At 39.9% G+C, this 288,358-nt stretch overlaps 5 protein-coding genes and 1 long non-coding RNA gene across 12 annotated transcripts; 3 read left to right on the forward strand and 3 right to left on the reverse strand.

The window, feature by feature from the left end:
- Window positions 1–4,461: 4,461 nt before the first annotated feature.
- Window positions 4,462–53,747, reverse strand: VAPB (VAMP associated protein B and C). Its single transcript, XM_034433093.3, has 6 exons — window positions 53,065–53,747; window positions 22,409–22,561; window positions 14,393–14,496; window positions 11,727–11,807; window positions 8,142–8,318; window positions 4,462–6,862 (listed from the first exon to the last, which is right to left on the reverse strand). Exons 1-6 carry the CDS (start codon window positions 53,120–53,122, stop codon window positions 6,704–6,706), a joined length of 732 nt encoding a protein of 243 aa, XP_034288984.1. The 5' UTR covers window positions 53,123–53,747; the 3' UTR covers window positions 4,462–6,703.
- Window positions 53,748–56,201: 2,454 nt separating this feature from the next.
- On the reverse strand, window positions 56,202–89,155 carry RAB22A (RAB22A, member RAS oncogene family). Of its 2 annotated transcripts, XM_034433091.3 has the most exons (8): window positions 88,786–89,155; window positions 84,229–84,308; window positions 79,333–79,414; window positions 76,440–76,511; window positions 76,257–76,363; window positions 75,185–75,294; window positions 72,981–73,022; window positions 56,202–56,492 (listed from the first exon to the last, which is right to left on the reverse strand). In XM_034433091.3, exons 1-8 carry the CDS (start codon window positions 88,819–88,821, stop codon window positions 56,410–56,412), a joined length of 612 nt encoding a protein of 203 aa, XP_034288982.1. In that variant the 5' UTR covers window positions 88,822–89,155; the 3' UTR covers window positions 56,202–56,409. The 2 variants fall into 2 exon arrangements, with proteins under 2 accessions (XP_034288982.1, XP_034288983.1); XM_034433092.3 differs by lacking the exon at window positions 56,202–56,492 and having other exon boundaries at window positions 71,183–73,022.
- Window positions 89,153–130,662, forward strand: LOC117674873 (serine/threonine-protein phosphatase 4 regulatory subunit 1-like). Of its 2 annotated transcripts, XM_034433089.3 has the most exons (20): window positions 89,252–89,575; window positions 89,934–89,978; window positions 100,012–100,144; window positions 101,638–101,744; window positions 102,825–102,967; window positions 103,811–103,957; window positions 105,482–105,589; window positions 106,248–106,313; window positions 108,225–108,383; window positions 109,341–109,492; window positions 110,792–111,231; window positions 114,204–114,421; window positions 115,581–115,670; window positions 116,463–116,648; window positions 117,998–118,159; window positions 119,927–120,027; window positions 122,170–122,290; window positions 123,081–123,215; window positions 126,080–126,221; window positions 127,152–130,662. In XM_034433089.3, exons 1-20 carry the CDS (start codon window positions 89,569–89,571, stop codon window positions 127,304–127,306), a joined length of 2,817 nt encoding a protein of 938 aa, XP_034288980.1. In that variant the 5' UTR covers window positions 89,252–89,568; the 3' UTR covers window positions 127,307–130,662. The 2 variants fall into 2 exon arrangements, with proteins under 2 accessions (XP_034288981.1, XP_034288980.1); XM_034433090.3 differs by lacking the exon at window positions 89,934–89,978 and having other exon boundaries at window positions 89,153–89,575.
- A 1,022-nt stretch (window positions 130,663–131,684) lies between these two features.
- On the forward strand, window positions 131,685–139,341 carry ANKRD60 (ankyrin repeat domain 60). 2 transcript variants are annotated; one of them, XM_034433005.3, is made up of 4 exons: window positions 131,685–132,103; window positions 132,989–133,116; window positions 134,609–134,774; window positions 138,413–139,341. In XM_034433005.3, the coding sequence occupies exons 1-4, from the start codon at window positions 131,830–131,832 to the stop codon at window positions 138,658–138,660; spliced, it is 816 nt and encodes a 271-aa protein (XP_034288896.1). In that variant the 5' UTR covers window positions 131,685–131,829; the 3' UTR covers window positions 138,661–139,341. The 2 variants fall into 2 exon arrangements, with proteins under 2 accessions (XP_034288896.1, XP_034288895.1); XM_034433004.3 differs by having other exon boundaries at window positions 131,700–132,103; window positions 132,986–133,116.
- A 1,470-nt stretch (window positions 139,342–140,811) lies between these two features.
- On the reverse strand, window positions 140,812–200,526 carry CIMIP1 (ciliary microtubule inner protein 1). 4 transcript variants are annotated; one of them, XM_034433086.3, is made up of 5 exons: window positions 193,931–200,526; window positions 185,442–185,523; window positions 179,531–179,629; window positions 163,607–163,772; window positions 140,812–142,380 (listed from the first exon to the last, which is right to left on the reverse strand). In XM_034433086.3, the coding sequence occupies exons 1-4, from the start codon at window positions 193,975–193,977 to the stop codon at window positions 163,617–163,619; spliced, it is 384 nt and encodes a 127-aa protein (XP_034288977.1). In that variant the 5' UTR covers window positions 193,978–200,526; the 3' UTR covers window positions 140,812–142,380; window positions 163,607–163,616. The 4 variants fall into 4 exon arrangements, with proteins under 4 accessions (XP_034288977.1, XP_034288976.1, XP_034288979.1 ...); XM_034433088.3 differs by having other exon boundaries at window positions 142,046–142,360; XM_034433085.3 differs by lacking the exon at window positions 163,607–163,772.
- A 53,626-nt stretch (window positions 200,527–254,152) lies between these two features.
- Window positions 254,153–276,360, forward strand: LOC148114503 (uncharacterized). The gene is made up of 3 exons (XR_015733632.1): window positions 254,153–254,506; window positions 257,866–258,120; window positions 274,345–276,360. It is a non-coding gene; the product is annotated as an uncharacterized LOC148114503 (long non-coding RNA).
- The last annotated feature ends 11,998 nt before the right edge of the window (window positions 276,361–288,358 follow it).

A 288,358-nucleotide genomic window follows, 5' to 3' on the forward strand; every position in this document is an offset into this window, starting at 1 on the left:
TGGAGTAAAAATGGAAAAAAATGAAGTGAAAATTTCAGAGACTGGGTTCTCTAAATATGAACTGCTGGTTCATATTTGTGACCGTTGCTGGGTCCAAAAAGGTCATGTGATCACCTTTTGCAAAGTTCGCTTAACAACCGTGTTGCTAACTTATCAACTGTAGGAATGTATTTAGCAACTGGCAGCAAAGAGAGTAAAATAGAGCAAAACTCACTTATCAAATGTCTCACTTAACAACAGAAATTTTGGGCTCAGTTGTGATCATAAGATAAGGACTATCTGTAGTGAGTCACAAGACAGCCGATACCAACAAGTTCTAGCTTGTGTGTTGAGCACCAAACAAACAATGAGTACTGAGACAAAATTTTCGTGTCAAAATGTGCTAAGTGCCAAATTCGATGAGTTTAAAAGCAGCTGAATACCAAGATAACTCTGTGCTAGATTGTGCTAAACCAAGATACACAGTGTCAATAGAATAGAATAGAATAGAATAGAATAGAATAGAATAGAATAGAATAGAATAGAATAGAATAGAATAGAATAGAATTCTTTATTGGCCAAGTGTGATTGGACACACAAGGAATTTGTCTTGGTGCATACGCTCTCAGTATGCATCAAGACAAATTCCTTGTTTGTCCAATCACACTCTAAGGCTAGGTATGTATGTTAAGCCAGCTCTCCTTGGCCTAAGCAAGGGAACCTTGTCTAACTTTCTACTATATACACTGGGCCCTCCACTTATTATTTCTACAGCCACCACTTTGCGAACAGGTGTGACAGAATAACAATAACAGAGATGGGATCTTAGAGGTCTTCTAGTCTAACCCCCTGCTCAGGCAGGAAACCCTATACCATTTCAGAATGCCTGGCTCAAAGCCACCCAGGTTTTTCAGCTCCAGTACTGAGGCAATTAATCCTTAGGCTTAGAGGTGAATTCAGAAATTTTGCAATTATGCGCCTCAAAGGAAGGAGGAAGTACAAGGTAGATCAAGTTTTACTGGTAAATTCTGCACAAGTTATCAATAGCAAGAATACCAGTCCTTACCCCCCACCTGGCTAATTTTAGTTAATCCATACTGAAAACATATGTTCTCTTCTTTAAATACCATGCACATCATTCTAGTTGTAAGAATGTGTCTACTGAAAAAGTCAACAGGCTTTTACTCTTGCCCTACCCACCGCAACTTGTCTTTTTAATTTTGAAAGTGGGAGTGTGCAATGTGCAAATAATTCTTCAAGTTTTGCAGTCCCTTGGAAATATCATGATCAAGTTCTGACGGTAAACAAATTAGGAGAATGAAGTGGCTGAAAAAACCTACCAAAATAACTTAAGCAAATGCCCTGATTGCACATTCCTATTTTAAATGAATCCAGTGGTAGAATTTTGGTATTAATCTGCCTACTCAAGTTCCTCAAAAGATTTGAATGCTTAAACAAGTGAGAATTTGCAACAACGCAACCAGTTGTGATAGAAACGTGAAGGACATTCATCTACCTTGCCAAATAACTCACAAATGAAGCCTTTCTCATGTAAGATTTGGATGGCCTTGCTTTGTCACAAACATGACATAAATAGAAAAGAGTGTCATCTGATAAACTGCTGATTGGGGAAAAAAAAACCGAGGCATTAAGATTGTGGATACAAAACTCTCGTCTATCCTAGGACAAAGTAGTGTAGTCTGCTTGGAGACAAATATGAGTGTGGCTTCCCTTTCTCAATATATTTATACACCATAGCCTGTTTGTTGTGATAGTTCAGATGGTTGCCTGTCAACATTTGCCATAAACAAGCGCATGAGTCATGAGGAGCATTATTTAGAATCATGACTGCATACACCTTTTCTGTAACCCTGCCCAAGAAATCAACATCATGAATGATTTGCTGGCTGAATCACTTGTTTGTAAAGTTGAGAACATTATTCTCATGGATCTTTGTTTCATCCAAAACCATAAATTACACGAATGCATAGTACTTAAGTGCTGGTTAAATTCTTGCATAATTTATTGTGGGGGTCCATGCTCATACTATTCTAAAAAAACCACACTCACTAATTATAATCTACACAGGCCTTCTGCATTCGGGCAGGATGGGACTGGATTATTTTAATTTTAAATATGTTAAAATTCAAGTCCAAAGTAGGGGGGGAAATCCTTTAAAATGGTCATAAAACAAATATGCCATATTCTACTTCATATTAAAGGCCACGACACCTGTTGCTACTGATCAGTAGCAACTACTACCTGTCAGACCTGGAAGTCATCTTTTGCCTTGGAGTTTCAGGCCTGCCACATTTCCTACTGTGGGAAACTGGGAGGGGGGATTGTATGGAGCAAGGGCGATATATAGCCATAACAACATTCTTTCTCAGGGAGTCAAGGACATCTTGCCCTGCACCTGGAGGGTTGGAACTGGGAGGCATCTCCAGTTGGGATGGTGCTTTGATTGGGCCATGTGATGGACATGTGGGTGCAGGGGGGAGGGACTTGGACTTTCTTTTGGGTGAGGAAAACATCTGGGTTTTCCCAGATGTGCCAATATGACATCTCTAATAAAATGGAACTTTGAGGAAACTCAAGCCTCGGAGTCTTCTTTCATTGGGGTTGTTACTTGGAACCCTGACATTACCTGTATCCACATGGTTTTCCTTTAAAGCAGATCTCCCTAACCTTCCCTAATCTGGAAATATGGGCTTCAACTCTCAAATTTCCCATAGAGGGTAAGCTGTTGCTGAGAATTCTGGGAGTGAAATCTAGATCATTGAATGGTGTTCAGTATGCTTTTAAGAATACCACACTTTTTCTTGTTAGTTTGTTGCATGACCTCATTACTAGTGTGATGGGATAAAGCCGTAGATATCTTAAGCAAGAACATGTGGGTTTGGCTTAGTGTGTTGTGTAAAGCCTGTCAATTATGGGTTTCTTCAGGAAAGTATGATTACAACACATGGTTTAGCTGTGAATCTTATTGCCATTCCATGTGATGATGGCTGCAAATGTAGACAATTTGAAAAGAAAACTAGGTACATTTTCAGAAGAAAAATATGTCATGGAATGATTTACTATCCCCTGAATCTTGTCAGAATTAGTTTGGTATAGTGGTTAAGGCAGAACCTGGGAGATCATAGGTTCTAGAGCTGCCTTAGGCACAATGCCAGCTGGGTGATCTCGGGACAGCTCTCTCAGCCCTACGAAGGAGGCAATGGCAAAGTTCTGAAAATCTTGTGAAGAAAACTTCAAGGGCTTATCCATCCAATTACCAAGTGTCAAAACTGACTCAAAGGCAAACCGCCTCCCCAAATCACAAACGGCCTGATTTTAAGTACCAGTTGCTGGGGAGCAATAATGAAAGATGACTATCACTCTCTAAGTTCTGCTTGTGAATTTACTAAAGGCAGCAGGTTGGAATTTCTATAAACACAATGCAGGACCTTCTTAAACCATTCATGATTTAATATAATGTGTGAGAAGGGCCTCCCACTGTGCATCTGCAATTTTTAAGTCACCATTGAGCAGCTCACATGCTAAACCCCCAGGAGATGAAGCTCCAAGACTGCAGATTTCAAACATCAACCTTGTAATTAAAAAGTTGCAAATGTCCCTGTGAACAAATCAATGGCTAAGGGAATATTCTTTGAGAACTTCAGCCATTAATTTGTTCTGTATAAATGAGAACGATGGAAGGAATCCCATCTTTAAAGGTTAATACTTTTTAAGTACAACTGACCTTTTAAGTTCTAACTACCTCAACAGAATATTATTTTTCACATTTACTGGACACTACAGAGAATATTTAAAGAAGAATTGGCTGCCAACTTCATTATGTTGGAAATTTAAAAAGGGTGAAAGACATTTATATAATTTGGCTTAATAACTAAATTTACAGATCAATACAGGCATCAATATATTTTCAAGATATGTAAACATTTTTGGATTATATACCAAATATTTGGAATTAACAAACAGCTGTTTGATTTCTGTTTATGGATTAAATCTTTATGTGATAGGCTGATCAATATTATTCTGAATGGTTAAGGTTTAATGGTGTGTTTAAAAATAAGCTAAATGATTTCCTATGTGACTTCCTTTTTCTCTTTTGTCTTTATGCTTTTTCTTTTTTCCTCTGCCCTTTAAAAAAATAATTAAAGAAATAAAAGAAGCTGACTAAAAGACTTCTTTGATCCTGCAGCACAAGTATTTTAACAATTTAGTGGCAGAATTCCAATTCAGAAACTGAACGCTGTTCAGCGAGTTTGCCAAATAGCTTCTTGTAATGTCTGGGAGAATTACAGAAAGCTCCCTGAATTTCATATTCCTCCATTAAAGTACACCTCAAACTGTTTCATGATAAATATTAGACAACAAAATAAAACTAAGGAAATTGGAATCAAAACCAGATAGTTAATTACAGCCTTTTTTTTTTCAAATTACAAACTGGAAGTAATCAGACAGGACCAAAATGTATTAATTTGGGGTAGATTTATTTGATTTTTTAAAGATACTACATAGTCAAACAGAATTGGTCTTTTTTTTTAACAGCATAGAACTAATTCCTACTAATTTTTCCCCCTACATAGACTTATTTTATATACAAAAACAGTTTTTTGACCACTGTCTTCCCCAATGTTTACATGATCAAAACTGAGAATTATGTGGTGCCCTAAGTGTTGGGAGGCAGAAGAATTCTTCACCACTACAGCAATAAAAAGGAAAAATTAGTCCCATTCATCAACTCTTGAACAGGTGCCTTTTTTTTTCTTTCTTTTTGTAACCATTTATAGCAGTAGTCAAATTTTCATGACAATGAAGAAAAACATGAGATGAAATACATTAAATAAGTTAAATAAGCATACACATCTGGATATAAGGGTTTTTAACTTGGCGGCATGAACAAACAGCAATGGTAGCTTGGTCCCCTTTTAGAAGAACAAGGCATTGTTCCTTATTCTGTATAATCTGACACGCAGTCAACTGCCCAGCGTTTCCAACCTCGCAGTGGTGGGATTGCATCGGCTTCTTCTAAGCCTTTCATTTCTTGGTAAATTCACCAAACAAGACTTACCAATGCTGTGTGTCCAAACATGTCTTTCTACAGACAGGACATTAGGAATCAGAAGTGGTAAGATTCCTCCCCAGGTGGCTGTCTCCAGATCCTTGGCTATTTCAGCACCGTTGCACCACTGCCTCCCTATATGCCACACTAATAAAAATTCAGCTATTGAATCAGCTGACAGGCACAAAAAGGATGAGTTATGGTTTCACTTTCTATCTGGGCTGTTGAGAAGGAAGCAGCAAAAGCTAAGTTTATGTTAGTGAAGGGCATGCATTTAAAACAAGCCTTGTTATCTCTGGAGGATCACCCATTGTTTTTGGGTTCAGGATGGAGACTTGATTTGAAACAGCTTCAAAATAGGGATAATGAAAACAAAATGCCAAATTACACAAAGGGACGGAAGGCTATGAGCGCACCTAATGTTGTGTATGGTTAAGGCCCATGAAAATTTGCTATGGCTGCAAACACTGAAGAGGCAAGGATCTCTGGAGGATGGGACAAACAGGATGCAGAGAGAGAGAGGGAGGGAGGGAGATATTAGAAGGCAGAAGTATATGGTCCCCATTAACACTCACACCTGGATCAGAAAACAGATGGTCAAAAGGGATTTATCTGATCAGATTAACTGCAAGAGAGGAAGGGAGGGGTTCTAACTGCAATAGCCCCATATAATGCTCCCTCTTACTGCAAAGCCAGTCTGAATAAGTGCCACAGCCACACCCCCAATTCAGCTTGGAGCACTTTAGTGCAACATTTTGCCTGAAGACCACGAGTATTGGGCACCCTACATTTTCAAACCCACAGTAAGCCATTTTATTTCCTTCACTACTAGTCCAAAAGAACTACAAGTGTGCAACTGTGCCTCTCTATTTCCATTTCTCCTGATTCCCACTCCTAGACATAGTTAAAACATCCCAGAAGCTTTGGGTGATGCCCAAGCCATAACAGACTGGCAAGGACCAAGTGCAGCAGTGTTGTCAATTCAGAAGTCCTGATTCCCTTTCCTGGCCCGGGAATCTGTCCTGAGTCCTCCTCCCTTCCTTTTCTTTGTTCTATTCCTCCCACAACTGCACAGGATGACATGGGAGCTGGAGAAAGACGGCCATGCTTATATAGTTCATAATGGAATCAACACCCGATTAATGAGATACACTGCTGTGATTTGGAGACCAGACACACCCATTGGGTAGAACCGTTAGGTTTATGGAGGAGGCAGGGTGGGTTAGGTATATTTTTACAGAAAATTATCCACCTTGGCAACTTAAGCCAACTTCTAAAGAACAAAACAGATCAGCTCCTCCAAAGGACGGACGCTTATTTCTCCAAAGGGGAGAACTCTAGGAATAGATTTCAAAGTCCAAGAAAGTTTTTTTTTTTAAACAATGCACTTTCATAGTGTTAAATACATGATTCCTTCCACTCTTCTCACAATCAACATAATTCCTTCTCTCTTCTGCTTACTCTGTATACAGTTTAAACGTTCTAGTAGATTATGTTATGCTAATGTTATATTTGTGCAGGGGTAAAAATTTTAAAAGGCAAGACCTGTGAGATGTCATACACTTTTTTTTTAAAACATTTGTTACGAATAAATTTAATCCAATGATATGGCAAATCCATCAATTTGATTTACAATTCTCTTGCATGCTGCCTCTACAAGGCGATTTTCCCTATAATTACGCCAACAATAAAGAACAAAACCACCAGCGCGAGTAATCTTGTGCTGAGACCCTCCTCCTTCACAGCGGTGGCAGAAGCATAGCTTGGATGGTTTGACTGGGGTGCCTTCCTCATCCTCAGTCCGTCTTCTTCCTGTTGCAAAGTTAATTTGAAGGTTTTTTAAAATAATAATAATAATAATAATAATGATGATGATGATGATGATGATGATGCTTTGAAGTTCATTCTAATTTAGGTTAAGATACCAATCAATGCCTGCACCACACATCCTATAAAAACTGTCCTACCATCAAATCTTTTGTGCTTCAGTCTTTTAACACATTTTTAAAAAACCTTACAACAGAGGTCTTCAAACTTGGCAGCTTTAAGACTTGTGGACTTCAACTCCTAGAATAGCATAGCTGGCTGGAGAATTCTGGGAGCTGAAGTCCACAAGTCTTAAAGCTGCCAAGTTTGAAGACCTCTGCCTTACAAGAAGAGTAAGAAAGAAACTCAGTTTGGGGTGTCTGTAATGCGGTCTCACTCATTTTGATCCCTGGATCTGTCCCATGAAGCACTACCCACCCTCCCCTGGCTGGCCAACTGCCTCACTCATCCCAAAGGAGACTGAATCCCTGATGCACAAACCAGACTGAGAACAAGGATTCCTTTTCCAAACAGAAAAAAATGGTGACTTATTTGGAAAAACAACAACAAGAAGGAAATCTCATGACTGGAATCATTAGGAAAGGAACTGAAATTGTCAATGTAACCACCTTATGCAGATATATGACTAGTATTAATTGGGAGTGCTGTGTATGGTTCCAGTTGCTTCATTGTAAGAATAATATTACGTAAGTAGAAAAAATGCATAGAAGGGCTGGCCAAAAGTCACCAGCAGTTTTTCATTCAGTTATTGTTTCCTGAGAAATCTCGGGTAGTATAATCTCTGCTGGGCCCTTTTGATCAGTTCATTAACCAGAAAGATGGATGGGCAAGGTGTGGCTCAGCATCATGTGAACAAAACAAATGTAGCTTCTTAATTTCTGAGTTAATATGAAGGTTGTGGTTTATAGGCTCAAGGTTGACACAGCCTTCCATCCTTCTGAGGTCGGTAAATTGAGGGCACAAATTGTTGGAGGCAATATGCTGACTCTGTAAACCACTTAGAAAGGGCTTGAAAGCACTGTGAAGCAGTATATAAGTCTTATTGCTATTGCTTACATAAAAAAAGGGGGTTATTTTGGAGTTCTGTACAATTCAGGACACTATGGATTGTTCTACGAACTGATTAAAAACAGTGAATTAATTGTGAAGAATCAATAATGCCATGTATAGTCCAGCTGTGATTACATTATGATTTGAAAAAAATCCCTCACGTTGTGTGTTCCTAAATCTCTTGACTACGTAGGCAACAGATAAATAAGTTTACCTTAAATTGTTTATTTTCCTCTCGTAACCTCTGAACTTCTAACTGCAGTCTCTTACATTCTTCCATTACTTTCTTCAATTCACTGTCATCTGAAGAAGAACTTAATGATTTTGACATTACAGAAGATTCTGTCTTTGATGCAACTGGGGATATAATTTTATTTATTTCTATATCATGCTGTTGAGAGAATAGGAAAAAAGAGTAGGAAGAGTTATTTAATGGCAATTAATAATTATTCTATCTAATGTAATTTTAGCATGTAGAGGGCACCCACAACAAAATAAACAATAGGCTGTACAAAATCAATGCTAAATAACACCATTTAGTATTACAGTTCCAACTAAAGTTCTAAAAGGTCTTAGCAAAGCCCAAGATAGAAAGCAAGAAAGGCGAATGGACCTCTTGAAACAGCCAATGCCACAATTTTGGCATTCCTAATTAGAAAGATGCTCTTTGCATCCTGGAAACTCTATCTAAATGCCAGTGGTCTGGTGTGAAGTTTCCCCCAATAAATACATGCACACAGAGTTCCGCAAGAAAAGATGTTTTCTTATGTGCCTTTGGCCTAGCCCTAGCCCATTTAGGATCCTGCCATATCATTCAGGAAAAGTACCCAGGAACATAATGAAGCTATAAATTATGTGTCCTGGTAGGGATGTTCTGGTAAACAATACCAGAAAAGACTCAAAAATCTTCCCAACCAGAGTGGATAAAAATCGATGATTTATTATTATTTTTTTTTAAATGTATTTTTTTAAAATTTAAATCGTATTTTTTATTTTTGTCAAATTTATTTTAATAAAATGCTTTTGGAGTAAAAATCTATCTAAAGAGTTTTCTATTTAAGATGCATTAATAATTAGTTTATTCAGCATGAAATGGAGCTTAGTTATGTAGCATGAGGCTGTATATTCTGCAATATTGGGACTGTCAATGAGTCAACAGCAGGTCAGAGGAGGAGCTGCTACGGGACAGAGATGACAGTTGCTCTTTAAAACTTGTGATTTAAATCGAGTTGATTTAAATCAAGCCTCTTTACTAGTGATTTAAATCATGATTTAAATTGACTTGATTTAAATCAAATCCACCCTGCTTCTAACCATACTTAGAAGTTACTATGAATTTTAAGAATCAGATTTTAAAAACAGTGAATGAATATAAATGTTGTTTCAGATGTAGCTATGGATAACTCAGGACCCATTGATCATTGTATGCATTTGTTCAGACCTAGACATCCATTAAAAGTAAATAATTGCACATGCTTTGGTTGAATACAAAAATAAAACAAAAATAATTGCACATGCTATGGTGCTGTTGTTAGTCGCGAAGTCGTGTCCAACCCATCGTGACCCCATGGACAACATTCCTCCAGGCCTTCCTGTCCTCTACCATCCTCTGGAATCCATTTAAGCTCATGCAGCCTGCTTCAGTGACTTCATGCAGCCACCTCGTTCTCTGTCATCCCCTTCTTCTTTTGCCCTCAAAATGTTCCCAGCATTAGGCTTTTCTCCAGTGACTCCTTCCTTCTCATTCAGTGGCCAAAGTATTTTGAGTTTCATCTTCAGGATCTGGCCTTCTAAAGAGCAGTCAGAGATGATCTCCTCTAGGACTGACCGGTTTGATCGCCTTGCAGTCCAAGGGACTCACAGGAGTCTTCTCCAGCACCATAGTTCAAAGGCTTCAATTCTTTGGCGCTCAACCTTCCTTATGATCCAACTTTCACAGCTATACATTGCAACTGGGAAAAACCATAACCTTGACTATATGCACTTTTTTTGACAGGGTATGGTAGCATCCGCCAAACTAAATACTGGGATTATAATCCTTATCCTAGAAGCAAAATTCTAGATACCATTCTCTAGCAATGTTTTAAAGGACTGGCAGTTCTGAAAATATTTGCCTTAAAATGTTTGGTAAATTAAAATACTTTTTGCCATTTCTCATTGCTGCCTCAAATTCATGGTTGGGCTTAAGTTATTAGCCTGTAAAAACAAGACATTCCTTTCATTTTAGAGGTATGGAGAATTGTTTTTGAATGGGCCGTCCACTCTCAAAGTGCTGGGGACCATTACTCTCTACCTGATGGACCTCTAGGAGTGCTGTTTTTTGGAATAGCAATAGCACTAGCACCTAGACTTATATACCGCTTCACAGTGCTTTATAGCCCTGAGTCAGCCTATTGCCCCCAACAATCTGGGTCTTCATTTTACTGACCTCGGAAGGATGGAAGGCAGAGTCAACCTTCAGCTGGTCAGACTCGAACTGTCGACAACTGGCAGTCAGCAGAAGTAGCTTGCAGTACTGCACTCTAACCACTATGCCACCAAATTCTAATGTTAACAGAAGCCAATATAAATCACTGCTCTGGTGTTTCCCAAGGGCAGGATAAGCACCAAAGGAAGGGCCACTCTTCAGACCAATTCAAACAGCTCTGAGCTGATGCTCTCTAGCCCCCCATCCACCTCTCCATAAAATCTCTAGTGTGACCTACAGTACTATTCCTCCTCACAGAAACTAAGTTACATTTTGACATATTGAAACTAATGATGGAAAATAAAATGTTGCTGTTACTTGCTGTAAGCCATTAAGCTTATAAAAGTTTAAATTTATGCAAGTCATTGTTTCGTGGTTCAATGTTTAAGAGAGATCAGTAAAAAGAAAGCAATCAATGTTTCTCTCTTTTTCCTTCGCCAGTCTTCTCAACTGTCATCCTTCAAATGTGCTGGAATTGTAGTTCCAAGACTTTTGAGCAATCTTGGGAACTTTCAGGCCTGCTGGATAGGAGTTTCTGGAGACATATTCCTAAATCAAATTAGGAAAAGGCTACACATATCATAGCTTCCATTTCTGCAGGATTTTGTACTTTTATATTCAGGATAAAGGAAGCCTGAACATTAATTCAACATGGTTTTCCAGATATGCACTATTCTAAAAGTTTAAGGCAGAGATTACAATATATGTGTCCCTACCTTACAGTTTTGAAAGCTGTGTGTGCATATACGCTATGATTTAATCCAAATGGAGAGATTGGAATGTGATACATTAACCTTTTTAAAAGTACTGCTGAAAATTAAGGATCTGTTCCCAATCTATATATTAAAAAAGTTTCCACATCCTTCTTTAATCCAAAAGCATTTAAAAACAGTAGGTGGCAAGCGCCAGAATAAAGGGATATGGTCTTTTTTTAATGTGATCTTCTCCAACCTTCTATATTTCAGTTGAAGTTCTAATTCCCAGTTAGTCTGCTCAAAGGTAGTTATACTCCAACGTATCTGAAGGGTTGCAGGCTGAATTTCTTACAAACTCCTGAAACTTTATTTTGAAAAGATGCCTTGCTTCTTTTTATTCTTACTATTAGAAAAATCTTTATTGCCGCTAGAATTAATGCTGTATATTTTAGGAATCAAAATCCAATGAAGGAAAACAAATAAATTGTAATTGTTTTGTTTTCCATTGTTGAGCAATTATGAACATTTGAGACCATGAAAATTGCAGCTAAATTCTAAATCAAGAACTTTTACTTGCATTATCATCTCTTTCTCGCCTTTTTTTAAAAAAAATCACATAAAAATTAAAGGAACTCACGGGTTTATCGTTTTCTGCTGGAAGCTCAAACACACATTTAAGTTTAGAATCCATGAGCTCTTCTGGTTTTGCTTCTTTCCACTACAGCACAAAGAGAGGTAACAAAGTTATTAAATAAAACAATGTTTGGATTTGTATTAAACTATTTATACTGTGGACACTATTGTTGAGACTAAAACCTACTGAGTAGCTCTTTGACTGCATTGAGTAAATAAATAAATAAATAAATCTGGAATATGGATCCCTCCCCCCATAGCTACAGATTTTTTGTTTTTGTTTAGAAGTGAGCTTCACCAATGTCCCTCAGGATTTTCCAAATGGAATGCAATATTTTATTTCAGAGACAGCTTGAATATTTGTCATGGTATATGTTTAATATCTTATTTTCCTTCAACCTCAGAAAGGATACCTATTTGCCTGACTCTCTGAGAGAGAAAAAAGGGCCAAATTATACACAGGTAGTCCTCATTTAACAACCATTCATTCATGACTGTCTGAACTTATGATGCTGCTGAATGAGTGGTACTTGTGACCCATAACTTCTACTTACTTTGGTCACAGGGTCCTGCAGGAGCCATTTGCATCTTTCTTGGCTGGGATCTTACTAATGTCAGTGGGGAAGCTGGCAGAGGATCAAAATTACAACCCTGTAACATTCTCATTTAATGACCAATGGTGACTTGCTTAACAGCAGAAAATGTAAATGGCTGGAATTTCTATTGCTAAGCAGCACAGTCATGGGATGTCACATTTTAGAACTGTTACACTTACCAACAGAAATTCCAGGCAAAATTATTATGCCTATATTCATAATCTTCATCATCTCCTTTTAACAACCCCATAATCCCTTGCGGAGTGGAGTCTGGGCAACTGAACAGAGCTGAGTGTTTACTGGCCGGATACCCTTCCTGTCACCAATGTGGAGTTATATTCAGCAGATATATTCTCAACATGCCATGAGAGAGAAATATGTCCTCTACCTAGGATCGAACGCACAGCCTCATGATTGTGAGGCGAGAGCTCCATGTCTAGCCACTGCACCATTCTACTGCCTATATTGGAATAAACAGGCATAAAGTCAGATAGCCCCTGACAGTGTATAAGAGGTCAGCCAACAAACATTCTGTCTGAGGCGGCAGATAGAAAACCATTCGGGCTCCCAACTTTTTTTAACGCTGTATAGATGGGAAGGGAGCATGTAAGCAATATCAGGGAACCCAACCATTTCATCAGCATTTAATTTGGAAGGAGACTGAAGATTGTTTGGCAGCTGAATGGCTATTGAAACTTGGCTGTCTAATTCAACTGGATCATTTACCTGCCTGTAAACATGGGAAGCACATGTTGCTTAACCCTTTGAGCAGTGGCACCTATCTATGCATGTTTCCATGTAAGCTCTTTACATGGGAAAGCCCTGAAGAAGCAGAGGGATTTTTTTTTTCTGAAGAAGAAATGCAACTAAAAAATAATAGTAATTGGCTACGGAGTTCATCAAAATTTGCAGATCTCTGAATCAAAATGGGAAGAGTCAAACAAGAGTATTCCAGAATGTTAATGCAGGTGAGTCAGTCCTATCACCAGATGGATAAAGGCAAATTACAACAATTGGTTCTCTTTAATACTGCTTTATTCCCTATATGGTGAAGCATGCTTAAAAAGCAGAAATGCTTTTCCCCCTTGTTGGAGAACGGTGATTAACAACCTGTTCCACCAATTACACTTAGTTACGAGTTAATGCTCTGATAACAATTCAGAAAGTAGAAACAGCATGCTTGGTTAATTTAGACTTAAATATCACATATACAATTAGAACATAGTTCAAATTCTCCACTCTGAAGAGTATATTACATCAGTGGCAACCATGCTATGAAATCAATTGACCTCCTCTCCCACATATTACTGATTTCCAAACCTATAAAATCTTTTCTGTAGGTATTGATTTATCATAAAAAGTTCATTGAGGAGACATAATTGCACCATTCCCGTAACAAACCACACATGTGTTTTAGTGTGGAGGTACCATCCTATTATGCAAATATAGCATGAGGCCAAAGTCAGATCTCTATCTCCCTCTAGCTCACTTGCTTAATATGCTTCAGAAAATGGCCAATCATGTTAATATATGTAAGGGTTGGAGATGTGATGGTTAATTGTAACTGGGCTCTGATTGTGTAATGCTGGAAAAAAGAAGACTTGCTTATTATTGAAGAACGGATAAGAAAGAAGTTGCATCGATTACTTTTAAATAATAATTGGTTTATATTTAGATATGAACAAGGGGAGTTAAAGTTCCCCCCCTTTTTTTTTAAATATATGTTTGTTAGATGCTATATCCTGTATTTGGTCTGGGAAGGGGGGGGGAGGGGAAAGGGTTGGGGTAGGAGGGGGGAGGAGGGAAGGGAAAATATGTGTAAGGAATCTGGAGAGGTTCTTGGAGTTTACGTAACTGTTTTTTTTTTTTCTAAAGAGGTTGTTAATTTACAAATGTGATTGTACAATCCACATATGGAAAGATGGCAAACGGTTTATGTTTTTCTTGTAAAAATGTTTTTTTTTGTCTTGTAAAACTCTTTAATAAAAAAAAAAAGAAGAAGAAAATGGCCAATCACAAACTATATTTTAAGAGAAAAGATGTTCATGAACATTGAAAAGCTTCTAATACTCACTACTGCTTCCATGTCTGAAGTATCAGGTGGCGCAAACATCGACTGGACCATGAACTTATGTTTACTTTTCTCATTAGGGTCATAATCAAAAGGCTGTAGCATCACTGAAAGAGAAATCATTGCTGCGTCAGGACACCTACACGGTTGTCATATAGTTATGGTTGCCTGCCCAGCATACTTATTGTCTTTCCTGGAAAGCTGAGAAAAATCTGGCCTTATGTACCAAAGTGATTTCCCAAATGGATCGCTAAATCAATGCTTCGTTATTCTCCCAGCTCCTGTTAGCTTTGCTAGCATTGTAAGCCAGCCAGGGAATGACTGCACTGTAACATGGTATACCTACTACTTGCCCACTAAAATAGATGATTCAGCAGAGGTGGCACCACTGAGTCATGCAAAGCAATGATGCAGCGCAGAACTGGATGTAATGCAATCTGATCTAAGGACACTGCATGCCATACCAAACTCGTAGGCATTTCCCAAAAGTACATCCAAAAAGCATCTCAAATTGCTATGGACTTGATCTATTGTTTTATACACGATACAGTGGTAGATCCTTCAATACAAATACATCTAGTAAATGAACAGCATGCAACTTCAGAAGATGTTATACCACATATGTCTAATAGTTTTCTAATTTAATATTATTGGTTACATTTTCTCAGAAGATCTCAAGATAATCATTTCTTTGCCCAATCTTTCTGCAAACCATCCTGTGAGATAGGCTGGGCTGAAGAAGGAAAAAGAAGCTGGCTGAGAGGCTGGCAAGATAGCCTGAGAGAAGTTAAGTGGTCCAAATTCATCTTATGTGTTTCTATAACTGATGGTGCACATAAGCCTGTGGCTCCCTGGTTTCCTAATCTTAACTAGTTTTAATAGTAAAGAACATGTGTGACTAAGGACTGATCTGCTAAGTCCTTGGTGTTTTCTGAACCTGGCTGTTTTTCTCCAGACATTTCATTACCAAGGTAAGTAACATCATCAAGGTACTGATAGTGAAATATCAGCAGGGAAACAACGAAGCTCAGAGAACATCAAGAATACAATACCCGGATTAGTAAGTATTGTTTTAGAGAACAATTAGTGGATAAACTTTCTTGAAAAATTCTACTCCAAAATATTTCATTCTTATTGATCAGCTTTGCTGTGGCTGAGGAATTCTGGAAGTTGAAGTCCACAAGTCTTAAAGTTGCCAAGGTTGGAGACCCCTGTTATAGATCATATAGAACAAGAGTTTCTACACATCGTAGACATGAGAAGAACTTCTTAGGTAAGGAGCTATATAAAACACAGAAGCTTTAGGTTTGCTTGTTCATTTATGCTAATCCAATTGTGCAGTATTTTGAGCAGCCAACATTCTCCAATTCAGTAACACAATTGAAACATAAAACAAGACAATTATTATCAAAGCACCTAGAAACAATCTCCAATAACAAACATACAAGGACACATTCCTGAAGCAGGAGAAAATAAACTGGAATCAAAGATGACCAATACATCAAGTGACCATGAAAAGGTTTCCCTCCTGATCAGGAATGGTTGCAACTGTGTAGATATAATTGTGCAAATGCCCCCCCCACATCTCCCCCCCAAAATCTGCTCTTCAAGCAAGAGCTATGAGCTGCACTGGCTCCCGGTGGTCTTCCGGGTGCACTTCAAGGTTTTGGTTACCACCTTTAGAGCACTCCATGGCTTAGGACCTGGTTATCTATGGGACCGCCTACTACCACCAATAGCCTCCCACCGACCGGTACGCTCTCATAGAGAGGGGCTCCTCTGGGTGCCGTCGGCCAAACAATGTCAACTGGCGGCCCCTAGGGGGAGGGCCTTCTCTGTGGGGGCACCTACTATCTGGAACGAGCTCCCCCCGAGATACGGAGGATCCCGGATCTGCGCACCTTCCGCCGCGCTCTTAAGACATTTTTATTCCACCAGGCGGGCCTGGCCTAATCTTTTCCCTCTTTTTAATTATGCAAATTTTAATCTGTTGTTAAATGATTGGGGTGTTTTAATCTGTCTGGACCAAATTGTTTAATTTGATTTTACTTTGTTTTTAACTTTTGTATCTATGTATTTTTACTGTTTGGCTGTTCACCGCCCTGAGTCCTTCGGGAGTAGGGTGGTATATAAATCAAATAAAGTAAGTAAGTAAGTCCAGGAGGACCTAAAATTATGAACCAGTTCAGCATAGGGGAGTCTGCTACTATCTACAATGCAGTTTGGCTTCTGAACCCGCAGCTGCTCTGCCTTATTGAACTGAAATTTTGTTCTTCATGCCTTAATAGTATGCACGTAGCAGCATCCAATATTTGGATGACATAAGAAAGCTTTGAAAGAAATCTAAAGGGAAGATACTGTTTATCATCTATAAATCCCTATTTGACACAGGATCATATTTTCAGGGCTACCTCTTCCCATGAGAGCACGTTCCAGAAGCTCTAATAGGGCAAAGACAGGGGTGGGCTGCTGGGGGTTCAGAGGGGTTCGGGAGAGCCTCTAGATAAGATTCTGTGCAGTTTGGAGAACCTCCAAATCCTGGCTGGCCCCGCCCCTCCCAGGAGTCTCCACGTGGCCCGTTTTGGGTGCAGTTAAGTGCAGGTTGCATGCAGAGGCTTGGGGAGGGTGAAAAACGGACCTACCAGAAGTTCAGGAAACGGGCCGATTTCTGGCCTCCAGAGCCTCGGGAAGCCATTTTCGTCCTCCCGAAGGCCGTTTTCACCCTCCCAGAGGCTTGAAGAAAGCCTCAGGAGGCCTGGAAGGGCAAAAAGCCCCCCCCTGCTGTGGTGCAGGAGGCCAACTAGGCCAGGCCGACCATGGCCACGCCCACCCAGCAACCGGGCAGAGAACCCCTTGCTCAAATTTTGGAAGCCCACCCCTGGGCACAGAGACTCTGGGGTTCTTTCCTGAAGCAATGCCATCTGATGGGACTTAAAGACGCATGTCTTTTCTGTTGTGGCACTTGCTCTTAAGATGTGCCCCTACATTTTTGGACATTTAGAAAGGTATGAAAAAAACTGGTGGTTTTTTGGGGTATTGGGTCACTGGATGGCTGGAATTTTTATTAGAAAGAGGACATCCCAATCATGTACTGTTGTTGTAATTTCTTTTCAATATTTCTCTTTCTATATGTCTGACAGCTTGGCTTTTACTCTTTTTAATATCTAACCTTAAAATATTTAAATAGCATTCCAACTGTCCATAAATTGATTTTTTAAAAATACCTGCATCATCCTGTACTGTAATCTCGGATTTTAAAATAACTACAACTGAGAAAACCATGCACTGAATTGGTAAAAGAAAAACACTTCAAAAGTCTGAAAATTTATCAACAGAACCAGTTTTTACTAGCTTATAATTTTGTTACATCAAAGGAACATGCAGTAATGCTGCTGCTATAAACAGCAAAGAGAATTCATCATAAAAGTTGTAAACAGCATCTGCTTGTTCTCCTTATTGAAAGTACAAATACTGACTCTGTTGTCACAAACAACGGACAATTTTCGCAAACATGAAAAATCAGCTGATTTTTCAGCTATGAGGCAGTTATAATGTTTAAAAACACAATGTGTCCATTCTTACTTGATTGCAGATATAAACATCGAAGTAACTTTTCTCTCGAGGTTCTGTGAAAAGTTGCTAATGGTTCCATAATTGAGCCCAAAATTTCCACTGCTAAGCAAGACAGTTGTTAAGTGAGTTTCACCCATTTTATGTCCCTTCTTGCCTTCTTGTTAAGTGAAACAGTGCAGTTAAGTTAATACATGGATGTTAAGTGAATCAGGCTTCCCCGCTGACTTTACTGGTGAGAAGGTGGAAAAAGGTGATCATATGACCCTGGGACACTGCAATTTGTCATAAATACATACTGGTTGCTGAGCACCCAAATTTCAATCATGTGACCATGGGGATGCTACAACAGTTGTAAGTGTGAAAAACTCTGATTTTTATCAGTGCTGTTGTAACTCTGAATGATCACTAAAGGAATGGTTGTAAGTCGAGGACTACCTGTAATTTAAAAAAAAGAAAACTAGATTTTTAAAAAAACTTTGTACACTGTGCAATGCTAGTATTCGTAGTGTTGGGGATTTTTACTTACCCCCACAATTGGGAGCAAAATTTCTATTTCTAACAAAGGCAGTTGTTAAAGTGAGTTCCACCTGATTTTATGACCTTTTTGCCATGGTTATTAAACAAATCACTGCACTTGTTAAAGAGAATCACGTGATCATTAAGCAAATCTAGCTTTCCCCATTTGTCTGTCGGAAGCCAGCTGGGAAGGTTGCAAATGGCGATCATGTGATCCCGGGATGCTGCAACCACTGTAAATACATGCCAGCTGCTACATTCCTGAATTTTGAACATATGACCAAGGGAATGGATGTAGTTGAGGACTACATATGGATTGTATATATAAGAAGTGAACTGTATTGTGTTATTTTTATGACTTTTATGCAGGTGTTCATACTGGGCTCCAACCCTTCATAATTTTTGTTAGCAGGGCCAAAGGATTATAGTAGTTGAAGTCCAAATATAACTGGACAGCGAAAGTACTGTCATTTTTAAAACTTTTCATGGTTCAAGGTAGATACATGCAGGAATTATCTTCCCTGATGGTATTTGCCAGTTCAATACAGTCTGGAAGAATATTAGACTACCATCTTAATTAAATATTGCATTAATTAGAGCCTCTTCAGAGGTCACAGAAAAGTATTTTAGAAGTGGTTCGCCATTGCTTCCTTCCTAGGGCTGACACAGAGTAACTGGCTCAAGGTCACCCATCTAACGCAAAGCTATTGAGTGGACACTGAAAGTTGAGCAAGAATCAACGTCTACTCTCTAAGTGAGACACCGTGAACAGAACTCTTCCAAACAGTAACATTTTTTTACATATATCAGTTGTGCTCTGTTTTTATTTCAAACGTCTTATTAAACCCTCTCTTTTTTTTTTTAAGTATTTGCAAATTGATCACACACTTCCTCTCAGGCTTGACCTTCTTTTCCTGTGATGGAAATCCTATTAAATCCATTATAGCTCAAGCCGAACTGACCTTCCGCCCAGTCTCTGCCATTCTTTGACAATGCTTCAGCCTGCAGGACCCCACCCTTCCCTGCCAGTGCATTAGGGGAAAATGAGAAGAGACAGTTCTAGAAACAACAGCATAGTAAAATACTATGAAAGGAGAAAAATGGCTGAGTTAAGCAGTTCTGTAATGAATCACATGAACAGGCAAGGAAATGCTGATGAGGCCTTACAGGACACACCAGCCATTTCTTAAAAAGTGAGGACTGTGCTACACAAGAAACCTCAGAAGACTGAAGTCAGAAACTCCCTCTTTAGCAAACTGCATTATATTAAGGAAAAATTCTCTGCTTCTTTGCACATTGAATAGCTATCCTTCACTATCATGCCCAAATATAAAGCTATGGTAGTTTCTGTCTGTGGTGACTGGGGACACTTGGGATGTGATCCCTATTACAGATAAACCTCAAGCTCTTTGTTGATAGAGGAGGTTGTATAAAATCCTTAAAACCAGGGAACAGCAATAGCAATAGCACTTATACTTATAGACCGCTTCACAGTGCTTTTCAGCCTTCTCTAAGCAGTTTACAGAGTCAGCATATTGCTTCCAACAATCTGGGTCCTCATTTTACTGACTTCGGAAGGATGGAAGCCTGAGTCAATCTTGAACTGGTGAGGATCAAACTGCCTGCAGAATTCGCTTGCAATACTGCATTCTAACCACTCTGCCACCACGACTCTTAATAGGTTATTATCATAATCATCTGCCACTTTTTCCTTAATGCTCACCATGGATTTTTAAGACTATTATTTTCTCACTAAGCTTAAACCATATGTATTTATGTTTGTGATGATGCAAACTGTGGATAGAAAACCAATGGAAGAGAATATTTATAGCTCAGGATTGAACTGCGGGATCATTGGTGCTCACTGAGCTTGGTTGTTTTCTGGCAGATGTTTCATCACCAAACTAGGTAACATTATCAGTGCAGGTTAGAAAAATTGACCAAAATTTCCACTTTAATTCTAAATCTGAAATCTTTGTCTCACATCATATTCCCTCCCATTAAGCAACTAGCAGATGTACAGCTACAAAAAGTTCATTTAAATTAAAACAATTCACTGCACAAGTACTCTGAATATCTCTTTAGAAATGGTCCCTTTGCAGAAAAAAAAAAAAGCTGTTTAGCAGTTGGCCTCTTTTAATATTTATGAAATGGATACCATGCTCTGCATTATTATGACAAGCTCTTGAGACACTGATAACGTAGTTTTCTGGGACATTTCGGTCCTAAATCTAGAGAAGACGGATTTAGGACTGAAGGGAGGTAACAAAACATTCCTGGAAATTCTCAGCAGTTATGAAATCTCATCCTCCTTGAATTTTGTCAAGGCCAAACATTGGCCACCCTTTCCTATCAGGCTGTTAAAACAAAGAAAGAAATGATCTTGTAGCCTGGCTTGTAATGAGTGTGATTCAGCAGAGACAACAGTTGGCGCTCTTAAATATTTGATATTCACTACTTTTAGTTAAATGCTTTGTCATTCCAAGTTTTAAGGTCTCATCTATGAGCTCAAGGTAGACAGGCATGCAGGATAAAAGGAAACATGCTAATGAAGACATGTTTTATAGAAAGTTGTACAAGAAATTAAGATCACACACTGATGAAATAAGCAAAATTAAACTGGCGACACTGATGAAAAAAATCTGCCCAACTGTTCTTTCAGCTGCCATCTTCAGAATCTCTCTCAATAAAAAGGAACAGATCAAAAACCATTTCCTTATAAAACTAAGTACCCTGGCCAGCTTGATTTGGCAACACATGTGTTTCCTCGGCAAGAGGGACTTATAATGACTGTTTGAAGTTACAGCAGCGCAGAAAAGAAAAGTGACTTATGAGCAATCCTTGCACTTATGACAGTTGCAGTCTCCCCATGGTCATGTGATTAAAAGTCAGGCGCTTGACAAATGGCATGCATCACATGATCAGCATTTGCAACTTTCCCAGAAGTTTAGCACTTCAAAAATCTGGATACAAATCTCTGACCTTTATAATCAGTTAAGAGTTTGAAGGCTCTACAAACTGTTCCATTTCATGTTTTGTACAACTGAATTACTAATCATTAAGTATATCCATTTTCCTTCCATAAATATTCTATTTCTCAATAAATCCCAGCAAAGGTAATCGAAAACTGTTGGAAAATGAATCACCTAATAACCAGTAAATCAATGCAAATATCTGACCAAGATATTAAAAAAACTAATTTAGTGTAATTACATCACTGTCTATATTCTATGCACAATAGATAGACTGGGAATATACCATATGCCTTTTTCTTCTGTTTCTTGAAAAATATACTCAAAGTAGTGGGTTATTAGTTCTCAGAAATATGAAATTGAAATTTTACTTTAAAAGACCGATTAGTTATTAAATGTCTGTCATCATATGACCACAGTTTTGTAACATCTGGAAACTTTCCTAATCATTTTCAGCAAATTCTATCCTTTTCAGCAAATTCTATACTTCCCCAGCCTGGTGCCTTCCAATTTGCAGGGGAAAAAAATCTCCAGAATCCTAAGATAGTGGAGTCCAAAACCAGAGATTCTGGAAACTGTACTTGCAACAATTTAAAAGTACAAAGTTGCAGAAAGTTGTCTTACATAAGATTAGAATGACAATTTTTCAACAGACTACTCTTTTCAAGTGAAACTGGCTAAGAAAGTACCAAAGCCAGAAGCTGTGTTATGTCGTTTGCTCAGTCATCTCCAATTATAATTCCATCTGAAAATAGGAGAAATAACTGTGTTGACATTGAAACAGTTCTGTAATTTTTAAAGAAACTTTGCAGAATATATATGTCAGCTTTACACAGGCCGTTTAACATCTGTTTATTCTCTTCCAGATGTACTCAGAACCAAAATGATTGTGAGTTGGGGAAAGCAGATGCATTTCTGAAACAAATAAAAAAACAAAACAACAATTGGATAAACTTACCAGAGACATTAATTGACGTTCCAGCATCTATAATACCACTATTGGGGCGTACGCAATACCTGCGTGGAGCTGTAGTCTTCACTTTGAAACAGACATTTTTTTGTGTAGAGTTGCCAAGTTTCAGATTTGTGGTGACAACATCTGTGAAGGGACCTAAGAGACAGAATAAACACAACTTTGAAGGTTTTCATAACTTCATATAAATGTATGTACAACATGCAAAAATATTCAAGCCTGATTAGAACAATCCACTTAAGCCACACTTTATCCAACCTGAGGTATTTGAAGGTGTTGGGACTCTCAATTCCCAGAAAGTTTACCCTACAACAGGGGTGTCAAACTCAAAGCCCGCAGGCCAGATCTGGCCCGTGAGGTGCTTAGATCTAGCCTGTGGGGCCATCCTGGAAACAGCAAAAGACTGGCCCGCGGTGCCTCTCCCAAAGAAAACAGAGGTCGGGAGGGCCATGTGGCCCTCATGAGGTACGCTTTTGCTGACAGAGGGTTGCAGGCCATCCCAGCCGAAAACAGAGCTCAGGAGCCCATTTTCGCTGGCACAGCGCTAGGGCCACAGGCGCCCCCGACACGAGTGACGTCAAGCTGGCCACGTCCACCCTGGCCGTACCCACCCCGGCCCCCCGAGATCAAACACAACCCTGGTGCGGCCCTCAATGAAATTGAGTTTGACATCCTTGACCTACAAGGAATTGCAAAGACAATACATCTTGAGAGCCCTAGATTAGGGAAAGGTTCGGTTTGGCTCGGTCTTATTATCCAATTACTTTTCTACTAATGGCTTAAGATAGCGTTTATGGTCTTGCTTTGTTCACCTCTTCCATTTTATCTTTCCTGGAAGCTACATTAGGATTGCTGAGTAATCCACCTACATTATTTTCTTATAGTAATATATTAAAGTTTATAATAATTTCATTAAAATTACAATTGCAAAGATAAAAATTAATATAAACTAAAGAATTAAAAAAAATAAAAAAGATGCAGAAAAGGGGAAAAATAGAAAAAATAAGAACACAGCAATGAAAAAACTTCATCACAAATATAAACAATTTTAGTAACTTATCCCCTTCTCATAAAATATAAGAAATAATATCTTCCCATATTTCATCTCTTATCTGTCAACAAATTCTTAAAGTCTCCTTCAGTCCTGATCAGCAAAAGTCTATTAAGCGTTATCAGGGATAATAATGTCTATTTTAAGTTAGATGAAGTAAACCAATTTTATATTCCTTCCTTTTACTTCTAATAATCTTGATTTTTAATCCCTTCAAATAATGTCTTAGAACTTGATTTTTTAAAATTTATTTCTTTGTCCCATTTCACAATGTTCTTCAAAGCTTGAACAAGTTTCTGTTGTAAATCCAATATAGGAAAATTATCCAGTCACTCACTCTCTTGATTTGTTATTTGCCTATCCCTTTTCATTTAAGACATCAGCTGGTTTCTCTTGTATATCCAGTGTAGCGTCTTCCTTCCTATCATTCTTGTAACTTGACATTTTTAAAGCCACATTCTGATCAGCCTCAATCTTTTCAGCTAAAACTTGTTCCTCTTTTACAACATCTTTTAAACACAGTCTACCTATTTACAAAGGCGAATGCTCTTAAAATTAACTTCCGGGGGTCATTGTTCAAAAATATCCCAACATTAAAATATTTGGCTTCATTCTGTATTGTAACTTCGAACAGGAATGCTTTTTAAGTTGAGGACTACCTGTTAGGATGTTGGCATAATGAAACAGACAATAAATAGCAATAACTTGTTAGAATATATCCAAGAAATAAAGCGGCCATGAGGGAATGGTCCTATAATGGTTAAGGCATTGGACCAACACTGGGGCAAAGTCCACACTTAGCCATGGAAATTTCCGGAGTGATCCTGGGCTAGAAACCTTGAGTTTCTTAAGGGAAGGCAGAATTATTAACAAACACATATATCTGTGAAAAATCGAGAAAAGATGCAACTGCCCAACTTCAGAAAGAAGAAAACTGGTAAAGCAGAGTTTATGCACAAGGGGCTTACTTTGGCTCTGTCCTTTAACCCACACACTACACTCTACGGAAAACTATTGTGTGGCATTAACACTAAAACAAGAACTCTTAACACTTGTCTCTGCTGTGAACATCTCAGGAGAGCCACAAGGTATACAGCACTGACACAAAACCTTTTATTTAACAAATGGTCATATATTCCTGGAAAGTTGAGTGTGCATCAGATCTAAAGACTGGCCAAACAAGACTGTCAGGTCTTGGCTTTTAGGTTGGCTTTAAATTGATGGAGTAGCACAACTGGCCAATATGGCCTGGCTTTAGTTTTCTGTTTAAAAATGAAACCTAAAGTTTTGTGAAATATGATTGTCATTAATATTGATGTATAGTTTATTTTACTGTTACGAGCTGTCCAGAGTCACTGAGAGCGGGGTGGCATACAACTTTAATAAACAATAACTGCTGGTATTTTTTCATAGTTTAGATTAAAATGAACAAAGACCGCATTCAATTTATATCACTGGTTCAATTGGGTAAATAAAACTTTATTTTTTAAAACACGTTCTTGTACAAAATCAGTTTACAATTCAAGATGGCTTTCTAATTGCTACTGCATCTTACTTGCTGGCGCTGGTACTGCAAAATCTATGAAGAGGCAAAAGGGAATACATTGAGACTCAAGACTAAGATTGTGGCATCTTTAATGCTACATTTAAGCTCCATCTCTCAAACAGGAAGCTGCAATGAAGCAAATTTGCTACAGAACCTACAAACAAGTGTTGCAGAGATTTGCTAATTTATGTACTGATGCAAAGGTATACGTACAGTATTTAACACATACAAATCTTATTTTATCACCATGGCAAATTGGTATCTAAGGTGTCAGACAAACAAATAAAAGGTTAATGGCCAAAGTGGACTTCTATTATTCCTGGAAGTAAGGCAGGGATTCACACTTATATTAGCAATATTTTACGGAAATAATTACTATTTTGCAGCTGGTGGAAACCTATGACCTTTTAACTTGATGATCTCAAGTTGCATTTTACCTATACAATTTTATTATATTAGCTCTTACTACCTCCACCAGCCAGAAAGAGGGGAAAAAATGTTCTCATTGCTAAGTTGTTTCAATTATTTGATCATCCAGGATTATTCTTTACTTGTAATTCACTTCATAGAGTATTGTAGGATATTCTACAGTATTTGTTTTAGATACGGTAACCAGAACTGCATGCAGTATCTTGAACGCAAGGACAGCACCAATTTGCATGAATGGATTATAAAACTACAGTTCTATTTTCAATTCCTTCTCCAAGGGGTTCCACCACAAGGCATCTGCACACTTGAAACATGATTCTGTCAATCTGTCTGCTAAGTAACCTTTCCTTTTCCAGCAATGAATTCAGACTCCATTACCAGATATATGAAATTAACATATTTGTACCAGCTGCACACGCTTTTTTACACTTCCTTTGAAGTGCACTTGACATTTCATTGCCCATTCCCCAACTTGAGTTATTTTTTTAACATTCTTTATTATCTCTTTTGTCTGAAGCACCATAAACAATCAGAAGTTAATACTAAACTTGGTCATTTCATTGCCCACATCTCTTTCTAAGCTCTTTACAAACAAGTTAAAAGCACTGATTTTCAATTAAAAAAAAAACCCTTGGAGAATCCTCTATTTACATCTCCTGAGTACTGCCCTTTCTTGCTAGACTAACACTATTATATTTGTCCAGTGCTCTAGCAAATGTTTTCTCGTACAGTGTTAGGCATATTAAGTTCCAGCTTTAAATAGCAGGATATGAAAAGCCTTGTTAACACCACTTATAAATAGCCCCTTAGCAAACTGTATTATATACCAGCTTGCAAATTCTTAAGTTTCTGATGCTATTATGGGCACAAATGAAAGGTCAAAGGTTAATAGCTTCTCTGGTCAATACCAGAAATAAGTTATATGTGTAAGCTATTAGTTTAGATTTTTCCTACCCTTTACTTCTTCACATTTATACATTACTTATTTAAAAGATGTTTGAACAAGAGAACACATATGTAATATAAAAAGATCAATTTTAAAATAAGTGAGATATTATTACGTGAGATACCTAGAAGGCAGAAATGAAAATCAAAATTACCCCAAGTGATTGGAAGAATGATAAAAAAAATAACTAAATAAAATGTAATAGAGACAAAGTTCTTTACTTAAAAAACAAAGAGCAAATGCATGTATAGGAAATAGCTGTCTTGTTTGGTAATAATGCTTGAGAAAAAGATTTTGGAATGATAGTTGGCTGCAAACTGAATATGAGCCAGCAGTGCAATACAGCTATAAATGCAATGTAATAGAAACGTGTTTCTGTTGTGACCCTGCCTTGAGTACTATATCCCATTTTGAACAGTTTATGAATTGAGAGAAACTGGAACAAATTCAAAGAAGGGCAAAGATGATCAGAGGATTAGAAGTTCCTTTGAATGGAATCGAAAAATGGTGTTTTCCTTGAGAAAGGAACACTGATGTAAATCTCTTGAAATAATTGAAAGGATGTCTCACTGAAGAACAGGACCTGCTTGTTATCACTCTAGAATTCAGGATACAGAACAGTGTTCCTAATTTGCAGACCACCAGAGTTCAACTTGATAGCAGGGAGAAAACCTGGCAACGTAAAAGGAATTCCACTGTGAAATGAGATGCTGGTCTAACCTTCTCTGTGTGAATTCCAATAGAAGCTGGTGAGTTATGGTCCTTTTATTTGAATACCAACATAGAGCAGGGAGTCAGTTTTGATTATCTAAACCCACCTGTGATTTCACTTAGCTTTCTCTTAATATTCTAAGTTTTTGTGCAAAGGTGGCCACTGAGAAGCATAAAAGATCCACATGTACTTAAGTGCAAGATCATGTCTTTTCCTCTTAAAAAGCTCAGGGGGATACCGATTGGATTCGTATAATTATGAATGATGTGGAGTTCCTGCATTATTCTCCCATAAATTTAAATTATGAAAGAGAAATTATATAGAACTCGTGAAATTACAAACATGCATACACAAACACAGGCAATAGCACTTAGACTTATATACCGCTTCATAGTGCTTTTACAGCCCTCTCTAAGTGGTTTACAGAGTCAGCATATTGCTCCCAACAATCTGAGTCCTCATTTTACCTACCTCAGAAGGATGGAAGGCTGAGTCAACCTTGAGCCAGTGAGATTTGAACTGCTGAACTGCAGCTAGCAGTCAGCTGAAGTAGCCTGCAGTACTGCACTCTAACCACTGTGCCACCTCATGTGTAAAACGTCTACACATCCCTGTTAAAATGCCAGGTTTTTGAGACGTAAATACCAAAATAAATCACTTCAGAATTTCTTCCACCTTTAATATTGCATATAGGCTGTACAATTCAATTGAAAAAAGAAATTTAAAACTTTCAGGGAGAAAATAATAAAAATGTAAAATAATATGGGTGCGTAAATGTACACATCCTTAAACTAATGCTTTGTTGAAGTACCTTTTGGATTTTTGAGTCTTTTGGGGTAGGAGCCTGTTAGTATGGAGCATCTTGCCTTGGGAATCTTTGCCAATTCTGAAGTGGTTTATCTTGATCAATTTTTTTTTTTTTAACATCTCAAAAATCTGGCATTTTAACAGGAGTGTGTAGACTTTTTATAGTGTGTGTGTGTGTAAGAGAAAGAGAGAGAAAGAAAGGAGGGAGAGAGAGAGAGAGAGAGAGAGGAATCAACTTCAATCAGCTGCAGCAATAACATTAAAGAATAGTCCCGGAACAAGCTTTTATGGACTGCAATCCATTTTCCTTTGTTGTGTAAGCAGCTTTTAGCTAAGAAAGAACTTAAAATCAGCATACTGGTCCACAAATGAGTCATGATTAGGTGCTATCTCAATATTAAAGAGAAAACTTTTTCTAGACTTCGATTATGGAATTATTTCCAGGTCTTATTTATTTATTTATTTATTATTTATTTTTTTATACTTATATGCCGCCCTTCTCCCAAAGGACTCGGGGCGGCTCACAGAAATCAAAACAATGAAAACAATAAAAATAGCTATTGAAATAATCAATTAAAATCTCCCTATTAAAAATCACCCATCAGATCAGCAAATTTGTTGGAAAAGCCATGTCTTCAGGTCACGGCGGAAAGAGCGGAGATCGGGGGCCATCTGGAGCCCCGTGGGTAACCTATTCCAGAGGGTCGGTGCGCCCACAGAGAACACCCTCATCCTGGGCGCCACCAGCCGACATTGTCTGGCCGATGGCACCCGGAGGAGGGCAGTCCTATGTGTGCGCATAGGGCGGTGGGAGGCCGGCAGAAGGTGGTCCTGCAAATACTCCGGGCCCATGCCATGCTAATATGCTTTCAGTCATGCCTAAAATGTGACAACTATGGAATCCTCTCTCTTATCTATATGAATTTGGAAACTTATCCAAATAGCAATCCCAGCTAGATGGGTTGTATTTAGACAACTTAGTACAAATTCAGAATTGTATCCAGATTTGGACATGGTCAAAATTTGAGAGAGACACCACCAAAACACCCACTAAGCTATGGGCAAGATTGGGAAATTTAAAAAAACAAGAACAAAAAAATGACAGTGGCAAACCACTTCTGTACTCTTATTAGTACAAAAAACCTGCATGGATATGTCTATGAAATCAAGAAGAATAGAGTGTGGCTCAAAGAAAACTCTTCACACTTATTAAGCTCACGTGCAAAATACTGGGCCCAGTGGGTTCTTATGAAAATAACGAATGTCATATAGTGGCTGGGAATCACTGGAGTTGGAATGTGACATATCCAGGGAGCATTACACGGGAGACAACATGTCTAGTTATTTGAAGATTATCAGTGGTAGCTTTGGTATGTTTACAACACAAGAATCGGACCATAATCTGCTTTGAAGAAATCTGGACTATGATACCATGCTAGATTGTACTGGCAAATGCTCCTTCTGCTTCCAGATTGGTGGACATATTACTCCAAGGTTTCTTAAAGTACCATGTTTCCCTGAAAATAAGACCGGGTCCTATATTAATTTTTGTTCCAAAAGATGCATTAGGGTATTTTCTGATTAGGTCTTATTTTCGGGAAAATACGGTACTAAATGCGTCTGTCTGGCTGATGATCTTAACTGGGGCTTATTTTTGGGGTGGGGCTTATATTACGAGCATCCTGAAAAATCATGCTAGGGCTTATTTTCCGGTTGGGTCTTATTTTCGGGGAAACACAGTAGGTTTCAATGAACATCAGCATTCCCCAATCTATTTCATCCACTATGAAATGGTCCAATAGACTGAGAGAATGGGTTTTTTTCTACGGATTTTGGATCCATTCATTTGATTAGCCAAACAAGTGTCCATCCCACATTCGTCATTGAAACAAATAGAAAGATTTGAAAAACAAATAGATGGTTAGAAAATGCCTGAAAATGGTAATGTTTTGAGATTTAAATGAAAAAGTGTATTAGGTCAGTCTTGACTCCTGGAGACTGCCTAGATCAGGGGTGTCAAAGTTGCTGCCTGCGGGCCAGTTGCGTCACATGCTGGCCCCGCCCCTGCCCGGTTTAGCAAAGGGGGAAAAAGCACCAATATGCCATGGGATGCCGCTGTGACGATGTGAGTTTGACACCCCTGGCCTAGATGAATCCCTGCAATTTTCTTGGCAACATTTTAAAAAGTAGTTTGCCATTGCTTCCTATGGCTAAGAGGGAGGGATTGGCCTAAAGTTATCCTAGTAACATGCCTGTCTCCTGGTTTCTAGCCTGGTACTTTTAACCACTACACCAATAGTTTAGAAGCTCATTGTTTCCTTCATCATAACTTTGTGAAAAGCAGCTTTTCAGCAATAATACAGTCACACTGAAACAGGCTAAATGTTATGCCACTGCCAAGGCTTTTAAAAAATAAATCTTAATCTTATTTATTTATTTATTTATTTATTTATTAGTTCAATTTATATGCCGCCCTCCTCCGAATCTCTAGAAACTAATGAAATATTCTGTCATGTATAAGCTCACTTACGCTATTAAGATTTATAATAGATGCATTAAATCTAAGGGAACATAAATGATTAAAACTTGTTTTACTACAGAATTTTATTTTTTAAAAAAAACTATGAAGAGTGTTCATTAGTACAGTATTCCATTGCCCTTAAAAAGTTTAAGAAACACTACTGTTCTCTATTAGTTACATGAATAAGAGTTTTAGATTCAAGTACATTTGGAAGTATAGCTATAATCATATGTGATACTATCCAAGAACCTATTGTTTTGGTCCACCAGTGAAATTTATGTAATTTTGGTAATATAGTGTATTCTCAATGGCTAAAGAATGAAAAAAAAAATCAAAGAATAAACTCAGTTTATATTTATATATTGTAATACCCTTTCACAGACTTAAAACAGGCTTCATAACTATTTGCTCCAGGTAGTTCAAGTAAGTAAATGAAATTCCATATTGTAGGTGAAACTATAGCAGGCAGCTTCCAAGCAAAAAGTTCAAAGCTTGGTGAGAAGCAAATATTAGGCCAGATGGGAGTCATGCATGTATTATCCATTCATTAAATCTGATTTAATTGTACATCTTTAGCCATGTTTAGGTGCTACAAATTCTTAACATTTTAATAGGTAACTTTCAGCTAAAGTAGCTTTTAAAATACACAAAAACTCTCACCGCATAGACAGTATTAATTGAGAAATTACATTTTTTATTTTTATTGACCACTCTGAATTTGGATTCCTTAACCTTCAAATTCTTCAATGTTACAGTAAAAACCTTGCAGTCAAGCACAAGATTCTTGTTGTTGCTCCCCATTTGACTTCACATTCTAGGATGTCTGGCTCGAGCTCAGTGACTACCCCATCGTGGTTATCAGGAATGTTAAGCTCGTTCTTGTACAGTTTTGTGTAATTTTGACACCTCTTCTTAATCTCTTCTGCCTCTGTTAGGTCCCTGCCATTTTGGTCCTTTATCATGCCCATCTTTGCATGAAACGTTCCCTTCATATCTCCAATTTTCTTGAAGAGATCTCTGGGTCCTCCCTATTCTATTGTTTTCTTCTATTTCTTTGCACTGTTCATTTAAGAAGGCATTCTTATCTCTTCTAGCTTTCTCTGGAATTCGGCATTCAACTGGGTGTTATCTTTTTCTCCCTTGCCTTTCGCTTCCCTTCTTTCCTCAGTTATTTGCAAAGCTTCCTCAGACATCCATTTTGCTTTCTTGCCTTTCTTTTTCTTTGGGATGATTTTAGTTGCTACCTCTTGTACAATGTTGCGAACCTCCGTCCATAGTTCTTCAGGCACTATGTCTTATCAGATCTAATTCCTTAAATCTATTTGTCACCTCTATTGTATATTCATCAGGGATATGATTTAGTTTATACCTGAGTGGCCTAGTGCTTTTCCCTACTTTCTTCAATTTAAGCCTAAATTTTGCAACAAGAAGCTCATGATCTGAGGTACAGTCAGCTCTTGGTCTTGTTTTTACTGACTGTGTAGAGCTTCTCCATCTTTGGCTGCAGAGCACAGTCAATCTGATTTCTGTGTTGACCATCTGGTGATGTCCATGTATAGAGTCATCTCTTGGGTTGTTGGAAAAGAGTGTTTGCTATGACCATCGTATTATCTTGAGAGAATTCTATCAGCCTGTGCCCTGCTTCACTTTGTATTCCAAGGCCAAACTTGCCTGTTATTCCGGTTATCTTTTGACTTCCTACTTTAGCATTCCAATCCCCCATGATAAGGACATCACTTTTTGGTGTTAATTCTATAAGGTGCTGTAGGGCTTCATAGAACCGGTCAATTTCATCCTCTTCAGCACCAGTGGTTGGGGCATAGACTTGGATTACTGTGATATATTGCTTAATGCATTGTAAGCCGCCCTGAGTCTCCGGAGAAGGGCGGCATATAAATCAAATTAAAAAAAAAAAAAAAATATTGAATGGTTTCCCTTGGATTCGAACTGAGATCATTCTGTCAGTTTGGGGATTGTATCCCACTATTGGTTTTCCTACACTTTTATTGATTATGAAAGCTACTCCATTTCTTCTGAGGGATTCTTGCCCGCAGTAGTATACTTGATGGTCATCTGAATTAAATTCACCCATTCCTGTCCATTTTAGTTTGCTGATTCCTAAGATGTCTATGTTCAATCTATCATTGAAATACCATAATATAATTTATGTGTTGAAAAGAAAAAAATTTTTTTTGCAAGGGGACAAAAGAAACATTGCTCTTTAAAAACAAACAAACAAAAAAAGCCATGGAGTAAATGATATAGCTATATTCTTGGTTAAGAAATCACAATTCTAGAACATTTGGAGGGCACCAGGTTGGAGAAGCTGATTAGAAAAGAATTGTGTGGCCAAGGCAGTACTTTAAACAAAGGATGAATCATAATGGAGGAAGGGGAAGGGAGGTGAATGTTTTCCAGTTAACAAGGATGTATGCTGCAATGATGGAGTCATAATTAAAAACTTAAGCAACAATTTTTGTATTAAAACCAGAAAGGGAAGCCAAAAGCCCTTAATGTGATTAAAAGGCACAGACGCCAAAAATTCAAAATGCTGTGCTTTGTTCTACAGTTTATTTATTCTGGATAAATTAATCCTATTCACTGAAATGTGTTTGTGCAAGGCCTCTGATTATTAGGAAACACCCTCTACCCCTCACTTCTCCCCTACTCAGGCATGGAAGTACCAAGAAATCTCAGGCTAGAAACTGGGAGAGTGTGAGTTTTAGTCTAGTCCTGCCTTAGGCACAAACCCAGCTGGGTGACCTTGGGCCAGTCACTTTCTCTCAAGCTTATGAAGGAGGCAATGACAAGCCATATCTGAAAAACTTTGCCAAGAAAACTGCAGGGACTTGTCCAGTCAGTCTCCAAGAATCATACACAATTGAACAAAAGAAAAAAAAAACCAAAACACATGAATTTGTAATACAGCTTTGAGTTTTAAAAGAAAGAAAGAAAAGATTGAAAGACTGAAATAAAGCTTCTTGGTTATATGTAATGCGAAACAAAAACCCATTAAAAAATGAAGAACATTTGCAGATAGTCCTCGGCTTACAACCAAAATTAAGCCCAACATTTCTATTGCTAAGTGGGACTCGCCACATTTTGCAACCTTTCTTGCCGCAGTTGTTAAGTGAATCACAGCAGTTGTTAAGTTAGTCACATGGTTGTTAAGTGAATCTGGATTCCCCATTGATTTTCCTTGCCAGGTTACAAAAGCTGATCACATAACCCCAGGACAAGGAAATTGTCACAAATACGAAGCAACTGCCGAGGAGCTGGATTTTGATCATGTGACCAGAGATGCTGCAATGGTTGTGTGAAAAAAGATTGTTAAGTCACTTCTTTCACTGCTGTTTTAACTTCGGTCACTAAATGAGCTGTTGTAAATTGAGGACTACCTGTACTTCCTTTTTTTGATTTGTATTTTCCTTTTCCTTCAGTTCTGGAAAGTACACATAAGTGCCCTTTCCTCCTCAGAAAAAAAACTGAACTTAGAAAAGTGGCCACAAATCAGGGTACAGTGAATCTGCATCTCCTCCTAGCCTCTTAATTCACTTCACTGTATTTGATCACTATCTGATTCCAGAAGCAACACAAGAGATTTGATAGCAAAAAAATAAATTGATTATCTTGCGTATTTAAAGTGTCTGTTTCTTTAGGTCTTGGTTCAAACAACAACTGTTGCTTGCTATTGACAAGATTGACATTTAAATGTGGATTCTCTAAGTGGACTGTTTCATCTGAGCATAAAATACAATATTATAATTCTACTGTGGAATTCTATATCAACCAAAGGAGACAAATATTCTGAATGGCCCTCCATTGCTTCCAGCCCTGTTTGGAAGAGGCAGCAATGAGAGTCAGTGTTTCCGCCAAATGAAATCTTAAGAGAGAATTTATGGGAAAGGATGGCAGGCATAAAAACATACTAGGGAGCAATGAAACAGTACTTGTCAGCAGAAGTGAACTTATAATTTTGACACATACTAGCCCAAATTTGAACAGCCAACTCTTTAAAAATCACAGGTTAGCCTTACCAAGAAAATTTAAAAGTCCAGTGTCCAGTCCTGTGGTCATAGAAAAGAAGTTGCAAGGAAAAAGATTAAAGCACCTAAAAGTAAAAGGCAGTTTAGTTCTCTGCAGTAAAATAAAAAATGTTAACATTTATTATTAAATTCCAATATGTTGCAGCTTGATAAATTTAGAGGGTTCTAGCTTGGGAAAAGCTGGGCTGTGACAGGGGTTCCCAGGGCAGAGTTCAAAATTAATTACCAAAGTTTAGACTGACTGCAACATTAATTACAGGATCTCTTTTATTTCCTGTACTATGGACAAGGTGTTGGTACAATCTACACAGCAATGCACAGCACTACTCAAGCATCATAAAAAGATTAACAAGCTGCCAAGGAGTTGTATAACCATAAATATCTTTATGGCAATCACCTGCCCTTTCGTTTGTGGACAGAGAGATGCCTCCTGCATACATCAGATGATGTTGATGGTAATGGAAAACTTCATGTCACAGAAGAAAAGCAAATGGACTAGCTATGAAATCTCCTTTTGGTTGCAGGGGAATGGGCCTGAAGAAGAAAGGATTCCTCTTCTCTTCAGTGAGAAGGCTAGCCATAACAAAAAAATGTTCCCGTCCCTATCAGGAGACCCTCTTCAGCCTAGAAACTTCCTGTTGTTTCCAATTTCGGTAGTGAACCAAGGAAAAAAAAAAAAAGAGGGGGGAGGAGCTTTGTTTTTCTTTGTACATCAAAACACAGTCTGTACATATTCTTAGTCATCCGGGTCATGGCTGTCCCAAAGGTGCTTTTTCAGGAGGCAACTGGACTTTCTTGTTTTTCTTTTGAAGACATTTTGCTTCTCATCCAGGAAGCTTCTTCAGCTCTGACAAGGTAGTGGGGAATGGAAGGATGCAAATGACCAGCTGTCTGCAAGGAATATAAATCCTTCCATTCCCCACTTTCTTGTCAGAGCTAAAGAAGCTTCTTCGATGAGAAGCGAAACGTCTTCAAAACCAAAACACAGATCGAAGAAGGCAAATTCCCAAACAGCAACTTACTATATCAATGATGAAAGCTGCTTCCTCCCAGCTTGTTATGCACTAACCAACTAAGGAGTAAGGTGTGGGAGTAACTAATGATGGAAAAGCCATCAGTAAAGGTAGAAGCCAACATGATCCTTTTTTTTACTAAGCAGCAAACTGCAATGTTCCTCTGGCAATTGTAACTCAGCAACTACCACAGTAATGAGGAAGATCCAATTGTATCCAGCAACACCCACCTTTTTCTCATAGATACAGAGGTAGAGAGTAGAAATGATGCCACAGACCAGGAACTCTTGCAGAAAAAAAGCCATTATGTGCTAAACTGTAAGGCTTGATCCTCTTTAACTGGAAGCTCTACCCTTGCTGCAATGGTGTGAAAAATTGTCATAAGTTACTATTTTCAGTGCCACTGTAACTTTGAACGGTCACTAAACAAAAGGTTGTTAGTTGAGAACTACCTGTACTAAACTATTATTTAGAATTATATCTCAATTAAGACTCCATAATTAAGTAGCTATGAATCAGATGACTACATAGGTGAGATATATTTTATGGATCCATGTCTATGAAAACTATTCTTCAAACATTGAACCAAACGAAGTATTTCATGAAATATACAAGAAATGCACGTGTGTGTAGAATTATACTATTAGAGAGCTGGAAAGGAACCATTCAAGCAAAGATGTCCAACTTCCTATTTAGTCCGGGAATCCAAATTAAAACATTCTAAACAGATGAATCCTAGCCTGTTTGAATTCATTCGCTGAAGTACAATTAGTCTGCTTGTCTAAATTATCTTTAGGAAAACCATTTAACATTTAATCTGTCTTTTTATAACTTCAGACCACTGTTTCAAGCCCTACACTTTGAAATAATGGAGAACTGATCTCTACTTTCTTATCTGCAATATTTCTCAAGATTCCTGAAGAATGGTATCATATCTCCCGAAGTCAATGTTGCCCTATGATTCAATCAAGTTTGAACAGCAAATCCTGCTCCTTCAACCAGGTCTTCACAATTACCTAGTGCAGAACATATTCTGGGAGCAAACCAAATGGAAGGTATAGAGTATAAAGATAACTCTGAAGAAGAAACATAAGAACCATTTAGTAACCATTATACTAAGGCAACGTTAACTCAGTCCTGGGAAGGAAGAGGGGGTGAGAAAGAAGCTTAAGACAACTCTGGCTTGATTCTGTTTGGTATGAAACAGGCAAAAGGAAACTTTTGTCAAATTCTCAGTATTGTGTTATTATACTACTCAACAATAAAACAACATTTCAATAGTCATTCTGGAGTCCATTTCCTGATTTGGACTACATCAAAGGGCTGACAAGATGGCATTATCCTTTGAACACATTGGCAAAGGTTGTCTGGCACCTGTTGCTGTCCTTGGCAGGGGAAATCATTGAATGAACCAAAATATAAGGGTTCTGTATTATGCAATTAAGGGCCCTAAATTGAATGTGCATACATTTTGATCGGATGTTCATTATGCTTGAGAACTTTGCAGTGTAGATAGTAGAAATGAAGAATTTGATTCCTACCACAGAATGACATAATCAGAAATAGTACTCCTTCCCCTGCCATCTTCCTAGAAGGAGTAGGGGAGAACTTCTTCATCAAGATCCAGAGGTTGGTCCTTATCATGATCCTAACTACGCTCAGCAGATTGTTACAATTAAAGAATTATGTTCGCATTCAGATCTGTTGCCCACTAATGCCAGTGGGAGTTTCCCCAGCAACACTACAATTTCTGATTATAACAGATGTACATTCTGTATCACCTTTTACCAGATTGCAAGATGGTTTTCAGTCCAGTATATGACAAACTTTAAACCCAGCACAGCTATATAATTCAACTGTGCATTCAGGAACTAAATAACAATAGATACTTTAAGATGATGGTACTGTACTGTTAGGTAAGATCCTTTAACTTGCAGATAAAACTTCCTGGTTCCTAATTATTAAACCAAGCTTAGTAACCAAAGCTTGGAGAGCTATTTGATCAAAGAAAAGAACAGGTTCTGGTCTGATGGCTACACTTTTATTCCAGTCTGAAAACCTAGCAACCAAATACAAGGTCAAATACCCAAATCCCTGTTCTGTCTCCAAAAGCCATCCAAGCTTTGTGAAAGGGAATATGAGAGGTACGGTTTGCTAGCAAGAACTTTCTCTATACTTTAAATGTCTAATTAAGAAACAAATGACACTAAGAGGAATATATGGAGGGACTGTCTTGCTTTCTTCTGTAAGAATAAAAGCCTACACTGATACAAAAAAACATTTGCTTCCATTACAAATGCCTCTTTGCGACACTATTAATTGTAAAAACTTTCCTAATTACCGAAAGCTGGTATTAATTTTTGAACCTTGATACAAGTAGAAATTGTGAAGAATGTTTATAGCCTCAAGTTCCTTCCCCGCCTTTCAGAATAAAACTAACCAGCAAGCAGGAATTTGTAGTAAAAAGATTAATGACTGAGTCTACTGTAATCGTTGTATCTTAGTGAGGATAGTACAATTATAATCATTTAGCAAATTCTTTTCATCCAGCCAAGATTCTGAAGGACACATACAAGATCTCAAGGGAGCTCATAAATTGGTTGTCCTATTCCCTTAACTGTAAATGCTTTTTATATCCCCCCCCCAAAAATGTTTAATAACTTCATTACAGACCCGCTGCTGGAATCAAGAAGTCTCTTCCATTGTAGAATTTGAGCAAACGTGGAAGTTAAATGTGTATATTAAGTAGCTGCCTCTTGAAAAATTGAAAATAGCAAAGAAAGAGAATGCAATATGGATTTTTCATGTACTAAACATTGTATAGGTGGTTCTCCTCTTACCTCTCGGGTCGTACGCAAGCGATGTTGGCGGGGGAGCAGAGGTCAGAGCAGAGGTCGGCTATGAGCCCCTCACTTGTGGGGTGCCCCAGGGGTCGGTCCTCTCACCTCTTCTGTTCATTTATATGAAGCCGCTAGGTGAGATCATCCGTGGTTTCGGGGTGAGGTATCATCAGTACGCTGATGATACCCAGCTTTTTATATCCACCCCGAACCAGCCCAGTGATCCCCTCGACATGATGTCCCGGTGCCTGGAGGCGGTACGGGTCTGGATGGGGAGGAACAGGCTTCAGCTCAACCCTGCCAAGACCAAGTGGCTGTGGGTACCAGCATCGCGGTCCGATCTAGAGGTTCCATCTTTGTCTATAGGGGATGAGGTGTTACCCCCCGGTAGACAGGGCACACAGCTTGAGTGTCCTCCTGGATTCACGGTTGAGTTTAGAAGATCATATAACAGCTGTGACCAGGGGGGCGTTTGCCCAGGTCCGCCTGGTGCGCCAGTTGCGCCCTTATTTGGACCGGGATGCCCTACGCACAGTTACTCATGTGCTAGTCACCTCCCGTATTGACTATTGCAACGCTCTCTACCTAGGGCTGCCCTTGAGGACCATCCGGAGGCTTCAACTGGTACAGAATGCAGCCGCGCGGGTCGTGATTGGTGGTTCCCAATACGCCCATGTTACACCTCTCCTGCGCGACTTGCATTGGTTGCCGGTTGCCCTCCGGGTGAGATTCAAGGTGCTGGTGATGACCTATAAAGCCCTACATGGCTTAGGTCCAGGATATTTGTCGGACCATCTGCAACCAGCAACAGCTCCCCATCACCCGGTGTGTTCTCACAGGGAGGGCCTACTCAGGGTGCCGTCGGCTAGACAGTGTCGACTGGCGACCCCTAGAGGCAGTGCATTCTCTGTGGGTGCTCCCACCCTCTGGAACCAACTTCCTCTGGGGCTCTGGTTGGCCCCTGACCTCCGCACCTTCCGCCGCGACTTAAAAACATGGTTGTTCAGCCTGGACTGGGGGGGGGTTAACATGTATTTTAACATGCTTTTATTTGGATATTTTATTGTTGTGAGCCGCCCTGAGTCCTATGGTGATAGGGCGGCATATAAATTAAATAAATAAATAGGTAATCCTTGATTTACAACAGTTCGTTTAGTGACCATTCAAAGCTGCAACAGCAATGAAAATAGTGTTTTATGACAGTTTTTCACAGTTACTGTATGATCTTTCCCGTATCCCCATGTCCATGTGATCAAAATTCAGATGCTTGGCAACTGGTTCGTATTTTCATTTATTTATTTATTTATTTTTATTTGATTTATATGCCGCCCTTCTCCGGAGACTCAGGGCGGCTTTACAATGCGCTAAGCAATAGCCCTCATCCTTTTGTATATTTATACAAAGTCATCTTATTGCCCCCACAACTGGGTCCTCAATTTACCTACCTTAGAAAGGATGGAAGGCTGAGTCAACCTTGAGCCTGGCGAGATTCGAACCTGCAGTAATTGCAGGCAGCTGGTCTTAATAACAGGGTGCTTTAGACCACTGTACTACCAAGGCTCATGTGATCATGTTTTGGGACCTTCTGACAAGCAAAGTCAATGGGGAAGCCAGATTCACTTAACAATCGGGTTACTAACTTATGAACTGCAGTGGTCCACTTAACAATTGAGGCAAGAAAGCTTGTAAAATGGGGCAAAATTCGAATCTCATTTGACAACAGAAATGTTGGGCTCAATTGTCGCCATAAGTCAAGGACAACCTGTAGTTGCCACCACCCTCAGCTAAAAAGATGTTCCTCCTTTGCTTTCATTAAAGGCAGGATGTACAGTATGAGTCAAGCATGTAGCATTCAAATTCAATTGCCTAACCTGAAACAAACAACATGGAGCCCTTGTTGGTGTTTTTCAGCCAAATTGCTGTGCTACTGGAAATGCTAGTTGGAGCTGATGAAACCTGCAGTCCAAGGTATCTGAGATAGTATCAGGTTGCCTATGGTATATTTTGGTAAAAGAATTCAGAGAGGTGCATATATGTTCCACTTTGGTTTTATACGGTCAAGACACTTCATTATGCCTACAGTTCTTTTCATGTTTGATAATCCCACCCACTCCATTTGTCAGATTGGGAAGGAGATTGGATGCTCATACAGTTCACAAGGACAAACCATAATCTGACATATTTAGATTCCAAGTATTTGTGGTTCCCAATATCACTTGTGTCATCAAATCCTAGTGGATAAAAATGGGAAAAAATTGGTGGGATTACAAACTGCAGTTCCTCCTAGAATCATACCCAGTGTCACAGATTTTAATATATAAGCAGTCAACATAAGATATAAACTTGTATCTATATATAAACTTTGCTACTTGTGGAGAGTAGGAAAGATGACTTGATGGGGAAATACATCTTAGTAACAAAGGTCGGCAGTTCAGCGGTTCGAATCCCTAGTGCCACGTAACAGGGTGAGCTCCCGTTACTTGTCCCAGCTTCTGCCAACCTAGCAGTTCAAAAGCACGTAAAAATGCAAGTAGAAAAACAGGGACCACCTTTGATGGGAAGGTAACAGCGTTCCATGAGCCTTTGGTACTTAGTCATGCTGGCCATATGACCACGGAGACATCTTTGGACAAGGCTAGCTCTTCGGCTTTGAAACGAAGATGAGTACCGGCCCCTAGAGTCAGGAACAACTAGCACATATCTGCAAGGGGAACCTTTACCTTTACCTATAGTTGAGATAGAGATTCAATTATAAAATCTATCTTGGAAAAGATCATCCAGGAGACTATAGGCATCAACCAAAGAAATTATTATGTTTGCTGTCCATTTTATTCAAACATGAGGAAGTGTAGAAGGATAAAGATTATTGATGTTGAGATATTTAGTAACAGCAGGAGAAACATGCTTTCTTGTCAAATTAAGAATTCAGATTTGTACTTGCATACGCAGTTCATCCCAGTAAATGGTACCTATCAAAGCAATAGAATACAAATATGCAAAGAATGTCATACAATCTGGCTTTTGTTTGGCTGGCTGACGTTGGCATGTAGTAAAAAGTAAAAACCACAAACAAAATTAATCCAATACAGTTAGCCATGAATACTAACTTGTATTCATTTTTACTCTTTCCACAAATATTTACTCGTTCCAGAGATATTCCTCAAAGATTTTGTACTTATCAAATTTCAAGGCTGTTTGTCACAAACTTCATCTTCCCTCTGTCAAAACCATTGGAACTGATCAGAGAATCACACAATATCATAAAGACTCCACTTATAGTCTACCTTTAGAAGCATTATTTTTTTCAGCAATGACAATTGTAACAATTAAAATGAACAACATGGATGATATAACTTCATACAAACATTCATGCATGAGCAAAGTAGAGTTGGAGAAGATAGATCAAAGTGTTCCCTATTTGTGAGAGATGTACTACCAGGTTGGGAAAGGAAGTATAGAATATTCCTGAACTAAATTCCAGAGATGAATTGTGACGTGAATTGCTCTGCAGCTTCACATACAAATTATATTAAGGCAGAAAGTAGGTTGTATTTTCATTAAAAAATACTCTTCAGTTAGACAGGCCTAATTTAGCACTCATGGGCTGGAACCAATAATCTTGGCATATACCTCTCCCAAGTTCATGGGGAATACCACCTTAGATCGGTATCACCTGCCAAACTAGCAGTATCAAAAACAAAGCAACTACAACTAAACTCCATCAGGCAGACTTTTGATTTTTCTGAGAAAACTGTTCTGCCTCACATTAAACGAAATCAATACATTGCTCTTTGTGAATACATGAGTTTAGGATTGTTCTGCTAAAAATAAAAGAACAGCAACATCTCTATCAAATTAAGCTCAACTGTGGGCAATTTAATGGACACTTCCAAACTGTTTTCTTGGCAAGAATATGTGAGTGGTTTCTTGCTGCCTTTTTTTCAAAATATTTTTTTTCAATTTCCCAGTCTAAGTAATAAACTGGAGACTTCCTGATGCCTCTCCTCCATAAACTAAAAAGTTTGATCTTGCTTAATTTTCTGAAATAAAGAAAGATCAGTTAGGTATACCTATCCAGTGTTATATCTTTGGATAATGACAATATGAATTTTGGTTCCTACAAGCCTTATTATGTAAGCAGTACAAAAAATACTAATGTGAATGTGAATCATTCTCAGAAAGAACAAATGAGTAAAAATATATGTGACAGAATGAACTAGGTTTATTCTTCATGGATCTTCCAGGTCTACCAAAAAGGCAATCTATAAATGCTAATCACAGAAATGTCCCAAAGGAGCTTTTTCAAAAGGCAACTGGGCTTTTGTTTTTTTGCTTAAAGACGTTTCGCTTCTCATCTACGAAGCTTCTTCAGTTCAACAATTCATTTCTAATCACAGAAATATTTCAAGGCAGTCCCTTTACATTATACTTGTACACTACACTATTTAGTTTATTTGCATCAAAGGCAATGGGGAAAATGTAGTGTTAGCATTTTAATGATTTCCAATTGTGAAATTTCAAGTCACAAAATCACCAAGTTGGAATGGGCCATTTAGGATATCAAATCTAACATTCCTCCCTGCTTGTTACACTTTGTTGCAATAGTATGAAGTTTAGTTCAAATATTTTCACATTGAAGGATGTTTAATCATGGTTTGATGGATTAACCAATGCTGAGAATACAGTGACAATATTACTCTGTCTCTAGAGATTGCTGAAACTTGAATGCTCTTAACTACAACATGAAAAACAAAAACATTCAAATAGTTCTATAACCTTGGCTGCCATTATTATGTAAAAACTCAAGCCATGGTTTCAGATGGTACTGGCCTTGAAATACTGGCATCGCTACAATTTCTGGCCTTAGGAGGAACTGCATTTTGGAGTGATTAAATAATCTGTACTTCATCAGCAATCACCTTACTAATTAAAAGGAAATGTATGCTGATGAGTTATTCAGTGAAGTAATTAATAAGCTACTCATGAAGTATTTATATGGATATATCATAAAAAGAGTTTTCAGTTCAGGAGCAATTCCCACCTCCCCCTTTTCAGTTTCTTAGCTGTCGGTTACTAAACAATTTAACCTCTTACTTTGGTTAGATTCACAGAGTAAACTGATCTAGGTTTCACAACTATGATTGGTCCAAGGATCAGTGGACTTTGTATGGTATTTTGATAGCTATATCTGAAATGTAGATAAGGTCAATTTATTTATATTGCATCATTTTTTTCTTTATTACATGCAGTTATTTTATATTAACCTCTTCTATTGACTGAACAAAAAGCAGCTGGTTGTTATGGCATATGAAAAGGATATGCTCCTATCTATCCCATGCTGAGGCCACTGGGAAGAAGTGTGTGTGTGTGGGGGGGAGGAGACACCATTTTACTTTCTAGTAGTAAAATGGTCTTAGGTCTTAGTGTCACTGTTCTCTTTTTTACTAACCTTTTTTAAGAATTATTTTTAGAATAAATATCATGGCACATTTTTCTTTTCAAAGGAGTAGAAAAGCAAATAGAGAGACCTGGGAAACCTCATACAGAAATGGAAAAGGGCATATTCTGGCTGGGAAAAAAGTAGAAAAGCCAGACAGAGATGGAGAAATATGCAGGATGCCAAGGGAATACAGTCAGAAGCAACAGAAACCAGATAGGGGAACCAAAGGGAAAATCAGCAATAGGATATGGTTGTGAATGGCAATATAATAATGTATGCTCAGAGTTGAAGAGAAGACTGATGGATGTGAGAGAAAGAGAAAAACAGTAATCACAGGCTGCATTCAGCATCCTGACAGGCCAATACTACTCAACAAGGAAGACGGGGAAAGGGACAGGCAGGCGAAAGCAGCAGTACTAAAGGAAAGGACACGGGTAAATAATCACAAAGGTCTATCCACAATTTCTTATGCCCAAAGCCAAAAATAGCCCAAAGGTTCTAGATTTCATTTAATCCAGACCAAACTGGCATGGCTGAATGCTGAGCCACAATGTGTTTGCTTCATGCACAAAACAAGTTTTCCTCTTTGTCTGAAGGCATTCAGACCATAGCTGCATTGGTATAACATGGTTGCATGACTGAGAAAGTATAAAAAACTAAAGAGATGAAAATTTTATACCTGCTTTCCTTAAAGTCTGTGGCATAATCCAATTGTGTCTCTTTCTGGAGCCAAATCCAAGCATGAATATATAATTTAAGAGATCTAATCACAGAGTCTAATATTTTATGCTTCTTTCATTTCCCCCCATTACTCTATGATTAACTTCGTTAGTTTTCAATCCTTTAAGGAGTGGACCATTCCATTCTTTGCAAATTGTCAAGTTGAAAGGATGATGTTATACAAAAAGCACCAAATTGATAAGTGGCATAATTAAGCCTCACAAACATTGTTCACACTTCTACTAAATGGTCTTGATAATTGTAATCTTTAAATAAACACTATGTCACTGAACTTTAGTTTCTGAGAAACTGCTTAAGTTTTCATAATAATATGACAAAAATTAACAAAGTTCCTTTTTTTATTGCAGCAGTCTAGAGGTTAAATGATTATTATTTATGAGATGATAATTTTCTAGAGTCGGGAGGACTCTGCATTCCCATGTGGATTTCCTCAGCCTGCAGACAGTGGCAACCCATTTTTAATACTATTTTTTCCAAAAGGAAAAGAATGGCAAAGACTTTTGAGTTATGTATCCATTCTTATCAGTTCAAAGCTGATGGTAGCATTTTTGGAAATCATCCTCAAGTTAGGAATGGATTTTAACTGTATTATGATTCACAATATTGATAAAAATATTAACTGTTCAGGACTTTGAATTATGTTCATGAAGTCAAGAAAGTTGCCAATCTCTATGAAATTGACAGACCTAACTGGATAGAAGGAGATAAACTCAAGTCTCCCATGAGCAGCAGGCCCTTTTAAACTTAATTTGTTGCTTCACTGACAAGTGATATCTCGAAATTAGAACTGTTAAGCTTCAAGCTGTATGGTCACCTTGACTTTTGGAATGGGGATAGGGAACAGAGACTGCTGACAAGATTAAAAGCAGATTTAAACTGCAGAAAATTCCCTCTCCTCTTTTTAAAAAGAAATTAAGTTATATTGAGAACTGTAATTTCCTTGGCAACTATGCATAAGTGATTTGCTATTCACTTTTTGCAACTTATTTTTTGCCATTCTAGTCTCTGCAGTTCTCTGATTTCCTGGTGGTCTCATAACCAGATCAGATTCTGCTTAGCTTCTCAAGATCAGTCTAGGCTGGTTAGGTGCTGCCATCTAGTTCACCAACTACTCTTTTGCTTTTAAGGAACTCAGATCAGTTAAAAAGAGGAAGAGAAAATGCAAAACAAGCTGATCTTATTCCTGGTTCATTATGCTTCCCTTAGAAAGTTGCCAGTGTCTCTATTTTCTAAAAATATCTATGGGGCTCTGAAATATTATTGCAAATTAACATAGCTAAATTTAAATGGGAATTAATTAAAATAATTCAAAATACACGAAGGAGAAATGTCCAAGGGCAATCTCCAAGGTGCTGCCTACCTTTCTTTAAAAAAGATTCCCCAAATAAAATCCTGTCTTTGGAGTCATGGGGCCTCCATTACTGGAGATTTTCAAGCAGTAGACAGATGCTTTTCTGGCACTGTATGAATATTCCTGCCCTAGGCAGGAGACTGAAGTAGATGATGTCCAAAAGATCTTTTAATTCCATGAGTCTGTGAAAAAGTCTATAGAAATCATCAGAATTAGGGATGGTTGGAGAATTATAGCCAAAGGTAATATGATTTTTCAATTTTAGAATGTCAAGAAAAATAGTATAGGGAGAGAAAAAATGCATAGGAACAAAAATCAAACAGTTCATAACTATCTGTAAAATTCATCAATATAACAGATTAACAGAGTTGGAAGGGATCTTGGAAGTCTTCTAGTCCAACCCCGTTCAAGCAATAAATCCTATACCATTTCAGACAAACGGTTCTCCAATCTCTTCTTAAAAACCTCCAGTGCTGGAGCATCTACAACTACTGGAGGCAAGTTGTTTAATTGATCAATTGTTCTAACTGTCACGGAATTTCTCTTTAGTCCTAGGTTGCTTTTCTTCTGGATTAGTTTCCATCCATTGCTTCTTGTCTGGCCTTCAGGTGCTTTGAACAGGTTGACCCCCCCTTTGTGGCAGCCCTTTAGTTATTGGAACACTGTCACCCACTGTCACCTCCAGTCCCCTAATCATCTGTTGCTCTTCTCTGCACTCGCAACATCTTTTTTATATTGTGGTAACCAAAACTGGATACAATATTCCAAGTGTGGTCTTACCAAGGCAGGTGTCAGCAACCCTGGCTCCAGAGCCGTATGCGGCTCTTTGGGCCCTCTGCTGTGGCTCCCTGTCCCATTACTGGCTGGCCCCACCCCTCGCCCTCCCCTCCCAGTCACTCCTCACCTGGCCTTGGAAATTTGAGATACAGAGGGGAGGGGGGAGAGAGAGAAAAGGGTTTTGTGGTTCCCGGTGTTTTTTAACAACCGGTTCTTGCCCCTAATGACCAGCTGGGTAGGCGTGGCTGGGGGAGGGTCATGTGCCTGGGTGGGAGTGAGTGATGTGGAGTTGGCCATGCCCACCCAGGTTTTTTTTTTTATTGATTTATATGCCGCCCTTCTCCTGAGACTCAGGGCGGCTTACAATGCGTTAAGCAGGTTTTGTGGCTCCCTGTATTTTTTTCTGTGGGGAAACGGGTCCAAATGGCTCTTTGAGTGTTTAAGGTTGCAGACCCCTGTATTAAGGCATTATAAAGTGGTATTAAAACTTCATGTGATCTTGATTCTATCTGTTAATGCAGCCTAGGACTGCATTAGCTTTTTTGGCAACTGCAACACACTGCTGGCTCATATTTAAGTGATTGTCCACTAGGACTCCAAGATCCATTTCGCAATTACTATTATTGAGCCTGGTACCACCTATTCCATACCCTTGCATTTGTTTTTTCTTGCCTAAACTTTTTTCACCATTGAATTTCATTTTGTTAGGTAGGGCCCAGTGTTCAAGTCTGTCAAGATCCTTTTGTATCTTGAGCCTATCTTCTGGAGTATTGGCTATTCCTGCCAAGCTTGGTGTCATCTGCAAATTTGACGAGTTCCCCCTCTATCCCCTCATCTAAATCACTGATGAAGATACTGAAGAGTGGGCCTACGACAGAGACTGGGGTACCCCACTGCATACTTCCCTCCATATAGATGCAGTTCCATTAAGGACTACACATTGAGTTTGGTTGGTCAGCTAGTTACAAATCCATCTGGTGGTGGTGATGTTTACCCCACATATTTCTGTCTTGTCAAGTAGTAGGTTGTGGTCTACTTGATCTAATGCCTTACTGAAGTCCAAGTAAATTATATCCACAGTGTTTTGGTGGTCCACTAATTTTCTCTTTGTCAATGAATGGAATAAGATTTGTCTGGCATGATCTCTTTCTGAAAAACCCATGTTGGCTTCTAGTTATGACTTTGTTTTCCTCAAGGTGTTCGCAAATTCATTGCTTGATATGATTTTTTCTGAGATCAGAACAAATGCCAATTCCTTCAGAACCTTGGGTATAATCCATCTGGTCCTGATGATTTGAACTTGTTTAGAGTGGATAGGTGTTGGCTCTTACCATTCTCTTATTTTGACTTGGTACTCCTAGTCTGAATTTTACAGTATTTTTTTAATAGCTAGGATTGTTTTTTCCTTTTGTGTCAAAACAGATGCAAAAAACAAGTTAAGCAATTCTGCTTTCTTCTTGCTTCTCATCCACCTTCTTGCCTTTTTCACCCATTAATGGACTAATTGTTTCCCTGACACTTTTTCTTGGTTTTTTTAAACATGCTGAAAGCAGCTTTGTTATTTGTGACTTTTGTCACAAATTCTGAGCCTTAGCTTTCTTGAATTCATCTTTGCAGGTTCGGGTATTTGCTGATATTCTGCCTTAGATATGTGCCACCCTTTCCATTTTTTATCCTTTTTGTCTTTCAGTTTATCAGTGTTCTTTGTGCAGCCATGCTGATTTCTTTTGAGATCTATTTTCTTCTTTATTGGAATTGTGCTAGACTGGGTTTTTATAATCTCACTTTTCAAAGTTCCCAAGCTCCTTGGGTTGTTTTCCTCCTTAGGATTCTATCCAAGGAATCCTTCTCAAGCTCTTTCCAAGTTTCCAATCAGTTTTCTTGAAATGCAAAATTCTAGTTTGACTTGGTTCCTTTGCTTAAGCTTACATAATGTTGAATTTCAATACTGCATGTCCCTCCACAAGGTTTCTGTTACTTCAACCCCTTCTATCATTTAATCTGTTAGTGAGAATTAAGTCCAGTATGGTTGACCCTCTAGTTCCCTTTTCTATTGTTTGGGAGACAAAGTTGCCTGCTAGATTTGTGAGGAATATGTTTGATTTTCCACTAGGTACAGAGTTTGTTTCCCAGTTGATGTCAGGTTACTTAACGTCCCCCATTAATATTGTGGTGTGCTTCCTACATGTCTTAATTAACTGATCAGCAAAAAGTTCACATATTTCCTCTGATTGGGTTCAAACCTATTCATTGCATTCAATATGTTTTTCATAATTGTTCTGTATTTCTGTAGAGATCTAGTTATTTATTATATATAGCACAATACCACCTCTTTTATTAAGTCTGTTTCTTTTAAACAATTTAAATCTGCAAGAACATCTTCAAAAGTATGTGTTTCTATATTGCAAGTTGAAAAGGAAGAAAAGGATATTATAAAGGGGGAGTGATATGCAAAATTGTGTCTGCATGTTGTTGTTCTGAGGACAGAGACTTTATTTTTAACTGCAACTCACCTCACAGTGCTTTAATTTGAAAATGAAAAAGAACACATGCAATATATGAATGGAAAGAGTCCCAGGTCACCAAGGAAAACTATACATAAATAGCCTAGAACTGTGTTAGGAAAGACAAAGTTCAGAATGAGGTGAAGCTAGGAAATATTAAAAACAACAAAAATGGTTTATTTAGATATGTTCAAAATAAAAATGAAGAGGTAGCATAGTGGCCAATTATGACAAAATGCTAATATCAACTGAGGAAAAACAGAACTTTTACTATTAGTATTTTGATGATTTGAATAAAGAAATTGATAATTTATAAAATTTGCAGGTAACAGCACTGAGCAGAATAATTTCCTAAACCAAAATAAAATTCAGAATTGCCAACTGCATTCTAATCTAGTTTATGGTATAAACTCAACCTAGCTACATCTGGTTCTACTTCAATGTGTTACAGTTATGAGAAGCCATAAAATTGGGTAAATTATGGTTCAGTTGCCCGTAGGTAAGGATGTCATACAATTCCCCCCACCCACCCTTCCAAGATTTCCAAAACTTTAAATTCTACCTTTAGTACTTTGTATGAAATATGTGCCATTGACTGACTGAACTGCCATTTGTTGTGTCCTTATGTGAGGACATCTCTAGAAGAGAGAGATGAGAAGGAGGACCACTACATGATCAAAATAAGTCCAACTATCATGGTCATTCTGCCCCTGGATCAAATATCAGAAGCCAGAAAAGCAATGAACTGTTTGTTTGCAAGATGATACTTTAGGAATAAAAGTCTACTCAGCAGTAATTCTGAGTCTCTGTATAAGCCTGTCTGGTTAGGATTACCAAACACCAGCTGAGTTAAGGTTGTTAACATAATACATCTGGATGGCCTTCAGCCAGATCAGGCTTAACCAGATGAATCAGGGCAGAGTAATTGCAGCCTCCAGTTTTTAAGCTTTCTGCTGGAGGATAACTCATGATTCTAAAGTTATGTGGTCACTTGCCCCTACATCCTTATAGAGCTCCTTACTGTACAAATGCTTCACAATCTGGAGCCTGACCTTTGATCTCCTGTCTTTGTGTTGCAACTCATTTGAAAATAGGCTTTATCATATTATAACTATGGTCCTGAGATTTCCTGACACAGAGCATAGAATCACTTTAAATTATATACAATGGGTGGGAAGCAGACAATAGCCTAACTTAGACCTTAAATTAGCAATATTAGCTACAGTAATATAAGAAATTTTATATATACAAGTTAATAATGCTCAAATGATTGATAGTGCATTACACAGGGCTGAAACTCATCAGATGTTGCTCAATCATATCAAGTCCTAATAGCAATGCAATAGCAAATACAAATGGCTGTTATCTCATGGATGTTGTCATACAAGTTAAGCTTTTAGGGTGTGCCTGGGGAGAGTTGATTGCATCTTGATTTCTTCAGATGAAAGACTCCTCTATTTGGTGTACAAGGTATTTTAAAATCTCAATATTGATTTTGAATCTCACCTATTTATTCTGAGCACAGGGATATGTGTATTTATCCCTCTGATAAAACACAATGTGGATGAAGAAATACCATCCACCACATTGTATCAACTTTTTAACTACCATTATGCTTAACAGCAGTATTCCTCAAATATGCTAACTCATGTAAAAATGAAATGGGTGGTTATATAAATCAAATGATTAAACAAATGTATAACAAACTAAACAATTTAATATAGTTAAATGCAAACCTCCCTCTCTAGCAGAGCTAAGCTAGTATTGTAAGCAAACATATGAAGGAGATAGCCAAAACAAAGTACTATTTATAAGTACATGTTTAAAGAATAAGCATAAGTATTTGACATTTATTTGTTCTAAAAAGTATGTAGTTTAAAACAGAGCTAAAGTTTGTTATTAAAATACCTGCAACAATATGCCAAGTAAAAATATTTTAGGTGCACTCATTATAAGTGAAGACTGTTTAAATTTTACCAGCAGCTCTTTCTACTGTAGGATCAGAGGTTAATGTTTCATTTCTGAAGGGCATAACTAATAACAAATCTCAATATAAAATTAAGAGATCGTCTCTGAAATACTCTTCCAATTCTAAGGGGGTTTGCTTTCTTGCATGCAAGCTAACAAAGGACAAGAACACAAGCAGCATGTCTAAGGAAAGAAATTACATTATAAAGAGTGTTTGAATTCAAGGAAAAATAAAAGGAGGCATTATAGAACTATTTAAAATTGTGCAGAAGATGGTAAATATAAACACAGGGGAAAAGATCCAGAAGGACCAAATTACACAGGGAGCAGCTTATAACAGAAACACTATGTTACACAAGCCCTAATTGAATATGGAATTCAAAGCCACAGGATGCAGCAAGGCCTCCAATCCGGACAGCTTTGTAGGAACATTATCAAGTCCATGGAGGATAAGGCTAACAATGGCTAATAGTTATCTTCAATATTTGAGACAGTAAGATTCAAACTGTACTAATAATTGTTTGGGGTTACAAGAAGCTTGGTAATGAGTATATGCTGCTTGTAAGCTAACCAAACACATGCTTGGTGCTGTTGGAATGGAAAGCTGGATTAGGTCACACCTTTATTTCATCCAGCACAAATGAAACAAAAGTTGCAAGTATGTTATACATTAGAGAATTACAGAAATCTGAAATGTAAATAAATCCAGCTCTGCATGCCCAGGTCTACCATATGACCTTTATAGATAAATCTTAATATTTTAGACAGCTGCATGACTAAAATCCGGCAAAACACAACAAAATTGTCTCTTTATCTTTTAGCCAAACCTCCTTTCTCACTCCCAAATCCACAATTACTGGCACACCTCCCACCCACCCCATTTAACTTGTGGTGGAACTTGTGAGTAAAATGCACATGACTGCACCAAGTATCCATAAAGTAACACAACAAACAGTGTATAAATTCAGTTTAGGGAGACATCAGACTAGCGATTTCCATCCCTTTTTTTTTTTTTTTGGGAGAAACCAAAAACACAGCTATTCTAACCACATTGATCTGAAGGGGTTCTTCCTAAAACTTAATGCTCTCTTTCCTTAAGGAAACCTCATCAGAATCAAAGCTAATGGATTCCGCAGGAGCAACAGAACCACCGCGACCAAAAAAGACCAGCGTTATTTATTTTTTATATATATATAAAAAATTCTTTAATACGTTCAGAAGGAAACTAAGGACCAGCCTGGGAATAAATAAATCTCCCTGGCGGTAGCTTGCCAAACACATGATTATGTGCACAATTGTTGCACAATCCGCTTTGGCTGTTGTTCTTTTTTTTCCCCCTTAAAAATAATAAAAAAAAGGGCGACATCGGCAGCGTCTCTCCCTCGTTCCGCAAAGAGGGACCAACCTTTCTTTCAGGTCACGTTAAGCGAGATCTGGACGCTCCCCTTAAGAAAGAAGGGGGAGAGGTTGGGTCCCAAGCCTTGCGCAGACTGCCACCAAGTCGCCCCCTCCGCCCACCATCTATCTCTCCAGGCACCCGAGGGGGGCAGGTTGGATCCGGGAAGATTTTTCCCCCCCACTCCCATCCGTCCCAAGCAGCACCCAGGCCCCGAAGAGGCGAAGACGCTGATCAGTCCCCGGGTCGTCGTCCCCTCCCGTCAGCGCTCCCGGCCAAAAGAGGCGGCTTGCCGGGGAGGACACAAGACACCGCTCGGCCGCTCTCTCCAAGCGAAGGGCGTTTTGCCTCAGCGAGCCCGTCGCGGCGGCGGCAGCGGCCCCCGGAAAATGGCTGCCGCTGGAGCCGAGCCTTTCCAGGCAGAGCAGTTGCGGCAGAGCGCGTCTCCGGACTCTCCAGCGGCTCCGACCCGGCGGCTGGAAGCATTAGGGGTGTTGGTGGGGGGGGGGGGAGGAAGAGACGCTTCTGAGGCGGAGGGCCGCCTCCCCTTTACCTTTGAATTTGAGCTCGTGCTGCGGCTCCAGGATCAAGACCTGCTCAGTTTTCGCCATGTTGGCTCCCGCTCCTCCTCCTCCCTCCTCCTCCTCCTCGGCGGCGGTTGAAGCACCAAGCGGGGCCGGAGGGAAAGCGGAGCAAACGCCAGTAACGGCCCCTCAAAAAATAAAAAAGAAGAAGAGGAGGGACGGAGGGAGGGAAGCAAAGGAAAGGAGCCGAGACGGAGGCGCAGCCGGCGGTTCCTTTCCCGACGAGGCAAAGCGGGGGGGGGGGGGCGAAAGAAAAGAGGCGCGGCGAAAAAAAGGGGGGAGATTGAAGCAAGGACCCGCTGGCGGCTTGGGGGGTGGGGGGGAAACGGCCGAGAGAGAAATGAGCCGGCGCGCGCCCAGCACGCAAACTGACGCTTCCCACCCCTCGCCAAGAGGCGGCGAAGGACGCTGCAGCACGGGCGGGCCTGGCCTGGCGGTGGGGGGAGGAGGAGGAGGAGGAGGAGGGCGAAAGGGGACTGCAAGCTGACGTTTCCCGCCGGCCCGGGCGGGGCCTTAAGGCCGCCCTTCTCTTTCGTCAGGGGAAAGGGAGGTTTTGCGCGTAACGTGGGAAGCGGTGTTAAAGGCATAAAAGGGGAGGCGCGCAGGCGCTGCGCCGGTTTGAAGGCGCGCCGGGCTATCGTGGCGCGCAAGTGGTGGTGGGTGGGGAGTGGGAAAAAAAGGTGGGGGGGGGAGGGGAGGTCGGCTGAAGTGAATTAGGAGGGTGCTTGTATAAAACGCCGCAGTCCCGGTGAGGGAGAGTTAGAAACGAGTCAAAGGGTACGGCAGTGGGGCTTTCTCTCCCGAAAGGTGATGAAAAGTCGGGTTTTTGCATAAGGTGACCCTGGATGTGCAAAGGTGGACTCTATAATCTCCTGGGGAATAAAGGAAAACCCTCAAAGGAAAATGGGGGAGGGAGGATTACAGGTAGTAGTAACAGTAACAGAGTTGGGCCTTAGAGGTCATCTAGTCCAACCCCCTGCTCTCACGCAGAGCGCAGGGCCGGATTTAGATGAAAAGAGGCCCTAGGCTATTCCACTTATGAGGCCCTTTCACCTACAGTGAAAGTGTAATTTTAATTTTGCTAACGATTTGAATGTAGGCCCCTCTTGATCTTGAGGCCCTAGGCTGAAGCCTAGTTAGCCTATAGGAAAATCCGGCCCTGCGCAGAGGAGACCTATACTAGGGATTCGAACCGCCAAACTGCCGACCTTTCTGATTGACAAAGCTCAGTGTCTTAGCCACCGAGCCACCTAGTCAGGTGTAATCCTCGATTTATGGCCAAAATTGAGCCCAAAATTCCTATTGTTAAGTGAGTTTTGCCCTGTTTTTGTGACCTTTCTTGCCACAGTTGTTAAGTGAATCACTGCAGTCGATAAGTTAGTAACCTGATTGTTAAGTGAAGCCTGCTTCCTCATTGACTTCGGTGGTCAGAAAGTCACCAAAGGGGATCACATGACCCTGGGACATTGCAACCATCATAAGTATCAGCCAGTTGCCAAGCGTCTGAATTTTGATCACATGATCACAGGGATGCTGCCAAGGTCATAACTCTGAAAAATGGTCATAAGCAGTGGTGGGATTCAAATAATTTAACAACAGGTTCTGTGGGCATGGCTAGGTGGTCATGTGACTGGGTGGGTGTGGCCAACTCAACCACTCACCATGCCTGCCCCACCTCCCAGCCTCAACAAGATACAATATTTACTACTACTGAACATCACTTAACAGAGGCAAGGAAAATCACAAAACGGAGCAAAACTCACTTAAATCTTGCTTAGCAATGAAAATTTGGGCTCAATTGTGGCCATAAATTGAGGATTATCCCTAATGAGAATGTAGGATAAGTCTTCTCCTCCTTCTCAGCCTTTAATGTACACACACAGCAAACATGCACAGACCTCACGCCGCCGGAGGGACTCGCCCACGCGCCTCTCTCGATTCTTGGGCAGGTTTTGGATTTCATTGTCCCAGCAGGCCATAAAAACCTCAGACAAATAGCTCCATGATCCCACACACTTGTAAACCTCTTCCCTTGCCGATGCCCTCCTCAGCCAGCTGTGGAGAGGCCGTGTCTTCTGGGAGCAGCAAAGGCAGCGCTCTGGCAGGCTGGAGAACCGCTGGGAGGGAGCAGGGCAGCTGACAGCATTCAGAAAATTGTATGCCTCCCGAGGTGGCCCTTCGGCCAAGCGCCTTACCTTCGTGGGCAGCTACAGTGAGCGGCCGAGGCGGGGAGATCAGCTTGGCTGTGGGGACTGCGTGATCTGGGCAAGCGAGCGAGCAAAGGAGCCAGAGAGTAGGTGGGCCGCAGGCATGACTCTAGCTACTGGCCAAGGCAGGCGAGGTGAGATAAGGAGTGACTGAGGGGCGGGATGGAGAGGGGTGAGGCCAGCAAGTGGTGGCATTTGCCAGTTCGCCGAACTGCGCATAATCTTTATGCACATCCGAACCTGTGCGAACCGGCAGCAGCCCACCTCTGGCTGCCGGCAAAGGCAGGCAACAGGCTGGGTCACGTGGCCACGTGGTCGAGGCAAGGGAGCTAAAGAGCAGCTGTGGCTATGCTGCAGTGTGACTCTAAGGCACCAGCCAAGGCGTGCGAGTCCAATAAGTAGTGGTGGGGTGGGGTTGGGGCAGCCAGCAATTTAACAATCGGTTCGGCCAAAGTGGTGCAAACCAGTTGTATTCCACCACTGGTCGTAAGTCATGTTTTTCAGTGCCGTTGTAACTTTGAACAGTCATTTAATGAACTGTTGTAAGTCAAGGACTACCTATATTCTTGTGGAAAGGAGAAAGGCCAGCCTCACTGAAGAAGGCGATGGATTGAGCCATTGCTGCAGAGAACATTTTCTGAGCCCATGAAGTAGTTGGGTTATAATTCCAGTTCTTCTCAAACCTCGAAATGTGTTGACGGCGTCCCAGAGAAGTCTCTGAATTTACTGTTGGGACAATGACTTAAGAGTATATGCACCTTGTTCCTTGTAAGATATTGTTTGCACCAGAAAGAAAGGATAAAGGGGATTTTCCAACCTTATTCCACTGGACCATTGATTCTAATTGACCATTGGCATTTATCTTTGAGGTGTATGAAAAAAATGCATTTCTATTCGCCTGATTTTTTCTGTTTTATTCTTGTTCACTATCCAGAACTTGGATGATTCTTTATTTTCTGTTAAGTGTCCAAAACTTTGATGATTATGGCAATCTACAAATATTTGCAATAGTGATTTTTGATATTTATGGCCAGGTTGGTGATGGAGTTTTCCAGGCTGATGGTCCTTTAGAACTTCAACTTCCTTGGATGTGGAGTAAGAGGTGGCTCAGGACTTCATGGTCACCATGACACCCATGGGTCTGACCCAAGTCATCAACGTCCTGTAGGAAGTTAGCACCCACTCCTCTCCTAGGAAAATGAGATATTTTAGGAAATATTAAAAGGGCAGAATATTCCCCCTAAAAGGGAGGCAGAAACACAGCCCCCCCCACACCTTTGTCAATGGGCCATTAAGGCCTGGGCCAGGGCCGGATTTAGATGAAAAGAGGCCCTAGGCTATTCCACTTATGAGGCCCTTTCACCTCCCATTTTTAAGTTTTTATGTTTGTTTATTAGTCATATGCGTAGAATTTCTCCTTATTTTCGGTTCAGTGTTTTAGTGTTCACTGTTTTTAGAATAGTGTAATTTTAATTTTGCTAACAATTTGAATGTAGGCCCCTCTTGATCTTGAGGCCCTAGGCTGAAGCCTAGTTAGCCTATAGGAAAATCCGACCCTGGCCTGGGCCAATCTATTCTACATAACAAAAAATCTACCTCCTTCAGACAGAACCATAGTAGGAATTGCCCAAAGCCCTTTCATTACATCATCACCCAGCAAAAGTCAACCAAGCCCGGGACTCAAAAGACAACCTACAAAGTTATCCCTGCATGGCCACATGGGAGTCTGACAACTAATCAGAACACAAGCTCAAATTCAAAGCCCAACAGAGGGCATTAAACCAGACACACTCAGCATCTCTGGCCTGTTCTGCCCAGGATCTCAAGCCATGTGATCCTGTTCATCAATAAACCTTCTTTCCAAGCAACTTCCATGTTTCTAGTGTCTTTTTCCCCACTTGGAACTGAACCCTTTCGAGGTAGGTAAAATGAGGACCCGGATTGTGGGGGCAATATGCTGACTTTGTATAAAAAAGAACACCACTTAGGGTGGCCCAAAAGCCCTACTAAGCAGGTATATACAAAAGTATGAAGGCTATTGCTTAATGCATTGTAAGCCGCCCTGAGTCTCCGGAGAAGGGCGGCATATAAATCGAACCAATAAATAAATAAACCCAGATGGACATTCCTTCCAACAGTCTCAACATACTCAATAGTCGTATGCTAAATCTGGTTTTCTTGTTGGAGCAGTGTCAGTGTGACCAAAGGTGAGGGAGACAGCTATCGCTCCTCTGTTATGGAGCTAGAAGTCTCTGTTGGCCCTGAAATTCTCTGTTTCTACTCCCATGCTGTAGGGAGGTTGGCAGTGGTAGGATTCAATATTTTTTACTACCGGTTCTGTGGGCGTGGCTTGGTGGGCGTGGCATGGCTTGTTGGGCATGGCAAGGGAAAGGATACTGTAAAATCTCCATTCCTCCCCACTCCAGGGGAAGGATAGATACTGTAAAATGTCAATTCCCTCCCCACTTCAGGGGAAGGTTACTGCAAAATCCCCATTTCCTCCCAATCAGCTGGGACTCGGGAGGCAGAGAATAGATGGGGCGGGGCCAGTCAGAGATGGTGTTTACTGGTTCTCTGAACCACTCAAAATTTCTGCTACCGGTTCTCCAGAACTGGTCAGAACCTGCTGAATACCACCTCTGGAGGTTGGACTTCCTTGATTGGGAACTGATAAACCAGCAAGGTTACAGAGGGAACTTGGGGTTTCCTGAAGGTCTACTGTATTGTCCAGCTGAGGACTTGGTTGCTGGAATGTGAGAGAGGGATTTTGGATTAGTCTCTCTTTTCCTGTGGATCCTAAATTCCCCTTAGCCTACTGAGGAGAAAGAGGGAGGGAGAGAGATGTTGAAAAGAAACTAAGAGTGCCACAGGAAGACGATGAGGAATAAGCAGGACTGAGCATCAGCTAGAGATGCTATTGGAGCCTACGTTGTGATGGATAGGGAGGCAAAGTGCCAATATCTGTATTGCATCCATAATCACGCAGAAGCACTGTTCAAGGTAATGCAGGCTCTCTAGGGAAGGATTGAGATTTACTTGCAGGGCCACTGTGAAGAATATGCACGGAATCTATTGGATAAAATCACTCCAATTCGCATGCAGAACCATCCCCTCACACACAAAGCTGAAAACGTTGGGGAACTCTTGTGTTAGAGGAATGGATTGTGGATGTGAGCAGGAGAGAATCCTTGCACAACTTGGTGTTGTATTGTAGGAAGTTAGCACCCCCCCCTTTCCTAGAAAAATGAAATATTTTAGGAAATATTAAAAAGGGTACTCGGTACCGTCAGTCAAATTATGTTGACTGGCGACTCCCAGGGGGAGGGCCTTCTCTGTGGGGGCTCCAACCCTTTGGAATGAACTGCCCCCGGAGATACGGAATATCCCTGATCTCTGTGCTTTCCGCCGTGCCCTCAAGACCCTGATGTTCCAACAGGCGGGGCTAAACATACGAACATGTGAATGATTTTTTAAATGTTATCTAATTCTGGGTTTTATTTAATTAACCAAACTAAGTAATAATTTTAATTAGCAATTTTATGATGTTTGTGTGTCTATATTTTTCTTGACTGTACACCGCCTTGAGTCCTACAGGAGAAAGGCGGTATAGAAATATAATAAATAAATAAATAAATAAATAAAAGGCAGAATATTATGTTTCCCTGTATGAGAAATGGAGAAGCATGTTTTAAAGACAAAGCAGCTCCCACTTTCCTGCCCTCACCCTTTTGTTAATGGGCCAGAGGCAGAAACTCAATCTTTCAATCCTTGAAACTCATCTGCAACACAATAGGACCCATCTTGCAACAGAAACTCACCACATGGCACCTGGGAAGATTACATCAGCCAGCAAGGCTAGCTAAGACCCCCACCCCCTGGGAGTCTGACAACCAATCCGGATACTCTTTCTGGGCCCCAGGAAGTTCAAAGCCAGAGAGAGCATAAAACTAGGGACTCACTGTATCTCGTCCCTTTTTTTGTTCAGGAACTCAAACCATGTGATCCTGTCCACCATTAAACCATCTTTCCAAGCACTCTCCATGTTTCCAGTATTTTTTTCCTCGCTTGGAGCTGAACCCAGAAGGATATTTCTTCCTACAGTATATTACTTGTGCCCTTTATTGGACTGAGAGATTCTGCTTTCAGTTAGTCATGCCTTAGCATCCTTTCAGTTGGGCTATTGCAATGTTTTCTACAGAAGGCTGCCCTCGAAGAACATCTGGAATCTGCAGTTGGTATAGTATGTAACAGTGAGAGCTGTTATCTCAATCTGTGCACACTACCCCTCTGCTCCACAAGCTGCACTGGTTGTGGTGAGATGGGTGGCAAATACTTTAAAAAATAAATAAATGTACTTCTCAGTTTTTGTTATTTTTTTAAAAAAATGTTGTTTAGCCACACAGAATCATTTGATTGAGATGGGCTGCCATATAAATTGAATAAATATATAAAATTAGCTGCTTGTGGTCTTTATTCCTCAGGTGTATCACTGCATCTGTCCAAATGGTTTGTTTCAATTTTATTTTGGACACAAAGCCCCCTTCAAAATGTTTTTTTGAACAACATTACCACATAAAAATGCAACACTACAATATGATTTTTATTTTTATAAAAACCTGTTTTTCAGTACTGCAGTCAAAATTCATACTTGGCTTTTGTCTTGCAATGAAGTGAAAAAGCTTTAGCGGGGTAGATCTGCAGTTGTTCCCACCATCCTTTATTATTAGCCAGGTTGCCTGGGGCTGAATTGACTTGCAGTTTGGGGAAAAACATGGGAGCCTTTTGATACGCAGAAATAATATTGAGCTTGACACATTGTTGAATGTACAGATGACATAAAATTGGATGGGATAGTTAATACTCTAGATGACACAATGCAATATGATCTTGGTTGGTTAGAAGGAAAATAATAAAATGCAACTCAGCGTTCTTCAGTTTGGCTTGTCGATGATATATTTGAAAATGATTTTGGAATTGTATTTTATGGATAGGATGTAAATGAGTAAGCAGTGCGATAATGGCTGCAAAAAAAGAAGACTGAAAATTGCTTCCAAATCATGGGCGATACTACTTTCACTCCTACATTGCATTGGTCAGATGCTACCTTAAGAGATGGGGAGGATGTTTAACCTTGAACAAAAAATGACCATAGGAAGTGTAATTGCAAATTTTTAGCTCTGCAAAGAAAGGCCACACAAAGGAAAATCAGATCCTATTCATGAACATCTCATAGTTCCAGTCGGGATTGGTACCTGGAGAAGGGCAGATTCTATTTTCTAATCTAAAAGTAATTTGAAAACTCTACAAATTATCTCAGAGTTGGTTCCTCTGTGTTGCATGTGTTCAAGCATCAATTTTTTTATTTTTATTTATTAGATTTTTAAAAATCTCACTTGTATTACTTTTATAAATAACTCTGGGAAGCAAATATGCATAATACTATTTTCCCCATAACAACAACCCTGTGAGGTGGGAATAAGTGATCAGCCCAGTTATCCAGCCCGCTTTCATGCCTAAGGTAAGACTAGAATCTCCTGGTTTCTAAATCAGCACCTTAACCACTACACCAAACTAGCTCTCAGTTGGACAGCCATATGTATGAATTTAGCTTTGTTTGCTGGTAAGTGACTGAAATGGAGGCTTGGCTTTTTAATTTTGGATTCTTGCATTAAGCATGGGGATTGAATTTGATGGTCTAAATCGGTGGTCCCCAGCCTTTCTGGCTCCACAGACTTGTGGGGGATGGTTTCACGCAGGCAACCTAATCCCGCTCATGTGCAAATGAAACTTTGCACGCTTGCCTGCCTGTTACATGGCCCAGTTACCAAAAGGCCATGGACTGCTACCGGTTCATGGCCCAGAGGTTGGGGACTCATGATCTAAATGGCCTCTTCGAATTCTATAACTCTGTGAAAATTTGTGTTTTGATATATACATTTTCATTCACTCCCTCATATCTATTCATTCTCTTAGAATTGTTAAAACAGATGTTATAAGGGGCCTTCATTTTATATACTCTCTGTAGTATTGTTCTACAGAAAGTCTATGTGAGGATCACAAAAATGCAGCTGGAAATGACTCAAGCTATTGCATAGTGTAGGCTGCAAATATTTAAGTATTCTGCTTCTTAAAAACCCTTTTAGAAAGATGTTTTGCTGCAGAAGAAATGCTTCCCTGTTCTTCTGGTTGAGGTTGCTCCAGAAGGTAAGATGAAATGACCAGGTCATAATTAATTGCAGACAAAACAAAATTAGCCCGAGACTTTCAGCGTGGGTGACTTTTTCCCTGTAGATTCAGCCTGGAGAATTATCTGTCACCACAATTAACAATTAAAAGATGTTGACAGTTGCCATTCCTTTGAGAGGGTGGGAAAAATGTGGATTGGTTTTATAATACCTTTACAAGTGGTTTTTGCAAATTCAGTGCTGTTGCCTGATAAGATCTTTGAAACCGAGGACTTAAAGCATACAATAATCAATAAAATAGAAAATTCAGTTTAAAGCCAGGCAGTATGCTTGTATTTTATTCAGAAAAAAAAATAAGTTCTGCCTTTCAGCTTAACGGCAACTTTATTGCACCCATTTATTTTCCTTCCTTTGTAGAGGAATTGTTGCAAAACTAGATTCTTGGATTTGTCTTTGGGATAAACAGTTGAACTGAAGTATGCTGGCTGTGGGAATTCTGGGAGTTGAAGTTCAACACATCTTTGTTGAGGTTGAGAAACTGCTCTATAGTAATAGCAGATTTATGTATACCTCAGTTTGGAAGTGAAAACAGATACTCCCTCCCCTTGGTAGCAGTTATAGAAGGCAGCAGATTGCAACAGAGAGCTTCTAAAACTCTTTGGAGTAATATTGAGCTATAATTCATTTCATTTCCAACCAGTCTTGGAGAAGATAGGAATCTATCCAGGGATACAATAGACGAACAGAATTTGGCCATCAAGAATAGAAAAGGCTAGAAACATAGGAATGTGTAGCAGCTTAATATATAATATTGAGAATGGCAATGTTGCAATATCAAAATTAGGACGGTAGTTATCTTTTGCTTAAATACATGCTTGTTTAATGTATCTTTCCTCAATCTGATGGGGGGGAAAGGCATGCTGGACTATACTATCCATTATCTCCAACGTGTGCCCTCTGGGAATAATAGTAGTTGGACTTGAAGATTCCTAGAGTGCATCAGTTTCTTGTTTTAAAAAAAAGGGAGGGGGAACTCTGAAGATTGCAGAGTTTTTATCATGGCTGGCCACTTAGTACAGCATAGTACATACATAGAGCTAGAAGGAGGCAGCAGCTACATAATTTGATGGTCAATAAATTGCCCATTCCTATATATTTCAACATGATGTGTAGTGCTATAAATTGTACAATATGTTATTAATTGCCTAAATCTGTTGTTAGTAAAAAAATAAATGTTGAGTGCATTGTCAGAACTCGCGATAACGTAGTATTTCTATCACATATAAAAATAAAGGACTGTTATTGTAAATGTAAAATAATCCCACACACGTGACTATTTTATCCAGTTTACTTTGGGATGCCTAGATTCATAGATTCAGCTCAGTGTAGTGGTTAAAGCATCAGGCTAGAAACCAGATACCATGAGTTCTAGTCCTGCCTTCAGCATGAAGGTAGCTAAGTGATCTTGGGCCAATTGTTTTCTCTCAGCCCTAAATTGGAGACAATGGGAAACCACTGTCAGAAAAGCTTACCAAGAAAATGGTAGGGACTTATCCAGGCAGTCGTCAGGACTCCTCCTGACCTGAAGGCATTAAACAACACATATACACACATGCAAGCCTCAAGAATGAGGATGGGAATAATTTCAGAATTCATTAAGAACTACAGATCACATTGAAAGCATGTGTTACAAACATTTTTATTAAATAATTTACAACTTTTATCTTGCACAATACATCCAGCTTGTGAGTTAGGGTACTGTTATACTATAAGAGTACATTTTTTAAGCTGACACAAGGCTTTTTAATATGTTAAAATCAATGTTCCCTCACAAAACTATAACTATGAGAAGGAATGACCAAAACAAAACCCCCACCCTTCCAATGCCAAGATATTAGAAATTAGGAATTCTCTACCTTACTTCATCATCCTTTCACATAGTCTTAGGACCAGCCTAAGAACACATGCACACGTATACACACACACACTCACACACACTCAACTCTTCAGCCTTCCCTATGCTTGGCAAATCACGGTCAATGTTTTACCAGTTCAATATCAAGCTTCTTTTCATGCAAATACAAGCAGCTCCCTGACACCCCTCCACTCAGTGCAATCCACTGCAATGTTACCCCTTACAAGCCTCACTGAAATTAATCCAGAGTTAAGCAGGCCAAGATTCTGTTTCTCACAGCCCCTTTACTGATGTTTACATTTAGAGGAAAGTTTGTACCCTTGGACTAACAACATGTTAATTTCAGCAAGACAGTTCAGTAATTTGTGACATTTCAATTTTAGGGTGAAGAAAAAAAAGACTTCTATAGCAATATTTTTTTCCCTTTTAATGATACAGAAAAAAACACCATGCACTTAATTTCTGCACAGCAAAAGATTAAGCCAAGAATTGGAGTAATTATACTCAAATCCGTGCTACAAGAACATTTCTAAAACAGACCTGGGTCACAGGGGAAGGCCCTTGGTACCCCTAAGGGAGTGCTTCGGTACTCTATCTTCTCTATAAGAAATAACGGGAAGAAGTCATCCCTTGATTTGTAATAAGGCAGCATTATTAGGGCAGATGATATCCAGTTACTGTATACATCTCTACCCCGGACCAAATGGCAGAAGCAATGGAAGCCCTTGCTTATTATACTGGTTGAATAGGGAGAAGCAAATTCAGGTTCAACTGAAGCCAAACAGAAGGGCTATGCATTCAGAAGGCCACTGATTCTGTGATTATTACATCTTTTACTCTTCTCCTGAAAAAAGGAGACTGCAATCACTGCAATATCTGAAGAGGCACAATCTGTTCTAACTTGATCTAAACAATTCCTTAACTATAAACTATATTTCACAATCCATTTTACTGATGAACTGATATGTCATTTAGAAATATTATATATCTTGGAGTAGGGTGACTAATCATTTTGTAGCAGAAAATAGGGAGTGTCAAATATCAATTTCAAATGACATTGCCTCTTTCTTTGCACTTCCAGGGGTTTAGCAAAACTTCCCTCTTTTTTTAGTTTTACAATTGTCAACATACCTTTCTCCTTAATCACTTATTACCTAAGCAGACATAACCAGTTTCCCTCCAAAAGATTTATCCCCAAGATTTTATCTTTTGAACCAACCTTTCCAGTTTGTCAATCTGCTTCTTTAATTGCACTACTCAGACCTGAGAATGCAATTTGAATAAAATCTAACAAAATATCAAGTCCTTCTCAAGTTGTGGAGCCTGTCTTCATCTGTGTACTTTTATAAGGCAAAAATCTTCTTTTTACCCCATTTCATCCATAAATGACGTTTTCCAAACTCTCACTCTAAAACAGACTTCTGTACAGTTCTATCCACCATTTTGTACTTATTTGACACATCTACCTTTGCAGAATTTCATTTTCATATTGTCTATCCATGTCCCCATGGGGAGATCATTTTGAAGATTTCTACTAAGTGGATACATACTAACTACCCCTTATTCTATTATATTAAGAGCCTTATATCCCCATAAGGTGATGTTCAAAAGGCAACTGAATTTTGGTTTTTTTCCCCTTGAAAACATTTCGCTTCTCATTCAAAAAGCTTCTTCAGTTCTCAATGAGAACCAAAACATTTCCAAGGGGAAAAAAACAAAATCCAGTTGCCTTTTGAACAGCATCTTTGAGACAACCATGACCTGGATGATTGAAAATCTCCAGAGACATATCCCCACAATCATATTTTCCCCCTATCGTTGCTGCCTCTGTTTTCCCCACAAACTGCACAATAAATATAGTCCTCATGAAGAATGATGATGATACTAAGTATTGGACTTAGAGACCTGTTTATAAATTGAAAAAAAGAGCAGTGCTCTTTATGATATATTTAATATTTTTTTCCTTTACTATAAGCACAAATGCTAATGCCATAGGTGTTTCTGAATTACAGTGCTGCTCAGTCTCTGTAAGTCTAAAATGAATTCTGTATGATCTAAATAAATGGAGTGTACACTTGCAACCATAATTGTTTTTAACTACAGTGATTCCACATACACAATAATTTAGCAGGCTAAAAGTACGTGTGATCTGAATAGAATTGGTGTGGCAAAAAGATTCACTGACTACTTTTGTCTTCCATATAGATTACTTCTAGAACCAAGACAAAAAAATTCCCAGGATCCACAAGATGCAATTGTGAATCTTGATTAAATCAGATCTGTATAAATGACTTAAAGGCCAAACCAGATGTGTCATTAAATGTGTTAATGAATTTATACACGGGGCTTTTTCTAGTGTAAATAGCTGCAATCATGCCTGACAATAATATTGGCTTAGTGAATACGAGTAATCCCTATTAAATTTAATGAACCATTTCTTTTCAATGCAAACAGTATTCTTTTCTCTTGAAAAAGAAAGGATGGAGTCCTTACCCTACAGTACTGCTTATTATAATCTTGCAAAAGAAGTCCAACACCGCACTGAGAACCTTCTTCTGAGTTGCAACCACAGAGTATATAGAAAAGTAACATTTTGAGTTCAGCTACTGCTACTATAATTAAACTATTATGTCTAAATACTTTATTTATAAAACATTTCTGCCAGATAAAAAGCTTCTGAAGGTTAGCCTTTTCACCAGTTCCATTAAATGTAAGATAATACATTTAATGCTGCACCAAGGTAACAACTTGCCACATAGCTATCTGCAGGGGATAGAGTGGACTTGGGACAATGGGGATGTAAGAAAATATATGACATCATGCAAACAATGCAACTTGTATTGTGTCAGGCAGCATGGCACAATTATATAATTGTTTCTTTGATGTCATCATGGTCTGTTACCGACACCTATGGCTCCCCACAGTGAAGGCAAGCAAAGGCTAAACTGAAACTACAAGAAAAATCTGAAAACGGAACCAGAGCAACTCCATGAGCAGAAGAAAGTAAGTTTCTTTAATGTAGTTCTGCTATTTACAAAAATTCTGCCAGACTAACTGCATTCTTTAGGGAAAAGGGGAATAAAAGGTCCAGGAGTCTGGCCTCTGTTGCTTCCCCTAACAGAGAAAATTTAAGCTAGCCACCCTCTTTATTCCACCCTCCACTCTAGCTAGAGATCTCAGCACAATAGTTTAGCAATAGAAAAACAAAAAGTAACAAAAATCACCCACCTTCTGTATTAACAGAATTTATCTACTGATATAAGAACATTTTATCTGATTGGTGTGGCTCTCCAGAATGACATGCAATTTTGGCTACAAAGCGTTACTGTTATTTTGCATGAATGAGGGGCTCAGTTATAGAACCTATATTTTGTATTCAAAATGCATCAGGTTTAACATCCAAGACCCTAATAAAAGCTAGGCAATAGGCAGTGTAAACTGTTATTTAGGCTTCCTAGGATTTTAAAGACAAATTTTTTAAAGGAAAGGTTTGTTTCTTCTGACAAGTCTATAATAGCGTTCTTGCTATACAGGAAGGAAGAGCTGGGAGTATCATTATGTTTTGTTCTGATTTTTTTTAATATGCTGAAGTGATTTAATTCTGGATGCAAGCTTCTCAGGGTACAAGAAATTGAATGCAATTATATATGGCTCATGTAAGAGACAGAATGAAAATATCCTGTTGGTTAAGTTCAAAGGAGGAGAAAAATCAATTGAAGGCAATTATTTAATGCTTGCCTGTGTGTCTGTCATGGAAGAATGAGTTATTAGAAAATCCCCAAACCTTAATCATAAAATCTTGACATTCCTCAAAAAATATCTGCTCAAGGAAAAAACATTTTTACCCAAAATGACTACTGAAAGCTGGGTACTTTTGAAATATAATTTCACTGGGAAATGTCCTAAATGTGTGTAGTCCTTCTTGCAGCTATTTATAAAGTGAAACCATAGATGAGGAGTGGTGGGTTAGGCAGTTCAAATGGCTGCATGCCTGCTGTAAATTAGAATTCCCCCAAGATCATCCAGAGGAAGATTTGCTGATCCAAGCTACTAAAAATAAAACCTATCCTGTTCAGCAAACACAGTACAGAAAAAGGACATTCCAAAAACATCCATTGAAATGCAGGGCAATCAATATGATACACTAGATTCCAGTTGAAGCGAGGCACACCCCATTGTGACCTAAACTAAATAATTCTGCTATTCATAGCAAGAGTTCTCTTTCCTCCAATCACTGCAGGAAATACTCTTACAGTAGCAAAGGCATAGCAGGCCAGCTTTGTTAATTCCAGAAATTAGTGTAACGATGAAGAAAGACCAACAGAGTAAAGAGATGAGAAAATGCTAAGACACATTTCACCTTCTTTGCTTTAAAAGCCTAAGCAGGAGCTACAGTAGATGTTGATCACAAAGTAAGACGAAACAGAATGCTTTTCCGTATTTGGCTCACCTATCTTCAGTGACTGACCAAACAGTTTTTTCCCTTAATTTAACTTCTATCATTTCCTGCAGTATATTTCCTGTTGCTTTCAGGTTGGAACAGTAAAGGGAATCACTACAGCAAGGTCAGCTGAGGCCTAAAGACTGTCAGCAGGTCCTACATATTTAAGAAGCAAGCGAAAAATAATTTGCCAGAAATGTTTCCTTCTGAGTGACTAGTAATATTATTTGCATCGTCAGTGGTGGGCTGCTGCCATTTCGGACGAACTGGTAGTTGCAGCCTACGGGTGGGCCTGCCTCCCCGACCAGGTGCTATGCCATCCTATTTAGCTACATTTTTTAAGACGTGTGCATGCATGCAAGCCACATGCCTGAGCAAAGCGCATGTGCTCACATTTTTGGTGCTGGGCAAACCAGTTGTTAATTTATGTCCCGCCCACCTCTGGTAATCCTCTATATTGCAGTGCTACTAGACTTGAAAGAACTCTTTGAACTCATACTTCTGAATATAGAATAATAACATGTAGGTTCAATTAAATTCCATTGGGCAACCTGAAAGGTATGTGTATGTTTATTAATCTGAAAGCTAAATCTTGACAAATGGACCTTGGAATATTTCTGACAGACTCAAGCTCCCATTGGAACTTTGAGGAGTGTGTTTTGAGATAATTTTGGATATGCTTTCAAAAGTAACTCTGCCCTTCCCCTAATTAATGTCTCCAGTCAGAGAAACGTATTTACCTCTTTTAGTCCTGACTGTAGCAACAGAGATCTGACACTACCAAAAGGTTATTTTCAGTAGTTATCTGCATTATCTTTTCAATCACTATTTAAAGCAAGATAAATACATTTTTTCTTTATCTATTGCATTTTGCATATTAAAGCCATGTTTTTAAAATGTATGCATGGTGACTAATATATCTTAGATATGCCACCAAAAGTAAGTTCCCTACATAAATGACCTAAATTTTACTGCAGTGTCCAAACCATAATTTATAGGAAAGGTGGAATGATACCTGATATTGGGAGAAGTCTTTAGGGTTGCTATTTAAAGTATATGCATATCAAAGCCATAATCCTATGTGCATTTACAGGGAGAAAGTCCCAATGAATTGTTTCTTTGAGAAGGTGTCAAGCAGGCTGTTTATTGCAGGTTATTCGCCTGTATGAGATTTCACATGGATTTATGTGCTCACTATCTCCCAAGTAATTGAAATCTTATCTTCAGCTTTGTTTTAATTTATATTGGAATAAGCATGATGCTGAATGACAAGAGCAGTATCTTCTTACCAGATGCCTTTCTATTAATTCTTACAAGATTTGTGCTGTTACATGAAACTAATACATTGCAACATATAGAAAACAAAAGAGGACATACTCTCGACTTTTTTGTAGGTGCTATAACATAAAGGTTATATACATTAGATCTCTCCTCCCGCCTTCCAGAAAAGCCCTATGAATGGGATCTAGGATCAATGCAAGATTGGTGGGTAGATATTTTTTTCTTTACAAATAACTCACATAATACAAGGGATGCTGAAGCTCAAAATTCATATTAATTTGCATAGCAATAAGCAGATAGCACTGAGGTACTGTAAATAACCCCCATTCTCCAGTAATGAGTAGGGATTTAGATTTAAATTATCTCAATACAAATATCTGATTAAGTACTGTACATCCAGGGAACTTTTAAGGCAGGCTAACCCGCTGGCAGTGAACTCAATGACTTGGGAATTTTCTGCAATACAGCCAAGGCCATAGCTTATGCTTGAAATGTCACTCTGCAGAGCCACATGTTAACACAAGGTAACACTAAAGGTAGCCCTCAACCTACAACTATTTGTTTAGCCACTGTTCAAAGTTACAATGGCAGTGGAAAAAGGTGACTTGTGACCAGTCTTCAATTTACAGCCATTGCAGCATCCCCCATGGTCACATGATCAAAATGCAGGCACTTGTCAACTGGCATGTATTTAGAACAGTTACAGTGTCCTGGGGTCATTTGATCACCATTTGCCACCTTCTTAGCCAGCTTCCAACAAGCAAAGTTAATGGGGGGAACTGAATTCGATAATGACCATCTGATTTACTTACCAACCATGGCAACCACCTTACTTAGCAACAGAAATTCCAGCCCCAATTGTGGTCATTAGTCGAGGACTACCTATAGCAGTAGCTTCAAAAGATGCAGCTGGTGATCTGTTAAAATATTCTGTTTACAGAGAAGGTGAAATAAAAAGAAACCCTCTAATTATAGGTAATTGTAAGAAAGTAATATCACAATGGCATAAGTGAATGATGAAAGCCTTAAATAGCGGAAAGGTGCTACTATCATGCAGAGATAAAGTTGGCTGCTCCAGACGTGAGTAATATTCTCCAAAATAAGCTTTGTGCTTGACCTCTCTTTATCTGTGGCATTAACTATTTTAAAGACTTATTTAGACTAACCAGTAAAGTATCATCAAGAAACGGAATAGTTTCTTGTGATTATAAGAAGTGATTATAAAACAACCATGTGAAGAAGTTTTGATAACAGTTTGGATAAACATATAACCACTGGCTTTCCAATATTATATCTATACAAGGCTGCCCTGGAGGACAATGATTTATCTGATAAGAGGAGAATATTTGTAGCTCAGGGTTGAAATGGGGGTGGGGGTGGTTCTTGGTGCTCTCTGAGCTTGGTTGTTTTCTTGCAGATATTGCTTACCCGAACTAGGTAACATCATCAGTGCAGTCTGTTTCTATTAAAATGTAGGTACAGAAGCAGCCTAATTATCTCCAATTCATTAAAAGGGGGGGGGGGGTTTAACTAACATGAGGTTAAATCTAAAAAGTTGTTTTAAGCACTAAAGGTCCTAAATGTGTTTACCAGAGATTTTTGCTTTCCTCAACCCCATGGTAGTTCCTTGCCAAATTTCAAAGGTCTCTGAAGCAGCACAGAGTTTTCATGGGAGTTTCTCAGGTGTGGTACAATGCTAGAAGGAACTGACTGCTAGATTCTTGCTGAAGCCTAATAAAAGACTTGGGGAAAAAATCCTTATTTGACTTCAGTTTAAAGTACTGAGCAAACTGCCTTGAAAACACCCCAGTAAGTACATCCATGACATTCTTTCTTTCACACATTCAGTTCCACATATGTTGCCGGACAAACATTATATCCTTGATAAAACAGTGAAGAGTCAAAGCTATTGGATTGACTTGTAATGCCAACCTCTCCAAGCTTCAATTCTCAATAATTATTGCCAGTATATGGCTCTTTGGACTAGGTGACATACATGTCCTCAAGCTGATTCTTGAAAGTAAAATTCAGAACTAATGACATAGACAAGTCAAGATATGGAATGAACAATACATTTCACTATTAATATACAGATTCATAGTTTGGTTAGCGAGAATGCCAAATACTCCATAATTGGCTTTTTCTTTTCAGAGAAACTTCTGATAAAGCATACAACATACTACAAAATTAGAATTTTGAATTCTTAGACAAATTCACATGGGCTTAAATATCCTGACTCAATGCTTCCAATTGCATTGGTTAACTATAATAATTCTCCCAAGAGTAATGCTGAATTATATGGTATAGAATAAAAAAGTATAAACTGTCTATTTCCAACGTAACCCTTGAAATTCCCTTTTAAGTGGTGAATTAAGAGCAAGCCACCAGACATGTTCCACCAAATAGGAAATATCAAAGCCTGATAGCTTCTTTTACGCACTATGAATTTATCTGCCTATGTTTTAAAAAGAAAAAAACATGGGGTATGTTTGCTCTATTAGCAACAAAATAAATGGTAAGAAATCATATGATGGGGCAAGATTAATTTATAGTTTAAAATAAATGGAAAGCACAACTAAAGAAATAACCTGTTTAAAAGAGGATGAGTTCAACTCGACACTGTCCCAGACAGTTAGCTCTGAATGCCATTTCTAGATTATTCGGTGATTTGTTCCCAAAGGAAGCCTCAAAGTACTCTAGCAGCAACCTCTACTGGATAGTGAGGGAAATCTTTCCCAGTGCTATTCTAGAGGACGCCAACTGATTTAAGGCTCATTGCTCAGGCTGGAATTCCCGGCAATTGTTTGTAGGACCTTCTTTCACAATCCACCTCATGGATGAGAGAGAGAAATAAACAAGAATCCTACCTTTAGCAATGGCACTTTCATAATTTATATTACTTCAGACACTGGTTTCATAAATAAGTATAAAATGGTTTATGCTAAGCAATTAGAAACATTTCCCACCTAACATGCTTGCTCTAAGGCTACTGACAGCAACTGATACCTGTCAGTTGTGGTCAAATTATTTTCATCTATTTCATCTAAGCTTCTTACTAGTATCTTAACTGGAAGTTATTAAGAAGAGTCTACATCTATTGAATTATAAAATAATTAAATATAACAAGCTAAGATTGTCTAAGGCTACACTTTCCTTTTTTGTTTTTTGTTTTGCTTAAAAGCAAAGTTCTTATTTATATTTCTATAATAATATCAGAAAATAAAAAGTGCAAGTTAAGATTGGGTACTGAATGGGCTGATTTGGTCACTCTTATCAGTATCATTATTCTGGTAGCCACATCAATCATCTGTTCTTTCTAGTCTTTCAAGAAGCAACAATGCAAACATTAAGGCTTATAATAACAGCAAGGAGGAGTGTAGAATGGCACTAACATCAAGCCAAACCTTTCTTTTCCATATTCTCTAACCCACTCCCTCCAAAATCCATAAAAAGTGCTAGTTTCACTTCCCCAATTACAAAAGCATGGCAATGTTTTTCTACAAAACTATGAAATATCAAGGCTTATAATCTGTACATTGGATTCTCCTCTTCAAAGATTAAAGCAGAATGAAAGGCAATTCCCTTTGACTGTAAGAGATTAGTCTGTACACTGCACATGTGGGAACAGTCTTGACAGCAAAATCTCCACAGAATGTATGTAAGAATGCCAGAAATGGTCCATGTTGGGGTCTTTGAATTTCAGGCAGATCAGAATCCAGTATCAGTAATAGATACTCAAAATAAACCCTTAATGTTTAAGGCCAAATACTTTATAAAAGCTAGCTTGTTGGGTCTCAATATCAACAACAGCTGCGTTTTGTCACAGAAGGCTGTCTTCTAAGTTTGAAACCCTTACCAATAGATGGAGGGTTGGCATCGGTGGATGGAATTCTACGACCTGCAGAGGTAGGGAAAAAACCAGCATTAAAGAGCATTAAAAGAACAATTGAGGAAGACTGTAAGTAAAATGGGAGGCTATACTAACAGGATAAATAAATAAGAGACTCCTTCCTAAAGTCTAGCTCCATTACAAGACATTCATAATTTTGGTAATACATAAAAAAAGAGAGAAGAATTTTCTCAAGACACCCATTAAAACACAGGTCATACAGATAAAAATTTAACCATCAATGCTGCAGCTATTGTTCAGCAGCCTTGAAGTCAGGCTAACCTTTCTTCAAATAATAGGATTAAAGGTCAAGGAAAAAAAATGATAAAATACGTTTTTTTTAAAAAAAGACTAGAAGCCTTAATATGGATTTTTTGATGAAAGAAATATTGATGATTTATGGATATGGGGGAAGGGTTAAAGAAGAAGGGAAAAGAGTAAGATGGCAATTACTCAATAAAAAGAAGGGCGGAATTCAAAATTCTGTTTTCTCTTTTTTTACTTCTCTTTGTTCTTATTTCATTTCTTTGTTCTTATTTTTCTTTTCATGTATTATAAATTATAATAAAAATATTACCCCCTCCCCCCAAGTACTAGGATTATGTTTCTTGAATTAAACCAAAAGTACTGGTAAACTACACCAAATAATTTATTCAAACTGCTTGGAATTCATCTAAGCTGAATGCTTAATGATTAACTTGGAAGCTCACTTATAAATTTAGCATTTCAAGTTTATTTACCGTATTTTTCAGACTATAAGATGCCCCAGTTTATAAGACGCACTTACCTTTTGGGGAGGAAACAAGAAAAAAAAATCTGCCTCTGCCTCCCAGCAATTTGCATCCTTGCAGCAAACAGCCTGGTCAGCTTCAGAACAGCCTGATTTAGCACAAGTAGCTGATTGGTGATTGGATTGGCCTCCCGGAATCCCAATGATCAGTTGTTCCAGGCTGCGGGGATCGCCGCTGCCTCTGTGCGCCCCGTTTTCGGCCTGTTCCAGGCGGTGGGGATTGCCGCCTATTGCCACTGAATGGGATGCATGGAAAATGGGATGTGCGGAGGCCGAAAACAGAACGTGTGAAGGCCGAAAATGGGGCACATGGAGGAAGTGATAGGTGGCGGCGATCCCCGCAGCCTGGAACAGCTGATCGTTGGGATTCCGGGAGGCCGATCCACCCGCCAATCAGCTGCTCATGCTAAATCAGGCTGTGCTGAAACTGACCAGGCTGTTTGCTGCAAGGAGGCAAATTGCTGGAGGCAGAGGCCGAAGGGTGGGGGCTGGTGGGTGGGCGGGGGCTTCGACAACATTCGCTTTACAAGACACAGAGACATTTCCACCCAATTTGGGGGGGCGGGGGGAAGAGTGTGTCTTATAGTCCGAAAAATAGTAATTAAGTAAAAGTACCACACAAAATTGCCAGTGTCATATCAGATTAATTACATAACATTAATTATCAGATATTGATAATTTCTTTTTCTCTCTCTCCATGGAACTAAAGGTTCTCTTACATAATAAACTGGTAATTTTCTGGTGCAAATAAATAAATTACACACACACACACACGTTAGTACAAATTATCATAAAATACACTATTAAACATGATACTGGATAGTTTAAATGAAGCTTAAACATGTTCATAGCAACAGTTGCATATATAAAATAGTAAATAAAAAAATTAAACCTCTATGTTTAAATTCATTTCCCAGGAGAGAAGTGTATTATTTTTCTTACACCACCACAGAAACTTGGGAACAAGAACATGTGTTTTAAATGTGGCTACTTGATACATTTGAGAAGTGCTTTTCTCACATCAACACAATGAAGTACTGATTTCAAAAAATTTGCACAGCTCTAATGCTTATTGTATATTCCATAACATCACCTTCTAGTGATATGAAACAAACCCACTACCTATTGGTTAGCAAAGTTAAGACATTTAACAGGATGAAAAATGTTAATGCTGGTACTTTTCCCATTCTTCTGCCAAGATATGATTTGAAAGATCAAATTAACCTCTGCATCCTAATGATGAAATGATAATGATGCTAATTATGAAGAGAGTGTACAACTAGTAGAAGCAGAGCATGAAGCTAATATAAGATTCCTTTTTGTTAGTAACTAGGAACTCAAGAAGAAAAATATTAGTGATTTACTGACGTTGAATACTTACTTATTTCTATAAACAGTTCATTTATGTTTATTGCATTTTTTGCACTAGTCTCTACAAATATTGCATGGATGGAATCTGCATAGTCTTTAGCATCTTTTTCGATAACTTCTCTGCAGGGTGGGAAGAGAATACATACTATAAATAAACAATAATTTACCTTCATTTTAGCAAAGAAAATTAATTGCAAATCAATGTAGATTATCAGTTATTTCTACAATTAAGCCAAACTCTGTAACACACTTTATCTGAGAGATGTGGAAATAGAATCAGTTTTTGTTTAACACAATTTGTAGTAGTAGTACATCTCTCTAGACTGCCAAAACATTAGTGGTTCAATATAACAGGTAGCTGCCCAGAGTCATTGATTGAGAGTGAGATAGGCAGCTATAGAAATTGATTGATTGATTGAATAAAATATAGCAAGAAAAAGGATGTGGATAATTCTGCACATCATAAAACAAACCTTTGGTTCCATAACGATTTACTGATAGTTAAAGCCAATAATTTTTTGTGATGTATGTCCAGGAAAGCATGGATGGCATTTAGATGTTTAAATGAAGATGTCAACTTGCAAAGCTTTCAAGTTGCCATGAGCAGGAGGGAGGGAGAACTGATAGAGCTGATTAATTTCAGCATTCCTACATCATCTCAGCATTTGCTTTCCCAGCATCTGCCTTCCACTCAACCAATTATTTAGGAATTATGTTCTGTTCTCTCCTTGTCCAAACAGGATTTAATCAAATGCAATCATAGTTTAATCATAGTTATATACAGTTCATGCTGCATCCCTTCTACCCTTTGTTATTTAACAAATAGCCCAATTTTCTTTCAGTGGTTTGATTAACATAGTGGCTGGTAGTAAAAATGAAAGTAAATTACAGTAGTGAATATTAAAAACTTAATAAAATTTGTTTTGAGACAGACTGTTTCTTGCCTCTTCTTCAATGTATTAAAATTAATTAAGGATTAAAGTATCTATATATTTTTGGGAAAGAAAGTATAACAAGAGATTGTACTGGTAGGTTTGTAATAAAATGTTACCAACAGCTAGATAAGACCCTCTTTAATTTACCTTACATCATTAAGATCACACTTATTTCCAGCAATTGCTACAACAATATTGGGTGGTCCATGCTGGCGAAGTTCTTTTACCCAGTTTTTTAATGTTGAAAATGTTTCCTAAAATGGAAGCAACAAGATCAGTAAATCTAATAAAACAGCCAATTTGTAGATTTTGCAAATGCATTTAATTTACCTCTTTTGTAATATCATAGACTATAATAGCTGCTGCAGACCCTCGATAATACATTGGTGCCAGAGCACGAAACTGTAAAGAGAAAGAGCACATAAAAATGGCTTCTGTGCCATAGTAATCATATCAAATATTAAATGAAAGTGGGATTGAAATATGAGTAAGAGAAATAAAATAAAATTCATTATAAGGCATCTTTGTCCTCTATCAGTTTTTTTTTCCTCACATTTCCTCCAAATAAACAAGTAATACAATTAAATGAGAATCTAAATATAACAACTTGGAAAAGCAATTTAAGCAAAGAGAAAGTGATTGGCTCTGATCGCTTAGCAAGTTTCACAGTTCAGTGGATTATATGTACCTAGAGCACTCTGAACTCTTAACCCTTTAAACAATATAAAACATGTTCATGCTCTGTGAAGTTTTAAGTAGCATTCATAAATTGCGGAAGTGCAAGGAGACAGTATAGATTATATCTTCATTTCAATTATTTTGTTTTTTTTTTTAAAAATAAAGTAATAAAGATACTGACATAATTTATTTTCCATTTCTAGCACAATATTACATATAGTATAATATCCGGCACATTGATGGGCATTTTGCTAGAATATGAGGATACATAATGAATCCATTTATGATGTATCCATATAATTGCTAGATTTATAATAAAGCAACTAGAAATACAAAAAATGGTATATGATATAGAAGAGCCGTGGTGGTGCAGTGGTTAGAATGCAGAACTGCAGGCTAACTCACTGCTCACTCCAGGAGTTTGAACAGCTCAAGGTTGACTCAGCCTTCTGTTTCTTCCAAGGCTGGTAAAACAAGGACCCAGATTGTTAGGGGCAATATGCTGATTCTGTAAATCACTGACAGAGGGCTGTAAAGCAGTATGAAGTGGTATATAAGTGCTAAGTGCTATATGACATGGGAAAAAAACTTGCTCTCATTTTATATGCAATTTAAAGCAATTTAAAACTTCAGGCAAAACATATAGAATGCATTATTTAGACGTAGTGAAATAAGAAAATCAATGCAAATCATTTTTCAAAGTGATTAGGTCAAGGCTAAGTGGGAAATTGAAGCCGAATGTTCTTCATTCTTAGTCATACTGACCCTTTCTATAGTTGCTACAAAAGGGGAGGATCACAATTCTGAGTCACAAAGCTAACAATAAATACATCATGTTATTTTTGTTGCAAGAGCTGCAAGTTTTACTCAAATAAAAAGAACATCCTCTTTTTTTTCAAACATTGCAAAATCAGCTACATATAGACATATTTTTTAAAAAATAGACTCTAAAGTTTCATAAAATTTATGAAAGAATTCAAGAGAAAACACAAAAATAAAATTGAGGACGTTTCAAGCAATAACATTACATATTACAGCTGTGCAAAACACTGAAAGAAGCACTTCTTAAAGTGTGTTGATGCAAATAGAAAGTGTGTGTGTGTGTATATGGAAGTATCCCTCCTCAAAATGCTGACATAACACTGTCCTCCAGAAGGCTGGAGGGGTGAGTGTGGGGTTGCCCATAATGTTTTTGCCAGCAGTTCTAGTGGACTACTGTCTAAAGGTAAAGGTTCCCCTCGCACATATGTGCTAGTCGTTCCTGACTCTAGGGGGTGGTGCTCATCTCCGTTTCAAAGCCGAAGACCCAGCACTGTCCGAAGATGTCTCTGTGGTCTTGTAGCCGGCATGACTAAATGCCAAAGGCGCCCAGAACGCTGTTACCTTCCCACCAAACGCGGTCTCTATTTTTCTACTTGCATTTTTTACATGCTTTCGAACTGCTAGGTTGGCAGAAGCTGGGACAAGTAACGGGAGCTCACCCCATTACGCGGCACTAGAGATTCGAACCGCTGAACTGCCAACCTTTTGATTGACAAGCGCAGCATCTTAGCCATTGAGCCACCGCATCCCTTGGACTACTATCTACACATACACAAAAAGATCAGGGAAAAGGCTCCGAAGCAGCTCTGTATTCAAGAGAAGCCAACATATTTTGTGAAGTGCCTCTTCAAATGCTTTGCATGCAGTCTTCCAAGAAAGTCACAGGTTTAAAGCCATACATTTGGAGGTGGGGGGGGGGGAAGAGCCTAAGTGGACAAATATTAATGCAGCACAGAAAAAGGCTTCCTCAAGAAGAAATCATTTAAGGAAGGGTTTTTTCCTAGCAAATATAATTACATCAACAAGGGGGTGAAGCTAAAATTTTGATCCTGTTTTTTACTGGCAAATGTTAATTCGCATTGGAAATCACATTTCCAAGAATGGGGAAGTGAAAATTGTAATAATTTTAAAATAGCAATCTTAAGAGGAAAAGTAATCATCCTTCTTTTATGAGTCTAAGTTCCCATGTTATACCATTCCCATGTTATACCATTCCTAGGCTGTCTTATCATCAAAGCCTCATTAAAGTTTCTGAAATACAAGAGATAAACTGACCCAGAATACATAGAGCCTAGCATGGATCCATGCACTATAGAGTAATTACTAGTATACATTTAAATAAGGATATCTTTTTCCTATGCATTTTCTACTATGCATCAAATTGTTTTCCAATTCATTGTCTCATTTTATCTTAATTCATGGACATATTAGAATAAGATTATTTTCTCAAATTTGAAAAAAAAGTACTGAAAGGTCAGTGAAGCAGGGACATAATATATCTACAAAGACATTTATCTATCCTTTATCTCAGCGTATCATCTCACAAAACAATGACAATGATATTGAAATTCCCTGTTACAAAATCTACATCTATACTATATCTAAATGATTCCTGCTAATTAAGATGAGCATTATAAAAATCCCTTACAATAACAGCCAACTATAAGTAGGTCACAGAGAAAGATATCATCAACCCCCATGTAAAAATGCTTTATCTACTTACTCGTTCTTGTCCTGCTGTATCCCATATTAGGAATTTATGTAATTCATTCTGATACTGTACTGTCTTGGTCATGAAAGATGCTCTGAAAAGAATGTTATCCATGAATGTACCGTAAAATAAAGAAAACCCTGAACTGAAAATCAACATATTTCTCATAAAACATATTAAGGTTTAGATTAATTTTATAACTTTAAAGATGAAATGGAAGGAAAAATGTGTATATTTCATGTTTCTTTATCTAGAAGTAAAGAGAACACATGAGACAGGATAAATGCTTTAGACCAGCGTTCCCCAACCTTTCTGGCTTGGTGGACCGGCGGCGGGGATGGGTGGGGGGCAGATGGTTTTGTGCATGTGCTGCTTTCACAAATAAAGCTTTGTCTTTGCGTACAAATGTGCCCTCACCCACCACTTTCATGGCCTGGTTCTGATCATGTTGTGCCCCAGCACCAGACTGAGAACCAGGAGTTGGGGACCCTTATTTTAGCCAACTAAAATTGATTGAAGTAGCCATTCCATTTTCTTTTCGTAAGAGATCTTAAAGAGGGAGGAAAGTGCACAAAGTTCAAGTTGCTTCATTAGTGTTTATATTACAAAATAGGTTGCTGGACTGGCTGCTTTATTTTATTACTAGGAAAAGCTACATGGGACAGAATTTTGCTAAAATTGGGCACAAGGAACTAAGGCTTATTCATTTTGTTAAAAGCCTCTATTTACGCCATTTCAATTCCTACTGGACCTATTAAGCCAAAGACACAATACATCTACATGCTTTGTTTAGTAAAACAGAGAGATTTCATTTTATTATCTAACACAAACATTACCCAATGAAAACTTTAGCAAAGTTATCCTTATGCAACCAACACAAAACAAAAACTGGAATCAGAGGGCAAAATAAATTGATATAACATACTTTTAATGTTGCAATTTATACCACAAGAATGGAAGGACTGCCATTCTCTACCAATTATATAATGGTTTGAATTGCTTCTCATTGCATACTTGAGCAAGCATTCAATTACTCAGTGTCTAGAATGGAGGAGGGTTGTTGAGTAATTTTGTCTGAATATACTACTATATAGGTTAAAAGGTTCACTTTCTTTTCTTTTATACAAATTGATTTAACTAAACAATCACATAGTATGATATAAATACATGGTTAAGACTATTTAAATAGGCCATGAGTGATAAATATTAACACAAATTCTTGTATTTTTATTTTCTTTAGCAAATAGCAACATTAAAAACCCTAAATATGGATATCGTTTTGTGTATCATTAATCAGAACAATATGGTTATTATTGGTATCGTTTGTGAAATGAAAGTTTGTTTCTTGGCATTGTTAAAACGTGAGCAATTATCCTAAGGATGTGGAATAGCTTCAAACTTCATTAAGTGGTTTTAATTGCAGAATTACTAAGCCACACTTCAAATGTTGAACAAAATTCCTGATTTATGAAGTGCTATGAGTTTGGAAGGAAAAAATCTGTAACCACAGTTTTCAAAGTCTCTGATGTCTTCAGCTGAAGGAAAACAAATGTGCAGGATTGCCTATTGTTTAGAAGGCATTTGGAAAAAAATTGATACCAATCAGTTATATGGATTTTTGAAAGGTCAAAAATAAATGGTTTAATTTATCAGAATTCAGGATACAGGATACACAGGATACAGCATATACTAATATAGGATAAAGGTGGGATAAAAATAAAATAAATTCAGATTCTCCACATGTATGTGTACTGTGACTGAATGTGGAAATAAGATGGGATGGGATGGATACTGTAGAAATAGGCACTTGTGGTTGACCATACAGGAAGCCTTTAAGTCTTCATGTAAGCTAAAAAGTGGAAACCCATCTTACATTAATGGCATTAGAGTACAGGATGTTATCAAGAAAAACAGAAGTATTCCAACTATTAAATTATGTTAAAATTAGCACTTTAAAAAAAATGAAATTAAATAGTAAAACTGGCTTTATATAGAATGCAAATTTAAGATTTAACTTTTTCTGAAATCTTTATGGCAATGTTTGTAAAGTAATAGAAACAGCCACTAATTTGCATTCTCAATCCATTTTCCAAAATAATTTTCTGTACCGCTCCCAAAAATGGTTTAACAAATATTCAATTCAGTTCATTGAAATTATTTATATATGGCTACTCAACTAGCAGATTTAATAACAAGGATGTACATAGAATTAAAAATACAAAGTAACTAATAAACTTAAAAATCAACAAGAAGCACAACACAATATATTGTAACACAACCAAGGTCGTACCATAATCATATTAACATTTAAAATGGACTCATTCAAAGTTCTATCTCAATGCTTTGGGGGTAACTCAGATTTTCAGAGTCTTATGGAAACCCAATAGAGTTAGAGCCACCTTATTCAAGGAGGGGGAATTATTTTGTTCCAAAGGGCAGACATAAAGACAGAGAAGTCCTGCATTCTAGGTTCTACTGCATGACGCTGTTTCATCAAAGGGACATCATGTTCATCCTATTAGGCCTTATGGGACAGGTAGAAACAGCAGGAGATAGATGTTCTTGCAAATGTTTCCTTATTTAATGTATTCGCTCATTACCTATGTAAATTAAGCAACCTCTAATTTGCTATTTGAACCTTATATTTTAAAATTTAGGAATAAGTTTAGGATAATTGTAGATCAAATGATCAATCATAAGCCATTCGAGAAATATTTGTAAATTTTATTTCCTTTTTTTTTTCCTTCAGTAAATGAGATGTGGCCCTTGAATTCCTTTGAAGGTAGCATGTTTGGGGGAACATTTATTGAAACAGAATAACGTATCTATGGTATAAGTCAAAAAAGCAGAATGTGCAGACCTACCTAGACTCTACTGGTCTATAATAAAGAAAACATTTGAATCTGCAGTAGCAGTCTGACAGTACAACTTCAATACTAAGTATCTCCAAAATAGGAGGTGGCAAGATCCATAACCAAATAGACCAAATATACTAGGTTATAGTAATCTAAAATGTGTTATGGCATAATCATTTCTCAAAAACAATGAAATATCAGTAATGAAGTTATTCTTTCTAGGAATATTTGTAAATATTATTTTCATTATTCTTACAGAAGGTAAAATTAACAAGTAACCCATTTTGTTTTTTCAAGGGAATTGTTCAAGATCTCACTTATTCTTCAGTTAGAACTTGATCCTTAGCAACCAATGATTTATCACAAATCCTGAAGAACTCTATATGGAAATATTATTTCATAGCATTTCATCCAACAATCACAGTTAATTAGTAGTAAAAGTCATCTCCATTGAAGTTGCACTACCACTGTTCAACTCTTTTATCATTATTTTTTAGACAGATAATTGACTAGTTGTGCAGGATAACTGACTCCAATATAACACCTGGCCAGTTTCATTCAGTGCTGATGGGATGAGAGGTCACATTATCAGCCTCTGATCTGTGGGGTGCAATAGGACTTGACACTCTGCCCTTTGATTAACATCGACATGAAACCCCTGGATAAGGTCAATGTGGTGATGATATCCAATTACACATCTCAATCTTGACTTGACCAGATTACGCTGTCCTGATCCAGTGCCTGCTTGTAGAGGCCTGGATAGAACAGTCCTGAGTTTAATTCTACAAATCAAGCAATTTTTCTTCTTTGACATACCCTCCCTCTCTTGTTCTGGAGATTTCTATCTAGTCATTGATTATATTGAAGTTCTCCATAAGAGACTATTGTGGAATCTGAGGGTCCTCTTGGACTCACAGCTCCTGGACAAGAGCAGATGGCAGTCGTGGCTGAGAGAGCCTTCACATGTTTACTTAGTGTGCCACTTGCACATGTTCCTGGACTGAGAAGTCTTTCAAATAGTCACTGAAGTGTTAGTTACCTTCGATTGGACTATTGTAATGCACCCTATATGCAGGGATGGGCTGCTGGGGGTTCAGGAGAACCTCTAGCTAAGATTCTGTGCAGTTCAGAGAACCCTCAAATCCCATCCTGGCTGGCCCCGCCCACCCGGCCCCACCCCTGCCAGGAGTCTCCATGCGGCCTGTTTTGGATGCAGGTAAGTGCAGGGCATGCATGGAGGCTCTGGGAGGGTGAGAAACAGGCCTACCGGAGCCTGGGGAGGCCATTTCGCCCTCCTGGAGGCTCGAGGGAAGCCTCCGGAGCCCCGGGAGGCAAAAATGTGCCCCCCCCACCGTGGCGCAGGAGGCCTACGAGGCCACACCCACCCTGCAACTGGGCAGAGAACCCCTTGCTAAAATTTTTGAAACCCGCCCCTGCCTATATGTGGCTGCCCTTGAAGACCACTTGAAAAATATAGGTGGTCCTGAATGCAGTGGTATGTGCAATGATGTCTCTCTGCTGCTTTGAGAGTTGCACTGGCTGGCAGTTGGCTTCTAGGTGTTATGGAAGATTCTAGTTATCACCTATAAAGCCCTTCCTGCCATACAGCCTGGCTATTTGGGGGACCATCTGTCTACATGGGTCTGACGATGCGGTGGGATTAGCAAGTTTAGTTTACATTTGCTCTTATTACTGTAACTAAAATCCTTAATAAAATTATGAAAAAACCCACATACTTTATATAACTCTTAGCTTCCTAGCTCATGAAACTTCTATTTTTTAATATTATTAAACTTCTAGCTGCCCATCTTGTTGAGATGATTCTAGGCATCTTATACTCGTAAAATTAAAATAGGATAGAAAACCTTAAAACAATAAATAAAAACCAAATATTTAAAATTCATATAAAATTCAATCAATCAAGATGGGAAGAAGGGAACAAGGTGTGCATGGGGAAAAGGTGGGCGTCAGTCTAATCCATTAACCACCTCCAAGATGCCACTCCCCTTTGGGGCCCCAGCCCAGCAGACAGAGGCAGGTTTTAGAGACTTACCCAATTGTTGGATTGATGTTTGGATCGAAGCTGTCCTCTACAAAGCGCCATACAATGCTTGATTTGCCCACGCCTGTGTCCTTAAAGAGAAACGAAACAGGTAATTTTAAGTTTCAATCTTCCTATCTGTATTTCTAGGAGCAGCTCTAGTTTCAGCATTTTCCATCCAACTATTATGAATTTGGATGAATCAATTTCTTTTTCCAAAAAGTATCTTAATCTAAACATTATCCATTGAAAATAAAAACGCCTTAAATCATTTGAAACAATTAAAGAGATAAAGGATTCTTAAAATCTCAACTAGTAATTTCTTAATATCTGAACCAAAGACATTACGGGTAGTCCTAAAACTTACAACAGTTTGTTTAGTGACTGTTCAAAGTTTCAAGAGCACTGAAAAAAGTGATTTATGGCCATTTTTCACACTTAACTGTTGCAGCATCCCCATGGTCACCTGATCAAAATTCAGATGCTTGGCAATTGACTCTTATTTATGGCGGTTGCAGTGCCCAAGGATCAAGGTATTTTTTGGAAAAAGAAATAACCTTTTGCAACCTTCTGACAAGCAAAATCAATGGGGAAACCAGATTCATTTAACAACCATGCTATTAACTCAATAACTGCAGTGATTCATTTAACAATGGTGGCAAGAAAGGTCGTAAAATGGGACAACATTCACTTAACAAATGTCTCACTTAGCAACAGAAGGTTTTAGCTCAATTGCGGTCGTAAATTGAGGGCTACCTGTACCTTATTTGAATCTACTAAAATCAACAGTCTAAGGCTGTGATGGGGAGCCTATGGCACTCATGGCAGAGGTGGCACGCAGAGCCCTCTCTGCTGGCACGCATGCCGTCACCCCAGGTCAGATCTCTGTGGTGTTTCTTTTGTGAGCTCCTGTTTCCCTGCAAACGACGAAAAAGAAGCTCATGAAAGAAAAAGATCTTACCTCTTGCCGTCCTGCCGGTGTTGGGATGCCCTGCTGCCCACCGGCCAGCTGGTCTTTGGGCAGGGGTGGGTTCTACTTATCTTTACTACTGATTTGCAATGGGAGCGCGCACGTGCTTCTGCGCAGATCACCAAATATGATGTCAGGGTGGGTGGGTGGAGTCTCCCACCATTTTTATTACCGGTTCTCAAGAACTGGAAGCAACCCACCACTGTCTTCGGGTCTGCTGCGCATGCCCACGCATGCACGTTTGTGCATGCATGCGCGCATGTCCATGCATGTGCGCGTTCACGTATATTTCAGTTTGGGCATGCACGCACACGCAGTTTGGACACTCAGTATCTAAAAGGTTTGCCATCACTGCCTTAAGGTAACATAGGGTAATGATTTTATTAGAGCAGAGTAGAGCAAAGTTACCATACTATAGAACTTTCTGAGTAAATATGCATAATCGTATTATTTCTGTCCAAAATGAACAAAATATGGGCTCTAGATGCACTCATAATTAACTTTACTCAGTGAACCCATCTTTCTGGACCACATAAACACAAGGGCTATTGAACTGATACTTCAACATTCCAATAGCAGCAAGTAGTTAAATGGCTTTCATATTGTCTATTGCTAGTGTTTTATTTTATTTTTATTTTATTTATTTATTTATATTTAAATTTCTATACCGCCCTTCTCCTGAAGGACTCAGGGTTGTGTACAGCCAAGATAAAACCCACAAATATGAAAGTTAAAAGCAAATTAAAAGTATTAAATAATTTGGCCGAAACTAAAATAACATAAAACAACCCATTAAAATAACATTTAGACCAGTCTTGCCTGCTGAAACAAACGCGTTTTGATAACACAGTAATTCTATGCTTTCTGAAATAAACATTTGCCATGTAAACATAGCAACATATTTTACCAGAGACTACTTTCAACAGCTATACAATGATCCATCCTAAAAATATGTATACTAAACAACTGGGATAGGAAAGAAGGTGTTTTAGGTATTTCAAGAGTGTTAGTAAAGGGTGTTGTTATTCATTCAACCTCTCCCTATTTAATTAAAGGCTATGTATGCATTTGTAAACCTGATGAGGAAAAACATTAAGCAGGTATGGTTTAAGTATTTGAGAAAGTATAGTGATGTTTCTGTAATCATTTTTTTTTTGTGTACAAACATAGACAAGTTAAACTGAATATTCAATGCTCATGTTGGATCTATGACTTCATTTATTTATTTAGAGAATTTGTATGGGCACCCACTCTCAGTGACTCTAGGCGGCTTACAAAAAAACCTCATCAATATACAAAGAGTAAAAACAATAACACCCCCTCCCCCATCATTAACAGTAATGCCATGACTTTGGAGGAAACGGCTTGAGCCTGTGGTCAAAATTCATGCCAAAGTTAAATAAAGTTTTTTAAAAAAATAAGGTTTAAGGTACAGTAGTTAAGGTGATAGACTAGAAACCAGGAAACTGTGAGCTGCAGTCTTCCCTTAGACATGAAAACCGGCTGGGTGACCCTTTTAATCCAATCCATATCACATGATTGTTGTCATGGGGTAAACAGGAGGAGCCTTGGTTATGTATAGAAAAGGCAAGACAAAATAATGATATCAACATGAATACATTACAACATTCTAGGTTCTTAAGGAGAACTTGATGAGTATGAAGGCCAACACTAACTAAAGAACTGGCAGCTGTGACTTCACATTTTTGTAAACAGATCATAATAATAGCTTTAGCTGAAGATTCTGGGATTCAGTAATGCTGGTACAGCTAGTCCTCAACTTACAACCACAATTGAGTCCAAAATTTATGTTGCTAAACAAGGCAGCTAAGTGAATTGCACCTCATTTTACAACTTTTTGCCACAGTTGTTAAGTAAAAGACTGCAGCTGTTAAGTGAATCATACTTTCATTAAGCGAATCTGGCTTCCCCCATTGACTTTGCTTGTCAGAAGCCAGTTAGGAAGGTTACAAATGGTGATGCATGACCCACGTGCAACTGTCATAAATACATGCCAATTGCCAGAATTCTGATCACTTGACCATGAGGATGCTGCAATGGTTGGGTGAAAACCAATCATTTTTTTTCAGTGCTGTGGTCATTAAACTAATAGTTGTTAAGTCAAGAACTACCTGTATTTCTAAAGAAAAAGGAAAGGTATCTTTGTTTGCATGTTCTTAAAAACATGCACATTCTTCTCCATTTAAGTGCAAAATATATAAAATATTCTGCCTTGTTCTAGGTAGTCCTCGACTTATGACCATAATTGAGCCCAAAATTTATGTTACTAATTGAAATATTTGTTAAGTGTGTTTTGTCCCATTTTAAGACCTTTCTTGCCAGAGTTAAATGAGCCACTGCAGCTGTTAATTTAGTAACATGGTTGTTAACTGAATCTGGTTTCCTCATTGACTTTGCTTGTCAGGTGGTTGCAAAAGGAGATCACATGACCCTGGGACACAGTAATGGTCATAAATATGAACCAGTTGCCAAGAATCAGAATTTTGATCATGTGACTACAGAGATGCTGCAATGTTTTGTGAAAAGCGGTCCCACGTCCCTTTTTTCAGCACTGCTGTAACTTTGAACAGTCACTAAATGAACTGTTGTAAATCAAGGACTACCTGTATCAATCATAGGGCACAGTGAATATTGCCTAACTCCTTTATACGCAGAACAATTCTGCTTAAACAGAGAATATTGGTTTTCAGAAAAATTGTATATTTTTCTCCTATAAACCTCTCTCATAATTGGGCTTTAATTCAAATTACGCTATTCAGATCTTAATATTTTATAGTGAAATCCTGTGACTATCTCCTCAGAAATAAGATTCATCCTATGCAATGGTCCTGTAGTCTTGACCATTACCCTGTTTCCTTTAAGATAAAGGATTTTGTTACATACCCTTTAAAATGAGTATGCAACAAACTCCTCTCAAAAATCTATCAACCAGGAGTTTGGACATATGTTTTAAACACTAAACTTTTTTTTCCCCCAGAAATATTGCAAATAATTATTGTGGAATTGGTTGGAGAACAAATTACGAAATTATCTTTCCTTTCCAAGAAAGAACAAAACCTCTAAAAGTTGCAGCCCTGAGCACATTATTTGGAAAGAAATCTTACAGAGGGAGCTCAGGCTAGACTCTCAATAAATGCATTATGAGGAGCTGCTTGAAGTAAAAAAATAAATTAAAATAAAATAAAAAAGGAGCGTCACAGCCCAAGTCCGTATTGCTTTCAGAAGTCAAAGGGTTGTCACAGACGATAATCCTAAAAAGACCGACTTGGCAATACGCCTTTTTTTTGAAACCTGCCGAGAATTGGGGTGAAGTCGTTGAATGTTTAAATGTTAAAAGGTTCGGGGGAGGAGGGAATGCAGACGACCCCAATTCTAAGGTGCGATTCCCTCAGCCCACAAAACTAAGGTAACGATGACCAGAGCCGAGCTCCGTGGAGAGAGCAAAAAAAAAAAACACCCCCCGTCCTTCTTCCGAGGAAGGCGGCGCCGCCGAAATCCAAAACGAACTTTTTAAACCAGCCTGAAACAAAGGAGAAAAAGAGAAGCCGCGCTTGTCCTCCCCGCCCCTTCCAACTCACCCCAAGGAGGCAAACTTTGAGCTCCCGCAGAGCCATCGCTCGAGAACCGAGGGGGACGCCGCCAACGCCGCTTTTAGGAACCGCCGCCGCCGCCGTCCGGCCACACCATCACCCCCCACCTTCGCGGGACTCACATGGAAAAGCCGCCCCGCAGAGTCTCCGGAGAAGGCGGCCGAAAAGGGGGAAAAAAAAAAAAAAAAAGGAGGCGGAGGAGGAGGAGGCCTCCCAAGGCGGGGCCCAAAGAAAGAGCCTTGCGCCCTGCCTCGGCTCCGGGCTACAGGTGAACGCGCCTCTTCCTTCTCCTCAGAGCCCACAGGCCGCGCGCCATCTTGGACAGCCCCGCGTCGCCGCGTCACGTGACGGCCGCCCCGCCTCCTTTCCCAGTGACCTAATCCGGGGAGGGAGAGAGGGAGGGAGGGAAAGAAGGAAACGCCCATCTTGGCGCACGCACGCACGCACGCAGGCGCGCGCGCGGGGGCCGCCCTCCGGCTCTCCAGGCGCGCCTCGGTTTTTTCGCGCAGTCCTCGCCTCAACGCCATTAGATTACTCCCCTCCCCCCCACACCCCCTCCCACCTCTCCGCCTCAGGACTGGGGAGCCGGGCGAGGAGGAGCGGCGGGGAAGAAAGGTTCTCCTTCACGGAGAGACCGCCATTGACGTTTTGACTTCGGGGGCGAGACCAAGGCGTTGCCCCAAAGGCGACCGGGATAAAGCCGGCAGCTCCTCCTTCTTTCGGCAGTCCTCTCCGGACCCCAGTCTCCTCCCCACCCATGCGCCTTTCAAAATGGCTGGTAAGCGCTGGGGGTGAGGGAGGAAGGGGGGGGCGACCTGCTTACCTGGGTGTCTCTCCTCCCCCCCCCCCCCTCACCCCACTGCTCTCTTTTCGCCAGCTTTTAAAAATGTGGTGGTCTGCTGCTTGGCGGGTGGTGGTGTTTGAAGATGGCGGTGCCTGGTTGCCTGTTTCATGTGCTGCTCTTGAGGCTTTCATTGATTTGTGTGTTTTATCGCTGACTTCCCCCACCCTCTCACCCCACCATTCCCTCCCGGGTCTTGTGGGGCAACAACAGCTACACAACACCCTCCCTCCCTCCCCCCCACCCACCCCCCGCGTGTCTTCTCTCTCTTTCTTACTCTTGTTTTCATTTGTAGGGATCCCTTTGTATTTTGTGGATTTGCAGGATGACTTAGATGATTGTGAGTAACTTGTTTTCAATTTTTCTTAAAAACACACACAAACACACAAAAGGAAAGGGAAATGGCAGTGAGATCGTGGTGGTGGTTGTGGCTTTCTCAAAGGAGCGCTGACTTTGCTTGTGAAAATTTCCTCCCAGAGAAGAGGTCGAAGAGGATTACAGTATATAAAGATTAGGATGTCAGTCCTTCATCCTCTGTTTTTCTCTCTCTCTCTCTCTCTCTCCCCAGCTTAGGAGAGTTGCTATTTGTAGAAAAAGCTATAGGTTAAAAAGTTGTAGCTTTGAATGATGCTGGAAGCTTTTGGATTTGTGTAGCTTGACTACTCCAGTTTGAAACCCATAGCTGTCAGTGTCATTGGCTGAATGGAGCAACCTAGCTTTTTGAAGCTGGCCCTCAGTGAGCGAATATATGGAGTTGCAGTTCTTATGAATCTTAGCCTCCTGGAAATTGTTGGGGATTGTAAGCACACATATCTGAAAGGCTATCTTTTGCAGTTTTGTGAGATCTGAATAAAGATACTGATATATTTAAGTAATGTATGATACTGGTATATTTTGCAGTTTTCTTGAAATAGATAAACAACATAAAGCAGTGTAAATCCTTATAGTTTTACAGTGGAGAGGTGACAGAAAGGTTTTGGGTCAACCGCAAAATACTAAAAGGAAAAAAAAAGTATCCTTATATTTGGGATACTGATACGCTTGAATCTACCTCTTCCTGTCTACATGCTTGTTTCTGTTTTGCTTTCTGTGACCGATTGGTAAAAACAGTGATTGCAGCATCAATTAAATTTAAAGAATAACTTGCAGCAAGTAATTGTGAATTGAAGGTGCTGGCATTAAAATGCAGCCCTGGTAGATTTGTACTGAGTTTGCTTTTGAAAGCTTTGTTGATTTTTGTGAACATATAGCATTGTAAAATAAAATAAGAAAATTTTAAGGTAAGATAACCTTTATTGTTTTTTTCTGTGACCACACTGCTATACATTAAAAAATGAAATTCTGATGCGTGCTCTCGAAATATATATATATGTGTGTGTGTGTGTACAAGCACACACATACATACCTGTGTTTCTCCGAAAATAAGACCAGGTCTTAATTTCTTTTGACCCCGAAAAAAACAGCTAGGGCTTCTTTTTGGGAGGGTCTTATTCCCCCCCTCCCATGTACCGGTATGAGGCAAGGGGGGCAAGCGGCCCCTTGCATCAGCTTCCTGAAGGGTCGCAGCAAACCATCCCACCATCCATGAAACAGCTGCTTCGCGGGTGCTGTTCAGGCTGCTGCCTCCAGCAAGCGTGGCCACTTTTGCAGCCGCAAAAGCAGCAACAGGCCAAGCGACGCATCACATGCGTCTCTTGGCCTCCTCGTTGCTTGCCGTGCAGACAACACGAGGTGGGGGAGAAAGGGGGGAGGAACATAACCCACACGCCCTTACCTAACGGTTGCACCTGCCATCCACCCAAAACAGCCTCGCAGTGGCCACTCCAACAACCCTGCCTACCAGGCCGCTTCTTTTGTGGCTGCAAAGAGTGGGAGGCCGAGTGACCCGCCCCATGCATGTAGTGCTGCCTGAACTAACATTCGTACAAGCCATCCACAATTTTTTAACAGTGTTTATTTTGTCCCAACTGATGTTGCCCGGCGCAGCCAGGAAGAGCTGCCTTTTCTTTGCAAAAAAGGTCCCTGGTTGCAGGAGGTTTTGGATTCCATGCTCTTGGCTGGGATATTTGCAACCTCTTCTTTCCAACTATCCCACTGAAACAAAAGTGACATATGCCCGTTTTTTCACCCAGATGCTCATAACAACATTGCCAGGGTGTCACATGGTCAACATTCAGTAGAGAGAGAGCACATCGCTGCCAGCCCTCCAAGGTTGGATCAGATCTGTCTGTCTGTCTGTCTGTCTGTCTGTCTGTCTGTCTGTCTCTCTCTCTCTCACACACACACACACACACACACACACATGAACAGAGGTCCGTCACACACACACACACACACACACACCCTCCAAGGCAGCCACATCCCTTCACTAATCTGCTTTCCAGCTCTGTTCTCTGCTGTGCGTGCAGGGCAAGAAATCTGTGGGATTATGGTAAAAGAATACCATAGTTCACACCTTTCAACTTCTCAGGAAAAAAAAAAATCTCGCTAAGTTGGAAGGTTTCAACTATTTTTTTTACTGTAGTTGTGTGTGTGTGTGAGGGGGTGGGGGAGAGGGTGTCCTGTGATCCCAAATAAAGAACGATCGGTAGGAAAATGGGGGGAGGGGATTTTCCTGTGCAATCCTGCGCAAGGAAGGAGGAGGTTTGCTCCTAACCTATGGCAGAGCATTGCACTTGGAGGCCTCCATGGGTAATACTGGTATTGAATTGCACGTCTTGCTCCAGTGAGAGGGGTGCAGGCAGGGGGCTCGGCAGCCATGAAAGATGGGGTTTCAGGGTGCAATGGAGGAGGGGGTGATCTCCCACTCCCTCCTGCTGCAGGGCCACTATAGAGCTCGTGCTGGTGAAGGGGCCCTGGCAGTTGGAGAAGTGCTCCGGAGATCTGGGCTGAGTTGCCTGGCCCTCGCTGGCTTAGCTGATCCGCGGGCCGCAATTAAGGGGCCGAGCTCCATGAGGTGACCGGAGAAGGGAAGGGCTGCCTCCTGTGCTGGCCATGCTCACCCCTTCACTAGGGCTTATTTTTGGGGTAGGTCATATTTTCAGGGAAACACAGTACATCGGTGTGTGTACGTACACACACATACCCATAACCATACATGCAGATGCATGAACATATACATATGCTATACACACACACACACACACACACATATTAATCACAGATCATTTTGAATATATAGCAGAGAAAGTCTTGAGAGTTAAATTTTACATTCTAAATTAAAAGCTTAATTGTCAAGTTTTTATATTGTAAGCATGACTTAGACTTTATTTTCAGATAATATTTGTCTAATACACTTCATCTTAACAATAAGTATTCTTTTCTATATGAGAAAATGTGTACATCCTTTAAGACAGAGTTCTCAAAGGATGTGTTTCATCTCTAGGTCATGAGACAGGAAATGGGGGGGGGTCACTAGTGAGTGCTGACTTTGATTCTTTACAATAAGAGCAGACTTATTGTATTAGCTTGATGCTAAGGAATGGGACAGTTCCAGGTTCTGTACTGTGTTTGCGTTTCAAAGGCAGAGTCATACCTGAAGGTGTGAGATTTCCATGGAAAGCTCTGACCCTCAGATGTGATTCTCGTTTTCAAGATGACAATGAGAGGAAGGGAAACAAGGTGCAATTATCTCATTGTGGGTATGCTTGAAGACAAGGCACCCAAAGCAAACCCTAGCTCCCAATATTTTGTAAACAAGCAGTGTAAGAGAACCTAATTTAAAGCAATAGAGCATTGTGCACATATACAATAGACACAGTTGCATGCATATATGCATGTAAATTCATATTTAAACAGTGTGGGAAAGGTATCACCAGGTATTTAATTTTTATTCTTTTATAGTTTGATCTCATAATTTCTCTCTCAACCTTCTATTAATAGCAGTGGCACTTAGATTTACATACCGCTTCACAGTGCTTTACAGCCCTCTCTAAGTGGTTTTACAGAGACAGCATATTGCCCCTTACAATCTCGATCCTCATTTTACCGACCTCAGAAGAATGGAAGGCTGAGTCAACCTTGAGCCTGGTGAGATTTGAGCTGACAGTCACAGAATGTCTTTCGTTTCCTGCTGCAACAGCCCCCTCCTCTTTGAGCTCCTGTGAATCTCTCCCTCCACGGGCAGGAGAAAGCAGACCCCTCCCTGCCTTTGGAAGAGACCCCCCCCCCAGAATCCTCCCACTGAAAGGGAAGCCTGCCTTCTTCTTCTTCAGAAGGAAAGAAAAATTTTAAAAAACAGACCACAAATAATTTCCTGGGTGATGAATGGAGGCCTCTGCCATGGAAAGAGACCCACCTGGGGGTGGTGGTGGTGGTGGTTTAAAAGCAGAATGACATACAGGTACTCCTTACAACGGTTCCGTTTAGCGACCACAGCTCTTCCTGTTTCATTTGTAACAGCATGTTTGCAACAAAACAAACTGCTCATTTTTGCTGATTTAATGAGAATGTTGTGACTTGAAGAATATAAATTCTTGGATCCTGTTTATTTTGATAGTAACAAATAGGCTGCAATTACTGGATTCAGGTTAAAATGCTAACCTAAGCTTAAAATCCATGGGTTTTGTTCTGTATTTATGACCCTGCACATGGCTAAATAGCTGTATTTAGTTGTGACCCCAAGGCTGTCATAGATCATAATTGTCAGTTGGAGTTGAACTGCTCAACTTGCAGATTCATCTTTCTCTTTAAACTTTAAGAAAGCTGTATTCATTGTTTCATAGAGAAAGAAAGAGTCTATAGATAGGAATATACATTTAAACTTCCAGTTTAGTAGACATTAGGTTAGCAGGCTATACTGGTAGTCCTTGCTCACCGGTTGTAATTGGGACTGGGAATTCCATCACTAGATGACACAGTCATAAGGTGTGATGTCACATGACTACATGTATTTAAGATGACAGTACCAGTTGGTATTGTTAGGTGAATCCTAAGTGGTTGTAGTCTTTCGTGGTCATAAATTACCATTTGCAACCTCCTGTTGGTGTCCCTATTGACTTTACCTGTCAGTGGAGAGACAAGTGTAGCTTTTGCTGGGACTCCCTCTCCCACCTCCCTGAGGCACCTTGTCTTCCTTACCTCACCATTCAGGGACTGAAATCCTTTGACAAGCACTCTTTCACCCAACATCCAGACCCGAATGGGAGTTATCTTCGCAAATATCACCATTTGCAAATCTTACTGCTGGCTTCCCCATTGAATTTGTGGGGAATCTGGCAGGGCATATTGAAATAGTGATTGCATAGTCACAGTGTGCTTGGCAACAGATCATAAATGCGAACAGGCTGCCAAGCACCCAGATTATAAACACATGACTATGAACATGTGTGCATTATGATAGTCAGAAGTAAAGCATCCTTTCTGAGTCTGTCATTAATTCAAAGCATCATTAAGTGAACGGTTATAAATCAAGGATTACCTATATAGTACCTTGCCCTCCCAGTGCTGGAGGGGATGTAGTTTTCTCTTGGTAGCACCTTGTTTATTGCTTATTTGACTACTGGAGAGGATATGTTCTGATGTTTCTCCCCCTTAACTTTTTGTTGTCTCTTGAATGGTGTGTAATGTGGTTTATTTCTGTGTATCTATTGGTGACTGATTTGTCTGAATGCCAAACTTCTGGGAAATATTTAGCTTTTTTGGATTTGGCATAGTCTAGAAGGCTCACAGTTTTCTGGCTGAAAATATGATTGAGTGTGTCCATGTATTGTGAAATTAAGGAGTTTTCATTATGTCTTCTGACTGCTAGCTGGTGTTCATGCATGTGCTGTGGTAGTTTTCTGCCTATTTCCCTATATAGTGGCTGTTGCAGTTTTTTATTTTTGGATTACTGGGCTTTTTGGTTTACTTATGCTTTAGCATATGATGAGAACATGACTTGATGTGTATGCTATGGTGATGCCATGTTTCTGTAATAGTCTGTTGGTTATTTTTGATGTATGGTAATGTTATCCTTTTCATTGTGTTGGTTGTACTGTAGTGGGTTGAGTGGTCAGGCACTTTTTGATAAAACTGCATGGCTATTCATGTTGTTGGAAGATGTTATATAAGCTGTTTCCTTTTTCTGGTGTTCCTGCAGTGTGTTTGTGCTCTTTTGAATAATATTCTTACACAACTGTTCTCATGGGAGGTTGGATTGTTACTTTAGTGATGGACCAATTGCTTAGTGTGGGTTGTTCTTTGTAGATAAATTGTGTTTCTAATTTGCTGTTGTTTCCTTTAGTGATGAGGACATCCAGTGATGTTGTTTTCTTCCCATGTGAATGTTATTCCTTTAACGATGTTGTTGAGTGCTTCATGAGTCTTTTCTAGTTCCTTTTTTTATTATGACAAGGGTGTCCTTTCCATACAAAGGTTGTATGTGTGGAAGTGCTATAGTTTTGAGATGCTGCATTATAGTCCCTGCTGTGAGTCTTGAGAGAGGGGATCCCATGGGAGTTTGTCTGATTTGTTGGTATATCTGTCCATAGAACTGGAAGCAGGTGATAAGGCAGAGTTGATGAAGTCCATAATTCTGGATACAGGTAGTCCCTGACTTACAACCACAAGTGAGCCCAAATTTCTGTTGCTAAGTGAGACATTTGTTAAGTGAGTTTGCTCCATTTGAAGTCCTTTTTTGCTACAGTTGTTAAATTAATCACTGCAATTGTTAAATTAGTAACCCAGTTGTTAAGTAAATCTGGCTTCCCCATTGACTTCGCTTGTTAGAAGGTTGCAAAAAGTAATCACACAACTCCAGGATACTGTAACTGTCATAAATATGACTTAGTTGCAAGCATTTGAATTTTGATCACATAATCATGGAGATGCTGTAACAGTCATATGTATGAAAAACAATCATAAGTCACTTTTTTCAGTGCTCTTGTAACTTCCAACAGTCACAAAAGGAACTGTTGTAAGTTGAGGACTACCTGTATTTTGTTTCTGTTCCTTTGAATTTTACAGGTTATATACCACTGACTTATATTTTTGTACCTAATGGAAAAAGGTGATTTTAAATTAATCGGTGACCAGAGCTTTTTAAATTCTGTACCAAATAGTATAGTTCCAATCTCTTATCAACTGATAAAATTATTTTTATGGAAATGTGAGATTATCACAGCTATTGGAGGGTCTGGATGATGATGGTAATTATTAGATTTATATGCTACTCAGACTCCAGTTACTGTCTTTCCTTTAACTGTCTCTCTGCACTTACATTTTTGAAGTTGGATGGTTCTCAATAAACTGAGTTAAGTACATAGTTTCCATGGTTAATCAGGAACTCCTGAAATGCCTTTGACCTCAAGTCCAGGGCAAGTAATTTAAAGTCCCTCAGTGCCATAGGTCTAGGCAACTCCCCCCCCCCCAACTTGACAGTATGAAAGAACTCCAGTAGGGCAAGCCACTCTATTGCAGGGTAGTACATGCGATAACATCTATTCCCAGGAGCCTAACTATACAAGCACGGTCTCATATCCAGTTAATCTGCCTGGCAGTATCTGTAAGCATCACCAAGGACTCTCGAATGATAATGGCCACTCCATCTCCCTTGCCTGAGGTCACGGCTGGTGCCATACTTGTAATCAATTGGTCACTTTTTAAAGAAGGGATTACCCCATCTGCACCCAACCAAGTTTTTGTAATATACACCAGCTTGGCTCTCTCCTCTACTATTCAATCATGGACGAGGGAAGCCTTATTACGGAATGAGCTGGAATTCAATAGCAGCAGCCAGGGATTCTGGCCACTGAAGATCAGATGATCAGCCCTTGGGAATAAGTATAGGAGGCTGGAATGTGAAATAAGTATAGCATGCTGAATCCATTTTCCCCAAGAGTGGTCCACTCCTTATGTCCCACCATAGCCCTTTGTATCCATTATCTGTCACAATAACTTGCTCCTTTTTCCACACACTTATCAGCTCCCTCTTGACCTCTCTCATTCCACTCTCCAGTCAAAACATTTCATGTTATTACCTGGTAACCCAAGAAACAAAGTGGATTATCAAATCAGATCTTTTGGATGCTTCTGCCCAGCATTCAGTCCCAAATAGCAGGCCTTCCCTCTCACCACTCATAAATGTATCAGATGCCTTCCCCACCCAGCATGTTCTCACTGTGGTCACTAGAGCTCTGAACTATACCCACAATCCCAAGGAAAATCATTCTCAACACGGTAGCCTTCATGACAGCCATAGAAAAACAAACCAGGATTCCTGCTGATGCACTGGCTGTTCCAGTTGAATGCAGCCCTGTCACCTAGGTGCCTGTACAATATTGTTCAAAATAGGCAGGTATCCCTCGTGACTGTCACTGCTCAGATAGAGAAGCAGATCTGGCCAGACGTGATGTAATGGTATCTATCTTGCATCATCCCAACCTGTACTGTGCCTCTTGCACACCTTCTTGGATCCGCACGGTGCCTCTCTCACACACTCCTGCATACTCTCCAGCCTCTTATGAACTCTGAAAAGATAAATTTACAATTGGCCTGTAGTGGTGGATTGTTGATATGTGTGGATGGTCAATAATCTAAATTGGTTTCTCTTTGCCCAGTTAAGGAGAAGGAAGTAGACTTTCAAGTAACCTACTCAAATTTGGAGTTGTTTCATTCAGTTAAATTTTCAAAGCTTTTTTTGATACATGTAAATCTTATATTGTATTACTAATGTTCATGTAATGTAACATTTATGTAACGTTATGCACAGTTTAGTTTGTCAGGTTTTTAAAAAATTACCAACTTATTTTTTTGTTCAGGAGTTTTAAGATTTTGAATTAAGTGACAAGGTGTTTAATAATCACTATATTATTATAACCTTCTGATTTGGAAGAACCATCTGACCAGCTGTGTGTTTGGAAGAGACATGCAATATTCCAAAGTTCTGTAGAATGTTCAATTCCCACAATGGCAGGTTTTGCATAAATCAACTGACTACAAAGTTAACAATTGTGGTGTGCCAACAGAAAATGGCCATATTGTGTTTGCACATTTCAAAAAACTGCTTGACTGACAGTGCTTATTCTCAATCTGCAAAGAACCTCTCTCTTTCACCTAGAAGCAGTATTGATAAACCTTAAGTACTTTGGAAAGGGAAACAGAAAATGAAGTATTGGGGATTATACAGGTAATACTTGCTTAAGGACCATTCAAAAAATTACAACAGCACTGAATGAATGGTACTTACAAGTTAGCACACTTATGGTCACACGATCAAAATTTGGGCACCTGGTAGCCAGCCTGCATTTATGACTACAGCATGTCCTTCAACAATCCCACCTGCGTATGCCCCCCCCCCCCCCGCCTTTTTGGCCATCCTGCTCTTTACTGGCATTGCCTATCCTTGCTGCCCCTCACTGACCTTTGTGCCACTGACAAAGAAGGAAGAAGATGGTAAAAGTCAGCGGAGGGAGGGTGGCATGGGTACCCACAGAGACACTTTAGATGGGGGAGATGAAGTGACAAGAATGAGACAAGGATGGAAGGGCAGAAGAAGTGTACGTTCCTTGCTTAATGGCACAGTCCTCACTTAATGACTACAATCACAATTACCAGAACTGCTATTGCTAAGTGATGCGGTTATATGATGTTTCACCTACCAACCATTTTGCTTGGGGATGGAAATTCCAATGCCAATTGAGGTTGTTAAGTGAGGACTATCCGTGAGAGGTTGTGTAATTCATATAGTTTTCTCCGCCCTCTTTTTAAAGCAAAAGTGGAGTCTAATGTATCTGTTCAACAATGTTACAAATAATGTGTGCATATTCTTAGGTACTAATTTGTCTTGGAAGACTTTCTTTAATGTTACTTTTTAATGCAACTTTACTAATAACAAATCTTACCACTTTGTGTCTTCCACCAAAGGACTATGCTTCAATCAATCACAATCTGAAATTTCTTAGATTGTTCTGGTTGTACTGTGCCACTTTCAATATTATACTGTATTAAGTTTCCTTGCATATAGTTGTATCTGAATTATCTGGTTTATCATTTTTGTGATCACTTACGACAAAGTATATATGTTTTGGTCCCAATGATTGTTTTAGTTCAGCTTTAGGGTGACAGTTGGGTAGTCAATTAATTTTGAGACAGCCATTGTAAACAATCTTTATTTTTCAAAGCCTATGTTTTTGAAACAAAGGAAATACACTTAAACAAGTTACTCAAAGCCACCCTTTTGCAACTAACTGCTGCTCTTGCATATCACCTGACAAATTTAATTTCTTTTTAACCCTTTCTATTGAGGCATGGAAATGAGCACACACTTACAGAAGCAAAATTTGCTGTCTGATAAAGGAAATGCAGCCACAGGTGCATTTGCAAATTAGATTGGTGTTGGATTCCCCCCCCACTTTCCTTTCATGCTGACATGTCATTTTTCTTTCTTTTTAAAGTTGGGTTTGAAGACTATGGACCAGATTGTGAGAGCATGAGGATAACTGCTTTCCTGGACATTCCAGGGCAGGATAACTTAACTCCACTTGGACGTTTAGAAAAATATGCTTTTAGCGATAATATATTTAACAGGTAATATAAAAATAATTATTAGTATTTTGTTGCATTTTTTTTTTAAATCATGAAACTGGGATAGGCAATTAATGCTGTTTGGATATTTTGAATAACTTTTGGTTTAGATCCTTTTGGCTATGCTTTCTGGAGCTGATGAAAGTTGGCCCAAATACTTGAGGGATACAGGGCGTTTTGCTCTTTCATGGACCAACTAAGTTTTAGATCAAATCATGTATGCATTGTTTCAAATAAAGTATTAGAGAAAGTTTTGATATTGCAAAATCTATGGGTTTAGAGATTTTTTGTCTCTGTGGCGAGATAAAAAAATCTAAAGAGAATTGTATACAGGTATTCCTTGTTTAATGACCAAAATTGGCACTTGCAATTCTGTTGCTAAGTGGAAAATTACGTGACCACAACAGGCTTACGATCTCACTTTCTCTTCAGTTGTTAAAGAAAAAATGACTGAAACTGCAATTGTTAAGCAAAACATCATGATAGAGACATGGTTTTACTTCTGCCTTCTCTATTAACGCAACTTTTACCAAGCCAATTGCAAAGTGCACAAATGGCATCTGTCCCTGTGGGACACTAATAGTCACAAATGCAAGATTTGTCACTGGGTTTTTTTAAACATTTTTGTAACTTCAAATGCTTGCTGAATAAGGAAGTTGGTAAATGTGGACTACCTGTATAACGAATGAACAGCATGGTATATTCTCTCTTCTCTGATAATAAACAGCAGTACCTGAACAAAATGGGAAAAATTGCTTTGACTTTACAACAATATTACTATAACAATTAATAACTACGATAATAACAGAGTTGCAAAATTCTGCTTGTAACATAGCCATTTAATTGCTTTAATTATTAATCTTATTTGTCTAGGACTTACAGGTGCGTATTCAGTAATTTATATAGACATATCATTGTGTGCTGAAATGAAGGAATTTTACCTTCTTTTGCATGTTGAAAGCAGAGAGAAAAATACTCAAAAAGCTGAAATTCATCAGTTACTTAACTCTTAGATGCTATCTTGGCCTATCTCTCAGTTTAGAATTCCTTTAGGATTTTTTAAAAGGAGACTTTGATTCCCAGTCGGTATTACTTTGTATGTTATCCTCTGCCAGCAATTTTCTGAGTAATTTGGAAAAGTGGATGAGTCCTTCAGGAGAGTCACCCTGTGTTGAACATAAATAAAACATCTGCAGTTGAATTAGACTATACCCGTGATGGCAAACCTATAGCATGCAGTTCAGTTCCTCTGCGCATGCGCTTGCACCTCCCGCTGGCCAGCTGGTCATCAGGTCTCTGCCGTGCATGCACGGTGGGGGGGGCGGGGCTTGTGCATTGCATTTTGATGGATTGGGCGCATGTGTGCGCTTTGGTCACTCGGTCCAGAAAAGGTTAGCCACCACTGGACTATATTGTTGTTAGTTTGTTCGCAAAACTGTAATTATGAATTAATATTTCAAACAATAACTACATGTGTATATTTGTTGCTCATGCAGGCAAATAATTGCCAGGGGTCTACTTGATGTCTTTCGAGATTTCAATCATAATGAAGATGATTTCTTGACAGTTATGTCAATAGTGGTCCGGCTATCTGAAGATACAGGTGACTCTTCCGGTCTTTATACTCTCATTAATTAAAAATGTGTTCTTTCTATTAGTGTATTTGAGTATAAACTTGTGCATATGAAATCTAGTTTATGACTATAAACACTGACAGGGTTCTACAGATTTTGAGAATCAAATGAAAAAAATTACAAATTAATTATTTTACCTGATTTGTGGTGACAGTAATTATCAGCATCTCAAAAAGATCTTATAAATTCCCAATAATAATTTGCATATCTGATTTCCAGTTTGTAGGCTGCAAAGGTATTATGCCAAAATAAAATTTTAAACTCTTGAGATTTTCAGATTTTTAACGTTTTTGCTTGAAATTTCAAGAGATTTTGTTGTTCTTGTAAAGATTATGAGAAAGTGATAAATTACTAAAATTGTTTATACTTGTGAAGGAGGAAGTGATTTCTTATATATATTTATTACATGATTTTGTTTCTATTTTTATCAGTTTATAATGCAATATAAGTTGCACTTAAACTGTTTTCAGTTTATTGCCCTCCAGATAAGATACTATATTTCTGGAGAAAACGTAAGGAAAAAAACCAACCAAATGGACAGGAATAGCTCCTCTGTTTAGTTTAAAAAGTAGTTTTGTAAAGGAGGGAATACTTTAGAGAAATAATCATGCACGATGTGAAAAATATTGATAGAGACAATCCCGCCCCCCTTTCTTCAGAGTATTAGCATTGGAATCAATTACTGAAACTGATGAAAATTTTGAACAATAGAAAACTTTTTACTTTTTTCTACTTTTTACACTATTACTAGTTAAACTGTAAAAATTGCAGCTAGCAGATATTGTGATGTCCATCAATTTATTAAATAGTATTAAAAGATGACTAGAAAAATTCATGGAACACTATTTTTAATAGTTCGATGGCTACATGCTGCCTTTTTTTTATTGGAGGCATTATATTATGCTCAATGTGAGAGCTAGGGAGAAACAGTGAATGAAGGCTACGACTTATTGGCTTCCTAGATCCATCTTCTCAGCTGCTAGTGGGTTAAAGAATGTTGGCTTAATCTTAAAAGTATATTTAAAATTTTTTAAAATTTTAATTTCTAGAACCTACTGTACGGACAGAATTAATGGAACAGATACCACCCATTGCCATTTTTCTACAGGAGAGTAGGCCAAACTTTCCTGCAGCATTTTCTGAATACCTTATGCCTATAGTGGTGAGATACCTCACAGATCCAAATAATCAGGTATTGTTTTCTGAATGGAATGTATTGTTCACTTAGTAGCACTATTTTTTTCTTGTAATATTCAGTTAGGTACTTTGATTTTGCTTGATATGCAATGTGATTTGTGCTTATATGTTCACTTATCCTCCTGTGACATAGCTTTGAAAAGACATTAAGAGTCTTTTCTTTCTAGTCTAGATTAACCATACCTTATAATACCTAAATTTATATGAACTGTGTTTAATCCTAATTATATTTTATTGGAAGGAACCAACAGTTTATAACTTAAGATTAAAAACATAAAGCCAATTCATACTTAAATAACATGAAGCACTAACTTAGTCATTTATTTCCAAAAGGCCATCCAGAACAGTTCCATTTTTAACAGTTGATGGAAGGCCAGTCTAATTTTGGGACACATCCCCAATGGGATCCAATGGGGTGTGAGGGGACTGCAATAGAAAATCATTGCTTGTGATCTCTGTACCCTTTCACCTCTGCTATGTGGGGGACCGTTAAAAAACATTGGCAGAAGGTCTACATTTAAAGAATTGGGTGGACGAGTTCTAGAGGTGGTAAAGCTATAAGTACTACAATTGTGTTCTGAGAATTACCATCTTAATAAAACCAAATTAGTATGTGCTGCCCTTGTCTCAGAAATCTAGGATATGGATAAAACGTGTGCCCATAAAACCATATTTTTTCTCTCTTAAAAGCAATGCCATGATGTATAATCTTGTGATAATGAGATTATAACAATGGAACCTAACTGTTCTTCAAGAAATGAAATCAATTTCATGTATGTTGGTCACAAAATATTATTCCCTAATATATTTTTATTATTTCTCTTTTGCACATTGTTAGGTTAGAAAAGCAAGCCAGGATTCACTGCTAATATTACTGGATCAACAACTTATTGCTCAACATGATATTGAAAATAAGGTGTGTCCAATTCTGTTGGAGCTTTCTGCTCCGGAAAGTGATGATGAATACAAGGTGGAGGCAGTCAATGTAGGTATCTCATTTATTGTGATTGTTTTTTTCTGAATTGATAGTAAAGGCATTTTAATGTCCTTTATATAATTATGTAAAACAATGTTATTAAATTTCACCTTTGTTATTGGCATATTCAGCAGTTTTCCAAATATTGTCCTTTTTTTTATGTCATTTGTACAGGAAAGTGTTCAATTTATTTTGGTGTCTTACCCTCTCAGCAGAGAATCTCATTCAAAATTTCATTGAACCAAATGAATACCTTTTGTACATCTTTAAAAATTGGATTTTGGAATGGTATCTGTTCCTAAAGCTTGAGATGAAAAGCTAATTTTTCTGTATCAGACTTGGTCATTTTACAGCCAGCAGATTAGAGTCCCCCAACCTTTATGGGTTGGTTGTCCAAGGGGGAAGGAACAGGCGCCTTTATGTGTGCAAGCACCCATGTAAACAGGACTGTAAGTGCCTGCGCAACACTCACGCCCGCACGTCACTCGCTACGACACTTCCCCGGCTCGGGTGCCAACAGGCCACGGCTTGGTAGTGAGCCGCGGCCTACAGGTTGGGACCCCTGTTGTAGATGGTCTCATTCTGGCCCGTGGCATCAGTGGGGATGGAGCATTGGCAAGGGTGGTGTTGGCAGGGGAGCAGCATCGGGCAGGGCAGCAGCGGAGAGTGGGATAGCATTGGTAGGGGGTGGAGCAGCCCTTCACAACAGTCCCAGTTCCTCATTTGGTGCCTTGGGAAAATGAATTGCTCACCCCTGTTCTATATCATAGGAAATTTTAGAAAGGCAAACGTGTACGTAAACTTCAGGGAAAGGAGGCTTTTGTGGGTAAGCAAGCAGAAGGAATGTTTACAACTGCTATTATTGTTTCCTGTATTTTCAAAAGCAGTCTCCAGTCAACTTCTACTCATGGTGACTTCAAGGATACACAACAGTACAGAAAGGATTTCCCCCCCACCCGCCTCCCCCCCCAGTCAAACATTGTATGATTTATACTTTATTTTCTCCCGTTTATACTTTATTTTTCAGCAAACATTGTTCCCCAAACTGCTTAGAATCAAAAGCCATATAAAAGTATAACATGATTAGGGATGTGTTGATTTGTGCTAATGGCAATCTCTTCTAGCTTTCTGGCTTCCGTCAGTGACGCAAACCAGACTTTCTCCTTCCTTCCAAAGAGGAAAACCACAAATATACAGAGTCATGGTTATTGTAAAAACATCAGTACACAAGAGCAGCTTTATTTTTGCTGGATGCCATCTGTTGTTGGTGGAATTCTTTGATTGTTTACTCTATTTATAGCACTTCTAGTATGAGATCAACTAGATGTAGTCACTGTTGCTTTAAAGGAATTGTATTTATGTGTTGTATCTGATTCCATGATGGCATCCCTTAATACCTATGTACCTGGTGAATTTTATTCTTGAACTGTAAAACTTCCCAAGCGAGTTACAACTTTTAATGCACTTTTCATAGAAATGGTAAAAATCTAAAGAAAATGATAAAGGGGAAAAAAAGGATTTTTTTTTCTCTAGATAATCTGCAAAATGGCATCTATGGTGAACAAATCTACCCTTGAGCGCTTGCTGCTTCCTCGATTCTGTGAGCTTTGCAGTGATGGAAAACTCTTTCAAGTTCGGAAGGTTAACATTTGTTGATTTTATACTAATTTAGTCATCTGCATTGGAACATACCTTATAAAATTTTGGAATTAAATTAACTTAACCTGTAAGTACTATTGAACACCCCCCCTATTTTAAATTTCTTTTATATAAGTGCCAAAACAAGTATATCTTGTTTTACATTTGAACTGCCACTCTCATTAAAGTGGCTATTATGAAGTATAATTGACAACTGGCACCATCTAAAATCATAGCCAATACAAATCAATTGATGCACATTTGAAGGCCATTGAAGGGCTTATTGTTATAAATATTCTAGTGGGGCTAACTGAGATTATATGCATACATGATGCATACAAGAAACTGTCTGATAAAAGTACAGAACTGATTATATCCAACTAATGACTCCTACATGTTTACTTTATGATATAAATCCCACCATTCTGTGTTCCCATTTTGACCTGTGAAGCAAGTAACATGAAACATAACATTTTAATCATGACACACATTTTCCCACTCCCACTCCCCCATCCCAGCCCTGTGCATGTTTTTGGTGTAGCATTCATCTTTTGTTTATGAAGATTCATAATTAAGTTAGTGTGTATGTATAACAAAACACAAAATAGATTAACATTATGGTAGCAACAAAGCAGCATTGTGCTTGTTTCTTTTGCTTTAGGTCTGTGCAGCCAGCTTTGGTGATATATGCAGCGCAGTTGGGCAAGAAGCCACAGAAAATAATTTGGTATGTTAAAAACTGAGTGTCAAGTTACACACCTTGGAATTTCATGCTGTTAGCAGCCTATGTCATATAAAGGATACCAAATGAATGTCTTCTGTGTGTATATACAAAGCAGACAACTTGTTGAGGGTAAAACTACCCTCTGCAAAGTAGTGCAACGGACCAGACAGCGAATAGATACGTTGCTTAGCAAAACACACAGATACTCACAGACTCTGAACATTTAAAGAAAAATAAACAGTCTTTACTTGTAGTAAAAAACAAACAAACTTGGCTTCTCTAAACAAAGATAACACTTCTTCAAATAATCACGGTTCAACACAAAAACATAGTTTGCTTACAATTCCAGTTCTCTTCAGTAACACAGATACAGTTCCTTTCAGCAGTTCAACCTTCTAATAGCAGGAGCAGAAGTGAATGAATTTCTTGCCTTCTTTTATGTCTGCTCAGCACAGTCAATTAGTTATCTTGTAGCAGTTAAAGTTACAGAACATAGTTTTCTATATATTATCTACCCAACCGTAGGATAAGCATCCAACAACAACTCCTCTGAAATGCTTGGATTAATGGGAAAACTTTACTGGAGACTCCTCCTTCCAGTAATTGCCAGATCTTAATACATGACACTACTGTAGAATGTAAAGTTACTACAACTTGTTCGATCTAGCTGAACAAATATTTATTTTCTCCACTATTAAGTAATATTCATTGCTTCCCACAATATGTCTTCATTTTAAAATGTTGTTCTTGAGTTTCAGCCATGGCTGAACCTTTTTGGGTTGGCAAACAAAATTATTGCCAGAAAAAAAGAAGTTTCATTTTGTTGACCCCAAATCTCATTCCTAAATTCAGAAAAGAAAACGTCTCCTTTAATTCAGCTTTTCTTAAATTGCTGCAGCTTGCAAGACACTGATAGGCTGTATGTTGGCCATTCTGGTCCACTAAGGAAACTATTTTTTTCCTTCCAACTTGGTGCTTATAAATTGCACACAGACACCCTTCCTGTTTTTTTCTCTCTTCAGGCTAAAACTGCAGTATGCTTGTTCTTTAGTTAGATAATGATAACTTCATTTTACAAGGTTTATCCTTCAATGTTAACATTCCTTTCCTCAGCTTTGCTAAAAGGACATGAATATTTTTAAAGTTCTCCTGTCAGCTTCTCATCAGAGATTCAAATTAGATTGACATTTTCAAAGAACTGAGCTTTCCGTTATACCATTATACACTTTATTGTTGTTAGTTGTGGAATCATGTCCGACCCGTTGCAACCCCATTGTCAATGTTCCTCCAGGCCTTCCTGTCCTCTACCATCTTCTGGAGTCCATTTAAGCTCACGTCTACGGCTTCAGTGACTCCATCCAGCCACCTCTGTCGTCCCCTTCTTCTTTTGCACTCAATCTTTCCCAGCATTAGGCTCTTCTCCAGTGAGTCCTTCCTTCTCATTAGGTGGCCAGAATATTTGAGTTTCATCTTCAGGATCTGGCCTTCTAAAGAGCAGTCAGGGTTGATCTCCTCTAGGACTGACCAATTGGATCACCTTGCAGTCCAAGGGACTCGCAGCACCATAGTTCAAAAGCCTCAATTCTTTGGCGCTCAGCCTTTCTTATGCTCCGACTTTCACAGCCATACATTGCAACTGGGAAAATCATAGCCTTGACTATACACACTATTATATACTTAGAAGTATGAATTGCACTAATATAGTGTCAGCTAAGTATAAGACTAAGTTGATCTTGCATGTGTTCATTCATTTGTGATTAAACCATTCAAAAAATAATTTACTCTTTGCTACAAACTACTAAATGAATGTTTTGCCTGCTAATCTGATCAGTGTTTGTAAGTAAACATTTTCCAAGTAAACAAGGTAATGTATACAAACAAATAAATTGTTCTGCTGTGTCTTTATTTTGGCAGATTCCAAAGTTTTTTGAGCTCTGCTCTGATAACATTTGGGGTATGCGGAAAGCTTGTGCTGAATGCTTTATGGCTGTTTCCTGTACTGTTTCTCCTGAGGTTCGGAGGACCAAACTGTCTCCCCTCTTCATCGGTCTCATTAGTGATCCTTGCAGATGGGTAAATAGAGTTGAATTGTTTACCTTAAATTGCAGTGATTCCATAAAAGCAATAAAAAAATATTTTGAAAAATGCCATGTATGATCATGCTTTGATTTAACAGCAACGTTGTTAGCTCCTATCAGCATCTCCTATATCTCTAAAATAAACTTGAGTAGTTTCCATGTATTAAAACTCAAAGGAACTACTGTTTGGGTAAATAGATACTTTCTGTTCAATTTTGTATACATGCTTGCCTCTTTAAATTTTGAACAGTTGAGCTTAAATCAGTTGTTCATTGCAAGCAATATTGCAGATTTGTGGAAATATTCTGATCTCTTTCATTATAATAATTTATCACTCAATTTTTCCTCTAATCTTTAAAAAATTTGCAAAAATACAGTAGAACTCAGTGCTGTCGAAGTGTCATGCAGATACAGATACTATGATGATTCATGTTAGACAAAATTCCAATCAAAGCTGCCTATTAATAAAGGCTAGGTTTTTTTGCAATTGTCCATTTTTTTTTGGTCATGGCCTGTAGCCTTAAAAATAAAATATGCACATTTGAAGCAATTATATTGTTCTTACTAATATTGATTGAATATGTACCATCAAATTGATTTCAGCTCTTAGCAACCACAAAATGGATTTTCTTCTGGAGGATCTGTCCCCAAACTGGTCCATAAGGTTTTCCAGCAATACATCCACGGCTATAGTTGAGCCTTTGTTGCTGCTGGTTCTATTTTTTTTTCTATATACTAATACAGCAAAATTATAATATTTCTTCTTCTGCAGAAACTGAGCATCTGTTCCCTAGAGTTTATGAATTTTGTAACAAGACCAAATAAGTGACATTAAAGATGCCAATCTGAATTGATGATTTCACTTTTGAATTACATGTAATTCATGAACATTTAACTTTAATAGCAAACAGTATCAATGCCATTATATTCTCTTATGTTTCCAATATTCTAGGTTCGTCAAGCTGCTTTCCAATCACTTGGTCCTTTCATTTCTACTTTTGCAAACCCTTCCAGTGCTGGTCTTTACATTCGAGAGGATGGGACGCTCAGCATCCGGCCTTGTAGTCCATGTCCAGACCACAGTGCAAATGTAAAGCTATCAAGGTATAGTGATTTGGCATTAAGGATAACTTGGGTAGCTTGAAACTAGAACTCTCTTTTTGATCCAATTGAGAAATCATTAATGGGGTTATTGTATTTCTCAGACGAAGGATTCTATTTTTGATAGCTCAAAATTCAATATTCATTTCAAAAAGTATTTTATGTAATAAAATATTATTTCCACCAGCTTTATAATTATAAGAGTCTTCAAAGTGTGCAATGATTACTATAACTAGTGAGGTAACTATACATTTCAAAATCCATATTATTATGGATCATATTATCCATATAACATTATAACATTATAAAATGAAGTATTGACGCTTGTAATGGTGGATAGGCTTTTACCTTGCCTTAGCAAGTTTATTCAATATAAGCAAGTATCTTACGTGCTGGTTTTTCAGAAGTTGTTTACCATTGAATTGAAAGGAGTATTTAATCATAACTTTGAAAACCAGATTTTAAAATACGAGACAACTGCAGAAGTTCTTCTTTAAAACAAAAACCCAGTAAGTGTAATATTAGAAAGGTAAATGACTGAATGTCCCCTAAAAGAAATTGGAAATTTACTTTATTCTGTCTCATATTTGCTTGGATATAATTTTTTTTTTTAATTTCTCCAATTGTTTCCTCTCTTTATGACGTACAAAGAAAACATGGTGGAAATAAATTGCATATATCCAGATTGGAGATAAAGTAGTGATCATAAGTTTAAGACACATTTTTACAGCAAGACAGTTTCAAACAAATTATCTTGTGGCAAAATTTGAAAAAAAAAATTCAAACTTTAATCCAGAATTTCAGAGGCCATTTGACTTCTGTTTTATTACTTTCCTTCTCTTCTGAATGGGGTGAAAAAGCCCCAGTAGCGTGATAAAGCTTTTATTTGATCTTGGGATCTCCTTGATCAGACAATTTAGAATTCAGTGTCAATTTCTTGACCTCACAGCAAATATGATTTGGAAGGCCAAGTAATTAACAAATAACTGAAATTACTTAAACAAGTTAAATTTAAACTTGTTTAATCTTATGAAGCAACAGTGTTTTCAGAAGCAGGATTAATTTTGAGAGAAAAGCCATGACTATCATAATTGATGAGCTTAAATGGTCTCCAGGGGATGGTAGAGGACAGGAAGGCCTGGAGGAAAGTTGTCCATGGAGTCGCGATGGGTCGGACACAACTTTGCAACTAACAACAACAATCATAATTTAAACTGTATTTAAACCACTACATTTAAGTGAGCTCAGTTTATGGTGGCTTTATTTTTTTCACTGTTGTTTTAACAGTATTTCTCTTCTCAGATCAGAGAACTCAGTGGAAAATAAATTGGAATCTCTGGCAGTGGAATCTTCCTTTACCCCTGTGGTTTGTTCTGAAATGTCACACCTGGATGCACAGAATCAATGTTCAGCCATACACATCAATTTTGGACTAGATCAGACTATATTACCTCAGGGAGATGAGACTTTTTTAACTAACGATATTAAAAACTGTCAAACCAGCGAATATCAGGAAATTAGCTCAAGAATCCAGTCCGGACAGGATGTGTTTAATACTTTCTTATACTGGCGACCTCCTCTTCCTGATATAAGCCAAGATATAGAGCTTCTTCAGGGCAAGACAGAGATACATGAGAGCAACTCTGTATCACAGGCACTTTATAATAACTGCGTTGCCAGCAGTGAAATTAAAAAAGTTCTGCAAAGTTTGCAGCAGCACATGGATGACCCCGATGTTCAAGGCAAGTTTTACTAGCGGCCATCCTGGTGGTGGTGTCTTCTTGAAATTTCTGCTCTTAGTTGCCATGTTCTTTCCCAGTGCTTCTTTACAAAGAAAAAGCATTTTCAGAGCGCTCTATAGTTCCCCTGACACTCATAAAAATTTTCATCCTGAGCCATCGAAGACAGAACTGTCAGGAACGTGTCAGATAGGCAGGGCTAAATTTTGGGCATCTGATGGAGAACACCTTTCCCAGCTCCGGTTTAGCTCTGACTTCTAGTTGAGAATAGCTTCCCCCCCGCTCCTTTCTTCACCTGGTCTGAGAGAGAAGATTCTGCATCCTGTATTTTTTTCCTTCCAAAAGAGACAGTAAAAGTGGGGGAAAACAGTAAAATGAACCCATTTGTGAATCAGAACTTAAGCTTATTAAGATTATAATATTTCCCCTTAACACACTTCTGTCTGGCTTCCACTTCCACCATTATTCGCCTTTTTTTTAAAAAAAAAATTGATTTATATGCCACCCTTCTCCGGAGACTCAGGGCGGCTTACAGTGTCTTAAGCAAGGCTATAGCCTTGGCGGATAGCTTGTTTCCCCAAAGGTCTTATTTGCAGAATCTCAGAGTATTTTGACCATGAGAGAAACCATAGATTAACGTAATTTAAAACAGGGGTCTCCAACCTTGGCAACCCAGGGAGTTGAAGTCCACAAATCTTAAAGTTGCCAAGGTTGGAGACCCCTGTTTTAAATTACGTTAATAACATCAAAAGGGCTTTTTATGCTTGTTATAGTAAAGTGTCATAAAACTCAGGTCCCTCTAGTGGACTTATACTTGTATGCACATTTCTTATATTTTCATGCCCTGGTACATCCTAACTGGGAGATATGCAGAGATTGGGAGCATCTCATAGATGATACTTGCATGCACAAACTGGGGCTCTTCCAATAGAGATGTGTACAGCTTGTCCTTTTATCATTTATTAGCGTCCATCACACATTCTTTTCTATGTCACCTCAGCCTTTCATTGGCATATCAATTTGCTGGGTCAAATATGACATTACATGGCAGCAAACTGTTAATTTTGTTGTGAATTGCTGTTCGTTGGTTCTTGTCTGAGCTTGGTAAATTAATTCCTTGTGACTTCTTATTCCTAGTAATTGGTGTCCAGATTTCGTGTGGTGGGTTCCTTGCTTTTTCACCATCTTCTGAATGTCAAACATTTTTTTCTTGGTCTTATAATTCAATTCATGTGTTTTTCCCAATATTTTATTTTTGCAGGGGACATAAAAAAAAAAGAATAAGCAAAACCCATTTAGCAGGAGCCTCCAAACTTTATTCGCTTCCATGGGAGAATAGGGCTTATATTCCAACTATATATGGATTCAACTGTTGCTGAACTGGCAGATGTTCTCATATTTAGGACAGTGGTCCAGAAAGAGGATAGTGAGAATCTGACAGAGGGCAGAATGGTTGAAAAGAGTCCTGTTCCTTGGTTGAAAAGAGTCCTGATCGTCTCTACAGCCATGAAAAAGTAGACTTGTGACTATACTCCAATATTAGGCAACTAAAGGATAATTTGGCTAAATTTCCTAACTAGTGGAGTTGGTTGCTTGTACCATCTAAACAGTGGTGTAAATTGTGGCAGCGCTTGACCAGACTAGATTTTACAACCATTTTTACAATGGTTGTAAAGCAAATCACTGCAGTTGTTAAACAAATCACATGGCTGTTAGACAATCCATTCATTTGAATGGGTATTTTTGCTGAAAACTGGCAAAAAGTGTCACACATAATGGTCAGAAGACTGGGATGTTTTATCCGGTCATAAATGTGAACCAGTTGCCAAATGCTTAAATACAGTCATGTGATTGTGGCATGGGGGATGGCAATTGTAACTTCAAGGCCTGGTCATAAGTACCAATTTACAAATCTGTTAAAACTTGAAACAGTTGTTAAACCATTAGTCATAAGTCAAGGACTACGTATAGTCCCATTCTTCCCAGACATAACCAGCCACTCTGTCATACCAATTCATTACCAATTTCCCAGTCTTCAGGCACACTGACCTATTTAACACATTTATATGGCTGTCCATCTGTCAAATGTACTCAAAATAAACAAAGATGAAAGCAAAAACAAAGCCATAGTCCACTAAAGCAGGGGTCCCAAACTGCTGGGCTGCAACCCACTACCGGGCCATGGCTGGCTCGAAATCAGGCCTTGTGGGCAAGTGCATGTGTGTGAAGCTCTACTCGCGCAAACAGAGGTTACTCACGTGAATGGAGCTTCGCGGGTGAACACAAGTTCCCTTTGCTCGTGTAAGTGGAGCTTTGTGAGCGCAAGTGGGCGTGCACATGCCGCTCACACAAATGGAGCTGTGTGTCTGCGCCTGTGACGCCCTTCCCCCCCCCTTTGCCAGACCAGGCCAAGCCAGGCCGCCAAGCTAGAAAGGTTGGGGGCCGCTGAACAAAAGAAAAAACTAGTTAAGGCCCTGGGAAAAAAGTCCAGTAAAAGGGTAATGTGCATATCACACAGCCATTAATGCCCTAACTCTAGAACTTGAAATAATAGCCAGGTCTTCATAAATATTTATCCAAATAAATATTTTTAAGTGCCAATCTTAAGTATTTTTATTCAGCAGGCAATCTCACTGTATTTAATATTTTTTATGACTACTAAGAGTGCTCAGAATGTCATTCTTACTCTGTGACTCTCTTTGTAGACCTCTGATTTCGAGATACTTTCAGCTTATGTGTAGCTTCCATGAAATGTTTATATGTGACTTCCAAGGTCATCCTGTCTTTATAAACATTTCTGGATCTGAACATTCCCTATGGCCATAAATAAACCCACCTTCATTGATTTAAGAACCAGTGTATACAATATTTTCATTATCCATAGCTGTTTTATTTAAAGTCTTACATGTTTTTAATATTTTGGAAAATGAAGTACGGTATTTGAAAACTTAATGGGACTTATTCCATTCAATCAGCTCAGGTTCAAGTACTGTCTGCTGCACTCAGAGCTGCCCATCTTGATTCTGTCAGTGGCTGTGACAGCAAGCAGAATGTGGAAGTTAATGATACCTATCAAGAAGACATCCCAAATTTGGTCTGTACTTCCAGAACAGCAGATGTGAATATCTTATCTTCATTGCCAAGTCTGGCTGATGTGATTAAGTTACCTGATCCAACTATAATAAAAAATGCGGTAAATATGTGTTGTGGGAAAGGAAGGTGGTGGTCAACTGTCCATCAATCATTTTCCATAATTTTGGTTTCTTTGAATTTTAGCCAGGGAATTGGATTGAAAATTACATTAGAAAGCAAATGCAACTTGAAAGGTTCACTCAGTTAGACATAGGTTAAAGATAACCTAAAAGCTATTTACAGGTGGTCCTCAGTTTACAGCTCATAAAGCACTATTGGCCATCGCAAAATGTTGCTCCACTATGCCCATGATCACATGATTATGATCTAGATGCCTGGCAACGTTTTTGCACTTATTATCAAGCGCCCTGCGATCATGTGATAGTCATTTCTAATCTCTACTGGCTTCCCCAGAAAGTCAGTGGGGAAACTGGCAGGAAAAGTTGCAAGCTGTTGCCACCTGTTGAGTAGCTGAAATTCCCTCCTGGCAGGCAGCTCTTTGAGAGCAAAAGGGAACTCTCAAAGAGAGTTATGCACCAAAGGGAACTCCTCTGATGGGTTATAGAAACAGAGATAAAATCCCTAAGATCTAAGCTCTGAAGCCCTTCAGAGGAGTTACCTTTGGTGCATAAAGGGAAGCTGACATCGGTAGGCATCTATTTCACTTCACTTAACAGTACAGGAGATAGCTTAATGAGCACAACTCGGAGTGCCAGGATTATGGTCGTTAAGTGATGCGTTCATGTGGGCTTCTTACTTTACTACTGTTTTCGCTCTATGACTAAGATCAAATTGTGGTTTCAAGTTGAAGACTACCTTTAATTACTGAATCTTGGAAGTTCTCCCAATAAATACTTAGATTGGCAAAGACTTACAAAAAGAAAGCTTGATAACCTGCAGATAGGGCACTCAAAGATCTTCAGTGAATTATTAGAAAAATGTTAAAAATGGTATCCCAATGCTGACACCGGAAGAAAAATAAATGTTAAGCTTGAAATTTACTGCTTTTTGAGCCAAGCCAAATGGAACAAATGTTTATTGGTTTTCTCTACACTTGGCCCAATGTTCTGTTTAAGTGGAATGTAGAAGCAATATAATACAAAGATACTTTTGGCCTTTTTAAAATCACAGTAATTTAATTCTTAGAAATAGATTTTTTGTTACATTTCAGTTGTATTGCATTTTAATGATGTATATTTTATTATTATGCACTTTTACAGAAGTCAGAAGAACAACACAATGATGTCAACAAAGCTTTAGAGGCACAAGAGAATGATCCACATCTTGAAGAAGATAAATCAAAATTGCAGGTTTCCAATTTTTCTGATATTCCTGGTCATAATTGAGATCTTTAAAAAACCTGTTCTTAAACTAACTCTTGTACTTCAGTGCTGACTGATGCATATTTTTATTACTATGTAAAGAGATTTAAGCTTGATAAAACATTATTTTCAAACCTGGCCCTAGGCATTATTTTGAATCTGCATCCAATTCATACTTCTTGTCTCCTTTTATTACAAAAAACATTATGCTTAATCTAGATTAACCCAGCTTGAATATTTCACTTATCCTATTTGGAATTTTCTTCAACCTTGGATTTTATTATAAAAAATAAACATAGTTTGGCTTGAACAGTTTATTCATTACTTGTGAAATACATTGATTTCTTGTAGCAAGTTCAGAAATGTAAAAACTATATTGTGTAACTAATGTTAAAATTGAAACCAAACACTGAAATATCAAAGGTTGATTCACTGCCATCAGTGTTGTAAAGATGTATAATTTTATAATACTATATACACAAAATGTGTCTATTTCTGGTTTGTAACTTATTTCCAGTTCCTTTTATCTAGTTCATTGGCCTTGCAGACTGGTGTGACATTTAGCATATGTGACAGTGTAGAAGAAGCTGATTATTCCCTATTGAAGAACTGATTGTGTTTGGCCCATTGTATATTTCTACACTGGCATTATGTGGTTGCCATCTGGAGGAAGAGATAGAATGCTATACTAAAAGAACAGGTGTCTTTTAGCAGTGGTATAGCCTTACTCTTGTTTAATTTATTGTTATCAATAATTTAGTATTTTTTTTTAATCTTCAGGACATTATACCTCAGCCTTTGTTGGAGCAGTATTTATCTATGACAGACCCTGCTCGAGCACAGACAGTTGATACTGAAATTGCGAAACACTGTGCATACAGTCTTCCTGGTGTAGCCTTAACACTTGGCAGGCAAAATTGGCATTGTTTGAAGGACACCTATGAAACTTTAGCATCCGACGTACAGGTAAAATACAAAGCAGTCGGTATTGCTTTGCTATGCATATAAGCTATGCATATAAATGTGTGAGAAGCATGCAGCATTTATTATTAATCTCTGCTGGTTTGTTTAAGGTAATCCCTTTCAAAGTAAGTTCCCTTAAGTCTTAAGGAGGTAGATACTTCAGAAAATTGATACCTTGTTTGTATGTTTTTTGTTGGGTTTATATTAGCATTGATGGCAGCATGGCTGCTTCTGAATGCCATCTGCAGTGGGTTGGCTTCTGTGAGAACAGACTGCTGGAATAGATGGATCCAGTAGGGCTCTGCTTATGTTCTAAATGCACTGAGTCATATACATTTATTTTGTGTATAAATGGCTTATTTTTATCACTAGTCTGTACCAGAGCTACAGTAAATCAGGTTAATGGGGTAAATAAGACACCACCTAGCCCACTTGGAATGTTAGTTTATATAGTAAAAAAATTATATTTTTCCAGATTTCCTGGAAATAGTTAATTGTGGAGTCCTTAGTGCTGCCTGAACTTGGTAATTTTCTTGTTTCATTCCCCAGTTAGGTAACATCAGTACCTAGCATTGACGACATTACACAGACGGGTAATGAAATGTCAACAAAAAACAACCAAGCTAGGTAAACTCCAAGGACTCCAGAGTTCAACCTTGAGCTACACATATTCTTTTCTAAATAGTTAAGTTTTGGACCAAAATCTCTATGAAGAGAATATCATAAGAAAAAGACACATCTGCCTACCCAAAAAAGACCAAATAACATAACATTCAGGGATGGGGGATGGCGGTTACATATTATGGCAGAAATAGTCTATTTGCTTTTCAGTAAATTGGTGTTTTCTGATTCATCACCCCATCATAAATAGTCATTGTGTGAAAGTGTCCAGGTTACATTTTTGAAATTCTACATGATCTCCCCCCCACCCCCCCCAACCCCCGCCAAATGGCACATATCCCATCAGAAATACTAACACTGAACAGTTACAGCTAACAAACATAACTGCTTCCTCCTCGGGCAGGCAAAGTAATGTTGGTAGATTTTTGCTATTTTTTTTATTTTAGTATGAACTAAAATAATAATTTTGTGACCATTTCATTTAGTTATCAGGATTTCAATATTTTTTTAGGTGGAAAAGTTTATCCTTTTACTAGTCTGAAATTGTTCACTATTCAGCGCCATTGAATTATCTTTGGTTCTAGTCCTGAGAGAAAAGATTTATTGGCAATTTGGTAGCATTGTAAATTTGCATACCTTAGGTTTTGCTTGTTTAAATATTCTTTTAACCTTACTGTGCTTACTCAACTGTGTTCTGTACTGTTCTGCCCATTTATGTGAACTATTTTCAGTGGAAAGTCCGTCGCACGCTTGCTTTTTCCATTCACGAGTTGGCTGTAATTCTGGGAGATCAGCTAACAGCAGCTGATTTAGTGCCTATTTTCAATGGTTTCTTAAAAGATCTGGATGAAGTACGCATTGGAATCCTCAAACATCTTTATGATTTCTTAAAGGTAGGGATAGTTCACATTTGCTCCACCTACCTCTCTCCTGAGAAAAGACCCAGATTTAGAGACAGCCTCACAACGGTCATTCATGCTCTGGCAATTTCCTGGTTGGGTTATTGCAGTTGCTGAGCATGGGTCTGCTTTGAAAATGGTCTGGAAACCTCAGTTTACAATAGGAATGCTCACTGGGATTGGCTGATACAAACATATATACAGTTTACAGCAGCAGTTGGGATCAGAAAAGCCATTGCTAAGGGACACAGTCCTAAAACATGATGTTATGTCACTGCATCACTTAGCGGTGGCAATTCCAGTAGCCCCACCGCCCTTGATACTTTAACTTGGGGTGTCAAACTCTATTTCATTGAGGGCCGCATCAGGGTTGTGTTTGACCTTGGGGGGATAGGGTGGGTGTGGCCAGCTTGACATCATTTGTGTCGGGTGCCAGTGGCCCGAGCGCCCTGCCAGCAAAAATGGGCTCCCAAGCTCCGTTTTTGGCTGGGGCAGCCTCCTGCAACCCTCTGCCAGCGAAAATGGAGCTCAGTTTTTGCTGGCAGAAGGTTGCTGGAGGCCATCCCAGCCAAAAACGGAGATTGGGAGCCAGTTTTCTCTGGCAGAGGCACCATGGGCCGATCTTTCACTCTTTCCAGGGCACCCCCACGGGTCGAATTTAAGCACCTTGCGGCCGGATGTGGCCCCTGGGCCTTGAGTTTGACACCCCTGCTTTAACTGAACACAACAGAGTTGGAAAGGACCTTGGCGGTCATTAAATAGGAATAGCATGGATCCTTAAACAAGGATCCTTGAACTTTCAATTCCCTGTTGGCTTTCCTATTGACTGCTTGTGCAAAGCCAACGGGGTGTGCAAAAATCATGATTATATGACTGCAGGGGCTCATTAAATATACTTGTCAGGGTTCCAAGTAACATACCCATAACACAAAACTCTGAGTCAGGTACTCAAAGAATAATTTTATTGGATATATCATATTGGCACAGGCCGGTGAAAACCGACTCTGACTATTCCCGCAGTTTTCACCTAATTAAAATTAAAAGTTTTTCACTTTCTCAAAACAATCAATCACATGGTCCAATCAGGACGCTGTCCAGTTGCTAGATGACTCCAGGCCCCTCCTTCTGAACAACTGCAGGAATGCCCTTGGTTCCCAAGAGAAAGTATTTTATTTGATTACAACACCCCAACTATCTCTCTTCCCCCCTCCCTATCCCTCTTCTCCAGTGTGTCAGTGTCTCAAAATGGCCTCAGTCAGGCCAGCTTCAGGATTGACAATACTATTCATTCAGGACCATCATAACTTTGAATAGTTGCTGAATGAATCGTTGTAACTCGAAGGCTACCTGTAGTATTAGTTCTTTGCTGATTCATTTCCAGACCCATTTTAAAAAGTTGGTTTTGATCTTTAAAGCTCAAAATGGCTTAAGACCAAGTTACCTGAAGGAGCACTTTCTCCCACATTTATATTCCTGGATTTTATGCATGTTTAATGATCCTTGTCCTATACAGTCAGGTTTTTCGGTAGCCATCTTACCCAAAAAAATCCCTGTCATTTTTTTCAGTGCCGTTGTAACTTTGAACGGTCACTAAATGAACTGTATTAAGTTGAAGACTACCTGTACTGCGAATGAAGTATTTCTATGAAATAAGCATTTCATGTTTCACAGATGTTACATTAACATCAAACATTGTGTGTGCCTTCAGGCAAAAGAAAAATCAATTGCCAGACATATTGTTTTTTATTGTTTTGTTTTTAGTTGCTTCATGCTGAAAAAAGACGTGAATACCTTTATCAGCTTCAAGAATTTGTGGTAACTGACAATAGCAGGAATTGGAGATTTCGTTATGAACTTGCAGAGTAAGTTAAGATTCCTTTGATTTTTCTATAAGCTTATTGTTTAATGGATGTGTTATTTACCTTGAAGCATAGAAGGCATAATTAAAACAGTGTCTTGGGGGAAGCAAATTATTTGGGCCTTTTTCAGTTCTCAGGCCTGAGCTTGGTACTGAAATGGCATTGGTCACTCTTTGTCAGGACCTGGATGGAGATCTCCTGGGCTTACTAAATCCCTCAGCAGCCTTTGATATCATCGGCCAGAGAATCTTGGACAACCTGTGAGGAATTGGAGGGATTGGAGGTATTAATTTCAGAAATTTTGCTCCTTCCTGTATGGATTATTCCAATTGGTATGGTGAATGGGGGAGAAAAGAGAAGAAAAATTGCTGCTGTAAGGTTTGATTTTTCTCCCCCACCCCCCCAAATGCTGAGCACATTGTAAGCCGCCCTGAGTCTTCAGAGAAGGGCGGCATATAAATCAAATAAAAAAAAAACATTTAATGTCTACATGAAGCTGCTGGGTGAGGTCATCCAACAGTTTGGGGAATAGAATCATCAATATGCTGATGATACTCAATTATATATCACTACCCCAGGCTCAGCTGAAGATGCCGTGAGATCTTGTCCCAGTGCCTAGAGATTCTTAGGGTCTGGATGGGAGAAAACAGGCTTCAACTGAACCCAAGCAAGACGAAGTTGCTATTTGTTCACTGTGGCCCTCGGTTAGTTCCAGTGGTTCTCTCAAGGGAGTAGCCCTGCCCCTTTGGGAGCAAAGGTGTGACTGGGGTTCTTCTTGGACTGATAGCTATTGCTGGAGGTAGGTGCAGGCTACGCCCAGGAGGCTGTTTGCCCAGCTTTGGCCCACTTGCCAGTTCACCCCTGCTTGGAGTAGGAGGACATGTGCTGTCCTCAGTACTTGCCTGGACTACTGCAATGCACTTGGCATTGGACTGCCCTTGGAGGCTGCTGCTCAGAAACTGCAATTGCTCTAGAATGCAATGCCCTGCATGTTAGCATGTGCTCAGCACTATGATTATATTACATTAATGTTCAGGCCTTCAACAGTTATCCAGATGTAATTAAAAGTGCTGATTTAACCTACAGGACCATCCCACCAACTAGATTTAATCCCCTTGGGGTGCATTTTTCAGAAAATATTGCTGGTAATGTCACATTTCCTGTCCGGTATGGGATGATGTGGGGTTCCTCAATGTGTTCTGTTCTCATGGTGACCCAAGGCTTCTGGAATAGCCTCCATTGATAAGTCAACACTGAATTATTGTTAACTGCCAAAAGTTGTATAATATGGCAGACTATTAAATTACAACTACAGCAACAAATTTTATTTTCTCATATATATATATATTTTTTGCAAACTTACTTGTTGTAATATAAGCAAAATTCAAAGAAACAAAAAATACTCCATTGAATTCTGTTGTGTGAAGCTAAATAAATTCAAATTTTGTAAGTGAAATAAGTTTCTTCCTTATGTTCCAGTACCTTTGATGCTACTGTTGCATAATTTGGTTAATTTTGTGTTAACTGCAAATGAATGTTACTAGTCTGATGGTGTAACATATTGTAACATCTCTGACATCTAGTGGCAAAACCTTGTAACATTTTCTTTTATGTCAAGTGTTGCCCTCTTGCATTAGTTTCTCAGATTACTGTAGTCAATCACTTAGTAAATGTATTTATTAGTAGGTGCCCATATGGCGCAAGCATGGCCTTATATTTCTTGCAGTAGCAGTGAATATATGTAGCTTAATGTTGGCATCTTCCATTGTTGTTCAAGGTTGGTTTTTGAGTTACAGGTATTTCACCAGTGAAAAATACAAAATTAAATATATATATAACCAGCAGTAAGGAGAATATAATTCAAGAATCTAAAGGATATTAAAATTGTTCACCCATCCATCCACCCACTCACCCATCCACCCATTAAATATATATATGCTGCACATCTCAGTGAAAAGGCAACTCTGGGCAGCTAAAGATCGTAATTGATCTGTAAATGATTCTTTAAGCAGAAAGTTCGGAAGAAGCCACTGCAAAATGCTGAGTTCCTGTTGATATTCCTTAATAGTGTTATTTTCCAGACTTATCTGTATTTTCAGCTAAAAGCTAGAACGTATATAATTAATTTTTTTCTTTTTCTTTCAGGCAGCTCATTTTGATACTTGAACTTTATAATCCCAATGATGTGTACGACCACTTAAGACATATTGCACTAACGCTCTGTTCAGATAAAGTTTCTGAAGTCAGGTGGATCTCCTTCAAATTGGTAAAGCACCAGTCTTTATCTCCTTTTGTTCTACATGATATAGTCATTTGACGTAACAAGTCTACTTTTAAATGCTCTTCTTCTTCTTCTTGTGCCATATCTGTCATTGGACGTTGGCGATCATGTTAGTAATCCTATTTTTATTAACAGCTGCACAAAAAAGTGCTGCTGAGTTTTGTCCAAACCAATCCCTTAGATTTTGAAGACATGTTTTTCTTCTTCCTGGACCTCGTTTGCCTTCAGTCTTTCCCAGGAGGATTAAATGAAGTATTTTTCCAGACGTTGCATCACATGTCCAAAATATTCTAACGTTAGCTTTTTAATGGTTTTGATGATTTCCCTTTGCTTTCCCAGGCGGCTTATCACCTCCTCATTTCTGATTTTGTCAACTGAGCTTATACATAACAGCCGCTTGTAAATCCACATTTTAAATGCTTCTAGTCTCTTCAAGTGGCTTTCAGTCAGAGACCAACTCTCCACTCCGTAGAGCAGGATAGAAAAGATGTAGCATCTGAAAGCCTGATTTTCAATCTTAGACTTATGTCGTGACTGCAGAAGAACTTTTTCATTTTGAAGAATGCTGTTCAAGCTTTCTCTACCCTTGTCTTTACTTTACTTTTAAATGCTAGAAACCTATTTCAGCATTTTTTTTCTCAAGGTTCATAATAATCATATTTATTTATAGAGATTCACAGGAAACAAATGTGTAATGAGTGATACTTGCTGTGGGAATGGTATTTTATAACTACTGCTGTCCCTGCTCCTGCTTGATTATTTGATATTTTTGCAGGCTGTAGCAATACTGCAGAAGTTCTATGCATACAATGCAACCTCTCTGGGATTAAATTTCATTAATGAGTTGATTATGAGATTCCGCCATTGTTCCAAGTGGGTTGGTCGACAAGCATTTGCCTTCATCTGCCAGGTGAGTCTGCGTCTTGTGGCGTCTGTGATGTGAGCAAAGAGCAGAGCTCTCTGATGCAATTTCGATATTAAGGCTAATCATACCCTAAGTCCCCTGCGTGAGAAATTTGACTTGAAATTTGAGGAGAGAACCTGTAACTTTAAAACATGAAAGGTACCCTAAGGAAACTTGTTCTGGTTATCTAGGCTCAGGTGTGTAACCAAGAAACAGTAGCAAACTACTTCTAAAAAAACCTTGCCAAGAAAAATGCAGGGAGTTGTCCAGGCAGTTTCTGAGAATTGGACATCATTGAAAGGAAAGGGGAAAAAAATCACTTTCATATACTTCTGAGGTTATTTTCAGAATATGAATATAAACAGACACACATGATAATGCAGGTGATTTTTTTTTCTTTTTATAATTCTCTTCTCACTAGCTTATTTGGGGAAGATTATTTTATACCTTTAGGTAGTCCTCAATTTACGATGGGAATCTATGTCGCTAAACATTGTGATCCGAAAGCATGATGACACATACCTGCATTGCTTACCAATGGCAATCACTCTTTGGCTGTTTAATTTTTTTTTTTTTAAATTAAGTTCTTACATTTCTAGATAAAACTTTTGCTAAGGATTGAAGGAAATTCATGTGGTACCAAGCAAATTTATTTTCTGGTTTTGTAAAGCTAATTTGTCAACTAGTAGCTTAATAACTCTTCATTTCATAGCTTCTGTGGGCGTTGTGGATACTACAGAAGTCAGAACAGCTTCCCACAGCTGCTATTGTATAAATTGTGATACATTGAAATTAGGTCTGTATTTCATTAAACAAAACGCCATGTAACTTTTTAAATAAAACCAAATAGCCTTTGCGTACAGTTTCTCAGCCTAAGCTCTTTTGCATTAATATCATGTGAACTAGATTTGATATAAGGTTGTGTTAATATCAAAACTGTTTGCAGAAAAGATAAAACTTCCTTCTGAGTATCAAACGGATCAGAAGCTAACCTGTCTCTTGTGTGATGTGTGCTATCTTTTATACCTTGCATGATGCTGAAGAAAGTTAAGGAAGTCTTTAGTTCCTTGTTCTACATCTAATTATTTTTTACGTAATTGTACTATTAAGCATTATAGCTGTAATCAATTTCTTCCATTTTGCCTGTGCAATATTAATATTACTGAACATTCAGTACCACCACTGTGTTGTACCATCTGTCAATGGGATGGACTGTGTTCTGCTTTTTAGGCTATTTTTAGAAGTTTTGAGGATGCAAGATGATTTGACTTGCAATGTGCACGTATTAGAGCGCATAGATCAACAAAAGTTCTCTGCAAAGATCAGCAAGAAATTAGCTATTTTGGATGTAACTGCTGAGTAGAGTATCCGGCTGTTTTGCATCTTTAGCACATCTAAAAAGATCTGTTAGCATGTCTCAACAAACAGCCATTTTTCCAATCCCATGTAAAATTCATGTGGTTATGCTAAATCTGAATAGACACAGACAGACACATGGGGATACATAGCATATTACAATTGTTATATCTATGAAGGTTAGCTTGGTCAGTAATGTATTTTATTTTCATTAAAGGCAGTGTCTCATAAGGATAATTATCTTTTAGCTGTTGTTATAGTAATACATTTATTTGCAACTATAGATTTTAGCAAAATTCATATATAATTGCAATAATCCATATCAGTTCACTTGATCCCCTCTAAATACAGGTAGTCCTCAACTTACGACCAACAATTGAGCCCTAAATTTATGTTGCTAAGTGAGAAATCTGTTAAGTGAGTTTTGCCCCATTTTACGACTTTTCTTGCCATATTTGTTGAGTGAATCACTGCAGTTGTTAAATTAGTAACACGGTTGTTAAGTGAATCTGGATTCCCCATTGACTTTGCTTGTCAGAAGGTCATAAAAGGTGATCACATGACCCCGGGACACTGCAACGGTCATAAATATAAGTCAGTTATCAAGCATCTGAATGTAAATCATGTGACCATGGGGATGGTTCAACGGTCATAAGTGTGAAAAATAGCGATAGCATTTAGATTAGACTTATATACCACTTCGTAGTGCTTTACAGCAGGGGTAAAATGTAAAATTTGTTACTATCGGTTCTGTGGGCGTGCCTTGGTGGTGGGTGGGTAATGTGACTGGGTGGACGTGGCCAACTTTTTTTTTTTTTAAAGCTTTTCAAAGCATTTTTTCTAATGCTTTGAAAAGCCTCTGCCGATCAGGCAACTCAGCTGGCAACTCTGATCGTCAGAGACTTTTCAAAGCATTTTTTTTACCACCTCTTCAGCCAAGAGGTTGCAGAAAAAAATGCTTTGAAAAGCCTCTGACGATCCCAGCTGAGCCGCGCGATCATCAGAGGCTTTTTTTTTTACTTTTAAAAGCATTTTTTCGTCGGAAGAGGTTGTAGAAAAAATGCTTTTAAAAGTTTTTAAAAAAAAGCCTCTGATGATCGTGCGGCTCAGCTGGGCATGGTGGGGGTGGGGGCGTAGGGATTTTTGCTACCAGTTCTCCGAACCACCTGCTGCCATCGCTAGTGGATCGGGCGATCCGGTCCAAACTGGGAGCATTTCACCCCTGCTTTACAGCCCTCTCTAAGTGGTTTACAGAGTCAGCCTATTGCCCCCAACAATCTGGGTCCTCATTTTACCGACCTCGGAAGGATGGATGGCTGAGTCAACCTTGAGCCTGGTGAGATTCACATTGCAGACAACCGGCAGTCAGCAGAAGTAGCTGCAGTACTGCATTCTAATCACTGCGCCACCACAGCTCTGGTCATAAGTCACTTTTTTCAGTGCCTGTTGTAACTAAGCAAACTGTTGTAAGTCAAGGACTACCTGTAGAGCTTTTTCCTATTTTCTGATTAAAGGCAGTAGTTGAAGAAGAATGCATGCCCGTGGACCAGTTTGTTGAACACCTGTTGCCCAGCCTTCTAAGCCTGGCTTCTGATCCTGTGCCAAATGTACGGGTTTTGCTTGCCAAAGCATTGAGGCAGACATTATTGGAGAAAGGTATGCTTAGTCCTTTTGTAGGCAAACAGATTTCAAATGTAATTGAGTTCTGTCAACAAGTAATAGTGCTAATATGCACTAAGTGGTCCTCTTTAAAATTATATAATCAGAATAGAGCTGGAAGGGACCTTGGAGGTCTTCTAGTCCAACCCTCTGCTCAGGCAGGAGACCTTATACCATTCCAGACAGGTGGTTGTCCAGTCTTTTCTTAAAAAACCTCCAGTGATGAAGCACCTACAATTTCTGAATATAGATAATGCAAAACTTAAGAACAAAAGAATTACTAATTACTAATCAAGGAGAGAAGCAACTTAGAACTAAGGAGAAATTTCCTGACAGATAGGACAATTAGTCAGTGAAACAACTTGCCTCCAGAAGTTGTAAATGCTCCAACACTGGAAGTTTTTAAGAAAAGATTGGATAACCATTTGTCTGAAATGGTATAGGATTTCCTGTCTAGGGGGGTTGGACTAGAAGGTCTCTTCCAACTCTTTTTTCTCTATTCTATTCTATTCTATTCTATTCTATTCTATTCTATTCTATTCTATTCTATTCTATTCTATTCTATTCTATTCTATTCTATTCTATTCTATTCTATTCTATTCTATTCCATTCCATTCCATTCCATTCCATTCCATTCCATTCCATTCTATTCCATTCTATTCCATTCTATTCTATTCTATTCTATTCCATTCCATTCCACTCCATTCCACTCCACTCCACTCCACTCCACTCCACTCACTTTGGTAGGCTTTAATAACCTAAACATCTCTGTGCTTTTCCTTGCTATAAAGACTTTGAGTAGTATTTTCATTTTCTATTCCTTTTGTTTGTTCACTTTGCATTTTATTGTTGGTTTTTCACTGAACGTTTAAAAAAAGGTAAACGAATGCTTTGATGCTGAATAATATTCTCATATTAATTTCTTAGCATATTTTAGAAGTGTCGGGAACCCTCATCTGGATGCTGTGGAAGAGACTGTTTTGGTTCTCCAAGCGGATAGGGATCAAGACGTTTCATTTTTTGCCACCATCAAACCAAAACTCAGTAACATGCATATCACGTTACTTGAAAAGCAAAATTAACATTTTTTTGTGCATGTAGTCTATGAAATTACTATTCAGCTAACAAGTTCCTGCTATGACTACTAACCGACGTGGTAGAAGAGGACTCTTATCAAGGAAATAATGCAATTCGCAAGAAAAGGCCATGTTCTTAATCCTGTTTATTAAAGTGAGAAACATGTTTGTCCTTTTATGTACATGCCACCTTGATATGGAATATTTGGTTTTTTAAATTTTTTAATATAATTATGTTCTTTCATGAATACGAGGAGTAATGCTTGTCTATCAAACATCCAGCTATATGTTCATATGGTTATGTGAGCTTGTGCATATTTGCAGCTCAAACATCATTCCACAAACTAAGAATGCCTTTCACGCTGACTCAAGTTACAGTGACAAACCAGGACAATACTTGGTTTGACTAAAATTAAGAGCATTGTTGGTGAACCTAAAACACGTGGGCCTCTTGCTTATTTTGTTCTTAATTGAACCACGGGCATCCCCATTATATTGTATTACATTATTTAAAGCATGAAAATGTGCTCTTTGGTAAAGAGTTCAGAAAACAAATCTGTAACTTGAAAAAAGATAAAGTAAAAGTGCAGATTAATGTTCTCTTTAAGGTGATGGCAGACAGTTTCATGATCGTTAGCAGAGTGTGGGAAATTAAATGAACTATTCTTTGTCCTTCCTATTCACCTGTTATCTTTGGCCGGTGCTGGTCTGTCTTGTGATGAAAACTGCTGTTTTCAAACAGCTACATCTGAAGAAATCCTTACATATTTTCTAGGGTATATTTCATTGGAGACGGTTTGATGCTTGGGTCTATAAACCACAGGAATAGGACTGACATGTTTTGGGGAGTTTCTCAACATTTGCTCAGTAGAAGGAAATTAACATTTTCTCTTAGAAAGAAGCTAGGGATATGAGTTAGCATAAGTTTGAAGTTCCAAGAATTGAGTGTGTATACTGGGAATATTCTTTTTTTTCCAAGATTGACAGAAAATTCAGTATGAAATATTTTATCTAGCAATCTGTATAGCCCTTGGATTTTGCAGAACTCCCCTAAATGTGTATTCCATCATCAGCTATGTCTGAAGATTGAGAGACCTTCTGAAACAGCTTTCCACTTAGTATGGGAGGATCTCCACTTAGAGGGCAAATGGCCCTGATCTCTCTATGTGCATATGAAGTCATATTAGACCAACCTTGATCCCTGAGCTGCTTCCTGAAGCTATAGAGTAAAATAATAGTTTTTCTTAATTGCTTTGGACAAGATAAAAATGGGAAAAAAAAATATAAATCAGAAAAGGAAAGGGAAAGAGGTAGATCAATGTTTCTCTTGATTTTACATTGTTAAAATACAGTAATACAAGAGATTTGGAAAAACAATGAAACTTTGGTCTATGAAGTGTTTCCCAACCTTGGCAACTTTCAGATATGTGGACTAGCTGGCTGGGGAATTCTGGGAGTTGAAGTCCACATATTTAAAGTTACCAAGGTTGAAAAACCACGGTCTAGTGAGAGCTGCTGGACATAGCCTTCCCACCTTAAAGATTATACTGTGAGTCCCCTAGCTCTAGATAGATACGAACATTTAACTTATACAAAGAATTTACTATATATACTAGTGTAAGAACTAACCCCCCATCCCCCATCCCCAAAACAACCCCCTCTTACAGCATGATTTGTTTGGCAGAACGAAAATGTATGTGACATAGGCACCTCCTAGGAATCATTCACGGAAATAAATGATCATTGCTTGAGTTAATGGTTTTTTAGTTACGGAACAATATTCTTAAAATGTTTTTAAATTGTGTATTGAAATAGACAAGGTTTTTAATCCCAAAAATCTATAAGAAAGATTTTAATTTTGGGATAAACATAGTGGAATCACTTTAGAAAATCTGTAAAATATGCTTTGTTGCAAGCCTGATTATTTAGCTAATATCTTAAATGTCCTTGTTACAAATAAGTAGCTGTCCTGTGTATTGTCTGTTTGTGTCTTTTTTTTAAAAAAAAAATACAATGATTTAATTTATTAGAATTGTTTAACACATTTTGGACACAATGCTATGAAAGATTGTGTTCCAGGTTGCGAAACAGTTTTTAGATTTTATAATAATCTTATTTACTTTGCAAGTTTCTAAAATGTTTTTTGAACATCTAAAAATATGTCTTTGGTATTTCAGTATAAAAATGTGTAAACTAAATTCTGCAAGCTGATTCTATATTTAAGTGTTTGAGTAAGTTTTAAACAAAATGCCTCTTCAATGCAAATGATTTTTTAATGTCTGCAGTTACTCTGCAGTGACAGTTCTTTTGTAGTTTCACTATCTTTTTCTAACCCTAGTATCCTACAAATATTTTAATACCGGTAGTTAAGATTTTTCTAAAAAATTGTTCAATTTTTGCTTCTGTAAAAAGTTCATTTTTTTCATCACCATGTTTTTGAATGCATGTAGAAATGTCTGAAAAGAACTGTATATATAATCTGCTGTTTAGACATTAAAACAGTTGTTTGATGGCCATCTTAATTTTAGATTAGAATTATTTCCCGCACTATCCAACTAAATATCAAAAATCTGCGTGGAGAACGTTGATGTAGTTTTCATGAAAATACTTTAATTGGCATTATTTATGCATGAGTAAATGGCTGAAAATTTTCACTGAAATGACAAATCAAACTTTTCGTTAATAATTACCACCTTTTCCTAGATCTGAGGATTTTTAAAAATTAAACAATTTTCTTTTTGTTAAAAAATTTTGTAGAATGTTTTCAAACTCTATAGTTGCATGCAGTAGAGGAAGGAAAAATTCTGGACACTCCCAACTTGCTTTGGTTCCCCATATATTTTTGCATTCAGTTTATTATTTAGCTTTGGGTTAAATAATTGCACCAACACCATTCATTTCACAATGGCTGTTAGACCCACTTATATATCAGCCCTGGGATCTGTGCAGTACGGTAGTCTTATGAACTGTTTACCTGTAATAAAAACTGCATGACAGAGTGATGGTACCTTACAGGTTACTCTGTAGGTGAAAAAACACCAATGGACACTTGAGGAGGATAGTCACATGCTCTTTTTCAAATAACGTAAACGTAATTAAACCTCACAGTTAAAGCTGATACATAGTCACCTCTTCTTACAGAAGCTGCATAGATTTCATTTTGAAATCAAACCTGGTGTTGCCTGTTGCAACATAGTTACAACTCTTTAGTTGCAATTCTGCTGTAGTAGTTAAACCTGTCAAGAATGGTGGTTAGAATCCAAATAGTCGGATAGAGTCTGAATGTGCCACTGATTTTGTAAGAATCTATGTAACTTTCTATTCTTATTTATATCAATAAATTCCACCACTGTTTTATCAAACTCTTATTTATTGAATGTACTCTTATTACTGCATATTCTTTTCGAACATCATTTGGCATGCAAGCAGCACAGCATTAATCAGCATCGCATATCATTTATTTATGATGATAAACATAAATATCCCACATTTATTACTTTTTAATAAATGGCTCAACATGGCAAACATGTCCAATACAGGTAGTCCTCAACTTACGACCACAATTGAGCCCAAAATTTCTGTTGCTAAATGAGAAATTTGTTAAGCGAGTTTTACCCTATTTTATGACTTTTCTCACCACGTTTGTTAAGTGAATCACTGCGGTACTTAACTTAGTAACCCGGTTGTTAAGTGAATCTGGCTTCCCCGTTGACTTTGCTTGCCAGAAGGTTCAGTAAAGGGGATGATATGACTCGGGGACACTGCAACCGTCATAAATGTGAGAGAGTTCTCAAGCATCCAGAGGTAACTCACGCGGCCATGGGGATGCTGCAAGTGTAAAAAATGGTCATGTCACTTTTTTCAGTGCTGGCGTAACTTCGAACAGTCCCTAAATGAACTGTTGTAAATCGAGGACTGCCTGTACTCTTGCCTCCTATTTTCTCCCTAACAACAACCCTGTGAGGTGAGTTGGGCTGACAGAAGAGGGACTGACCCAGAGTCAGCTGGCTTTCACAGCTAAAATGGGACTATAACTCATTTCTAACTAGATCCCTTAACCACTAGAGTCCCAGTGTTTCTCAACCTTGGAAGCTTGAAGATGGGTGGACTTCAACTCCCAGAATCCCCCAGCCAGCGCTGCTGGCTGGGGGATTCTGAGAGTTGAAGTCCACCCATCTTCAAGCTACCAAGGTTGAGAAACACAGCACTAGACCAAACTGGCTAATTACTATAGGGTTCTGCATGAAGGAGGAAAGCTGACTTGATCTTGATTCTTTGGAGACTCTTATAATATTGGGATTATTTTGAATCGTATATTTGTTTTACCTGTGCTTGCTGTAAGAAGTTTGACCCCTCAGTTGGCATTTTCCAAATGTGTGTCCTAGCTGCATCATGACATCACATTGGCTACGTCCTAGTGACTTGCCTGGCAGGCATTGTTCTTCGGTCATGACATCATTGGTTCAGGTGGAAAGTGTCAATGGGGATTCTCAGGTGGAAAGACACCAGCGCGCCACCTTCTTCCTAGGATGCAAAGCAAAAGAAAACCGACACCTGGCACAAATCCCCAAACCAGAGCTGGAACAAGTTCACGTACATTATGGCAACGACAGTTGCGTTTAGGAGAGCTTTTATCCCCGCAGTCACGGCTTTTCAATATCAAGTTACAAATAGTTGAATCTGAAGAATATTTTTCGTTACCCGAATGTCATCGGGATTTAAGTATCGGAAAACTGAAGAATCGACTTGAGCTTTTTGTTGGGATCCCAGTGAATTTCCAGCGAATTCAATATCTGGATGAAGGTGAGCCCTCCTGTCTATGTGGCAGCTTATGTCCCACTTAACCACAATGTCATAGTCCTCCGTGTAATGTAAAATTACTGGCTGAGCCAGGAATTTTTTTTCCTGAATATTGGACCGTTTCAAGGGTTATTAGTCAAAAGGGTCTCCAGAGTAAATAATAAAAATATATGGTTATAATATGTAGCTATATTACATCATAGAAGACTTAAGTTTGGATATACTTAAATAAAAAACCTGTACAGTACATAGGTACTCCCAAATTCTGTGCTAATGAAATCTGTGTTCATTGTTAAGTCCATCAAGTCATTTAATTTAGACAGAAATGTGTATCTTCTAGTTCAGGGATCTTCAACCTTGTCGACTTTTAAGACTTGTGGACTTCAACTCCCTAGGAGTTGAAGTTCACAAATCTTAAAGTCGCCAAGGTTGGAGACCCCTGTTCTAGTTGATTAGTCAATCACTCAGGGCAGCTCATTACCTAGTTGAATAATGAAATGTTTGCAAGCAAGCAACCAAGCTCAGAGAGCACCAAGGACTCTCTAGCTCATAGAAATTGTTTTTTTTAAAAACACAATATTATTGGCGTGTAGTGTTTTAAACCTACCCGGAAGATACTACTACTAATTTCAGTTTGCTTCAGTGATGGTATTCAGCCAATTCTATCAGGTTCGGGCGAACTGGTAGCGGCGGCTATGGGAGGCTCCGCCCACCCACCGCTACCAGTTCAGGAGAACTGGTGGCGACTGCAGTGGGCTCCGCCCCCCTGCCTGGATGTTATCATGTCCCGTTTTTGATGCTCTGCACATACGCAGAAGATGCACACTCACATTTGCTAACCGGTAGTGAAGGTAAGTGAATACCACCCCTGGTTTGCTTCTATAGCAGATCTTGAGGATGAGTCTACATTGAGGAAACATGAAATCGTCCCTGGAGGAACTCTCACTATGCGAATTTGGCCAGAAGATTCTTGGGGACAATTGGTGGCTGCAGCTGCAAGTGGAAAGGTCAAGAAGGTTAGTCTGAAAGTTTTACAAGTACCTCGTGCTGTTCTGTAGAAACCACGATGAGTGCTTTTTGAAGGGCTGCCTTTGAGGCAAGGAATATTTCAGTGGTAAAAGACAAGAAACAGCGAAATTTGAGCATAATGCCAAAAAAAAACCCTGCTAGAATAATGGTTCTCAAGCTGTGGTCTGTGAACCCCTAGGGAGGCCACGATGTTGTCACGGGGTCTGTGGAGGATTGAAGAAATGTTATGATTTAAATCTTGAATTAAGTCTTGGGGGGTCCGTGGCCACAAAAGCTATTTAAAGGGGGTCCACGGTAAAGAAAAGGTTGAGAACCACTGCGCTAGAGAATTCCTGGAAGATGACAAATTGATCATCAATAGACACACAGACACAAACAACACCTACTTACCATTCAAAAGAGACAATCAACAAGTCAAAATGGGAACAAAGACCAAAGGACCTCACCACCAGCAATCAACACCCAGATGGAAATAGATTAACACCAAGATTAACATCAGACCCACAATCAAGAAGTACAACAATATCCCAATAATTTGCTTTCAGAAATCTTGGTTAATTGTGGTTCTGAACACTCACACTTACATAACAGACTCAATTGAAACATATCAAAATTCAAAACTGAGGTGTTAAAAGGAATTTTACCTGAATAGTTCCTCACAGAGATCTAGATCAGGGGTCTCCAACCTTGGCAACTTTAAGGCTTGTGGACTTCAACTCCCAGAATTCCTCAGCCAGCTGGCTGAGGAATTCTGGGAGTTGAAGTCCACAAGCCTTAAAGTTGCCAAGGTTGGAGACCCCTGATCTAGACATCCCTGGCTACTTCAAGATTTTGAGGCACACTACAAATCGAAACAAAAGGCACCAAAACAAAGTAAAGTTATCTGAATAATAATTCAGAAAATAAATCGGGATTAGATATGGTGAGTCCTCGACTTGCAATTCATTCAGTGACCATTCGAAGTTATATCAGCAATGAAAATGTGACTTATGACCATTTTTCACACTTTTGCATCCCCATGGTCACATCGAAATTCAGATGCTTGGCAACTGACTCAGGGATGGGTTCTACTTTCCTTTACTACTAGTTCACAACAGGATCACGCACACGTGATAGCTTCGCTCGCTCGTGGCCTGCTTCTGTGCATGCGCAGATCAGCAATGACAACATCTGGGGCGGTGGGCGGGGCTTCTTGCGAACCGGTCTGAACTGGGGGCAACCCACCACTGAACTGACTCATATTTATGGTGGTAGCAGTGTCCAAGGGTCATGTGATCACCTTTCATAACCTGACAAGCAAAGACAATGGGGAAGCCAGATTCACTTAACAACCGTGTTACTAACGGCTGCACTTCACTTAAGAACTGTGACAAGAAAGTGTCAAGTGTTGAGGAAATCAGGGGATTCAGGCAGTTCGATTATGTTTCCTTTTCCTGCTTCTCCATACCGAGCCTTTAACATTTGCTTCTTTATTGCCAGTTGCAAACCGTAGGAGTCACACAGACCTCCTCGTTCAGCACTGCAAATTCGAGGCTAATGACGGAAGAAAAGAGGAATGACTGGTTAGCGCACCGAGCATTCGTGGCTTTATTTATTACAGCTCACAGAGGCCACACGAGGGCAGTGGAATATTTGCTCCAAAATGGTAGCGTACTAAGTTCTGAAACTGATTTTTTTTCCCCACACAGGTAGTCCTCGAATTACAATCATTTGTTTAGTGGCCGAAGATACAACGGCACTGAACAAAAGAGACTTATGATGGCCATTTTTCACACTTACCACCATTGCCGTATCCCCGTGGTCACGTAATCAAAATTCAGAAGCTTGGCAACTGGCTGATCTTTATTTATTTATTTATTTTTAAATTTGTATACCGCCCTTCTCCCTGAGGACTCAGGGTGGTGAACAGCCAAGTAAAAACATAAACTACAAACATTAAAATACAATTAAAAAGATATATATAAATTTGGCCCCATGATTAAAAATAATAACAGACAATTAAAAACATTTTAAAAAGTGTTAGGCCAGTCCGGCTTGCTGGAAAAAGAAAAAGAAGGTTTTTAGGGCACGGCGGAAAGCACCGAGGTCTTGGACAGTTGCCGGGTCCCCGGGCCGTGTGGATCACCTTTGGCGATCTTCTGACGAGCAAAGTCAAAGGGGAAGCCATATTCGTTTTACAACCAGGTGAAACTAACTTAACAATTGCAGTGATTCACTTAACAACAGTGGCAAGAAAGGTTGTAAAATGGAGCAAAATGGTCTCATTTGGCAATGGAAATGCTGGGCTCAATTGTGGCCATAAGTCAAGGACCAGTGGTGAAATTCAATTTTTTTTACTACCAGTTCTGTGGGCGTGGCTTGGGTGTGGTGTGGTTTGGTGGGCGTGGCAGGGGAAGGATACTGCAAAATCTCCATTTCTACCTCACTCTTGGGGGAAGGATATTGCAAAATCTCCATTCCCACCCCACTCTGGGGCCAACCAGAGGTGGTATTTGCCAGTTCTCCGAACTGCTCAAAATTTCCGCTACCGGTTCTCCGGAACCTGCCAGAACCTGCTGGATTTTACCTCTGTCAAGAACCACTTATAATATTGAGGACTACCTATCATTTAGTAATAATTCTGCTAAGTTAAAATTAAAATAGCTTAAGCCTAGAGAGGTCACTTCTATTCAATACTGGGCTGAGGGGAAAATGTCTCTTTTTATTTTTTATTTTTTTTACTGATTTCTGTTTTCAAGCTTGGGGCTTCCAAGACCGGCATCTTCAAAAATTTCTGTGTCCCCCCCAAAAAAAGCTTTGGAACTTTCCTTTCTCAAATCAACCCTTCCTCCATGCTGGCCATATTGGCAAATCTGCCTCCAGCTGATCCAGCTTCTTTTCCATGAGCCCAGAACTGCCCAACTTCCAACATCAGATGATGCGCAGAGCGATAAGGAACAGGCTGATGTAGCTAAACCCATTTTGTGCGAACGATGACATGGGCAACTTAAATCTCTGCTTAAGAGGAAAGAACAACTCAGGCTAGAACATAGAATAACAGAGTTGGAAGGGACCTTGGAGGTCTTCTAGTCCAGCCTCCTTGTCGAGCAGGAGACCCTATAACAGGGGTGTCAAATTCAATTTCATTGAGGGTCATGTCAGGGCTGTGGTTGGCCTCGGGGGGCCAGGCGGGCGTGGCTGACTGGGTGGGTATGGCCAACTTGAAGCCACTCACTGGATGTGGCTGACTGGATGGGCATGGTCAACTGGGTGGGCGTGGCCATCTTGATGCCACTCCCCAAACTGCTGGCACGTTTCCTCTTCGCTCTGGGTAGACCGGGCCGAGGCTGGCCCGATGTTTCCTCTTCACATTGAGTAAACTGGGCTGAAGCTGCATTGGGTAGACCGGGCTGAAGCGATGCAGGCTGGCTCCATACATTTTCCAGGATGGCCCTGCACACCGGATCCGACCATATCACGGGTCAAATCTGGCCCGCGGGCCTTGTGTTTAACACCCCTGCCCTATACCATTTCAGACAAATCTGTTAAAAGCCTCCAGCTTTTAGAAATGAGCATGAGAAATGTGGATAACAGAGGATAAAAGAGATTCTATCTCTGACTGTATTTTATGCAAAGCAAATGTAAAACCAGGAGTGAAATTCAGCAGGTTCTGACAGGTTCTGGAGAACCAGTAGCGGAAATTTTGAGTAGTTTGGATCTCTTCCCTTTTTAAATATGTAAATTTTAATCTGTTTTTAAATTATTGGGGTATTTTAATTTGTCTGGGCCAATTAATTTAATTTGATTTTATCGGGTTTTTAAATTTTGTGTATTTATGTATTTTATTGTTGGCTGTTCACCGCCCTGAGTACTTCGGGAGTAGGGCGGTATACAAATCAAACAAACAAACAAACAAACAAACAAACTGGCAAATACCACCTTTGGCTGCCCCGAAAGTGGGGTGGGAATGAAGATTTTGCAATATCCTTCCCCCAGGAGTGGGGAGGGAATGGGGATTTTGTAGTATGTGTAGTCCGCCAGCAGCCTGCGGAGCTGGCAGCGGAGTCGGACAGTGAAGAGGCTGGGAAGGACAATGGGCCAGTCCTAGAGGCTGGGGAAGGCCTGGATGAGGGCTCTGCATCGGAGGCAGAGATGGGGTCAGGGCCATCTGGGAGCGATGTGCGGACTCCGGAGCCTCCAGAGGCGGACAGCAGAGAGGCAGGGGAACAGGAGGAGCCTGTTTCTGGTGCATGCATGTGAAGAGCTGCCAGAAGCCAAGAGCAGCTGAAGAAAAAAGGACAACTCGGGAGTAAGGCCAGATGATTGGCCACTCCCATAAGGCTTAAAAGAGCAGCAACGAGCCATTGGGCTCTTTGTAGAAAAGCAACGTTTATTCCCGTGCTTCTTGTCAGCGTCTCTTGAACTTTGTGGGATTTTTGCCAAGAAAAGCCTTTGGCAGGTTGCCAAAGACATCAAAGGTTGGTGATAAGGCCGAGGGACTGGTTATTAAGAATTTTGTTTTGGACTAAGCAGAGAATGAATTAATTCTCAGCTGTTTTAATAAAATAAGTTTGTTGAGGACTGAATTGTGTTTGGTAACCACTACTCGGGCCTTGGTCACAACACAGTATCTTTCCCCTGGAGTGGGGTGGGAATGGAGATTTTGCAGTATCCTTCCCCTGCCACACCCACCAAGCCATACCATACCCACCAAGACATGCCCACAGAACTGGTAGTAAAAAAAATTTGAATTCCACCATTGTTAAACCCAGTCTTATTGAATCCCAGATATACCATATGTTTTGGAGTATAAGAAGCACCTTTTCCCCATAAAAGGGGGTGAAAATTTAGGTGCATCTTATACACCAAATGTAGCCCTGCTCACCCATTGCCCCCTACCCTTTGGTCTCTGCCTCACAGCAATTACCTCCTTGCAAGCAAACAGCAAGAAAAAACAGCTCCTTTCAGCTTCAGCACAGCCTAATTAGCACAGGTTGATTGGATCGGCCTCCCAACTCTCAGCTGATTTCCTCTCAGCTGTTTTGCGCAGGGCTGCTTGCTGCAAAGAGGTAAATTTCTGGAGCAGGTTTTTTTTCCCCTTGTGCTAATCAAGCTATGCTGAAAACGAAAATGAAAGTAAAAGAGGCTGTTTGCTGTTTGCTGCAACGAGGCAAAATTGCTCAGAGGCACAGGCAGAGGGAGATTTCTTTTTCTTCTTTTCCTCACCAAAAAAGGTAGGAGCGTCTTATACTCCGGTGCGTCTTATACTCAGAAAAATACGGTATGTCTTTTATTCCTTTTCAGGTGCTGATGTGAAACTTAAAACCCCTCTGGGTAGAACAGCCCTCCACGTTGCTGTCACTTCGGGCCAGGTTGAATGTATCAGTATCCTCCTTGACTCTGGAGCCAGGGTCAGCGATGAGGACAATGAAGGGCACAATGCTGTACAACTGGCCCGGCTGTGGAAACAGAGAGAGAGCGAAAGGAGGCTTTTTCGGCACAGGTGGATGATCCGAACAGTTAGAAGCAGCCAACACCAAAACATCAAATAGAAGCTGGAAATCAACGCAGATTTTTTAAAAAATTGCACAACTGATGTAGGGATTAAGAACACTTTCCACATGAATTTTCCTTCAGAAATGTATGCTGTATTGAAATACAAGACTTCATTTCTCCACAGAGGTTGTACCCAACTGTAAATGAGATAGTTATAGCAATGATAGAAAGTCTTAAAATTCCTCCATGGTTACTAGTGTAAGGCATGTGCTCCTCAGGATTGAGCTACAGTGTTTGGGGGAAATCTTGCTACTTCCATCCTGTTATCCCAACAACCATCAGACACTTATGGAATAGATGAGGCTGGTAGAAGAGCCCAAAGTCATCCAGAGAGCTTTCATGACTGAGGTGAGCTAGAACTAAGGTTACCACGGTTCTAGATCAACCCCTTAACCTCCATACCATACTACGTCTCTTATCTCCCCTGATGTAGTTCCACTATTATATCTAGAAGGTACCTGACTGTATTAAACTGTGTATAATGTGTTGGGTCAATCTTATTCAAGTTTGTGTTCAGATCACCAAGTTAGAACACCTATAGGAGTTCCTATAGAGGTCTAGTAGTTCCTGTTTACATTACAAGATCGCTGGATTGAAGAAATCTCAATTAAATGGTTTGACACCTTAATGCTCCACACTAAATGCTTAGTTCAATTAAAAATTATCTTGAGAAAGTAGATCTTCATCTGTTTTTTTTGCCATCACAGTTCTTTTTTCTCTTGGCTCTTACGAATAATATGTGTTGCAACTGCAGATCAATTTGGGAAAAGGAGATTTTTCAAATGTCAGGATTTGCAAGTGGGAATACATGATGCCCTCCCAATGTTTCAATTTCACACTTATACGTCTGTAGCTCTGTTTCCTGTATCAGGAACGTAACATTTTTTAAAATCAAGGCACCAGACCTAGGATTTGTGTTCATTATGAAGAGTACGAATTTTCATCCTGTGAGGAAAACCACAGCTAGTTTTACTCACAATAAGTGTAATATCAATCCATCTATAAGTAAACCTATGTAACTGAGCTGGGATGTATTTTTCTCAGTGAATGCATATGCTGTAAATTTTTCTTGCTTTCGTTGGAAATGAAATAAGCTAACTGTCTGCACATTTGCCACCTGAGCAAATATTTAATAGTTTACTTTCGGGTAGAAATTCACACTTTCTTGTTTGAAATAGTTTGTTATGCATTTCAATCAGTGTTGGGTTCCTCCAGGTTCGGCCTGGTTCCGCCGAGCCGGTAGCGGTGACGATATGATGTCACCGAACTGGTTCTGCCCCCCCCTGAGAGTTTGTCAGGTTCCAGGTAAAGACTGGAAAAATAAACCTCAGCATGCAAAACCAAGTAACCAAGTTTGTTTATCCTGATATTGGTACTGACTGGCCACCTTAAAGTGTTAGAGACAGGAATCTTTGTTGGAGCTGACACTCCATGCTCCCCATCACCTTTAAAGCAGCATACAGCTCCACCCCAGTGCAATCACTCAATTATCCAATTAACCCGTATCCTCCCTCTCCCTCCCCAATCCATCACAAGCTGCTTCAGTTGTTCGGCATTGCTCCGTCTTTCCTTAAAGTGATAGATGGTGATAAACTACTTCAGTGCATGACCCTGACGTCATCTAGCATGCGGCTGGGAAGTCGAAGTGAGAGGCATGCCTCGGGGCTGACGACCCAGGACATCAGGCACACAGCAAGGGTCGTCGGCGAAAGTGTGCAGCAACGGAATGGCGATCCCCACACAAATGACGGCCCCAAGTACCGTTGCAGAGCTGGGGCTGACACAGTTGTTAAGTGAGTTGTGCCCCATTTTATGACCTTTTTTTTGCCATAGTTGTTAAGCAAATCACGGCAGTTGTTCAGTGAATCATGCGGCTCTTAAGCGAATCTGGTTTCCCCATTGACTTTGCTTGTAGGAAGCCAGCTGGAAAGGTTACAAATGGTGATCACATGACCCCGGGACAGTGCAACTGTTATAAGTACATGCCAGTTGCCAACCACCTGAATTTTGATCACATGACCAATAGGGATGCTGCAATGGTTGTAAGTATGAAAACTGGTCATAAATCACTTTGGTTCAGTGTTGTTGTAATTTCGAATGATCACTTCGAAGGTCTCCCTGTAGTACAGAGGAATGGAGAGGTAATATTTTCAAATTTTTTGGTACAAAACTGTACCTGAATAAGCAGGTGTATTTATTATTAACTATATCTCCATTCTTCTATGGAGCAAAAGGCAGATAAAGGATCTTTAAATATTTCCCCCCCAGCTCTGCTAGGCCAGCTATGTTTCAACAAAGTTATTACATTCCAAACCATCCATATTGTGTCTTGAATTATTACTGAATTGTTCACCCTGGTTCTTTATGGCCTCAGCTAACCACTAAATCAGAGGTCCTTCCACCCCTAATTTTAAACTATATCACTACCGAAGACAAATCTCCTTTTTTTTGAGTATCTCTTCCTGCTTGAGCAATCAGACTGTCATTCTATCAGTGTCCACCAGAGGGCGCGCAAAGACTGGACATCAATCCATAAACATGGGCTTTTGAGAGAGCAGGAAAACCTTCAAAATTGGACAGAAGCAGGTTTGGCTGAAGAAATGACAATGGCACTGAAACAAATGAATCCCGGTTGTGTTCTGGGTTTTAGCTACCACTGGATGGTTGTAATTACGGGGCAAGGCAGGAAATAAGGAAGAGCTCTTCGGCTACCACGATCTTGTCTCCTGCTTTGTAAAATACTCAGGTATATCTCTACATTCATATGTACTATTTTGTAAGCCCCAACTGCAAAAACGTCCATATGCCTTCTGTGATTTGTACAGCCTGTTTTCTTCCTTTAAAAAAAACAAAAAACAACAAAAAAACCACACATCCACCCACCCAAAAATACTGCTTTCTAATTGTGGTAGTTTGCAACATGTTCCTGACAGATGTCGGAGTTATTATCGAAACATTTATTGCTTATTGAATATTTTGCAGATTGAGGAAAAGGAAGTCACTTTTTTTAAAAAAAAAATTGTCTAGACTGTTGGTGTTGGGGAGGGGTGAAACTAAAACAAGGTGAAGAATTTGGGTCTCCTTTCAGACAGGGGAACGTTCACTTGTCCCGTTTGAGGAGAACAAAGTAGCCCATTGAGAAGGAGAAGAGAAGTTTGTCTCAAAGACTCTAACAACAGTTTTTCCTCATTCCTGACAACTTTAAGATGCTTGGACTTCAACTCCCAGAATTCCCCAGTGGGAGAATTCTGGGAATTGAAGTCCACGCATCTTAAAAGTTGCCAAGGTTGAGAAATACAGCTCTACAATTGTCAGTTTGGCTCCGTAGAAGAGTTTAGTTTCTTATCTATGGAGGGTTTTTTCATTTACTAAGGAAAACAGTTTTATCTAGGAATGAGCAGAAGCCCTGAATTTTATCTTTCCGAAAAGTGGGAATACTTTGGACAATGCCTTGCAGGTGGCTGATATCTCAGCATCTTAGATGCTATGGTTGAATGGCTGTAACGTACTCCTGCTTTGTTTCATGAAGACATCTTTAAGTCAAAACCGGTTCCTTGAAAATCAGACACTTTTTCTTTGCTGGGTTTTTTCTCATCCTCTGAAGAACTCAAGAGTGCCTGCTGCTGCTGCTTTCTGACTGCCGCTAGGTCCAACGAAGTTATTTTCAAATGTGGATTTTGAAGGGTGCCATCATCACTGCAGTAAAGTACACAACACTGAAAGATAGCAAAATATTTATTTTAAACGATCAGGGGCCTGCCCTTAGACAAGTGCGTATTTAAGAAGTAAGGAAAAAAGGAAAAGCAAGGAATTAATATGAATAAGGGAAGTTAGGAACATGCACACAACATATATTTACCGCTTTTCTGCCTGCATACGACCATTTTAAATGTGCAAACGGATCTTAAAACTATACAGCGACACTTGTAGCTGTCATTTATTGTCACAACACAAATTATGTGCAAATGCTCAAGTGTTTTTTTTTTTTTTTTTGGATGAAGTAGCTTAATGTGTAATTTTGGTATTCTCTTTTTAAAGCTGTTATTTGGTGTTATTTTTGTTATTACCTAAATTCCTGAGAAGAGACTGTCAAGGTTTGGGCATTTATTCTGTTGCAGCTCCTTGTTCTTCTAAGAGGCCACTGATCTTCAAGATATTATTTCTGGACTTTTTTGTTTATTTGGACAAGTGGGGGAGGCAGCCATAAGGTTAGAAACAGGGGTAAAATCCAGCAGGTTCTGACAGGTTCTGGAGAATCCAAATTTTTTTATTACCGGTTCTGTAGTAAATTTTGAGTAGTATAGAGACCTGGCAAATATCAACTCTGGCTGGCCCCAGAGTGGGATGGGAATGGAGATTTTGTAATATCCTTCCCCCAGGAATGGGGAAGTAATGGGGATTTTGCAATATCCTTCCCCCAGGAATGGGGATTTTGCAATAACCTTCCCCCAGGAATGGGGAGGGAATGGGGATTTTGCAATATCCTTACCCCAGGAGTGAGGTGGGAATGGAGATTTTGCAATATCCTCCCCTCAGGAGTGGGTTGGGAATGGAGATTTTGCAGTATCCTTCCCCTGTCACGCCCACCAAGCCACACCACGCCCACAGAACCGGTAATAAAAAAATTTGGATTTCACCCCTGGTTGGAAGTACATCTACTGTTTGAACTTTATGTGCTTTGCCAGTACGGCAGCAACTCTTCTCCCTTAACAGCCTGGGGCACACTTATTTCTCCCCACCCCAAGTTTTTAATTTTTTAATTTTTTTACAAACATATCGATGCGTAAGCAGTGTGGCACCTGGGTGTCATACATTCTAATGCAAATAAAACTAGTAGAATTAATCATAGTTATTGCATTCAATCAACTTATATATTTCTAATAATAATACACATTTATATTAAGTTGCAGTCTGCGATTATTCAATTATTCCATGTTTTCTCTTGTTATTGCTTTTATTTTATTATATAAAAGTGTATACAGTAATATTCCCCCGTTCTCTTATTTCTATCTCTTATTCTAACTTTGAATCATGTCACCTTTTATTAAAAGGTGTTTTCTTTCTGTCCTACCTAACTTCTAGTCATGCCACCTACCTAAAGAGGCACACTTATTAAGAGGGAAGAAAACCTAACACAGTCTCCCTTCCTCTCTCTCCTAGCACACACACACCTTGGCCACCATTAGCATCCCGACCAGGCACTGTTTAATCCAGGGATCCCCAACCCCCAGTCCTTGGACCGGTATTGGGCTGCTGTATCCCAGAAACCGGGCCGCACAGACAAGAAAGTCCCATCCATAGGATGCAGGCAGCACATGAAATCATGCCCCCTCCAGGCGGTGGAAAAACCTCTCTCCATGGAACCCGTCCCTGGTGCCAAAAAAAAAAAGGTTGTAGGCCACTGGTTTAATCAGCTGCCTTCAAGATTATTTTGGGGGTGGTGGTCTCCTCCTGAGAGTGACACATTGTATAGTGTCTCTTTGTAGGTGGACACTTCATGACGGGTTGTTATGAAGCAGAGGAAGATGTTCTGACCCGGCTCCCAAATACGACAAACCCTCTGTAGTTAAATCAATGATTCCTTTATTAGGAGCGCCAGCACCCTCTCTCTCTCACACAGCAGGCTAACAAGTTTGTCTGGCAGGGAGATGAATAGTTGTCTGTCACATCTATTCATCTCCACCCCCTGCCTTTTATCCCCAGAGCTAGGGTGGGGCTTCGCTAGCAGCGGTGGTTCTTCCTTCCCGAGGATCGGCCCACGGATTTCCCCTGCTCTCCTCTCCTCTGCCTTCTATGCATCCGCGCATCAGGCACTGGACCCAACTGTTTCTCCTCTTCCTCATCAACCACCTCCAGACCTGGGGGTTGTTGACTCTCCATCTGAGGGTTGATGGATGGCCCAGGCTCTACCTCTGTCTGTCTCTATTGCAGCTCCAGTGATGGGTTGCCCCTGGTTCAGACCGGTTCGCAGGAACCAGTAGTTAAACCGGCGGGAGGCTCCGCCCACCGCCCTGGATGTCGTCATAGGTGATCTGTGCATGTGCGATCCCGTTGCGAACTGGTAGTAAAGGTAAGTAGAACCCACCCCTGAACAGCTCCATTCCCTCTTCCCCCTCGGAGCTCTCAGGTTGCCTTGATGCTGGCCCTGACTCCCACGCCGCCTCCTCATCTGATTCGGCTTGCTGGAGGGGCCGGTGGCTGACAGTCCATAACAGAAGGTCTGGAAGGCAACTGATGAGTTAATGGCCTTAATGCCACATTATCATCCCTGGATCGGTCTCACTGGCTGACAGGTGTTTTATTCCCTTCTTCTCAGTTTTACTGCTGAAATTATCAGAGCGAATTTTATGGCAAGAGCCTTCAAACTCCCTTTAGATACTAGTTTGCGGAATCTATCACTTGTTTTAGCAGATAGTGTGAAACCAAACTGGATCATACGCTCTTGATTTGTTCAGCGTGGTGAGAACACAAGAATTGTGTATCTAAACCTAGTTTCGGTGCGATGTGTGAGCCAGATCTTTGGATTCTTTGGAGGACTGGACGAGTCAAATCCATGCCCCACCTCCAGCCACTCCTCATCTATTACTTGTGTCCTGTAAATATGCAGCAGCCAAAGAAGCTAATACAATCCTTGGTTGTATAAACAGAGACATAGAATCAAAATCACATGAAGTATTAATATCCCTTTATAAGCCTTGGTGAGGCCAAACCTGGAATACTGCATCCAGTTTTGGTCACCACATTGCACAAAAGATGTTCAGCCTTTGGTAAAAAGTGCAAAGAAGAGGAACTAAGATCATTAAAGGCCTGGAGACAAAAACATATGAAGAATGGTTGCAGGATTTGGGTTTGGCTAGTCTAGAGAAACAAGGGACTAAGGGGGACATGATAGCAATATTTATGTATGTATGTATGTATGCATGTATGTATGTATTGGTTCGATTTATATGCCGTCCTTCTCCGGAGACTCAGGGTGGCTTACAATGCGTTAAGCAATAGTCTTCATACTTTTGTATATACCTGCTTAGTAGGGCTTTCGGCCCCCCCTAAGCGGTGTTCTTTTTTTATACAAAGTCAGTTTATTTAGAACTTGATATAAAATCAAGTCAATACAGCATGGAGAAGTCAGCAACTGTTCTTTGGGCTATCAGTCACATTACACTTCGAGGTTATCCTATCATTCCCTTCTGAAGATAGTTTTGGCAGCAAATAAGGAAAAAAAGAGGAGCCATCTTGCCCCAATGGGATTGGCCCAGAGGTGGAATTCAGCCGGTTTGGACTGGTTCGAGCGAACTAGTAGCTCCGACGATCAGCTGGCCCTGCCCACCAGTCCCCGCCTTATCTTGTCCTTTATTTCCTGCTTTCTAGCTCATCTCAATCGCACGGCACAGCTGATTTCTCCCCCTCACTGTTCTACTTACCATTGCTGACTTGGAAGGTAAGCAGCTGAGCTTCTAAATGCTCCATTTTCAGCGCGAAGTGCGCACTCACCGAACCCGCTGTTAAACCGGCAGCATTCCACCACTGGATTGGTCCATCATTCTCCAACAAAAGAGGCTGTCTGCCAAAGAATTTTGGCTGATGGAATCTAGGAGAAGAGCCTTTTTCTGTGGTCCCTGCCCTTTGAAATATTTTCCTGTTGGAGGTGAGGTCAGCCCCCACATTTCTGGCCTTCTGGAAGGGCCTTAACTCCTGGGTCTGCTGGCTGATCTGGGGCTCCTGTAGGGGCACTCGCTGCTGGGGGTGGTTGAAGGAGTAGGGAGAAGATCGACACCCCTGGGTTGCTTGTCCTCTTGGTTTTTTAATCTTTATTCAATCTTTCTTAATGTTTAACTGTTTTGTATAATCTCTTTATTATCCTATAAGCTGCCCAGAGCCACTGTTTGCTCTTGAAAGGGGTGACATATAAATTTAATAAATGAAAATAAAATAAAAAGTGGAAGAAATGGCAAGAAAGAAAAGAAAGAGAAAGAAAGGAAAGAAAGAAAGAAGGAGGGAGGGAGGGAGGGAGGGAGGGAGGAAGGAAGGAAGGAAGGAAGGAAGGAAGGAAGGAAGGAAGGAAGGAAGGAAGGAAGGAAGGGAGGGAATTCTTAGTACATTCCATAGGTGCCTCCAAGCTCTTAGAATTTTGCTGAAAAAAACAAGACTTTTATGAAAATAGCTTTCAGTACGGTAAATTAGGAAGTACAGAAGAAGCAATAGTGAAATGGTGACAAACGAAAGGTGATACCTCAAAGATCAGCAATGTTTTTTTCCTCTCAAGCATTATTGTGTACTCTTATATAACTGAACTCTTGTGAGCTGATAGGTCTTCTTTTTGCACAATAGAAAAATTTCATAATGTCTAGGTTCCGGGGACCCACTCACAGCATTTAACAAAGGTATACTTCTGGCTGATTGTTGCAATGCCCCTTGATGACTTCTGTAGGAGCATCCCAAGGTGAGTAATGGTTAGTTATGATTTTGGGGGCTTCTGTTCGTCACTTCTGATTAGCTTTTCATGTCTACTTCCGGATGGATGGAGGGAGAGAAAGAGAAAGGAATGTTACGTCTGAATTCCAGGTTGCGTCGAGTTAATTTGTGAGTAATAAACAGGATAAATAAATCAGATGTGTGTGGATTCAGGTGCTGAGACCCGAAGAGCATTTAAAAGCAGGCATAGTGACCTTGAGCAAGATGCAATTTCAAAATTGACTGAAATGTGCTGAGGATACAAAACAGAATCGCAAGGTTGGGTTGGAAAGGAGGAGGCTACGGAAAAGAGCGAACATCCTGAAATAATTTGACTATATTGGAATTAGGGTCTGGTGAGTGATTTATGTGGGCTATAACAGTGAAACCAAATAAGGTAACAAGGCTAGGGAGAGAAGCAGAGCTACAGAAGTCATTTGAGAAGTACGTAGGACGTACATCATACTGCCACCGAGAAATGTACTTAACTGTATGAAACAGAGTAAGGCGAATCAACCTTGACCCGATGCAAATTGTCAGTTCAATTTCAAAGCGTTGATTTCATTCACGTCCTCAATTCAATGGAGGTCAGTTCCATTCAAATCCAATTGTTGCATTTATTTGGAACAAATAATGCCTATGAAGATTCTCTCTCAAGTCATTCAGGTCATGGTTGTTCCAAAAGATTCTTTCTCCCCGCCTCCCCTTAAAAGGCAGCTCTGACCAGAATTGAAGAGGCTTCTTGGATGAAAAGCAAAAAAGTCTTCAAGGAAAAACAAAAAAATCCAGTTGCCTTTTGCAAAAGCCCCTTTTGGAATATTCGGATCAAATAGTTTAAAGGTAAAGGTAAAGGTTCCCCTCGCACATATGTGCTAGTCGTTCCTGACTCTAGGGGGCGGTGCTCATCTCCGTTTCAAAGCTGAAGAGCCAGCGCTGTCCGAAGACTTCTCCGTGGTCATGTGGCCGGCATGACTCAATGCCAAAGGCGCACAGAACGCTGTTACCTTCCCACCAAAGGTGGTCCCTATTTTTTCTACTTGTATTTTTACGTGCTTTCGAACTGCTAGGTTGGCAGAAGCTGGGACAAGTAACGGGAGCTCACCCCATTACGCGGCACTAGGGACTTGAATCGCTGAATTGCCGACCTTTCGATTGACAAGCTCAGCGTCTTAGCCACTGAGCCACCACGTTCAAATATTCAAATAGTTTCAAATTCAAATAATAGTTTGAATGGGATTAATTCAGTTCAAGATGACACAGACTTGAAAACCCTGCTTCTGGGTGCCTGGATTAGGGGTGCTATTCAGCAGGTTCTGACAGGTTCTGGAGAATCGGTAGTGGAAATTCTGAGGAGTTCAGAGAACCGGCAAATACCTCCTTTGGCTGGCCCCAGAGTGGGGAGGGAATAAGGATTTTGCAGTATCCTTCCCCTGCCACGCCCACCAAGCCCTGCCCACAGAACTGGTAGTAAAAAAAATTGAATTCCACCACTGGCCTGCATTCATTCAGGGATTCCAATTCGAATCGGGGATTCAGTTCAGAAATAGATGATTTGGTTTGGAGAGTTAATCTAATGGGCTCTAAAGCTGAATGCTAGACTCACATATTAGTGCATGCTAGGGAACGATACTAAGCTTTGGTCAAAAACATCAAGATAGGGGTGCAGATAAAAAATACATTGGGGTTGCTAAATCTGAGCTGTGGTGGAAAAATTCCTGCTCCAAGCAATGAAGAAAGTAGCTCCATATTTGACTAAGGACAAATCTGCTTTTTTTTTTTTTTTGCTGCAAACTTGGAAGCATATAGTTAGTCCTTGACTTATGACTAGAATTGGGCCCACAATTTTGTTGCTAAGTGAGATAGTTGTTTCTTGCCACAGTTGTTATGTGAATCATTAGTTGTTAAGCGAATCTGGTATAGTTTATATTGATTGCTTATCCAATATCCTATGACTATCACTAAGTGTTGTATCTTATGACTATGATGAATGTATTTTTATGACTATGATCAGTGGTGGGATTCTGCCGGTTCTAGGGGGTTTGGCCAAACCCTTTGTTAAATTGCTGGCTCGCCCCGCCCCTCCGCACTACTATTTATTGCCAATAAATAGTGGTGGGCGAGGGGTGGGCGAGCCAGCAATTTAACAACGGGTTCGGTGTTTTTTTGTAATTTTATTGACCCGCGGAGCTTCATCATAGGCTAATTAGCCCTTGCTTAGATCGGGTCCGAGTCTCAGCTGATTTGCTCTCAGCTGTTTTGCTCACGGCTCTGCTCCTTGCTTGCAAAGAGAGCTTGATTTTTTTTCCCTAGCTATGCTGAAAAACGAAACAGAAAGTAAAGCAGGCTGTTGGCTTTGCTGTTGTTGCAACATTGGAGAATTAGGCAGGCAGATTTCTTTTCTTTTTCCTCACCAAAAAAGGTAGGTGCAAACAATAGGAAATTTAGGGCAAAAGAGGAGAGTTCAAGATTTTAAAACACAAAAGAAAAAAAGCTCTATTTAACTAGGGAATTGTAATAATTGAGATACTATTAATTGTATATTGTGTTGAAAGCAGAAATGGTTAAGTTGTGGTTTGGAGGAATATATGGGGGAAATTATTTGGTTTATTATTATTGGTAAATATAATTAATTGATTTGTAAGAAATTGGATTGCATGGAAATAATTGGAATATTCATGTTCATATTGATTAATATACAAAAAAGGTAGTTATATAACTAATTGAGTTATATTAAAATGTTGAATTTATATTAAACAACTGTAATATTACATAATTAACCAATGTGAGGATGGATATAAAAATAGATGACAATGGGAAGGGGTATAATATAGAATAGAAGGAAAAAATTGAATTTAATTAAGATTAGAGATGAAGATGAAGGATAATATTGGTTTTTTACAAAAATAGAGGAGGAATAAATATGGCAAAAAGGAAATATAGAAATTGTAAATTTAATTGAAATGACTAAACACTGTTTAAATTTGTGAACCGGCCAAATACTCTGTTCAAAGAAAATACATTGTTTGTATGTGTGTTTCTAATTATTGTTATTTATTCATATTTGTTCTCTTTTATTCTTTAAAGTTTAACAATTCATTCTTTTATCTTAATATCTTTATATTTGTTTGGGGTTGGCTTTCTTCCCTTTCATCTTTTTTATTGTACGGCAATCTTTCTCCTCAAACCTACCACCTCTCTCTTTTCTTTCCTTCTTACTTTCTCTTCCTCCCCTTCTTCTTCTCCTCCCTACTTCCTCTTCCTTTCTCCTTCTCCTCCTCTCTTCCTCCCTCTCTTACCCTCACTCCTACTCTAATTTCCCTTCCCTTCCTCATCCCTCTCTATTGCTGTATCCTTTTATGCATATGGACTACTCAGAGGGCTGAAAAAATTATTTCTGACTGGTCCTCAAACTTTTGACCAGTCCTCGAATTTACGACTGTCCTCACATTTTACGTTTTTGCCCTATCTTGTCACCATGGTGAAGAGAAGCAGTTGCGAAATGAGTGATACGGTTGTTAAGAATGCTACAGTGGGCATAAATGATGACCAGTCATAAGTACGAAGACCGGTCAAAAGTGCGAGGACCTGTCAGAAATCACTTTTTTCAGCCCTCTGTAGTCCCTATGCAGATAGCCACGCCCACTGGTCACATGACCAGCTAGCCACGCCCACCCAGTCACATGACCACCAAGCCACACCCCCCAACTAAGCCACACCCATAGAACCGGTTGTTAAAAAAATTGAATCCCACCACTGACTATGATCATGATTTATCCAGGGGTGGGCTTCAAAAATTTTAGCCAGGGATTCTCTGCCCGGTTGCTGGGTGGGCGTGGCCTGGGTAGGCATGGCCTAGTCAGCCTCTTGCACCACGGTGGGGGGAGGGGCTTTTTGCCCTCCCAGGACTCTGAAGGTTTTCCTCGGGCCTTTAGGAGGGTGAAAATGGCTTCTCCAGGTTCCAGAGGGCTCATTTCCGGCCTTCCCAAACTTCTGGTAGGCCTGGTTTTTGCCCTCCCCGAGCCTCCATGCGCACCCTGCACTTACCTGCATCCAAAATGGGATTCCTGGGAGGGGTGGGGTGGGGTGGGCGGGGCCAGTCAGGAGTGTGATTTGAGGATTCTCTGAACTGGTCCCCTTAGAGCAGGGTGTCAAACTCAAGGCCCTCAGGCTGCATACGGCCCGCAGGGTGCAGATCTGGCACGTGGGCCCACGCTGGAAACCACCCTGACGGACCACCCTGCAGTGGCTCTGTCAGTGAAAACAGAGCTTGGTAGGGCCATGTGCGGGCCTCCCGGGCTCTGTTTTTGGCCGCGATAGCCTCCTGCAGCCCTCTGTCAGTGAAAACGGCCCTCCCGGGTTCCTTTTTCACTAGCAGAGGGCTGCAGGAGGCTGTTGTGGCCAAAAACAGAGCCTTGATGAATGATATCAAGCTGGCCATACTCCCTGGCCTCGCCCCCCCACGTAGCCCCCCCAAGTCAAACACAACCATGATCCGGCCCTCAATGAAAACGAGTTTGACACCCCTGCCTTATGGATTCCAATATCCAAGTGAACCCCAAAGAAGGACTCCGAACATTGTCCCAAAGGTGCTTTTCCAAAAAGCAACTGGACTTCCTTGAGGTTTTTTTTTTCCTTGAAAACATTTCTCTTCTCATCCAAAAAGCTTCTTCAGTTCTTGGAGGAGAAGCGAAATGTTTTCAAGGGAAAAAAAACCCCCAAAACAAATAAGTCCAGTTGCCTTTTGGAGATGCCCCTTTGGGACAACCATGGCTTGGATGATTGAGAATCTCCATAGAGACTCTGGACATTGTTTTAGATTGCTGTGCCGCAACAAACATTCACAAGTTTAGTTGGTTTTGCTTGCCTCCTGGTCTTATTTATCTTATCTGTAAAATGAGCTTCGGCTGGAAAGAAACGTGCCGAAAATAATAATTTGCTATTGTAGAGCTAAGACACTTCTTTGCCTTCTGCTTTCCCAAGTGCAGCAGGTACCAGAGCAAATTTACTGCTTTTTATTACCCTGGGAGAAGCAGATAAATAATGAAACATTTGGGAAAACAAGCCCGGATTAATTCTAGCAATGCCTGCTCCCCACCCTCCCAAGAGTCAAAAAATAGCTCCCAGGTTTTTCTTTCACTTTCATTTTCATAGAGACAACCCCCAGTTGTACAATACTGGGATGGGGAGATAGATGAGGCCAGTTCTGGCTCTGACAGGTAATGTTTCCAAGCAGTTGGGAGGGGAAATTAGCTACTAGAGATTTAATTAAAGATAACAAGTTGCTCTTCTTCTCCTACAAATCTGAGCAGTGCAAGTCTCCTTGGGTATAGGCAAAGACCAGTCAAGGGCTGAGCAGGAGGAACGGAGTTGTTTTGTGCGAGGTGGACAAGGTAGCCCTCAACAGTTCATTTAGTGACCGTTTCAAGTTGTAACAGCATTGAAAAAGAGTTACTTATGGACATTTTTCATACGACCATTGCAGCTTCCCCATGGTCACGTCTGTTGTGGTCTGTCAGCTGCTAGAGGAGTCAGACGAGGAGGAGGTGGAGGGGAGAGCCTGGGCCAACCTTTGGAAGGCTCTGATGAGGAAGCAGAAACAGAGACACAGGCAGAGCCAGGGCCTTCTATCCTCCCCCAGGTGGAGAGGCAGCTGTCTTTGGGGCCTGAGCTGAGTGAGGGGGAGGAACAGATGGGGCCCATCCCAGGTACGCGTATGCGCAGAGAGGAGAGGAGAGGAAAAACGGAAGGCAATAAACTGGCTATCAGGGAGAGGCAGACGCAGACGATAGCCAGCCCCTCCCTGGCTGGGAAATAAATAGGAGGGGTTTGTGGGTGGCCAGTTGTCACTGACAACCATTCGTTTCTAGTATACAGCAAACAATTTGGATTTCTTGGTCTAACCCAGGTTTGTTGGAACTAATTACGTTTGATTTTTTGTTTATCCCTGTGAATAAAAGACTGTTACTGCCCTGTCATAAAAAGGGGTTTGTTCTACTCTCGAGTAAGCGTCTCATCACTACTTGCGAAGGCCGGGTCAGAACAAGGTCATCAAAATTCAGACGCTTGGCAACTGATTCATATTTAGGACAGATGCAGTATCCCGGGGTCATGTGATCCCAGGATACTATTCTCCAAAGCACCTGAAGGCAGGACAAGAAGCAATGGGTGGAAACTAATCAAGGAGAGAAGCAACTTAGAACTAAGGAGAAATTTCCTGACAGTTAGAAAAATTTATCAGTGGAACAACTGGCCTCCAGAAATTTTGAATGCTCCAACACTGGAAGTAGTGTTGCCAGGTGTCCACTATTTGAGCGGACAATCCGCTTTTTTCACATTATGTTCACTATTTTTTTTCACAAAATAGTGGACTTTTTTTATTCAAAAGCTTTATGATGAAATTAAAATGTAATTTAATATTTTACATATTATTATAATATATTTGATGTTTTGGATTTTAAGTAAAGTTTTGAAGTGATTATTTTAGTACGTGTTAAAATGTTTGTAAGAAAATATATAATTTAATTGTAATTTTTTAAAATTTTTTTTACTACTTAACACCCCCCCCCCGCTTGTCCGCTATTTTTTGGAAGCAGACCTGGCAACCCTAACTGGAAGTTTTAAAGACAATGTTGGATACGCATTTGTCTGAAGTGGTGTAGGGTTTCCTGCCTAGGCAGGGAGTTGGACTAGAAGACCTCCAAGGTCTCTTCCAACTTCTATTCTATCATTTTTTGCACCCTTGTGGCAAGCAAAGTCAATGGAAGCCAGATTTCCTTTACAATCGTGTTCCTAACTGAACAACTGCAGTGATTCACAGAATAACAGAACAGATTAACAGAGTTGGAAGGGATCTTGGAGGTCTTCTAGTCCAACCCCCTGCTTAGAAAGGAAATCCTACACCACTTCAGACAGATGGTTATCTAATCTCTTCTTAAAAATGTCCAGTGGTAGAGCGTTCACAACTTCTGGAGGCAAGTTGTTCCATCTGAAGAGAATTGTTCTATCTGTCAGGAAATTTCTCCTTCGTTCTAGGTTGCTTCTCTCCTTGGTTAGTTTCCATCCATTGCTTCTTGTCTTGCCTTCAGGTGCTTTGGAGAATAGGTCAACACCCCCTCTTCTTTGTGGCAACCTCTTAGATATTGGAACACTGCTATCATGTCACCCCTAGTCCTTCTTTTCACTAGACTAGACATACCCAATCCCTGCAACTGTTCTTCATAAGTTTTAGCTTCCAGCTCCCTAATCATCTTTGTTGCTCTTTTCTGCACTCTTTCCAAAGTCTCAAAATCTTTTTTATAATGTTGTGACCAAAACTGGATGTGGTATTCCAACTGTGGTCTTACTAAGGCTTTGTAAAACTGTACTAATAGTCCTTCTTTTCATTAAAGTAGGCATACCCAATTCTACCAACTGTTCTTTATATTACTTAACAACGGTGGCACGAATGCTCGTAAAATGGGGCAAAGTTCACTTAACAATGTCCTGCCTAGCCACAGAAATTCTGGGATCAATTGTGGTTGTAAATTGAGGACTACCTGTAGTTTGGTTCTCATCACGGAATGACTCTTAGCTGCAACGGATCAGTACCTCATTGGTGTCCTCTAAATTCAATCCTTTACTTAGCCTTTCTGTGAGAGCAGGTCCTAGTTGTCCTGAAATTAGCCTAGTTCTGTTACCACCGTTGTCACTGAACACTTAACCAAATACCCCTTCCTAATTTTATCCTTTATTTCCATGCACAGTTAATGTCCTCAGTCATTAAACTGAGAAATGTTAACCTTGTCACAGTTAGTGACTAGAAGCAGAAAAGTCCATTTAATTCCCAGGGGAATGAATTCTAATTTTCTGCCTGTCAGATGCTGACATTTTACATATTTCCCTCCATCTCCCCACCTCCCACTTTGCTTAGTGCTAAATTTAAATGTGTGTCATAAGAAAGGACCCTTTTTATTTCCTCTGAAGCCCCCAAGGATTTGGCGGAGAGCCAGGAGAGACTTGGCGCTGACCAGTGGCCGCCGCTGGAAAGGGTTTTTTTTTATTTGCCGAAGAGGCCGCGAAGAGAAAAAGGTGAGGATGCAAAGGGCCAGTAGAAGGTCACAGCAGAGATAGCATTAGCGTTTCATGTCAAAAGAGATTTGCCCACCCCTTTCTCAACCCCCCCCCATGCCCTCTTGAAAACAGAAGGAAAAGGGGGAGGGGAAGGAAGTGAACTGGAGGTTAAAATAAATAAATAAATTCGGAGAAGCAAATTATGTTAATCAAAAAGACTGGCCTTCCAATATTTGTCATTTCGGATGTGGCAATTTCTACTTGATTCGCCTTTGGAATATATAAATGGGATTTCTGCGCCTGTAGAAATCTGTATAGAAAGCACGTCTCGTCAGCAAACGACAAGCGGACGGTCTCTGAGCTGACAAAGGCGAGAGAGATGCAGAAGGAGCTGGCAAAGCTCTTGGTGCTTTGACTGGGATGGATCCGGTGCTGGGCCTCCTGGTTGCACAGAGGGGATGAAATCCTCCAGAAGAGAGGTGAGAGATGTTTAAAGGACCAAAGGGGAATGGCATAAACTCAACCAAACTCAAAGGTTTGGAAAAAAAAAAAAAGCAACACCTAGAAAGCTATGGAGAATAGAATAAATTGTGTTAGTTTAGGCTAGCTTTAGCTACCTTTCCTTTCCTTTTTCTCCTCTGGTACTTTTAATTTCTTTGACTTACTCGCTCTTACTCCTTTTCTGCACTTGGCATAATGTCACTTGCTCCCAAAAGATAGAGTAGGATGAGCGTGTAGGTAGATAGGTCTGTAAGAAGGAATGAAACCATTGCACGTTGGTTTATTTCTTCATAGATGATAAGAAACGGGTGAAATGGTCCCGGTTCGGATTGATTCGGCCAAAGTAGTAGCGATGGTGGCCGGTGGTTCGGAGAACCGGTAGCGATGGCGGTGTGAGGCTCCGCCCATCCACCCGGTCGTCGTTACTTCCTGGTTTTAACCAGGAAGTAACCTGTTTTTTACCCTCTGCGCATGTCACACGCGCACACTTCCAAACCGGTTGGGAAGGTAAGTAGATTTCACCCCTGATAAGAAGATGATAAGATCAGATCAGATCAGATCAGATAAGATAGGATAACTTTGTTGTCATTTTTTTTTACTGTGAGCACACTGGTCCACATTACAAATGAAATTCTGTTGCCTGCACTCGAGAAAGTGTGTATCTATCCAAACACATACATGACACACATATACACATGCTATCTACATAAATATAAACCTGCAACACACACACACACACACACACACACACACACACTAATCACTGTCCATTTTGAATGTACATAGCAGAAAGAGGAAACTTGAGCGTTTACTAGGTTGATGCTATCGGTATATGGAACAAAACTGCAGCTGAATCTGGATGTTCTGCTTCGGATACCCTGAAGCCTCTTCCCAGAAGGTAACCAGGAAAACAGGTCATGAGGAGAATGAATAGTGTCCCAGACAATTCTGCGGACTCTGCTCAAGGATCGCTTAGGTGCCATGTCCTGGATAGACAGAAGTATAGATGTCAACCCTGAAGCTGACCTGACTGAAGCCATTTTGAGGCTTCAGTGTTACCACACTGGAGCTGAGGGATAGGGAGGGGGGAATAGAGATAGCTGGGGTTTTGTAGCCAAAATAAACTACTTTCCCCTGGGAACCAAGGACATTCTAACACCTGGTCAGAGTGAGGAGGAGCGACGTTACCAGGTGACCGGATGGCATCTTGATTGGACCCTGTGACTGATTGTTTGGGGAAGGGGAAAAACTTTTAATTAGGTGAAAACCACGGGAACCTTCAGAGTTGGTTTTCACCAGAACTATGTCAATATGATATATCCAATAAAACTATATTTTGAGGAATCTACCTGCCTTGGAATTTTGTTTGCTATGGGTGTATTACTTGGAACCCTGACAATAGAATACAATAGAATGAATGAGTTGGAAGGGACCTTGGAGGTCTTCTAGTCCAGCCCCCTGCTCAAGTTCAAGCAGGAGAACCTATACTATTTCAGATAAGCCCCGGGCTGGCTGGGAAGTGGGAAGGCACCGTCGAGGGATAGCAGGGGGGGCTGCACTGGCTCTCCTAACTGCTGGCACCCCAAGCTGAGCCCCGGGAACCCCAGCGCCCCTTTCCTCCGAGGTGGGGAAGGAGCTCTGGCTTTCCCGTGCAGGGAGGCGGCATTTCCCACCCAACTTTCCCTGTCCGGGGCTGTGGAACTGGGTGGTCGGTGGAGATGTCCCGCCATCCCAACGGGGACAAGGGGGGTTGGCAGGGAGGTGTGAGGACCCCCAAAAGGCAAGGCGGAGCTGGCACATGCGCACCAGACAATTGGTCTTGTGCGCGAATGTGCACCAGAAACCGGAAGACCAGGTAGCTGGCGTGCACGCACGCACTGGAAACCAAATCATCTGTTTTCCTGGTTTCCAGTGTACATGCGTGCTCCCGTTTTGGCACTCGGTGCCAATCCCAACACTGCAGTATAAGGACCCCCTTTCATTCTGGAATGCAAGATATGGAATAAAAATGGTTTAATATAAAGTGGTAGATTCCAGTTGAACTTCAGGAAAAAAAAATTGTGGCAGTAATGACAGTTCCATGGTGGAACTGCTTACCATTGAAGTAGTGAGCTCCTCTTCATGAGCTTAAGCAGAAGTTAAGCTATTGTCAACAATGCTTTAATGTTAGTCAGCTCTGAGTAAGAGTTAGAGACAGTGGTCCAAATGCCCCTTTCAATCCTGATCAATCAGAATAGAGCTGGAAGGGACCTTGGAGGTCTTTTAGTCCAACCCTCTGCTCAAGCAGGAGACCAGTGGTGGGATTCAGCCAGTTTGCACCACTTCGGGAGAACCGGTTGTTAACTTTCTGAGCAATTTGGCAAATTGGTTGTTAACTTTCTGAGCAGTATGGCAAATTGGTGGTTGGAAGAAATCATTAGGGCAGAGAACCGGTTGTTAAATTACTTGAATCCCACCACTGCAGGAGACCCTATACCAAGAGTGTCAAACTCATGGCCCATGCATCACGCACTGGCCACGCTCATGCCTGGTAGCGAAGGGAAGTGTCATGGTATGTCACATGACACTGCCATGACAACATGAGTTTGACACCCCTGCCCTACACCATTCCAGACAAGTGGCTGTCCAGTCTCTTCTTAAAACCCTCCAGTGATGGAACAGCCACAACTTCTGGTGGCAAGCTGTTCCACTGGTTAATTGTTCTCACTGTTAGGAAGTTTCTCCTTAATTCCAGGTTGCTTCTCTCCTTGATTAGTTTCCATCCATTGTTTCTTGTCTTGTGGAAAATAAGTTGACCCCCTCTTCCTTGTGGCAGGCTCTTTGATAGGCTTTTCTATGCTCTTCATGAGAGCCCCTCATTATGACCCTGTGAATTCTGATTCCAATCCAGAATACTGTTCATAATAAAGAATGGGATAAATGATTGCCAGGAATTATTTTAGTTGAATCCGGGAGTTTATAACACAATAATGAATGAATGACTCAATGAATCGATCATTGAATCTATCAATCTATTCAGTAGGTTAAATTGCAAGCTTGCCTACTGGCATTGTTTTGTTTTTTTAAAAAAAAATCAATTTTTTTAAAAAATTTCCCCTTACCTATTTATTCTTATATCTGTACTATGAGTACTAGTCCTGCTTTATTTTACATCTCACGGTGAAGCATTAAGAGAATCTTGTTCTGATTAAGAAACTTAACTAATAACAAGAAAGAAAAATATGCACCCATAAAATTAACGCGGAAACCTTCGTTCCAAATCCTAAAGATGATCTTTAAAGGACAAGAACCAAAGTCACATGGGAATTGGTCTTGATGCTTATGCCTAAGATAATACATCAGATTTACTTACACTGTTGTGACCTTGGCAATTGTGTGGCCTTTTAAAGCACTGGTGACATTTATGTACCCAGTTGGATTCCAATAAGGAGGTTAATTTCCATAGATTAAATGCCAGGTTTCATAGCTGGAGTGATTAAATACTTGGATGTTGCCTGTTTGCAATTCACTAGCCAGACCTTTTTATCACTAATTTGTAACTGTGTTTGAAGGTGACTGTTATTGTTGTTATCCCCCCTTTTTTTAATAATAATAAAAAAGAACATCCATCTGGGAGGACCATGTTAGAGAGATCTGGTTAATGAAGAAATATATTTGAAAATTATTGACTGATGAAAATGGCCAAATGGAGAGATCAAACAATGGACACACACACACACACACACACACACACACACACACACACAGAGCAAATTTTTAAAACTGCAGAAAATCCTCCGCAGCTTACATTATTTGCAGCCCAGTCTTAAGTACCCTGGACCACCAGTTTAAAAGAATGTCTGAGTGGCTACAAGCTTCTTTTAAGTTTGCAGTTGTAATAGGCTCACTGTCAACCTGCAAAACAACTTCACTTGAAGCCATACTTACTTCTGCTTCATTTCTTGGCTGCCATTCGAGGGGAGGGGGGAGAGAGCGGGGGGGGGGCTCAGGAATGTGGTGCCTCAGCTGGCTAGCCATAACATCTAACAGCTGGTGTGACAACCAAGGTTATGTCAATGGACACCTGTCAACATTGAGTGGGAACCTACATCTGGACTGATTGGCCCTTGTGAACTGAAAGGGGTAGTGGGGTGGGGAGGTCTCACTCTTTTAACTATCCCTAAGCGCAGGAATAATTTAGAGCTAGCTTCATCTTTCTAACTGCTGATATTGTCAGGATTCCAAGTAACACCCCTAACGAAAGAAGACTCCGAGGCTTGAGTTTCCTCAAAGTTCCATTTTATTAGAGATGTCATATTGGCACATCTGGGAAAACCCGAATCTGAAAGTTTCCAGGTTTTCCCCACCCAAAAGAAAGTTCAAGTCCTTGCCCAGCACCCACATGTCCATCACATGATCCAATCAGGCAGCATCCAGAAGTGGAGATGCCTCCCAGTCACCTCATCACAGGTGCAGGGCAAAGTGGTCTTGACTCTCTGAGAAAAGAATATTATTTTGACTATATATCACCCATACTCTATACAATTTTCTCTCCCATTCTTCTACAGTAGAAAATGTGGCAGGCCTGAAGGCCCAAATGTAAAAGATGGCTTCCAGATCTGACAGATATGATGTACTCAATAAAAGATTTCTTGTATCTGAAGAAAATGTCAGAGTTCTGACTTTCCGGAGTTCATTACTCGGAACGATGACACTCACCTTATAGTTTTAAGTATAATTATCAGCTATGAAAGTTTTGGTTGCTGGGTATACCAGGCAGGAAACCAAGCTAGAGGAACATTTTTTTCTTTATTGTAAGATTAACAGAATGTTACAGGTTTGAAAGTACAGACTTCCCATCACCAATTTAACTGCTTGATCCATTAGCGTGAATCCTTCCTAAGTTTCTTCCTTTGCCTGTTGAGTCACAGGGGGCTCCTGCCTCTCTTGTCTAATTGTTTCCTAGGCAGAGAAAGAAACTTTGGAAGGCGTTTCCTAAATCTCTTTCCTTCTCTTCCCCCTTTTCTCCCAAGTTCATTCCCACATTTCATTACAGGTGCTCATATCTTCTAGACTAGCGGTGTCCAACCTTGGTAATTTTAAGATCTATGGACTTCAAACCCCAGAATTCCCCAGACAGCCATGCTGGTTGGAGAATTCTGGGAGCTGAAGTCCACAAGCCTTAAAGATCCAAGGTTGGACACTCCTCGTCTAGACTTAGTGAGATCAATGTTATAGATAAGTCCTTTGTGGAACTCAAAAGGTGAAAGTCCTGTGGACTTCAACTCCCAGAATTCCCCAGCCAGCCATGCTGGTTGGAGAATTCTGGGAGCTGAAGTCCACAAGTCTTAAAGTTCCAATGTTGGACACTGCTGGTCTAGATTTAGGAAAATAGATATCAGCGATAAATCCTTTGTGGAACTCAAACAGTGAAAGTCCTTGTTTGCTTGAAATTCCATGTCTAAACTTTTGCAAAGAGCAATGTTTTAATGAACTTAGAGGCGAAATCCAATTAGTTTTGTACTGAATGTTTGCATGCATGTCCTTACTATATGGAAAAAATGGTGTGCAATATATTGATAAATTATTACATCTGGGGAAAATCAATATTATGCAAAGCTCATATTATCATTGAAAGACACAGTTAATTATAGATGTTGAGGCTCTGATTAACAGTTTGTAGTGCATGCTACTTAGCAGCAAATCTCCCTGCATTGTTGTCCAAAGCCTGATGTTAAAAAAAAACCATACATGGACATAGACATGCAATATTTTTAGTCTTAACATCATGTTTCATTGCTATATGTCATTTAAGTAAAGGGCGTGCATAAGAGCACCAGCGTGCCTACGGTCGCTGTCCTAATGTTTCCTCTATTTGTATCTATTTTATGTATTCAATTCATGCTTTTACTTATATACAATATATTACCCAATATGTTCTTGACAAATAAATAAAATAAAAATAAAATAAAATACGATTCATTTCCAGATCTGAACCTGAAAAACATTATTGTTCTTGGAAAAGGCATTCAAAAGCTTACACAGAAAAGCACTTTATTTGTAATTCTGTAAAATCTTATTTTTTGCTTCTCATTTAAAAAGTAATTTTCCTCAACTGTAATTCCGAAAGCTTTTTTTCAAGCCACATTTAACCTCAGGAATGCGGGGGGTAGGGCTGGTCAAAGTTTTACCACACAAATCTCTGTTGCAACCCATGGTAAATGAGCTTTTTTATGCTGTCCGAGGAATTCTCTCCACAAAAGAACTCTTCTGGTAATGATCAACTCCTGGTGACTTCGCGGACACATTCTTGTAGCAATATGGAAGTGGTGCCATTGACGTCTTCTGGGTTCTTTTTCAATTTCTTAGCCTAGCCCATGAATTTTCTTGTCTTCTTTGAATAATCTAATCTACTCAGCTTTTGAGATTGGCAAGCCCAGCCAACACTACCGTCTATCTCAATATTGTTCATTTACCTAAGTTTTAAAGACTTAATTTTATTGATTTACTCCATGTCTCACTTTGATAACTGCCTGAGTCCCACCTGAGTTATGCGTGTCACTGATTGAGATCACCAATTTTAGAGAACGGGCATTTAACCCTCTGTTTGCTGAAGTTTGGTATATTGCATTTTAAATTCTTTACCTGTTGTTTGTTCTATGTTTTCGGGAATCTTTTATCAAGTTGCTCTTGGTTGGCCCACCTCTTTCTCACTTCTATGATGTCCATTTTCTTTTTTCCACAGTTCACGTGCACATTAGATGACAACCAATTTTAGCAGATCTCAAGGAATTGAGCAAAGCTGAATCTAATTAGGACTCAAAAGATTACCAGCAAAATCTAATGAAGCCCTGTTAGACACTAGATGGGTTCATACAACATGCTTTGCCAACTCACTTATTGCATTCACATTACCTCCCAAGCTCACTAAGTATTAACCTGGGTTAGAATTTTTGTGGCTCTCCATGTTGTGCAAACCAATATGATTGCGATTCAAGTTATTTAAGTAGGTTAATACAAAGTCAGATTAAACAAGTTGTATGAACACAGCCACGAACAAGAACAGAAACTACACATTTTGGTCTACGAAATATAAATTATCCAAGATACAATTAATAAATTTGTTTTAATTTTCTGTATCTTTTTGATTCCATTGAGTAGATGCCTGGAGTTTGGTAGCCCAGATCTGATAGCATTATCCCTTTCCCCACCATCTTCTCTCTTAAAAGGTTTGTGAAGCTCTTTTATTGAAATAATCATAATTGGCTGAGCTCACACAATCTAGACTTAAACCACCATTTGTAGATAACACCGTATGACACAAACCAGCAAACCATGTTACAATTTTAACGTAGAAGTAGAAAACTTTCTGATGGCTGCTCTTAGCATTTTTGGAAATGCCAAGACTTCAGAGTGAGTAGGATTGCTGTAAAGTACTGTAGACGGAACCACATTACATTGATGAAAAGTCTAAGAGTTTTCCTTGTTTTGGAATAGGTGTTTGTTTTTTTAAACTACATTAATTTTATTTGGCTCTTGTAGTACTGGTTTGGTGCGTGTCCCACCTCAAAATGGCAGGAGGCATGTCAATTATATCTAAAGTGAATTTGGGGTGGGTGGGTGGGGCAGTTTTGAAGGTCATATGGATCTCAATGAACATCCCAAGCATTGTTTCCTTTGCTCCATTCTGCTAAAAATCTTCTGGGGGTCTCCAAATTGTTATGAAGAAAGAGGACCGCTCCGGTAACAAAACAGTAAAGTAACATAACACATTACACAGAACTGGTGTTTAATACTGCTGTTACTAGGCTACGCTTCCTGTACCGTAATTAATTTTAACCCCAAGCTTTGCAAGGGTGACGCACAAACAGGTTACTAATAGCAAGATGACTCCTTGACAGAAATGGCAACTGAAAGATGCTTAGGAAAGGAAGCAAAAGAAACCAAAGTCGGCCTACGTACTGGGTTGAAGTCAGTCGGTTGGTTCATTTGGCCATTTCAAGTCCTTGTAAAAGGCACCTTTGCAGCTTCTGATCTGATAATAACGCTCAAGTTCTAAGCCTGGAACGGAAGACCTCCAGCCGATAAAACCTTGGGTTGTTTGTGGAACCGGCGGGGATGGAACAATCTGGAAGTGAGGAGCACTTGTTTTATTTATAGATTTAGGCTCTTGCAACCTGTTTTTTTCTATAATCAATCAAACTCGAGACAACTAACTATCCAAACAAATTAAAAGGAGCAAATATAATAATTGTAATAGCAATAGCACTTAGACTTATATACTGCGTTACAGTGCTTTACAGCCCTCGCTAAGCGGTTTATAGAGTCAGCCTATTGCCCCCAACAATTTGGGTCCTCATTTTACCCATCTCAGAAGCATGGAAGGCTGAGTCAACCTTGAGCCTGGTGAGATTTGAACTGCCAAATTGCAGGCAGCTGGCAGTCAGCAGAAGTAGCCTGCAGCACTGCACTCTAACCACTGCGCCACCGTGGCTCATAATGAAAAGTTACCATTGAATCTGGTGTGCCCATATTATCGCAATACCACTTAAACTTATATACCACTTCACCATGTTTTACAGCCCTCTCTAAGCAGTGTACAGAGAAGAAATGTTCTTGCTACAGGTAGTCCTCGATTTACAACAGTTTATTTAGTGACTGTTCAAAGTTACAACGGCCCTGAAAAAAAAGTGACTTATAACCATTTTTCACGTTTACATCCCCATAGACACATGATCAAAATTTCTCAGTCAACATTTTTTTATTGAATTATAAACTATTATAAAATACAAAATGCAAAAGTAAATAGAAAAGCAGCAGGAGGGAAAAGGGGGAAGAGAAATGAAGAAAGATAAGAAAAGAAAAAAGAAAAAGAAGTATTGACTTCTGACTCTCTCTGTTACAGTAAAATAAGGCATTAACATCAAATCACCTGTCAGCCTTGGAAGCCATATTAGGCCAGAAGCTTCAATGCTGCCACCCCCTCATGTGTGGGAAAGTAGGAGGGGGGATTTAGGAGAGGGGAGTTAGTAGACATAATAGCTTTCTTCCTATCGGTCAAGGTCAGGGTGAGCCAGCAACTGGAGGAGGAGTGGTCAGGGGCTGGCTTGAGGTGGAACGGATGATAATTGGAGCATGTGATCGATTGAGGAGAAAGGGGGTGGTTTGGGGGAGCTTTGAATTATTGAAGGAAAGCCCGGGTTTTTCAGATTCGGGATTTCCCAGATGTCCCAGGTTACCTATTTCTAGCAAAGAGAACTTTGGAAAATGCCTGCTTCAGTGTCTTTACTGGGAGTTGCACGTTTTCTGGAACACTGACATCACCACATTTTGCTTTTTCATTAAGAATATGAACAAGCCATTTCTATAAAGATCTATCTGTCTAATCGGTAAAACCCAAAGTCAGATTTTCATTCTTTTCCACATCAAGCACGAAGTTCAGAAGTGATCAAAATGTCAAAGTTTCAATGTTGCCTCTGTTGCAATCACAAGACTGAGCAGTTTTGGGCGATCAGCAATTGGCCCACTTTTATGGCTGTTTGTGGCGCTCTGTGGTATCAGGCGCAAATAATCAGGAGTATTTGTTGAGTTCAAATCACAGAAGAGTTTATTATTGCTACCTGTACACAAGGATCTAGTTAAATAATGGTTAAAGCTAAATTGGCGCTAAATAAGGGTCAATGGAAACAAAGGGGACTGGACTTGGATCTCGTGTGGTAACGCAATGACTCTAAACTAATGAAACATTTAACTCTGCCCTCCAGCTCAGCCTGCTCTTCTCCTATATATGGCCACGTGACCATGATTTATGATGGTTTTGTTAGAAACCAGTGTTTATTTCAAGTTTCCAACAAAAACTGGAGAAAAATGGGTTTGCTTAACATCTGCAGTGTTCGCTTAGTACAGGGGTGTCAAACTCAATTTCATTGAGGGCTGCATCAGGGTTATGTTTGACCCTTGGGGGGCCAGACTGGGCATGGCCAGGGTGGGTGTGGTCAGCTCGACATCACTTGTGTCGGGGGTGCCTGTGGTGGCCTGAGCACCCTGCCAGAGAAAACAGGCTCCCAAGCTCCATTTTTGGCTGAAATGGCCTCCTGCAATTCTCTGCCAGGGAAAACAGATCGTGCGGTCCTCCCGAGCTCTGTTTTCTCTGGCAGAGGCACCGCAGGCCAGTCCTTCACTATTTCCAGGGTGGCCCCATGGGCCAGATCTAAGCAGCCCGCGGGCCTGATCCGACCCCCAGGCCTTGAATTTGATATCCCTGGCTTAGTTACTGCCATCTTTGCTTAACAACTGCCACAAAAAAAGGTTGTAAAAATGGGTCTGGTCACATGGTGACTCACTTGATGACCATCACAACTAATGACTGTAATTGCCAGGCTCAATTACGGCCATAAGTCGAAGACTCTCTGTATTTACTTTTCATTAAGTTTTACACGATATTTTTGCTAGAAGCACCCATGTTATTGTTGAATGTATTTTATTAAGAACAAGTTAATTATAAAAGCCCCACTTTTGATTATGACTGCTTTATTTTTACATTTGTTCAAGGCCTCTACTGAGTTCTCTTGACAGGACTGGTTGTGCCACTTGCTGGTTGAAAAGTTTCAAGTAATAAAATATTAAAAGATTCAGCTCTGTAACTTTAGGAACCGAGGACTGCATCTCACCCTGGGAATCAAAGATGAGAACGTTGGAATGAGAACTTTAAAAATGTTGTGGGCTGTATTTTTAACCCATATTGATTATGGTCAGTTTATCAAGCATTGCTCTTTGGCGTATTTATTTATTCATATATTTTTTTGTTTTGCTTGCATGTTAGAAATAATTGATTTTTCAATAAAGGTCTAAGTGATTTTTATAAATCTTGGTTGTCAGCATGCAAGACCACATTTAATTAAGTAGGTCAGCAGCATTTTGTCAGACCCACAAAAATATATAGCTAAAAATCCCTCCGTAGGTGCTCTTGGGTCTCTGCTTGAATCTATTTCCTTTCCTCCAAAAGAAATTGAATGGTGACAGAATATATATTAGGGCTGCCTGCGCCTAAAAGGTATTAGGAAGAAGCTCTTCAAATCTCTCTGCCATTCTTTTCTTGACTTCTGCATGAACCCACGGATAACGTGATCCTTAAAACAACAGCAATTTTTCATTAGAGGTACAGGGTGGGTGGGTGGGGAATGCAGATTTGTTTTTTCAATGACATATTCTGCGAAAATATAAAACAGTGCCAGAAATTCTCCCTTGATAGGCAAATGGAATCTGAAAAGATGATGATGGAAACACAGAATCCAGGGCCAGTACAGGTAAACCTTGGCTTACGAACACGATTAGGACCAGAATTTCTGTTGCGTTCGTGCAGGGTAGCATTCATCTCTAGTTTTACTGATTTATATTCAAAAACAAAGATATTGGAAGGGTTTATTGTGCACAGAACTACCATAGCTGGAGTGCAAAACTACAGATGGCCAATAGGCCATAGAAAAAAATTAGAATTTTCTGGATCTCTTTGTCACCCTGCTATAGCTCCCAGATCCCATACAGGACTTAGAAAGAGTTTCCTAAGAAGGGGAAACATTTTTCAGGTTAGTAATAGGAAAAATTAAATTCTGACATTCTCTGAAGGCTTACATAATTATCTGTAAAAAGAGTCAAAAACATTTGTGGCAATTATGGGATCACATTCTAAAAAGAAAGAAGAGGAGGAGGAGGAGGAGGGGTGTTTGGTTTATTGCCATTTTCTCCAGAAACAGTAAAGTTGCAATCTCAATTCCTCTCTTTGGGTTGGGGAAAGACTCTATTGAATAGAAATAGGATAGGGATTGAATAGAGAATAGGGACAGAATCAAGATCATGTGAACTATTAGTACCGCTTTACAAAGTCTTAGTAAGACCCCACTTGGAATACTGCATCCAGTTTTGGTCATCACATCATAAAAAAGATAGAAATAGAATAAGAGAGTTGGAAGGGACCTTGGAGGTCTTCTAGCCCAACCCCCTGCAAGAAACCCTACACTACTTCAGGCAAATGGTTATCCAACATCTTCTTTAAAACATCCAGTGTTGGAGCATTCACAACCTCTAGAGGCAAGTTGTCCCACTGATTAATTGTTCTAACTGTTAGGAAAGTTCTCCTTAGTTCTAATTTGCTTCTCTCCTTAATTAGTTTCCACCCATTGCTTCATGTCCTACCCTCAGGTGCCTTGGAGAATAGCGTGACTCCCTCTTCTTTGTGGCAGCCCCTGAGATAGTGGAAGATTGCTATCATGTCTCCCCTAGTCCTTCTTTTCATTAAACTAAACATATCCAGTTCCTGCAACCATTCTTCATATGTTTTAGCCTCCAGCTCCCTAATCATTTTAGTTGCTCTTCTCTGCTGTTAGGACTTTGGAAAGAGTGCAGAAAAGAACAACAAAGATGATTAGGGAGCTGGAGGCTAAAACCTATGAAGAATGGTTGTAGGAACTGGGTATGTCTAGTCTAGTGAAAAGAACTAGGGGTTGATATGATAGCAGTCTTCCAATATCTAAGAGGTTGCCACAAAGAAGAAGGGGTCAACCTATTTCTCAAAGCACCAGAAGGCAAGACAAGAAACAATGAATGGAAACTAATCAAGGAAAGAAGCAACCTGGAACTAAGGAGAAGCTTCCAAATACTGAGAACAATTAACTAGTAGAATGGCTTGCTTTCAGAAGTTGTGGATGCTCCATCACTAGAGGCTTTTAAGAAGAGACACAGACCAAAAGTGGACAGCCACTTTTCTGGAATGATACAGGGTCATCTGCTTTAGCAGGGGGTTGGACTAGAAGACCTCCAAGGTCCCTTCCAAGTCTGTTATTCTGTTATTCCGAATCTTCAAGATTTCCTTTTGGATAGATATCAATAAGACAGCAGTCATATGGCACTAGGATGCTATCACAGAACATCAGAAGTAGAGAGAAAATGCTCCGGCAGGTAAAGAGGAAATTTAATATGAAATTCCCTTTGATGCCTTTGATGCCTCCTTCTCAGGTTCTAGGACTGGCTACTCAGATCGAGAAATATCAACATTGGGGAGGATCCATCAGGATCTTGTGGGGGGGAGGGTTGTGAATTTGAAAGAGAGCTAAGCATACCGACCTTTTACCATGCCCCCAGTGTGGAGAGGAATGTAGGTCATGCATTGCAGCAAGCTGAATTAATTCCTGAGCAGTGGGAGAGAATTAAAAATAATAATGGCAGGGAAGGCAATGCACATTATTCCACCCTCAATTTTATCCTGCCAATCAAATAACAAGGGAGTGCTGTCTTTATCAGAATGCTCTGAAAAGGCAACCGGACTACTCTGTAAAACTAAGGCTGAATATCCGGTGTCAACCTTGTTCATGTTTAAATGCTTAAGTACATAAGGGCTCCTAAATATCCTTAAACTCAACATGTTCTCCTCTGACTTTCTCCTTATTTGTGTTCCTCTCAGTCCAGTTGTGCCTTATTTCAAGTTCCCCCAGTGTGGGGAAGTCTAACACATCTGGAAACCATTGTTGTTTTATCATATGAAGAAAGAATGGATTTGGGAGCAGGCAGACTGTATCCAGATGATTCCAATTTAGGAGCTAACTATGCTAGAGAGAGCCACCACAATGAAAGACAATGGTTTCACATTCTATATAATCCATTTGGCGTAATCTTAAATTGACTCTCCTTCTTTCTTTTCGTCATGAGAAGCAAAAGGACATCCTTGAGCCACCTGGGAACTATGGACTTACCGTATTTTTCAGAGTATAAGATGCTCCGGAGTATAAGACACATATTAGTTTTTGGGGAGGAAAAAAAAAAAAATTCTGCCTCTGCCTACCAGCATCCATTGGTATTCATCTGGCTAGCGTCCTTGCAACAAACAGCAAACAGTCTGGTAAGCTTCAGCACGTTATTGCAGCCTGATTCAGCATGAGCAGCTTATTGGCAGTTGGATCGGCTACCAGAATACCGCCAATCAGCTGTTCCAGGCTGAGGGGATTGCCAGAGCCCACCACTGCCTCCACGTGTCGTGTTTTTAGCCTCTGTGCATTGCGTTTTTGGCCTTCGCCACCTGGAACCAGCCAAAAATGCGATGCATGGAGGCCAAAAATGGGGCGTGTGGAGGCCAAAAAACACATTGCAAGGAGGCTGAAAATGGCTGAAGGGTCGGGGCCATCGGACGGGCAGGGCTTCGACAACATTTGGTGTATAAGATGCGCCACAATTTTCACCCACTTTTAGGGGGGGGGAGAAAGTGCATCTTATACTTCAAAAAGTATGGTAGATCACTAGCTGGTGCCCATCAACTTGTTTACCAGTTATATTCAAGTGATGACTCACAACTGACCTATACAGTGAACATTTAAACTCAACAGCAGAAATGGAAGTCAGTAGATGCAAGAAAAATATAATGTTCTCTTCAAGTCCCAACAGATGTGACATGAAAGACAATGGGAACATTATTCCCACAAGCAAGCTTCCTTCTCATAACATGCTTAACTCAGTCAGCCACTAATCCAGTCAAATCGAGAACATATCCATGAATAGTCAGAAGTTGTAAAAGCAGAGCTGCTTAACTCATTCATTGCAGCAGTCTTCACATAAAAAGAAACTATAGCTCAACCTACCAAAAACAAAACAAAACAAAACTGTAAAAGACAGACTAGAAATAAAAATTAAAATAAAGAAGAAAATGGTAAAAGAGCACCTGTCTGATCTTGATGAATATAAATCACCGGGACCTGGCAGATTACATCCCAGAGTTCTGAAGGAGCTGGCAGATGTTATCTCAGAACCATTGTACCATGTCTTTAAAAAATCCTGGAGCACCAGGGAACTACCAGAGGATTGGAAAAGAGCCTTGGTAGTACCAGTGGTCTAAGGCACCCTGTTATTAAGCTGGTTATTAAGACCAGCTGCCTGCAATTACTGCAGGTTCGAATCTCGCCAAGGCTCAAGGTTGACTCAGCCTTCCATCCTTTCTAAGGTAGGTAAATTGAGGACCCAGTTGTGGGGGCAATAAGCTGACTTTGTATAAATATACAAAAGGATGAAGGCTATTGCTGAACACATTGTAAGCCACCCTGAGTCTCCGGAGAAGGGCGGCATATAAATCAAATAAAAAAAAAAAGAAAAAAAAAGAAAGAAAAAAAAAGAAAAAAAAAAGGGGGGGAACAGACCCAGAAACTACAGACTAATCAGCCTAACATCAATACCTGGGAAGATCCTGGAAAAAATAATAATAATAAAAAACCAGATCTGTGAATATCTAGAAACAAATAAAATTATAACTAGTAAGATAGCATGGGTCCGTTAAAAACAGATCATACCAAACCAAAGTTATTTCATTCTTTGACAAAGTGACTAAATTAGTAGACCAGCGAAACATGGACATAGTATACTAAAAATTTAGCAAGGCATTCAACAAAGTAGACCACAACCTACTTCTTGATAAATTAGAAAAACGTGGGATAGACAGCATCACCACCAGGTGGATTTGTGGAGGGAAGTAAGCAGTGGGGTACCGCAAGATTCTCCCTTAGGCCCAGTACTCTTCAATATCTTCATAAAATGACTTAGATAGGGAACAGAAGGGGAACTCATCAAATGTTCAGACGACACTAAGCTGGCAGAAATAGCCAATACCCCAGAAGATAAGCTCAGGAGCCAAAAACATCTTGACAGACTTGAACAATGGGTCCTATCCAAAAACATGAAATAAAGCCTTAATACGACCACACCTGAAATCCTGTATCCAGTTTTGGTCACCACATTACAAAAAAGATATTGAGGCTTTGGAAAAAGTGCCAAAAGAACAACTAAGATGATTAAGGGCCTGGAGACAAAAACATATGAAGAACAGTTGTAGGAATTGGGTATGGCCAGTTTAGAGAAAAGGAAGACTAGGGGTGAATTAAGGAGAAACTTTCTAACAGTGAGGACAATTAACCAGTGGAGCAGCTTGCCTTCAGAAGTTTTAGGTGCTTCATCACTGAAGGTTTTTAAGAAAAGACTGGACAGCCATTTGCATGAAATGGTGTAGGGCAGTGATGGCTAACCTTTTTGCCGTTGCATGCCAAAAGCAGGGGGAGTGCGGAGGTTCAAGTGCGTGTGTGGCCACACCCATAATTCAATGCGCCTTGCCCCCCCACGCATGCACACGGAACCCCTTTGTGCTCCCCCCACTTTTGGCACGCGATGGTACGGTGGGCCCAGTAGGCCCGTTTTTTGCCCTCCCCAGGCTCCAGAGGCTTTCTAGGAGTCTGGGGAGGGCAAAAATGGCTCCCCCCCGGAGGCCCTCTGGAGGCTGGAAATGTCCCGTTTCCTAACTTCTGGTGGGCCCGAAAATCAGCTGGCCAGCACACACATGCCTGCTGAAGCTCAGCAAGGGCAATGCTTGTGTGCCCACAGATATGGCTCTGCATGCCACCTGTGGCATGCGTGCCATAGGTTCGCCTTCACAGGTTATAGGGTCTCCTGCTTGAGCAGGGTATTGGACTAAACGACGTCCAAGGTCTTTTCCAGCACTATTCTGATTGAAAGTTATCATGGTGATATGAAACTGCTTCAACTTCCTAGCAGATTGACAAATTTCAGTTAGGAGACTGCAGACATTTTAGCCCAAGGCTGTCCAACCTTGGCAACTTTAAGACTTGTGGACTTCAACACCCAGAGGTCCCAAGACAGTTCTCTTTTGAATCAAGCCAGATTCAAAAATGCAAGAGAATTCCTTGGCACTCTGACAAATCAGCCATTAGCAGGCAAGCTGAGATAAGCTTCATCTGCAGCCCGTTGGAAAAAAAAAGGAATCTGCCAAAGGTCAGAGAAAGGGGCTCTAACAGCTCTAAGCAGCCCCTTCCTCAAGGCATGACTATTAATTAACCACCAGCTCAATAGGAAGCAGCATCAGACAAACAGCACCAATCAAGGAAGAAACAATACCCCATTCACACAGGAATAAATGAAGAAACAATACCTCATTCAGAGAGCAATCAATGAAGGAACAATCTCCCAATCAACAATGGTAGGACAAGCGCCACATATAAACAGCCGGACAATTACCCCTATCCTGGACATGATAGTTTTTACCGCCTTGCTTTCTGCGAAAAGCTTCTAACATGCCATATCCCAGCATTTCTCAAACTGTGAGTTGAGATCTCCCAGGAGTTCATGTCCACTTAGAGCAGGTGTCAAACTCAAGGCCCGTGTGCCGAATCCGGCCTGTGGGATGCTTAGATCTGGCCCGTGGGGCTGCCCTGGAAACAGCAAAGGACCGGCCTGCGATGCCTCTGCCAGCAAAAATGGAGCTCACGAGAGCCACGCACAGTCCTCCCGAGCTCCGTTTTCACTGGCAGAGGGTTGCAGGAGGCCGCTGTAGCCAAAAACAGAGCTCAGGAGCTCGTTTTCGTTGGCAGAGCGCTCGGGCCACCATAGGCGCCCCCAACACGAGTGACGTCGAGCTGGCCACACCCACCCTGATGCGGCCCTCCATGAAATCAAGTTTGACACCCCTGACTTAGAGGATCTTTGCGCATTGTTTTAATTCTAGATGTGTAAAGCTTTGCTCCCCATTTCGCCTTTCAATGGTTCCACAGAGGACAATCGCAAAGTTTGAGAACTCCCCTTGTGTCCAGGTAGTTCTGTATGACCACAATGGGGACCAGAATTCCTGTTGCTGAGCAAAGGAGTTGTTAAGTGAGTCGCACTCACTTTTATGGTCCTTTTGCCACAGCTGTTAAGTGAATCATGTGATTGTTAAGAGAATCCAGCTTCCCCTATTGACTTTATTTGTCAGACGAAGGTTGCACATGGCAGCCACATGACCCTGGGATGCTGCAAACTTCGAAATACATGCCAGTTGCCGAGTGTCCAAATCCTGATCAGGTGACCACGGAGATGTTGTAATGGTCATAAGTATGAGGACTGGGTACATTTTTCAGTGCTGTTGTAATTTTGCATGGTTAATAAATGAATGGCTGTAAGTTGAGGACCACCTGTGTACATGTTAACATTTCATTATTAAGACAAGGAATTATAATATTTTGGATGTATTGTGCAAAAGTTGTCTGTAGAAGTTTATAATGCTGGAAAAGTAGTGAAAGAGAAGAAGAAGATGACCAGCAGTGAAGAGGACAAACTTGATTATGATGACAATGGATCCATCACTGGTAGAGCTGAAGGCCCAGGCTAGAGACAGATCACCCTGGAGAAGGTTTATCTATCTTTCCATTTATTATATTCATTGTGACTTCTAAGGCTGATTGTTGCACCTGTCATTAGCTTGTTCTTCTTTTTATCTTTTGTTGTTGTCATTCAGTCACTAAATCATGTCTAATTCTTTGGGGATAGGCGCCCCTATCCTCCCCTGTCTCCTGAGGTCTGCGCAAATTCATGTCCACTGCGGCGATTACACTATCTAACCATCTCATTCTCCCGTCCCCTTCTCCTTCTGCCTTGAATCTTTCCCAACATCAGGGTCTTTTCCAATGAATCCTCTCTTCTCATTAGGTGGCCAAAGCATTTGAGCTTCAGATTCAGTATCTGTCCTTCCAAAGAACAATCACGGTTGATTTCCTTTAGGATTGGCAGATCTCCTTGCAGTCCAAGGGACTCTCTAGAGCAGGGGTCTCCAACCTTGGCAACAGAATTCTGGGAATTGAAGTCCACAAGTCTTAAAGCTGCCAAGGTTGGAGACCCCTGCTCTAGAGTCTTCGCCAATCCCACAGTTTGAAAGCATCAACTCTTCGGCACTCAGCCTTCCTTATGGTCCAATTCTCACAGATATACATTACAACTGGGAAAACAATAGCTTTGACTATACAGACCTTTGTTGGCAAGGTGATGTCTCTGCTTTTTTAATATGCTGTCTAGGTTTTCCGTAGCTTTCCTCCCAAGGAGCAAGCATCTTTTAATTTCATGGCTGCAGCTGCCTTCTGCAATGATCTTGGAGACCCAAAGCATAACATCTGTTACTGCTTCCATTTCTTCCCCTTCTATTTGCCAGGATGCGGTGGGACAGGATGCCATGATCTTAATTTTTTTTTTACGTTCAGTTTCAAGACAATTTTTGCACTCTCCTCTTTCACCCTCTTCTTTAGTTCTCTTTAGTTCCTCTTCACTTTCTGCCATTAGAGTGGTACCCTGTTTTCCCCAAAATAAGACATCCCCTGATAATAAGCCCAATTGGGCTTTTGAGCACATGGCAATAAGGCCAAGAGCTTATTTCAGGGTTCAAAAAAATATAAGACAGGGTCTTATTTTCGGGGAAACATGGTATCATCTGCGTATCTGAGGGTTGTTGATATTCTATCCAGCTTTTTGTAAATAAACCAGTATTTCCCATTCAAACAAATGTTTAAGTAGCTCATAATCTACTTTCCACAAGTAGTAAAATCTTCCTTCAACACGTCAGGACAATCAGTCACAGTGATATGGAAGCAAGGACCCCATATGAGAATGGGGTTCTTTGTTGATAGATAGGAAACATTAAAGCTCTTCTACAAAACAAAAGTTTATTTCTTTAGGGGGCAGGAGGAAATTAATGAGCTCTAAGAACAGAAACAAGGAAGATTATTAATTAAGATGACTTCAGCATGAAGGATAATTAATGCAGCCTAAGGGCCTTCCCCAACTGCCGTGTGAAAGAGCTATCCACCCATCCTTGAATTGACAGAGAACGATATGGCCATGAAATTGTCTATCCTGATTGCTGATCCTTATCCTGCTTCTGGTGTGTCTATTCTGACCCACTGCTAATGGAGCTGTCCTGATTTCGCGTGCAGTGCATGATAAGGAAAACAATTGTTTCCTCCAGCTTTGCTGCCCCTCTTTCTTCTGCCCCTCACCAGCTTGCAGGAAAGCATCTGCCAACTGTACTGTTCCAGCAGCGATGGGGTTCACCTGCCTGCAATATTCTGACCATCGGTTTAGGTGTCCTCTGTTAAGGATATTATTGTGTTACCAACCAGCAGAGTGTAGAGCACAGAGAAAGGTTGCTGAGAGCAATGAATAAGAGATGTGCAAACTGGTTTATCAAAAGCTTACTTTATAGGGAAAAAACAATCTCATAGTCTTTAAATCAATCCAAGTCTTTGCCAGTTAAATCAGTCCAGGGATACAAAAACTCTTCTTACCACACAAACAGTAGTTGGTTAGAATAACAAACTCACTCTGGTTCACAAACCACGATGGTAGCAGATCCATCCAACGATGATAGCACAATGGTAGCTTATCATCAACTGAATATGTTACAGTACCTTTCTTAAATACGTTCACAACCAGTGATTATCTAATTACAGCATGACTCAGCATTACAATGAATCAGCAGTAAAACTTTAAAGTCACACAATACATATTCATATTAAAGTCACAGAACACATATATTGCCTGGACAACTTGTTAGGCTCAAACCATATCCTAATATGGTGGGGGCAACCCACCACTGATACCTAGTTCCTGCAACTGTTCTTCATATGTTTTAGCCTCTATTCCCCTACATCCTCCCTGTCCATCAAATTGTTTCTTTAACAGTACAGAATAGAGCAGGGATTATTTCATTACCCAAGTACGTACCCATGTTTCCCCGAAAATAAGACCCTGTTTTATATTTTTTTGCCACCAAAAAAGGCACCAGGTCTTATTTTTGGTGTGTGTGTGTCATCCACTGACTTGCCTCACTTGCGCATGTCGCCCCCCGGTCTCCTTTTCGCTGTCAGAGGCCTTCAGGAACTTCTTCTGCAGCCGGCAAGGCTGGCAAGGCTTTCCTGAAGGCCTCTGGAGCCAATAACAGAGCTCCAGATTGATCCGGAGCTCTGTTATCAGCTGGCAAGACAAGTGTCGGGTGTGTGAGGCCTGGCTGCAACTGTCCAAAGGTAAGTAGTAGGGCAGCTCCACCCCCCCTCATCCCCACCCTATCTTAATTTTTACCTGTGCACCCTGGAGTGGGTGGGATCTTGATTAGGCCTTATTTTGGGGGGTAGGACTTATATTGGGTGGTGTAAAAATCAAGCTAGGACTTATTTTCAGGGTAGGTCATATTTTTGGGGAAACACGGTAATATTATCAGTGCTCTCCTTTATTGGTATTTTTTGCTAGTCTAACTGAGTGGTGTATGTGCTTGCTTTAATTGGGATATAAAGATTGGCTGATTGACCACTGAATGAAAAGCAGCCTATAGTTATTTTCCAATGGTTTAACCATTTCAACTGTTTCATTGTTACACAATTCTATTTCAGCCTTGCGCTAACCTGACAAAGACCATGGAATTAAAGTATTTATACAACCATTGTCCAAGGGAGTCTAGCACTATTTATGCAATTTTGACATGCCACTGGCAAACTGTTGCTGGATCCAACTCTTTAGGACTATTACCATAGCGGCAACAAAGGTTGACCAAGGACCAAAGGGGAGGCTGCTGCATAACCACAATTGGTCACCTTGCCAATAAGTACTACATTACTGATAATCAGACAATGCTCCAAAATAAAATAAGCACAAAAGATTTTACATACTTTGTGGTGGCTATTGGATGCTCTAAGTTTGATGGGAGAAACATGACATTTCCTGGGATTCAGCTAGCACTAGACTTATATACTGCTTCACAATGCTTTACAGCCCTCTCCAAGCAGTTTACAGAGTCAGCATATTGCCCCCAACAATCTGGGTCCTCATTTTACTGACCTGGGAAAGGATGGAAAGCTGAGTCAACCTTGAACCAGTCAGGATCAATATGCTGGCAGTCAGCAGAGTTAGCCTGCAATAGTGCATTCTAACTACTGAGCCACCACAGCTCCTAAAGATGACTTTAGCCTTTCTCATTCTTGGGGCAGAGTTTGAGATGGTGCGTAGCGATTACAGACCACAGAAAAATGATGTTATCAGGCAACGTTTGGGCCATGTTGAGGTGCCAGTGAGCAGAGGCTCTTCCTCAACGGCATGGCAAACTCTGGGGAGTTTGTGCTTCATCAGTCGAACACACCTGGAGCACATCAGCTGGGGAAATGTGCCGATCCCTCAATTTTAGCAAACATGAAAGGGGTTAATGGATAATCTAGAGGAGGGTGTGGGAGGAAAAGGAGGCACGGAATAAAGATTGAAGAGCCTTCTTCATCTCAGCCCCCGCTTGCTGTGCTTGTTGGGTTGAATTACTTCCATAATGCCTGTGGAATGTCCTCTCTCCTGTAACACTTTTAACATCTGGGGACTTACCCTGCTCAGCAATCCACCGCGAAAGACAGCAATGTTTTGGTTTGTTCTGTTGCCAAGGCCCTTTTGGCTTTGTTCCCGAGCCAAAGCTAAGAAAATGTCGGCGATATTCAAGGTGGAGCATTTCCCTTTGAAAGGACGGCCTCGTCTTTCTTGTCCTCCTCGTGGCCACGCGCGCCACCCACAGAGGGGAACAATGGAGGCAATTATGTCTGCGTGCCTCCACGCTGCTCTACATCCGAGGAAGCACAAAGGGGCTGAAGCATGTTTTGCCTAGACCATCCAGGGGAAGGGATAGATGCAGCTTTTCATGCTCATAAGAGAAAATAAATTACGATGGCAAGCCGCAGCTGTTTAAACGGATCGTATTGTCCTCCATCTAATCTCCAAATCCATGTGGTTTTTTTTGTTTTCTTTTGTTTAGCTTTTTTTTTTTTGATGAGCAAGCTATTTCTTGCAAACGATGCACAGAAAAGCTGAGGTCCAGATCCCTTTATTTACAGACTGCCAAGCGCACATGTGATACCAAAGAAGCAAACTGCAGATGCAACGAAGGGCAAAGAATGGCAGGCAGGTTTCCTATCCTTTTGGGAAACATGAATGTGCCCGCAGGCCTTCTTTTCTGGGTCTCTGGAATTCCCTCGTTGTAAACACAGTGGTGCAATAAAACACAATGAATCTCTACAGATAGAAAGCTTTTTTTCTTTTCTTTTCTTTTTTTTGCTTGAGCCTGGGGAACTATTCCTCAGAAAACCTGATGGGATTGCTTTAGTTTATAAAATATATGATCACTTTTCATAAAAAGCTGTAATAAAAAAATTGTAATAAATCTAGATCGGTCTTTCCCAAAATGGTGCTCTCCAGGGATGCTATTCACTTACCTTTGCAAATGTGAGCATATGCAGAGGGTCAAAAACGGGACATGATGATGTCCGGGTGGGTGGGCGGAGCCTCCCATAGCAGCCGCTACCGGTTTTGCCCGAACCGGATAAAACCAGCAGAATACCACCACTGGTGTTCTCCCAGCGTGCAGCTCCCATAATTTTGAGATAAATAACTTCAAAAAACATTCCCACTCTGTCTTAAAAAAAACATGCTAACACTAGAAATTCTGGAAGTCAGAATCCAACACATTTGGAAGGCGTTGGAATTGCTGGTCTATGAAATGCAATGTTAAAGTGAGGAATGCATGAAAGCTTGGGGGGGGGGAATATCTTGTTCCTTTTCTATTACTTTGTCTATTTTGTGCTCTCACCAGTTCTTGCTTGCAGGGAAGTGGTGTATTTCTTGCAGATTTTCCCAATGAGCTACTGTTACACTGATGAACTGAAGATTTTGGGGACTCCTGGTTTAAACAGATCTGAAAAAAGCAGCTGAAACAGACAAGGACTCTCACCCTCTGATCTTTTTTCTAACATGATGAGGTCAGTAAGCCATGATACATAAAACATTATATCTTAGAGCACAATAACTTCTTTGCATCATCTAAAGCTGTGCAATGAAATCTCCAATAATCAGAACACCAAATGCAGTTTTTCCTATCTTGAGTGTTTTAAAACTTGTTCTTAGGATCTCAACCTTTACTTTCAAATTTAAGATGGCCTCTGAAAAAGTACTGTTATTATTATTATTATTATTTTTTTTACAAATGTGCTGTCATTTGAAACTACTTCACAAATATCTAACCTTAATATAGTTTTCCACTGGTGTCACAGGTCGGATCTGTAAGTGTTGTGGAAGCGGGATCTTCGGCTTAGCAAGTTGTTTCTTTTCATCTTTTACCAACTAAAAATAGAAAAATGTAATAAAATAAATTGGCACTCCAGGCTGAGTCATGCTTTGTGGTAACGTAATAGTTCATATCCATCTAGATATTTATATCTATCCGAGCAGTACCTGAAGACCTAGCACTTGGCACTCTGATATATACAAGGATATTTATTATGTACCTTTGGATGTTGTTAAAATTCATCTTTCATACGAAAAAAACAAGTTCTCATTTTAAAGCTAGCAATAAAATCTGGAGGACAGATTTAAATAATGTAATACAGCTTAAAGTAATGTAACTTACACTATACTATACATCTTTATAGGTAGTTCTTGACTTACAAATGGTCAGATACAGTAGTGACCATTCGAATTTCTGACAGGTACCTTATGACCCAGATTTGAAATTCCAACAGTTACTTCCTCCCCTGGTCACATGACCACATTTCGTATTCTTGTCAACCAGGCCATATTTACAGCTATTTGCAGCATCCCATGGTCACATGACTGACATGTTTTGCAATGGTTTTGCATTTGCTTCTGCATTTGCTTCTGGTTTTCGGCAAAACTCCATCCATAGTGAAACATTAATGCACATAATCAAATCAAATCAAATCAAACATTTACTGTCAATGCAAAACATGTGTACAATGTTTCCTTGGTGCAGCCCCCTCCCGAAACACAGAATACATCTCAATAACTCAGAGTAAACTCAAATAAAAGAAAAGAAAATCCCTGAACCCAAATAAGTAATAACTAACACACATTCCCATATACATATATGTATATAACATCATACTATATTACATTATTATATTACTGGCCCTGCCAAGTCTATCGTATTAAACCTAATTATGATGTTATGTTGCATTCAGAAGTCCGATGGCCCACGGATAAAAGCTATTTTTCAGCCTATTTGTTCGGCTGGCTATGCTTCTAGATCTCCTGCCCGGCGGTAGAAGAGTAAAGAAGTGCTGACCAGGGCGTGAATCATCCATGAGGATTTTCCTCACTCTGCTGAGGCAGCGTGTCCTGGCGATTTCGTCCAGTGAGGACAGGGGGCAGCCCATGATTTTTTGTGCCGTGCTCATCACCTTCTGTAATGCCTTTCTGTCAGGGGCTGCCAGGCCAGGATACCATACCGTCACACAATATGTGAGGACGCTTTCTATTGTAGACCGGTAAAAGGAAGTAATCAGTCGTTGTTCCACCTGATTCTTCCACAAGACCCTAAGGAAGTGGAGTCTCTGTTGAGCCTTCCTGACCACCTGGAGCATGTTATTTTTCCAGGTGACATTTTGGCTAAGGTGGACTCCTAGGAATTTGAAAGAGGAGACACTCTACACATGTCTCCCCCCCTTGATGTGAAGTGGAGCAGGTTCCTCTCTCTGCTTCCGGAAGTCTAGCACCATCTTCTTTGACTTGCTGGTGTTTACGTGCAAGTTGTTTACTGAGCACCATGTGGATAACTTCTGGACATCTTCCCTGTATGCTAATTCATCTCCTCCATTGACTATGGAGATTCTCAGTCATCCAGGTCATGGTTGTCCCAAAGGTGCTTTTTCAAGACACAACTGGACTTTCTTTGTTCCTCCTTGAAGATGTTTCACTTCTCATCCAAGAAGCTTTTTCTTCAGCCGAAGATGAGAAGCGAAACGTCTTCAAAAAAAATAAAGTCCAGTTGCCTCTTGAAAAAGCACCTTTGGGATAATGACCTCTGTGTTCACTTAATGATTACAGCAAAAAGGTCATAGAATCAGGTTGGTCATCTAAGGGACCTGCTTTATAACCATCATGAGTTACAACCATGACGGGCAGGCTGCATTATGGTCATAACTTGAGGATTACTCATATTTCAGTTGGATTTTCTCTCAGGGAAATGAGAATAAGATTACAGCTAGCAGACTGAGAAATATGATTGGTTTCATGGAGAATGTTATGGCAATCTAGCCAGCGATGTTCGCAGGGGGCCCAACAGCATCAAAATGGCAGAAGTAATCAGTATACTCAAGACCCACTTTTTAAAAAAATTGTGCAATGCATGTTCTTTTAAGTATATCTTTGATTGCCTGCTTGACTCTGACATTTGACACCTATGAATGTCCCTGAACTCAGCAATAATGGTTGGTAAATTAAGATTTGTGATATTGTGTGTAGTATCAATCCATGAATTTTGGATTATTCCATAAAATATGGCTAAGCTAGTACAAAATGCCTCACTGGTACGTATCTAACATACTTAGATATTGTTGTTGTTATTATATTACACTTTAAAATTCTTTAATTTCACAACATATAGACAGATTTAACCATAGTTTCAATTGGGAAAATGTGACAACCTTAGATCAGGCCAAGTCGAAAAATGCCAGGGAATTTCTAGAAGCCTGGCACTCTGACAAATCAGCCATTAATAGAGACATAGACATTAACAAGGTCTATAGACTATGCAAAAGAGACAATCTACCAGCCTAAAATAGAAAAAGGTGGTCCTCTCCACCAATAATCAGCACCCAGATAAGCATAGATTAACTCTAAGGTTAACTTCAGACCAACAATCAAATAAGCCAGGAGTGGGTTCGACTTACCTATACTACCGGTTCGCAACGGGGTCGCATGTGCACCCTTGCTTTGCTCTCGGGCGCACCTTGCTTCTGCGCATGTGCAGTTCGCTGATGATGACATCCGGGGTGGTGGGTGGAGCCTCCCACCGGTTTTACTACCGGTTCTTGCGAACTGGTCTGAACCGGGGGCAACCCACCACTGAAATAAGCAATACCCCAATCAAGAAACTGCTAAGGAGCCATCAATAAACAGCCCAATCAAAGAATCTCTAAGATCACCCATACCCACACAGACAGGGAAGACACCAAAATATAAACTGACAGCAAACAGCACTCCTTACTAGCACTGATTATGTTACATAGTTAGGGTAATGAAATAGCTGCAAGAAAACAAGGAAGCCCAGAGAGCACTAAGGACCCCTCATTTCAATCCTGAGCTACAAATATTCTCCTTTATTGATACTTTACACCTTCAAAATAAGTCTTGTAATGTTCTTAAGCAGAGGTGAAATGCTCCTGGTTCGGACCGGCTCGGGCGAGTAGGTAGCGATGGCGGCGGGCAGTTCGGAGAACCGGTAGCAAAAATCCCTGCCCCCGCCCCCCATGCCCAGCTGAGCGGCGCGATCATCAGAGCCTTTCTTTTTTCTTTTAAATGGCTCTGACCAGCCAAACTCTGAGGATCCCAGCTGAGTTGCCTGCTAATCAGGAAACTCAGCTTGGATCGCCAGAGCCATGTAAAAGAAAAAAACTTTTTTTCTTTTAAATGGCTCTGACGATCCCTCCCACTCCCCCTCTCAGCTTGCTTACCTTAGCTGCTGGTTGCAACCCCTTGCTGTAGTCCCTGCAATCGATTGCATCAGCAAGCAACTGAATCTCCCTGCCTGCAATCAAGCAGGCAGGGAGTTGTGGACTTCAACTCCCAGAATTCCTCAGCCAGGAAAGCAAAGCTGGCTGAGGAATTCTGGGAGTTGAAGTCTACAAGTCTTAAAGTTGCCAAGGTTGGAGACCCCTGTTCTATTGGGTAAGTTTTTTCTCCTTTGGGAGCTTTAAAAAATAGTTAATTGGGGTTTTTTTTAGTTGTTCTTTTTTTAGACCTAGCCATTTAAAGTTTAGGAAGTTTTAAATTTAGCTGCTTTTATATAAAAATAAAAATAAATAAAACTAAAATAATATTTGTGCAGCTTTCTGAGATTTAGTGTATTTCTGTAGTGTTTCACTCTAACTACACAAACACACAAAATCTCACAAAGCTGTATGTGGAATTTTGTGTGTGTAAAGTGTGAAAGTTAGTTTTTTGGGCTTTTTGTGGCTGTATGAGGTTCCTGCTTGTTGCAGGGGCCATTTTGGGTCTAGCACAGCTGCTTTTACATTGTGGGTGAGCCAGTTGTGTTGTGTTGTGTTTTATGTGTGTAAAGTGTGAAAGTTGTTTTTTTGGGCTTTTTGTGGCTGTGTGAGGTTCCTGCTTGTTGCAGGGGCCATTTTGGGTCTAGCACAGCTGCTTTTACATTGTGGGTGAGCCAGTTGTGTTGTGTTGTGTTGTGTTGTGTTGTGTTGTGTTGTGTGTGTGTAAAGTGTGAAAGTTGTTTTTTGTGGCTTTTTGTGGCTGTGTGAGGTTCCTGCTTGTTGCAGGGGCCATTTTGGGTCTAGCACAGCTGCTTTTATATTGTGGGTGAGCCAGTTGTGTTGTGTTGTGTTTTGTAGGTTAAAAAAGGGCAAAGAAGTGACATTGACTTGGCCATGCCCACCTTACCAACAAGCCATGCCCTCATAGTCACCTTACCACCAAGCCACGCCCACTAATTAAGCCACGCCCACAGAATGTTTTATATAGAGTTTTGAAACAGTACTTAGACAAAGCAAAAAACTTAGGCCTGGGGAATTCTGGAAGCTGAAATCCACCATATCTGGAAGGCATCAGATTAGGAAGGACAATATATACTGCGAACAGTACTTTCCATAACTTCCAAGTAATACATGCCACTGAAGGAGGACAGCATGTTAGTCAAAGTTAGCCAGATTTCAGAAGGTTTCTGCATTTTCCGGCTGTCAAGGTTCAAACTCCAAGAAAGACATGTTCCCATTCTTCTAAGCAAATTTCTTTACTGTTTCTTACCTGTACACCGAAATCTTGGCAAAGTAAAACAAACTATTTGCACTATGAAACATATACTCTGGAAACTATTAGGGAGGAGCCATCTTCATCCTTTTTCTCTCACACAAACTATGTACATTTGCTCTTGCTCCTCTGGAATAATTCCTCCTTCCTGGTGTGGGAAGCCCCCCCCCAAAAAAAGAATGAAATATTTTGAGCAATATTTTAAAAAGGCAGAATATTATATTTCCCTAAAGGAGAAATGGAGAAACATGCTTTTAGAGACAGAAAGCAGCCCCCACTTTCCTAAATAGCCCCAGCAGATACTGAGGCTAGCTTTTAGAAATGCAGATTTGGTAATTCATTCAAGACAGGATATTTTGAAACAAAGGCAGAATGGTGGGATTAGAAGCAGCCATCACTCAAGATCCAACATAGGACAAAGCCATTAAGCCACAATCACCTTCAGAACAGTCCAAACTTCAACCAAACTTAGCTCAGACAAACACCTAGGATTTGTACTTTGCCTATAGAGCCAGCTATGACCCCTACATAACTCCTACTTGGCCCCATGGGAGTCTGACAACAGCCAATAGAATACATGTTCTTGCACAGGAACAGGAAGCTCAAGTGCAAAGCTCAAAGAAGGTATAAAAACGCCTCACTCTCAACCCCATTTTGTCAGCTGCACCAGAACCCTGTGCTTGGTGGTTCTGTTCATCATTGAACTCTCTTTCCAATCAGCCTCCATGTTTCCAGTGTGTTCCCACACTGGGAATCTGGATAACATTCCATCACACTTACAGATGTTATTAAAATTTATTATTAGTTTATTAACAGCATTTATCAATCTGAAATGCTGCTATCAGGCTCCTTTTGATGTTACACAAATGTAGCTAGGATTGGCATACAAAGCAACCTGTTTTATCACTGAAGTCATGCAGTTAAATCCAACTCCCTTTTATTTTCTTGCAGAACAAATTATTTCAATTGCTAACTCATTGCCCCAACTACCTTGAGGCAGTTTGCCAAGGCTGTGAGAGAGTATTCCTTTAAAAAAAAATACAATGACATCCTATCCCATTCTTCTAGCGTAAGCATCCCACTTGCTGTTCAACACAGGTCATGAAATATATCAATTCTTCATATATGAATATTACCCAGAAATAAATGTTACCTCTTCAAGCGGGGTCAACAGAAATCCCCAGCGCTTGGGCCATTTTCGGGCAGCTTCCCGCTCTGTTTCAATGTGATTCTTCCTATTTCAAGCAAAAAAAAGTGTTTGTAAAACTTGGCAAAGTCATCTACAAAACCCTTTAGATTGCTTCCCTGGTCAAGCAGAGCCTCAAAAAATATTGGTTCCTAAGTTTGAGGCTATACCTGCATGCTGTACTGTAGATATTCCCCCCCCCCCCGCCCCAAGTCCTTGAGAAGAATTTAGTAGATTAAGTCCACTTGTTACTTTCTGCCATCAAAATACATCATTCTGATCGGTGAAGAAACAACCATATATAAAAAGAAGTCTTGCAAGTTTTATTAAAATACCTTTTCTTTGCCCATGTGTGCCTCATTGCAGCAATTCAGTTTATTAAATTTAAAGCAATTGCATGAAACATTTTGAAGTAAGCCCTTAGCAGATTGTAACCATTTCCTCTGAAATGGGTTAACTTCCTGACCTAGCACCGAGTTTGGAGTTACAATTTTTGCCTTTAATTTATATCTGACTTCGCTTTGCTTGAGTAACGGTGCAAAAGCAGCTTCGGCTGCAGTTTGAAGAGTATTTTAGGAAATATGACATCAGAAGTAGATGTTATTTTGCTTCTGTTTCTCCTGATTCACTTAGAGCAGTGCTTTTTCAAACTTGGCAACTTTAAGAGGTATGGACTTCAACTCCCAGAATTCTCCCAGTATTTCTTTCTCTCTTTCACATATGAGAGAGCATGAAGGAGGCTGACAAAAATAAAATTATTATTATTATTACTTAATCGTTACTACTCATCATCTATCAACAGTATCAACAGTAGAGTCCTTCAAGTTTCTTAGGTTCTATCATATCTCAAGACTTAAAATGGACACCTAACATCAAAAACACTATCAAAAAAACTCAACAAAGAATGTTATTTCTGTGCAAACTCAGAAAGCTCAAACTGCCCAAGGAGCTGCTGATTCAGTTCTACAGAGGAATTATTGAGTCTGTCATCTGCACCTCCATAACTGTCTGGTTTGGTTCTGCAACCAAACAAGACAGACACAGACTTCAACGGATAATTAGAACTGCAGAAAAAACAATTGCTACCAACCTGCCTTCCATTGAGGATCTGTAATACTGCATGAGTCAAAAAGAGGACTGTGAAAATATCTATAGACCCCTCACATCCTGGACATAAATTGTTTCAACTTCTACCCTCAAAAAGATGATATATGGCACTGCACACCAGAACAACTAGACACAAGGACAGTTTTTCCCTGAATGCCATCACTCTGCTAAACAAATAATTCCCACAACACTGTCAAATAATTTACTAACACTGTATTACTATTATTCTTCTCTTCCTTACTAGTATCTATCTCTTCCCACTTATTACTATAACCATGTTGCTTGTATCTTTCAATTATATTGTTTTTATTTGTTTCCTAGTACGATTTGATAGCTTGTTAGTAACCTTGACTATCACTAAGTCTTGTATCTTTTTATTCTTGATGAATGTATTTTATTCTCCTTATGTACACTGAGAGCATATACACCTAAGACAAATTCCTTGTGTGTCCAATCACACTTGGCCAATAAAGAATTCAATTCAATTCAATTCAATTCAATTCAATTCAATTCTATTAATTTGTTGAAGAAATTATTTCATTTTTTTCTTTCCCATCTGCTTCTGATAAAGGATAGGTTCCCAGATGTAAGAAAAACATTTTTTTAATGCTTAGAGTTATACTCAAGATAGTATTGCCAACTTGGCAGCCAGATAATGGATTAAGTGGATGGATTTGTGGAATGTATGAGAAAAACAGGATGGAAGGTGTTTGCTCATCTTCTGATAGGGACATGCTCCTGAAGTAACAAATGGCGGTAGAGAAGGAATATGGCTTTTCAAACATTAAGCAAAGCCAGAAAAATACCGTGGGAGATGACCAGGCTGAGCCTGAGGGAAAGGTCAAACATATCATCAGCCTGAGCCATCGCAGTGCATCTACAAAGGAAAGGCCCCACACAGGTCTCATTCAAGAAGTCTTCTTTATAAGTAGATCTATGAGATGCTTGCTCATACTCAGATATGCTGTGCTTCGTTGAGCATTTGCCTTACATTTTAATCCAAACTACAACTGGGCACACATGTACTAATTTAAATAAGTCTGTAGAAGATGACCAGGCTGAGTCTGAGGGAGGAGTCAAATGCGTCAACAGTCTCGAGTCCTTGCGCACCCACAAAATATCCAAGTCCATCTCACCTTGAATTCCATTGAGTCTTATCTGAGGACCCAGATTGTTAGGGGCAATATGCTGACTCTGTAAACCACTTAGAGAAGGCTGTAAAGCACTGTAAAGCGGTATATAAGTCTAAGTGCTATTGCTAGTGCAATTATCTACCACCAATTTGCTTTGACCGTTAGTAGTTCAGATTCTTACAGAGAGCTTTAAGCAAGGCAGTTGTTAAATGAGTCGCACCCAATTTTACCATCTTTTTTTTGCTATGGTTGTTAAGTGAATCCCTGCAGTTGTCAGGTGAAACATGCAGTTGCTTGTCTGGGAAGGTCTCAAATAGCTAATCACCTGGGATCCTGGGATGTTGCAATGAATGCATGTTGGTTTTTGATCACGTGACCACATGGTTTTTGAACACGTGACTGTGGGATGCTGCGATGGTCCTAAGTATGAGCAAGTAACTTTTTTCGGTATTATTGTGATGTTGAATGGTTGCTATACGATCATCTTTACGTTGAGGAATATCTGTAATGTCATGACACAAACACTGCAATTTATGTACTTATGTCAAATGTCAATACATAATGGCAGAATTTGCATCATGACATTGCCATGTGTATGTTCAGTGGGGGGTTGCCCCTGGTTCGCACCGGTTCTATAGAACCAGTAGTAAAACCAGCGGGAGGTTCCACCCACTGACTCTGACATCATGAAAATGCTTCTGTGCATGCATGCGGCCCCGTTGCAAACCTATAGTAAAGGTAAGTAAAACCCATCCCTGTGTATGTTGTCATGTTGACTTAACCTTGGTTTGCATTTAGTGGCCATGCAGAGGAGGAATGTGTTAACAAAAACACAAACCAGTTGTTTTAATAGCACAGCTGGGCACATGGCATGTTGGTGATGAGATGTTTATTCTAGGTATCCATCACATAGTTCCTTTTTGGGGTAAGCAACACAGGTAATCCTCGATTTTTGACCACAATTGAGCCCAATATTTCTGTTGCTAAGCGAGACATTTGTTCAGTGAGTTTTGCCCCATTTTATGACCCTTTCTTGCTACAGTTGTCAAGGTAATCACTGCAGTTGTTAAGTTAGTAACATGGTTGTCAAGTGAATCTGGCTTGTCCCATTGACTTTGTTGTCAGAAGGTCGCAAAAGAGGATCACATAAGTGGTGGGTTTCAAATTTTTTTTACTACCGGTTCTGTGGGTCTGGCTTGGTGGGCGTGGCTTGGTGGGCGTGGCAGGGGAAGGATACTTGTTCTGCCCCAGCTACGGACCCCAAAGAATGCAGCACACACAAAGTCTGTTCATACCTTAGTTTACTGAATTAACCAGTCTTTTACAACAACGGCTGTTAATTAATTGCATTAACAGCCGCCAAGAATTCAAAGAATAATAACTGAAAGCTTACTGTGGTTGGCAGAATGCCCAGAAGCAATTTGCAGGAAGCTGATAAGATAAGCAAGACAGGACACGAAGGTATGTGAATTAAGTTGTTCCCTGCAAATTGCTTCAGTCGGCGTTCCTCCTTAAATAGGCTAAGGGAGTGGCCAATTAGCCCCAAGCCTTACTCTCGAGGAGATCTCCTCCTGAGGAGCTACTCCTGCCTTTTGGCAGCTCTGCATGCCGGTGTATCGAGAAGAAGCTCCTCCTCTTCGTCCTCTTCACTTAAAGGAGCTTCTGGAGGTTCTGAAGGCCCTGGCTGAATCCCTGCCTCTGGCACCACATCTTCTCCAGACTACTCATTGTCCGACTCGAGTGCCAGCTGCACAGGCTGCTGGCGCAGCACCACACCAGCCTCCTCGCTGTCTGAATCAGCTACTAGCTGCACAGGCCGCGTATGGGCCACAACAATACTGTAAAATCTCCATTCCCACCCCAAACCAGGGGAAGGATACTGCAAAATCCACATTTCCTCCCGATCAACTGGGACTTGGGAGGCAGAGAATAGATGGGGGTGGGGCTAGTCAGAATTTTTACTACCGGTTCTCCGAACTACTCAAAATTTCTGCTTCCGGTTCTCCAGAACTGGTCAGAACCTGCTGAAACCCACTCTGGATCACATGACCCCGGGACACTGCAACTGTCACACATATGAATCAGTTGCCAAGCGTCCGAATTTTGATCAGGTAACCATGGAGTTGCTGCAATGGTCATAAGTGTGAAAAACGATCATAAGTCACTTTTTTCAGTGCTATTGTAGCTTCGAACGGTCACTAAACGAACTGTTGTAAGTCGAGGACTATCTGTATTAAGCAAAGCACAGAAAGGTGAGAAGCAGTGGAAAAAAGAAATTAATGTCAGGAGATAAGGAAAGGAAAGGAAAGGAAAGGAAAGGAAAGGAAAGGAAAGGAAAGGAAAGGAAAGGAAAGGAAAGGAAAGGAAAGGAAAGGAAAGGAAAGGAAAGGAAACTAGCTAAATTTATGGGCTATGGATGAAATGAAAGAAATGTCATGAGCACAAGCAAAAGAAAAAAAGAATTACTGGGTCATATATTTGTGCTGAATTAGGGAGATGTGAAGGTGAAATACTGAAATACTTCCAGAATTCCTTTACCTTAATTTCATCCCAAATCATTGAAACCTGTTTCATTACTTTCACTCTTTTGGAGGCAAACTTGCAAAACTATGGAACTCTGGAAACTTGCAAAACTATGTTATATTTCCATCAGAATCACTTTGCATTTTCTTTGCCTCTTTTAAACTTTGCCTCTTGTCTTTGTTCTATGCAAATCTGTCTTCTGAACCCGTTTCAAGATTTAAAAATGGGAATACGGTGCTACATTGGCTTCCTTCCTTCCTCCATGGCTGTTCCCAGTTGGTATTGTTGGGAATGAGAGATTATAGCCTAAGGCTCCTTACATTATGGAAGATCTCCAGGGCTCAAGTCTCTTTCTGCTCTTAACACCTGCTGGCTCTCTTTAAGCTTCCAGGTGCATTTTAAGGGTTTTGGTTATCCTTCTTAAAGCCTTTCATAGCACAAGGCTGGGTTACCTGTGGGACTGGCTGTCTCTACTTGTCCTATAAAATCCAGCACAGCAGTCATGCTTCAGGTCACTTCCATGAAACAATGCCACTTAGTGAGACCCAGGAGTCTATCTTCTTTGTCACCATGCCTCCTTTATGGGATATCTCCCAAGATTCAGACAGTCCCAACTCTTCTATCTCTTTGGAAATCCCAAGGAACATTCCCCCCCCAAGTATTGGACTTCAATGTAAGATGAGCTTCTATAGAGCATAAAATCCTTGAATGAGATATATGTGGATGGGTCTCAGGTGCTATTATTATTTTGCTTATTTTGTTGGGCTTTCTGTTTATAGCTTTATTTTTAATTCCTGGCTTTATATTTTTATTGTAAATTGCCCAGGGTTGTTTTGGCAAATTGCATAAATTATATAAATCTAACAAATTCTCACTCTTCTTCTCTATATACTTGTAGTATATAGATATTGTACGTATCCTGCACAATAGTTGTAGTCACCCTAATGTTTTTACAACATTCTCTTATACACATTTTTCTCTCTCTTTCTGTCTCTTCTACTGTATCATTTCCGCTATTCTTTTTTTTTATAGTCCCTATTAGGCTCTTTCCATACAGTTCTTTGGTAGCTTCCATATCAACATTCTTTATATGCACTTTGCATTTGTTCACTTGGAAGAGTCATCTATTCCAGTCAATCCATGTATTTATATTCTAATAGTTTTTCAGACATGATCCATATTTTTTCTTCCCACAACCTTTCTACTTTTCCCCTCATTTTTTCCACTTCTTTTTCTTCTATGTCCATTTCCTCCCAACATATACTCTACCAGAGTAGAGTCAGTCTTACATTCAGCAACCTTTCAGCATTCTTCTTTATTAATTCTCTCAGCCAGTCATCACAAAAGTTCAAATGAATCATGCTTTCAGATTTAGACTTCTTCCTTTGCCAAGTGTACACATGAACAGAATTTACTTAAACCATGTAATTGAAAGAGACCTTTTCCTAAGTATGGAGTTCTGTGTGAAACCTTAGTACTACTTTTTAAAAGTAGATACTCACCAATGACTTAAAAAAAAAACTTTCTCACCTTGTTTCCACCCATTAACCAAAATAACCTTTTTCTCTTCCATTAATATGGAATGTGGCATATTTTTCCATAAATTGCTCCTTGTTATTTTTCATTACCATTATACAGTCTATAATCTTCTACTTTTACCCATACTCCCAACAGTATAGATGATGCTAATTCATACTTCCTGACATCATTCAGTTGATTCACTCTTAATTAACCTTATAGCTTCAGTACATTTTGTATTATTGCATGGTTGAATCACACAAGATCATTCGCATTTTTCCTTCCCCTTTCTCTCTCTTAGAAATGTAATGTTTTTATGAAACTATTTCCTTTGTCTAATTTCCTTTAATTCAAACTCTTCACCACATACTCATTCTACACTTCAAGTTACAATCTTCCATATACCATGGTTGTACCCAGAGAGCGCCATGGATACTGATCTCAATTGCTCATCATGATTTGGAGCAATTAAAACTTTTACATAATGCCTTTTATCTGTTGGCTAGGTTACCTGTCTCAAACATACCCATGCCTTATGTAGCATATAGTAGGATACAAGAATATTCTTGTATTGATAGTGATTATCAATGATAGTGATATCAGTTCTCCCCAAGCAATATACCAAAATGTATATCAATATATCAAAAAATATATCTTTAATTATCAATAAAAGCAATAAGCAGACAAAACAAAAAGCCTTAGTAAATTGAATTATTTAAAAGTACCAATTTACAATGATCATAAAATACTCTATAGCAGTGTTTCTTAATCTTGGCAAGTTTAAAGATGTGTGGATTTCAACTCCCACAATTCTCCAGCCAGCATGACTCCCCTATAGGGAGTCTCTATAGGGAGTCAAATAAACTGAGGATACCAAATTTAAAAAGGTGACTCTAGTTAGAGGCAACAGAGAGAAATATCATATTCTGTCAGGTACAAGCTACATTATTCATCCAATTTTTATGCCACCCTTTGAATAGAAGTACCTTCTTGAGCAAATATATCTATATAATAGAAATAGAAAACAACAGGTGGATGATTTAAAAAGTGGGGAAAAAATGAACTCCTAATATTCCAGACTTTTCAATTTATTTCTCTTCAATACAATTCTTAAAAAGAAAGTTTGATTTGAGTGTCCTTCTGGCTAAGGTTTTAGACTGTTGCCTTTTGAGATTTATAAAAAAGAAAGAAACTATGACAAGAGCTCTTAAAACATTGAGGCTGGAATCTTGAATGTAGAGTCAGTTTTTGAATTTGGCTGTCCCTGTGAAATGCTGTCAGTTTTAAAGACAGCTTTTTGCCTCTTGTGATAACTATACTTTTGTGTCATAAAACCAACTGCTAGAGCAATACTACAAAACTGTGTCATATTCAAGCACTTTCTTGTTTTCCTTGAAAAGTCATCCAGATTTTTGTGAGAAAGGACATGAGTGTATGTATTGATGTCTGTATATATAAAAATTCTGTGGCTTTGGGAAATTCTGTGATTGCTAGATGTTCAGATTTGGTATGGAGCATAAATAAATTTGGATTTCCCTAATCTGCAGCCAGCACCTCTGAAAGGTACCTTTTTGGAGACGATATTTGTGGCATCAATCTTTTGGGAAGTCTAAGATGACACCGGAATACCGATTCCTCAGTCTGTATTAAAACCTTACTGTCTTTCACCATCCTCTTTTTCACAGACATGTGGTATCTTCTCACATCTCAGTCCAATACAAATTAGCCACAAGGGAGTTAGAATAAACATGGGAGAGAGATACACTGGAATTATTTGGGTTCCTGAGTAAATATCTAGAGCTTGGAGACTTCCACTATGGTGGGAGTTGGCTTTCAAGATGTTCCTCAAGATGTCCTCAGAATCCCTAATCAACACACCTGGAGGTCATTCGCTCCATCAGAATACATTGCCCCACCCTTGGCACCCTGAAAGGACTTCAACAACTCCCCAAATTTTGGCAATTGCTAGGATGCCTTGGGAATTCTGGGAGTTGAAGTCCACATATGAAGGCTGATACTGGGGAAAGACAGTTAATATCCCCAGTTTTGGAGCAATTCGGAAAGGTGGGGTGGGGCCCCCGGGAAGCCACCCCATAGCAGAACACGGGGGGAAATTTAAAAAAAAAAAGAAAAGGAGGCGATGGGGTGGAGGAGATGGTCCAGCGGCGACTTTACCAGATCTGAGCTTCAGCCACGAAGTTGAGCTTGTTTTTCTGGGACATGGCCGAGGCTTTCTCGAACTAGCCAACGTCTGTCTCCGGCCAGGAGGAAGACAAACGTCCCACTCAGTTGGGGTCGGGTCCAGGCACAAGCCGGCGAGGCACAAGGCAGAGACGAGACGGGCTGGCGGGCTTGCCGCGGCGGCTTCCGTTGCCAGGCGACGGCTGGGCAACGCGGAGGGACGGAAGGTGGAGGCCGGGCGCTTCTGCCAAGGATGGCTGGATGGATGAAGTTGCTCCAGAGGAGGGCAGGGTCCTGGCTTCACGCTTGAGATAAGAGGGAGAACGAACAGTGGTCTGTGTGTGTGTGTGTTTGTGTGTGTGTGAGAGAGAGAGAGAGAGAGAGAGAGAGAGGGAAGGAGGGAGGGAGAGAGAATGAGAGAAAAAATGAAAAAGAGAGAGGGGGAGGGAAGGAGGGAGGGAGAGAGAATGAGAGAAAAAATGAAAGAGAGAGAGGGGGAGGGAAGGAGTGTGAGGGAGAGAGAGGGAGGAAGGGAGAGAGAGAAAGAATGAAAGAGAGGGAGAATGAGAGAGAGGGAGAGAGAGTGCGAGGGAGAGAGAGAATGAGGGAAAGAAAGAATGAAAGAGGGAGAGAGAGGGAGGAAGGGAGAGAGAGAATGAGAGAAAGAATGAAAGAGAGGGAGAATGAGGGGGAGAGAGAGAGAGAGGGAGGGAGAGAGAGAATGAGGGAAAGAAAGAATGAAAGAGGGAGAGAGGGAGGGAGGGAGAGAGAATGAGAGAAAGAGAAAAAATGAAAGAGAGAAAGGGGGAGGGAAAGAGAGAGAGAATGAGAGAAAGAATGAAAGGGAGAATGAGAGAGAGGAGGAGAGTGAGGGAGGGAGAGAGAATGAAAGAGAGAGAGAGAGAATGAAAAAGAGAGGGAGGGAGGGAAGGAGTGTGAAGGAGAGGGAGGGAGGGAGGGAGGGAGAAAGAGAGAGACAATGAGAGAAAGAAAGAATGAAAGAGGGAGAGAGAGGGGGGGACAGAGGGAGAGAGAGAGAGACTGACCCTCAGCCTTTGTCCTGTGTTTTCCTAAAGACAGTTTTTATTAGATCACAGGAGAACAGCTAAGATCCTGCTTGTGAACAACTTTTTCAGAACATCATCTTGTATTGTTTTAAAGCAGTTGGCCTTGCAGATTTAACACTTTTATTGCTTATTTAGCTGTGCAGAATTATCACATTTTCTGCCACGTAGAAATGTTACGGCAAATTCAAAATAATAATTTAAATGCTACATTCTAGCACTTAACTTTATAGCTCACAAACACATTTTTGTCATGGGGATTAAGATTCTATTGCTTACAAAACTTTTTTTATTCCATCCTTCACTTCTTACCTTTCTATGCTCAGATGAATTATACATTTTATTAAATTCCTGTTTACTTCAAATAAACAGATGTTATAAAGAAGCTTAACTTCAAGATTAACGTAGGATTAATAATAAATGAGAACTGTTACAGTTTATACCAGGGATGGGGGGGACTATGGCCTTTGTATGATCTGTGAACTTCAACTCCCAGAATTCCTGAGCCAGGAATTCTGGGAGTTGAAGTTCACAGATTGTAAAAGGACCATAGTTTCCCAACCCTGGTTTAAACGAAGCCTGCTTACATTTCGTGCTGCATTTACTTATATACTGAGTAAAAGTTGCCCCACAGTATAAATCAGTGCATCACTGTGTTCTCAATAGAAAACTGTTTTAAGAAGAAGGTGGATGGTGGACTATTTAAATGAAAAAGACAGTTGGCTTCATTTTTTGTTGTTGAAATGTTTTATACAGCCACTGCAAGATGGAAAAAAAAATGTTCTGGAAAGTTGATAGAAAGCCAAAAATATTAATACATTAGAACATAGTGAACTTTTTACAAGCTGTAAATATTTTCTCAGACTTTCAAATATAGCTAGGAAGTATGTTCAGCCATTCTTTTCTCAACCATCTAAAATCAGTGAATAATACACATTCACCCCTTCCTAATAATTTGCTTTGTTGTTTGCTACATATGAAAAATATCTTTCATTGAGGGGATTAATTGTGTAGCATTAGGGTCAGTAGTACTGTGAGAAACAGTTATGTGTGCCTCTGTCCATGAAGCATCATTAAGTCAGGATTTGGACTTCATATTTCCAGTAATTTAGCTCAACTTTCCCCCTTCTGGTGGCAATAAAAAGACTGAATTATATTGATTTTAATTGTACTGATTTTACAATCATATATATGATACTACAGGTAGTCCTTGACTTATGACCACAATCGAGCCCAACATTTCTGTTGCTAAGCGAGACATTTGTTAAGTGAACTTTGCTCCATTTTACGACCTTTTTTGCTATGGTGTTAAGTGAATCATTGCAGTTAAGTTAGTAACACGGTTGTTAAGTGAATCTGGCTTTCTCATTGACTTTGTTTGTCAGAAGGTTACAAAAAGTGATCACATGACTCAAGGACACAACAATTGGCATAAATATGAAGCAGTTGCCAAGCATCTGAATTTTGATCACATGACCATGGGGATGTTACAATGGTCGTAAGTATAAAGAAGGTCATAAGTTACATTTTTCAGTGCTGTTGTAACTTTGAACAATCACTAAATGAACTGTAAGTCAAGGACTAACTGTATACATAGTAGTTACAGATAGTCTGTTGTGGCCCGCTAGTGGTAGCTGATTCCGACAGTGAGGAAGCTGGTGAGGTGATTCGCCAGCAGCCTGTGCAGCTGGCACCTGAGTCAGACAATGAGGAGACTAGAGAAGATTTGGTGCCAGAGGCGGGGATTCAGCCAGGGCCTTCAGAACCTCCAGAAGCTCCCATAAGTGAAGAGGACGAAGAGGAGGAGCCTCTTCTCAATGTACGGGCGTGCAGGGCTGCCAAAAGGCAGAAGTGGCTCCTCAGGAGGAGCTCTCCTCGAGAGTAAGGCTTGGGGCTAATTGGCCACTCCCTTAGCCTATTTAAGGAGGAACGCCGACTGAAGCAATTTGCAGGGATCAACTTAGTTCACATACCTTCGTGTCTTGTCTTGCTTATCTTATCAGCTTCCTGCAAATTGCTTCTGGGCATTCTGCCAACCACAGTAAGCTTTCAGTTATTATTCTTTGAATTCTTGGCGGCTGTTAATGCAATTAATTAACAGCCGTTGTTGTAAAAGACTGGTTAATTCAGTAAACTAAGGTATGAACAGACTTTGTGTGTGCTGTGTTCTTTGTGGTCTGTAACTGGGGCAGAACATAGTCCTCGACTTAACAACAGTTCATTTAGTGACTGTTCAAAGTTACAACAGCACTGAAAAAAGTGACTTATGACTATTTTTCACACTTATGACCATTGCAGCATCCCCATGGTTACGTGGTTGAAATTTGGATATTTATGATAATTCCAGTGTCCCAGCATCATTGATCACCTGTTGTGACCTTCTGACAAGCAAAGTCAATGTTAAGTGAATCAGATTCACTTAACAACTGTATTACTAACTTAACAACTGCAATGATTCACTTACCAACTGTGGTAAGCAAGATCGTACAATGGGGTAAAGTTCACTTAACAACTGTCTCACTTATCAACAGAAATGTTGGGCTCAATTATAGTTGTGAGTCAAGGACTATCTGTATATATGTAAGCTGCGATGAGGGCTTAGATCAATAAAAAGAAATCAGGACAAATATAAACATAATGTAAACATAAAATCCAATAAATATGTATGTAATAAATGGAACAAAGAGGGCAAAAAATGGAAAAGTTATTTTGTTTCGAACTCAGAAATGAATCCTGTTCTAGAAATTTGGCAGAAGAGATCTTGGAAAATTCTGGGTTTTGAAAATCCAATTCAATCCAATCCAGAAACATGAGTAGAGCCACACTGGGTAATGACCTCTTTGTCAGACCTGGAAGCCATCTTTTACAGTTGGGCCTTCAGGCCTGCTACATTTTCTACTGTGGGAAATTGAGAGGGGGGTTTGTATAGAGTATGGGTGATATATAGTCAAAATAACATTCTTTTCTCAGAGAGTCAAGGCCATGGTGCCCTGCAGCTGCCATGAGGAGACTGGGAGGTATCTTCAGTTATGGATGGTGCCTGATTGGATCATGTGATGGACATGTGGGTGCAGGACAGGGACTTGAACTTTCTTTGGGGTGGGGAAAACCTGGAAGCTTTCAGATTCGGGTTTTGCCAGATGTGCCAATATGACATCTTCAGTAAAATGGAACTTTGAGGAAACTCAAGCCTCGGAGTCTTCTTTCATTGGGGGTGTTACCATGTTTCCCCGAAAATAAGACTCTGTCTTATATTTTTTTGAACCCTGAAATAAGCGCTTGGCCTTATTGCCATGCTCTCAAAAGCCCGATTGGGCTTATTATCAGGGGATGTCTTATTTTGGGGGAAACAGGGTACTTGGAACCCTTTTGCTCAGGTACTGTACCTTTCAGAGTATTCAAATCTGCTCTTCAAGTATGTTGAAATTGCTACAGTTGTGAAAATATTTGATATTTAATAATCTTGACTACCACCGTCAACCATCACATCTGACTCTGGAGAATCTGCCAGATCTTAAAAGATACTTCAACATTTATGGACATTCATCTATATGAAATTTTCAGGGTTTGATAGTGAGACTGTGAAACTGTGAACGTTCCCTGCCGTTACCAATGTTCAGCTAGGAAATGCTGCATTCACAAATGTTTTAGAAAAGAGAATTTAATAAAAGAACAGCTTATCATGTAAGAGTGATGGTAGATTTTCCAGTCCTAAAGCATTTCATCACCATTACCTTGTAAAAGAAGCCATAGATGCAACAGAGACAGAATTAAGATTCCCGCCCCCCCCCCCAAATATTTGAAAGAGGCTCATTAGTCCCATGATCCTCTGGTTGGGTGCATTTGAGAAAGTTTCTATTAATCAGCAAATGTTTCGATATTTCAACAAAATAACATCAGTGGTATATAATTTTGGAAAATGTACCTATAATAATTTTCTGGGCTCCATGGATTGGTCTCCTTTTTAATGCCAGTCTGAAGTAGTTTTTTGTGAGTCATTCAGCTTGCATTTCACATCAGGAGAGAACTTTTATTCCTTGTGTTCTTTTTGATGAAAAGCAGGAAGTCAAAGATATTTTAATGACTTTCATGTTTAACTTTCCAAATATATTATTGCGATATAGCAGTTTCTTCGCAGAATTGCTTAAAATGATTCAAAATAGCTAGCTAGCTAGCAAGATAGTTAGTTAGTTAGATAGATGATAGATAGAAAGAGATGGATAGATAGAAAGAGATAGATAGATAGATAGATAGATAGATAGATAGATAGAGAAAGAAAGATAGATGATAATGTACACAGAAATAATTTTATGCATGGCACATTAATAAGCAATGGTCCTTAGAAGCTTGCTGTCAGTATACCATATTCACAATAATCTTAACACAGATGTTATTCTATTGAAATTCTTTTAGATCAGGGGTGTCGTCACATCATCGTCACATGGCCTATCGTGACTTTTCCCCCCTTTGCTAAACCGGGCGTGGGCGTGGCCAGCATGTGACGCATCTGGCCTGTGGGCCGTGAGTTTGACAGCCCTGTTTTAGAACAAAAGAGCATCATTTTTTTTTCTCTTAGAAAATGTCAGAAAACATTACAATTGAAATTTTAGTTTGACTCCAGAATGCTATCTCAATATTTTCTATAAGAATGACATTGTCTATTTAGGTGCCAAACTGAGCTTTCATATTCTTGACGATGAATTATATTTTATTAATTCTCTAATGACATGTGCATTCAATTTGGCTGAATCACAGATCCAGAAGTTGCACAGAATAATTTGTACCAGATTATGAATCCCTAGTGAAAGAATGGATGGATTTGAAAATTCTTCATTCTCTGGTTCTTGGCTTCTGTGTAGTGTGTACAGACCATGTTTATTTATTTCTTCCTCAAGTTTTGCATTAATATAGAGCAGGGGATGGAAAATTAGGTTTCAGGATGCAACAACCTTAATCATGTTTAGGCCATTATTGGTCATACTATATATTGAGTTGGAGAAGTCATGGGGTTCAAACATGCTCCTTTTTACCATTTTTCCACATAAAACTTAATAATGCTAGTCTCTCATTAAATGGTTGAGTGTTGACGTTTTCTAGATCCTGATACTAGCTGATTGAATATAAAACTTGGTTATTTTAAGAAAATTCTGTGATGTTTAATTTAGAAATTCTGGTGTCTTTCACAGCATCATGTTTCGTGGGATTCGATAATAGAAGAGAATAAGATTACTATATTCAAATTTCTGGGCAAAATTAACTTCATCCATTTTACAGAATATAGAATAACAAAGTTGGAAGGGACCTTGGAGGTCTTCTAGTTCAACCCCACTACTCAGGCAGGAAGCCCTATACCATTTCATACCATCTTAAGATGAGATGTCATTATTTCTTTTAACCGCTCCTCCCTTGTGCATAATCGTTCCAATATCATTTCGAAATTGAACCTAGATCTTCCAACGTTAAGATCATCTGCTGGAGCAAATTTCATCATGTTTTGTTCCCAAAGGAAAAAAAGGGAAAAAAAAGCAAAAACCCAAAACAATTACAAGACTTTTTATAAGACAAATGTAGCTCAAAAGCTCTGTGGTGATTTCCAGGAAATTTGGAACCCATTGCTCCCTGCAAATTTCTGCTAAAAAATAAACAAGTTAGGATTTGGATTACTTGTTTATTTTCCTCATTCTTCCAAATGCTGCTCCCAAGCTGCATATACAGCTAATCCTCAACTTCTAACAGTTCATTTAGTAACAGTTCAAAGTTACAATGGCACTGAAAAATGTAACTTATGACCGTTTTGCATAGTTATAACCTTTACAGCATCCCCATGATCATGTGATCAAAATTCAGATGCTTGACAACTGATTCATATTTGTGACTGTTGCTGTATCTCAAGGTCCTGTGATCACCTTTTGCGACCTTCTGACAAGCAAAGTCAATGGGGCGTCATCTTCCCTGAATCTTTCTGCTGCCCAGGTAGACCAGGTAAGTAGCCGGGGCTCAGGACCCCGGATAGCAGCTCTGGTTGCAGTGTAAAATTTAGAAGAGTTGGTTTAATGTCAGGGTTCCAAGTAACATACCCATAGCAAACAAAACTCTGAGGCAGGCAATTTCCTCAAAGAATAGGTTTATTGGATATGTTGTATTGGCACAGACTGGTAAAAATTGACTCTGAATATTCCCACGGTTTTCACCTAATTAAAAGTAAAAGTTTGTCACTTTCTCAAAACAATCAGTCACATGGTCCAGTCAGGATATTGTCCAGTTGCTAGGTGACTCCAATCCCCTCCTTCTGAGCACCTGCAGGAATGACCTTGGTTCCCAAGAGAAAGTATTTTGCTTTGACTACAACACCCCAACTATCTCTATTCCCCCTCCCTATCCCCCTTCTCCAGTATGTCAACACTGAAGTCTCAAAATGGCCTTCAGGGCTGACAGTGGGGGTAGCCAGATTCACTTAACAACCAGGTTACTAACTTATCCACTGCAGTGATTCACTTAACAACCGTGGCAAGAAAAGTCATAAAATGGGGCAAAACTCACTTAACAAATATCTCACTTCACAACAGTAATCTGGGGCTCAATTGTAGTCATAAATTGAGGACTACCTGTGCTGTAGACCTGGATTGGACTAGGTTATTACTAGATAACTGTCCTGAATTAGAGTGAGTAATCTCACTTCCTATTTCCATTGTTTCTATGAAATGGAGTTTTTTTAAAAAAGGCTAAGTGATGGATGTCTAGTCATGATACAAGGAGCCTCCTTTTCATCATATTGAAATGCATATAAAAATGCTCAGACTTGAATCACAACATTGCTCCTCCATGTTGCTTTTTTTGGGGGGACTCCATCCGTGTGGGTGTGACGGCCTATTTCCAAGCATTTAAAACCGCTTTATTAATTGAGGTAATAATTTTGAGAGCTCTTTCGCATGAAGGGTGGGAAATTAATGCTTTCCATGAAAATTAAAGCAGAAAGGCATTCTGAAATGGTGAAGGTGATGTCACCACTCCTACGTAGATACCAATAATTTCCACGAATAATTCTTTGACAGTGAAACAAAAAGCGAATGCCATTAATTCATAATCTGGTGACAGCAGATTCAATATTCTTTTAAAGATAATGAACAGGCAGGGTAAAAACCCTTAATTGGTGATGAACTATGATTTTATTGTACAGGATTAAACTGTTACCTGGCAAATCAGACCATTAGTTCACCTCAGTAAGCAGGCATACCCCACCTACAGAAGCACTGCTAAATCAGAGATTTATCTTAGTTCAGCAACCTGGGGGATATAATTCTATTTCTTATGCTGGTGGAAGGATCCAGGGTTATCTCCCTCTGTTATATATTGTGAGCGATCATTGCCAAGGCCCACAACTCAAGTCCTTGAGCTCTCCTCCCTCCCTTATATAATGCCTAAAAATAATAACACATCTGACTATCCCAGGCCCTTGGGAAAGACTCGAAAGGTTTTTTTTTTTTGCTTTAATTTATATGCCGCCCTTCTCCGGAGACTCAGGGCGGCTTACAATGTGTTAAGTAATAGCCTTCATACTTTTGTATATTTATACAAAGTCAGCTTATTGCCCCCACAATCTGGGTCCTCATTTTACCTACCTTTGAAAGGATGGAAGGCTGAGTCGACCTTGAGCCTGGTAAGATTCGAACTTGCAGTAATTGCAAGCAGCAGATGTTAATAACAGTGCTTTAGTCCACTGTACTACAGGCTCTGTAGTTGGACAAATCCAGTCTGAACATCTGGCTGACTTGGCAACAAACCACCAATAACAATACAGGTAAGTCCTCGACTTACAACAGTTCACTTAGTGACCATTCGAAGTTACAATGGCACTGAAAAAAGTGACTTGTGACCATTTTTCACACTTATGACCATTTCAGCATCTCCATGGTCAGGTGATTTACATTCGGATGCTTGACAACTGATTCACATTTACGACGGTTGCAGTGTCCTGGGGTCACGTGATCCCTTTTTAAGACCTCCTGACAAGCAAAGTCAGTGGGGAAGCCAGATTCACTTAATAACCGTGTTAGTAATTTCACAACTGCAGTGATTCACTTAACAAATGTGGCAAGGAAAGTCGTAAAACGGGGCAAAACTCAACAAATTTCTCACTCAGCAACATAAATTTTGGGCTCAATTGCGGCCGTAAGTTGAGGACTACCTGTATTTCTTAGGTTTTGTTTCCTAAGCCCCAGCAATGCTAGCTTGCACTACATTCCAAATGCTTCCCCCCCCACCCCCACCCCCCCGTAGCCCAGACAGGCTGGAACATATCCCAATACATCAATGTAGAGGGAGGATGCTTGATATATTCTCTGAGTTTGGTTGTTTTCTTGGAGATGTGCCCTGATGATGTCACTTAGTTTGGTAGTAAGATGTCAGCAACAAAACAACCACGCTCAGAGAGCGCCAAAGCTCCTACAGTTCAACGATGGCTTACAAATAAAAAGCTATAAAAAAAAATACAATTAAAAACAAGGTTAAAAACATATTTGAAAAACCAGAACTAAAAACAAGCTAAGAGACAGAGGGAGCACCCTCAAACCACTAGCCACCCTCAGCTTTGAATACCATTCTCCGATCCCCATGCCAGTTGGCAGAGCGCCAGGTCTATAAACTAGAGGTGGGTTTCAGCAGGTTCTGACCAGTTCTGGAGAACCGGTAGTGGAAATTTTGAGTAGTTTGGAGAACCGGTAAATAACACCTCTGACTGGCCCCGCCCCCTATTCTCTGCCTCCCGAGTCCCAGCTGATTGGGAGGAAATGGACATTACTTCCCCTGCCACGCACACCAAGCTACAGTTTTTTAACCGGTAGTTAAAAAATTTGAATGCCATCACTGCTATATACTCTTCTGGAATGGCATAAGAATGGAGACCAACCTCACTTCTGAGGGCACGATGTTCCGTAGAATGGGGGCAATAGCTGAGAAGGCTCTCTTCCTAGACCCTACCAGTAAAAATTCTTTTAACTGGCAGGGTCTGTGACATATCCCCCCCCTTTTCTCTAGCATGTGTGTTTGTACATGTCTCTGTGTGAGTGTATGTATATATATATATATGTGCATGTATACATAAACAGTATATACACACACACACACACATTGTGATATGTGATATAGTGAATATATACCAAATATATACCTAAGAGCAGTGGTGAAATCTAAAATTTGTTACTACCAGTTCTGCGGACGTGGCTTGGTTGGGGGGGGGGGTAATGTGACTGGGTGGGCGTGGCCATTTTTTTTTTACTTTTAAAAGCATTTTTTCTACAACCTCTTCGGCGAAGAGATTGTAAAAAAATGCTTTCAAAAGGCTCTGACGATCCCAGCTGAGTTGCCTGATCAGCAACGGCTTTTCAAAAAAGTACTATGAAGCTGTATACAAGTCTAAGTGCCATTGCTATACATATTCATTATATATCGCATATCACAATGCTATAGAAGAACAAGGTACCAGACATCCCGATTTGGCTGAAATACTTGCATTGTTTCTCAGCATCTGGTCCTAATTCTGTTTATTTCTCTATGTGTTAAAACCCCTATGTACGTTTTTTAATTTTAGAAACAGATACTCACAAAATGGCTCAACTGAAGCAGTTCAGATACAAACAGTGACTCTCAATAGAATATATTTCTTTACCATTAAGGTATATCTCTGGGCGCTGTTCAAATCTGTATAATCCAGCCACTGAATTTTTCAAAGCGCTGATAAATTTTTTATTATTTGAACTTGCAAATGTAATATTTTGACTTGCCATTAAATATTTAAGGAAATTTGTTCTAGATACGCAAATATAAAATGTTAATTTGCATTTTAAAAGGGGGAAAGTGTATAATAATTTGCAAAGGCTGCATATGTGATGCTTTTTTAAGACTCTGCTATTGAATATGAGAATAGACAGGCAATTTAAGAAGCTTCCAAGTTATTATGGAGCTTGTGAAGTGTTACTTCTTATATTATCCAACCTTGTTTGTCCAATATATTTAAAACATGCCATCTGAAAGATTTGTAATTCCTGAAACAGCATGAGGAATGAAAGATGAAGTTTCCCCCTGAAATATAGCAAATATGCCTAGATGGTTAATCAAGACAAGGACTACAATATGAGAAGAATGCTTTTCTTGTATTCTGAGTGACTTAGTCTTCCTCAGCTGATGCCCATTATATTTGCAGGATTGTCTGATGCCCTAATCAGCACAGGCATTGTAGTGGTTCAATTTAATTTTCTCAGGTTTGGTGCTTTCCAGACATGTTTAGATTATGAGTGTCATCTTTCTCCACCAATTTACACATTGGGTGGGAATATTGGAAGTTAAAGTTCTAAACATCGGGAGGACACCAGAGTCGGGAAAGCTGGCCTAATGATAGTGGTAGCCCTCTTTCTTCTAATTTCTTCTCCACAAGTTATAAAAATGATTTGTTTAAAGTCTCAGATTATATTATTCCTGCTACACTTCCATGTTTGAGGTTACATCTGAACCTTGGTCTCATCAAATCTAGTCCATCACCTTGACCTTTACACATACTCTCAGTATCTTTCAGCTTGTATTATATGAGTGTTCCATAGTAGTCTTGGTCAGTGGTGGGATTCAAATAATTTAACAACCGGTTCTCTGCCCTAATAACCAGCTGGGTAGGTGTGGCTTGGTGGTCATGTAGGCGTAGCCAACTCAACATCACTCACGTCAATGAGCACTTCACCTTAACTGTTACAATGTAATAAGGGTTAACCAGAGAAGCGGTTTCTGTAAGCAGGGCAATAAATATTAGGCTAGAAACAACACCAGAATATTTCCTTCCTGCCTTCCTTACAGGATTAGCCCTGTAAAGTGGAAAAAAACAAAATAAGATTTCTTCCAACAACCGGTTCTCCGAACTGCTTAGAAGGTTAACAACCGGTTTTCCCAAATAGGTGCGAACTGGCTGAATCCCACCACTGGTCTTGGTTCCGAAAATCAAAATGGCTGATAAGATTATTCTATGAAACTCAATTCTACTTAAGTAGTAACTCAATGCTTCTTAAATATCACTTAAATATAAGCCAACAGTGTGCAGCAACAGCCAAAAAAGCTAATACAATCCTGGGTTTTATAAACAGAGGCATAGAATCAAAATCACGTGAAGTATTAATACCGCTTTATAAAGCCTTAGTAAGGCCACACCTGGAATACTGCATCTAGTTTTGATCACCACATTACAAAAAAGATGTTGAGACTTTGGAACAAGTGCAAAGAAGAGCAAAAAAGATTATTAAAGGCCTGGAGACAAAAACGTATGAAGAACGGTTGCAGGATTTGAATTTGGCTAGTCTAGAGAAAAGATGAATTCATTTCGATTGGTTGGAAAGGAGGAATCCTTGATGGCTAATCTGTCATATTTGAGTTCATTTACAAATATATATGCTGAAACCAAGTGACATTCAAAAATAAGCTCCCTTTTTATGACTCTGTAATCCATTAATTTAGGGTAGAGTCGGGGCAACTGGATGGAGCTGAATATTTACTGGCCAGATACCCTTCCTGATGCCATGTGGAGTTCACAGCAGATTTTTTCTCTTTGAACCCTAGGAGAGAAACATCTGCCACTACCTAGGATTGAACTCTCAACCTTCTAAGTGGTAAGCAAGAGTCTTTACCACTAGGCTACTACACCACTCAAGTGACATCCAAAAACGAAACTTAAGAATCTACTTCCCTAGGTGCTGTTAGTTTGTCCCAGTGTTTGTCAACCTCAGCAACTTTAGGTTGAGTGGACTTCAACTCTCAGAAACACTGGTTTATAGAACTGAAAATTTTGCTCTGCTTGATTTTCTGTTGTTCTGTCTGCTCCTTTCTCTCATACTGCAATTCTAAATATATTCTAAGGTGCAGGGTGCTTACAACAGGGAGAATTGCAGAAAATCAAGATGGCAGATAACCTACATAATTTATTCTTGGTTACACCTCCTCTCCTTTCATCAGCATTGCTGCTTCAATTTTTAACCAGGCTGTCTGGTAAAAAAGGACAATTTCAGGAGAGAAAGAGCTGGGGTTTTCCGTAGTCTTTTTTTTAAAGTGAAAGGCTTGGTCTTCTTTTTTTCTGGTACAACGTCAAGGAAAGTGTAGCAGGAATAATATAACCTGAGAGGATCACAAGGGCCAAACAGCAAGGTATTTTAAAAAGAATCTTTAAACCCTTTTTACCATAAGGAAGGCTGAGCGCCAAAGAGCCTTGGTGGCGCAGTGGACTAAACTACTGCTGTTAAAGTAGTACTTAGCTGCCAGTTGCCTGCAATTACTGCGAGTTCAATTCTCACCAGGCTCAAGGTTGACTCAGCCTTCCATCCTTTCGAGGTAGGTAAAATGAGGAGCCGGTTTGTGGGGGCAATAAGCTGACTTTGTATAAAATAGAACACCGCTCCGGGTGGGGGGGGGCTAAAAGCCCTACTAAGCAGGTATATACAAAAGTATGAAGGCTATTGCTTAATGCATTGTAAGCCGCCCTGAGTCTCCGGAGAAGGGCGGCATATATAAATTGAACTAATAAATAAATAAATAAATAAATAAATTGAGGCCTTTGAACTCTGGTGCTGGAGAAGATTCCTGCGAGTCCCTTGGACTGCAAGGTGATCAAACCGGTCAGTCCTAGAGGAGATCAACACTGACTGCTCTTTAGAAGGCCAGATCCTGAAGATGAAACTCAAATACTTTGGCCACCTAATGAGAAGGAAGGACTCACTGGAGAAGAGCCTAATGCTGGGAAAGATTGAGGGCAAAAGAAGAAGGGGACGACAGAGAATGAGATGGCTGGATGGAGTCACTGAAGCAGTAGGTGTGAGCTTACATGGACTCTGGGGGATGGTAGAGGACAGGAAGGCCTGGAGGAACGTTGTCCATGGGGTCACGATGGGTTGGACACGACTTTGCAACTAACAACAACAACAATCCTTTTTAAAGAGATTTGGAAGAAAAAGAAATAAGTTTCAGGAAATAAAATATTGCAGAATGCCTCATATGGTAGGAAGACAGACTGAGAGGAACATCCTGTGCAACAAAGCAAAGGTACACACAGCTAGGATTCAACAGGTGTTCAGCATTTGTTTGCTTGCTTAATTGTATTTATAAATTGCTTTCTAGACTTTGGGGAAATGTGTTAAAAAAGCTAAACAGCGTTGGATCTCACCACATTACAAAAAAGATATTGAGACTTTGGAAAAAGTGCAGAGAAGAGCAACTAAGATGATCAAAGATTAAAACATATGAAGAACGGTTGCAGGATTTAGGTATGGCCAGTCAACAGAAAAGAAGGACTAGGGGTGACATGATAGCAATATTCCAGTATTTGAGGTGCTGCCACAAAGAAGAGAGGATCACCTTATTTTCCAAAGTATCAGAGGGCAGGAGAAGGAACAAAGAATGGAAATGAATCAAGGAGAGAAGCAACCTGGAATTAAGTAGAAACTTCCTAAGAGCGAGAACAATTAACCAGTGGAACAGCTTGCCTTCAGAAGTTGTAGGCGCTTCATCATTGGAGGTTTTTAAGAAGAGACTGGACAGCCACTTTTCTGAAATAGTATAGGGTTTCCTACTTGAACACGGGGTTGGACTAGAAGACCTCCAAGGTCCCTTCCAGCTCTATTCTGAATTCTTGAATACTAGGATGGCAGACTGCCCAGAGATTCAATATGTCTTGACTGAGGGCAGATTAAGAAGCTGAAATGAGATCCTGAAAGAAAGCAATGGGCACCTACTTCCCTAGTGGTGGGATTCAAATTTTTTTACCACTGGTTCTGTGGGTGTGGCTTGGTGGGCATGGCATGGCTTGGTGGGCGTGGCTTGGTGGTGTGGCAGGGGAAGGATACTGTAAAATCTCCATTCCCTCCCCACTCCAGGGGAAGATTACTGCAAAATCTCCATTTCCTCCCGATCAGCTGGGACTCGGGAGGCAGAGAATAGATGGGGGCAGGGCCAGTCAGAGGTGGTATTTACCGGTTCTCCGAACTACTCAAAATTTCCGCTACCGGTTCTCCAGAACTGGTCAGAACCTGCTGAATACCACCTCTGCACTTCCCCATTGTTTTCATGTAGGTGGATATGCCCATGTTCAATTTGATTTGAGGTAGCCTTTGTGTCAGGGAACCGTGATGGCTCAGCAGTTAAAGATGCTGAGCTTGTCAGCTGGAGAGCTAACAGCCCGGGTTTGAGACCTGAGTTCCATGCAATGGGGCAAGCTCCCATTACTTGCCCCAACTCCTTCCCAATTAGCAGTTCAAAAGCATGCAAATGCAAGTAGATTAATAGGTACCACTTTGGTGGGAAGGGAACAGCATTCTGTATGCCTTTGGCATATAGCCCATGCTAGCTACATGACCCTAGAAATTGTCTTTGGACAACACTGGCTCCCTCGGCCAAAAAACAGAGATGAGCACTGTGCCCTAGAGTTGGACACGACTGCCAGGGAATCTTTTATCTAGAATCTTACAAGTCTGAACCCACTTCCCACCTTCTTTATCTTTACATTTCAGAGAACTGGGGGGGGGGGGATTTTCCCTTCTTTGTTGCTTTTTCTACCTCCATTCCTTCTGTGGGCTGAGATATCTCTTACCTGGCTCTTGCCCAGATTGCAGCTTGTCCTCCTGTCTCCGAACGTTACTCTCATAGCCAACTAAACTTTGTTTCTTCTTCACTGACAAACAAACCAACTTCCTTCTACTTTTGCATGAAAATCTGGAATAGTGGCCAGGGTGGTAGGGATGGTCACAGGGATCAAGCAGTAATTTTTAAGAATTTATTGGGAACTGTCAGCGAGACTATATTAAACAATACAGATAACAATATCTGTCATAAAAAAGCCAAGGGGAAAGGTCCCTTTGAGAGAAAAATCTGAAAGCACTTTCATATGATGATGTACACTTCTGTCTCTACCACTTAGGAGCCAGGAGGGATTTTGTATAGTTACATATTCTGCTCTAATTGTGCCCATTCCTAGATCCCTAGTTGCTCATGCATTACTCACCTCCCACTTGGATTATTGTAATAAAGTGTTCTTCAAACTTGGCAATCTGAAATGCAGGGAGTTTAACTCCCAGAATTCCCCAGGCAGCATGCTGGCTGGGGAATTCTGGAACTTGAAGTCCATACATCTTCAAGTTGCCTAGTTTAAAAAAACAGAGCCATAAAGCATTCAAAATGCCCTGGGAAAGTTTTAGAAGCTACAGTTTTGCTGGCACAAAATAAGACAGCCTGGGCAATTATGGTGTATCCTGTTATTAGCAATAGCACTTAGACGTTTAAAGCCTTACAGTGCTTTACAGCCCTCTCTAAGTGGTTTTACAGAGTCAGCATATTGCCCCCAACAATTTGGGTCCTCATTTTACCCACCTTGGAAGGACGGAAGGTTGAGTCAACCTTGAGCCTGGTGGCATTTGAACTGCCAAATTGCAGGCAGCCAGCAGGCAGCAGAAGTAGCTTGCAGTACTGCACTCTAACCACTGCGCCACCGAGGCTCATCAGAGATCTCGTTGCATTGTTACCAGTTGGCTTCTGAGTGCAATTCAATATATTGTTTGTCACCTATACAGCCACACGTAGCTTGGAAATTTGAAGGTCTGTTTTTGATCACAATCATTTGCCCATCTGATCAAGCAAGGTCAGTTTGCTCCAGGTTCTGTCTATACAAGAGTGTCATTTGGCAAGATCACAGAAGTGGGCATTTTCAATCCCTGGCCTCACATTTTGAAACCCCTCATCATAGAGATCTGGTTTGGCCTTTCTCTCCTAGGTTTCAAGAGAGCAGTTTAATACTCAGTTGTTTCCATCTGGCAGAGAAGGAAGCCATATTGTGAGTGAAGGTTGGAATCGGATGGCCCAATGACTTTGTTTACTTTCTGGTTATTATTTTGATGGTATCAATTTTGTTTATATTACAGGCGGATTTATTTATGGTTTTTGAGCATGTCGCTTTTTTGTTTTATGCTGATCTTGATTGTTAGTTGCCCAGAGCCTTGGGGGATTGGCGGCATACAAATAAAGCGAGCAAGCAAACAAATAAATAATGTTTACTGTAGATAAGTCAATATACCATAAATTAAGTTTTCCCCATTGTTTTGATCAAGGAGACCTATCTTTTCAAAGTGTCTTCATTTTCGGTTATTTCATACAGTATATTGCTCCCAATATAGATTTCATCGTTATGAGCTGCTTACAAAATTCAGTTGCAGTGACTAAGGAGCTCTGTGGGAAAAAAATTTAAAATGTTAAAGATGAAATGTATTAGCATGCCATTAAGCAATCAAAAGCAAGTGATTGATCTTTATTGTCTTACAGAAATATCTTTGCAAATAAACAAGAAGATTGTTTTTTTTAGCAACTCATTTGAGCTGCTCAATTTATTTTGTGAGAGGCTCTATTGTCTCCCACCCTTCTTCATTTCCTTCTGTTATGCAGAAGCCAGGATGTTAACATATATAATTTAGGAGAATATCTGGACTCTGATCCTGGAACAAGGAAATAAATAGACATCCTGTCATTAGCACCAATTAAACCTAGATCAGAGTTTTAATGATTGTAGGATTATGTGCCCCTCTTTGAGAGACATCAGCCCAGTGTGCATTTCATTCAAAAGGATCAAATCTGATTAAAATCCTCCCAAAGTATTATGTACAGTATGTATGCTTTGACTGAGCATCGTACAGTTTCATATGCTAATGAAATGGGTTCAGGTCAAAAAGTGAGTTATATTCAATGAAGACCCAACATTTTAAGACGAGATAAGCTAAAAGAAATGGTATTTTAGGTCCAAAACCAATTGCAGGGCTAGCATTTCAGAGGGAGAAGAAAGTGGACGGGCAGGAACTTTAAGACCCGCGGTGGCGCAGTGGTTAGAATGTGGTACTGCAGGCTACTTCTGCTGACTGCCAGCTGCTTGCAATTTGGCAGTTTGAATCTTACCAGGCGGTTGATTCAGCCTTCCATTCTTCCGAGGTCAGTAAAATGAGGACCCAGATTGTTGGGGGCAATAGTCTGACACTGTAAACCACTTAGAGAGAGCTGTAAAGCACTGTGAAATGGTATATACTGTGTTTCCCTGAAAATAAGCCCTTCCCCCAAAATAAGCCCTCCCCGAAAATATTTAAATGCATGCGCAGCCAGTCCCCACCATTTCCTCCGGGGAGACAGAGCTGGAAATCAGGTAAGACGGCAAGAGGATCCCTGTCTTGCTCCACACACCCCAAAACAATAAGACCTCCCCAAAAGTAAGGCCAAATACTTATTTTGGGGTTCAATAAAATATAAGACAGGGTATTATTTTTGGGAAAATATGATAAGTCTAAATGCTATTACTATTGCTATTAATGTGTATAATGTCAAATTGGTCAGATTGAAAAACCAGAAATTATGAATGTGGCCTGGAAGAAATCATTTCTTGACCTGGAAGAAATGTTGAATAAACTTACATTCAGTGTAATATGATCTTTAGGTTAGCATACTATGACTGCACTTCTTTATTATTTTTTTCTGCCATGCAATTGTGGCCATTTCTTGGAGATTGCCTGGACAAGTCTCTGCAGTTTTCTTGGCAAGTTTCCCTCCCCCAGAAATGGTTTGCCAGTGCCTCCTTCCTAGGGCTGAGTGAAAATGACTGGTCCAAGGTCACACAGCTGGTTGGGTGCTCAAGTTAGGACTGAAACTCCCAGTTTCCCAGTTTCTTGTCTGATGCCTTAACCACTACCTCAAACTGGTTCTGCACTTCTTATCCAGGTATAAATCAAATGACATCCACCGGTACTTAGTTGATCTGCATAGAATCGCTTTGGGAAATTTCTGAGCAATTCTACTTGGGGAATAAAATATTCAGGGGATGGCATAATATTGCCTAGTCCAGGTGGATGGCAAACATCTATAACGTTGCAACCCAATGAGCATATGCAAGGACTTTCAGGAAATGGGAAAACAACACTAATTGGCAAGATGGTAAGGTGACTCTATCCTTCTCAAACTTGCTTTCTGACATTTTTGGTAAGATGCCAACTGAATCCTGGCAAGACTGAGTGGCTTTAGGTTTTGATACCCCTGGTTCTGGGACTATACCTTCTTTGGTACTAGTTCGGGTTCCACTGCCTCAGCCCCAACTAGGTCCGTGCACAATCTAGGGTCCTTCTAGATTCACAAGTCCTGCTTGATGAACAGGTGGTAGTCGTGGCTAAGATGGCCTTTGCACAACTTTGTGTTGTGCACCTAGTTGCACAGGTTCCTAGATCAAGGGGCCCTACACATGGTCACTCATGCCTTGGTCACCACCTGGTGATAGATAGATAGATAGATAGATAGATAGATAGATAGATAGATAGATAGGGGTAGATGAACAAAGAAAGGAAGAGAAAGAAAGAAAGAAAGAAAGAAAGAAAGAAGAGAAAGAGAAAGAGAAAGAAAGATTCTATAAATAAGGACAAAAATTAGAAACTTTCATAGAGCAGAAGGAAAATCCTGATAAATAAAGGTGGCAGAATGTTGCATGGATCTTCCACTTTGGCAAGTAGTTTTTAAAATATTTTAAAATAAAGGATTCTTTTATTATTTTTAAAACTGAATTAGAAAGACTGGAGTTGATTCTATCTTTTTTTCTGAGTGTCTAAAACTTTCTAAACTAGAGAGCAATCACATTCTGCTAGAGAATGGTTTACGTACGAACTATGGTGTTTCTTCTGCAAACAGTATGTGTCAAAGGCAAACATTTGACTCATTAATAATAACTGGGACTGTGGCTGAAGAAGAAAGTAAGAACTATATAAGAGAAACTCTGAGAGTTCATTGCTTTTCTACTGTGAAACATGGGCCTGAGATGAAATTATCCGATGTTATATACAGGTTCTTGGTTTTGATGGGAGAAGTTCAATTTTGGAAAAATTCCCTGAGAGATACCTTTACCAAGTTTACCTTTACCTTTAAACCACATGGATAGAAAATATAAAATGATTGACAATATAGTAGTGGGATGCAGCAGTCAGGTAGAATGGCACTCAATATGCTATTGAGGAAACTGTGGATTTTTCAGTGTACTAATAAGGTTTATTATATGGCTAGATTAAAGCCTTTGAGACATCTAATTGCTGATGTTGCCATGTCGGAAAGGAAAATCCAAAGCTACAAAATCAGGAATGTAGAACATAAGATACACGAATATAGGAAGCTGTGCACAGTGGAAGATACAATGAATTGACTACATGATTTCATCAAGGCACTGGTGAATTGAGATGGACTGGAATTGGACCTTTTCAGTATCAACACCAACATCAGTTTCAGACATCAACAATAATACATTGTTTACGCTCAGGACTTAAAAAACAAAGACAGGATGTCATTGCTTTCTTACTTAGGTAGGACATGGCAAGAACAGTGTAATCAGTGATCAAATAATATCAATTAATTTTGTGAACAACTCTTTATGCTCCAACTATCTAAGTAGAAGAAGAGGAGGTTAATGAGTTTAAGGATTGTTCAATGACAGAACATGAAGCAAGATGTACTGCTTGTAGTTAGTGATCAGAATGCCAATGTTGGAAATAGTAAGAAGAAAATGTAGTTGGCATAGGAAACCAAAATGAAACAGGATAATGACTTACATACTGCCAATCCAATGATTTCTTCATTGCTAACACAGTTTTCAGGCAATCAGAATGATACCCATATGCTTGGACATCATCAAATGGGTATATAGAAATAAAATTGACTGTGTTATGGCTAAAAGGAGGTGGAGGAGCTGAGTTATAGCATCCCAGACATGGGCAGGTGCTGAGTGTGGAACAGATGTTCATGTGAAAATTCCAAGTTAAGCTAAAGTGGATGAAGAAAGTCAATTAATTCCTGCAATATGAACTTAGCTGTATACCCAATGTTTTCAATGAGAACATCATGCATTGCTTTGAAGTCTCCAACCTCATAGATACAGAACCAGAGGAACGTAAAGAAGTTACTCTGAAAGAATGTAGAAAATGTCTGGCAAAGAAGAAGAAACAGAAGAATAGCAAACTGGATGTCAGGACAAAAGAGGGACATTCCCAAGAAGAGAAGAGAAGTCAAAGAAGACTAAAAAAAAATCTCAGGAAGGAATTTAACAAAGAATTTCAGAAAGCTATTGGAAGAGACCAGGAGCAACATTGCAACATTTGTAAAGACATTGAAAGGAAAAAACCAAAGTGCATTTCCAAAAGATCTCTGAATTCAAAAGGAAGTTCCAGTCTTGAACCGATATGCTAAAGGATGCCAATGGACAGAGATTAACTGATTCAAAGAAAATCAAATAAAGATAGAAGGAATATACTGACAATTCTGTACAGTGCAGTGGTGGGTTTCAAATTTTTTTACTATCGGTTCTGTGGGTGTGGCTTGGTGGGCGTGGCATGGCTTGGTGGGCGTGGCTTGGTGGGTGTGGCTTGGTGGGTGTGGCAATGGAAGGATACTGTAAAATCTCCATTCCCACCCTACTCCAGGGGAAGGATACTGCAAAATCTCTATTCCCTCCCCACTCCAGGGGAAGGTTACTGCAAAATCCCCATTCCCTCCCGATCAGCTGGGACTCAGGAGGCAGAGAATAGATGGGGCGGGGCCAGTCAGAGGTGTATTTACCAGTTCTCCGAACTACTCAAAATTTCTGCTACCGGTTCTCCAGAACTGGTAAGAACCTGCTGAAACCCACCTCTGGTATCGTGGAAAAATCAGCATCCAAATATTTATATTCCCTACTTACAATAATCTAATAATCTAATACTAGTTAGATCAGCTTTCTAGTAATTTCCTCATTGTAGGTCTATCGGAATTGATGGAATGTCCACAGAAATATGATAAGCAACTGAAGAAAAGGATTCTAACCAACTTGTGGTAGAAAATATAGAGAATGAGACAGTGGTCAACAGATTGGAGCTGGTCATGCTACATGCCAAGATCAAAGGACGGAGACTAAACAGAGCATGCAATTTCATTCTCAGTTTCACATGCTAGCAGAATCATGTTTTGGATCATCCAACACAAATTAGAGACCCACATCGAGATGGAAATGCCAGATATTCAAGATTTATCAAGCTGGCTTTAGGAAAGGTCAAGGAACACATGTCATTATGTGGAAGCATCTTGAATAATTAAAAAAAACCCCACCTCAAATATCAAAAAGAAGGCAGAATGTAATTACAGAAAGCCCTTGGACTGTGTTGACCATGTCAAGCTATGGAATTTGCTTAGGAAAATGGGAATCTCAGGACATCTCATTGTCTTTGTATTAAATTTAAAAACCAATCAGGAAGTCACAGTATGGACAGAATGTGATGAAGCAGACTGGCTGCAGATTGCCAGAGGAGTGAGAGAAAGATGTTTACTCTCCCTTTACTTATTTATCATAGATGCAGAATATTATTGGGGGAAACTGGATTGGAGGAAGATGAGCATTGTTTTAAAATTGGAGGAAGAAACATAAATACTCTGCATTATGCTGATGACTACTCTGATGACTAAATATGCAAATTGTTGTTGTTGTTAGTTGCGAAGTCATGACCGACCCATCACAACCCCATGGATAATCTTCCTCCAGGCCTTCCTGTCCTCTACCATCCTCTGGAGTCCATTTAAGCTCATGCCTATTGCTTCAGTGACTCCATCCAGCCATCTCATTCTCTGTCGTCCCCTTCTTCTTTTGCCCTCAATCTTTCCCAGCATTAGGCTCTTCTCCAGTGAGTCCTTCCTTCTCATTAGATGGCCAAAGTATTTGAGTTTCATCTTCAGGATCTGGCCTTCTAAAGAGCAGTCAGGGTTGATCTCCTCTAGGACTGACTGTTTTGATCGCCTTGCAGTCCAAGGGACTCGCAGGAGTCTTCTCCAGCACCATAGTTCAAAGGCCTCAATTCTTTGGAGCTCAGCCTTTTTTATGGTCCAACTTTCACAGCCATACATTGCAACTGGGAAAACCATAGCCTTGACTATACGCACTTTTGTTGGCAGGGTGATGCCTTTGCTACAATAGCACTTAGACTTATATACCGCTTCACAGTGCTTTACAGCCCTCTCTAAGTGGTTTTACAGAGTCAACATATTGCCCCCAACAATTTGGGTCCTCATTTTACCAACCTCGGAAGGATGGAAGGCTGAGTCAACCTTGAGACTGGTGAGACTTGAACTGCTGGCAGCTGGCAGTCAGCAGAAATAGCAGAAATGATCTGTATGCTTTAGTAATAAAAGACAAGGAGCTCAGTGAAAAAAACAGGGCTAAGATTAAATATAAATAACGACCATTGGTACAGCAATCAGTTTTAGAATTGATGAAGGAGATATTGAAGTGGTGGATAGATTCTGTTTTTTAGATTAAATTATTAACAGTAAAGGAACAAACAGTCAACAAATACATCAGAGACTAGTTGCCTCTTGAAAAAGCACCTTTGGGACAGGAGTCTCTTGCATTGCTTCAGAGTGGCCAAGGCACATGATTGCTCACTGATAGTAAGTGGATCCTCCTTCCAATTTGTTTTAGTTTTTTTTATGATAATAAGGCTTTCTAATCTAAGGATCGGCATTTAGGGCAGCTTTTTGCAAGCAAAGAAGCTTTTTTGTATTTTTGTATAGGTAATCCTTGATTTACAACAGTTCATTTAGTCACCATTCAAAGTTACAAAGCCACTGAAAAAATGTGACTTATGATCATTCTTCACACTTACGATTATTGCAGCATCCCCAGAGTCATGAGAGGCTGGGTGAGGCGAAGTGTCCCTTGATGTGAGTGACATCAAGTTGGCCATGCCCACCTAGTCACATGATCACCCAATCACACCTACCCAGCTGGTTATTAGGACAGAGAACCGGTTGTTAAATTATTTGAATCCCACCACTGAGTTTAGGACTGTGTAGGCTGTTAATTCAGGTCTGGGAAAGCTCGATATTGCCAAAACTATCCCCTCACTGCTTCTTCAGGTCCACATTCCATCGGATTTGACAGAGGTGTCATGAAGACCTTAGGTAAAATAATCAGGTGGTGTGACGTATTTACCACTGTTCGTTTTTTAAATTGTACTGTTTAAATGATTAAAGGGGACTAGCTGTTTTAAATATTTATTTATTGTTACATTTATTTGCCACGTGTCTTGCTACAGGTGACTCTTTTAGAGTTGTTGACAGAAGAGTCTTATGACCAAATAAGCAAGATTTTTTGAAATCTGTTTTGTCTGAAAAGTAAAATTCATGCAACATTCCAAGCCATAATAGAAAAAAAAAAAGCAACATCGGTTCTTTTTGGCCATATTGTTTGTTTATATATAAGTAAATAATTAGCAGAACTGAGAAATCGGAACAGATAAGTTTAGCTGGCAAGGAACTTAGAAGTCTATGAATACAGAGACGACGAAGAAGTCGGTAAAGAGAGTCTAATTTGTTCAGACAGCAATTATTAAAGTTTTCACAGTTGCATTTCTCTAACCTTTTCCTCATTCTTTCACTTCTCTCTACTTCCTCTTAAAAGTCATTATATGGTAGGAGAGCAAAGCAGCCTGGGGAGGTGATATTTTACCATCATCTGTGCTATTAATGCAGCTAAAAAATCTTTAGACTGGGGGAAAAAAAATCAGACAGATGCATCTCCCAGGTTTACATGTGCCAACTCCATCTGCTAAATCATTAAAACATGGGCTTGGCAGATTTGGGAGAAAAACACATTTGTTTTCACTCTAAAGAGGAAGAATAAGTGCCCCCTCCCACTTATAACTGTCTCCCCTCCCCTCTATTCTAAACAATTTCAAAATGGAAAATTTGCCAGAAAGAGGGAAGCGCTAAAGGAAGGGAGTAGTTGAAGATAAAGAGGAAAAATTGGACATATGATGCAAGTCAAACATTTACTTGACAATCCCAAGAATCCAAACTCTCTTCAGCAAGAACTGCACTTTACTACACTCAGATGATAAACAGAGCAATAATGCAACCTGACATGACCAGGAGAAATAGCAGAGATCATAAACACAGCTAAGTATACAGCTCATGTGTTTTGTTGTGCATCAAGCCTGTGAAGAGGCTATATAAATATATTTTATCTCTGACGACTAACAATTATTTGCCTGTTGGCTTTTTATGTTCTGAGATAGATGAGAACGAAGTGCCAGTGTCTTCTCCAAATTTGCGGGCATAAAAATTGGTGGAAATTTCTTTCTGACATTCCTTTTTTCCATCCAGATAATTTTATTAAAGATAACAGATGAACAGAATAACAGAATTGGAAAGGCCCATTGAGATCTTCTAGTCCAACTCCCAGCTCAAACAGGAGACCCTATACCTGTATTGGAAAACCTATGGCACGTGTGCCACAGGTGGCACTCAGTGCCCTTTCTGTGGGCATGTGAGCCATCACCCCAGTTCAGCTCTACCGCACAGGTGCGGGGACGGGGGGCATAAACGCATGCGTGAGGCGTGTGTGGGGAGGTGGGGCATATGCACAGGGCTGCACATGAATTGCATTTTGGGGGTTTGGATGTGCACGCGTGCATTTGCGCACATGTGTGCGTGCGCTTTAGACAACACTCAGTCTGGAAAATATTAGCCATCACTGCCCTATACCATTTCAGAAAAGTGGCTGTCTAATGATGAAGCACCTACAACTTACTACAGGTAAGAGCCTGTAGTACAGTGGACTAAAGCACTGTTATTAACATCTGCTGCCTGCAATTACTGCAAGTTCAAATCTCACCAGGCTCAAGGTTGACTCAGCCTTCCATCCTTTCAAAGGTAGGTGAAATGAGGACCCAGATTGTGGGGGCAATAAGCTGACTTTGTATAAATATACAAAAATTATGAAGGCTATTGCTTAACGCATTGTAAGCCGCCCTGAGTCTCCGGAGAAGGGTGGCATATAAATTAAAGCAAAAAACAAAACAAACAAAAACAAAAACTTCTGAAGGCAAATTGATCCACTGGTTGATTGTTCTCACTTTTAAGCTTTTAAGTGGACAATCATTTAAATATGGGCCAGCAGTGTGCTACAGCTGCCAAAAAAGCCAACACAGTTCTAGCCTGCATAAACAGAGGGATAAAACCAAGATCACGTGAAGTCTTAATACCTCTTTATAATGCCTTGGTAAAACTACACTTGGAATACTGCATCCAGTTTTGGTCGCCATGATGTAAAAAAGATGTTGAAACTCTAGAAAGAGTGCAGAGAAGAGCAACAAAGATTGTTAGGAGACTGGAGGCTAAAAGAACGGTTGCTGGAATTGGGTATGTCTAGTTTGCTGAAAAGAAGGACTAGGGGTGACATGATAGCAGTGTTTCGATATCTCAGGGGCTGCCACAAAGAAGAGGGAGTCAAGCTATTCTCCAAAGCACCTGAGGGTAGGACAAGAAGCAATGGGTGGAAGCTAATCAAGGAGAGAAGCAACCTAGAACTAAGGAGAAATCTCCTGACAGTTAGAACAATTAATCAATGGAACAACTTGCCTCCAGAAATTGTACATGCTCCAACACTAGAAGTTTTTAAGAAGAGATTGTATAACCATTTGTCTGAAGTGGTGTAGGGTTTCCTGCCTAAGCAGGGGGTTGGACTAGAAGACTTCCATGGTCCCTTCCAACTCTATTATTCTAATTCTAATTAAGCAATTTCTCCTTAGTTCTCGGTTTCTTCTCTCCTTGATTCATTTCCATCTATTTTTTCTTGTCCTGCCTTCTGGTGCTTTGAAAAATAAGTTGACCCCCTCATCTTTTGGCAGCCCCTCAAATATTGGAATATTGCTATCATATCTCCTAGTCCTTCTTTTCACTAGACATACCCAATTCCTGCAACCGTTCTTCATACGTTTTAGCCTCCAGCCCCTTAATCATCTTTGTTGCTCTTTTCTGCACTCTTTCCAGAGTCTCAATATCTTTTTTTATAATATGGTGACCAAAATTGGATGCAGTATTCTGTGGTCTTACTAATAATAATAAAAAAAACTTAATACAAACAAAAAGAAATATAGAAAAATAGAATGAAGGAATTAAAGGTGCAAAAGGAAAAATAGAAAAGACACAAAGAATAGAAAAAGAAAGAAAGAAAGAATAAGATAGTAAAGGAAAAGAAAAGAAATATAGAAGAAGTAACTCTGAAGTATCATCACATATAACTATAATCATAATGTTTATTTGTCAAGCATATATAAGAGATAAGATAACAGGTAAAAGTATAAACATAATTTGAATACATGAAAAGAGTAAGTAAAAAGGAATATTAGGACAGGGACAGGGACGGTAGGCACGCTGATGCACTTATGCACGCTCCTTACACACCTCTTAGGAATGGGGTGAGGTCAACAGTAGACAGTTTAAGGTTAAAGTTTTGGGGGTTTGGGGAAGAAACTACAGAGTCAAGTAGTGCATTCCAGGCATTGACCACTCTGTTACTGAAGTCATATTTTCTGCAATCGAGTTTGGAATGGTTTACCTTGAGTTTGTATCTATTATTTGCTTGTGTATTGTTGTGGTTGAAGCTGAAATAGTCATTGACAGGAAGGACATTGTGGCAGATAATTTTATATACTATGCTTAGGTCAGACTGAAGTCAGTGTAGTTCTAAGTTGTCTAAGCCCAAAATTTGGAGTCTGGTGGCATAAGGTATTTTATTGCGGTTAGAGGAATGGAGGACTCTTCTCATAAAATATCTCTGGATTCTCTCGATTGTATTAATGTCTGATATGCAGTGCAGGTTCCAGACAGATGAGCTGTATTTAAGAATTGGTCTAGCAAATGTTTTGTATGCTCTAGTTAGTAGTACAACATTACCAGAGAAGAAGTTACTCAAGATTAGGTTTACAACTCTTAATGCCTTTTTGGCAATGTTGTTACAGTGGGCTTGGGCCACTTTAATTTAAACCTCTTCTTAAATTACAAAAAATGATCTCTTTTGCATATCCCATTTCATATCTACAGTGTTTCCCTGAAAATAAGACCCTGTCTTATATTTTTTTGAATCCCGAAATAAGCGCTTGGCCTTATTTTTGGGGAGGTCTTATTATTTTGGGGTACATGGAGCAAGACGGGGCTCCTCTTGCCGTCTTACCTGATTTCCAGCTCTGTCTCCCCAATCTTAACCAGAGGAAATGGTGGGGACCGGCTGTGCATGCGTTTAAATATTTTTGGGGAGGGCTTATTTTTGGGGAAGGCTTATTTTTTGGGCGGGGCTTATTTTGGCGCATGCGCTCAAAAGCCCGATTGAGCTTATTATCAGGGGATGTCTTATTTTCGGAGAAACAGAGTATAAGCAAATCAATAAAACATCATTTCAATACTGATGTCAGCAAAAGTCAATCAAGAGTTACCAGAAATAATCAAATCAATCAATTTTATGTCCCTTACTTCTACTTATAATAATTTTAATATTTGGTCTATTCAAATAATGAACGTGATTTCTTCTCATTTTTTTTCTGTTCCTTCTCACAAGATTCTTCAAAACTTTAAAGAGCCTCTCTTGTAAATCCAATGTAATTCCCCCCCCCAGATTATTCTGTTGGTTTATTAAAGGTATGTCTCTTTTAATTATTAAAACATCAGCCAGATTCTTTCGTACATCCAGAGTAGCATATTTTTCCACATCATTCTTGTAACCTGTTATTTTTAAATTCCCTTTCAACTCTGCCTCTCTCTTGAAGGGGAGGCATGGCAAACAGTCTCTGCAAAAGAAGAATCGATGACCACAGCAAAGCTGAAGAAGTGGTGAGTAGACCAGTTCTACAAAACCTCTCCGGACAAGGAGAATATGGGAGATTGCTCACATGTGCTTCGGACAACTGTTCCTTATTACACCAGAGGATATCAATTTTCTGCAGGTTTGGGAGATGAAGGGCTTAGCCATTTTGCTTGAAACTGCAGCAGAACCTCACCTTCTAATCACTTTTGGAAACTGCCTATTAACCATATGAAAGCTATTAGAGATTTTGGGAAAAAAGTTTGGAAAGTCACCAAGTAGTTTAGAGCTTTAACTACCGGTAAAAAAAAAAAAAAGCTTACTTAATTATATACAAATCTATATATATATATAAAAGCGAAAACCACTTGCTCCGTAATCACAAAATCTCTAGAACCATAAAGCCTACAAACTTGAAATTTGCCACGTATGTTCCTCTTGCCTTCTAGGTCCTCACTAAGAAAGGATTTTTCGAAATGACCATCAGAACATTAGTATTTTCTATATTATTATTAACATGCTCTGATGCTAAGGAGTTCTACTCCACCTCCCCACCTGAAAAGAAATCTGTTCCAAATGCAAAACACTAGCAGAGCAGAGGAGTTTCACTTTCAGTTTTACCTTCACAGCATGAAGCAGCTTTAATGCAGAACACTTGAGCTAAGCCACGGCCAGGGTCCTTCTTGTTCAATATGTGACAGTCAACAGGATTGCTCAGGATTGTCTTGGGTTTTAATTGAATTCTTGTACCTTTAACTATTATTGTAAGACAATTTTCAGACATTATGGGTATTACTTTGGTGGGATATGAATACACATTATTTTGATATACTGATTTTTTTAAGCGATTTTGGATAAATATTCTCCTTCTCTAACTAATTTTATACATGCTGTATGGATTTTGAAAAGTCTTCTGCTTCTAAGATTAACTGGCATTTCTACCGAAAATGTTAAATATTTGGGATTTTATATCTCCCAAAATATTTCTAAATATGTAGAGATAAATACATTGAAACTTTTAGAAAAGATTTATCTTGATGCAAATAGATGGATTAAAATTCCATTAAGTCTCTGGGGCAAAATTAATGCTATTAAAATGAATATTGTCCCTTGTTTGATTTATGCCCTCTGTGGCATCCCAATGTTATTTCTAAATAAATATTTTCTTCAGTTGGATAGGTTATTTAGGAAATTTATTTGGGATAATAGCCCACCAAGGATTTCATTAGCTAAACTGAGCTTACCATTTGATGTGGATAGCGTTAATTTATCAGACTTGTAGAAATATCACTGGGCTTATATTTTATCAGCCATAAGTACATGGAATGAAAATTTAGTAGAATATCATCCCTTATGGACTTTGTTGGTAAGGTATTATTTATTCTTATTGCACTCATGGCAAGTTCCTGGATCAACACACAATAGAAAAGAAGTGTTATTGCCAAGAAAGTGGGTTGTATGGAATCTTTGAGTCTTTGTCTCACATGGAAATCAGAAAACCCAGGCAGTTCAAAAGTATATAAGGGTTTATTGGAAGCTTAAGCTCTCTACAAACATATGAACTAATTGTCAAAGCAAATTGGCAGTAAAGAGTCAATGGAATTCAAGTTGAGCTGAACTTAGAGCTCTTGTGGGTGCAAAGGGACTTAAGACTGATGATGCATTTGACTCCTCCCTCAGACTCAGCCTGGTCATCTTCTACAGCCTTATTTAAATCAATACATTTGCCCAGTTGTAATTTGGATAAAAATATAAGGCAAATACCCAAAAAAGCACAGCATATCCGAGTATGAGCAAGCATCTCATTGATCTACTTATAAAGGAGACTTCTTGGATGAGACCAGGGATGAAATTCAGCAGGTTCTGACAGGTTCTGGAGAACTGGTAGCAGAAATTTTGAGTAGTTTGTAGAATTGGCAATTACCACCTCTGGCTGGCCCCAGAGTGGGGTGGGAATGGAGATTTTGCAATATCCTTCCCCCTGGAGTGGGGTGGGAATGGAGATTTTGCAGTATCCTTCCCCTGCCACACCCACCAAGCCAACCCACCAAGCCACACCCACTGAATCAGTAGTAAAAAAATTTGAATTTCACCATTGGATGAGACCTTTGTGGGGCCTTTCCTTTGTAAATGCTCAGCTTTCCAAAATATAGCTGCTGATTAGCAGGCACTTGACAGACAATATGATTTAATGCGTGCTGCCTTTATAACATGGTCCGCAAATATGTACATGTTTCAACCATCATTCTTTCATTCCTATATAGAAAGGGATCTCCAACTTGGCAACTTTAAGACTGGTGGACTTCAACTCCCAGAATTCCCCCACCAGCCATGTTGGCTGAGGAATTCTGGGAATTAAGTCCACAAGTTCCCAAAGTTGGAGACCCCTGCTATGTAGCACAAGCAGGGTTCTTTCTTTCTAAGGAAATGGATCATTCCATAACCATAAATCTTTGGTAAATGTAGAAATCAGAAGTCACATCCCTCTTGATCTCACCTTGGCCACTTGCTTGTTCTTTGATGGACTTCACAGTATACAAATATATGTGATCTTAATCCCACTGGTCAGTTTAATTTCCTTCTAGTTGGTGGGTCTCAGAGGGTATAAATGTTTTTTTCTATTTATATAACTATTTCTCCAAAAAGTATGCCACAAGTGAAAGAAATAGCCTAGAAACCATGAAACACATAATATTCAACAGGAAAGCTACATGATGCAAAAGAAAGTCAAGAAAAGCAATTTTTTAAAATGTGATGGAAAAGAGCATTGGAAAAATAGGCTAGAGCAGAGGTGTCAAACTCGATTTCATTGAGTGTTACATCAAGGTTGTGTTTGACCTCAAGGGGCCAGGGTGGGCGTGGGAAGGGTGGGCATGGGTAGCTTGATGTCACTTGTGTTGGAGGCACTTGTGGTGCCCTGAGCACTCTGCCAGCGAAAACAGGCTCCCAAGCTCTTTTTTCAGCTGCGATGACTTCCTGCAACCCTATGCCAGTGAAAATGGAGCTCGGGAGGGCCACCTGCAGCCCTCGCAAGTTCTGTTTTTGGCTGCGATGGCCTCCTGCAACCTTCTGCCAGCAGAAACGGAGCTCAGGATTGCCGCACATGGCCCCCGTGAGCTCTGTTTTTGGGTGTGACAGCCTCCTGCAACCCTCTGCCAATGAAAACGGAGCTCAAAAGAAAACAGAGCTCTGTTTTCACTGGCAAAGGCACCGCGGGCCAGTCCTTCACTGTTTCCAGGATGTCCCTGTCAGGGGTGGGTTCCACTTACCTTTACTACTGGTTCACAGCGGGAACGCGATCACCCATGCGCATCGCATGCACAGATCACCCATGATGATGTCATAGTGGGAGAGTGGAGCCTCCCGCCGGTTTTACTACCAGTTCTATAGAACCAGACCGAACTGGGAGCAACCCACCACTGGTCCCCATGGATCAGATCTAAGCATCCCGCGGGCCAGATCCGTCCCCCAGGCTTTGAGTTTGACACCCCTGGGCTAGAGCATACACTGGATTGCAAATTTGTGTTTTTCAGTTGTGAAAACCAGAAGCAACTTTCTACAACATCTAGACGAAGCAACCCTCGGAAGACAAACTGCAAAAAAGAAATTAATTCTTTAGATGCTGTATAGTGTGTTCCTTCAGTTTTTTCCTACATGTACAAGAAATGGTTCTGTCACTTAAGTAACTCCGTATTTTGTAGCATAGTGTTGAAACTGAAGGTCAGATTTGGTATTAGCTAACTGTAGTGACACAAATTTTGTTTTTGGTATATTTTCCATGTTATTCCTACCACTTGGCAGGAGTCTTTATTACACTCTGGTTTCTACTCTCTGGGTTTGCTAGGTTGCAAAAAAAACAAAACAAAAAAAAAACATTGCTTTTCTGCCAAGTTATGTATTGCAGCTGCAAAGATGCCAACTCTTCTTCTTGGAGAACTTGTGCATTACTGCCTATAGAGCCAGTCGTGCAGCATCAGTTTTTGCTCTGTGTTTTTTCATTGTACAAGGCAAAGGTGGAAATCACTCACCCACCTCTCTTTAACATTTGGATTTGGCAAGTTAGCTTGGTTACTATGGTCTCCCATTAATAATACTTTTGCTGGTCCTGACATTTTAATACATAATCTGCTTCTATAACAATGAATGGTTCCTTCCAGCCACCTACTTTTTAAAATCATGATTTGCAAGGATCTCCCTAAATAATTCTGAATACAATGGTTAAATTTTCATTACCAGTGGTGAAATCCAAATTCTTTTACTACCAGTACTGTGGGCGTGGCTTGGTGGGCATGGTGTGGCTTGGTGGGCATGGCTTGGTGGGCATGGCAGGAGAAGGATACTCCATTCTCACCCCACTCCAGGAGAAGGATATTGCAAAATCTCCATTCCCAACCAGCCAGAGGTGGTATTTGCCAGTTCTCCGAACTACTCAAAATTTCTGCTACCGGTACTCCGAACTGCTCAAAATTTCTGCTATCGGTTCTCCCGAACCTGTCAGAACCTGCTGGATTTCATCCCTGTTCATTACTATGGAGTTTCTGTGACAAATTCATGGAAAATGAACTTCAGGCTAAAGAATCATGCAAATACAACTGGGTAGTTGCACTTCATCTCACTTAAATGTCATAAGTAGCATCTCCTTATTGGGATACAGACAACAGTATGTTAGTTTGCAAAGTAGACTCTGGATTAGAAATTCTTCTTGCATAAAATAGTGTTTGAGGTAACACGGCACAGCTGCCAAAAAAGCCAACATAGTTCTAGATTGCTTTAACAGAGGGATAGAATCAAGATCACGTGAAGTGTTAGTACCACTTTATGATGCCTTGGTAAAGCCACACTTGGAATACTGCATCCAGTTTTGGTTGCCATGATGTAAAACAGATGTTGAGATTTTAGGAAGAGTGCAGAGAAGAACAGCAAAAGTTCTTGGTCACAGTCAGATCTTTAGACTGGATTTGGTATTTATAGTATCAATTATTATTAATATTTGGGACTGAAGGTTGGGAACTACTGTGCTTCAAGAGAAGACTCCTAGAATGAATTTGACTCAGGGCCATTTCAAATACTGTATTAACCCTACTAGAATTTCAATTTGCCCAAAAACAATCTTTCCCTTGGAAACCGCCAAGATTTCCCATGCAGCCCCAGATGGTTGCACGAACAGGACTTAGGAGACTGCATGACCCAGCTTGTGAGATTATGATTTTTTAAAAATAGACTGTTGGTTACAGTTTCTCATCAGAAGAGAACAATTTGTACCATTTGTGCCAAAGTACGGAAAGAAGAAGAAAAGGTTATTCAGTTAACAGTATGCACAAACAGACTGTGGGCCAATGGGAAATCACAGAACCAGCTTTTGTTATTTTACAAACCTCTAACATGCCATTATTCGGCAACCAAATCAAACTTCTGCCTGTGTAGCATTTGACAAAATCTAGCTAATAAATGGAGAGTAAAGAATGCCAAGCATATGGGTCTACTTCCCTTGATGCCTTCCCCCCCTCTCAATAATTATTGATTTCTAATGCGTAGAAGGTAGGCCAGCTGCTTTTTGAAAAAAAGTCATCACAGTTTTTCTTAACCTTTGCAACTTTAAGATGTGTGGACTCCCAGAATTCCTTGCTGGCTGGGGAGTTGAAGTCCATGCATGTTAAAGTTGCAAAGATGGAGAAATACTGCCCTGACACAAAGTCCCATTCAGGGGTGAAATTCAGCAGGTTCCAACAGGTTCTGGAGAACCCGTAGCGGAAATTTTGAGTAGTTCGGAGAACCAGAAAATACCACCTCTGGCTGGGCCCAGAGTGGGGTGGGAATGGAGATTTTGCAATATCCTTCCCCCAGGAGTGGGGAGGGAATGGGGATTTTGCAGTTTCCTTTGGAGTGGGGTGAGAATGGAGATTTTGCAGTATCCTTCCCCTGCCATGCCCACCAAGCCATGCCCACAGAACCGGTAGGGAAAAAATTTGAATTTCACCCCGGTCCCATTCCTTATTTCTTGGATATTTGGTAGATTTATATATAGCCTTTCATGTTATAGTTTCATGTTATAGTATACTTATAACTTTGATGGATGTATATTGTAACAATGATATTTCTTTCTTTATAAACTCCTGAAGAAGATATCGTCTCTCAAATTGCATTGAGTCCGAGATATGGGAATTTAGTATACACATATCATATCATTCTCTCTTCCATCCCAACAGAATTAAATAACACAAGCTGAGAGAGGCAGCAGTGACTGTACCTACAATTTTGCAGAAACGTCTGGAAAAAAAAGACAAAACAGTCCTTCACCTCCCTCACTAGTAACATTGATTTATAATATATAAACAAAACAGCATCGGGAAGAACATATTTATAATTGGTGCCTCCCGTTGCATGCCTTAGAACTTTGCCAATCATAGCATGGGCCCATTCATAAATCTTTCAGATCTGTTCCAATCTGTTGCTCAAGCAAATAAGGAGTTCTTAGATACCACTGGAATAATCAATCCAGATTGCAGCTAGGAGGTAGTTAGCTAAGATGGTTAATTTATTCTTTTTACCATTATCCTGGCCCTTGATTGAGTGCAAACAGATCATGCAACCTAGCAACTTCAGGAAGATCAATCCTCTATTAATGAAACAGAGCATATTCAGATGAGGCCCATGGGAATAGGAGTTGGGTGGGGTTGAACCAAGGGAGTGTAAATGGCGTTTGAACTGCTGTTTAGCGCATGTTTGGAGTTTGCGGTAGGAGCATCCTTGGAAAAACAGAGTTGTTCTAAGAAACCTTTGACCGCTGGTAGGCCATTAAATACATCAGAAGAAGTTTATGGAGTAAATGACTGTAAATGATTATGGATACCACTACATAATACTGAAAATATTGACATTCTGGTGAAACAGTATTCCATAGAATCGTAGAGCTGGAAAAAGCCATTCAGATCTAACCCCCTGCTGTAGGAATCCAAATTATAACATTCCTGACGGATGACTATCCAACCTCCAGTTGAACACAACCCACCAAGGGAAGTCCATTATCTCCCTAAGTAATTGTTTAGAAGACTTTTTTTGATCTACAGTCAGAATCTACTTTCCTGCAACTGAATTCCAATGATTCTGGAAGGACAGATGACTGGTTTTGACTTTCTCTTCTATGGATTATTTTTCAAATTCTCGAAGACTGCTATCCTCTACCTCTTCTGCTATCTCTTCTTAAGACCAAACAGACCCAGTTCTTTTAACTTCTCTTCCAAAGACTTTGTTTCCAGTTACTTGACCTACTTGGCTCACTTTCTCTAAAACAATGTCTCTTTGTGTGAATCTTTTAAAGCATGTCACCTACGACTGGACACAATATAGCTTATTTTCAACATTCTGACCAACAAGATCGAATACAGGAATAACTCCATGCCTATGGAGATTCTCAGTCTGTTGTGGCCCGCCAGTGGCCTGCGCGGATCGTGGCTGATCCCGACAACGAGGAGGTTGGTGTGGTGTTGTGCCAGCAGCCTGCGCAGCCGGCACTCGTGTCGGACAGCGAGGAGGCTGAAGAGGATGTGGTGCCAGAGGCAGAGACTCAGCCAGGGTCTTCAGAAGCTCCAGAGGCTCCTTCAAGTGGAGAGAGTGAAGTGGAGGAGCCTCTTCTCAATGCTCAAGCATGCAGGGCTGCCAAAAGGCAGGAGTGGCTACTCAGAAGGAGGAGGTCTCCTCGAGAGTAAGGCTTGAGGATAATTGGCCACTCCCTTAGCCTATTTAAGTCACACGCCTTTAGTAAATTTCTTGCTGGAAACAACTTGTAATTATCATCAGAGCATTTTTGGAAAATCATATCTTGTTTTCTGAGCTGGTTGCCAACCTTTGCCGGACTTCGGTTTATTCTTGCTACTTAATAAATTTGATAAGGACCGTTGTTGTGTGTCAATATCCTCGGGAATCCGGAGCTGGGGCAGAAAACAATCATCCAGGTCATGGTTGTCTCAAAGGTGCTTTTTCAAAAGGCAACTGGACTTCCTTTTTCCTTGAAGACGTTTCGTCTCTCATCCAAGAAGCTTCTTCAGTTCAATGGGACTTGGTTTTTCCTTGAAGACATTTTGTCTCTCATCCAAGAAGTTTCTTCAGTTCAACGGGACTTGGTTTTTCCTTGAAGATGTTTTGCTTCTCGTCCAAGTCAGAACTGAAGAACCTTCCTGGATGAAAAGCGAAATGTCTTCAAAGAAAAACAAAGTCTAGTTGCCTTCCCAAAAGCACCTTTGGGAAGAATAGCTCCACTTCAATAAATCTGCTCTACATGGTCATAACAGTGGCTTGCCAAAAATAAAATAAAATAATAAACTAAGGCAAAGTAAATTAAATCCAAAAGGGCAGGAGAGATTTACTTCTTCTTTTTTCCCTGTTATCTGGGGGAAGCAAAGGGCTAAAGCTTGAAATTAGTTTTCTTTTCAGATTGGCAACATGATATAGCCTTGAAAAGGAAAGTATTTGAGAAAGGTAAATGCCAGGCGAGGCTCCTCTGCCATAACCACTCAGGTATCAAAGATGTTCTCTGCTCTACAACATATGATCAAATGCCAAAGAGGACTGCGGAACGCTGGAATGATTTGATCATTTAAAATATTTTAGGATACTTTTTTAATGACGGTCGTAAGACTAGGAAAGTGTCACTAGAGACAAGCTGGCAGCAAATTCCCAATTGTTAATGCATTCTCCAGACCAGAGAGTTCCTAAAGAGAAGTCTTTTTATGGCCTCTGGCATCTAGTCCCCCTTTTTTATAGCTTAGTTTACCTTTTATTATAGGAGAGCAGCAGCAATAGAAATTGAGTCCACAGATGTTAAATGATCAAGCCTAGAGTTTTCTTTTCACCATCAGCTGCCAGGAAATAAAATAATTTTCAGACCTACAAATGTAACTCCACTCCATCGTGACCTTAAAGCTACACTTAGTACATTAAAAAGAAACCATGGTCAGATTTACCAGCGTTTTTTTAAAAGGTTGCTTGTGTCCTTCAGAAGAAATGCAATGGAAAGCGATGAATTCTGAACATAAGAACAGCAAGGCAGAGTTGACTTTTATTCAAGATGAAAAAAAGCAACAATTGAACTTTCTGGTGTAGTTTCTGACACCATGTTTAAGTCTTTTCACTGAGCCACAGAGCCTTTTTTTTTTTTTTTTTAAAAAGGATAAATTTAACCTTGGTTTCTGATGAATATGTGTCCATGCAGTTTTCTTTCCAAAAGTATGATCGCATTTCGCATTCTTGAGTCCTTGACTTACAATCATTTGTTTGGTGCCCATTTGAAGTTACAAGAGCACTGAAAAAAGTGACTTATGACCAGGGGTGGGCTTCAAAATTTTTAGCAAGGGGTTCTCTGCCTGGTTGCTGGTGGGCGTGGCCATGGTGGGTGTGGCCTAGCTGGCCTCCTACACCATGGCGGGGTGGGGGTGCATTTTTGTCCTCCCTGGGCTACGGAGGCTTTTCTAGAGCCTCCGGGAGGGTGAAAACGGCCTTCCCAAGCTCTGGAAGCCCTCTGGAGATGTGCCCCATTTCCGGCCTTCCCAAACGTCCGGTAGGCCTGTTTTTTGCCCTCCTTGCCTGCATCCAAAACGGGCTGCGTGGAGACTCCTGGGAGGGGTGGGGTGAGGTGGGCGGGGCCAGCCAGGAGTGAGATTTTGGGGTTCTCTAAACTGCACAGAATCTTAGCTAGAGGTTCTCCCAAACCCCTGCGAACCCCCCAGCAGCCCACCCCTGCTTATGACCATTTTTAACATGTATGCCCATTGCAGCATTCCCATAGTCAAGTGATCAAAATTTGGACACTTGGCAACTGACATGTATTTATGGCAGTTGCAGTGTCTCGGGGTCATGTGATTACCTTTTATGGCCTTCTGACAAGCACAGTGAATGAGGAAGTCAGATTCACTTAACCACTGTGTTACTAACTTAACAACTGCAATTATTCACTTAACAACTGTGGCAAGAAAGGTTGTAAAATGGGAGAAAATTCACTTAACATCTGTCTTGCTTAGCAATGGAAATTTTGGGCTCAGTTGAGGTTGTAAGTCAAGGACTATTTATACTTGCTCTTAGATAATGCGTTGATTCCCACTCAGCCTATAGCTCTGGATTTCCTGATGATTTCCTATCCAAGTACTAACCGGATCCAGCTGTGTTTAATTTTTTTCTTCAAGATCAATCAAAGTTAGTCAGAGACTCCTGGTGAATGGATAGACTTGTCCATGCAGTTTGCATGGCAGTAATGTGGAAATGGTTTATTATAGTGTTTCCCAAGATAATTTTTTTTTCTTTTTACTTTGCAACCAAGAATATAGTCCTCATATTTTGGAAGTCCAATCATTTTTAAGATCAGCCAAGGTTGGCCACATGTTACTATCTAGATGAGGGTATTCTTAAACCTACCCATCCCTGGGACAAACCAGAATTCTGGGGCAGATCAAACATTTTGGAGAGCAGAAGATCCCAGGGTTACTTTCTGGAGATCTGAAGTGAAAGAACCAGGAGATTGGTTGGTATCAGTGGTGGATTGCCCCCGGGTCAGACCGGTTCGCAAGAACTGGTAGTAAAACCGGTGGGAGGCCCCGCCCACTGCCCCGGATGTTGTCATCAGCGATCTGCGCATGCGCAGAAGATCCCATTGCGAACCGGTAGTAAAGGTAAGTAGAACTCACCCCTGGTTGGAATGGATACTTGTATCTTTTGGTTCTTCCTCTTTTTTTTTTTTGGTTAAATAATGAGAATAAATAAATGGATGGAAGGTATGGTCTGATCTATTGTGGTTTTTAATGTCTGCTTCATTGTTTTAAATTTGTATTGTTTTTTCCTTGGTGGAACTAGTTTGCCTCTAACCTTTTGACACAGATTCATTTTGGCTTCCTTACTATTGCATGATTGGAATTGTCCTAGGGACTTGTCTAGTTGCCAGTTGTGCAGAGTGGTCAATATTTGTTGTGGTATAACAGCTCTCTACCAGTAGATGAGGCTAACAGGTAAAGCGGTAAGATTACTTAGCAAAGATTGTGGGATCCATTCTACAGCAGGAGATACTTAATTGACTTCTCATTTGTTTAATGTATGTGTCTTCCTTACATGGTTAACCTGAACATTTTTGCATAGACAAAGGGATTTTCTGCTATGTATTATAAAAATGCTGATAGATCACTTCCCATCTAGAATGTACTGACATGTTATAATGGTATGTGCAAATGACCTTGGGAGACAGGAGGAAGAATTGTAGCCTAGACAATGGTCTGATCAGCAAAATGTGAATCTGAAGGAAAAAGCATGGGGAAAATCTCAGAAGGAACCCTCCATAGTTTTCAAGGGAGTAAAGGTGAAGGAAGGAAGACTGCTATAGGGTTTCCTGTCTAAGCAGGGGGTTGGGCTAGAAGACCTCCAAGGTCCCTTCCAACTCTGTTATTCTATTCTATTTTGCTTTCAGACTTCTAAGATTTTGTTAATATAATATTACAATGAGAACAGATCTAGTATGCCTTGTCTGGGCTACCTTACAAGGCTGACATATGCACACTAATTTATATCTTGATTTGAGAAGATACAAGGAAGATACTGGAGAAAAATGGAGAAGAGCCTTTATTTTAAAAGTTGTGGTGGCACAGTGGTTAAATGCAGTACTGCAGGCTACTTCTGCTGACTGCTGGCTGCCTGCAATTTGGCAGTTCGAATCTCACCAGGCTCAAGGTTGACTCAGCCTTCCATCCTTCCGAGGTGGATAAAATGAGGACCCAGATTGTTGGAGGAAATTATGCTGACTCTGCAAACTGCTTAGAGAGGGCTGTAAAGCACTGTGCAGCAGTATATAAGTCTAAGTACTATTGTTATTGCTATTTTGTCCTTGCAGCTGGACCAAGTAATGGAGTATGGAGTACTTTGGTGGCTTTATATTTGTAAGATGCCCATTGCTTCAGCCTCTCTAGGTCAGTTTTCTATTGATAGTGAACATTATGTGAATTACATAAAAAAATGAACAATTTAACACAGAGAAAAGGAAGGAAGGGAGGGAGGGAGGGAGGGAGGGAGGGAGGGAGGAAGGAAGGAAGGAAGGAAGGAAGGAAGGAAGGAAGGAAGGAAGGGCAGTATCTCTAAATTGTTTGGACCAGAGAGAAGTGTAAAATATTGGTGTCTTTAGGCACTTGCAACTCAATAAACTTTTTCTTATTTCCATTGTCTATTTCATACAAAGATCTACCAACTACTGTTGAACAACAGGCTAAGCTAAACTATTTTTGATTAGGGTTTTTTCTCCCCCTGGATTGTTACATAGAGTGAACCCAGGCCTGTTGGGTTAATTTATGGTCCAATGCATGACGCAGTTCCAGAAAATGGAATAATTCAGTTTCTCAGTTTAGCGTGTTTTATGTATCATGCTTTCATCTGCCAAACCTCCAGTCTGAAGGCATGGTAAGTTCCTTTCTCTTCCTTTCCTCAAAAATGTTTCATACCTGAGAGAAAAGAGGAAAGGGAGGGAGGGAGGGGGAGAGAGGGGGGAGGAAGAGAGAGGGAGGGAGGGAGAGAGATGAAAGAGAGAGAAGAGAGAGAGAGAAAAGACAGAGATGAGAGAGAGAGATGGAGGGGGAGGGGGAAGAAGGGAGAAAGGGAGAGAGAGAAGAAAGAGAGAGACAGAGAGAGAGATAGAAAAGAGAGAGATGAGACAGAGAGACAGAGATATGAGAGAGAGAGGGAGGGAGAGAGAGAGGGAGAGAGAGAAAGAGAGAGAGAGAGGGAGGGAGAGAGAGAGAGTGCGTGCTGCTTCAATCCATTATTTCTTTACAGATTCGGCAGAGAGATGTTTTGTTATTCAGATGCACGGTATTGTTATGCTATATGATGCAATGCAATGAAGTGATCAGTCTTAAAAGATGAAAATGTGTCTCTCTGGAACAATCACTCTCAGAAGGGCTCATCTATCAGTTTGCATGCTGGCTTTCCAAGCCAAATCAGAGCTGCAGAATAACTCAACATCTGTGTAGCTTGCTCTTACTTTTCACAAATCAAATATAAACATCAGCAGTGGGAGGCCGGTTTCTGGGCTGAAATATATAAAAGGCTTGTGATGATGCCATTAATATTCTGTGTTTCTCAGCACATTCCTGAATTGTCTTGCTTGGCACTTGGCAGTCCTACATCCTGGTGGGGAGCTCTTGTAAACATTTCTTTTGGTTTCTCATTGGTGCATCTCTCTCTCCCTAGGTTGCCCCATTTCATTGCTGACAGAGGAATAAAAAGCTTCTGTTAGAACGAGGGAGCCTTCTGGATTTTGGTTGCTGGCAGACCGGATGACATGTACATATTCACATGTGTGCATAGTCATAGAGAGCACAGGGAAGAGTAACAAAGATGATTAGGGGACTGGAGGCTAAAACATATGAAGAACGGTTGCAGGAACTGGGTATGTCTAGTTTAATGAAAGGAAGGACTAGGGGAGACATGATAGCAGTGTTCCAATATCTCAGGGGCTGCCACAAAGAAGAAGGGGTCAAGCTATTCTCCAAAGCACCTGAGGGCAGGACAAGAAGCAATAGGTGGAAACTAATCAAGGAGAGAAGCAATTTAGAATTAAGGAGAAATTTCCTGACAGTTAAAACAATTAATCAGTGGAACAACTTGCCTTCCAAAGTTGTGAATGTTCCAACAATGGACGATTTTAAGAGGAGATTGGATAACCATTTGTCTGAAGTGGTGCACGGTTTCCTGCCTTAGCAAGGGGTTGGACTAGAAGACCTCCAAGGTCCCTTCCAACTCTGTTATTCTATTCTATTCATATAAACTGCACTTAATGGTACTAAGAGTACTTTGTTAGAATTAGAATTCGGGCACCTGAAAATAGCCTATGATTGACCATTGCTTTACACGGTTTTAAAAATGCATTAGATAAATGCATGGACATTAAAATGCATCTTGGGTGTTCATTAAGGAGGAAATCCTATGATTCTTGGAAGATTGTCCCAGAATTGTCCAATAGGAAAATACAGTCTCTTTCACTGTGAGTGTGGAAAAAGATCTCTCTTTATATTTGGAGTAATATTTCCCACTGCTCAGTTGTTTCAGAATGAAAAGAGCTATTGTGTGAATGGTTTCCCTGAGTGCCTAAGTCACTCTTCCATTTACTGAAAACTTGGCAAATGCAGCAGAAATGCTAGTGACAAATCAGTTGTTCAGAGAAAGTCGCTAGTGTATTATTTGTCAATTCAAAACACTATCCATGAAAAATTCTTAGAGTATGACTTCTTGACAACAGCTTTGTAGAATCATAGGCTCATACACAACTGATGGGGGTCATTGAGGTTGAGTCCAATATCCTGCTCAGGCCAGGAATCCAAATCAAAGCGTCCATGAAAGATGAATATCCAACGTTTGTCTGAAGACATCATGGGAGCTGTAGGGTTCATTGCTGTACTGCTGTCTTTTTTAGGAATCACAAGGTGAGAAGTCATCTCGTGAGATCTGTTGTACAATGCAGGATCTATTGTGTAGTGGGCTTCAGTAAGAAGCAGACCAGCATAGCTACAACAACATTTATTGACTAAAAAACTGGAACTGAAGAACAGCAGGCAAATGCTTGTAATTTATACTCTAGGCCCACACGGTCTTAACCAATCATAGTACTTTAAAAAGCCTGCCCAAATATGAATGTTCTAAGTTTCCCTCAGAGGTGGGTTTCAGCAGGTTCTGACCAGTTCTGGAGAACCAGTAGTGGAAATTTTGAGTAATTCGGAGAACCGGTAAATACCACCTCTGACTGGCCCCGTCCCCATCTATTCTCTGCCTCCTGAGTCCCAGCTGATTGGGAGGAAATGGGGATTTTGCAGTCACCTTCCCCTGCCACGCCCACCAAGCCACGCCCACCAAGCCATGCCATGCCCACCAAGCCTCACCCACAGAACCAGTAGTAAAAGTTTTTGAAACCCACCACTGGTTTCCCTCCAAAACAGTTGGAGTTAACAATTAGGGTTATCTAAAGGTTAGTTTCACTTTAGCAGGGCTTTATATATTCAATACATAACAGGATCTTCTATGGCAAATCTGATAGATGACCATCAGAGGTGGGTTTCAGCAGGTTCTGACCAGTTCTGGAGAACCGGTAGCAGAAATTTTGAGAAGTTTGGAGAACTGGTAGTAAAATTTCTGACTGGCCCCGCCCCCATCTATTCTCTGCCTCCCAAGTCCCAGCTGATCGGGAAGAAATGGGGATTTTGCAGTAACCTTCCCCTGGAGTGGGGAGGGAATGGAGGTTTTACAGTATCCTTCCCCTGGCATGCCCACCAAGCCACTCCCACAGAACCGGTAGTAAAATTTTTTGAAACCCACCACCGATGACCATCTATATATTCCAAAACATAGCCAGTGGTGGGATTCAAATAATTTAAGAACTGGTTCTCTGCCCTAATGACCGGCGGAGTGGGCGTGGCCAGGGTGGGCTTGACAGGGGGTGTGACAGGTAGCACTCGGACTCCTGAAACCCCCTGGGAGCAAAAACGGGCTGCGGGGGGGGGAGGGGGCTGCTCGGCCACCCCCACACCTGGTTTTGGGCCTAGGAGGCCTCCCTGCACTTACCTGGGAGCCAAAATGGGGCACGTGGGGACTCCTGGAAGAGGTGGAATGGGAAGGGGTGGGGCCAGCCAGCAATTTAACTATTGGTTCACTTGAACTGGCCCAGGTGCAAGGGTAGAGGATAGAACAAGAAGCAATGGGTGGAAACTCATCAAGGGGAGAAGCAACTTAGAACTAAGGAGAAATTTCCTGACAGTTAGAACAATTAATAAGTGGAACAACTTGCCTCCAGAAGTTGTAAATGCTCCAACACTGGAAGTTTTTAAGAAGATATTGGATAACCATTTGTCTGAAGTGGTGTAGGGTTTCCTGCCTGGGCAGGGGTTGGACTAGAAGACCTCCAAGGTCCCTTCCAACTCTGTTATTCTATTTCTATTCTATTCTAAACTGGCCGAATCCCATCACTGTTGCTAACTCTGCACAGCATTTTTTTCATTACTTCCTTAACACCTTCATAGTTATATTGGAATATGGGGTAAGTAAGTAAAGAAGGAAGGAAGGAAGGAAGGAAGGAAGGAAGGAAGGAAGGAAGGAAGGAAGGAAGGAAGGAAGGAGAATGTGAACAAGTGCCATACAAATATTCCCATGTGGATTTGATTTTCTGCTCTTAAAGTTTTCCTGATTGTTCTCTTGCTGATGGCAGCACAGAGTGATGTATCCCACTCCAGGCTGCACATTTAATGCTGACAAACTGGAAAGGATCCAGTTATACTCAGCACAAGAATTTTACAATGGAGCTCTTAAACAATTGCAAGTGATTTGCACGTGAAGAATGGCTTTCTGGCAGAAGAAGATTGATTAGCCCACAGGGAAAGCTGCCATCTGTAATGTAATGAACTTGGCTGCTAATATGATTACCCATGCCATTATTCTGGTGATGGTCCAGAAGTAGAGACCATGAATCTCCAAAACATCAGTGAAAATGTTGAAGGTAGTGTAACAGACTTGTATAATGAATAAACTATTGGTATCTAAATTGGCGAAGTTAGATTTACAGACCAAGATTCAGTTATGTAGAGAGAGGGGGACTAAATTATGGCAACTTAATCTACTGTTAATCCAGGTTAACAAAAACACAGCCAACTTAAAACACACAATTGCTGAGTTCATACAAATCAACCCTTCTACCACCAATAATCACAACTGGGTGGGTTGGCCCTGGTTCGTACCAGGGGCAAGAAATGGTAATAAAACCGGCGGGAGGATCTGCCCACTGACCCGGACATCATCATAGGTGATCTGCGCATGCGTGCGGGCACAATGCGAACCGGTAGTAAAGGTAAGTAGAACCCACCCCTGAACTATATCCATGACTTAATGTGATGTAGGAGGCTTCTCACAACACGATGCATCTCACAGCACGCTAAAACAATGGCCGTATTCTCACAACACATCAAGCTACAAATTGCTCAACTAGTTTAATCTTGAGTGTTTAATCTAATGGATCAGGATACCCCCAAGACTATGTACTTACTACAGTATATTTGAAATAGTTGGAGAAAAAAAAATATGGGTCTCTGTTTCTATAAATGATAAATTCAATGAGTCTTTCCCCCCCCCACTTTTTATTTGTTTTATTTATATAATATTCAATTTTCATCAAATAGTGTGTGTTCTGGGTACAGTTATGCTTCGATAGTCATATTACACATCTTTGTTATGATAATTCATCTCCATCATATTAATAATATAATAACATAATAATATAATCACATTAATACTTAACCACTTACCATCATTTTCTTTAACAACTATTCACTTTACCATTTCCTCTTTTTACATCTCTTCCTTTCTAACTTCTGTTTCTGTTATCTAGGCATTGATAGAATATGTCCCATAGCAAAAAATATTCAGTTTCTTCTTTATCCTTAATAGTAAGTGTTAATCGGTCCATTTCTGCACATTCTAATATTTTCACAATTACATTCCCCACAGACGGGATCTCATCATTTTTCCATTGTTGCGCAAATGCAATTCTAGTTGCAGTTAGTATATGCAGGATCAAATATGTAGTCGTTTTATCATATTGTTCTGGTAGGATGCCGAACAAAAATATCTCTGGTTTCAAATCTATATGTTGTTTTGTCATTTTTTCCAGCCACATGTGTATTTTCGTCCAGTATTTTCTTGCTTTGGGGCATGTCCACCACATATGGTAATATGAACCAGATGATTGATTACACTTCCAACATTTGGCAGATCTATCTTTATACATTTTTGCTAATCTTGCCGGTGCAAAATGCCATCTATAAAACAGTTTATACAAGTTTTCCTTACATGCAGTCAACATCGTCAATTTAATATTTCTATCTCACAATTTCAATGAGTCTTTTCTTGACTTACAGATTCCCACAATGGAAGAATGGATGGTGAAGCTAATAGAATGACTGATATGGCAAAATTATCTACCTTGATTAAAGAGGAGATTTTTGTCTAACTTTCTTTATAAATGGAAATCACTTTTGGACTCTGTCTTAGAAACCAAACAAAAAAAAAATCCTACATTAATATTTGGATTTGACGAGTAGAACTGTTTATGGTTATAGAAATACTTGATATTATTGAATTTTATATCATAAGGTTAATGAATTTTATATTTGTAACTGCATCAAAGAAAGCTGGAAGCTTATCTCTTTTCTTTATTCCTTTGCACTTTCCTTTCCTCTCTTTATTTTCCTTTTGAATAATTTCATTTGTTTTTTTATATGTTATCTTTTGTAGAAAATTAGTAAAGTATATTTTTTGAAAAAGACCATGCATTTATATTTGGACCTAGAGATCTAAATATATTCCAGACTGGAATATTGCATCCAGTTTTGGTCACCACAATATAAAAAAGATGTAGAGATTTTAGAAAGAGTGCAGCAAAGAGCAGTAAAGATGATTATGGGACTGAAAGCTAAAACATATGAGGAACGGTTTCAGGAATTGGGCATGTCTAGTTTAATGAAAAGAAGGACTAGGGGTGACATGACAGCAGTGTTCCAATATTTGATGGGCTGCCACAAAGAAGAGGGAGTCAACCTATTCTCCAAAGCACCTGAAGGCAGGACTAGAAGAAAGGCCCATTCCACCTCTGCTATTCTGCTATTCTGTTATCCTGATTAATCCCCAAATTACCATCTAAAGAATCTAGGGGGGGGGGAAATCTCTATTTAACTCCACAAAGAACTTCCACATACAAATAAGCTGAGCTAAAGCTGTGTTTTTCCATTGTCTCTCAAGATGTGTTGGATTTGCAAGCATATCGCCCAGCCAGAACCCAACAATCTGGCTCAATCCAGTATATGCAGTTTTATATATTGTATAGATGAGTGGGAATAGCACGTGGGACTCTTCCCTTTGAGAGAACTGCAGCGTTCTATTTTTTTGTGAATAAAAACCTGATGACCTATTGTTCTGATACCATTTGCAAAGAAAAAATATCTCTGTTTTCAGTGCTGTTCGAACTTTGAGCGGTGGCTAAATGAATTGTTATAAATCAAGGATTACCTTTATTCTTCAAAGTGGAAGTCTGATGAGATGGTGAGGCATGTATGTGCGCTCCATCTGATAATTTAAAAATCTATTTTATAAATATTGGGTAGGCGCTTTTTAATTGAATTTTAATTGAAGCACAATACGTGTCAGCATCAGCTGTGGTTTGAGGGCGCCAAGCTAAGTTTACTGCAGAAGTGTGCTATGCTGATAACAAAGAATATAAACTCAAGGTGGAATTCCAAGCGTTTTATCTCACAAAACTTATTTTAGCTCTCTAATACAAGCAGTTAAGTAGTGAAGCTGAGAGTATTTATTGCAGGAAGATGGAAGAAGGTTTGAGAACATAACAAATAGGAGGGTTACTAATATTAAAAGGTAAAGGTAAAGGTTCCCCTCACACATATGTGCTAGTCGTTCCCAACTCTAGGGGGCGGTGCTCATCTCCGTTCCAAAGCCGAAGAACCATCGCTATCCAAAGATGTCTCCGTGGTCATGTGGCTGGCATGACTAAATGCCGGCTGTTACCTTCCCAACAAAAGTGGTACCTATTTTTCTACTTGCATTTTTTTACGTGCTTTCGAACTGCTAGGTTGGCAGAAGCTGGGACAAGTAATGGGAGCTCACCCCATTACAGTACTAGGGATTCGAAACGCTGAACTGCCGACCTTTCAATCAACAAGCTCAGCGTCTTAGCCACTGAGCCACTGTGTCCCTTGCTAATATTATTATTGTTTAAATATTTAAAATGGTCCTCACATGCAATGACTAGGTCAACTAGGATTAGAACCAAAGACTGGAATATTAGAAGATCACAAAGATGGCTCAGTGGTTAAAGTCACTGAGCTTGCCAGCTGGAAAGCTAACAGCCCAAGTTCAAGATCTGGGGGTTGTGCAATAGGGTAAACTCCCTTTCCTTGTCTCAGCTCCTGCCCACCTAGCAGTTTGAAAGCTTGCGAATCAGTGGTGGGTTGCTACCGGTTCTGTCCAGTTTTATAGAACCGGTAGTAAAATCGGCGGGAGGCTCCACCCACCCACCCGGATGTCATAAATGATGATCTGCACATTTGCATGCACAGAAGCGTGCACGCGAGTGAAGCAAGAGTGCACGCGTGGCCCCATTGCGAACCGGTAGTAAAGATAAGTAGAACCCACCCCTGATGTGAATGCAAGTAGATTAATAGGTACCACTTCAGTGGGAAGGTAACAGCTTTCCATGCACTTTTGGCATATAGCCATGCTGGCCACATGACCACATAAAATGACTTTGGACAATGCTGGGTCCCTCGGCCAAGAAACAAGAGATGAGCATGGTGCCCTAGAGTTGGAGATGACTTACAGGGAAACCTTTACCTTTACAGAAAGGGAAGAAGCCAAGCCAAGACCACAGATTTTTTCCCCTCCCCAATAAGGCCTTCATCTAACTCTTCTTTAAACAATGGTTCAAGTATCCCCAAATGAAGCCCCTATATAGTGAAGGCATCTCATAATTGGTCATTAAGGCTTCATTAAACCTCTCTTTACAACAGAGTTGATGGAAACTAGATTATACCTAGCCAGAGAATTTGTTCTCACGAACCAATAAACTCATGTATGAACAACAAATGATACCCTTGTACAGAGTAATTGCTAGGAGGCTGAGGATATAAGTGACCCTCCAACTCCAGGCTCAACAACTAGAAACTCTAATGAATCGTGAAGATTAGGTTTGCTAAAGTTAACAGACATATTTAGCAAACAGCAACAGGATCTCGACAGATTAGCCTACAATTGGGTGCAGGACCTCTCCAATCCTTTTAGCCAAGTACTCTAACAGAATACATAGGCACGAATCGGTTAATTTAACCATTTTCTTCTCCCTTCAGATTAAAAATGGCTCTTTTTAAACAGCTTTATTTATTTATTTATTTATTTATTTATTTATTTATTTATTTATTTGCAATTTGTGTGTGTGTGAGTTTGATCTATCAGTTTTAGCATTCTGCGTGTGCTTTGTTCAGAGAAGTTGGATAAAGCAATAGCACGAATGCTCCAAGGGTCTCCACCTGGCTCGAAACCGCTGAACTCTCGCTTTTAAAAACAGATTTTGCAGAAGGAAGAAGAGAGCAGAAAAAAAGAGACCAAGCTAGGGGAAAAGGATGCTAGCTGAGATAGCAGAACAGTTTGCTTTAATTAGCAGTTATTAGCCGGCTGCATCTTTCTCTTGGAAGTCGTTTATTTTTCGCTTGCCAAATGCAGGGGAATATTCTTGAGAGAGTTATAATGCGCTCAACTTCAGACAAAATGGTCAATAGAGGTAGCCCATGGACTTTTTTTTTTTTTTTTGGTAGAACAGAAACTTTGATCTTTGCTACATCAGTCGAAATATGGACCTCCTGCTTCTAATCATAGTTTGGGGTCAAATACTTCTCAGAAATTGCCAAACAGCGTGTTGAAAATGTTAACTATTTCTTTAGCAATTAGTATTCATAAGCATACTGCTTCCAACACTGTAAACTAATACCAACACACACATACACACACACACACACACACACACACACACACACACTATGTGTGTAGGTATGTATATGTACTGTATATCAGTGGTGGGTTTCAAATTTTTTTACTACCGGTTCTGTGGGTGTGGCTTGGTGGGCGTGGCATGGCTTGGTGGGCGTGGCAAGGGAAGGTTACTGCAAAATCCCCATTTCCTCCCAATCAGCTGGGACTTGGGAGGCAGAGAATAGATGGGGGCGGGGCCAGTCAGAATTTTTACTACCGGTTCTCCGAACTACTCAAAATTTCCGCTACCGGTTCTCCAGAACTGGTCAGAACCTGCTGAAACCTACCTCTGCTGTATATCATACATAAAAGTATATACTGAAAGTTTTAACTCTATCTGCTTGTCTTTTATTTGGTATGCGATCAATTTGTATTGAGCACACATACACACACAATAGCAATGCAGACACACACATACAGTATATATACATACACATACAATATATATATGTATATATACTATATATAGAATACATAAAAACCTATACTGAAAGTTTTAACTCTATCTGCTTGTCTTTTACTTAGCATGCAATCAATTTGTACATACACACATACACCACAATCTATGTAATCCCCCCTCCCCTATTTTTTCCGCCCAAAATCCAATGTGTTTCATTTTGCTGGTAGGGAATGTCCTTTAACATCTACCTCAGTTTGAATAAATTTGCAGGGCCTTTTCCTGGTCATTTTCTGAGAAAGTGATGCTAAAAGCTATGGTGCTGCTAATCTTCTAAATGGGGCTACATTATTCATTTATGGAATGACATTGTGATGTTGGCTGTTTCATTTTCCACCCCCTTTTCTAATAATTCCTAACATGGCATTTGCCCTTTTCATTACCACTATACCCTGGGCTGACATTTTCAATGAATTATCACCATGACCCCAAAATGTCTTTACAGAAAGTCACAGGCTGTTGAGATTCCATCAGTGCTTGGTGTACGTGAACTAAAGTTGCCATAGTTTGCTTAATATGCGCATCACTTATTGACTATAATGTGACCTTTGCTTTTTATGCACTTACTCTTGAGAGCATTCTTTCTGGAGCTTTACAGCGATTGCTTAATTTTTATCCTCCGAAGAATTTGATGTCATTCTTTGTACACTAGTTTTCCCTGAGTGCAGATCATTTATGGACAAGTTAATTACAACTAGTCCAAATATAGATCTTTGCAGTAAGTTAAATGTAACTTGCCCCCTTGCTTCCTGCTGTTTAAACAGTTGTGTATCCATAAGAGAGCTTTTTGGCTGATTCTGCGATATACTTGCTTACTTAGGTGGACAAAGTTTGAAAGTCTACTTTCTACACATTTACTAAATGTGTTGTAGAACTCCAAATTCTAATACATTAAAAATGTATTAGAAGTTAGAAGACTGATCAAAGCCCCCTTGGGGATTTTTAGTAAGAAAGCAATGTGAATTGGATACACAATGACTTCTTTATACTACACACTTATCTTGATTGCTGAATTAACTTACACTCTGCCAGGGGATTACCACTTTGACTTGGTATGCAGCTCAGTAGTTTTAATGACTTTTAGAGCTATGCTGGGAAGAGTGTGAACTCCAGGAAAATATTCTTGCTGGTAAAGCTGAAAGTAGCAGAACCGGCCAAAGTGATCCCCAGTGATGGTGAGGAGATGAGAGCAAGATAACAGATAATAGAGTCGGAAGGGACCTTGGAGGTCTTCTAGTCCAACCAACTGCTCAAGCAGGAAACCCTATACCATTTCAGACAAATGGTTGTCTAATCTCTTCTTAAAAACCTCCAGTGTTAGAGCACCCACAACTTCTGGAGGCAAGCTGTTCATTGATTAATTGTTCTAACTATCAGGTAATTTCTCCTTATTTCTATATTGGTTTTCTCCTTGATTAGTTTCCATCCATTGCTTCTTGTTCTGTTGTCAGGTGCTTTGGAGAATAGGTTGACCCCCTCTTCTTTGTAGCAGCCCCTTCAATATTGGAACATTACTCTCATGTTACTCCCTAGTCCTTCTTTTCATTGAACTAGACATACTCAATTCCTGGAACCGTTTTTCATATGTGTTAGCCTCCAGTCCCCTGATCATCTTTGTTGGTCTTCTCTGCACTCTTTCTAAAGTCTCAACATCTTTTTTATATTGTGGTGACCAACATTGGATGCAATATTCCAAGTGTGGTCTTATCAAAGCATTATAAAGTGATATAAAGATAGGGTTCTGGGGGCATGAGGTGGGCGTACCTCTAGGAGAAGGAACCTCAAAACTGAACCTTGAAGAAGTCAATGGCAAACCATTTCTATATTGTCACTAATAAAACTGCATGGATATGGATGAAATATTTAGAGAAGTTTAGATGCTGAACACAAAGGTTTCATGAGTTGATGGAAATTCATCCAATGGACATTATAGCAGCTAAACCAAACAGATACCCCCCCTCCCATTCATGATTGGCATATAGGAGACAAGGAGGTCTCTGAAGTTACAGAAAGATTTGGATTGGGCAAGGCTGAGATTTATTTGCAAAGAAAAAAATCTTTGTCCATTGCTAATATCTACAACGTAACCTGAGGCTGTTCCAATATTTGAATGTCAAAAGATGGACAATACTGAAATCAAATTTATTCCATTAGAGGAAACAGAAGTTGAAAAAGATTCAGGTATGAAGATATTCCCTAGTGCAGATTCTGGAGCAGACTGTGAATGAGATTTTGGGGTCCAATAGACAGGTTAAATGTAGAAAATTAAAGAGGGCCTGTGCTAGTAAGATTTGATCTGGAGGTCATACAGTTGGGATATAAAATCTTGGTAAGAAACAGTGTATTTAACTTATGCAAAAGAGACCTCGAGGAACTACAGGAAGAGATAAGAAACATGAAACCAAAGAAGAAAATAAATATTGCCAGCATTTGAAAGGGAAAAAAAAATGACATTTTGAATGAGTTGCCATATAGTCAGGAAAGATATGAAGAAATGAAGAAGAGTAAAAATCATGGGCACCAGGGAGAACAAGATAACAGATGGACATCTCTCTCGGTCAACAATATCAGCAAACTAGCCAACTAAAGCCCTTCAAAACATCTTAAGCAAACCAAAAGACCCAGCAACCCCGAAACAAAAAAAACACATTATTTTTTTTATTATTATTTTATTTTATTTTATTTTATTTTATTTTATTTTATTTTATTTTATTTTATTTTATTTTATTTTATTTTATTTTATTTTATTTCATCAAGCATGTATTTTGTGATAGATACAAGTGTAAACATAATTATAAATACATGAAAAGGATACGAATAAAAGAAAACATTAGGACAGGGCCTGTAGGCACGCTGGTGCACTTAAGCAAGCCCCTTACAGACCTCTTAGGAATGGGGTGAGGTCTACAGTAGACAGTCTAAGGTTAAAGTTTTGGGGATTTGAGGAAGAAACTACAGAGTCAGGTAGTGCATTCCAGGCGTTGACAGCTCTGTTACTGAAGTCGTATTTTCTTCAGTCTAGTTTGGATCGGTTTACCATAAATTTGTATCTATTGTGTGCTCTTGTATTGTTTTGGTTGAAGCTGAAGTATTCATTGGCTGGTAGGACACTGTAGCAGATAATTTATGTTCTATGCTTAGGTCAAACCGAAGACGGCTAAGTTCTAAGTTGTCTAAGCCCAAAATTTCAAGTCTGGTGGCATAAGGTATTTTGTTGCGAGCAGAGGAGTGGAGGACTCTTCTTGTGAACTATCTCATGACTTGTTTGATTGTATTAATGTCTGATATGCAGTGCGGGTTCCAGACAGATGAGCTGTATTCAAGAATTGGTCTGGCAAAAGTTTTGTATGCCCTTGTTTGCAGTTCAATATTACCGGAGAAGAAGCTACACAAGATTAGGTTAATAACTCTTAATGCTTTTTTTACATACATACAATGTAAGAACTGCAACAACCCACTATGTAAGACAAACAGGCAGAAAACTAGCAGAATGCATCCATGAACACCAACTGGCAGTCAGAAGACAGGATGAAAGTTCTTTATTTTCACAACATATTGACAGATTTAACCATAGTTACAATTGGGAAAATGTGACAATCCTAGACCAGGCCAAGTCTAAAAATGCCAGAGAATGTCTAGAAGCCTGGCACACTGACAAATCAGCCATCAACAGACACATAGACATTAATAACATAATAACTATGCAAAAGAGATAACCAACCAGCCCAAAAGGGAATATAAAGACTCCAGCATCTCTCCACCAGCAATCAGCACCCAGATCAGCACAGATTAACTCCAAGGCTAACTTCACACCAACAATCAAGTAAACAATACCCCAGTCAAGAAGCTGCCAAAGAGTCAACAGTAAACAGCCCAACCGAAGAATCTCTAAGACCAACACTGACAGGTAAGCCACCTAGTGGTGGGTTGCCCCCGGTTCGGACCAGTTCGCAAGAACCGGTAGTAAAACCGGTGGGAGGCTCTACGCACTGACCCGGACATCATCATAGGTGATCTGCGCATGTGCAGAAGCTTCTGCGCATGCGCAGAAGAGTGTGCACGCAGGCGCGATACGAACCAATAGTAAAGGTAAGTAGAACCCACCCCTGAAGCCACCAGAATATAAACTGACAACAAACAGCACTCCTTACTGATGATGTTACCTAGTATGGGTAATGAAAGGTCTTCAAGAAAACAAGCCAGCTCAGAGAGCACCAAGGGCCCCTAATATCAGCAAGTACAAGAAAACAATAAGAAATAGAAAATGAGAAAGATCGGAAAAAACACAGCCAAAGTGGACTGCTTTAGAGTAATCCTGTTCACCGAGTTCTAATAATGTCAAATAAAGCTTAAAGAAAGATGGAAAAACCAACCAATAACTTTTTATTAATTGAGATTAAAGAATGACGGCAACATTTACCGAGAGATATTGAAGGATGAGAAAGTGAAGTATGAAAGGCAATAAACCAATTGTCAAATAGAAAAGCACCAGGCACAGATGAAGTATCCATGGAACTGCTCAAAGCTGCAAGACGAGACAGTCTAAGTACTAAGAGCTCTGAGTCAACAGAAGAGAACAGGACTGTATGTCCTAGAGACGGGAAAAGGTTAGTGTATATATACTTCTGCTGAAAAAGGGAGATGCAAGAGATTATGGAAAAGTTCATAGCGTTGTACTCTGTGGTCTCTCACACAAAGTTTTCCGAATCTGCTTCAAAGAACAATAGAGCCATACATGGAAATGTTGAGCGAATGGGCAGGTTTCAAAAAAGAAGAGCACGAGATCAGATAATAAACATAAGATAATTAATAGCAACAGCAAGAATATATAAGGTATTGCCTTTATTTTATTAACCATAAGAAGGCCATTGATAGTTAGATCACGGGAGTCAAACTCGCTGCATCACATTGCCATCACATGACGTATCGTGATGGTTTTTCAGTTCGTGGAGCTGGGGTAGGCGTGGCCTGCACGTGACGCATCCGGCCCGCGGGCCGCCAGTTTGACATCCCTGGAGATCATGCTAGAATGTGGAAGATATTAAGATGAATCAGTTTGCCAGGACACCTGATTATTCTTCCACAAATCTTTAGAGTCATCAAGAGGTGACTGTCAGAATTGAATTTGATGTGGTCCAACATGGAAAAGGGATATAAGCATACATATTTTCTATATAATTGCTTGTCTTGCACAGCAGTAATGACAGCATCGCAGGGTTGGAAAGCATGTTATCGGGTATCAAAAGTGATGAAAACATTAACAATTTCAGATATACAGATGAGACCATTTTGCTAGCTGAAAGTAAAGGAGACTTTGAAGAACTTGGTAGAACAGTAGAGATGAAATCTGAAAACCCAGATGAATGCTTAAAGTGATTAAAGTTAACTTGTATCCTTAGTGGCAGTGATAGGTGATCAAAGTAGGAAACGAGGAGACAGTTCTTTTTCTGAGCTCAAGAACAGATGAAAAGATGTAGAAATAAAGAGATTTATCCTATAGATGAAGGCAATGACTAAATTCAATCAGATCATCAGAAGTAGCTTGGGAGTGGGTCCATGGTCCACAAGGCATAGTTGCATTGTTATGCCTGTGATTGGTGGACATGGAGGAATAATCAGAGAGAGAAGATGTCAGAATATTCATGACTGGGAAGACATGGTAACAAGGTCAGCCAGTGAATAGGCATAGCAACTAAGTCAGCCAATGGGAGCTGAAACAGTTTGGAGTCTGGGCGTGGCTTAGCTCTGTGGTCAGCTCTAAAACGAAACTAGTCTGGACTTGTCTGTCTGCAACTCTGAACTGAAAACTATTCTCTCCTCTGCTGTTGGTATTATTGCCTGTCTGTGGGCTTGACTGTATGGTACTTAACTAACCAAAATAAACTAACCAATCTCTCTCCCCTCCCCCTCCCCCTCCCCCTCCCCCTTTCTCCCCCTCCCTCCCTTCCTCCCTCTCTCTCTGTCTCTGTCTGTCTGTCTGTTTGTCTGTCTGTCTGTCTTGCATGCCATTCGAATGTTAGGTTTTTAACATTCTTAGCATGTTGTCTGAATGTTAGGTCTTTAATAATCAATGATTATTGATAATTCACATATTGTGCAAATGCAACTGATGGACATAGTTTTTTAATCATTTCACTTACATTTCACTTTTCTGCCAGGAAACTTAGAGCAATCGGTATGGTTCCTACTGTATTTCTTTTATTTCCTTCTTCATAATATCTCAACCTCACTTTCATTCAAGCTCCAAAATAGGATGCGGTAAACTAAACCAGGAAAATCAAATCAAATGATTTTCAAATCAAATTCAAAAACCAATTAAAATTTAAATATCAATACAGCTTTATTCTCGCCAACTACCTTAAACTGTTATGTTGCAACTGACTCAAAGACAATTTACCCAGGAGTTCAAACTTAGGACTCAGTCTTGTGCTAGCACTCTAATAATAAATCATTTCCAAATCAACAACTGATGATAAACATTGTTTCCTAGTCTGTAAGTTATTGCCATGCATAAAGTAGGTCACATTTTGCTGTGAACCATTGTGCAGATGGCAATGCCTCCTAAACATCACAGCAGAGCTTGGCATCCTGGTTCATTCTGCCTAACAACAAAGGCTACCCTACACACACAAAATGCCATATAAATAACTGGATTGACGGGTCTAATTGAGCTGCTCTGTTTCTGTGAGATGAAATGCCACATTGAGGTTGAAGTAACTTGCCTTTGCAAGGACCTCATCAAGGCAGGTTGGGGGGTGGGGGGGCTGACCCAGACAGATCTACTTGGCTGTGCTCCAGGAACTGTGCTTTAAGTAATTAGGTAGTACGTGGCAATGAGTCAGCTCCGGCCGTAGACATTGCATGGAGTAAATTCATGGGGCATACAAATAAGGGTATGCAGATCTCACATGCTGTCTGTCCTTTATTTTCTTTTGATCCTCCGCTATCATTGATGAATGGATTTGGACAACAAGGTGGCTCCCAATAATCTCTTTTGATAGATGTCCAAGATTCGGTCTTAAGCCCAGGATTCTTTAACATCTTCATAAAGGGATATGTGACGGTCATAGCACTAGCACTAGCACTTAGACTTATATACGACTTTACAGTGCTTTACAGCCATCTCTAAGTGGTTTTCAGAGTCAGCATATTGCCCCCAACAATTTGGGTCCTCATTTTACCCACCTCAGAAGGATAGAAAACTGAGTCAACCTTGAGCCTGGCCAAGTTGCAGGCAGCCGGCAGTCAGCAGAAGTAGCCTGCAGTACTGCACTCTAGCCACTGCACCACCGTGGCTCATAGGTGCAAGGACCTGTTGTAAGTCACTGTTGTAAGTCACTTTTTCAGCCCCATTGTAACTTTGAACACTTGTTACATGAATGGTCATAAATCAAGGACTACCTGCACACTTCTGATTTTGCCCTGCAACTCTTTTATTTATCATCATTTGGAATTCATGGACTTTCACAGAGGATTCAGTAATGCCAGACTTGGCATCGGCTTTCGACAATCCGAACTACCCAAGTGCTAAAATCTTCAGAATAGGCTCTTCTGGAGGCATCATCAAAAATACATTACACATTTTCAGAAGGGAAGATTTTTTTTCTATAATGAAGCTTAGGCATGGCTTTAGGAGGAAAATTATGGGTACTTTCTCCTTTAAAATATAAAGGACCACTCAGAAATCAGAAACGGGCAATAGGGTTGACGTTAGACATTTGCAAGTTGAGTGCCATTTTTGTCTTGTGAACAATACTTTTATTAAATACTTTTATTACCATTTTATGGTAGTTTTTTTTTTTTAAAAAAATAGGGCTGGTATGCATGCCATCTTATGATATGGGGGGATGAAAGTATTGGAAGAAAAATCCAGTCGGGAGAAACCCAAAGGTGCTTTTTTTTCCCAGGAGGCAACTGGATTTTCTTGTTTTTTCTTTTGAAGACGTTTCACTTCTCTTCCGCTCTGGCAGGATAGTGGGGAATGGAAGGATTTATATTCCTTGCAGACAGCTGGACATTTGCATCCTTTTAGAGGGTCGTGGAAGCACTTGGGAGGTTTATCTGTGTCCTCAGGGTCACCTGAGTAGGTGCTCTGCTCTGCTTCCTGTAGATTGCAATTTTTCCCCCTCTGGAAATCCATTCCTATTCCCACACCATTCAAAGGGTGTTCATCCCAAATTGTACAGCTAAAAGTCTGTAGAGATTCTCAGTCATCCGGATCCTGGTTGTCCCAAAGGTGCTTTTTCAGGAGGCAATTGGATTTTCTTGTTTTTTTCTTTTGAAGACGTTTTGCTTCTCATCCAAGAAGCTTCTTCAGCTCTGACAGGATAGTGGGGAATGGAAGGATTTATATTCCTTGCAGACAGCTGGACGTTTGCATCCTTTTAGATTTTTCCCCCTCTACAGACTTTAAGTCGGGAGAAAGGTGCTGGAAATAAAATGGAGGCTGACTGGCTGCAAAGAAAGAAGGTTTATTTGGATTCCAGAAACTTCATTGACAGAAGCATGTTTCTGGGGTGGCTTAGGAATGGATAGATTTTTACAGGGTTCTGAGAGGCTGCAGGGGGTTGTGCAATGTAGTGAGCCTTGTGCCTTTTGCTATTCTAATGTTGGTGGGTTAATTCTATTATGTCCTAGAGGTCATGTCCTGTTCTTAGAATTTGGGTGGGGTAAATTTTTAATCCCATCAGATGGAGGGGAAGGTGTTTTGTTTGTGAATAGATTGGCTTGGATTTCTTAATGGGCACAAAACATCCATTTCTAAAGACTTCGGGCATCTGCTGGAGGCTGTTCGGGCTGCTTTCTGCCTTTGTTAAGATTTTTTCTCTCCATTTCTCCTTTGGGGAAATATAATATTCTGCCTTTCTTAATATTCCCCAAAATATTTCATTCTCGGGGTGGGGTGGGGGGCTTCCTATGAAAGGGAACAAACCCTACAAAAGGCTGCTTGGTACAAACAGAGAATTAAATCCTGTGCTAAATTCAAGTTAAAGAAGAGACAATGAAGAGCAGCTTTCAAGACTACAAAATTCACTCTGTTGTCCCTCTAGGCTTTCCTCAACAAGCCTTGCCCCCCCATTCCCCATTTTAGCTGGGAGTGAATCTGGCTGCCAATTCAAATCTGTCAAACAAGATTTGAAATATCAGCAAGAGTTGAACCATGCAGGGAGGTACTGCTTTAAAAAAAAAAATCAAAGCAGGGGAGAACAGAGAGAAACCATATTTCCTTACGCTGCAAGAATCCAAGAAGAATTTATTCTCCCCTGCCACCATCTCTTTCTTGGCCTCCACCCTCATTAGATTAACTGACAAGACTGCGAGCGCTTCAATGTTTGGAAAAGCAGAGAAAGCTGGAAACTGGTCGGGGTCCTCAAAGCATGTGACCAAAACAGGGCTTTTCTCCCATCTTTACCCTCTGGAACCAAGCCAAACCTAGCTAAACAAAACTACCGCTAGAACTTTGAGAGGTTTTCAGAGCAGCAAATGCAAGCCGGGAAGGCAGATGGTCTGTTACATGCCGAGAATCTGTCTATTTTCGTTACCTCTTCAAAACAATGCTTGAAGCTGTCAGGAACAGCAAGACTTGCACACTCCTAGAGGGGGAAGAAACTACCAAGTCTGAGGCATTTTCCAGAAAGGCTTTGCGTGGCTCCTTGCAACCACATGCTAAGCTGCTCACCGAAATGCTTGCAGGCAACCACAGGGTCACTGATGCGAAGAAACCCCCTCTATTCATGGACCATTTCTTGGTTTGATGTACAGGTACTTCTCAGCCAGGGGTGGGTTTTAAATTTTTTTACTACCGGTTCTGTGGGTGTGGCTTATTTTGTGGGCATGGCTTGGTGGTCATGTGACAATTCTTTAGGATTTAGCAGAAGTACTGGTCTACCAGGCTTTTAACTGCTTGCAGAGCTGTACCGGTCTACTCATTTGTTTTTTTGAGGCACCAGTCTACTCATTTGTTTTTGGAGGCACCGGTCTACCCATTTGTTTTTGGAGGCACTGGTCTAGTCATTTGTTTTTGGAGGCACTGGTCTACCATCACATTGCCTTTTAACACTGATCAGCTGTAGAGCGGCCCTTTGAAGCCCGGCGGCAAGAGTTTAAACAGTTTTTTTCCTTCTAGCCGATCAGCCTGGACTTGGGAGGCAGCAATAGATTGGGGGTGGGGCCAAATAAAAGGTAAGAATAATGTGGGGGTGGGGTGGGGTGCCCCCCCCAGCTCCCTAACAAAGAGAACCGGTTCGGTGACGTCATATCGTCACCGCTACCGGCTCGGCCAAACCGGGCCGAACCGGGAGGAACCCACCACTGTTCTCAGCTTATGATCACAACGGGGATGAGAATTTCCATGGCTAAACAAGGCGGTGAGTTGCACCAATTTTGCAACCCTTTTTTTTTTTTTGGAGCCTGGTTGTCAAGTGAATCACTGCAGTTGTGTTCAGTGAATCACGCGATTGCTAAGTAACTCCAAGTTCCCTCATCGATTTTGCTTGTCAGAGGTCAGCTAGGAAGGTCACAAATGGTGATCACATGACCCGCATGACAATGTAACTGTCATAAAATACATGCCGTATTAAATATGTGCCAAGTGCCTGAATTTTGATCACGTGACAGTTGGGATGCGGTGAAGTCAAGAGGGTGATCATGATGATTTGATCCAAGGTCTGGTTCGTGACACATAATAGAAATAGAATAGAAATAGAATAACAGAGTTGGAAGGGACCTTGGAGGTCTTCTAGTCCAACCCCCTGCTTAGGCAGGAAACCTTACACCACTTCAGACAAATGATTATCCAATCTCTTCTTAAAAACTTCCAGTGTTGGAGCATTCACAACTTCTGGAGGCAAGTTGTTCCACTGATTAATTGTTCTCACTGTCAGGAAATTCCTCCTTAGTTCTAAATTGCTTCTCTCCTTGATTAGTTTCCATCCATTGCTTCTTCTCCTGCCCTCAGGTGCTTTGGACAATAGCTTGACTCCCTCTTCTTTGTGGCAGCCCCTGAGAACACTGCTATCATGTCTCCCCTAGTCCTTCTTTTCATTAAACTAGACATAACCAGTTCCTGCAACCGTTCTTCATATGTTTTAGCCTCCAGTCCCCTAATCATCTTTGTTGCTCTTCTCTGCACTCTTTCTAGAGTCTCAACATCTTTTTTATATCGTGGTGACCAAAACTGGATGCAGTATTCCAAGTGTGGCCTTACCAAGGCATTATAAAGTGGTATTAACACTTCACATGATCTTAATTCTATCACTCTGTTTATGCAGCCTAGAAGATAAAAATGAGTGGAGCTTGGATTGCATCATAGTGCCACCATCATTTCACCCAGTAGCAGAAGCAGAATTTAAAAAAAAACAATTTCTGAACCCTGTTACAAAGGAACGATGCAAAGTTAGTGTTCTTTCAAAGGCATTGATTACAGTTTGAACAAGATGGCCATTTCCTTGTCTGTCAGAACTTTAAACCCACCAGAGCTCACTGTCTTGCAATTTCCTCACAGGAATTATCTATCTGAAGCATTTGTGGATGATCTTAAGTCTTCTTCTTTTGTCTGGTTCTTCAGTCCATCACAGTTACCAGTTCTGCTTTTTATGGAACCATCTTTAGTCCACCGTTTTTCCCCCAGAAGCAAATGATGAAAGGGAAAGTCACCTGAATAAAGCTTCTTGATGGATTTGCAAAACTGTTGCTAAAGCCTTGAAGAAACTTCAGAGATGGAAGAAAAAAAAAGGAAGGGCCATCAAAACCTATCTCAGCATTTGAATGGATCAAGAAATTAAGATGTTTTCAGTGGTGAAATGTAAAATTTGTTACTACCGGTTCTGTGGGTGTGGCTTGGTGGTGGTGGTGGTAATGTGACTGGGTGGGCATGGCCATTTTTTTTTTACTTTTAAAACCACTTTTTCTACAACCTCTTTGAGGTTGTAAAAAAAATGCTTTTAAAAGCCTCTGATGATCTCAGCTGAGTTGCCTGATGGTCAGACACTTTTTTTTTCTTTTAAAACCATTTTTTCTACAACCTCTTTGGCTGAAAAAATGCTTTTAGAAGTTAAAAAAAAGCCTCTGACGATCACATGGCTCACCTGGGATCATCAGAAGCTTCTAAAAGCATTTTTTAAACAACCTTTTCGGCCGAAGAGGTTGTAAAAAAAATGGTTTTAAAAGTAAAAAAAAAAAGTTGGCCACGCCCACCCAGTCACATTACCCCCCCACACCAAGCCACACCCACAGAACTGGTAGTAACAAATTTTACATTTCACCACTGGTTAAAGGTACAGTGTTTCTTGCAATGTAGTGCACAACCTCCATAAACTCTTCTAGCAATTGACTCACACTGCTAACACATGTTGATCTTGTCAATGGCCACAGCTTTCTCAGATTTAAGGCCTTGGAACCATGAAGATCTTATATATGGGTTGGACTTTTTTCTCTCTCTAAATCTAATATCTTACATTTCTTTTTGTTAAAGGACAACTTGTTCTTCTCAACCGGTTTTCCAACCTGTCTAGATTAGACTGCCATCTGTCCTCCTGGGTCTTGGCCAGACCTCATAGTTTTGTGTTATTTACAAATTTGATGAACATGCCATAAATTCCATCGTCCAGGTAATTCGTAGAAATGTTGAATAATATTTCAAAATAAAAAGGATTTATTAGGAGGAGGTGCTATTGAAAAAAATCCCCTTCTCTATTCCCAATATAATTAAGCAGTGATAAAGCATTGTTTAAACAAATCAATCCAGAGGTCTCACTCAAGGCACAAATGATCATACTCAAATTATCCTATTCTGTGCACATTATGTGAAGATCTAAGTCTCTGAAGAAGACTGTAATGCTGTGAAAGATTGAAAGAAAGCAAAAGAGATGACCAGGAGTAAAGTGGATGGACACAGTTACACTGGGGATGAATGCACCATTGGGAGACCTAAAGAATTGTGTTAGGAACAAATTGTTATTATGTGTTGCTAATAGTTGACAATGTATTGATAGACCATAATCAATCAATCAATTAGTGTCAGCATATTCATATCTTGCAGATATTTAAGCCTTATGAATGACTCTTCTAAGAAGGTAAAGTCTCTTCCCATGTTTTGTTCAATTCCTAGTGACATGACCATCTTGACATTTCTTGATAGTTTCCTACTTTGGCCACCTAATGAGAAGGAAGGACTCACTGGAGAAGAGTCTAATGCTGGGAAAGACTGAGGGCAAAAGAAGAAAGAGATGACAGAGAATGAGGTGGCTGGATGGAGTCACCGAAGCAGTAGGCGTGAGTTTAAATGGACTCCAGAGGATGGTAGAGGACAGGAAGGCCTGGAGGAAAGTTGTCCATGGGGTCGCGATGGGTCAGACATGACTTCGCAACAAACAACAACAACAACATTAGTAAGGTATGACCCTCCTTAGTTACTTTGAGACATTGCCAAGTTTGTCTAAGAGCTACCCCATTGTGGCTACATTCCAAGAGTTAAATGCATTTAGGATCTGAGATGATACCAAATCATTTCTCTCCTGCAAGGCATACAAAAACATACAGATTTTGTGGTTAATAAGAAATTCATTTCCCTGTGTTGATATTTCCCTGTGTTGATAAAGCAAGCAGATCCAGACAGTGATGGCAGATGCCTCAAGGGATAATGTTTCTTTACTTCCTAAATAAGATTGGTGCACCTGAATATTTTTTTTCTTGAGGGAAAAATCCTCCTGTCTAAACTGACTGATTTCCTTGCACCCTTCATCTCTCCAAATATCTGTATTTTCCATAGCTAATTTGTTTCTTTCCATAAATCTAGCATATTTTGAAGATCTTCTGTTCTAAAAGAGCAAAGAGAGAATGTGGGTGGTCAGAAAGGGTGAAAACCATAAGAAAATTATATAGTCCAGACCAATCTTGGATAATTTTGTTGGTAATGGGCAGTCTAGTGGATTACCAGATGAAAGAGCTGAACAAGTAATGGCTTGGCCATTTTTAGTTCCCAAATAAGCAGAGAAGATTGACATCAGAAAATGACTCTACTCAGATTCTTCTTTGAAATACCCTGGGCAATATTTTTTAGAAGAGGTCTGGCTTCAGATAAATGATGTTTGCCCTCAGCCATTAACTTAGCTGTTGAGACGTTACACAATGTTCTTGAATGATGTTCAGCCAATTTCGAAATCCTACTGCCTTGACAGAACAAACAGACAATACGGTCAATTTATTATAAAGAAATACTGGTAACAAAACCTCTCTATTCCTAACACAATTAAGCAGCACTAAGACTGTCAGATGTAAATGCCTTATTCCCTAATGTGTAAATAATGTATATATGGGATATCAGGGGTTAACTTATTCTTTGACTCTTAATGTATTCATAATTCACCACTCCCACTCTTGGCTCCACCCTTTGTATATATAAGGAGCCACCTTCACCATTTTCTTTGCTTCTATCTGTGAATATTCAGTGAATATAGAATGCCTATTATAATTAAAGAGAAATATATTTAAACCTCTAACTCTCATTATTATTATTGAGTCTGATCCTAAAAATATTGCAACAAGCTGGTAGCAGAGGATGGTTAATTGACTCAATAAATACCTAAAAATGTCTAAGAAAGATAGGCCCAACACCAGGGCCTACAGCAAAGAAATAGAAACTGAACAAGAAATAATCAACAAATCCACAAACGCGATTTCGAGAGAATCCGAAGAATACACCACTGAAGAAGAAGAATTAATAAATGAAAATGATGGCCAGGAGGAAATCGAAATAGAAAATAACGAACTCAGGTCAGAGATATTGAAGTTATTAAAAAGCCAGAAGAATGATGAAAGCCTCATCGCGAACCTCCAAGAAATGCTGAAGAACAGCGGAGCAGCGAGAGAGAAAAACATCGCTAAAGAGAAACCCAAAGACCAAAAAACTGTGAGTGATATGACTACAGAGAAAGTTGTTATGAAAAAGAAAAAATGTGATCCCGCGCGAAATTTTGAATGGCAGCCATCTTGGTTTCAACAAGCCTCCAAAGTGAGCGAAGCAGAGCCAATCAAAATGCTCAGTTCAAAATTTCTGGCGCGAAAAACGTTATCAGACAACGAAAGTGAAAAGGAGGATTCAAACTCTTCGGAAGAGCCAGAATCAGAAAATGAAGACGACTTAACGAAATCCCAAGTAAAGTCAGCAATGAAGACGCTTTTTGCTGCATTTGGGCCAAAATTAAAAATTTCCAAAGCGCCAACGAAGAAGCAAGCGAACAAGCCGATACTTCAAGACCTGCACGCTCCCATCCTGACTTCGAGAGCGACGACGCCCGAGCCCAGAGAGCCATGTCGATTCCGCCCTACACCGCAGACCGAAGCAAGTGCCAACGCACCCAAAAGAAAGAGAAGAACAGTCGCCGCCATCAGAACTCCTAAGACCGAGCCAGAGACCGACTCGTCTGAAGAGGAGCGGAGCGGGCGGGCTACAGTGGAGAGAACCTTCCACGACGACGTCAAAGAAGAAATGAACAACGCGCATGTGCGAAACTACGTAGACGGTCCGGAAAGACTTGAACTGGCCAGAGAACCGCGCAGACTCGTTGCGAACATCCCCATGCCGTTTTGCAATTTCCTACACTTGCGAGACCACGGACTACCTCAGGTTGTAAGTAATGGACAAAATAATGTGGGTAACTTACCCAGTGACTTCCCAAAACTTAGGGTTGATGGCATTAATTTACAAGAATGGTATCAACAGCTCCAGGTTGTCTTTATGAAAGAAAATTTACTATTTTTTATCACTAGTCCCCCAAGAAGACCTTGGACTTTAAAAATAGATTGTTTACACCATAAGGCATTTTTCTTAATAATATCTAGCGTGTCTCCTGCAATGTATCATAGCATCAAACCAAATCTAACTGTTTCAGAAATAATTCAATGCATGTTTAATTTGTTTCACAGCGATAGTGTAGCTACCACCACAAGAATGTCTAAGGACTTCTTTTCTTCCAGAGTAAAACCAGGGGTTTCCATAAGTGAGCATTTAATATCTTTAAACAAAATAAGAGCTGAGCTGCATTTGAGGGGGGAAGTGATTTCAGATCAAACAATGAAAAGTGTTATTATCAACTCACTTGATTCATCATGGGATAGTTTTATGTCACACTTAGACACCATCAATCTAGGATATTTATCAATAGAAAGTCTGTCTAACAAATTGATAGCAGAAGACAATTCAAGAAAAAATCGTTATAGCAATCACACAGAACACAAATCTTTTAGGAAGGTAGCTTTCCAAGAAAAATATAATGAAACTTTTAAATGCCACAATTGTGGGTCCAGGGAACACAATAGAAGAGATTGTCCCAAAATTTCAAAGGAAAGACATAGGTCAGAATATAGGAATAAATACAATTATAGACAGTCTTCCACAGATAGACATAAATATAGAAGCCCACCAAATTACAGAGAAAGTAGAGGGGGCAGAGAAAATTCAAAAGAGAGAAAATCTGGTTCACTGAATGGACTAAATAAACAAGACAGCACTAAAACGCAACAAAATGAGAACAATAATTGGCTTATTGATTCTGGGGCAACTAATCACACCACTAATAACAAAAATATATTGTCTTCATTTACAGAAGATAAGTTTGTAATAAAGGTAGCTAATCAAGAAAAAGTTCAAGTATTAGGCAGAGGGAATGTGACCTTGCCTGGTCTAGGAAAAATAGAGGGGGTATTGTTAATACCAGAAATACCTCATAACATACTAAGTGCCATAAAACTAAGCAGAGATTCTGACATCAATATAGTTTTCTCAAAGGGAAAAGCAACTTTAGAGAAGAATAAAACAAATGTAGGCACTGTGATGATTAAAGGAGGCCTACCCTATCTGATAACAAAAGAAAGATGGTTACATAACATTGATTCAAATATGGAAGATTGTATTGAGGCAGATGATGAAAATATTAGTAACAGTGACAATGATGAATGTAAAATATCTCATGATCACACAGATACACACAATGAGAAGAAACCAAAAATAGGTAAACCAATTCATGACGAGTGTGCTCATATCTTACATAGGAAGTTAGGACATGCAAGTTTTCCTGTAGTACAAAAAATGACTGAACACGCAGAAGGTGTCAAAATAAAAAATTGTGAAAATTATTTGGAATGCTCAGTATGTAAATCTACTAAATTAAAAACTAGTCCCAGGCCAAAAAAATCCACCAGATCAACTAACAAAATTTTTGACTTAGTACACATGGACTTAGTTGGCCCATTAACTCCATCAATCACTTATAGAAAACGTTACTTCCTAACAATAGTAGACGATTACAGTCGCTATGGTTTTGTTTACACATTAAAACACAAGGATGAAACCTTTCAAAAATTTAAGGAATTTTACAAACGCATAGAAACACAACATAATATCAGAATAAAACAAATTATGACAGATAGGGGATGTGAATTCATGTCTAAAGAATTCTCCCAATGGTTAAAGGATAGAGGAATGCTACATTACACGTCTAGTCCATTTTCTGCGTTCCAGAACGGGATTGCAGAGAGAAAGAATTCCACATTACAAACCATGATTAGGTGCACATTAGAGGATGCTGGTTTAGGCAAACAATTTTGGTCAGAAGCCCTACATTATTCAAATTACACTCAAAATAGAACCTGGTCCAGTATTGTGAATAAGACACCATATGAGGTGATGTATAATAGGAAACCAAAATTAGCACACATGCACATATTTGGGGTCACTGCAGACGTACACATACCTAAACAGTTGAGAAGAAAAGGAGAAAACGTATCCAGAAGACTAAGATTTATGGGATATGAAACTGGCACCAAAGGGTACAGATTCATTGATAATAATAATAAATTTATAGTTTCCAGAACAGCTGTGTTCCATGAACAGGCCAACTGGTCTAAATTACATCTTAATGAAATATTTCCAAATAAATGCAAAGATACCAAATCTCGTGAGGAAGGGACAATAGAAAATCAAAATGTCAACAAAAATAAAAACAAAACCAAAACATGGACAAATAGTCAACACAAAATAAAGACAGACACATTAACAAAAAAGGAAGCAAGATATTTGCATGACTACCATAGCAAACCAGAAAGAGCTATTAGGAACAACAGAAATCAAATACCAAATAAATACAGAGATTACATAATGCATATGGATGGTGAACAAATAACACCTAATACATATGAGGAAGTATTAAAACTCCCTCGTGAAGAAAAGGAAAAATGGGAACTAGCTATGAAAAAAGAGATGGAAAGTTTGCAAGGATTAAATGTATTCACACCTGCGATTGCACCTAAAGATAAAACAATTATTGGTACCAGGTGGATTTATAAAATTAAGAACCTAGAAGGAGGCAATACCTTATACAAAGCTAGATTGGTTGCACAAGGTTATGCACAAAAATATCCGGAGGACTATACTGACACATACTCCCCCACAGTAAGAACAGAGAGTGTTAAAACAGCTCTAGTAGTAGCATCCGCACTCAATCTTGATGTATTTCAATATGACATACAGACTGCGTACCTACACGCAAAACTAGATAAGGAAATATATGTAAGAGCACCTCACAGTCAATACACTAATAAAAATGAAATTTGGCTATTGAACAAGAGTTTATACGGATTAAAGCAATCTGGCAAAAGATGGTACGATTGCTTGGTAAAAGTACTTAAGACCATGGATTTCAACGCTACCACTGCTGATAACTGTTTCTTTGTCAAAAAGAGTGATGATCACATTGAATTTGTATTGATTTATGTAGATGATATTTTATATATAGGAAAACACAAAGAGAGAAGAGAAATCTTTGTAAACAAGCTAAATGAACATTTCTCGTTGAAATCTCTAGGTAAAGTAAACAAATACCTTGGTGTACAAATTAACAAAACTAGAAGGGGATTCAAACTTACTCAGAAAGATAAGATTATTGAACTTCTAAACAAATGCAATTTAAACAATGCCAAACCCTGTGACACTCCTATGCAAACTGATTTCCTTAGAAATACTGATGAATCTTCCCCTGAATTCAAAGATAATACATTTTATAGATCAGTCATAGGTTCACTTCTTTATATATCTAATTGGACCAGGCCAGATATTGCATTACCACTCAATTTATTATCAAGGCACGTTAGCAAACCAACAATGTATCACTGGGAAGCTGTCAAAAGAATTTTAAGATATCTGAAAAGTACATTAGACTTTTGCCTAGTATTAGAACCTAGTGATAATAAAGAACCAAAACTTACATGTTACGCAGATGCGGATTGGGCTGGAGATATATCATGCAGAAAAAGTACTTCTGGTTATATTTTTCTGTTAAATGACTGTCCAGTTTACTGGTACACTGGTAAACAAGAACTGGTAGCCACTTCAACCACAGAAGCGGAATATGTTTGTTTATCCAAAGCTGCAAATAACCTTGTATGGTTTAATGATTTAATTTCAGATGTTTGGAAAAAACCTGCTTTGCCTTTTGTTATGCATGAAGACAATAAAGCGGCCATTGAAATATCTAGATCCGATGCCATTGGACAAAGATCCAGGCATATAGATATAAAATTTAAGCATGTGAGACAATTGTCTCAAGATGGATTTATCAAAGCAGTGCATTGTGATACCTCTGAACAATTAGCTGACATATTGACGAAGCCTTTACCTTCTAAACAGCACAAATACTTAACTTCCAAATTGTATGTCTTATATTGTCCTGAATCTGAATGTAATTGGTGTTGTATAGCGAACCGGCATTTAGAGGGGGATTTGTCAGATGTAAATGCCTTATTCCCTAATGTGTAAATAATGTATATATGGGATATCAGGGGTTAACTTATTCTTTGACTCTTAATGTATTCATAATTCACCACTCCCACTCTTGGCTCCACCCTTTGTATATATAAGGAGCCACCTTCACCATTTTCTTTGCTTCTATCTGTGAATATTCAGTGAATATAGAATGCCTATTATAATTAAAGAGAAATATATTTAAACCTCTAACTCTCATTATTATTATTGAGTCTGATCCTAAAAATATTGCAACAAAGACATTCTTTGGTCTATAATCAATTGAAGTGAAATTAAACTACAGATCCTATATAACACTAATGCAGGGATGTCGAACTCAAGGCCTGAGACCTGGATTTGCTCTGTGGGGTTCTTAATCTGGCCCGTGGGGCCGGCCTGGAAATAGCAAAGGACCGGCCCACAGTGCTTCTGGCAGCCAAAATGGGGCATGGGGAGAGGGCCTCCTGCAGCACTCTGCTGGCCAAAATGGGGCACCGGGGGGGGGGGGGCTATACGCAGCCCCCCATACTCTGTTTTGGCCCGCAGGGTGCTGCGTGAGGGTTCTGTCTCATCGTCCCCTCCTGGCTGGCCCACAGAAAACAACTACGATACTGATCCAGCTCTTGAAGAAATCCAGTTTGACACCCTTGAACTAATGACTGTGTTCATATTTTTTCATGGCTAAAATTCTGCTAAATTGTTTGCCCTAGTTCATAGGAAGTCCTGCATCAAAGCCCTCTTCCAATTTTAATTAAAAGTTTCATGGTTTTGAGTCCTGATTCTTTAACCGGGGAATGAATAATAAACAGCCTTTTAATTATTCTATCTTTTAAAAATTTCCCTGATGTCAGTTTTCTGTTCCACGATGTGAAGAAACTTTTGCTTTGATATATTTGTACCCCAACTTTCTTCCATGGAATTGAAGGCAGAATATATAGCATCCTTGAGAATTCCTCATCACCAGATAATCTACTGCAAATAAATGTCAACATCTGTGCTACATCATATAGGAATTATGTGGAACTATGTGGAGCCAGTTTGGTATATTGTTTAAGGTACCTGGCTAGAAACCAGGGGACTGTGAGTTCTAGCCTGCTTAGGCATGGAAGACAGCTGATGTTGTGGCCCGTCAGCCGCCTGTGCGGATAGTAGCTGATTCTGACAGCGAGGAGGCTTGTGTGGTGTTGTGCCAGCAGCCTGTGCAGCTGGTACTCGAGTCAGACAATGAGGAGGCTGGAGAAGATGTGGTGCCAGAGGCAGGGATTCATCCAGGGCCTTCAGAACCTCCAGAACCTCCTTTAAGTGAAGAGGACAAAGAGGAGGAACCTCTTCTCAATGCACGGGGCGCGCAGAACTGCCAAAAGGCAGGAGTGGCTCCTCAGGAGGAGGTCTCCTTGAGAGTAAGGCTTGGGGCTAATTGGCCACTCCCTTAGCCTATTTAAGGAGGAACGCCGACTGAAGTCGCGTCTGGATTCTCTGTGAATTGCTTCTGGGCTTTCTGCCAACCTTAGTAAGATTATGATTACTTTATCTTTGTTTTCTTGTAGGCTGTTAAGGAAGTTTATTAACAGCCTTTGTTTGGAAAAGACTGAGTTATTTTAGTAAATTTAAGTTTTGTACAAACTTTGTGTGTGCGGTGTTCTTTGGGGTCCGCAGCTGGGGGAGAACAGCTGGGTGACTTTGAGCTAGTCACTTTCTCAGCCCTCACAGGGTTGTTGATGTAGGGAAAATAGGAAAAGAAAGAAGTAATAGGTATGTTTGCCATCCTGAGTTGTTTATAAAGGGGTTAAAGGTAAAGGTAAAGGTTCCCCCGCACATATGTGCTAGTCTTTCCCAACTCTAGGGGGACAGTCAGCGCTGTCTGAAGATGTCTCTGTGGTCATGTGACCAGCATGACTAAATGCTGAAGGCGCACAGAACGCTGTTACCTTCACACCAAAGTGGTCTCTATTTTTCTACTTGCATTTTTTATGTGCTTTCGAACTGCTAGGTTGGCAGAAGCTGGGACAAGTAACGGGAGCTCACCCCTTTATGCGGCACTAGGGATTTGAACCGCTGAACTGCTGACCTTCTGATCGACAAGCTCAGCGTCCTAGCCACTGAGCCACCGCGTTCCAGGTGGCTTACACATAAAGGCGGGTTACACATAAATAAATTCTCATCTTCCTCATTTCTGTGTTGCTTTAGAATTATCCATACATGAATGCATGTTTTATTCTGAACTTTAGCATATGATATTTTGAATGAATCTAAAAAATGGCTGGGAAGTTTATTACCTGCTTCTCTTTTTCCTAATTTTTCAGAGAAGAGACAGCAGGATCATAGGTTAGTAAAGGGAATGAACAATGGAAAATTAATTAAGTATGTATAACAATATTTAAACTGTAGGCTGAAAATTATTTAACTCAACCTACAGTCCTACACGCATTAACCTAAAAGTAAGGTTAATTGAAAGCAGTCTTACTCAGAGGTGGTATTCAGCCGGTTCATACTGGTTCAGGAGAACTGGTAGCGGAGATAGTGGATGGGCCTGCTCACCCACCCCGGTGTTATGCCATCCTATTTAGACATTTTTTTGAGGCTGGGCAATACATGGAAGGCACGCACATGAGCAAAGCACAAGCAGGGAAGGCTGGGCCAGTGGTGGGTTGCCCCTGGTTCGGACTGGTTCGCAAGAACCGGTAGTAAAACCGGCGGGAGGCCCTGCCCACTGCCCCGGATGTTGTCATCAGTGATCTGCGCATGCACAGAAATAAGTCGTGCGCGAGAGCGATGGTAAAGGTAAGTAGAACCCTCCCCTGGACTGGGCGCATGTGCGGGAGGTGGGCACGTGCACACGGGGCGGGGCGAACCAGTGGTAACAAAATGTGAAACTCACTGCTGCTCTTACTTCTGTGTAAGGTTGTACTAATAATGTTTTCTGGACTGACATTTAGATCAATACCTTTACAGAAGGAAAAGCAGCATCTGGCATTTAAATTGAGTTAATTGATAAAGATGGTTTGCAGGAACAAATAAGCTGCTTGCTTAGTTTAATTGACTTTGCTTAACTTCTTTTAAGTAACTATTAATATTGATTTGTAGTTGGGGGGGTTATTTGACATTGACAGAAAGAGCTGTTTCATTTTGGGAAAGGTGACTCGAGGTCATCTATGAAAAAAAAATATTCTGTTTTTGAGTTTGTTCCAGAGACATCCAATGATCAGAAAGAAAAAAAAATCAAAACACTGACATTAGCTTCATGGTCAGAGTTATCAGACTGAAAACATTTCAATCAGTTACAGGAATTATGTGAGTGGGTTTATTTATTTATTTATTTATTGGTTCGAGTTATATGCTGCCTTTCTCCGGAGACTCAGAGCGGCTTACAATGCGTTAAACAATAGCCTTCATACTTCATACATATATACCTGCTTAGTAGGGCTTTCGCCCCCCCCCCAGCGGTGTTCTTCTTTATACAAAGTCAGTTTATTGTCCCCACAAACCGGGTCCTCATTTTACCTACCTCGAAAGGATGGAAGGCTGAGTCAACCTTGAGACTGGTGAGATTTGAACTTGCAGTAATTGCAGGCATCTGGTGTTACTTAACAGCAGTTTAGTCTGCTGCGCCACCAAGGCACCAAGGGTTGTTGGATTACCACAGTGTTTCTCAACCTTGGGTGAGAAGATGGGTGGACTTCAACTCCCAGAATCCCCCAGCCAGCGCTGCTGGATGGGGGATTCTGGGAGTTGAAGTCCACCCATCTTCAAGCTTCCAAGGTTGAGAAACACTGGATTACCACAAGGACAATTCAACTTCTTGCTTTCAATATGCAGATGAACTAATAGTTGGGAATGGTGTTGGGTGATGATCTCAGAGAATGAGATCCTTTGGGTGGGGTAGTTTAACTTTAAAACATCAGAATTAAAGTTGATTGGTGTGGAGTTTGTTGAAATAAATTGAGTTGAGTCATGTGTCTTGGTTCTACATTAGGGCAACAAAACAGCTGGTTTTCCTTCCATAATCTTTTCCCATCACTACCAGTGAGTGCTTTTAGTGATGTTTCCTCATGCAGTCCATCATATGGTCATGTACTGGTGCACACAGACACTCATACAATGCTGGTATGACAAAAGTAATGCGACTGGTTAACTGCCTACTCATGAGGTCTACCAGAAGGCAAATGACACGTACATCTCATTTGTTGTTTGTATGTACACTGACAGCTTATGTACGAGAGACAAATTCCTTGTGTGCCCAATCACACTTGGCCAATAAAGAATGCTATTCTATTCTATTCTATTCTATTCTATTCTATTCTATTCTATTCTATTCTATTCTATTCTATTCTATTCTATTCTATTCTATTCTATTCTATTCTATTCTATTCTATTAGGTGACTGGAGGCTAAAACATGAAGAACGGTTGCAGGAACTGGGTATGTCTAGTTTAATGAAAAGAAGGACTAGGGGAGACATGATAGTAGTGTTCCAATATCTCAGGGGTTGCCACAAAGAAGAGGGAGTCAAGCTATTCTCCAAAGCACCTGAGGGTAGGACAAGAAGCAATGGGTGGAAACTAATCAAGGAGAGAAGCAACTTAGAACTAAGAAGAAATTTCCTGACAGTTAGAACAATTAATCAGTGGAACAACTTGCCTGCAGAAGTTGTGAATGCTCCAACACTGGAAATTTTTAAGAAGATGTTGGATAACCATTTGTCTGAAGTGGTGTAGGGTTTTCTGCCTAAGCAGGGGGTTAGACTAGAAGACCTCCAAGGTCCCTTCCAACTCTGTTCTTCTATTCTATTCTATTCTATTCTGTTCTGTTCTGTTCTGTTCTATTCTATTCTATTCTATTCTATTCTATTCTATTCTATTCTATTCTATTCTATTCTATTCTATTCTATTCTATTCTATTCTATTCATATCTCAGAACTACATTCCACCCTTCTGATAATGTGGACTATGACCTACAAAATTCTGTTTTAATAAAATAAAGCTCATTCTTTAATTGCCACAGGACACTTTGTTGGTTCTACTACAATTCACTCTGAGATCTACTACAAAACTGTGTACAGTTTTATCTCACTTTTGCTTGAAAAAAGTGGTTTTACAAGAGCTCTACAAGGACAACATTGCATTATACATTCAATGTTGTGATACTTCTATTTTGTTATTTTTATTTCTACACCCCATTGGCTGCACTATGAAGTTGAAAAGCTAAGTGTGAAGATAATGGCCTCTTGACCTTTGGCCTTATGCTGTTTTCTTGCTGAAAGTTGCTCTTCTTCGATTGCTTTTAGACCCACTAGAAAAAGATGTTGAAATGCATTCATAAGAGCATATAGGCTGAAAGTGCACAAAGAATTTGTGCTTTTAAACTGGAGTTTAAATGCAAAAAGGGAAACACAGAAGAGCTCTGGATCTCTTGCCATTGAACTGCTCAAGTTAGAAGGCTGGTGATGTAATAACAAATGACAAAAATATTACAACTCAGCCATTTATTTATCTATTCCAGGCTTCTCCATCTTGAGAAACTCTATGTGTGTTGGGCCAAGTTCATAATACCTAACCAGACTGATGCCAGGGCTGTTGGGTGGAGTTTATGGTACTTGAAATAAATTGTAATTTAAGGGCACCAGGCTGGGAATGACAGTTTTCATAAAATTGCAAGGACTGCTGAAATCATTTAGTCCAGTCCCCTTCAGAACTATAGAGGACTTTAAATTAAAACCTTCTAAAGTATTTATTGAACATACCTCAACTTTGCTCTTTCCAAAGCTAAATATGCCCAGCCACATGCTTCCTAGTTCTACAATGAACATGACTTTGCCTGAGGTATTTACTTCACTATTTTCTCTCCATGTCTATAGAATAACTATAGGTTATAAGCTAATAATTTATAAATAACTAATAAAGGACTCTCTCAAGTCCTTCTGATCAAATGTTTTGGTCAAAGATATTTTTACCAGTTGTTGTGAGGTAGAACTGACTCCATTCCAACACTCTTATCATCCAGATAACTCAGGGTATGGCCCCAGACATCAAATCTTTCCTCAAAACCGTCTTAACTCATCTGAGATAAATTCATCAGATGCTGTATTATACTTCTTGTAATCCAAGCCTAAGAATACATTTGCAGTCCCCAATATCTTGAGTTTTCTTCCTAGAAGTTGGCCATTTGTTATTAGCTTACAACCTATAGTTATTCTCTCTTTCTCTTATTTTTTTAATTTTGACACATTTCCCTCTCACTCTTAAATTGAAACCCTCTTAGGATTGTTTATCTTTTCTTTCTTCTACAGTAAAATAAAAAGCAGAATATTTTTTGTGAAAATATGAATGGCAAAATAAACAATAAAATAAGCAGAAGTTGTTGAACAATATGTAAGGTACATCAGTGCTAGCAGACTTGAAATGTAATTGTTTAAATTTTTGAGATTTCTATTGTATCTTTGAAGTATACACAGCAATCTTTATGATATATATATATATATATATATATATATATATATATATATATATATATATGTATATGCAAGTCTTGGTGAATTCGGGTCTTCTCCCGTGTAAGAGTGAAAATATACAAAAACAAATATATATATATATATATATATATATATATATATATATATATATATATATATATATAAAATTAAAATAAAGAATGTTCCACTCAATGCAGGTAGTCCTCATCTTATGATCAAAACTGAGTCCAAAATTCTATTGTTAAATGAGACATTTGTTAAGTGAGTTTTGCCCCATTTTACTTTCTTGCCTCAGTTGTTAAGTGAATCATTGCAGTTGTTAAATTAGTAACACGGTTGTTAAGTGAATCTGGCTTCCCCATTGACTTTGCTTGCCAAAAGGTCACAAAAGGGGATCACATGACCTTGGGACACAGCAATGGTCATAAATATGAACCAGTTGCCAAGCATCTGAATTTTGATCACATGATCATGGAGATGCTGCAAAGGTTGTAACCATGAAAAATGGTCATAGTCACTTTTTCTCAGTGCCGTTGTAACTAAATGAACTGTCACTAAATGAACTGTTGTAAATCGAGGAATGTACTACCTGTACATTCCTAGAGTTCTATTTACCCATAAATTGATTCATCTACCATAAGACATTTTGAGTTGGCCTGGAGTTAAACTAACAAACTTTTTAAAAGTTGGGGGCCAAACTACAGTTCACTTACTGTAAAAAGTCAGCAACTACACCCCCCGAAGAATGAAATATTTTGGGAAATATTAAAAAGGCAGAATATTATATTTCCCTAAATGAGAAATGGAGAAACATGTTTTTTTTAGAGGCAGGAAGCAGACTCAGTCTTTCTTAATAGCCCCCAGCAGATATTTTGTGCCCATTAAGAAAGATTGGGCCAGCCTATTCAGAAACCAGCCCCAGTCTCCCTGCCCCCAAGCAGAAACGGAGGAGGCCAACTTTTAGAAATGCAGATTTGGTAATCCATGCAGAAAGACTGGGTCAAGACAGAAATTCACATAAGCAACAAACAAAAGGTTGACAAAATTATCTCAGAGCCTAGGATTTGCATTTCTTCTTTTACCTGTAGAGCCAGATATGACCCCTACATAACCCCCACATGACCCCATAGCAGAGGTGGGTTTCCGCAGGTTCTGACCAGTTCTGGAGAACCGGTTGTGGAAATTTTGAGTAGTTCAGAGAAGCGGTAGTAAAAATTATGACTGGCTCCACCCCCATCTATTCTCTGCCTCCCAAGTCCCAGCTGATTGGGAAGAAATGGGGATTTTGCAGTAACCTTCCCCTGGAGTGGGGTGGGAATGGAGATTTTACAGTATCCTTCCCCTGCCATGGCCACCAAGCCATGCCATGCCCACCAAGCCACACCCACAGAACCGGTTGTAAAATTTTTTGAAACCCACTACTGTCCCATAGGAATCTGACAACAGCCAATAGAATATTAGAGGACATGTTCTTGCACAGTATCAGGAAGCTCAGTTACAAAGCCCAAAGAAGGTATAAAAAACCCCCCACTCTCAACTCCATTTTGTCAGCTGCACGAGAACCATAAACGCTGGTGGTTCTGTTCATCATTAAACCATCTTTCCAATCAGCCTCCATGTTTCCAGTATCTTTCTCCCAGCTTGGAACTGAACCAGATGGATATTTCTTCCAACATTATTTTACATTAATAAAAGAATAGAAGTGGCTAAGACGAACTTCCATTTTGTTGAAGGGTAGCATGCTAAGAAGCTGTAACCCTGTTAAGGTCTTGGTTGCCATTTTAGTGGAGACCCCCAGTTCTGATTGGTGGGTACTAATATAACCCTGACTGCTTTTCTCCATTGTCCTGATGGCAATTCTGATTTGAAAATTCCCTAATATTTTAAAGAGGGGATTTTTGTTAGTACTTGATTTGCTGATTAAATGTGCATTTTGTCTATTCAGTAATGGGAAGGCAGAAGTTCTGTTTACTGAACCTCAGATGGCAATTACAATGTGGTGGGGAATACATGTGATATTTAAAGTTGGGCTGCAATTACAGTGGTGAGAGAATTAGTAGATTGTTGTGGGGAAGAATTAAGACATGTAGGGTCTATTTTCCCTTTAAGCAGCTTTTTTAGCTCTCAGTCCTGGGATACTTAAGCTTGGATTTATTTTTCCAACAACTCCAATTTATTGGAGTGTGCTTCCTGCTGAGCTGATCAGTATAATGTCTTTGTTGACTTTTAAAAAATCACTACACCAAACACTATACCTTTTAAAGCACGTTGACTGTTGATTTTAATTGTTGCTTTAAAGTGGTTTTAAAATTTCAAATGCTAATTTTAATTTTGCAGTTTATGCCAAGGGGCCTTGGCTGTCCATAATATTATACATTTAAGAACAAATAAATAAAGTGACAATCTAGAGCAGAGAATTCCAATGTACTTGTTGGTTTGGAATATGATAGTTGATTAGCGTAACAGCTGGTTTAGGGCAAAGAAAAAAAAAGGGAAGAATCAAATTTTGTAGTCTTTGATGGCTGTGGACAGGAATTTTTTTTAAAAAAATGACTTTCAGTATAATCTTGTTTTAGTATTTTAAAGATGGTTTTGTTTTTTGTTTTCATAGTTTAATGATATTTAGTGTTTGCTTTGATTTCTTATGTATCATTTTGGTGACTTTTGGCAGAAACAAGATATAGAAATAATGAGAAATAGAACATAAGGGGAAAAAGTACGCTTCTTTTTCTACTATAAAACACACATTTTGCCCCATATGGAATGGCTATACAGGAGGATGGTATTTAGAACTCGGTGGGTTAAAGTGTCTCTGTGAAATGGGGCAATTGCTATGAAAAATAACAGATGGCATGGTAGCCAGGTAAACATTGTTTGAAAAAAAAATTGAAATGAATCACCACAAAAAAAAAGAAAAAAAAGAAAAGACACAAGAGAGGCCTCCAATTTGCATAAAACATGCATATGCATACCTTGAGAAATAAAACATTACAACTGAAGTTGAAAGAAATCTCACTGCATTAGGAAAAAAGTTATGAACAGATGACGGCGGTTGATTGCCGTCAACATTTCCTAACTTTTGGGGTCCGTTGCTTTTAAATCCAGCCCTTCATGTAAAGGAGAATTTTAAACGTGTCCTTTGTAACACAAAAATTGACACGGAACTGCTTGGAGTGAAGAAACAACAAATCTTCTTCTTATACTTCTTCGTAGAAAACCACTGTCAGAGACAGCAGTTCTCGGACAAATATGCTGTCATTTTTTCTTGGCTGCTTTCTAGTTGCTAAACCACATGATTCATCATCAAGTGTTTCTGCCTTTATTATGTATTTCTTTCTTTTTTTTTTTTTGCAGTTGCAAGGTCAACCAGAAGATACAAGCAGGATATGAAGGTGGCAAGGAGAAACTCATTTGCAATTATCTTTTTTCCCCTCTTTTTGCCATTGCCAAATTGTCAATTCGTTACACAGCACAAAGAGTTTCTCAGAATTATTTTCCACTAAAGGCCAACCTTCCATCATTTCTGATGGTTCTCTTTGTTCTTACAGAGGCACCGGCTCCCACATTATGCTGCATGTGGCTTACACAATCTTCAGTATTATTATCAGTCTGCAGTGTTTACAGTTGCCTTCAAGACGAAAGGACCACCCGGGTCCATTTGAAAGTAAAGAGACAATTCTTTTAGCATTGCCCTCTGGGGGCTTATAAAATACATCTAAACATTGATCAAACAAATGGGAACGGTTTTATTTAAACCAGAGCTGAGAACAATGGTGTTTTCAACATATTTCTTCATAATTTTTGTTAGACCTTGAAATCTGGATCTTTCTATAATGGTACTTTTCAGAAGCTATTGGTTATTATTAATTATTAATTATTACTACTATTATTTCTCTTAACCTTCTTTCTGTCTTGAAGCTGTTACTTGGGTTTCATTCTCTTTCCTCTGACACTTTGTTCGTTCTATTATTCCACTTGGGTTTTGAAAAATAAAAATGGTTTTGAAAAATAAAAATGGAAGCGGCCTCTGTCTAAACTTGTCCATGTTCTTCTCTAAGCTGTGAAAAGCTGTTCAGTTGAAAAGAAGCAAACAAATCATAACCATAGTTATAGACTCTGGTCTCAAGTGCTGAAAAGTGTAATGTTTCAAGAACATTTGCAGATGATGAGGATGATGAGGATAACTATGGTCTTATAATTAAGTAGCAAGTGGCCCCTTCTAGTTCAGTATGATTCCAAGTCTTTCTATCACAAACAAACAAATAAATATTGAATAAAAAGTGAGGAAAAAACAAAAGGAAAGAGAGTGCAAAAACTAGGGAGACTTGATGTACTTTGAATAGAAAAGAGAAAGGTATGAGTTGTCTTCACTAAATAATTCTTTCCAAACTTAGTGTGAATTTCCAAGAACCATTGAGTCTGGGTTTCTATATTAGTTTGAACGTGTGAGGTTAGGTAATGTCATTTTCATTAGAAAATAAACTGACTTTCTGGCACCATGGGAAAAGTCATCATGCTGTGCCGAAATCTGTTGTCCAAAACAGGCTTCCATTTTTCTATCATATATTCAGGTGCCTAAGATCATATTTCCTCCCAATTTCTTTGAGAGGTGTTTTTGAACACAGATTGCTCTTTGAAGTGATGAAGGATGCTACTATTTCCTTGACCAGAAGGATGTGAAGCCAAGGAGGTTTCAGACCACTAGAAAAAGAATTGTCCAACGACAGAGAGGACATCCTTGAACAATCTGGAATCACCTTGTAATGAAATAAATGCAAGACCACTAGAATCCTTCTAGTTCAGTATGGCTCCAAGTTTTTCTCAGACATGCCTGAGGATGTAGAGATTGCATATCTGGTGTCTCCTGATACAAAACTTCAAGTGCCACTTAAGTACAGACTCTCTTCTAAGGTAGCAGAAATACTTTGTGGCAGCCCATCTAATCTTCGAAACAAAGGAGGAAATCTTCCTTCCGCTGTCCTATTCTCCTTTCTTTTTTTCCAGCTGATTTGGAGCAATTCTGACGTCACATTTTGTCTTATTGTGCAAAAGACAAGTGTCTTCTGGAGCTGCATCTCTCTTCTTAGCTGCAGGTGGGTTGAAGCTACAGTTGAAATTCTCATGTAACAAGGGTGGGGTGGGGCCTTCACTTTCGTAGTGTCCACATCACATTCAGTGTGATTAATGCACTTTGGAGCATTGTTATTGGACTGTATTACAAATACAGTCTGCAAATGACTGTATTTATTTATTTATTAAATTTATTTGCTACCCATCTCATGTTGAAGCAACTCTGGCCGATATGGTTTTAATTTCTCTCCTAACCCGTTTGTTACTTCTTCACAGCCAATAAAAAAGGAAGAACAAAAACTGGTGAAATATTTTTTTTTCTTACGACATTAAATAACAAATGCTTACAAAATCGGAGCCTACAGGGACATGCCATTCTGTGTAAGAGTTTGGCACTAACTCCACTTACCACAGGAGCAAAAATTCATGAAAATTACCAAGTCTCAAACATCTAGTCTTTTCCTCAACCTACTTGGATTTTGCATTTTGGAAGTAAATATCATAACAAGCAAAGGTGTTTATTTATTGGGTTAAATTGATGCTACTTCTCCATTCCCCTACTCCCCAATTCTTAGAGATCATGATATATTGTAGTATGGAACAACTACAATATGTCATGAGTGCGGAAGCTGTATGCTCCATCCCATATTTGGATAGACCAGGTTGCCCTGATAGAAAAAAACACTTACTGTATTTTTCGGAGTATAAGATGCACTTCCCCCCCCAAAAAAAAGAGGGTGAAAATTTGGGTGCATCTTATACTCCGAATGTAGCCCCGCCCACCCACTGGCCCCTGCTCTTTGGCCTCTGCCTTCCAGCAATTTACCTCCTTGCAGCAAACAGCCTGATTAGCACAAGCAGTTGATTGTCAGTTGGATCGGCCTCCCAACCCTCAGCTGTTTCAGGCTGCAGGGATTGCCATTGCCTATTGCCACACGGGCCTCCGCTGCTTGCTGCAAGCAAGCAAATTGCTGGGAGGCAGATTTTTTTTTTCTTGTGCTGAAAATGAAAATGAAACTAAAGCAGGCTGTTTGCTGCAACGACGCAAACTGGGAGGCAGAGGCAAAGTTATTGTGAGTGCTTTACGGTCTTATTTTCTTCTTTGTGTCTTTTCGTTGTAAAATTTCTGTCTAGAATCAACAATTAGCTGGAATTTAAAAAGCATTTCACTAACTTAATTAAAATGTTACCTGAAGGAAAATAAAGAGGGTGGGGGGGGGAAGCTTTACATCTAACAGATTGCGTGCTGAATAACTTACTGATTCTGGTTACACTACCAATCTATGCAAAGAAAAAAAACTTAAAACAGTTTTAAAACTGTTTAAAAACTGGTAAAATTTCATATTATTTCCCATATCCATGCACTAGTGTCTATCTTGTTTTCCTCCCCCAAAAAGGTACGTGTAGGTGCATCTTATAGTCCTGAGCATCTTATACTCCGAAAAATAGGGTAACTAGGTAAAACAAACAGCTAAGTAATTGACTAGCAGAAAATTGTATCCCTTTCATGTTCTTCCGAATTCTATGAATATGCATTAGTTGCTGGCTACTTTATAATCAGAACCTTTATACCGTCTGTGATTTCAGGGTCTGAAAAATTACTTTCCCCATAAGCAGTTCCCTGAGTACTCAGCTGAACATCTCCAGCTCTCTATGTTCCTCAACTAAGGATTATAGGAAGCCTATGGAGCACCAAGACTATTAATTTTAAAGTCTGATTTAGAGCTTGATTTTTTTTTTTTTAATAGCTAAAACATGAATGTTGCTTTGCACCATCCTTTGGTATCCTTTAAGGATAATCTTCTTTCCTTTTTATCTGTTATTTCTTTCATTTTTAAATTATGGATGTAATTTTGCTGTAAGTTTTTTTTTTTTTTTTTGCTCCTTGTGAGGATTTTTTTTTAAAATTTGATTTATATGCCGCCCTTCTCCGGAGACTCAGGGCGGCTTACAATACATTAAGCAATACCCTTCATACTTTTGTATATTTTATACAAAGTCAGCTTATTGCCCCCACAATCTGGGTCCTCATTTTACCTACCTCAAGCTTTGTATTTGTGGGAAGGAGTTAAAATATTGATTTGATATTGGGACTTGCCTTGATTTCGCACAAGAAAATAGGATACAAATGTTTTGCAACAAGTCCAAGGAAGGGCATGGAAAGCATACGTGGAACTAGAAATAATGGTCAAAGAAGAAAATCATAGAAGTTGGGTCTCTGTCCATGGTACCATCAAGTTTGGAAATGAACCTTGTGACATATATCTTCAATATTCTGTAGTACAACATTCCTCAACTTAATATTCCCCATTGGGTTCTATGTCCCATAAATTGACTGGAGATTATGAGATTTATCAGCTAACATAATTTGGGGGTTGTTGTAGTACGCAAGAGAACAGTAATGAGGTTGATATAAAACAGGGGTTCCCAATTCCCGGTCTGTGGACTGGCACCAGGCAGTGGCATGCAAGAAACCAGGCTACACAAATAAGAGAAGCCCATCCACGGCAGCACACGAAACTACCCCTCCCCCTAGTCTGCGGAAAAACCTCTCTCCACGGAACCAGTCCCTGGTGGGGGCCACTGATGGGGGCCACTGATGAAAAAGACAATTGTTGTGACCCCGACTCCCGAGCCTGTCCTAACAGAGGAAGAGGACTCAGAAGATGATGGGGAGGAACTGACAAGGCCTCCCTCTCCAGGACCCTCCTTTCTGGCAATGCCTCAGGTTCTATCCGAAGGCCAGGAGGAACAGCCTGGGATGTGCCAGGAGGAAGGCATATCGGAGCACCAATTGATAGGGAGTGAGGATGATGAATCCTGGCTTGATCCCAGGCAGCATCAGAGGGAGAAGCGTGCGCAGCAACGGAAGAGGTGTGGGAGGGCCAGAGATTGAGCTGAGTCACGGAGCCACGCCCCCCCAGGAATAAAAGTGGGTGGGATTGCTCTTCAGGCTTTGTGATGGACAAAGTTAAACCCTGAAAGTCACATCGTGATCTCTGAAATTCGGCTTCGATATATTTTGGACTGAACATTGACTAAACTCTTGACTAAACTCGTGGATAATTTGTTGCTCCTGGAACGGACTGAAGATAAGTCCTCTTCTGCTTTATGGGAGTGAAAACGGTCTTGGAAGACATTCGGCAGTTTGCTGCCAAAACCTTCGTCTGCCAAGAATTCTAATCTGTTTACCTAATAAAATATTGGCAGGCGTGCTTGGTATTACGTTTGCCTGTGTGAGGAAGGGGGACAGAACAACAATGTTTTCAATGTAGTTGTCCGTATGTGATTTGATGATAAAAGGCAATATTTTCAGCATAGTGGTCTATATGTGGTTTTGAATGTTTCATATATATATATATATTCCCAATATGGAAGGGAACCTACAATTCATACTGGACTACATTTTTTTTTAAAAGCTTGATTGTAATATCAAATAACTAAAATCAAGACTTCCTTCCTCCCTCCCTCCCTCCCTCCCTTCCTTCCATTATCAGTTTACTCTTTTAAAAAATACAACATTAGATAATTTCATTACAAAATGAAGTAAGCAAACGTTAGGTGATAGCACAGTTGCTCTTCATCCTAAAGTTTTTAAAAGGGTTAAACCAGTAATGTGGAAGCTTTTCAGGTATGGGAATAAATATCTGAAATGGTGTCTAAAATACCCTGAAACCAAAACACCCTCAATTTCATCAAGAATATTGATCTTTATGCAGGAATAAACAGACATTAGTTCTGCCTTTCTAGGACGTTGTTAACCTGTTTTGAAACTGTGAGTTGAAGACTTTGCTTTTATACATTCATGAGATTTATTGTCACGAAGTTGATTTGTAGAACTTAAAATGTCACCAGATATTCTTACACTTGAGATATTCTAAAGCCAGCATCATGATCAGGACAGTGTTTGGATAGTGGCATTAGCACTAATCTAATTGAATAATTCACTTCTGGATAAGGGATTACCCTTAGAAATTAGCCTTTTCTTAGATAATTACTTGCTATGCCACTGCTAGCTCCCCAACTCTGCTTCTCACAAAAGAACGTTAACATTTTTACAAGAATGCTGGCCATGAGCCCTCCTTTCCAGTGGCAACCACTCTATTACCAAATTAGGTCTTTAATTTTCTTTCTTACCAAACACAAGCATGCTATTTTAATTCAGCATAAGAAGAGACGTTCCTAATGTGTTTCTGACTGCAAGGCTTTTGGCTGTGATGGGAAAAACACAAAGCCATGACAACTCTAATAATACAGAGGAAGATAAAGTTTTTTTTAAAAAAAAAGCAGAGATATTTCGTGTCCTAAAGGATAACGCATTTGTTACGGCATCAACTTTAATAGAATAAAGATGCTTTTTCCAAACTGAGAAGCCTGTGAAGTTGAAGAGTTTGGTTCCCACATTTTCCAGCCAACTTGGCTAGCATAAGAATTCCGATAGCTGAAATCTTTATATTTGAAGAACATTCAGAAACACTATGCCTAAGTGTCATGTGAGACCGAAAACTGCCAGGTGTAAATAAGTTCATTCAAATATTGCTTCCGATCCATCAGGAGCCTCTCTTTAGTTTCATCATGTAAGTAAAGAGGAACTGTTAGTATCCAGGTTAGAGAGAATTGTCATTTCAACAAAGAGCTGGTGCCTCTTATGTCAGAGTTTGTTGCAGCACACACAATCAGACGCACAATTAAATAATTTTGCAGGATTCAACTACATAAGAAAATGTCTTTATATACAATATCATTGTAGGTTTTTCCACGTAGTAGAGAAGAGAAATTGGAAGTACAAACACAGCACAAAATGGAAGCACAAAATGGAGAAGGCAAAATGGAGGAGAAAGAAGCTAGTGCCCTCAAGCTTATATACAGAATAGTTAAGCCACGTCCAGGCTCCAAACTCTCTCTTATGGCCCCATACAACAAATACTATGTTTCAGTTACCAAACAGTCCCCCATTGGCTGATCTGTTGCTATCCCTATTCCAGTTCATGAACATACTGTGATACTCTTAGGCCAGGGGTGTCAAACTTGTGTCGTCATGGCGTCGTCACGTGAATGTATCACAACTCCCCCACTTTGCTAAACCGGGCATGGGGGTGGCCAGCGTGTGACACATCTGGCCAGTGGGTCACGAATTTGACAGCCCTGTCTTAGGCCATAAAGAGAATGGTCAATTTGTTGACTCAGAAGTTGAAGAGAAGAGGCTTAGAATTTAAACCCAAGAGGAACACGTCATAAATCTATATAAAGGCTTTGACGTCTGTATACTGCAATAGGTAAAAATGTCTATAAGTATATGGCTTTATTCTCTACCTGTGTCTGTCAACCTTCTGTTGATTAAGCCATTTCCTGAGTAAGTGAGCATTGTCTTAAAACCTGAGATTTGCAGTCATATCTTTGGTAATTCTGACAGTCCAGGCATGCTGAAAACTGAAGCACTCACCCTAATATTAAAGGTTTCTGGCTTATGCAGAAGCCACGTACATAGAATAGAAGATGCAAAAACTTTCTTGTAGAGAGATAATGGCATTTAAGTGATTATTTCAGAAAGGAGCATAAGAGCTTTCCCCAATATTGAGCCAATGGTTCAATATTGGGGAAAGGCCTAGACTAAGCAGAAAATGATAATGGTATGAAATTGGCTGTTGTTCTTGATAATCGCTACCCCAACTCTCTTGAGCTGGTTGTCAGATTTCATCTTTTGCCTGCCTGTTCTCCAAGATAAAGGAGGATAAAACTAGACCACACACACTGAGGTTCCCCTTGGATAGTGCCAGAATAAGGGGAAAAGATTACATTAACACTGGTATAAATAAGTAAAAAACTGTTTACTTATGGGATGAAGATGATATGATGACCACATTGTAAGAGCAAGGAAAGAAATAACTTTTAAAAGTACACGATTGTGCCCCAGTGAGAGCAAACACCATTCCCTGGGCTGATTAGCACAGATGATGTCACCTAATTTGGATAATGAAACATTTGCAAGAAAACAATCAAGCTGAGAGAGCATCAAAAGACACTCATGACTTGGAATGTGAAAGACTAATGATGGAAAGGAAAGGAAAGGAAAGGAAAGGAAAGGAAAGGAAAGGAAAGGAAAGGAAAGGAAAGGAAAGGAAAGGAAAGGAAAGGAAAAGAAAAGATGTTGTATGTCTGTGAAACCAGACATGAGAAAGATATAATAGAACTTAATGATAGTCATAGAACAATGACTATCATTAAGTATTGTACCTTATGATTCTTGATGAACATATCTTTTCTTTTATGTACACTGAGAGCATATGCACCAAGACAAATTCCTTGTGTGCCCAATCACACTTGGCCAATAAAAAATTCTATTCTATTCTATTCTATTCTATTCTATTCTATTCTATTCTATTCTATTCTATTCTATTCTATTCTATTCTATTCTATTCTATTCTAATAGAACTGTATGAAACTAGCTGTTTTTGGTAGATGGAAATTGATTAATCCTTGAAGAAAAGTGCAGATACCATTTTAACAATACGTCTTAAGCTATAAGTAAGAATCCATATTTTGATGATAATTACCCATACAGGAATGATTATATGTTGAACAAATACCAATTGTGAGAGTGTTGAATAAAAACATGGAAAGGATAAATGCTACGAGAATTTTGAAAAACGATGAAACTGCAGGGATAGAGAATGTTTCTTGCCAAAGAAACTGCTAAAATATGAATGTTGTTTGCCTAGGAAATGGCTTTGAGCCTTGTTTAACCTGTGCAAAGGCTGCTTCTCTGCTTGACAGTTGGAAAAATGCTCTCCCACAAAAGGAAATGTAACAAGAACGAATGTAAAAGCCGGAGAATTAGTCTGTTAAATATTTCTGGGAAAATGCTTGGCAGACTTCTGGCAGAAAGGGTGAAAAAGCGACTATGAGATAAATCTTCTATTGCTATGGAACTAGTGCAAACTTCTTACATTGTTTGCATGGCACAACTGACTGGAAATAGAGGCTGGTGAAGGTTTCTTTCTTTATTTTTTTAATGGTATCTAGGGGGGGGGGGAAATCTGAAGCAGATGGTTGTGTACTTGGCCTGCAAATGTTCCCCTTTTTACCTTCCCACCCAGCCCCTTTGGATACTTCATATACTCATAATGAGGATGGAAAGATTTTTGGCTGGCAGGTGATTTATGGATTCATTATGAAACAAAGTGCACCAAGGTTAGGCAGAATGGATTTGTTTTTTTGTTTTGTTGGTACTTCATGGACATGTAAGCAGGGTACCATGTATAATTCATCGAAAGTGTATGGCTATGAGTGCAAATTATAAAATTAAGCCGTCATGGTTGGATCAGAGTAGGGCTGTGCTCTATAGAAGACCCATTGTGCTTTGCGTTTGACAAGAACTGGTTGGAGAAACACTTAGGATGGAATCAGTTGACTCTTGTAATTGTTCTACAGATAACTGCCCTCCAGAATAAGATTCCCTGCCTCCATAATTCATGGGATTCCCTACTCTGTTGATGTTCTGGAAGGCCCTGAAGACTGGGTTGTTTTTCCAGGTCTTGGGTTAAGGTAGATGGACCTCCTTGTTGGAGATGTTTTCATGTAAGTTATTGTGTTTCATTTTTTTTTGCATTATGTCCTTATTGTTTACTATGCTGTGCTACTTAAAGTCAGTGGAGTTATAGGTGGCAAATGTGTGTGTGTGTGTGTGTGTGTGTGTGTGTATGCAAGTTTTGGTGTATTCAGATTAGCCGACTAATCTGCAAACATCAACTCCATCAACTAATCAAGATGTAACAACACAACCAACCAACCCGCTTACAACAACAAAGCCAGCACTCCACACCTCCCCACCAGTATTTATAGAGAGACGGCATCTCCGATCACGTTTTGCTCGCACAAGCACGAAGCCGAAGACACCAGCCTGAAGATGATGAATGGGACCTCGTCAAAACGTCGCCAAGATACCCTCAATCTTACATGGGAAAAGACCCGAATATGCCATGACTTGCATACCTGTATCCGTGAAAATTTACAAAAACAAATATATATATATATATATTTACATATATATAAATATATATGTGTATATACACACACACACACACATGTACATTTGCACATTACTTGTCCCAGCTTCTGCCAACCTAGCAGTTCGAAAGCATGTAAAAAATGCAAGTAGAAAAATAGAGACCACCTTTGGCGGGAAGGTAACAGTGTTTGGTGCACCTTTGGCCTTCAGTCATGCCGGTCACATGACAACGGAGACGTCTTCGGACAGCGCTGGCTCTTCGGCTTTAAAACAGAGATGAGCACTGCCCCCTAGAGTCGGGAACGACTAGCACATATGTGCAAGGGGAGCCTTTACCTTTATATATATATATATCCAAACTCACATGTGCACGCACACATACACACACAGATACTACCATGTGTAGAATAAATTTTTTACAACCCATATTTAGGAATATTTCAAGTAGAATAACAACATGGAAAGATGATACCATTTCCTCTAAATTGTGGGAGGATAAATCTAGGAATACTATTTTTTTCTTCTAGCTTCTCATTTTTCTTGCAGCCTTTTAGACTTTTTATGTTTCAGTTTTATTTTTTTATGTTCTCATTTTGTGTGTATTTCTTCCAAACTGTACAGTTCCAAATGCAAAAAAACATATTCATTTTCCCCAAACAATTATTTATTACATAAAATAGTTGTGTAAATTTTGTTCATGAATATTCCTTAGACATATTTATTCCCCTTAATACACAGATTTTTGGATGGGTTGTTTTCATTATTATTATTATTATTTCTTTTATTCATTAAACATGAAACTCAGTCAACTGGACATTTAAAAATGTGTCACAAATACCATTGACTGGTGCTAATGGTTGATACGGGTTGCTGCCAGCGTCCTAGGTATCAACTAAGTGTCTTCTTAAAATATATGATGTTCCGAGTAGCACAGTTTTTTGCAGTTCCGCTGGTATTATTGCAGGAAGCTGCAATTCCTTGAAGTGTTTTGTGAAATTCTTGGACATGGTACCAAGTGCCCCAATGACAATGGGTATCACTTATTATTATTTATCACTTATTATTATTATTGTTGTTGTTGTTATTAGAGAAAAAGTATTATTTATTATGGTTCGATTCATATGCTGCCCTTCTCTGGAGACTCAGGGCGGCTTACAATGCGTTAAGCAATAGCCTTCATACTTTTGTATATACGTGCTTAGTAGGGCTTTGCCCCCACCCCCAGAAGTGGTGTTCTTTTTTATACAAAGTCAGCTTATTGCCCCCACAATCCGGGTCCTCATTTTACCTACCTCGAAAGGATGGCAGGCTGAGTCAACCTTGAGCCTGGTGAGATTTGAACTTGCAGTAATTGCAGGCAGCTGGTGTTACTTAACAGTACTTTAGTCTGCTGCGCCACCAAGGCACAGCAGACTAAAGTATACCTACTTAGTAGGGCTTTCGGGCCCCTCCTAAGCGGTGTTCTTTTTTATACAAAGTCAGCTTATTGCCCCCACAAACCAGGTCCTCATCTGACAAAGACTGGGGAGGCAGAAGTTTAAGTTTACTGTAAGCCATGAAAACTCATTGACTGACATTGGGTCAATTACTTTTTTTCAGCCCCATGTAGTTCATTAGGGCTGCTGTTGTTGGAAGGATAAAAATGAAACCAAGTTCTCTTGTAAGCTCTTGTGAAAATTGATGGACAGTATATATCACAAACAAACAAATGAATATTGAATTAAAAAGTAAGGAAAAAACAAAAGAAAAGCGAGTGCAAAAACTAGGGAGACTTGATGTATTTCTTCGAGAGGTGTTTTTGAACACAGATTGCTCTTTGAAGTGATGAAGGATGCTACTATTTCCTTGACCAGAAGGATGTGAAGCCAAGGAGGTTTCAGACCACTAGAGAGAGAATTGTCCAACAATAAAGAGGACATCCTTGAACAAAAAAATGCGACTTCAGCAACAGAGTGGTCAGTGCATGGAATGCACTACCTGACTCTGTGGTTTCATTCCCAAACCCCCTCAACTTTAACCTTACACTGTCTACTGTTGACCTCACCCCATTCCTAAGAGGTCCGTAAATGGGGCATGCATAAGCGCACCAATGTGACTACCGTCCCTGCCCTACTGTCCCCATTGATTCATATCCATTTCATGTAGTCATAATCATGTTTATACTTATATCTATTATCTTATACATGCTTGACAAAATAAATAAATAAATTGGAATCACCTTGAAATGAAATAAATGCAAGACCATTAGAATCCATGATAATTTTTTAAATGTTCAAGATTATGTGAAGTGTTAATACCACTTTATAATACCTTGGTAAGACCACACTTGGAATACTGCATTCAGGTGTGGTCACTTCAACCTAATAAAGATGCTGAGACTCTAGAAAGAGTGCATAGAAGAGCAACAAAGATGATTAGGGGAGTGGAGGCTAAAACATATGAAGGATGGTTGCAGGAATTGGATATATCTAGTTTAATGAAAAAAAGGACTTGGGGTGACATGATAACAATATTCCAATATTTGAGGGGCTGCAACAAAGAAGAGGGAGTCAACCTATTCTCCAAAATACCAGAAGGCAGGAAAAAGAAGCAATGAATGGAAAGCAATGAGAGAACCGACCTAGAACTAAGGAGAAATTTCTATGGAATGACTTGCCTCCAGAAGTTGTGGATACTGCAATCCTGGAAGTTTTTAAGAAGAGATTGAACAACCATTTGTCTGAAATAGAATAGGGCCATGATGGCGAATCTATGGCACGCGTGCCACAGGTGGCATACAGAGTCATATCTGTGGGCATGCAAGCGTTGCCCTAGCTCAGCTCCAGCGTGCATGTGCTTGCTGGCCATCTGATTTTCGGGCCCACCGGAAGTTGGGAAATGGGCCGTTTCTGGCCTCCAGGGGGTGGGGAAGGCTGTTTTCACCCTCCCCAGGCTACTAGAAAGCCTGAGGAGCCTGGGAAGGGCGAAAAATGGGCCTACCTGGCCCACCGTGCCATCGTGTGCTAAGAGCGGGAGGGGGGGTCACACGCACATGCACGGGAGGGGCGGGATGGATTGAATTATGGGTGTGGGCACGCGCGAGAGAAACCCCCCCCCCGCGGTCCCCCCGCTTTTGGCACACGATGGCAAAAAGGTTAGCCATCACTGGTATAGGATCTCCTGCTTGAGCAGTTGGTTGGACTAGAAGACCTCCAAGGTTGCTTCCAAATCTGTTATTCTGTTTTTCTGATAAAAGTGAGTTCTTTGCAACACACTGGATGAGAAATTAAGAAAATGTTTAGAAGGCCTTCTCTCAGATCATACCTTAGTAAGATTTCCTGAGCCCAACTTCAATCATTTGGCTAAAATGTTTTTTTTTTTCTTGTAAGGATTTGGCACAAAAGATTGAATGACAGGCCTTTTGTTTTAAGCTTCTTTTTTTAAAAAAAATTCTGCCCCTGCTTTGATTTAATTTTGTTCTTAAGACATGCTTTCTGGATTGTTTTTAATACGGAGTGAGACACCCTGAGCATTCTTTTACTGTGGGAGAGTGGGATAAAAATATTGTGAATAAACAAATATTAGGTGGCCCTCCTGATGGGTGAGAGCTTGTTTAATGCTATCTGTAATCTGGCTAACTTGCTACCTCAAAATAGCCCTGGCTGTCTCTTCTATCCGTTGACAAGCAGGGCATGTGAATGAATCCTAAAATGAAACAGAAAGGAACAAAAGAGACCAAAACAACCTTTCAGTGGCATTATGATTCCAAGTTGCTTGGTAACAACTGGGGATGCTAAGTAAATGCAAAAATAAGTCAGTGGAATGATAAGAATTGTTGACATATGTTTCAGCAGAGAGATCCAGCATTCTACCCTCGTTTTAGAACAGAGACAAATACAGTATATATACACCTTTTGATGACTACACAGTCAATGCTAAAGCTCAAGATTCAAGTATTTCTGAACCTCAGTATGGGCTGTCCAGAGTATCAGGAGGAAAACTTGAAGCCTTGGGCATCTTATCCAGAATCTTGGTAGGACTCTGCACTGATTTATAGAATAGAATAGAATAGAATAGAATAGAATAGAATAGAATAGAATAGAATAGAATAGAATAGCAGAGTTGGAAGGGACCTTGGAGGTCTTCTAGTCCAACCCCTACAGGGAACCCTACACCACTTCAGACAAATGGTTATCCAACATCTTCTTAAAAACTTCCAGTGTTGGAGCATTCACAACTTCTGGAGGCAAATTGTTCCACTGATTAATTGTTCTCACTGTCAGGAAATTTCTCCTTAGTTCTAGGTTGCTT

Source organism: Pantherophis guttatus, chromosome 3, assembly GCF_059756535.1.
Source record: "Pantherophis guttatus breed Tessera chromosome 3, ASM5975653v1, whole genome shotgun sequence".
In the NCBI taxonomy this organism is placed as follows: domain Eukaryota; kingdom Metazoa; phylum Chordata; class Lepidosauria; order Squamata; family Colubridae; genus Pantherophis; species Pantherophis guttatus.

What these genes read in the sequence shown, in the direction of transcription:
- VAPB (XM_034433093.3), bottom strand. Translation starts at nt 53,122, where the DNA reads ATGGCGAAAACTGAGCAGGTCTTGATCCTGGAGCCGCAGCACGAGCTC. An exon ending in AACGTCAATTAATGTCTCTG is followed by an intron (nt 14,497 to 22,408) that starts GTAAGTTTATCC and finishes TTTCTCTTTCAG; the next exon opens with TGATGCTACAGCCTTTTGAT. An exon ending in CTTCAGACATGGAAGCAGTA is followed by an intron (nt 11,808 to 14,392) that starts GTGAGTATTAGA and finishes TTTGTGCTGTAG; the next exon opens with TGGAAAGAAGCAAAACCAGA.
- RAB22A (XM_034433091.3), bottom strand. Translation starts at nt 88,821, where the DNA reads ATGGCTCTGCGGGAGCTCAAAGTTTGCCTCCTTGGG. An exon ending in ATACAGCAGGACAAGAACGA is followed by an intron (nt 76,512 to 79,332) that starts GTAAGTAGATAA and finishes TTCTCTTTACAG; the next exon opens with TTTCGTGCTCTGGCACCAAT. An exon ending in TGAACTGTTTATAGAAATAA is followed by an intron (nt 73,023 to 75,184) that starts GTAAGTATTCAA and finishes CTACCTCTGCAG; the next exon opens with GTCGTAGAATTCCATCCACC.
- LOC117674873 (XM_034433089.3), top strand. An exon ending in TTAGTGATCCTTGCAGATGG is followed by an intron (nt 108,384 to 109,340) that starts GTAAATAGAGTT and finishes CCAATATTCTAG; the next exon opens with GTTCGTCAAGCTGCTTTCCA. An exon ending in GGTGGATCTCCTTCAAATTG is followed by an intron (nt 122,291 to 123,080) that starts GTAAAGCACCAG and finishes ATATTTTTGCAG; the next exon opens with GCTGTAGCAATACTGCAGAA.
- ANKRD60 (XM_034433004.3), top strand. Translation starts at nt 131,830, where the DNA reads ATGCAAAGCAAAAGAAAACCGACACCTGGCACAAATCCCCAAACCAGA. An exon ending in CAAGTGGAAAGGTCAAGAAG is followed by an intron (nt 133,117 to 134,608) that starts GTTAGTCTGAAA and finishes CTTTATTGCCAG; the next exon opens with TTGCAAACCGTAGGAGTCAC. An exon ending in GGAATATTTGCTCCAAAATG is followed by an intron (nt 134,775 to 138,412) that starts GTAGCGTACTAA and finishes ATTCCTTTTCAG; the next exon opens with GTGCTGATGTGAAACTTAAA.
- CIMIP1 (XM_034433085.3), bottom strand. Translation starts at nt 193,977, where the DNA reads ATGTCCCAGAAAAACAAGCTCAACTTCGTGGCTGAAGCTCAGATCTG. An exon ending in GTGGCTGAAGCTCAGATCTG is followed by an intron (nt 185,524 to 193,930) that starts GTAAAGTCGCCG and finishes TGCTTGAAATAG; the next exon opens with GAAGAATCACATTGAAACAG. An exon ending in CAGTGGAAAACTATATTAAG is followed by an intron (nt 142,381 to 179,530) that starts GTTAGATATTTG and finishes GCTATCTTTCAG; the next exon opens with TGTTGTGTACTTTACTGCAG.